General features: G+C 36.3%; 4 protein-coding genes and 3 long non-coding RNA genes across 16 annotated transcripts in view; 3 read left to right on the top strand and 4 right to left on the bottom strand.

Annotated features, from left to right (window-relative positions):
* LOC149775598 (sulfotransferase 1B1-like) overlaps nucleotides 1-8296 on the top strand; it is a 9700-nt gene extending 1404 nt beyond the window's left edge. The window contains exons 2-4 of the mRNA XM_089943754.1: nucleotides 1619-1722; nucleotides 6478-6660; nucleotides 7911-8296. Coding sequence (XP_089799880.1) covers nucleotides 1619-1722; nucleotides 6478-6615 — 242 coding nt within the window. The 3' untranslated portion in view covers nucleotides 6616-6660; nucleotides 7911-8296. The remainder of the gene's footprint in view (nucleotides 1-1618; nucleotides 1723-6477; nucleotides 6661-7910) is intronic.
* Nucleotides 8297-20065: 11769 nt separating this feature from the next.
* LOC149775597 (uncharacterized) lies at nucleotides 20066-32187 on the bottom strand. Of its 2 annotated transcripts, XR_016416482.1 has the most exons (5): nucleotides 32082-32187; nucleotides 29700-29759; nucleotides 27922-27984; nucleotides 27071-27142; nucleotides 20066-22224 (listed from the first exon to the last, which is right to left on the bottom strand). It is a non-coding gene; the product is annotated as an uncharacterized LOC149775597 (long non-coding RNA). The 2 variants fall into 2 exon arrangements; XR_016416483.1 differs by lacking the exon at nucleotides 27071-27142 and having other exon boundaries at nucleotides 32082-32097.
* An 11675-nt stretch (nucleotides 32188-43862) lies between these two features.
* Nucleotides 43863-80212, top strand: LOC149775596 (uncharacterized). Of its 7 annotated transcripts, none has more exons than XR_016416447.1 (6): nucleotides 43863-44702; nucleotides 65813-65901; nucleotides 70057-70256; nucleotides 73471-75812; nucleotides 76294-77679; nucleotides 77806-78043. XR_016416447.1 is itself a non-coding variant. In XM_089943036.1 (6 exons), exons 3-6 carry the CDS (start codon nucleotides 77887-77889, stop codon nucleotides 79828-79830), a joined length of 663 nt encoding a protein of 220 aa, XP_089799162.1. In that variant the 5' UTR covers nucleotides 73471-73586; nucleotides 77490-77679; nucleotides 77806-77886; the 3' UTR covers nucleotides 79831-80212. The 7 variants fall into 7 exon arrangements, 2 of the variants coding, with proteins under 2 accessions (XP_089799162.1, XP_089799161.1); XR_016416450.1 differs by lacking the exon at nucleotides 43863-44702 and having other exon boundaries at nucleotides 64943-65901; nucleotides 76294-76959; nucleotides 77490-77679; XM_089943036.1 differs by lacking the exons at nucleotides 43863-44702; nucleotides 65813-65901; nucleotides 70057-70256 and adding exons at nucleotides 78374-78545; nucleotides 78863-79014; nucleotides 79649-80212 and having other exon boundaries at nucleotides 73471-73586; nucleotides 77490-77679.
* LOC149775595 (uncharacterized) lies at nucleotides 79854-89017 on the bottom strand. Its single transcript, XM_089943499.1, has 4 exons — nucleotides 88912-89017; nucleotides 84588-84645; nucleotides 80747-80962; nucleotides 79854-79992 (listed from the first exon to the last, which is right to left on the bottom strand). The coding sequence occupies exons 1-4, from the start codon at nucleotides 89015-89017 to the stop codon at nucleotides 79953-79955; spliced, it is 420 nt and encodes a 139-aa protein (XP_089799625.1). The 3' UTR covers nucleotides 79854-79952.
* A 1594-nt stretch (nucleotides 89018-90611) lies between these two features.
* LOC149775594 (uncharacterized) lies at nucleotides 90612-104081 on the top strand. 2 transcript variants are annotated; one of them, XR_016416488.1, is made up of 4 exons: nucleotides 90612-90630; nucleotides 94353-94512; nucleotides 95873-95921; nucleotides 101748-104081. It is a non-coding gene; the product is annotated as an uncharacterized LOC149775594 (long non-coding RNA). The 2 variants fall into 2 exon arrangements; XR_016416487.1 differs by lacking the exon at nucleotides 90612-90630 and having other exon boundaries at nucleotides 92694-94512.
* Nucleotides 104082-114746: 10665 nt separating this feature from the next.
* LOC149775592 (properdin-like) lies at nucleotides 114747-278206 on the bottom strand. 2 transcript variants are annotated; one of them, XM_089943704.1, is made up of 18 exons: nucleotides 278096-278206; nucleotides 277427-277468; nucleotides 276023-276105; nucleotides 275721-275789; nucleotides 269302-269437; nucleotides 268634-268762; nucleotides 266759-266929; nucleotides 262196-262381; nucleotides 261720-261860; nucleotides 259760-259930; nucleotides 258259-258429; nucleotides 253425-253607; nucleotides 252698-252868; nucleotides 243913-244092; nucleotides 232180-232297; nucleotides 210082-210241; nucleotides 117230-117328; nucleotides 114747-114936 (listed from the first exon to the last, which is right to left on the bottom strand). In XM_089943704.1, the coding sequence occupies exons 1-18, from the start codon at nucleotides 278121-278123 to the stop codon at nucleotides 114874-114876; spliced, it is 2301 nt and encodes a 766-aa protein (XP_089799830.1). In that variant the 5' UTR covers nucleotides 278124-278206; the 3' UTR covers nucleotides 114747-114873. The 2 variants fall into 2 exon arrangements, with proteins under 2 accessions (XP_089799830.1, XP_089799831.1); XM_089943705.1 differs by lacking the exon at nucleotides 253425-253607.
* On the bottom strand, nucleotides 151887-173457 carry LOC149775593 (uncharacterized). Its single transcript, XR_016416466.1, has 4 exons — nucleotides 173009-173457; nucleotides 162425-162539; nucleotides 152958-153064; nucleotides 151887-152505 (listed from the first exon to the last, which is right to left on the bottom strand). It is a non-coding gene; the product is annotated as an uncharacterized LOC149775593 (long non-coding RNA).
* Nucleotides 278207-288358: the final 10152 nt, after the last annotated feature.

The following is a 288358-nucleotide window of genomic DNA, read 5'->3' as shown; positions in this document are numbered from 1 at the left end:
ATGTCAGTAGATGCAGAGAAGATGGATAGAATCAATGCAAAAAGAACAACAACAACGTAAATCTTGTCTTTTTTATACTTAATCTTTAGTATATAATACAAAATCGTCAGATCACCGGTACAGTAACTTGATTTGAATACTTGTATCGTATCTGGTTTGATAGTGCAAAGACACGAGATTATAGAATCTATGTTGGGGTTTGCAACGAGACAAGAGAATCTTGGGCAAGTTATTGCAATAACGTAACCAGCGACTGGGATATCATTGTCTTGGTACAAACATTAACATATGATATTTTTCTCACCCAGGTCCTTCCATTCAAACTGAAAATAATCTACACTTGTGTAATGTAGTTTGCAGATTCCATACACAACAATATTCATCAGTTACTGTTATTGCCTCTCACTTCATTTATAGTTTATCAGGTTTTATGCTGTCTTAAGAAGATTCAAAAATTATCTTGGTAGAAGCGATATATATATATATATATATATATATATATATATATATATATATATATATATATATATATATATATATATCGATCTTAGTCAAGAAAAGAAAGTTATAATTGTTAGATGATGCAAGTGTTATACCATGAGCGTCTGGAGTCACCTGCTATTGTTAGTAAATACCGTGCTTTAATACGAATATGTTAATGACGGCAGTGTGATGAATGTCATACGAAAATAATACTAAGTAATTATCATCTTGTATACTGATCACTTCTAACGTTATTCAGTTATAATTTGGTGAAAGTTCTAGATAGCCAATGGTATAATGCAATACTGGTTATACAGCTCTAAGACTGAATTTATTTCGAATTCATGATTTTCTTGTAAATTTATGTTTTTTGTCCTAAAAACATAGCAAGTGTTGCTGTTGTTAGTTCCATGATACGCGACATGGAAATCTTGTAGAACAGCGTGTGGACCTATGAATAAACTACTATGGATTCAACTTAGGGGGATTGGTTGTATTTGACAAAGCTTGAAGAACTCAGATCTGACAAAACACGTCTGGTTGTTGCCGGCTTTGCGGTAGCACTTGAGAGACTTTTGATCTTTTACTTGCCATTGATGTTTTGTTGCCTGTGTGTATTGAGCTCTACCGTATTTTGTATGGTATTTTATGTAAACGTTGGAGAGACTATAAATTGTTTTATGAGTGTAGTTCTTTTTGTTATTTATCTTTTATTTTTGTTTGATTTTATAACAACTCTGTCCAGCACAGCAGAAGATAGCAAGGGTTTGTTCTTTTTAAAAGCAATTCCTATCGTGTGTTCACCATAACTGCAACAACCGGACTGAGACAACCAGACCGAAATAAGAAAATTAAGGATAGCTAATAAGGTAGATTACCCTGTCCTATGGATGAGACAAAGAAGTATTTCGCATGCTTATAACTGAGTTATGCATACGAATAATATAGAAATAGTTCTTCCATGTATTCTAATTTAAAAATCTAGAAGAAGATGAAGAAGGCAAACAGCTGGGAGAGTGTGTAAGAAGAGATGACGCAAACGAAAATAAGTTGTTTGCTAACTTGATGTTCTTCTTTTCCGTAAAGTAATAAGTAATGCACGATAAAATTGTTGAGATTTTCATGTGTTTTTCAGTACCGTTTGGTGGTATACTTGAATATATACAAATTTGGGAGTCATTTCTCCAACAGAAGCCCGAACTTCCTCTCCTTGTCGTCCACTACGAAGATCTAAAGCAGGTATCCGTATGCATTTTACAACGTACCGTTCCATAGTTTAATAGACTGATGTTTGGTGACTATGTATGTCGTCACATTCAGAGACAGATGGACAGACATACATAAACACAAGTAATTTCTGTTGTAATGAACAGCTTTTGAGCAGATAAGATGTCAGGTATGACAGAAACATCAGTTGTATTTTCAAATCAAGCAGCGACTCTTTATGTACATTTGAAAAGTAAGATTCATTTAATTTTCATGTTATGCCGTTGGTATGTATATGTACATATGTCGTAATGGGGAAAGGAGATATACATTTTTCTTAAAATCATATGCGCTTGTGTGGGATATAAATAATCCCACCCTAGAATCGAAATGTTAAGTCAGTAATGACGCTTTGCCAAGTTCATACCAATGAATGTTGAACCCCAGGTGTTATATTTCCTTTTATCACATTCCTACACGTGCATGGTCGTGTTTTCCAATGTGAAATACCGGTGCATGATAGTTTTAACCTGCTTCACGCGTGATCTTCATTATTTTCAAAGTGTGTGTGTGTGTGTGTGTGTGTGTGTGTGTGTGCTTGAATTTTTAAAGTTGCTTTAACAATTTGTCAGTCGTATGCTACGATGTCTGCAGTGTGGCAGTTTATAGTGATGTCTAACACTGGGTCATCATACTGTAGACATATAGCATGATGTCCCACCCCGTCAGTTATCCTGACACCAGGCTGACCCGTCCTAACGATAACCGCTTTATGCTCAACGCCAAGCGAGGCAGCTGCTAGTACCATTTTTGTAAGTTTTGTTATGATTCGGCGGCGAGCGAAAACGCGACCTCCCACATCCAAGGCGGACGCTCTAACCACTTAGGCCACCAGAGCGGTCCTTTTGAAAATCTATTGTGAGCATAGTGTAAGCAAAGTAGCACACGCTTCCTGATTTTCATCATCTCTTGACCACATTTTCACAATAATCACCATAAACATTATTTGAACCGCTCCGGTGGCCTAGTGGTTAGAGCGTCCCACTCGGATGCGGGAGGTCATGGGTTCGATCCCCGGCCGAGTCATACCAAAGACTTACAAAAATGGTACTGACATCTGCCTCGCTTGGCGCTCAGCATTATGATGTTAGTGTTAGGAATGGTCGGCCTGGTGTCAGCATAATGTGACTGGGTCGGATATCATGATATGTATGCGGCATGATGCCCCAGTGCTAGACATCACTGTAAACTGCCACGCTGCGGACATCGTAGCGATATGACTGAAAAATTGTGAAAGCTACGTTAAAAAGTCCAGTTCACACACACACACACACACACACACACACGTTATTTGCAATATGGGTTCGTACTAACGCGAGCTATGGTTGGCCTTAATTTTTCCTTCAAACAGGCCTTTCCGCACTAATCTACCTAGCTACGTCGACAGCTCCTACAGTCCACGTAGAGTCGAAAAAGCCATTGTTGTAAATGTTAAACATTTTTTAATTCTAGTTTTCGTCGTTATTTTGGAAGTGTAAATTCTATATCAACGCAGGACTAAATTAACTTTATTTTTGGACCTGTTCACATTTGTATCATTCCGCACATTATATGCAGTATACGATTCTGACGCTGTGTATTACCATTGTCGTAGCTATTTCACCCACAGTCCTTTGAGAGTTAACACGTGTTTATGCAGCATAATTTACAGCAAAGAGTAAACAATAATTATTATTTATAGGTGGCACAATTTGTCCTTTTGATAAGCTATACCGAGTTAACATTGCTGATATGCATGGCGTCGTAATATAATAAGGTCAGCGACAGCGTCAATAAGTGCACTCGTGAGGATCAATAGAATCTGTAATATGCATCAATGGAGGATTAACAGAATCTTTCATACTCACACACATACATACATACATACATACATACATACAGGGCCGGCGTCAGACCCTGCCAGACTATCTGGCCCCCTAGGCAAAGTTAGATTTTGGCGCCCTACCCCCGGAATATATAAATTTCAAAATTTATAAACAATAATTTTTAAAAATGCGCCCCCTGAAATCAGCGCCCCAGGCGGCTGCCTAATTTGCCTATATGGTAGCGCCGTCCCTGCATGCATACATACATGCATACATACATACATACATACAGGGCCGGCGTCAGACCCTGCCAGACTATCTGGCGCCCTAGGCAAAGTTAGATTTTGGCGTCCTACCCCCCGGAATATATCAATTTCAAAATTTATAAACAATAATTTTTTTAAAAAATGCGCCCCCTGAAATCAGCGCCCTAGGCGGCTTCCTAGTTTGCCTATATGGTAGCGCCGGCCCTGCATACATACATACATACATACATACATACGCACACACACATACATACATACTTACATACATACACGCATTTCTACTACCACTATTACACATAAGATGAAGAAAACAGACAAAAGTTCTGTTATAAAAACATCCACATTCGTCTTTCTTTTTGTTTCACAATTGCCAAGCAAGAGGTCGCGAGTTCGAAACTTCATAGCGGCATCCCAATTTTGTACTACTTTTTTGTACTATTTTTATGTTCAAACGTTCTTTTAAGCTCAGTCATCCCAATTTTTTGTTTAGCTTTTCTTTACTTTTTCTTCCAGTCCTAGGCTGGGCAATTTGCATCCTAATGATATAATCTTCGATGCAGTTATTATTTATAAATAATTCTTTCCTATTTTAAATAACAATAAAACATGAGCTAAAAATGAGAAAGAAAACAAAAACCACATACTACAAACACTTTTTCCACTATGAAATGGACTATAGAATATATGTACCTATAGATAGGTCGCTCACTTCGAAGCGTCCTGTTTGCGGAATACTAATTGCTGTCGTTGACCGATTTAGGATATAAATGTCGTAAAGTTGATATTTATCGTCATTACTGTAAAATAATTCTCAAGGCATTATGAAGGTAGGGAGATTTTGCCACTTTGCGTGTATTACGATCGAAATGAGAGATAATGTGACGAAAGACACAGGCATTCCCTATCGTTGTTCTACAGTGGCAAACATTATCAAGCACGCGTAAGAATGCGAGAAAGGCGTATCCCAAATGACATTTTCACATGGACAAATCATATCACACTTGTATGGGAATGACATTAAGTCTCTCCTTCATGAGTTTATCATAAATTTAGTATATTCTGGTAATATCAAATTATAATGTGTGGGGCAAATTCTAAACTATAATAAATAGCTTTTTTTGGAAGTTTTGTTTCCACAGAACATCTTCCTCCAGCCCCTGGTTGTACCCAGATATCCAAAACTATCATTTGTATTACCCCATAAAAATCATGCACAATAGGACCACCCTTCTGTATCGGTGCAGATGGAGGTGAGGCTTCGACTATGATCCTTCATAACATTAATTTATTAGCCTTAGTACCCTATTCAAAGCGTTATCACTATTTATCTCAATCAGTGTAGACTGAGTTCTGGTTGCAAAGAAAAAGTGACGAACGGAATGACGGATGGATATGAACTAACAACGAGGTGCACAACCTTTCTCGGCCAATGGCCAGATTGCTTTTTCTAACACCACTCGAAAGTCGCAAAAACTAATATCTTTAATATAATTACTGTTCACGTACCAGATTTCTGTTTTAATTAGCCCTGAGGGCCGGACAGAAAACGTTCATTTGCCGGATGCGGCCCGCAGGCCGGGGATTGTGCATCACTAACTAACATAAAATATTCACAAAAGCACGGTGTGCGTGTGTGTGAGTGTATGTGATTTAGATATTTTAAAGTAGCTTTAACAAATTTTCAGTCATATCGCTACGACGTCTTCAGTGTGTCAGTTTACAGTGATGTCTAACACTGGGTCATTATGCCGCAGTCATGTAGCTTCATGTACCATCCAGTCCAGTTATCCTGACACCAGACCGACCGGTCCTAACTCTAACATCTTAATACCGATCGCCACGCGAGGCAGAAAACTCGAGGTATAAGGGATCTATGATATATTTGAATAGTACATTTAAAATTGTTTTATAAACTTATCAATGGAGAGTTTCAACAGAACAATCTCATTTAGTGTTATTATGAATATATGAAGTATCGTCTTTTAATTGAAGGTAATTTGTCCACATACACGAGTTCTTTGCTAATGTTACAGTATTGCAGTAGATTTGTCTGCATTAACTTTCTGTTACTTTATAATATGTAAAGTATTTCGGACCTAATTTCCATTTGTTTTGGAACCAGATGGAAAATAAGTACATTACCATAGGGATCTAAATTCTAAACTCTAAAATCTATCGATATTGTTCAAAAACGAAAAAGAAAAGAAAGGGAACACGTCCGATTAATGTAGCTTATAAGGCCAACCCGACGAATATAGACGTATCCAAGAGAGACTGTATCTGATGCGAGAGATTGCGGGTTCGAGCGCCGTCCAAGTCATACAAAATACTGATATAAATTATACTGGCAGCTGCCTCGCTAGGTGATCAGCATTAGTAGGTTAGTGTTAGGACTGGTCAACCTAGTATCTGGATAATGTGATTGGGTGGTACATGATAATACTTGTCTGAGGCATGATGGCCCAGTGCTAGACTTCACTGCCACGCTGCAGACATCGTAGCGATATGACTGAAAAATTCTGAAAGTTACTCTTAAAATCCAAATCACACACACACACACACACACACACACACACACACACACACACACGTCTCCAAGATTGTTTTACGTGGTTTGCCTTCACCAAATTTGATATTATTTTCTCGTTGATCAACAGAATACTGTGGACGGCATCAAGAGGGTTAGTGACTTCCTAGAAATCCCCCTGGAGGAAGGCCTTGTACAAACCATAGCCGCAAACGTTGACTTCCAGCATGTTAAAAAAATGAACATATTATTTACCCTGAAGAAGTGAAAAAGATAATGTACAAAGATGAGAAGAGTACATTATTCCGAAAAGGTAAAAATGTAGTTTTTTGAGATATTGCAGAACAACAATGATTTCCATGGATGGATGTATAAAGTATAAATGTTTTAGATGTATTGATTTAGAAAGCTCATATTTTGACGGATTTACTTGAAATTGTATAAACCGCGCCGAAGTGACAAAGAAAATGTTTCCATTTCCTGAGAGTCAGTACAAAATGTTTCCAATTTTGAGGATGTTTGCTTTAACATAGTACATAACGGATATATTTATTAAATATTACAGATAATTAGGTTTATCATCCAAGAGATAAAATATATCCATTATTCGCTATGGGCAGGCAAATTTACTTTCAATTTTATGCTCAAAAGATATGGACTGTCTATAACAGACTGAAGTTGAAAATTTCTTACTGGATCCCGCACGATGTCATCTGATTACCTTTTATGTTCTGCTGTTTTGTTTATATTCACGCAGAAAATAACATAAATATATTTCCTAATTCAAAGTAAAACAGCACACTAAATGGTTGAAGAAACACAGCATTTGTACGTTGTTTTAATTTGAACATGGTTTTTATCAATGAGGAGCCCATCCTTAGCACTATGGAATTCCGGCGTCTTCGAATAGCTTAAAATATCATGGTCATGTGATCAGTGTCCTAGATGGGCAGTGGTAACTTATTTATCTTTTTCACTCAAGTTAATTACAAAGGTTATTTTTCTCATAGAATTCAACAATTCAAGGCCTATCATAATACATTTCGAGATATCATTATGAAATATACAACATACATTATCCGTTGTGCTTTATCCGTTGTGCTTTCTTGTGTACGATTCCTTTTCTGTATATATTCTTTCTTCTCGTCCTCCCTATTTCGAAGCAAATGGAAAGACGTAATTCAATTCAAATAAAAGGTATATTTACATGGAACAAATAGAACATAAGCTGAAAACTGCAGGCTCAAATTATATAGTAAGTAGAGACACGGAAAACGTTAACAGAAAGATTCACAAAATGTACAAGAAAGTCATTGTTAACAAACTCCTTCGGCGGAAATACATTAGTACATGGATTTTGAAGAATAAAATGTTTGTCTTTTGAATAAATAAAAATTGAAATCTTACTTTATAGATTATTAACATTGTCCTTAATGCGTGCAAATGCACCCCTTTAGAAGGATACAAGGGGTATATACATACATCAAGGTAACAATATCGGCTCCGAAAGGTAAAACTTTTTAAAATTGTATATGATTAATGATCTCTATTTTTCCGCCACAGGTATAGTGGGTGATTGGAAGAACCACTTTACGGTTTCCCAGAGTGAATCCTTTGCTGCACGATTCCATGAGCGAATGAAAAAGTCTAGATTTCTCTCCAGATACGCATAATCGACCTTTTACAAAAGTACATTAAGGTTGTATAGAAGGAGCAACATCGCATTTTTAGAAACATTGAAAATCATTGAACAACCATTTAACACTATTCTCCTTCAAAACCATACGATATAAGGCAGTCTATCTTAGTTCGATATTCTTTTTACTTTTATAAATTGTTTGAACTATACTTTCACGCATTTGTAACTCAGTAAAATATCACTGCTCTATCCAAGTTGTCACATTTCTTTTACGTGGGAGCACTCTACCATCTTCGTTATACTTCCCTATTTGAATTATAATTCGTTCATCTCAGTATGGTCAATTGTATCCACGTCTATTGTTCAGTTAATTTGACGTGAGACAAAAATGTAGATAGCATTAAATTATTCGTTTCGCGTACGAATGATTTCATAAATATTTGTATCAATTTAGATGTTCACTACTCATATGTTATGAATACAACGCTTCTGTCATTGTAACTCACTGTCACATTGCTTGGAATATTTCGCCATTCATCACTTAGTATATAATCACTTTACAATTCACCGATATTAACTCAATGTTGATAGTGACCTACGGTTTTGACCTCTTTTTGTATTAAACTGGCACAAATGTTATATACATAAGTTCCATGATAAATGTAAAATACTTCAGCAGATATTTTCGTGTCATCAGAATATGAGCGTGTTCATGTGACGTCATAAAGGAATTCCAGCATTTTCCAACTGTGAGAAAACGTTACGGGTTAGAAGAAATTTTTGTTTTGTTTACATCATTTATGGCCCGCTTTGTTAAAATATCAGTTGAACTCAAAAACGAAATAAGAATTATAGAAAGTTTGCCTCTGTGTGTCGAACCATATGGACTCGAAGAAGTCAATTAAAACACATCATGTCATACTTTTATGGAGACTGTCAGAAGTCACTTGGAGACAAATTCACGTCATACTCGTATAAGAAATCGCAGAAGTCAATTAAAACACCTCACTTCATACTCGTATAAGACCTCGCAGAATTCAGTTAAGACACCTCATGTCATGCTTGTATATGACTCACAGAAGTCACATAATACATCTCTCTTCATACTTTTATGGAGACTTGTAGAAGTCACTTAAAACAGCTCATGTCATACTTTTATGGCAATTCGCAGAAGTCACTTAAAACACCTCACGTCATACTTGTATGGAGACTTGCAGAAGTAACTTAGGCACATCATATCATACTTGTATATGGACTCGCAGAAGTCACTTAAAACAAATCACGTCATACTTGTGTGAAGCAACATGCTTTTGCGAGAAAAGAAATTAATTTGTAAACAGATGATACAAATACAATAAATGCAACTAATATTCCTGTATATAATCATGAAATTCTGCGATTAAAAGTTGTAAATTTAGATGAATAGAAAACAATATACTTAGGAAAATGTAAAATGTAGGATGTGTTTTATATTCACAAGATTTAGTTGAATGATTAACTGTCACAGTTTATTCTATAGTAAATGACGTGTATAGAAATAAATTGGAAAGATATTTTATGTAAAAAAACAGATAGTTATTAACCCTATTCCAAATAATGATGTCGATGTCAATGCCGAAGTGCTGATTCAGTATAACTCATTTTTTGTATAGGCTTATATGTATGGCAAAGAGACTAAATCATGTAAGTTTTTTAAATTATATTGTTTTGTATACCAACGGATAGAAATTGTCAAAATGTTTGTTTTAAGAAAGAAGAGAATTGTTCGGGGGAACCTCCATTATGGAAATAGATCAGTCACGAAGGAATGCAATCTTTTCAAGAGTAAATTTCTCAGACTGAAATTACTGAAATCATTTGAAATATTTCACATGGAAAAGAAACCAGTTTATATTTAGATTCAGCCTACATTCGTTCCAGGGGAACCTTTGGAAATAATCTCTGCCAGATTCTAGTCTCGTTTAAACTCTCGAGCGAATGAGAGTAAGGATAAATACTCCCAGTTGGTCTGCAAATGCGTCCCAGTTGGTCTGCAAAAGCTCCCCAGTTGGTCTGCAGAGGCTTCAAAGTTTGTGGGTTTATTATCGAGGTATGAACTTTGATAATAACGATGAAATTTGCAACCGCTCTCCATGAAATATCGTTCATCATTTGTATTAAATGTCAAACAATGCAATCAATAAATATGTTCATAAAATAATCTATGAACTTTATAAAGATGTTATACTGATGGAAATGGCCGTTTGATAATTTAAATATAATTAAATTAATAATAGGGCTTATTTTCGCGCTTTTGAGTCTAGCATTTGCTATTGTTTATAGCACAATTCTTCGGAAACGACGATGACAACCAGGGCCACTATGAAGAAAATAGCCACTGTAATGTGGACAAACGCCAAACACTTTCTGGCTAAACACTCCTGAAATTCGATGAATGGGAGATATATTAATTAGATATATCATTAAATAAATTCAGTTAGTAATTTACTTTAATGGCATTTCACTAGTTTATCAGCTTTGATGTATATTTTTCTATGAATACTAACGTATGGTGATTCATCAAGTATCGTTTTTGATTGATTGTAGTGTGCCAATAAGTTATTTCAGATCCATGACAGTGACTGAGCTCGTACTTCAGCATTTTCTTTGGTTGGTTATTGATATCTTATTTCAGCATCATTCAATGTTGTTTACAATATATTGATTTAAAATCAAACCAACTTTAATATTTAATAACTGGCACATACTTTGAAAAAAGGGTAGGATTAGAAAAAATAATAACGTGTTACGGATATCTATTTTATTTATATCACATATTATTTCATAATAGTGTTATTTAAGTCGTTTGGTAAAATGACATTTATTAATTCAATTCTTTAACTGGTCTTTACTATAAGAAAAGTGCATGTTTTCACTAATTCCATTCATTATTCAAGGTCGAATTTCCAAAGTTCATGTCAACATAATATTTTGGTCTATATAGACCATGAGTGTTGAATGGAGGTCATGAACATATCACAGTAATCCGGAAACACTCCAAAAGTGTTCCGAATGAATTGTTCTACCGTGATTATGTGATAGCACTAGAAAAGAGATACTGTTATAGAATGAAATTTGAATGGCACATGTTATTGAATGTTTCACGATACTCCAATGAAATTAATAAATATTCAAGTCTTTCACTGTTTCACGATAATGAAATTATTCAATATCAAACTCTTTGAATGATTCACAGTAATCAAACGAAATTAATTAATATCCAAATGCTTCAGTAATTTCACAGTATTTGAGTAAGGTACTTTTTGTTTATTAGAACTGTTTCAGCTCTGCAATTTCAACGAACGATAAATAAATAAATACATAAATGAATCATATTTCATGTAATTACTCTTGCAAGATTCGTAGCTGCGTAAGAGAAAACTGCGTAACTAATTACTTTATATAATTACCACATACGCAACGAATAAACAAGTGAAAATCACTAAAATATAATTGCAGTTATTTTGAATTATTCGATATTGCCAAATACATTAGAAGTTAACACTTGACATTTATAGTTTTACTTATCACCAGCTAAGGTGGGTCTGGTCTATTCTACAATACAAATGTACTCCTTAGATCACGCATAGAATTTAGAGGTTAGTGTTAAGACTGGTCGGCCTGGTTTCAGGATAATGTGACTGGGTGGGACATAATGCTACATGTCTGCGGCATGATGTCCCAGTGCTAGACATCACTATAAATTATAACACTGCAGACATCGTAGAGCGATGACTGACAAACTGTTAAAGTTACATTAACAATCCAAAACACACACACACACACATACACCTACCAACTTTCATTCCATGATTTCTGTATCCGATGGCATGATTCAGCGTAGGTTAGTTTTTTTTTATTTCCCGAAATGTTCAGTCTTTATTTCCAAATTATGCGAGTTTTCATTACTTTTATTACGTTCATTCATTCATGGTTTCAGAAACTCGGTAAGGTCAAGCGTAGATAGCATAACACCTTTTACGATCATTCATGGCAATGTATAGACTTTATGCTTATTGGCAATTAATGAGCCATTGTCATGTATTCATTTGCATGGTACGTGAGGAACTTATATGTAAATAGTGATACCTTACAGCTGTTCAATGTTTGCTGTACATAAGGTATACAATAGTGTTTCGCTCCTCCAGTGCAGTTCGGGTTATTCGACGAAGATGCTGGCTTCCATGGTTGTGATATACAAACGCCACATTATGTCTTCCTAACATATATCTAACTTAGCTTTCATTTTGAAATCTTTCGAAACTGTATTCGGTTTGCAAAGGTGCAGGCATTTCCGGTTGAAATATATACACATGCATTATCTCTCATAATACTGCATTGAGGAACATTTGTTATCAGTGCCATAGAAATATGTAAACAACAGATCCAGGTGAGTCTAACATTGCTAATCTGGATGACATTAGCCTAATAACCAAATTTAAGAGGAGCAGTGAGTTAAAATATGGGACAGTATGATTCTTTCCGTATATATTTTGTATCAACTCTGTTGAATTCATATGTTATAACAACAACTGTTATCGAACTTTCTTTGATTTTTGTACCTTTACACATTTTTGATGGTACATTATCATCATTTTCTATTCGCAATTCTTTACAAGAAGTTACAAAACAATTTTATAATTTTAATGACCGCAGCTATATTCGATGGCTGAGAGATATTTACTTGCTAGTAAAAGGCGGAATGATTTCTGTCGAATTACGTCAAATTCTGTTGAGTGGTGTTTGAGGAGAAGTTATAAAAAAGCGAATTTACTCTTTGTTTGGTCATTGTTCCCAAATGTATCCCTCCACCTGGTCATTGTGCAAATAATTTATCTCTTTACTAGGTCATTATTTCCATTATTAACACTTTACTTCGTCATTGTTCAGATAATTTTAACCTTTACATGGTTATTGTTTCCATTTGTATATACATTTAAATTTGGAATGAAACCGCTACTTTACCATCATCTATCATGATAAAATACAGTGTTATTCATTAGTTTCATTAAGTTGTTTTTAGAAATTATTTGTTGCTTTTTGTCTTAGATTTATATTAAATTCATTATAGGATTTAAGGTACGGTTTTTGTTGAATCAAGAAAACTCTTTTTTCGGTTCTAAATCTAATGGAGTCTAAAGCTTTGAGTTTATGTTGTGAATATTACCTTTTAACATTGTTTCTCAACGCATCTACTAGTTTACCTGTTTTCTTACTATTGGTTTTGTACATTTGCAAACATTAGGGTTGTGTAAGGGAGATAACTCATTTATTCTGTCTTGTTCTCGACACGCCGTTTTCATTGCATCCGACACATGAATTCAAAACTTAGTTCAGATATAAATTCACATCATCTTGTGCATTTAATATACATTATATGATGAAACTAAATCATCTCATATATGTAATATATTACATGAAAAAATTAGACCATCTCATATATGTAATATGCGTTATACGAAGAAAGGACACCATCTCATGCATGTTATATATATGGTATGGAGAAAGACACCATCTCATGAATGTAATATACTATGTGAAGAAAATACATTATCCCATACATGTAATATATATTATATGAAGAAAGAACATCATCCCATGCATGTAATTTACATTATATGTTTGTATTTGTGTTTTGGAAATTTTAAACATAGATTTAACAATTTAAGTCATAACACTACGATGTCTCTGCAGTGTGTCAGTTTAAAGTGATGTGTAGCACTGGAGTATCATGCCGCAGAGATGTGGCATCATATCCCACCTAGTCACGTTATCTTGATATCAGGCCGACTAGTCCTAACACCCACCTCTTCATGCTGAGCGCCAAGTGATGCAGCTGCTAGTACCATTTTTGTAAGTCATTGGTATGACTTGGTCGGGGTTCGAACCAGCGATCTCCCGCGAACGCTCTGACTACCTAGGCCACCGGAGTGGTCCACATTATTCGAAGTAATGACATAACATATCATAAAATGCATCTTTTAAAATGACAACATCTCATAGACGTAATATACCTTATATGAAGAAAAAGCAATACCTCTTACACATAATATACGTTATATGAAGAAATAACATTATTTCACACATCTCACTGACATTATCTGAAGACAAATTGTGAGAAAAGAAGTCGTAACATAGTTAATATAATCCTGTGGAATGATTGTCTGCTTCTTTTCTATGCTATGTGGAGCAGTGATTTACAGTTTGATTTGAATTTTCCGTTAGATTTACTCACATCTAGGTGAAGTAAAATGTGTATAAATAGGGACTTCGTAAACAAATAATTCATTCCTATCTTGAAAACTGTCGATGGAATCCGAATGTTGTCAGATTTTACAGATATTATTGGAGGGGAATTATTTAAATTATCCGTTGAAATTACTAAGTGCTCATTGACTTTGTTTTAACACAGTATATGTATTTTGGAATAATTGAAAACTCGTTTAAACAGATTCTGGATTGCATCATTGTGGTACATCAGGACACTCAAGACTATTGGAATTCATAAGGAACATTCTATACTTTTGAACTTGTGATAGGACATTTTGGATTATTTGGAATTTAATTAATAGTACTGTAAGTGTCTCTTATATTTTTACTTTGTAACTTACATAAATTATTTGTTGATTTTAAGGTTTGGTGTCACTTCTTTCTTTTACATAGTTTTAAACTTAGAGTCGTGACAAGACAAAATATATAAGTGTTTTTAGCAAAATAAAAGCATATATTCGTCAGCAAATTCAAGACGGCAACGGTAATCTAGATAATAATAATAATAATAATAATAATAATAATTCGGATGTGGGAGGTCGTGGGTTCGATGCCCGGCCGAGTCCTATCAGAGACTTAAAAAATGGTACTAACAGCTGCCTCGCTTGGCGTTCAGCATTAAGAGGTTAGTGTTAGGACTGGTCGGCCTGGTGTCAGGATAATGTGACTGGGTGGGACATCATGCTACATGTCTGCGGCATGATGTCCCAGTGCTAGACATCACTATAAACTGCCACATTGCAGACATCGTAGCGATATGACTGAAAAATTGTTAAAGCTACGTTAAAAATCAATATCACATCACATCACAATAATAATAATAATAATAATAATCTCTTGACTGTGTAAATATTTTGCAGTGAATTGTACACTGGCATTAAAAAAATTAATGTTCACCGTGACCTGCAAACAAGGATATGGTTCAAGTCTAGAAAAGATCATCGACTTTTGTAAGGAAGTGACAGAGCACAGCAATAAAGTAGGAATCTCAAAATCAGAATGATTACTTGAACCACGGACCTGACGTATGCCAATACATCATGCATTATGACGCGTTTCCGAATACTGGTGTACTGTAGGCGATATAATCGAAAAAGCTACGTCAGATTTCTGAGAGGATTACTTTCCCGTCGATAACATGGCGATTCCTTAAACTAGAACCATTGTATATCCTTTTAGAATTTCATATGATTATCCGCTTACTGCATTAAAGATGTGTAGTTTCAAAATTTAGCACTGTATTTACGGCATAAGCAAGTGCTTCGAAATTGGTGGAGAGCATTATAACGTTTTATTATGTAACGACAAAGGGTGGTCACCGTCTCTATCAAAGGCATCGATCGTATAATTTTCGGGCTGAGCTTCAGGATTTTCTTTCGAACCAGATTTGTTTTTCTTTAATACCTCAAGATATTTTTCTCTGAACGTTATATAATGGATATATTTATTGATTTAAAAGAATATAATTTTATTTTTGTCAAAGTCGCGGAGCAAGAATATTTGAACTTTTAGTTGGAAAACTGAATTTTATTTCATTTAATCCCCTCCCCTTGTACCAGGTGGCTACCAAATTGTCGCTGATTGTAAACTGATATAAACCCCACCCCACCCCAGCTTACTACAAACAGCCATATGGAGAGGAGGTGGTCGATGTATACAGATTACCGTTAGTGCGGGCTTAAATATTTCTGTTGAAGTGTACTCATCTCTACTTTCCTCTTCGGTTAAGTCAAATATCACAGAGGATATTTGATCGTTACGTAATGCTATGCCGGCACTGTGAATCAGATCTCAGGTAAATGGTGGAAATACCTATAGTGAGTCTCCACTTAAGTAACTAGTATTCTTTTTTTTTTTTTGACACAACCATCCACATCATTTTTTAACCAAGTTTCCAGTATATGAAGCAACATTTTTGGTATAAATTATTTGGTGAGATTTCTTCGTGATGAATTTCGTCCCACATCAAAGGTCATCTCCCTTTGTTTCTTCAGCAAAAGCACCATAAGCCCGGACAAATTGTCTCCCTTATTGTAAATAACAATAAACCGTATTTCACTTTAGTAATGTTATCTGGTCTTGCCTAATTCGATTTTCCTACATGATACGTATATGAATAAATATCATAGCTAATCGAGAAATATGTATTTCTGTCTGTCTGTCTGTCTGATGCATAAATGCATGTATGTGCAGCTGCAAGGACATCATGACTGGTGGTCGTGGCGTCGGTAGTAGAAGAAGTAGTATTAGTAGTAGTAGCTTTTGTTGATGAAACACTCCTACATCTACTACTATCAATAATAATCTCAACCAGAGAGAGAGAGAGAGAGAGAGAGAATTACACATATGCTGCACAATGCTGATTATTAACATTAAGCAATCAAGTTTCGGGGAACAAGAACACAACCATATATCATTTATTCTCTATAGAAACCACATGTCCAAGTAAATTTTGTGTATCTATATTAGTATTTATTAAATATTTAACCTCTTCGATTCTAAAAGTTTGGTTAAAACAAAACAAAAAGTAATAATAATATTATTAATGTTTACCAAGCTAAACAGGTTGACTTCCTGTCTTACCCGTTACAACTTGGGGCCATAAACGTTCCTGGGACCCTAATTAAACTCGTATACCAATGCAATGGGACCATACTTTGACATATTTTATTCCCATGGGACAATAATTCGACATTTAGACAATTCGATTGGGACCTTAATTTGACATTTATGTCATTTGAATGAGACCTTAATTTGACATTAATACTATTCGATTGTGACCTTAATTTAACATTAGCACTATTCGATTGGGACCTTAATTTGACGTTTATACCATTTGAATGAGACCTTAATTTGACATTAACACTATTCGATTGGGACCTTAATTTAACATTAACACTATTCGATTGGGACCTTAATTTGACATTAACACTATTCGATTGGGACCTTAATTTGACATTAACACTATTCGATTGGGACCTTAATTTGACGTTTATACCATTTGAATGAGACCTTAATTTGACATTAACACTATTCGATTGGGACCTTAATTTAACATTAACACTATTCGATTGGGACCTTAATTTAACATTAACACTATTCGATTGGGACATTAATTTGACATTTATGCCATTTGAATGAGACCTTAATTTGACATTAACACTATTCGATTGGGACCTTAATTTGATATTTATGTCATTTGAATCGGACATTAATTTGACATTAACACTATTCGATTGGGACCTTAATTTGACATTAATACTATTCGATTGGGACCTTAATTTAACATTAACACTATTCGATTGGGACCTTAATTTGACATTTATGCCATTTGAATGAGACATTAATTTGACATTAATACTATTCGACTGGGACCTTAATTTAACATTAACACTATTCGATTGGGACCTTAATTTGACGTTTATACCATTTGAATGAGACCTTAATTTGACATTAATACTATTCGATTGGGACCTTAATTTAACATTAACACTATTCGATTGGGACCTTAATTTGACATTAACACTATTCGTAGCCGGGATATTCTTTAGTACATTATATTGTTGTGCTTCAAACCTTGGTGGTGGTTAAAACTGTAAGCTTTATGAAACAGGATGTCGTACATCTTTGGTATGGACTGTCGTTGCACATAAAAGAAAGAAATGAATATAGTTATTCTCCTCCTTCTCATCGTCATCATCGCGAGATTTTTGCTGTAAATTATGTCCCTGACGTTACCAGGTGAAAAGCAGCGTAGAAAAGGAACCTTAAAGTTTTCAATAGTGACAAATTTGATGATGATGATGATGATGATGATGAATATTATTAGAAGAGGAGAAAATGAGGAGGAAGTGGTTGTGCAAAACAGTTACTTCGATACATTAAATATAAATACAAGCAAGGAAAAGTCAGTATCTGCCTTAAATTCAAACACATTTAATTTTAAATTGTCTCATTTCCTGCCTATGAAGGAACAGCCGAGACTTAGTGAAGGATAAGGTATCGGACTCATTACCAGAATGGCGCTGGTTCGATTCTCACCAATGGGTTTGCTTATAATGTCGACCGTGGTATATCCCTTGGGAAAGACACTTTACTCTGCGTTGATAGGTACTGTCGAACGCACGAACGAACGATATATATATATATATATATATATATATATATATATATATATATATATATATATATATATATATATATATATATATATATAATCAACAATGATTGATGTTTTATTTTTTGTCTCAAATGAATAGCATTTGACATAAATTATTCAGTTATCATGGTCTAGCTAATAAAATGGGACTCCATGGATAGGAGCCACTAATTCACAATGACAGATGTTGAACACATGGGAAACATCAGCATAAACATTTACGAATCTCCACCAAGCAGTGAAAATGTAAAGAATGTTCAAGTCCTGAAACAATGCAGCTGTCCATGATTTTTCACCACTAATATTTATTTGAACGCCGCTTTCATTTGTACTAGATACACTATTAAGAATCTCTTCCTGAGATGCACGAAACTGACCATAGGTACAGGATTTGTGTTTTCGCACCATATTGATCACCTTGCTATTGCAAATTACATTTTGTACCTAAATGTAAGTGTAATGAGTTGAAGGGTGGTCTGGCATTTTCCGATATCCTAAATATGTTGCAATATTTTACGTTTCATCACAATGAATATCAATTGTCTTGACTTACCGCACAACAAATTAACTTTTTTCATTTTATCTTGGATTTTTGCTAAAATTTTAGTGTCTTGATTTTAACTCAGAATAGTTTTGTAAATTTTGTTGTGAGCCCTGTATCGGAATAAATTGCCTTTGCTCATATATTTTGGCTGCTATATGTTTCATAAAGTTTACTTATTCATATTTTTTAATTCATTTTTTGTAAAATTGCATTAATTTTGCTTCATAAATTAGTACACGTGAAATTCAATTATTTTAATGATAATGCTTTCTTGTAAGGTTTAATATTGTTGGATTTATATTTACCTTGCTTGAAATAATTGGCAAGCAGATAAATATGTAAGTCTTTTGGTTTCAATCAGCCTTAGGAATGTATATAGCATCATCAGTTCCTCTTTATTAGAACTAGACTTTGAACATGGATTTTGTTGTGAGAAGAGTATATATTTCCTCAGAATGTCTTTATTTTCTATGAGATCCTACTGTACAATTTTCTCACTTGTTACACTCTTGTTATCGGTATACATTTTATGAGATCGGTCTCTTCAAGTTTCTCAGTTTGCTACACTTGTTTGTTGTGAGCAATATTTCCTGGCTTAAAATCAAAGTGACTCCAGTTAAAATAATGCATGGTGGTCCCCTTTACGTTTAAGACGAATGATGTTTATGATTTGAGTTTTAAGACGCGACTGAATGATATATTATGTACTGGTAGAAATACATTTAGCATTATTTGTATTATTTCTTTGCATCAAGCTGACAGTCTAGCGAAACTCACTTTATGCCTTAGTGTCCATACCACTGCATTCGTGAATGTCGCATGTGTCAAGTGAAGGAATGCAAAATGAACCTGTCACCAGCTATAAGCTCCTTTTAATATATTGTTACAAAACCCATCCAATTAAGGAAATTGAAGACATCCAACATGTCATCTTTACAACAGAAATTAATGAACACAGGACTGTGGAATTTTATACCTATTATTGCATAATGCCCATAGATGAATATTTCATGCATGCACATCTTAAATGAAGCGACACATGAAAATAAGAAAATCATGAGACAAACTATAAAAATGAGTGCATTTATTCATTTATCTATATGTATAATGTATGAAGAAGGTAAAAAAATTGAAATGCAACATTGATTTTAATCATCTGTTGGCATTGCATAAATGGTGATTGTTATCATTTACTGTGTTCAGAATACTACAAAAATTAATGTTGTACATGCATGTTGTCTAAGTTTATCAATACACAAAAAATAATGTTCTACATGTATGTTGTCTAAGTTTATCAATACACAAAAATAAATGTTCTACATGCATGTTGTTTAAGTTTATCAACACACAAAAATTAATGTTCTACATGTATGTTGTCTAAGTTTATCAATACACAAAAATTAATGTTCTACATGCATGTTGTCCAAGTTTATCAATACACAAAATGAATATTCTACTTGCATGTTGTCTAAGTTTATCAATACACAAAATGAATATTCTACATGTATGTTGTCCAAGTTTATCAATACACAAAAATGTAAAAATGTAACCATATTGACCCTCAGTATAGGTATCGGACTACTAATTATTTTATATTGAAGGAATCTGTCTGCTGGTGGGGAATAAAAATGTATTAAATGTTTTGAGTTGCAACTCTCATCTATTAAATGGATTCGCTTTTTTTTAATGAACAGTTTCACAAACTTCAATTTCGGTGCTGTAGTTGAGAACCAACTATTTGCTTTCAATTTGATATTCTGTAACTAATATCCTGATGTCAAAATGTCATACGAACTCTCGGTGTGAGGCTGTTATTAGGTTCAGACAAGCGGTCCCCCTAGCCCCGCCCGGTGAACAGCACTAGGAACACAAAATGCTTCTGAACACCTATTTTTTTTTTCTTCAAGACTGAAAAAATGCCTCTACCTCCAAATTATGCAAGTATGTTGAGTTTATATGCTAGACTAATGACGAATAATTTTTAATTTTTAATATGCAGTATAAACATTAAGTTATATGGGGAATGACTACTAGTCTGATCCATAAGTGGACCTGGCAGATGTTATGTGCTTTATTTTCGTAGAACATTCTTATTTATGTCAGTGAAATTCTTGGTACAAAAGTTCAAATGATTTGTAATCTTAATTACTCTTTAAAAAGCACAAAATAAAAAACACAAGAAAATAAACAACTTTATAACGTGTTATTTTTTTTTTAAAGTAACTTGTTGGACCCTGAACACCCACTTTTCTAAACTGAAAAAAAATTTCTAACTCCAAATAAAGCCATTATGCGAGGTTTATATACTAGACTAATGTAAAAATTATTTTAATTTTTTAATATACAGTATAAACATTAAGTTATACGGGAATGAGCTACTAGTCTGATCCATAAATGCACCTGACAGATGTCATGTGCTCTAATTTTTCTAGATGACTGTCAGCGAGAATCTTAGAACTAAATTTAAAATGATTTGTATTCTTTATTACACTTTGGAAAAGGGACAGCTCTGGTGACCTAGTGGTTAGAATGTCCTCTTCGGATGCGGGAGGTCGCGGGTTCGAACACCGACCGAGTCCAACCAAAGACCTATTAAGAGGTTAGTGTTATGACTGGTCGGCCTGGTGTCAGCGTAATGTGACTTGGTGGGACATAATGCCCCATCGCTAGATATCACTATAAACTGCTACACTGCAGACGTCGTAGCGAAATAACTGATTTTTTTAAAGCTATGTTATAAATCCAAATCACACACACACACATAAACACACTCTCTGGAAAATACAAAATCAAAAGCACAAAACAAAACCCAACTATAAAATGCGTTACTTTTTTAAAGTAACTTGTTAGACCCTGAACACCCACTTTTCAAAACTGAAAAAAAATGTCTCTAACTCCAAATAAAACAATTATGTCAGGCTTAAATAATGTCAGGTTTATATACTTGTCTAACGTACAAATTAAATTTGTTTTTTTAATCTTGGTACAAAAAGTTTAAAATGATTTGTAATCTTAATTACTCTTTGGAAAATAAAAATTCAAAATCACAAGAAAATAAACACCTATAAAATACGCTACGTTTTGAAAGTAACTTGCTACTTTTTGCATTCATTGTATGGAAATGATTACATGTGATGAAAAATGAATTAACTCATTCATGACAGGTTCTTTCTCCGCAGATTATGCAAAGGTCCTTTCCTTTAGCTGTAGTTTTGTCATATGAGCCCTGTAAAAGAAATTTTTTTTTAATATCTAGAATATTTATAAATATTTGCGTTGTTTTGAACATTGTACATAGATACATCTTTTAATTTTAAGTAAAGATTTTTACCGAACATTGTACCGATATGTGGTTTTCAAATTAGGAAAATGTACATGAACTCCAGCAATTCTCGATAGGGAAAACGAATCAACTGGTCATAAGTTACAACACGTGCATTCTATGATCGTGCCGTCTCTTTTCTTTTATCGTATCCCACACGCCTCTACTTTTTCTCTATCTTTCCGGTTCTAAATATCTTTTGTACTTGAACCCACGTGGATAGAGATGAGGAGGCACTGAACGATAAAGGCGAGCAATTTTAGACCACACTGTCAACCCAGTAGCCAGTAGTAGCTTTAGTAGTAGTAGTAGTAGTAGTAGTAGTAGCATCATCAGTTATTTAGACGAACTCTCTAAATACAAATCTTTTAATAACTATACTGGATTTTTTTTAATAAGTGTTTACAAATTCACGTGCAATAAGTGATGCACACATTATGTAACATAAGAGTTAACCATGAAAAATTAAAATGTATTGCTGTGCATGTATAAAAAATGAGAGGAATTTACAGTCAATTCGTTGAATGATCAATGACGTGTATTTATATTGCTCTTGTACTTTAAATTCATCTTTATTAGTGGTGTACAACCTAACGCAGATTTTTTTGCGTTTTAAAATCCCGTATAGAGAGATTCAACAATATTTAAAGTCAAAATAGAAAATCATTGCGTCAGCTATGCTAGGGTATTTTGAAAATCACTAGACAAGTCAGACTGAAGTACAAATAAATAGAGTGTCATTTGGTAGGATTTTGGTTTAATTCCATGTCATTCTAGCTGATGATGAATTTGATTCTTAAGTGCAATTCATGAAAGATTAACTACTACAGTCTGCAGAAAGGCATCATGGAAAACAAAACGCCATGATAAGCACAGACATGCATTTTACGGATCTATCACAAAGTTGAGTGACAGTGAAAAGTAATAAAAATGAATTTGGTTAGATAGACCTTTGTGATAAAACAATGTTGTGTCGCCGTCTTTCATCAATCGGACCCAAATTAAAGAAAATATTTTTTAAAAATAGTTGATGTCAAAGAATGAAAGATTTATTGCATGATATATTTTGTCATTATTCAAGCCTATGTTTGAATAAAGTGGTATCTAGAAATGGAATTGTCAATGCTTTTTATATATTTCATGCATAATTATTATATAATGCAAATTTTGGTATAAAAGCATATACGCAACGACTTTGCAACAACTTTGTATATTGAATCTGTAACTGTAAATAAATAATATGGATAATATTCATTATATAATACAACATATCTGACTGTCCATGTATCAAAAATAATTCTTTTTCGAGGGTACATGTATGGTTATTACAATATAATATTTCTGCCAAAAAGTGTAAAACATTAAATGGTGCCAAAGCAGTATCGTTCAATATTTTTATTCTTACTCTTATACAAAGTACAGTAATCATCTTGTGATATACTGAGTCTTTCAAAATGTTATATCAAAGAAATATTCTATGAAATAATACGAAATTCAAATGTATAACCTTGGCATCTTTAATGAAAATAAATTCGCCCGAGTATTAGAAAACAGACCACACATCGCTTGTATACTATATACTATAGAAGTATATTAGCATTTGCACCCTATTTATTGGTATATTAGTATGGTGTTTTTTGCTTTTTGGGGGGAAACATTTTTATAAACAAATTGTTGATTTTACAGATACATTACTTTATCAATATGCAAATCAATATTACTATGTACTAAACGGTGTTTGTCCTTGATTTATGGTTTAAACCAGTTAAAGAGAAGTATTTTTTTTAAAGAAAAAACATAATTCCAGTATATCATATACTAAATAGTATATTTCATTGATTTGTGAAAACAAAATCATTGCAGCTCATTATTCGGTTTAACCGTTTGAAACGATATTAAATTATCCAGAATTTCTACCAAAATCACAAAGAATTCGATCTCCAGCGTTTATATTTGACTTGTTTTTAGATAATGGTCTGGAAGGGACTAAATTTACTCGACTCTGAGATAACTATTCGTTGTAAGTTCGTTATTACTTTTTTCAATATCATACTCCCAAAATTGCATTCCTCAAAAACCAGTTTCTGATGAGTTTACAAGATTATTGTAATTTCCTTCTCGGTAAAGTTCAGCTATTCATTGTTTAAAAGTATAGTTGTAGTGATTAAATTTTGCCAAAATCTATTTTCATCTTGCAGCAAGTTTTTAAAACCCATCATACCTTAATGTATCTGAGAAGTGAATAAATGCCGACCATAATATATTCTCCAGCAGCCACCAGGATACCACATTTACTTCAGTCACTTTTACTGTCCCGTGCACAATTCAAATAAATTATGATTAAGTTTTGATTCTGCTTTCTCTATTGGATTTGGAACTGCTGAATATAGGCACAGAAGAGTTTTTGCAAAAATTATCTAACAGCTTCTGAGAGATTCCTTTAACTTCAACTTGTCAATATTGTTCGTATTATAATTTCTACTATTGGTTTTGACTTTAAAGAAAGTTCGATGACAAGGGGTACATTTTAAAATAAGACTATCGGAACATAATTTTTAATCGATGTATTTGCTCCCAATTCAACTACTTTTTTATAGTAATATAATAATAACATAACTTTCGTTGTCTTCTAGTTATCCAAGTTTGTTCCAGAGAAAGTTGAGACCACATTTTGCTTTCAATTTATTAATAAAATCTCAGGATCATTAATGAGAGAATCAGGCTCATTGGTATATTCTTGAAAGCTTATATTTCATCTGTGGAGGAAGATGGCATATATCCATTATTTGTAACACAGCTTTAAGAGATAACAGTATTACAAAATAATCTGAACCACGCAAACCATTAATTTAAAAGCGATAAAATGTGTATATCTTTTCCTCATAGTGCCAACTAAGTGATTCCACGGCCTTTTCAAACGTATAATAGTCTGATATTTCCCCCAGTGAATGTACCCTTCGTAGATCCTGTTTGAGTACTGGACCGAGAAATCATAGCTACAGTAGCTGTCGAAGCATTGTTACCGTTAACATTTAAAAGAAATAAACGTATCAAATGTATAATGTATCTTCTATCTTTTTTCACGTTAGTAAACATGGCATGACTCACTGAGTTTGGAAATCGTAAATGTTTCTGTAGTACATTCAGAGTTCATTGGCCCGCATCGAAATACGCTAAGATTCTTGAGCAATATTATATTGAATATTGAGCTTAGCAGTGAAATCCATCTAAACCAGGAAGCTTTTTCCTATTTCCTATCTGATCAGTGTACAAAAACATAGTTATCATTAATTTAAGTAGATTCCCGTATGAATTTTTTTCTTGGCTGAGTTTAATACTTTAATTAAAAGTTAACATTTGGTTTCTTGATTATAACCAACATTAGTTGAACAAAGCTAATTTTGGCAATTCCATGTATTCACAAAGTCTGGAGAGACTACATCAGATTAATTTGTACCTTAGTTGTCAGTTGTGTAAAATTCTAGATACGGGGTTTGTTATTATAGTAATCAAATGGATCGATGACATACCAAATCTCATTCTACGAGGATGGTCCTGAAATATCAGATAATTCATTCGAATGTCCTTTGATGAGATAGATAAACTAAAAGAGGATATCGAATATACCAAGCAGCGAGTAGAACTTATCCCAAAAAAATTGTACGAAACAGCTGATATTTGACCCCAACGTGAAGGTGAAGGAACTAATTGTAGTGAGCATCATCAAAAAAGGATCTTACCGAGCACTATGCTTTCACTAAAATATTTTCATATTGTATATGGGTTTTTTTCGCATTCACTAAGCATGGAGAGATTAGTATAGACTGCTTTTGTACATTCATTAAGACCTTATACATTCCTATATATTAGGATTGGTCATCAAATACACTAAAGTTTGAACATTAGATTAAGTTAAAAATACAAAGACAATTTGTTCAGGTCCATTTCGTAGTATACTTTTCCATGCTTGTTGTTTGGTTAATAGTGCTTAATTAGAACATTCAGTTGCTGCTGATGTGCTGCACATTCATTGCAAGAGACGTAGGTAAACAACGTTGGAGGAGTGGTCAGTGAGAATATGAAGCACAGCAAAAACAGGAACGTCGTTTATCAGTAATGGTAAAACATTAGCACTGCAAGGTGCTTACAGATGTGCTATTATCTTAACGGACGGCTCACGTGTTTACGAAATCCTCTCATTCAACAACATACTGTCGATTTGTTTTCAAAATTTAAAACAGGTGCGAGAGACTTGTGTGTATCGGAACCAACCTTACTATATGACTGATAACAATTCATAAGCTGAAATTTGTTTGGATACGGTTATAAACAACAAGCAGGTAAGTTTTCTTTCAGCACTACCTTGAAAGATGGTGGCAATCAATCCATTGTGCAAATTTAAGTAGGTGAGAAAACAAGTTTACATCTGACGGACAGGATATACATATTTGTTCTCATCAAAATCATTGTAATGCGATTGTACACAGACACACGTAGCCATATCAGCATATCACACACACACACACACACACACACACACATATATATATATATATATATATATATATACACACACACACACACACACACATATATATATATATATATATATATATATATATATATATATATATATATATATATATATATATATATATATATATATATATATATATATATATATATACATATATGGATGAAGTACGGATGTATCGGCATACATATAAAGAGAAAAACCATTTGTACTTACATAGCAACAACGACAATGCTGCCAGCAGCAGTAGCAGTCGGATAATATGTAGCAATCTCGCACGTGCATGCACTAAAAACAACAGCCAATATATAGGTCATAGGAGCGTACAATAGCAAATAGACAACCATTCAATTCATCGATCAAAATAAACATAAAAGTTGTTTTTGTTGTTATGCTTTCTAATAACGCAGAACGTTATACTTTATCATGCATATGATATTGTCATCTATAAATCCATTGATACATACATTCATACATACACTGTAAGAGCATATGTTTGTACGTTGATATACAGATATATGAGAGACAACCTGACAAACAACATGCAAAATTGGTATCGGACCATTTCATGCACCCAAGCTCCTTCGGAATCTACTGACTGCATTTTCAGGGATACAGTTGCAAAAGACGACCACACAAAAGAAACCAGAATAAAACGCAAAACGTAAGAACTATACAGAATCTGTACTATGTTTGCTGTAGATATGTGCATAGACGATATGCAATAAAATAATAAATAAGATTGATTGAGACTGAACAATGTCAGGTGTTCTTGATTGGATGACGGAAATGGCTAGATTAAAGGACCCCAATAAAGGATTCCAGTTACACTCTTTACACTTTATCTCCCTTCTCTTACTTTGTTGAACTGGCTCTTTGTAGAAAACTGTAGAAGTTATGTTCTAAAGTATTATTGCATCTTTACCTTGTTAATCATTAATAGCTTAATAAATGCTTTTGAATAAATTTATAAATATGTTTTTAATATTTTACATATGTTAAAGAAACATATCAATTAAAGAAATTAAATATTCAGCGTCATTGTTCTCAAATCAGAAAACACTTACAGATGGCTGTTATGAGGCTATTTACAGCAGTCAACAGCTGCATTCTTCTATAGATATGGCTCACTGAAATGGAAATCAAACATTTCTTAAAATAAACCCAGACTGATACAATCTGTAAATAAATTATACGAACAGTTTTATCACTGAAATGTGAATCAAGCCTTTATTCAAACGAACTCAAATAATAGAATCTGCAAAAATGTTATATACACGTTGTATCATTGAAAATGTGAATCAAGCCTTTATTAAAACAAAGCCAATTCATAAAATCTGAAAATCAATTATGAAAACACTGTTGTATGAATGAACGGTTAATAATGTCTTCATTTAACCAGAAAGTAATTCAGGAAGCTGTAGATAGATTATACACACTGTTGTAGCACTGAAAGGTGAATCAAGCCTTTATTCAAACAAAACCATTTCAAACAATTTGTAAATACATGCGAAATGCAACATATTAAATTTCAAAATACACTCTAATATTTGGACCAATACTGAAGGCAAATCAGGAGAAACACTGTTTTAAACCTAGAATGAAAAGAGAAAAGGGGAAGCATCGCAATATGAAATGGTTGTAATATTCGAGCTATGCCTCTAAAGTCTTTATTTGATCAGAGTCTTGTGAGAGCTTGAATGAACAAGACTATCGTAATCCAATTCGAAGCAGTGCTACCTATCAGTATTTCCAATTTCCTTATTCAAACGATCACTTTGCAATCGAAGATTCATAACATTTGTGTTTTCAATTACAAGATCGAAATGTAGGAAAAACGCTAACACATTTTATTATTTGAATACTGTCTAGAAAGATCTATTTATTTTCACCAAGTACATTACAAAGAAACAGTTTTCATCCTAATCACTCTAAGATTCATTTCCAGTACAAATATTTGGCATGAAAGAAACAAGCATAAAGTTGAAGTGAAAACAGCGAACATATATGTTCTACATATTAATTCATTTATTATGATTAGTGTGGTAGAAATTGCATTTTGATATAATTCTTTCTATATATGCAAAATTGGTCTTCTTTAGTCTAATAATGCCATCCATATTTTCCATATGCAAATTGCCGTTCATTTTTAGGCATGTATTAATATGCTAGACTATAATTCTGAAGAATATCATGTATTGCATGAACCGCTGTGGCATAAAAATACACACAAACTATAACAAAAGTAGATCACCGTGTTTCAATGTTTTCCTTAAGATGAGTGTTCCAATTAAGTTTCATAAGCATTTGCGAGTGAAAAATATTAGCTGCTACATAATTCTTCCTGCAACAAGCAGCACTGTGCAAGATGAGTACCCTTCCAGTTTCATTACAACAAGCAGCACTGTGCAAGATGAGTACCCTTCCAGTTTCATTACAGTAGATGCAACAGTGTCGGGAAAACTGAGCTAATGCAAACTCTTAATGTTGACTCTAACAACAAGAAAAAATTCGTATGAAATGTTGTACATATATTTCATTTATTCCTTGCAAAGCAATGTTCGCACAAAAGGACAAACGATACAGAAAGACAATTATTGTCTCTTTGATCACTTATTATTTCCATTCAACTTATTACCAGATCTTTTTGATGATTTATTCTTAAGTACTGCTCTTTTTAAGACCCTATTTTATTAGTGTCCCTAATATAGGAAAATCTTTAAATAAAATGTAAGCTTGAATGTAACTGATGAAGTCTAATCATATTTGATAAACAATATCGTCATAATATTTATTTCCAGAGTCGTCGTGTACATCGTGTAAGAGATCCATATAAATAACTTACGATTCAATGACAAGATCACGATTGTTATGAGAGCCTGTTGGATTCCGTTCATTGCTCCAACTGGAAAAATAAAAATAACACGTAAACAATACTAAATGAACATGGATTAATGTTTCCCACAACGGATTAACAGAGACACACCGGCTGATTAAACATGCATAGGTTCAGAGACACAGGTACCATTAAACATGCATAGGCTCGGAGACACATAGTTGCCATTAAACATGGATAGGGTCAGAGGCACATAAGTGCCATTAAACATGCATAGGCTCAGACACACATATGTGTCATTAAACATACATATCCTCAGAGACGCATAGGTACCATTATACATGCATAAGCTCAAAGACACATAGGTACCAATATACATGCATAGGCTGAAAGACACATAGGTACCATTATACATGCATAAGCTCAAAGACACATAGGTACCATTATACATGCATAAGCTCAAAGACACATAGGTACCATTATACATGCATAGGATCAGAGCCATATATGTACCATTATAAATGCACAGGATCAGAGAGACACATGCGCCATTAAACACACATAGGTACCCATTTATCATGCATAGGCTCAGAGACACATAGGAGCCATAAAACATGCACACTCTAAGAGACACATAGGTACCATTATACCTGCATAGGCTCAAAGGCACATAGGAGCCATTCAACATGCGTAGGCTCAGAGACACAATTGTGCCATTAAACATACATAGGTTCAGATACACATAGTTGCCAAGTAAATAATATGATACCAATATATATTTACAATAATTCCTCGGCTTTGGCATTCGAATGCTTTCAAAGATAGGAAATATTGAATATGATCAATCGGTATGGATAAAGGCATTTTAGTCTTCAATTAGACCCATCTAACATAGACAATCATTGAAACACGAACGGACTGGACGGATCAGATACATAATAAGAAAACTGTAAAACGTCTCTGATTTTTCAATGGCATTCCTTCTATCGGACTCTTCCAAACCTTAATTCGTGTAAAGCAAAGGGGCCGACGTAGCGTAACAAGTTTTTCACGATGGCCATATAACAGCCATATTGGAAGGTAAGGTCGACACCATGTTCATTCAGGGTGCAAATTTTAACTGCAACGCTTTCTTAGTGGAAACCCCTTGTCTGTACAACTGCCTACTCATGAAGAGGCTACAACAGATTGTAAAGATGACAGTTGTGGGAGCCATTGTTTGTGGCCAGATCAAAACAAATTTCAATTTGGAGAAAATATATAAGGAATGTTTTCTTGGAAATCCCATGTCAATACATTCATTAATAAGAAGTAGCGATGACCTTATTTTGAAAATAGCCTCAATGTATTGGGCAAGCTCAGCACCATTTTCAGAAAATATAGTAAGAAGCTGTTAATGAAACATCCACGTCGATATGAAAATTTGTATTTAGAACCAAGCTGGGATAAGAAGAATTCTTCTAGTAAAATCAAACTACGATAAGGCCTGCTGTTCAGGGTAATAAGTGATAACATTTTTAAAATAGCTGCAAATAACAGCCAGGATCGGAGTCAGACTTGCATTATTTTTTATTGAGGTCCATCTATGTATCACAGGAGATAATTTTGTAAATACAATATGCTGATAAACGAGGAAGGCAGTGATACAAATTTGCTTTCAAGATGGCCGCAACTGCGATCATGATGGATGCTATAATGACGCCATTTTCGTCAAGGACCATTTACTTATCACAAGAAGTGTTAATGGTGAAAGCTATAGCTGCCATCTTGAATTTCAAATATACACCATTTTGATTTAGGACCATATGGAGCATTTTATGGGAAAACCGGATCTGGATATGACCATATTTTCATTCGAAGTAGCAATTAGACTATTTTCAAAATGGCAAAGTTGTGATCATATTTCAAGTCCTTGATAGACCGTTTTCACTGTCAACCAATTAAACCTCAGGAAAGATTTTAGTAATAACACATTTGTCCTAAAGCATAGACACCAGGCGATGGACAAGTTATGACATAAGTTCTTCTGGACTTAATCATTTTCATCTAGGACCAGTTTCTTATCAGTAGTCATTAATCAAAATCCCATATCGACCCGGATCACTTACATTAACAAGATATCGCTTTGGACGGCCATACCTGCTGTGATGAAGTTCAAATGTGCACCATTTATATTTAAGTCCATACGGAGTCTTTAGTAAATACCGTCTATGGAGATAAGAAGATGGCAATGTGGTGGTCATTTAAATTCGTAGATAGCCTTTTCAAAGAAGTTGTTTATTAATAATACATTGATGCTAACGAATGGAAATCGTTCTCTCGAACGTTGGGAGTTTATAACACTGTGTCGAAACAAAGAACCGTCAAATCTGACGATGGAACGATACTCACCTTCCTGACAAACCGGCATGCCTTTATCGGATCTTTGACTGTTATTAGCTGATAAAGAATGGTGAAAAAAGAAATAAGATCAAATGTGAAAGCCGTTGTTAACCTAAAGGGAAGTATAATTTCACTCATTATTTTTGTTTTAGTTGACAAACCTCATCTCCAACGCCACCTTCCACCACGAACAATTCATGCATCTGCTTTTCTTGTGATTTGAAGATATTTATTTTCTTACAACTATTGAAAATATAATTTGTGAATTAACTACTTAGAATAAATAAATGTGAAATTAGAATGTGCCTTGTACATAAGACGTGTTTAGCATGCTTATTTGCACTGATATTCGACAAAATGGAGATAAAATCCGTTCCGAATGCAAGCGCAATGTAAACATGTTCTACAATATGTCAAGCTAAACTTTTGTCTGGAGACTGAACAGTCAAATAATCATCCGTAAGTAGAAACACTTCTTCGGTTCACCATTGGCAACCGAAGCATTTATCTAATTCCATATCCCCTCCTTTACTGGGAGCAGCGCAGTTATACCCATCCAGACAACGCTTAAGGGTCGGAACCCAAATCCGCTACATATATAATGGATCCATTTGCTATGTCTCCAAATATACACTTGATAAGATACAAAACCTCTTAATATGTATCTCTAGTGGCAGTTTTCCTATATTTTACTTATGAACCACCACCGAGGTCGTTAAGGGGAGGGGCCCCAAAATTATACTATTCTCGTTGACAGATGCTACATAGAAAATGTAAACCTTATGTTCCTCTTGCAGATGGTATCCCCATGGACAAAATATATACCACATTTGGTTAACTCATACTTGTGGTTTAGAAACATATCTATGACTTGGGTATATTGGCCTGGATATCGGAATGGTCATGTGATGAAATATAACTGCAATACCTAAGATGGACGTGCATTTGATACACTGTTCATTTTGACACATTTTATATTTGAAAAAAAAGGCATCTTAAATCAATAAATCAATTAACTAATCAGTACAATTAGCAAGAGAAGTCTGGTCAATAGCTACTGGAATACAATTTATACATTATTGTAATCAGTGAGGCAAGCCCAGGCTGGCCTTTTAGGATTGTAACTGGGTAGAAATTATTCAGATGTTAAGCCACACTTAGCGTATCTGTCGTATAAACTATGAAAGCCGAAGAGAGCAGGGGTAACCAAAACTAAATGAGGATTTTCTTCTGTTTTTAGTCAAGGTAACATAGTCTTTCCCTTGAATTTCCTCTAAACTGGCTTAAGTATTACATTATTAGAATTTTAATGTCGAATCATCTTGTTTAAATATAAAAGCTCTTGCTTATGCGATAGTTGTCAAACGCAGTCACAATGTTGGTGGGGATTACCAAGATAAGGAAACCGACTGTTTGAGTTCAAGCATTCGGTTAACTTTCATTATTACAGATGGTCCATACGATGAGACAGATACGGGTTAGACTGGCAATTTAACCTTCATTTAAAAATAATAATATGGAAATCTGCCACATCTTCATGCTGATGTCAAGGGAGGAAACCAGGTTTATTAAGTTTACCGCATGCAGGAGATTTACACTTACTGTGAGTCCATATGAAGAACGATATCCACCTCAGACTGACCTCTTGACCTTCTGTATGAATCGAAAAATATAAAACAAATCCAATCAGTAGTAAGAACATGTTTGCTTATATTGAAATTAAACAATCGTATGAATTGATTTTAATGTGTTTTCAGAATACATCGGCATAACAAATTGCGTTGATAAATGTAGTATCTACCTTACACAACCATTTATCCATCTCTCATCAGAGGGCGCAACCATTTGCTCGAAATAATCCTTCCACGACACGTTGATTCATGTATACATGTTGTAGAAAAGGGTGTTCTGTTTTTTATACACGTTACAATGAATTCGTAAAACAAAATAAAGTAACAATGAATTCGTAAAACAAAATAAAGTACTGACGGTGTTAGTCTTTCAAGAACAGAACCGGCATGGTGGGTTTAATTGACTGGCATTTGGCTATGGTAAATAGTCTACAACAAATCACTTCATAACTCAAAAAGAAGGCCTTAGGATCGATTACTCGAAATAATCCTTCCACGACACGTTGATTCATGTATACATATTGTAGAAAAGGGTGTTCTGTTTTTTATACACGTTACAATGAATTCGTAAAACAAAATAAAGTACTGACGGTGTTAGTTTTTCAAGAACAGAACCGGCATGGTGGGTTTAATTGACTGGCATTTGGCTATGGTAAATAGTCTACAACAAATCACTTCATAACTCAAAAAGAAGGCCTTAGGGTCGATTACTCGAAATAATCCTTCCACGACACGTTGATTCATGTATACATGTTGTAGAAAAGGGTGTTCTGTTTTTTATACACGTTACAATGAAATCGTAAAAGAAAATAAAGCACTGACGGTGTTAGTTTTTCAAGAACAGAACCGGCATGGTGGGTTTAATTGACTGGCATTTGGCTATGGTAAATAGTCTACAACAAATCACTTCATAACTCAAAAAGAAGGCCTTAGGATCGATTAATCTGGGTCAGCTGTATACCGACAAGTTGTTAAATTTGTCTCATCTTAGTAACACTTGAACTTTTAATGCAGCTCACTTCGCAATTGCAACCTTAACTAAAATCTCATACGATATTTGGTGTATTGAACGGGTAGTCGTTTTCTATAGATTTTCCTATGCCACAATTATAGTAAGAAAATAAAAGTAACAGTTTTATTAAACGTACGAGAGTGTAAAGCAGATTGACAGAAAGAAAAAAAATTTTTTTTGATTGTTTACTAATTTCAACTATTTTCTCTCCATTTATATTGCTTAAGTTGTAATTAGTTGAAATATAGTTAATTGTCTTTACGTTCAACATCTTAAATATAATTTGGACCATCATCAATGTGTTATAGTTGGGTTCACATTTTAATGTTTGAGCATTATTTTCGATGCGCAAGTCAGGTTTGTTCCTCAGTGAAAGTATTACGAGATATTAGAAGGATGTGTGGTTCTGTATTTCTAAATTAACGTCCAGTATTGATTATGAGACTCATTACACCTCCCATGATACCTTCCGTATATTGTTTGGAAGATAGTGGTTGTTATTACGTATATAATAGGATACAGTCAAACATAATTTTATTTTATTACTCACCGTCATCGTGAAATGGAAATGGAATTGCCATTCTATCTCCTGCAATAAATATATTTTTGTTTGAGACTGATAATTGAATAACTAATACAGGAACATAGAAGGTAAAAATGGAAGTATGAGCAGTATAAATTTTTATAGTTTTGGACCAATGTCACATTTCAATTCGATTGATTATTTTATAGCATAAGTAATTTATCAAACATGTCTCGTATTGAATTCACCAGTCTGTAAAGAGTAACACGTATATTTCAATGAGTTATCATGAAAATATCAATATCAGTATTGATAGATCATGAATTTTGTATTTACAAATCTTGACGTAATAACGGTGTCATCTTAGCTAGTTGTGTTGGTTTATCAGAGGTAATTGTGTTGAAGAAGTTACATCTAGTTATATTGAAATAGCCGTAGATAGCTGTGTTGAAGTGGTCACAGCAACTTGCGTTGCAGAAGTTACATAACTTTGGTGGTGACAAATGGAGTTAAAGAGGGAAGTAATGGAAATCATAGATATATTTAAACAATTAGAAATTGCACTAGGAGCGCTCTCCTCTCCCCCCCCCCCCCCCCCATTACACACAAGTTCAGGTTTGGGTGTAACCAGAAATGTTAGGTTAGTACCCCCTTTTCAGAAAAAAGAAGTAGATAAAAAAAAATCTTTTTTAGAAAATTGCTGGAATTGTAAAATAACCAAGATAGCACTGGACTTTATTATTACAAAGTGTACTTATTTGCAAAGCTCGTGAAATCTACACTTCACTGTCGGTACAACATAGTGATGTTTACGATGTGAACAAGAAAAGTGTCTTCAAAGGAGATGAGTTGGTACCTAAGGCATATCGCAAAAGTTGTAGAAACAGTATAAAGAAACCGGACAAACTCATGTCGAAATTGCAACGAAAATAGAAAAACTATTAGATAGGTGGTGCTAAGCCAAGAAAGTTGAGTTCAATGGCACGAGCTGTCTTGATTATCAGGATGTGGAAACTTTAGAAGCGGCTGCTCGAAAAGCTAATGATTATTCCTTGACTCACAAAGTCATCAAAGTCCTCCAAATTTCTACCGGGCTCAACGTTTAAAAGTCAAACATCTAATATGACCGATCTGCAATCCTTTTCACTTCTTACGTGCACTTAATGGGAAGAGAAGCGGCACGTCGTTTCTGACTGCTACAGCTTGAAGTACAAGCTTGAAATACAAGCACAAGAATAAAGATAAAGGTATTTCAATTCTCTTATTTCAAAGCAGTCAAGGTCAAGGCCACGGGATTATGTTGAAATCAATACATTTGTTGGGTCTGCAAGTCGCAAACTAGTTCTAGTTTGAGGAATTATGAATCAATAATGTCTAGTTGGTTGTTTATCAATTATTATTAATTCTGCTATGAAGGGACACATAAACGTCTCATAGTCTTTTATTTTCAGATAATTTGCCTTTTTCTGAGAAGTCTTCTTGTGAAAGTATTCTTATTCAGGGAGTAGAGTGGGGCTTTGTTAATGTTCCTCTTCATTGAATCAATTTGGCATCAGATGTAGTTTCCGGATAAGTGACTGTAGAAGTAGTGAGTTCTTTGCCTATGAAAGGTACTCATTTATTACTAGGCACCGATTTAGTTGGAGATACGTTTGTGGTTAATCCAATACTAACCGACAAGCCTTGTTTGGATAAAAACAATTTTCCTCCTATTTAGGGTGTAATCCCCGATTTGTATCCTGCTTGTGCAGATATCAGATCTATTACAAAAAAGAGCAGTGAGCCTCTTTTTACAACTCGTTTCATCTATTATAGCCAGTTTTGGAAGTGAATAAAATCTCAATATCTCCTGCTTGTTTCAGATAGGTATTAATAAAACTGGAGCCACACAAGGTCCAATTTGTTACTTTCTATAAACAAAATTGATTGCCTGGAAGAAAACGGAGATTAGCTGAAGTACCCGCTGGTAAGACGTGGTCAGTAAAATAATCAAGTTGATGGTCCGAGATCATACCAACAGGAAAGTCTTAGTCTACGTTATTAAACTCCCTTAGCTGGTCACTTAGGAGTAAACATGACTTATATCAAGCTCTGGAATCAATTATATTGGCTGAAAGGTAAAAGGTATATTTCTAAATACGTTAGATATTGTCACACTTGTCATATGGTTGGGCTGAAGAAACTTCAGATTTATTTTCATCCTACATTTGATGAACAATTTAGTCGAGTAATGCTAGACTGTGTCGGTCCTTTATCGGTATACCAAGTTAGGCCACAAATACTTGTTGACCACAATGTGTGTTTGCATTCAGTGATCATAATTTACTTCCTATCATGAATAAAAAGAATGAAAATGAAATAAAATGAGATAGAGTTTAATGCTGCGTGAATGTAACATTGACTTTAGATACAACAATGAAAAATATAACGTCATTGAAGAGGCACTCTCACGTGTATATAAATGCTATATTGCTTTATTTTGTGTATAGCTAAGCTGAGGGTCAATGATAATTAGTCGTTCTTGTGTAATTTTAATTAATATAGTATCATATACATGTTTGACAAATATGTAAAAGAAAGCTGTATTGCTTAAATCTTTCTTTTTTCTTCATGGGGAGAATTTGGGTTACATTGTGTGCTCATTTTTTGTCTATGATTGTAAATTGTAATCTGATGTGTTACATCCCTGTTTCGTACATTGTAACTTAACACGCAAATCGAAGTCATATTTCTTGCTGCGCCTCTGTGTACAGAAAACCACGATATTTATACGTCAAAGTCCCGGAGCCATGGGTTTTTGGTTTGCAATATGCTGTCTGAGCCCCCTAACCGACGAAATGTCTGCATGTATTGCTTGGAAAACTTAATTAAAATATCTCATAGTACACTAACGTTGCATTTCCTTAAAATATGAGAATTTTTCTCCAAGTAGGGATTAGCACTTTCTGAAGGTTTACTTACGAAATGTTAATATCTATCAGAAGAAGAAAACGTCATGATCTTGTTTCTTTCTTATAATTTAACTATGTGGTCCTGGAAGAGAGAACAGCTATGGCAAGCTAGAAATATTTTATGAGATGCACATTAGATGCAAGACGTTGCTGTGTACTCTGAACCTGAAATAAACCACATTATTCAGATATCAAAAGAAAACTAAATGTACGCCCTTTAATCCTACACATTTTCTAATTGATCTCTGATGTTCAGGACCTAAAACTAGTCACGCAGACTGAGCAAATCGTATGATATGCACATCCGACGTAAGCCCTGACTGTGTATCATCAAAGTCAATAAATTTTATCATTAAAAGATAAAAAAGTCGCATTAGGTTCTTTTAAATTCTCAAATGTTTGTTTAATGTTTAAGAAAGCGGAATATCAGAGTTCCTCATCCAGTTGTTACCATGTATCCAAGATTATGCTGAATGTGTAATTAAATTCCCATCTGTTGCTGGAGCTATTGTGTGTATATATATATATATATATATATATATATATATATATATATATATATATATATATATATATATATATATATATATCTGTGTGTGTGTGTGTGTGTGTGTGTGTGTGTGAATAACTAATTCGGTTCAAAATTGTGGGTTTGTACTTTGGGATGGTTCATTTTGTTGAAGTAAACGTGTTAATGTGGCCTGTTCTACCTTCGAATCAAAAAAACATCTTGCTAACAAATCTGAGTTTAGGGCATGAGTTTATCCCCAAGAAAATCCAGGAGACCCAATTTCTGATTAGCAGATAGATAAAGTATCTGACCTTGCTGAGAAGTTGAGCGATTTCGAAATGGTTATTCGAACTTTATTTTGGTGCTGAGAATGCGTGTTACTTTTAGATATAAGGGATGTTGACCTGTGAATTGTTTATTCACTAGCTTAACATCTGAAGAAGAATCAATTTTAGGTCTGTTCAATTATTATTTGGCATGATTAATTTATTTTAATTAATCACTGGAATTAAAAGATATTCATAAATTTTGGATTAAGTAACTAATTTGGAAAATGATGAATTCATTTAGAGACATTTTGGATTATATCATTGTGATACATCAAGACTATTGACACATCAACAAAATATATTGAACTTCATTCGTAATATCATTGGAATTCATTTGAATACTCGATATCATTGGACTTGTGATATAATTTTTAGGACAATATAGCATTGATTCACCATACTCGAAGTTATTTTTAGCATTTAATTTGTATTCCAAGGAAATAAATTATTAGCTGAATTATATTCTTTTTTAAAAAAAAGACATTGCTGGTTTTCGTTCTTTTCCGTTACTTAGTTTTAGACCACAAGAGTCTTAACACCATAAATAATATAAATCAAGGGAAGTAACTCGTCAGATTCTTATCAACACAATAAGAGATTTAGCTCGCTTTTCTTTTTAACTCCTTATTTTATGCCATTACTTTGACTACAGTCTATTTGTGTTTTGCTCCGTGAAACAATACACTCAAGTCTGACTATTTAGCATTTTGTCCCCCAGAAAATCAATATATATACTACTACAACTATTAAAGAAAGAAATTATTAGTCTTGATTGGGTTTTGATACAATTTTTAGCTCTCGATATGCCATACATCACGGCCATTATTTTTATTAAAACTAAAATATGGGACAGTTCAATGCTTTGACAAATAAACAAAACAAAAAACAACAACCGTCTAAAATATAAAGAAAAAAAATTATATCGATATTTTGCAATTATTATTCACCCGTGAAGCGTTTCACTATGTGATTCTAGCATTGCAAAGTATTTGCGCCTGTCACATTTGCAAATATATAATTTTGAATTAAGGAACTATTTATTGTAAGCAGTGATGAAAACAAATAATCACTCTTTCTTTCGCTCTCGCAATAATCAATCATTAAGTATAAATCACTCCAAGAAATGATTAAAACAGTAATAACAAATGTATAACATTTATAAAGCGTCTGAGCGTTTAACTGGGTCATTTTTAAAACCTTCTCTATCCATTTTCAGCACAGAGGGTCTGATTACTATGAAGTGACTTGAATGTGGACCCAATTTATTAGTTGAAACTATGTTCTTCAGTTGTTCTACGCTCGAAATAGAACAAATGAACGAACTTGCTGTGAAAATAAGAAAACAGCAACAACGAAAAGACACGCTCACGACATAGTTCATATGGACGTACAAAATGAAGATATAAGTTTGGGGTTATCATGAATAAACTTCTTTTGTTTTGAACTACCATTGACATCTTGGGCCAAGCGAATAATATTCTTCTGCTTTGTTTTAATTCAGCTATCCAAAAATATGGGCATCTTTGGCCTCACTTGTGTAATTTATTTTTATGACTTTTTTTTAAATATTGGGCCTGAGAGTACCGCATTAAATGTATGCATAAAAACTGTCCCTAGCACCCTTAAGAAAAACTGGTATTAGTTTATTGGCATAAGCAGCCACGTCTATTATAGTTTTTATGTTGTTTTTTTCTTAGGTATGTAAATTATTTTAATGCATTAGTCTTGCTATACTATCATTCTTTTTCCGCATATCACTCTCTGATGTATGTATGGGTAATTTGAAGGGGAGGTAACTGCATTTAACACCTACGTTAGAACTATTTCAATCATGACCAAGTAGCATTCATGTTTGGGTTTATCGTGCTACATATGGAAAAATAATGGGTATTATAATACATTTTCCTGGTCTTTATGTAGGTGTCAAGGTCTGCACTCGAATTTGAATGAATATTGTTGATAGTTCAGTAGCGACACGCAAAATAATTGCATAAAATGTCATCATGCATTCTTCGAAGTACTTCATTACCACTGGAGCATATCTACACTTCAGAGAAATAACAGCTAACCATAATGTTGTGAATGGTGAATGCCATCAAAGGAACGTTCTTGCAAATATTGATGCGTATTGCATGTTTGGGGCTATATTTTTGGGTGGAGAAGAATGAAAGTTTTAGCAATTCGATTTATTTTGTATTTCGATCACCCCACTATGAAGCTGACATCAGAGATTCATATCTCACACTTGGCCGATAATAAGAAATGAAATGAATCAATGTTATGCATATAACTAGAACATTCTAGGGTCAGTTTTCAAAGGGGATAAAGGGGAAAGATAATGACAGAATGTGTTGGACATAATGTTTGAAGTCAATTCATCGTATGAGGTAAATATTCTGTTGGACTTATGCCATTTGTATATTCATGGATTTGTTAATGGTTCAGCAGTCCTTCTACAAAATGAACTTGCATATAATGTCCTGTTACTTTGATTGTTTGACTGGTATACCAGGTTTTCTTTGTATCAGAAACTTGGATTCTTCAAAGCGTTATCACATATTCTATTGGTAGGCAGAATGTAGGCTGTCTAAAGAGGAACCATTCTTTCCTCTTGGCGTACTGATTCCACTAGTTAAAATCAGAGTTGTTTCCCATTTATCAACTGAATGTAAATGTAAATGCCTTGTCATTCATGGATTTTCACAACAAAAAAGAAAAACATTTTCACATTCATGGGATTGAAACATTATATATTTGTTCATAAGGTGTGCTGCAGTTAACAAAACATTTTTTTTCTCTGACATTCTCATTTTCCACTGAAAGTGCATCAGTATTGTTGCTTTATGCCTTTTCTTTTCAAGGTCTTATTTTGCATGGTAAACAAAAAATAACCACATGAGGTTGAACACAACTTGAAATATTTCAAGAAATGTTGTAGGGATTAACGCCATTTTTCAGCACACTATAGGCTATACATGGCGGCCAGTATTAATGGTGGAGGAAGAACCCGAGAATACCCCGGAAAGAACCACCGACCCTCGAGAAGCTACTGGCAAGCTTTCTCACATACCCACATTGGCCGAATCCGAGACTCGAACCTACGCAGACAGAGGTGAGATGGCAGTGATCCGTAACGGAGAGCGCTTTAGACCACTCGGCCACTCGGGGCCCCTCAAGAAATGCAGTCAGTCATAAGTCATAATGTAAACAATGCAATAATTTTTGCCACAAAGTAGTCACTTTTCTAAAAGTGATAACATTTTTAGTTTTGCATAATTTTCCTATATACCATTTTATAGATAATGTCTAAATGTGTGTTATGTACACAGCTTTTGACAAAAACTAGTCTGAGCCAAATGCTTAAGGTGGCAGAGGATAAACTGACCCTGTCAAATTTCTTAGATTATGGCTATGGTGTGACTTTTTCGGTTATTATTGTTTACTAACTAAATATATGAATATACTGGTGAATTAGGTGTTTCTTGCTTGTGTTGGTCTTGAAACTGATGAAAGGGATGTTCACGTCCTAGAGTTACTGTGCAGTATGTAAATAGTGAAATATCAATAGTCGGCTAGGAAGAAGAGCTAGTTAACCATATGAGTAAACATGTGTTCAATGCATGTAAAATATCTCGAATACGGCTTGGATGGCAACCATTTCGAATTGCATCTAGCAATTTAGTACACAGTGCTTTGCAAAAGTATCACTTGGGAAAAGGACTTGTTTTTGCATTGTGAGCGCCGCTTGGTGTCAAACTGACCTACGGTATACATTTAGGGTTGGAGCGTATACAAATCATTTGTTATGAACTGCCATTGACTTCTTGAGTCAAGAGGATAATATTTATATGCTTTGTTTTCATATAGCTATTCAAAATACGGATTTTTTTAATTCTCACTTCTGTACAATTTTATGAATTTTTAAATATTAGATTAGGCCGGTGAGTGCCGCATTAATTTTGTGCATAAAAACTGTCATTTGCGCTCTCACGGAGAATTTCACTCAGCGACATTACCGCTAAATAATCGACCCAGCTATCTGGCAATTTACTATCCAGTGGAAGTGCTCCAATAAGCACTGGCAATTTTACGTATTGCAAAAGCATATGTTAAATATTCTATGTAAGAAGAATTTAACTTAGTGTAAATAACAATTAAGAGATATATTAAAATGAGCTTAGCAAGTCATAAAAAGACGAAGGAATAGAGACAAGTGTTTGGAACTATTTTATTGATCTTAACACAAACGTGACCTCTGCATTGGTCGGCGTAAGGATAATATCCAAATTTGGATAGTAAATCGTCAGATAGCAGAATCGATTATTTAACGGCTAAGGCTCGGCCCTGACTGAATTGTCTGAGCGATGTAACGATCGATCGACAATCAATTTGTGATCCATAGAAGTTGTCAATGGTGTCCAAAGTTTCTTTCTCGATTTGACGGAATGTGCCTAGGATGTTCCATTACTGTAGGAGTAATATCGATCATAACATTGCTCGGTCATTTCCGTAATTTTGTGAAATAACATCGGAAGTTGTTGTAGGAATGCACATGAGTTGTATGTGTTTGGTGATTCGCCTCTGGCGGAGTGCACCCGATATGGAACGACATCTAAGACCGAAATAATTCGATTGTGACTTTGTCTCCATTCGGCGCCACGTATTATTCCACGTAGCGAAAGTTGATCAGAATATATAGGTGACGCTATACAGTTTCGCATTTTGCATAAGGGTTAGGATTTTAAAGAAAAAGAATGTCCCCGGCTTTCCTCACTGGTTATACTTGCTATTTAAAAAAGACCTTGTATATCTTAGGTATAATGTAAAGAACCTTTAATTCCCTTTAAGTTGGTGTATGATTAATGGGTGTACTATGGGTTATAGAGTATACAGCTTGGCCTTACTTCAAATGTGCATCTTTCAAAAAAGTGCATCTCTACTTGGTCATTTTCACTTCCTGAATTTCAGAGGTAAATTGTATAAAAAAGAGCCTATAACTTTTTTTACATTTTATATATTTGGTAATTCATTCATTGCACTTTCAGAAGCTGGTATTGTCTAGTCTGACAAAATTCATTTTCCCTATTTTAATAGCTGCTATGTATAGTGTACTTTAGACTAATTCAGACTGATTTTTTTAACACAAGGGAGCAGTCATTTTAGTTAGCAGTGTGCTTAAATCATGTAAAATTTCCAAAAGTAAAATATCCAAAAGAAATATCATCCACATTACATTAATGTAGCATAGAGGTATGCAAACATTCTCTCCGCTGTGCATGTTTTAAATGCAAACTACTTCACCTTACATACGTCACTCTTTCAAAAGTACATATTATCTGGTGAGCGCCACCATATATTGGCTACGAATGTTCTTGCTCAATTTGACTGAAAATGCCGAGGATCTTCCAACTGGGAGTATTGTGTGCGTCTGGTCTTGTACAGCGCACTGGCAGGAGTATCCATTGTGTGAATAGTCGAAGTTTCGATTTCTTGATATCTTTTAACATTTGTAAAAAAAAAAAAAAAAAGAAAGATTCAACCAAATGTGTTCTAGCATTGTATTTGAAAAGATCTGAGACCCGAACGTCATTCTAAGTGTGTTTTGTACATGAGGGGATTGCTGGAAGTATAGATTCAGACTAAAACATGAATTGGATTATAACATAATTGTCAGTACGTATAACGTTGATCAATGGATATGGTTATTATAGTCTACTTTCTTAAGGATTCTAGTTTGAAAGGTTTGTACGAAGTGGTTGTACAACATGTAATCAAATTTACTTGTACAAATCTAATAGACTTTTATTAGATAACAAGGAAGGATATTTCTCTACCGCACGACGTATCTAAGAATTAACGCCAGTATTTTAGGCTACAGTTCGCGTAGCGTACTAATCTTGGAACCCATGTTTAGCTCAGGCATGCGAGTAACTATGACACCCTGAAGGCGCCTGCCTAATATGCAGTTACAACGCACAGAATGGAACACTGTCCCCTTATTTGGGGACTGAAAATCGGATTATCTGTAGGGGCAGTCATTACAGGATTCTCAGTCGACCAATAGAGGACAGTATTACAAAGGGGTATAGTAGGCAGAGAAGTGTTCTCCCGTTTCGTTATTATACATATGTATAGTATACGTGTATACAAGCCTTTCTGACAGCAACTGTCCAAACATTAAAATAAGGGTGTGCTCTCTCTCTCTCTCTCTCTCAATTATATGTGTGACCTTGTGAAACTATGTCATTCTGAACCGAAGAGGTATGTTGGTATTGATTTTTCATGAAGGAAAGTTTCAACATAAACATTATAAAACCAATTTTAAACAATTAAAAAATTGGGTTGGGTGAGTTAAAAAAAAGTGTCAACATAAAATTAAAAAAAGTAAAAATAAAAAAAATAAATAAATTGGGATGCCTCGAGTTTCGAACTCGGGACCTATTGTTTGGCAGATGGGATGGGACATAGAAATAAAAATAAAGAAAGTTTCAGCATAAAAATGTATAAAACAAATTCGGGATTAGCGAGTATAAAAGAAAGTTGCCCAAAAGAATTCAAAAAAGTAAAAGAAAATTTTGACATATGGGATGCCGCGAGTTTCTAACTCGCGAGCTCTTGTTTGGCAGCCGGAAGTCACAGAAGAAAGTTTCAACAAAAAAAGAAAATTAAAAACTCCAAGAATTTTTTTTTTAAACTTGGAATGCGCGAATTTATAAAAAAAAAATAACATAAAAATAACAAAGTTTCAGCAAATATATTTTTAAAAAATGTGGATGCTACGAGTATCGAACTCGAAACCTCTTGCTTGTCAGCCGGGACACAAAGAACTGTGGGTGTTTATATATAAGATTCACCTGTAAAATTTCCTTTTTTTTGAAAGCGAAAATAGAATCTAAACACAGCTCACATTGGCACAGCTGAAGGGTATAATCTTCCCAGACAGGGTCCGGCATCAGAAGAGGTTATAGGAGTAATCTGAGGTAATTTTGGCACTCTGTGTGATTTTTTTTTTTTTTTTTTTTTTTGTCCCCTTAAAGTTATTGCGTTTTGTTTTTAAATAAGGAAGTCGCATGAGTAGTAAATGGGGGCAACCTAGCGTCAAGGGGAATTAGCATTACAAGACCCCTCGGGCAACTCTAGCGACAATGGAAAATTAACATGGAGAAAAATCGTGGGTCAGATTAGCGTCAAGGGAAATTAACATGGAGAAAAATCGTGGGTCACTCTAGCGACAAGGGGAATTTAACATGGAACTATAGTGTGGGTCTGTCTAGCGACAAGGGGAAATTAACATGGGAATAGAGTTTGGGTTTGTCTAGGGACAAGGGGAATTGAATATGGGATTTTTTTTTAAATTTAAATTTAAATTTAAATTTAAAAAAAGGGGTAGGCAATGGAAAGGCTATCTCTTTTCGAGAAATATGGCTGGCCCTGAAAAGGGTCTTTGGGTTTATGTTAATATTAATATTAACATAGATGGCATCTGTCACATCTTCTTCTTCTTCTTCTTAAACTCCTTCTAACTTCCGGTCCATACACAAGTACACTCTTGAGACACCCTTGTCTTTCTATGTAAACTCTCCTCATCCATTGACTAGTATCTGTCCTATCAACAACAGTCCACTTGGACCTGACATACATGAGCATGTCCGTCCTAAACATCATGGAAGACACAAGGGTGGATGACTCAACTGTGGTCCACATCTTGAAGCGACGAGAATAGGTGAATCAATGCAGTGAACTGCGCTTATTTATAGGTACAGGAAGGATTGAAACGGATTGAATTCATTCACCAATCCGAACACGCGTTACAAAATTCAGTCAGCTCGCATCCAATCCGAAGAGAGCAGTCTGTGACGTCACGTGGTCTATATAGATTCGTTAGCGCTTGTGTGCAGTCAATCTATGCGACAGTGATTCAACATGACGGAAACTCAGAAAACGATCCATTGGGGTGCACCAGCAGGGGAGACTGCCCAAGGGAACCCGGACTTACTTTCAGAAGAGGTACATTGGGATTTTGTGGATTTTCTTAACTCGCAAGAATTTGTTCCGGAACCTTCGTTACCTTCTTCATTACCGCAAGTGGAGAATTTTAGACAGAGACAGAAAGAAGAATTGGAGAAATTTATGCAACGACAAAAGGAAGCGGAACAAGCTTTTCTCCTACAGCAACAGCAACAGCAACAAGAAGAGGTAAGAAAAAAACAACAGCAGCAACAGCAAGAAGAAGTAGCAGCAAAGAAACAAGAGGGTGAAAATCAAACGGCTACGGTACTGTTGGACATTTTAGCGGAGTTAAGAAGTCTGAAACAAATGTATCAGACTTCTTTATCACGACCGAAGAGAATACGACCTTCCCGAGCTAAACACGCCAACCCTGTGACTAAGCCTGTCGTACCACCCTTAGTGATTTCAACCCAATCATCAGAAGTAGGCCTTGGCCGTGGCAAAGGCTTAAGGCAGTTAAAGTTGATTGGTTAAACTCACCCCTACACCAAAATAAAAAGGCCCTTTTCAGGGCCACCCACATTTCTCGAAAAGAAATACAATTTCAATTTGCCAATAACTCAAAAATAAACCCCACCCATTTTACCCTTATAGTACGTGTCTGTGTATGAGTGCGTGAGTGTAGCTTCTTATTTTAAAATCAAAACTCAAAGACACTTACCTTATATCATTCATGTATTCTTTTATCCATTTTTTACAATCCAATTCACAGCACAACACTTTAATTAAAAGTTCATTGACTTCTTCTTTCTCCTTGTTTAGTCTCTCTGTTTTTTGAATTTCTTCACCGTTTTTTCCTCATTTTCTTCCCTTCTTCTTTTCTTCTCCTGTTTCTTTGCTTCTTTTAAATAGAATTGTCTTCTTTCTTCCTCTGAAGAATCCCTCTCTTCTTTCGAAGAATCCCTCTCTTATTCCGAAGAATCCCTCTCTTCTTCTGAAGAATCCTTCTTTTCTTCTGACTCCTCTTGTTTCTTTTTTGGGCAATCTGGAGACCAATGTCCTTTTTCTTTACAATAATAACAGGTATCTTGACTTTTGTCTTTTTTAGCCCCTGTTTTTTTTTCTTTTTTGACGGTCTGGACACTCTGAAGACCAATGCCCTTTCTTCTGACAGATATAGCAAGTATCCTGACTCTTATCTCGAAAGGAAGGAGAGTAGTCTGTCGGCTGGTCTGAAGAGAATTTTCTAATGACCCCTCGCAAAGCTCTGACGAAACGTTCGATTTGGCTAGTCTCTTCCATTGTTCTCCTCGGTTTGAGAGTGAAATGAATAGTGAAAGGACAAGACACACACCCTTTTTATATACGCTGGTTTGCCATGACTATAAATTAGTCTATGGTGTTTGAACTTGAGTCATTTGACGTTTTGCACTCAAGATGAAACGATCCTATTCATTCGAGAAGAAAGAAGAAGAAGAAAGTAAGAGGCAGAAACGTGATCTATCGCCTCGTACCAGGGCTGAAATCTTGGCACAAATTCATGCCAGTGATTTTGAAGAGGACATGAGTGAACCAGAATCCGAACCCTCTAAACCAAGTTCACCACCCTTAGTCAACCCTGAAAAGTACTATTCCATTCGAGAGACGGAAAAGCGCTCCTCTAGAAAATTTAGAACCACGGCTTACACCTACACGGTGAAGTTTAAAGATTTCAAGGCCGACGTACCCTTGGAGAAAGCAGAAGGGTTTATCACCGAGATGTGGGATTCTTTGCTCACCGCACTCAAGCGACAATGTCAACCCAAAGAAGACGATCGCTTGACACTATCCATAGATCACGACGGTTTGAAATCCCCTGTTTGGATCGAGTTTAGCAGACCCGCAGAACTAACCCCTTCCAAAATCATGGACAAGATTCAACACGTACAACAATCTAATGACCAGTTTGACATCACCGATGGTAAAGCCACACTGAAAATGGCCCACGTCTCTCTTCCTCAAGGGACAGGACGCAAAAAGATGTTATTGGTGGACAACCTTCGCAACACCAAAACAAGTCTCGTCCGAATTCACAACCCTCAAGACCAGATGTGTTTAGCCCGTGCCATCGTGGTGGGACGAACCTATGCCAACAAGAACGACACGGTAGAATGGAAAAGAACCTGGAAAACTATTCAACAATCCGATCGAGCCAAACAACGAAATGAAGCAGAACTCCTGTTACAACAAGTCGGACTGTCCAAAGACACACCCTGTGGCATTCCTGAGATGCAAAAATTGCAAGATGCCCTAGCTCCACGCTACACCTTGAAAGTGCACCCTCAAGAAATGCGTGGAACTCTGTTGTTTCGAGGCCAAGATTTTAAGGACGGAAAATACATTCATGTCTATTATCACGATGAACATTTCGATACCATTACCAGTATCACTGGATTCCTTGGAAATAGTTATTATTGTGAGAAATGTGATTATGGTTATAACAATCGAGAGCAACACAAGTCTTGTGGATGGAAATGCCCAGGATGTTTGGCCTCTCCACCCTGTCTGAGCGAAGAACCAGTGCCTTGTTCAACTTGTCTGCGCACGTTTGTCAGCCCTACCTGTTACCAGCAACATTTGAAAACACAAGGTTCACAGATGAAATGTGCTTGTCAACTCCTGAGATTGTGCCCTACGTGTAGACAAGGCATACGTACCAATAGTACCAAGGCACACGTATGTCGAGGAAAGAAAAAATGTCACATTTGTCACCACATCGTGGACTTGGAACACGAATGTTACGTGCAAAAATACCAACCCCCACCAGAGGAAGAGGACGGTCACAAGAAGAAAGGCAATTTCATCTTTTTCGATTTCGAATGCATGCAAGAGACCGGCATTCACATTCCTAATTTCTGCGTGGCTCATCGAGCGTGCGAGAAGTGCATTCAAGAACCTATCTTCAGTCATTGCCCTCACTGCAGCAAGATTCCTGGAGGACGTGAAAAAATCTTTCGAGGACCAAACACGTTAGCCGATTTTCCCCAATGGGTCTTAGACCCCATGGACAAGACATGGAGCAAAGAGGACATCGAACGTTACGGAGATTGTCATCGTCATGCCACGGTGATGGCTCACAATTTCTCCGGATACGATGGACAGTTTCTTCTCAGATACTATACGGAACAAGGCACCGAACGTCCTAAAGTCACTTTGAACGGAGCCAAAATCATTTTCATGCAAGTGGAACAAGTACAGTTTAAAGATTCGATGAGTTACTTGGCCATGCCTTTGAGTCGAATGCCTAAAACGTTTGGAATGACAGAAATGGCTAAAGGGTACTTTCCACACCTTTTCAATACGGAAGCCAATCAACACGCCGTTCTACCCCATTTGCCTGAGGCTCACTATTACGACCCTGACAACATGCGTACCGAACAACGAGAAGCTTTCTACGCTTGGTACCAGGCTCATGCCTCTGACCCCTTCGACTTTCAGGAAGAAATGTTAAAGTATTGTCGTTCCGACGTGGACATTTTACGACGTTGCTGTGGAAAATTTCGAGAACTGTTCATGGAACACGGAGGGGTCGATCCTTTGAAAGAAGCTTGCACCATTGCCAAAGCGTGTTCCTTAGTGTACCGCCAACGATTCATGCCTGAAAACACCGTGGCTGTCATCAGTCCTCAAACGACCCACTATGTCAAGCGTCAATACTCGGTCAAAGCCCTACGTTGGTTACATTACTTGTGCGACAAGGAAGACAAATGGATTCAGCATGCCCGCAACGGAGGAGGCGAAAAGACCATCGGAACGTATTCGGTCGATGGCTGGGACTTAGAAAACCCCAAGATCGTGTACGAGTTTAACGGCTGCTTATTTCACGGATGTCCCGTCTGTTACCCTGACCGTAGCACTAAAAATCAGTTTTTACAACGAACCATGGAAGACTTGTACCAGGACACTTGTCAGCGGCGCCTAAAGTTAGAACAGCAAGGATACCAAGTGGTGGAAATGTGGGAACACGAGTACGATCACCGTATGAAAACCGATCCCGAGTTTAAACGCCTCGTGGAAAGTTACCAGTTCATGGACCCGTTGAACCCGAGGGATAGTTTGTACGGAGGAAGGACCAATGCCACCTGTTTGCTGTACCAAGCCGACGAAGAGAAAGGAGAAGAAATCAAATACTTGGACGTGTGTTCGCTGTATCCCTACGTGTGCAAATATTGTCGCTTTCCCGTAGGGCACCCGCAATTGCTGACGGAACACATCGACCTGAAAAACATTCGACAATACGAAGGCTTGATCAAGTGTAAAGTTTTGCCTCCCACGAACCTATACCATCCCGTCTTACCTCACCATTGTCAAGGCAAACTGATGTTTCCCTTGTGCCGTACTTGTGCCGAAACGTGCAACCAGGACCAACCTTGCCATCACAGCCAGGAAGAACGGGCCTTGACGGGAACCTGGGTCAGCGTGGAATTGTTCAAAGCTCTGGACATGGGATACCAACTGTTAGAAGTGTACGAAATTTGCCACTTTCCCAAGACACAACAGTACCACAAGGGTGACCCTACTCAGAAAGGCATTTTCGCCGACTACGTGGATGCCTTTTTGAAACTGAAACAAGAAGCCAGCGGCTATCCTTCCTGGTGTCACACTCCCGAAGACCAAATACAATTCAAAGAGAAATACTACGCACAAGAAGGAATCTCTTTAGACCACATCGAAAAAAACGAAGGCAGGCGATCGTTTGCCAAAGTGATGTTAAATTGCTTGTGGGGTAAAATGGCACGACGACCGTGTTTACCCAAGACGGAATATTTGACAGAACCTTCCCGCTACTTCCAGATGATTCACGACAAAACCAAATACATGAAACACGTGGACGTCGTTCGAAAGGATTTGATCTTGGTCAATTACGAAGAAGATCTGGACTTTGTACAAGACGACCCTTTTGGAAATGTCATCATTGCGGCCTACGTGACAGCTCATGCTCGCTTAAAATTGTACGAAGCTTTAGAACTGTTAGAAGAACGCGTCCTGTACTTTGACACGGACAGTTGCATTTACATCCATCACCCGATTCAACAGCACCCTGACATCGAAGGAGACCGTTTAGGAGCCTGGACAGACGAGCATCCCGACGACAAGATTCTAAGTTTCGTCAATGGTGGTCCCAAAAATTACGGCTACGAATACCGGGACAAACAAGGAGAAGTGCACACGACGTGCAAAGTGAAAGGACTGACTCTGAATCATCGTACCAGTCGAGTGGTCAACTTTGGGGTATTGAAAGAAGCCTTGCAATCGGGAGAGGATGGAAACTTTAAAGTGACCACTTATCAACCGAACAAGATTGTACGTTTACCCACTCACCACATCGTCAGTCGGCCCCTGGAAAAAATCTATCAAATCGTGTACCAGAAGCGAGTGAGACTTCCCAATCACTTTACGTTGCCGTACGGTCACATCGATATTGGTCAGCATATAAAAAGGGACAACGTCCAAGACCAATAGTTCATTGTTCATTGAAGTAACTTACCATGTCGTTGACGAAGAAGAAACCAGATTGGTTAGGAGTCAAATGTTGGACATCGCCGAGACCAGGGTTCTGAGGCTTGGACACAAGAGGTCGCCCAGTATGCACGAGAGTTATTCAAGGAAAAAAGTTACTTTTCAACCTGTGTTAGTGACGGTGCCAGAAGAACCCGTCACCCAGGACAGGACTGTCGTGGACAGGCCTGAAAGACCCTTTCGGGAGGACACTTGTGTGACCTTACCCCCTACTATAGAACTGGTTAGAACTTTACCCAAAACATGTGGTTGTTGTACAGACGCTTGTTTTTTATTCCACGTTCATGTGCCTTTTATTCTTGTACTTAAGCCTTTGGCTTTTATGTATTTTTGTCTTTCGTATTCATGTTTGAAAAAAACATTCAATAAACGTGTTCTGAAAAAGTATATAAACTCTTGTCTTGTTTGTTTTTTCGTGTCACAAGTGACATTCCTCACACCATGGCTACCTCTACTGTCTCTGCTCCCTCTTCCTCTACTGTCAAAGTCATCGACGAACACTTAGATCGTGCCAGTTGGGAGGCTTTGTATCTTCGCCATCCCTTTAACATGCTCATTGCTGGACCTAGCGGTTCTGGCAAAACTGAATTCGTCAAACGTTTGATCGAACATAAACATCATTTGATCGATCGACCCCCTCAACGGATCGTGTGGTGTTACAAAGAGTGGCAATCGGCGTACAGCCTCTTGCGAGAAAGTCAAGGAGATTCCATCGTGTTTGTGGAAGGCATTCCTAAAGAAGACGACGGCATCGTCTCTGACTCCCGTCAAACCCATTTGGTCATTTTCGACGACATGTTAGGAGAAGACGAAGAAGAAATTAAACTGTGGTTCACGCGCAAAGGGCATCACCGTAATGCCAGTGTCGTTTACATCACCCAAAATTTGTTTCAACAAAGTAAAGCCCATCGCACCATCAGTCTCAATGCGCATTACGTGGTCTTGTTTAAAAGCCCTCGAGATAAATCGCAAGTGCAAGTCTTAGCCAAACAGTTAGGAACGCCTTGGCTGACTCAGGCGTACGACGATGCCACTCAAACGCCACACGCCTATTTACTCGTCGATTTGAAACCTACGACTCCTGAGGATTTGCGATTTCGTACCCACTTGTTTCACCACTGGTGCCAAGACGGAGGGCCTGTCCTGTACACGTCTCCGTCCTCGACTTCATTTCACTCCTCATAAAAAAATCTATAAAAACCTCAGACCCTTTTTCGTCTGTCTCACACAGTGTGAACATGACGTCCCTTCAGTCGCATCTTCCCGTCAAATTGATTCGTGCCTTGTATGGCATCAGTCGAGAAAAAAATCCACAAACACGAGCTCGTGTCTTAGAAGCTAGTCTCAAAGAAGTCTTACGATGGTTCACGGTGACGGCACGTCAATTACTCCAAGGAATCATTCAGATTCCTCATCAAACCAAACGCTTTTTTGATCGAAACAAAGTCGCTTTGGTCCAACTGGCCGATCCCCGCATCGACACTCAAACCAAAAAACAAATCATTTTGAAACCTGGAGGGAGCGGTACTCTAGGAGGGGTCATCATTCGCTCACTCTTAAGATGGGATCCTAATGCCCCCAAAGTTATACCCAAGACAAAAGTCCAACGAAGCCCCAAGAAGAAAAAGACCAGGTCCCCAAGGAGAACTTCTCCAGTGGCAGGACCCTCCTCTGACCAGACACCACCACCACCCCGGAAAAAGAAAAGAAGCCCCCAGAAAAAGAAAAGTCCACAGAAAACTAGTCGCAAGAGAGGCACTTCAGCCAGGACGCAACCTTACACTCGCAAACCACGACCTGCCACGGCGGTGACTGCGTCTCCGGCAGCTTCACGTTTGTCAACTTCTCCGTTAATGACACCCAGAACTGAAGAGTACTTGGAGACGTTGATCACACCAAGAACTTCTCCGTTGATGACCCCCAAAAGAACTTCCCCAGTGGCAGGACCTTCCAATTTAGTGGCAGTGGCTGCTGCTCACAAAGTACCTTCTCCCAAAATCAAAGTTCAAGAAAGATCGGGCATGTTACAAAGTTTACTGGATTTGTCCAAGCAAGAACTGGCTCGATTTAGTCCGTTACGTACCCCTGCACGACGTGTCATGCCTGTCCTCAAACTAATACGACGTAAATACAATCAGTGGCGACGCGTTCCAGTATAAAAAAGGCCTGTGACCAAGTCGGGTATCAGTGTTTTTTGGTGCTCCTGAAGACTCAAAGATGTCACCCTCCAGAAAACCCCAAGGAAAGAAAAGAAAAGGACTGCCACCACGTTTAGCCAAACATGGGGACATGTTATCTGTCCTGTCCAAAGCTTCTCCACCCCTACGAAAAAAACTCATTCAAACAGCCTCCAAAGAGGTCATCGATACCGTGTGCGAATGTTGTTTGAACGTTTTGAAAGGCACGATCCCTTTGTCCAAACACCAGAAACAATGCTTAGGCAAACATCGTCACGTTCTTCGCCAAATGGTTCAAAAGAAAATTCCCATTCGTCAAAAAAAGAAGATGTTAGTGCAACGTGGAGGTATTTTACCTCTCTTGTTAGGCCCCATACTGAAAGGAGTCTTGGGAACCATGTTGGGAGGACTGGTGGGAGCAAGATAAAAAGGCCTCGGAAGTTCCAAGATCTCAGAATCGACCCCTGACAACCCCATGGAAGGACGAAAACTAGCTTTAGTGCCTTACAAACGATGGATGGAATACCATCGGTGGCAAGAACAACACACCCCGCATTTACCTCCCAATCCCCATTTGAGCGAGATGTCCCAGTTACAACACGAATTGCAGTCCTTGATGGATCGCCAAGATTTGTCCGAAACAGAAAAATCGCAAAAGTACGGTCAACTCTTGCAACGACTGCAACTCTTTCACCAGAAAGTTTTAGACGAAACAGCTCTACCCACTCTGAAAGATTTTAAGACCTTGATGAAAAGTCCAGCACCATCACCAGTACCAGTACCAGTACCACCAGTACCCGTGACCAAGACAGAAAAAGGAGAAGAAGAGGAAGGGTTTCAAACACCACCAGAAAAAGTACGCAAGTTAACAACACCACCTACCTCCAGAATTGGGGATTAAAAAGATGATGGCCACCCCTTCTTCCTCACAAGAGAAAAAGAAAGTGAAGACAAAAGTGAAGACAGAAGTGAAACAAGAACCGATATCCCCCGCTCAGACATCCTTCTCCTCTTCGACACCTATTGCTGGCCGCACACGCAAAGCATTGCAATCCAAGAAAATACCCCAAGAGAAAAAGAGTAGCATCCTCCAAGAGTGGGTGACTTATTAACACACCAACCAACACAAAAAATGGAAAAAGTCTTAGCCAGCATTTACTACGATCCCTCCCATCCTGCAGGTTATGCAGGAGTTCAAAAATTGTATCGTGCTGCCAAAACTCGACTGAAAAGTCTCCGTTTACCTCAAGTGCAACGATGGTTACAAGAACAAGCTACCTACACTTTACACAAACCCATTCGACGCAAGTTTGCCAGAAGTCGCACCCGAGTGGAAGGCATCGATCATCAATGGCAAGCCGATTTAGCCGATGTCTCTCATTTGGCCAGCTACAATCGCGGCTACAAATATTTGTTTTGTGTCATCGACGTCTTTTCCAAATTTGCCTGGGTCGTGCCCTTGACTTCCAAATCGAGCAGCGAGTTAGTGCGAGCCCTGCAACGGGTGTTGAAACAAAGCGGTCGTCACCCTCTTCGATGGCAAACGGACAAAGGCACCGAATTTCTGAACCAAGCTTTCCAAAAAGAATTAAAGAAACGTGACATTCATTTTTTTACCACCGAGAATCCCGAAACCAAAGCCAGCATCGTGGAACGTTTTCAACGCACTTTGAAAGAACGCATGTGGAAATATTTTACGCATCACCACACTCTGAAGTACATCGACATCTTACCGCACCTGGTGCAAGCGTACAACCAATCTTACCATCGAAGCATCGGATGTGGCCCGCAAGACGTGACTCCCGACAACGAAGTGTTGGTGTTTGAGCGCCTGTTTGGTACGTCCCCGACGAGGGCTGTCCCCAAGAAAAGTGGAGAGTTGGCCGTAGGAGATTGGGTGCGCATTGGCAAAACCAAACGCACTTTCGACAAAGGTTACTTACCTAACTGGACGACCGAATTGTTTCGCGTCACTGGACGAGTGCATGGCCGTCATCCTGCCGTCTATAAATTGGAAGACATGAACGGAGAAGTGCTCAAAGGAACGTTTTATTTGCCCGAGTTACAACGTGTCACCAAAAAAGAAGACGACGTGTACGACATCGAAAGCATTCTCGAACGCAGAACCCGTAAAGTGGTCAAACGACGTGTCAAAGAAGTCAAAGTATGTTGGAAAGGATATCCGCCCAGTTTTGATTCTTGGATCGACGCTTCGCAAGTCATCGACTATAAAAAGAAGTGACCATCATGCCCTTTCACACAGACGCAGCTACGTCGACCACTCCTCCTTCACCCAGTTCTTCTGTGCAAGATTTACAAAAAACAACCCTTGTGGGTGTGGTGTGGAGAACGTGTGCCTAAAACGCAAATCGTCCTTTTCTGCCAAATCTTCGTGGTGTATTGTGTCATCGGGGCAGCCATCGCCAATTTGAGTTTGCAACAAGGAGACAAACAATTGTGGACCATTTTATTGAGCAGTTGCATCGGTTACCTGCTTCCTAATTCCTCCCTGAAATTCACCTCGAACGGGAACCACGGGAACCTTGTGTCCAGTGCCAGTGCCAGTCACCACTCCAACCACAACCAGAACCCCATTTTGGGCGGAGACACGCCTCTGACGTCCACTAACCCCTCGGACAGCCACAGAACTCTGGAATTATGAGTCACCAAAACCAATTTTACTTAACCTTACCCAGTGACAGTTCCATGGAGGTGTTTCCCAAGAACACGTTGTGCTGTTACACGTCCAAATTACCTCAAGCCATCCCCTTAGATCACGAAGCCCATTGGGAAGTGGCTTTAGTAGAAATGATTCACCCGACCCAAGTCCTCAATGTCCTTCCCAATCAAAATTTTTTTGATGTGGAAGTTCATGACGAACAATTGCAACAGTGGATGGATAGCAATGTCAAATATGACAAGAAAACCCGTACACAAAAGTACACCACCTATCACTTGTTCATTTCCCCAGGCTATTATTTTAGTGGTCAACATTTGGTCAGCACCATAGCCTCCAGGTTTAATGCCGTGTTTCTGAAAGCTTTGGAGCATGTTAACAAAAGTGTCACCATGGAGTACCACAAAACAGCTCGTCGCTTCTTGATGAAATTTGAACGGAGTAAAATCCTGTCCATTTTATTTTGTCCTGAATTGTATTGGGCGGAGACATGAACCTGAGAATCAGCATGATGAAGAAAAGCGAATTACCCATCGTTTACGACAACGAGTCTTTTAGCAAGTTATTTCGTGCCCCGGTAGAACTGAACCAAGGACTGAATTTGATGTTTGTGTACTCCGATGTGGTGGAGTATAACGTGGTGGGACACACCTCCGTACCGTTACTGCGTGTCATTCCTTTCAAAGTGGATTCTACCACGAACACTGACGAGGAAGGTGGAAACACTTACCACGTCCACCGCGAATTTGTACATCCTCACTATTTGCCTGTCAGTAAGTCGTATTTGGACACGGTCAACATTACTATAAAAGGAGATTTGGGACAAAATATTCCATTCACCAAAGGAAAAGTCACGGTGAAACTCCATTTTCGAAAACGGTTTTCTCACGATTCGTAAGTCATGTATCCAGTGTACCGAGGGGTTGCTCGACAGCGAGGACACGGTTTACGAGATATGTTAAAATCGGCCTTTCGTTCGGTGGCCCCGGTGTTGAAACCGATGGTGACACGCGGATTGCACGCCTTGAAAGATGCGGCACTGACGCAAGGCAAAGAATTTCTCCAAAATGTCATCATCGACAAACAAAACCCTAAAGAAGCCTTCATGAGGGCAGGCAAAAATGTCTTGCTGCAAACGGGCAAAGACATTTTGGGTCACCGAGAAACACCTATAAATGCCCTGCACGCTACCGAGTCAGGCATTCAGCAAGGACAAGGCAGAAAGAGACGACGAAGAAAACACCCTTTCACCAGACTTCAAGCTAGAAAGGCCAAGAAAAGAAGAACCGTTCGAGACTTAGACGTTTTCGATTATTGAGAAAAGAGACAAAAAAATGATGCACCGAGAATCTTGCGCTTTTTCCAAGACGGAACTGGATCTGTTTGCCATGCCCCCCACCATGATGACGATGCAAGAATCCCAGTGGGTGGAATTTCACCCCGTCTCCTCACTGACCGATTCCGCTCCCATCGAGTTTGAAATCAAAGGACAGCCCGAAGATTACATCGATCTGAATAGCAGTTACTTGTACCTGAAAGTCAAAATTCTAGATAAGACTGGAGGTGCTATAGACGATGAAGCAGTAGCTCCCGTCAACAATTTCATGCATTCCTTGTTCAGTGGAGTGGACTTGTATTTGTACTGGTCAGTAGCAGCATGGATACTTACCCTTATCGTGCCTACCTGGAAATCTCTTGACGTACGGAATAGATACCAAGAACACTCATCTCAATGCCTGTGTGGTATGGGAAGCTGACGAACCTACCAAGTTTGAAATATTGGAAACTGATGAAAAGAAAGACAACAATGATGGATTTGTAGAACGAAGAAAGAGAATCACGGGAGCCGACACAAGTTTAGAACTGATGGACCGTTTGCATTTGGACATGTGGTTGCAAGAAAAGTATTTGCTGAACGGGGTGGATGTCTGCCTGGGACTGAATCGTAGCAGTGCCGCTTTCCATTTGATGGCTGATAGTGACGGTTACAAAACCAAAATCCTAGAAGCCAGACTCTACGTACGCCGTGTGGAAGTGTTACCTAAAGTGGGAAACGACATCAGTCAGACGTTGAGCAGAACGACTGCCAAGTATCCCATACGACGCGTGGAAGTGAAAACCTTCACCATTCCCAAGGGACAGCGATCCATGATCGAAGATCATCTGTTCCAAGGACAGTTACCCAAACGTTTGATCGTTGGTATCGTCGAGAATACAGCCTTCAACGGAGCTGCCGAAAAAAATCCTTTCTACTTTCAACACTTTGGCGTGTCCAAAATCGAAGTCAGTCGCGATGGCAAGACCTTGTGTACCCGACCTTTCGAACCTGACTTTACCAAGAAGAATTACTTGAGATCGTACTTGTCCCTGTACGAAGCCACCGGACAGTTAGGAACCAATACCAGTCACGGTATTACGTACGAGGATTATGCAGGAGGCTACGCTTTGTGGGCTTTCGATTTCACTCCAGACCAAGGCAGCGACGAGGGACATTTCCACCCTATAAAATCCGGCCAGATTCGTGTGGAAATTCAGTTTAAAGACCGAGACCCTGATGAAACGGTGAACGTCATCCTGTATGCAGAATTCGATAATACCATAGAAATCAACAGTTTGAGAGAAGTCATCCTAGATTACTAGAAACCATGGAAGACTGTTATCCTTCTTTACCTAGTGGAGAAACTTTTCGTGTTGCATTGTTGTTAAAAAATGTTAGAGTTGTTGTTTAGTGTTAAGTGATTTTTGAATAAAAAATGTTGTGTTTTGAAAAAATTGTTTGATGTTATATTGTTGGATTATTGTTAAAAATGTTAGAGTTGTTGTTTAGTGTTAAGTGATTTTTGAATAAAAAATGTTGTGTTTTGAAAAAAATGCCTTTGTCTTTTGTTTAGCTATAACAATGTTGGATTGATGCTCTTTCATTTCTTACTATCCCTCTCATGACACTCACTAAACGTTGCGACTCAAAAACCGTGTGGGGGATGTTTTCCTTCACGTCCGCGCTTTGACTTTAAGAACCGGGTTGTTTCCAGTCTAACCATCCATTGTCGACTCATCCTCCTAAAAAGATGTGCTCCAAACTAGCTAAACTCAACGAAGCCTACGTGAATTTGCATAGGGTCAGACACAGTCTGATACCGAAGCCAGAAGAAATAGAGAATGTGAGAATGTTAAAAATCACTGAAGACCTGATAGAAGAGCTCTTCAGAGAAGAAATGAACATGGAAAAAGAAGAATGGACAGAGAAGTACAGACTTCAGAGACAGCAGCAACAACAACAACAAGAGCAGCAGCAGCAGCCTGAAGCTGACAGAGGCTTTGTCGATTGTCGTATCGACACCAAAGAGTTCTTCTTCTCTTTCCGAAGAAGCAGACCTATCGCCAGAAAGTCTATCCTCAGAGGACATCGCATTCTTAGAAACTAAAAAAGAATGCCATAGCAAACAAAAAAAAAACAGCCCTTTTCAGGGCTACCCAATACTCTAGAAAAGAAATAACAATCGATTTGCCAATGTGTGTAGGTAGAGTAGTGTGAAAATAAACACTAACTCTTTTTTAAAAAAATGTGAGGGTATGTGTTTGTGTGTTTGTGTTTGTAAGTGGTTAAGTAAGTTGGTATGGATAGTAGATTAAAATGATGTCTTTTTTTTATTTGGTGTTTGAGGTGTAAATTTGGGGTTAGATTGGATTGCTTTGCGTATGTGGATAGTCTATTGAAGTGATTTATAAAAAAATTTTAAAATAATGATGGGTAGCATAAAAAGTGAGTGAGTGTTTCTTTTAGGTCGGCGCGTTGTTTTATGGTCATGATCTAGGTAAGATCAATTTTATGTTTTTAGGGGATGTTTTCGTTCACGTCCGCGCTTTCACTATAAATTGAAACTCGTTCGGCAGTCCAGCTACCCTTGTTGATTGATCAACACCAAAAATGAACACGAGACTGGAGAAACTGTTGGAACTTCATGTGCATCTGGAATATGCCAGGCGCATATTAAATGAACTGGCCGCGGAAGCCATTGTGGAGGAGGGAAGGATAAGAGAGGAGGAGGAAAGAAGAAACAAAGAAGAGGAGGAGAGAAGATATAAAGAAGAAGAGGTAAGAAGATACAAAGAGGAGGAGAGAAGATACAAAGAAGAGGAGGAGGAGGAAAAGGAGAGAAGAAGAAGAAATTTCAGAATCCCAGAGAGCGAAAATTGGGATTCTGAAGCGACATATCCTGCCTCTGTTCTCTCCCCCAAAAAGGTAAAAAGTAACTGGGGGACAAGATGTGTATGTGGCGCTAGGCCTGGAAGGTGCCACCATTAACCAGGTGTCCATGAAGTTCCAAAAAAAAAAAAAAACAGCCCTTTTCAGGGCTACCCAATACTCTAGAAAAGAAATAACGATCGATTTGCCAATGTGTGTAGGTAGAGTAGTGTGATTATAAACACTAACTCTTTTTTAAGATAGTGTGAGGGTATGTGTTTGTGTGTTGGTGCTTGTAAGAGCTCAGGTATGTTTGTGGGAATAGTAGATTATGGGTTTCTTTATTGTTTCTTAGCGTAGGTGAAGAGTATAGTTAGGGTTCTGTAAGCGCTCACGTACGATTGTGTGGATAGTAGATTATGGATTAGTTTACTGTTCTTAGCGTATGTGTTTGTGTGTTTGTGTTTGTGTGTTTGTGTTTGTGTGTTTGGGTTTGTGTTTGTACCCGCTCACGTACGATTGTGTGAATAGTAGATTATGGATTTGTTTATTGTTCTTAGCGTATGTGAAGAGTATAGTTTGGGTTTTGTAAGCGCTCACGTAAGATTGTGTGGATAGTAGATTATGGATTTTGTTTATTGTTTCTTAGCGTATGTGGAGAGTATAGTTTGGGTTTTTATTATATGAAATGAGAAAGTATAGTTTGGGTTTTATTATATGAAATGAAAAAGTAGGGGGATGTTTTCCTTCACGTTCGCGCGTTGTTTGGTCATGATCTAGGTAAGATCAATTTTACGTTTTAGGGGGATGTTTTCCTTCACGTACGCGCTTTAAGTATAAGAACCCATAGTATTCGTCGTTCAAACCATTCTGCAAAGAATAAAAAAAAGAAGATGGCTTCTAACCAAATGGACAAAATACAAACATTACAAGACGTTTTAGACAACTTAGGAATGATGGAGCAGATGTTAATAAGACTGGTTGAAGACCATTATTCCTATAGTCCCCATCGTGTAAAGATGGAAATTAATAACTTAAAAAAGGTAAAGGACAAGATTAGTGGTGTCATGAAAGAGATAAAGGAGGAGAAGGAGGATGAAGAGGAAAGAATAAGAATAAGCAAATGGAACGAAAAGATTGAAAAAGAAGAAGAAAATGAGAAGAGGAAGAAAGAAGAGGAGGAAGAGAAGAAGAAAGAAGAGCAGGAGAAAAAGAAAGAGAAGAAGAGAAAGAGTGTTGGAGATAAAATAAGAACTTGGTGGAGAAAAAGAAGAAATTAGAAGCAGAAGAAGAAGAAAACCCAAAGGCCCTTTTCAGGGCCAGCCATATTTCTCGAAAAGAGATAGCCTTTCCATTGCCTACCCCTTTTTTTAAATTTAAATTTAAATTTAAATTTTAAAAAAAAATCCCATATTCAATTCCCCTTGTCCCTAGACAAACCCAAACTCTATTCCCATGTTAATTTCCCCTTGTCGCTAGACAGACCCACACTATAGTTCCATGTTAAATTCCCCTTGTCGCTAGAGTGACCCACGATTTTTCTCCATGTTAATTTCCCTTGACGCTAATCTGACCCACGATTTTTCTCCATGTTAATTTTCCATTGTCGCTAGAGTTGCCCAAGGGGTCTTGTAATGCTAATTCCCCTTGACGCTAGGGTGCCCCCATTTACTACTCGCGTGAGCCAGGTGTGTTAGTTAGCTGACACAATAAGCTTCAAATTGGTAAACTAAAAGTCTAATCTGTCTCGGGGACATTTGCTTAGACTATTCCCTTCATTCAGTATTTTCATTTCTAGAGATGAAGCAAGTTTATGAATTTTGACACAAATGCACGAAACAAAGAAATAAAAGCAAAAGCAATCCCACTGCAGTCCAACACCTGTATCAAGCATAATTGCTCTATGGCATGGGTTTTCTGGAATGTGTTTAAAGGAAAAATACATGGGTAGCTTATGATGGTCGATGTACCATCTCACTGACAGCTTTAAATTGGTAAAGTCACATATTTAAACAATAAATTAAGTGGAGTTTTAGTATCAATTTCTAATGTTATAATTTGAAGAAGAAAAAAAAAACAATAGTGCAGAAAGAAGAAAATATATGTGGGCATGGGTGCCCGCACATACAGGAAAAGGGGAAGGGGCAGCACTCTGCCCCCCCCCCCCTTATCCCCTAACATAACAGCTTACGACTTAACGTCTGCTCCCTCCCCATAATGCTGTGGGCGCACTGTATTTTTGAAGTAACTGGAGAGAGAGAGAGAGAGAGAGAGAGCAGAGGCGTAGGGGGGGGGGGCAGGGAGGTATATATGTCCCCGGGCGCCAAGGTACGGGGCGCCAAAATGAGGCTTACAACGTTACATTATAATAAGTAAACAAGGGTAATATTCAAAAATGTGATTAAACGAGGAGAGGGCTGGGGCAACGCCTCTGAGAGTAGTACATCATTGCTGTACATTTTAAAAAGTCATGATGTTCTTATGGTAATTGCGTTAAAACTTACAAAATCATACCTTCTCATGTCCATATTATATCCCAAAAGATCCATTTCACTCTAACGGAATAGAATATTTTGTTTCTGTTCGATTATATTATAAAATAACTTCATATACTTATCATATTATCGGGCCACTGCACTGTCTTTCTGCGTACTTCCCGTCACTTTCCGGTATATTTCGCGAATAATACCGAGACTACAATTGCCCTCAAACATTCCAATCGACCTTACCTGGGCGACCATCGCCAAAACTAATTCATAATTTGTTCCCCTCTCACTTTCCTTTTTTTTCACCCTTCCCCTCTCCACTTCACCCTCCTCCATCTATATCCGAAACCCTCTATGACCATTTGCCCAAAACCGTTCCTTACACTTTTCCGAACTTTTCCTTCCTCAATCAAATGAATCACCTACGTCGGCCTCCTGCCTCATTTTCACACACGTATACCGAGCAGTCGTCGTACGTGGCAACTTTCTTTCCACACCACCATATCGTTACTAACAATCGCTTTCACTACAATTTTAAGCAAGTTTCTTCATCTTTTTTTATATCCATTGCATGCACACGCTCACTACCCACCCATGGGTGCCCGAACATTGGGGGAGGAACTTCCCCCTGCATTTTCACCCGTGCTTGTCCCACTTCCCCTTCGCACCGCTCCGGTGGCCTGATGGTTAGAGCGTCCGCCTCGGATGCGGGAGGTCGTGGGTTCGATCCCTGGCCGAGTCAAACCAAAGACTTACAAAAATGGTACTAACAGCTGCCTCGCTTGGCGCTCAGCATTAAGAGGTTAGTGTTAGGATTGGTCGGCCTGGTGTCAGAATAATGTCACTGGGTGGGGACATCATGCTACATGTCTGCGACATGATGCCCCAGTGCTAGACATCACTATAAACTGCCACATTGCAGACATCGTAACGATATGACTGAAAAATTGTTAAAGCTACGTTAAACATCAAAATCACATCACATCACACCCACTTCCCCATCAAGGCTTCTCAAAATAATTCTATATGCGCCGCTGTATCTACCCTTGGGCCTTCTTTCACAAGCTAATTAGGAAACATACAATGTCAAGATGTACCTGCCCAAAATCAGTTTAGCTTTTCACAACACGTTGCTTGAGGACAATAAGTTAATGCAAATTTCGTACAAACAAAATCGCTACAGACGTGCATCTTCCTTCTTCGTAAACAACATAATACCCATAGAAATATTTTCATTTATCTAGTATTTCTGTCATATATTCTTCCTAAACTTGGCTGCTGCTATTTATAATTTACTGGAACTCCACATAGAGCATCCATTATTTCACCACCACCATCTAATTTTGTACCTCCTCAATGTTATAAATCTATGTAGTATCCATTTTTGTCATGTCAATGATGCATAATGAACATGCGTAATGATTGCAGCAACTTTTCAAATTGTAAAATACAATGTTGACTATTTTTACTTTTCTCTTACTATCCAATCTAAAACAAAAAAGACCTATGCAATCAATCTTTAGAAATTTGTCTAGGTATATGTAACTATTTAATCAATTCTCCTATACATTATAATGGAAAATATATAATTTTCTACTTTCATTACTTCAGTTTCTGGCGTAGTGCATTTTACTGTTTGTAAAATTAGGAAAAATTTATGATCTGCCATTAACCCAATACACACACACACACACACACACGCACTTGCTATTCAATATAATATCATTTATCATCATGATTTGTTTCAGTCATTGAGAGGAAAGGGCTATAAAATCAAAAATAACAACCAGAATAGGCATCTAAAAAGATTTTCACAAAAGAAGAGGTGCTAGGAAAGGTATAACACATCACAGACTTGTCATTTTATTATCTTTCTACTCCTAGGAAAGTGGACTGGGGGTATCTTCAGTTGGTCTATTTTTATTAGTCCACTAGCGACATTGACAGTGTGTGGTAGGGATATCTTCCATTGGTCTAATTTGATCAGTCCACTAGTGACATTGACATTAGGATGGGGGTGGGGTCTGGTATATTTCATTGGTCTGGTTTGATCTATCCACTCATGACATTGACAAGGTGGGGTGGGGTAGGGTATCTTCCATTGGTCTGTTTTCATATGACCACTCATCACATTGACAAGGTGGGGTGAGGTGCCCTGGGACTATCTTCACTTGGCCTGTTTTGATCTACCCACTCATGAAATTTAAAAGGTGGATGAATGCAAAAGTACTTAATTATGATAAAGTGAGCAAAACATGCCAAAAACCTCCGTTACTTCAGTTTTGTAGTATCTTTTGTTGCAGGTAGTCCAAGACTTTGAAATTATCAAAGGCAAACTGTCAAACATAAACCGAGCCAGTTTTCATCTAATAGTATACAAGATATATAAACCCTAATATTTATATCATATAACTTACATATTACAATACTACTTGTATCATATCCCACTGTATTAGAGGGCCTCAAGGGGGAATAGTCCCTGACTAATGAGTCACCCTTTATAAATAAAGCATTATTATTATGATTATTATTATTATTGTTATTATTAAATGACTTCCTGTCTTACATTAATATTTATGTAGTACTGTTTGATCATCACACAGTTTATTATTACATCAAGTATAAAGTTGTAAAATATTAGATGTAAGCACTTAGAAACACGTTGATTCAGCTAACTCATCCACTATCCTGTGAATACTGAATTGGCATTATAGCTTGTATATTATTTTTTTTAGGTTTGTCATTTTTTGGATCTCTTTACCATTTTTCTCACAACACAGTCATTTTCTAACATTTGGTTTCTTCACAAAACAGCCATCTTTCTTATGGCACACATGCAGCAGTCATTTTCTCAACAACAGCTGTCTTACAACAGTGATTTAGTTACAACACTCATTTTCTCACAAGAGTTGGCTAAGATCTCAAGACTTTTGAAACAAGAAAGATACTGTCCAATATGAAAACTGATGGTCAGATAGCAAAGATGTGGAAAGTTCCTTAATTTTAATTTTGTACTGATATATTTAAGTATATTTATTACTATTTGGATACAGCATTACAGATGAGGCCCAAAAACAATTCTTTAAAAATCTATGTTTCCTAATGTACTGGTTTTGAAATTAGTATAGGTAGGTAGGTAGACTAACAAGTAGGTATCCACTTTTATTTTCTGACATTACTGGTAGCTACCAGTAATGTCAAAAAAGAAAGACTGAGAATACTTGTTGGTCTAGGTAGGTTAGTAGGTAGGTTGGTATCTTTTTAAATTAGAGAATATTTTCTTTTTCTTCATTAATACTGGAGATATTTCATCGTATGGTACAAAAAACGGCTAAATTATGTCGTTTCTGTACCACAAGATGAAATATGGCTGGTATGAACATAGGAAAAAAAAATTTCACTTTTATTACATATTTTGGGGGTGTTTTTAGACTCCAATCGGTTTCTGCCAATTCCCTTGGTTAAAAAACAAAAACAAAACCTAACCACCAGTATAAAGCTGGGAGTGAGGGTAAATAGTTCTCAAGAAAGGTCACATGATTCATTTTTACTTTTCACACTTCATTGTTTCCAAATGAAGTATATTCTTTGATGAAACTTCTTAAAAATATGGTATGAAATGTTAGCTTTGAATGTCAACAGTGTCATTTAAGTTTTATTTACACATAATGCACACAAGAATATGCACACTGAACCGTGATTACTTCGGATCCATTTGAAACATGGAACCAGTAGGCCTATAACAAGTATAAAATTCTGACAATAGGAGCATAAGCTGAACTATGAAGTGTTGAGTATGTTAGCTTTCGGAGGAATTATTCTGAATCAGAGTTTTTTAATGGGTGTGTTCTTCGTTTGGCATGTGTTGACGACTGCGCCATCCAAATGTGAAGTTGCTTTGTGCTGATGGATGTTAAGGGCTGTTGGTAATTCACAATTCAACACAGGTGGGTGCAGGATGGTACTCTAGCGCTGAAGAAAAGGCTAACGCATTATGGCAATATTGATGTCCCATTTATTTCAGTTAAGTACCTTGCACCATTTACAGTGTGAAAGAATAACTTATACAGGAATCTTACGGTCTTTGAAGGTCTTTGACAATTTGGGAAAAATGAGGTTGCATTTTCAAGACCTTGAAAAGTTTGGGAAAATTGAGCAGATTACCCTGAGGCCTTGAACAGTCTTTGAAAATTGAAATACACACAGACATTTTAAATTATTTCCATAATCACAAATAAAATTGTCCAAGGTTGTTAGATTCGTATGTAGTCGTTTTGTGGTCTTTGAATGTTTGGGAAAAGTCTTTGAATTTATCATTCAGAATTCTGTATGAACCCTGTTATAATAAAACAGTTCCATACTGTATTTTGTCCACAGACTTTGATGCAGTGTACAGTAATATGGAATGTAGTGAATATAAAATGCCACTGACACTTATAAATAATCCATGTAGTGGCAAGGAGAAGTGGATTTTGAATAAAACTTGGAGAAATTGAAGATCAGCTGTTTTTCTGCAAATAATGTTTGCACACAAGATAGATTCTAGTCAGTCCTGAACAGCATTGACAGTAGTTCTCAACAAAAAGGCATGAAAGCTTGTGTAGGCTTTAAGTATTATAGTATGATAAAGACAATAACACAATTCTCCATGTATTTTGCTAATCATAATGACATAATGCTAGTCACAAACATTTTGATGTTTCCAAAAATGAAGAGCTAGAGTATTAATTTTCTCTGCACGTCTTTTTGTACATGCTGAACCGGTAATTCAATTTTCTAAACTTGATTAATTATTGAATCTTGAGTTTAAATCACCAACCTATTTCTTGGTATTCTGATAATGGGTTAAAGGCAAAATGTACAAAATGACTTTGGTCTGGTACTTTCCCTTTATGTAGGCTACCAGCCACATTTAGCAGTCTCCTTTTGCTTCTGTAGCCCCCATGTCTTTGCAAATGATAAAAATTAATTGATCCAGCATTCAAATGTCAGCACAAAACAACATAAATAACACGTTTTAACAAATATAGACAAATGTAACTAAATGACCACTAACATGTGCATAATTAATTGTATAAATGAGTGTCAAATGCATGTGGCCTATTCAACAGAATCCGTGGTAGAAAAGCTTGTTTTAACTCCGATACTTTTCTGTTCATGAAGCCATGATTGATTTTTTTTGCATTGCACCAAACTGAAGCTATGGGCTTAAATAGCGCTGTTATTTAGGCAGTAAGTTAGCGACCTAACAAAATAAAAATATCAAGGAAACTATCTTAAATTGTAGGACTTGTGTGTTGGAGACACTAGTAGGTAAAATTATTCACTCTTTCATAATAATTTTCTAATTGACTTTTGTTGATATTCATTGAGCTAGGAGTACTGTTTATAGTCTCAATATTTGTATGTACTCTTATTGCATATCATGAAATGTTGGGATGTTGTATTCATTAAGTTTTTGTAGTAAATGCTTCCTGGCAATGAAAAAAGAAGGTAGGCCTAGAAATGGAGAATAAAAGCTTAAATACACAGGGATAGTTGAATTTGAAAAATATCAGATTTTACAATCTGAAGATTCAGGTTCGAAGTCTGATCCCAGTTTCAAATATGCTTTTTGTTTTCTAAATCGGCCACCCACAACAGTTTAGTTTCAGTAGAAATAATGACACGATAATCAAGTAGTCCTCTTTAATTCATTATTAATTTTGTGTATGTTTTTTTAATTTTATGATTTTATTGTTAAACTGTAAAATTGGGATATCTTGCAATACACTAGTCTGAGAAGAAACACTACTCAAATGACTTGTTTAAATTAATTGATTGTATTTATGAAGTCAGTATTTTTAGAAGAAAAATATTTACCTTTAAATTATACCGACTTTTTGGGTTACACAACAATTGTACCTGTATGGCACAAGGTTCTTCCTGTAGGTTGAAGATGGCTTTTAAGTTCTTTCATTATTGAATATACTTTGTTGGCACCCATTTGCAGATTTTTGTACCATGCCTGGCCAGGATGTGGAGCTGATGTGTTCACTGTCAGGAGAAATGGACTGTCCAACTTAAGCATCTCCTTGGGTAGCTTGGATTTATAAAAAAAAAAAAAACTCATACAGGGTCACTGGACAAGAAGAATTATCTGCTATCGAATATGCCCAGGGTTTCACTTTTCTACCATGTCTGAGATTAGAGGTATGTTTCCATATGTCATTCTTGTATTCTTGTGTTTATATTCGATTCTTCTCCCAAAACCTTTCCTCTGACGTCATTGTCACCCCACCTTAATTCATGTGTCTAAACTCCAGCTTTCATTTCAAAATATGCGATGCATGTTAAGCTGCAATGAGTTTTGAAGAGATTTGGGATTATCAGGTCATAGTTCTTTACATTGATACAAAGCATCAATTTTTGCATCAGTAATAGTTTCTGTTGCATTTGTGAGTTTTTCTTTCCCCATTCCAGTCAGTTGCTTAATTTTAAATTTAAGCACTTCTCTGCATTTGCTAAATCGAATATCATTCATGAGGGAAAAAACTTTAAGTTTTCTTTCTCATATGCCTATCAAATGAGGAAAGTTGCTTAGAGTTGATGGCTCAAATGCAGTTCCATTTTTCCTTTGGACAGCCAGAAAGAACATCACAAGATGGTCATTTAGCCAGGAGGGATTAATTCCCTGTTCCTGACCTCCCCAATTGACTTTAGGTATGTTGCAAAGTTTAAGATCATTTTTTCTTTGATCCTTGTGTTCTTATTTTCCTACTCTTCAAAGACATTGTTCACTTCTGTCACTGTCAGTTTCCAAAACCTGAGATTTGCTTCACAGTTCCATCTTCAGTGGATTCAGTTACATTAAAATCAACACTTGAAATTATTTAATCTACTTACCTCTATGTCCATTTCTAATTCAACAAGCACCAGATCATCAGCTTGTGCCATATTTGGTGGTGCTCTAAAATTCGGTATTTTGCATATGGTTAAATATTTAATTAAAGAAAAAGAATTTCCCTGGATTTCATCACTGATTAGACTGGCTTTTTAGTACAGACCTTGTATATCTTGGGTATTATTAAAAGAACTTAATTCAACTTCATTTTGGTGTATGATTGATGGGTGTAATTTGGGTTCTAGATTTTACAGCTTGGGCTCATTTCAGAGTGCACCTACCAAAAATATGGATGGCTCCACTTTGTCATTTTCATTTCCAGGACTTCAGAGGTAAATTGTAAAAAAGGGAACCAATAACTTCTTTTACTTTTCAGATATTTTGTAATTGATTCATTGCACTTTTCAAAGCTGGTATTGCCTACTTTGGCAAAATTAACTTTCTGTTTTATCAACTGCTAAAGTTAATGTACTTTTGACTAATTCAGGTTAATTTATCAAGCACATGGGAGCAACCATTTTGGTCTACTATGTGCTCCACTAGTACAATATCCAAATAAATGTCAGCCACAGTACATGAAAGTAGCAATCTGGTTAAAATCAGATCTCCAGTATGTTTGGTGAAGATCTGAGATTGACCACTTAGGAGTCGTGTTCTGGTGACCTGTGTTATTACCATAATTGCTAATTTTATCAGCCAGTCAGATGAAGTCTTGTATCTTCGTGTTTGGGAGACTTGTTTTGTCAATATGGCTGAGGAGCATCAATGTGTACTGAACGATTTTATTCACTTTAGCATCTCTGAAAGCTGCATTCCATTGGCTAACTCAAAGGTTATCAGAACATGACCCTCAGCGGCCGCTGTCAAATCCAAGTAGTCCAAGAGCTGGATGACATCATGGAAATTCTCTTATATTTTCATAAGGATATATTTTTCACTGCCTAGTATGGAAGGCTCTCAACATGAAAAGCTGATAAAAATCTCAGGCGATCATGTCATGGATTGATAAGGCACAGTTTGCTGTAATTTCTTTCTCAGCTAAGGGACTGGCCATTTAATATTGGGGGGATTGTCAGCTAAGGGACTACCATTTAATATGGGTGTGTGTGTGCGTGTCAGTCTTGTCCATCACTGGATTAAAGACATTATATTTTGCAATGTGTGAGAAAATAAATAATTTTCATATAGATTTCATGCAGGTATGGCTCGATGTAACATCGTTTAGTTTGCTAGGCCCACTGGTATGTTGATTCCATACTAGGTGGTGGCAAATTCCTTTTTTTTTTTACCTGTAGCCATTTGGCTCTGATCCCACTCCCAGTATAAGTGTCCAGATATGATAAATGGGGTGGAAATATTCAGAGGAAACTTGGATTAGTAAAGAGACCGCCATTTCTTAGAAGATAGTTTGTAGTCTAAAATATTGCATTTCTGAGCTGAACTTTGATGCAAAACTATTGCACTGTGACATAGGGCTTTAAGTATTTGTTTCAAATCATGCATAGCTTGCAAAAGATATGGGATATTTTTGTTCCATGTATTATATATTAAGAAATGGTACGAGTCCCTGTGAGTATCAATCCAGATTTGTTAACGGGTTTGTCACATTACAAGTTGACATATTCAGTGCAAGACTGAGAGTCAAAAATCACCTTGATGTCAAAACTGGGGATCAGACTGAATTAAAAACAATCTTTGGTATCAAAAGTGGGGTCAAATTAAAAATTTGGGGGTCTTTGAAACACAAATGAGGGTAAAGGGAAACACTGTTATCATATGCTGATTTTAGAGAGCATTCCATCCTTGTTTATACAGTATATAATTTTGAAGGTCTTTTTTGTCAACACTGAAATCAACCCTTTTGTAATTAAGTCTTTTTGAATGGCATATTTTTTAACATATTAAAGGTTTGGTTATTGTTTCCTCATCCCAACTTAACAGCTCAGCAACATAAAGTTAGAAGTTTTATTCTTGATACTGAAATGACTTTACATGCCAATTTATATAAATCTAATTTGTCACATTTGTTGGCAGTATTGTCACATTTGTTGGCAGTATTGTCACATTTGTTGGCAGTATTGTCACATTTGTTGGCAGTTATACATTTTGTGGTTAAGTGCACGATCATAAATCTGACAGATATTTGGGTAAGTCATGAAATAGAAACTTCTGTTAATTTTAAAAATGCAGGTTTTAGAAGTTAAATGTTCTTTATTTACATTTAATAATGGTCATATGTGAACTTTAAAACATTAAATTACATCCTGGAAATGACCTGGAAATTTGTTTTTAAAAATGTGTGGGAACCAATGGTGGGGGCCATTGTACCCCACTTTTTCCACCATCTGAAATGAAGACTGCAATGTAATAAATAGAATGTTTACAAACCGGTATGAAGGATAAATGTATATAAAAGATGTCATGTATAAACATCTTACCAAAAACTCCACATTTCAGAAAGCAGAGTAGAAATTATCTACTATACAAATAGAGATTTTTCTCATTTTTTTCTACTTATAACAGGTGATGGGAGAAAAGATTCACACAGCCAATGTGCCTAATACTGTACAGTAAAGAACCAAGAAGATTTGTATCACTAGAGGTGGCAGACAGGCATGAGAGACATCTAAATTTTGTGGGTTAGTGACAGAAATCAACAATGAGGGAATTCAGCTCAGGGTAGTAATTACAAACGTAGATCCTCAGATATCAACCGTCAGGATGAAGAATACTTTCTCATATAATTTTTCAAAATCCCCATTATGTATTTTTGATGTTTTCCTTGTCAAAAAAGACATAATCACTTTTTTCATACTGATTTTACAAGCTTACCTTGATTCTAGCAGACTTAACATTGACATTTGTCATTATTTGTCTTCATTATTTAAAGCAAAGAAATAATGATTACCAAGAACATGAGACTGTATAATGACTAAAAGCAAATAAAAGCAAAACTAACCAATAATGATGTAGGGAACACAAGTAAACAAGTCTTCTGCATGGATCCTTCTATGCAAAGTTAGCATGTCTCCAAGGTGATGTGTCTAACCCATACTCTCATACATGATCTGATGACATGAGAAGTCCATTTTTTGTCTCTTTCTATCAATAGGCGTTGAAAAATACAAGCATTTGAAAATCAAGCACATCCTAAAATCCTTAAATTCCTGATGAGTATTACAGAAAAATCTCTCAAGAAGCTTTCATGTTATGATAGTAAAGGGAGATAATTGTTTTTCCTGGATGATTTTGACTTAAAATCAACAGTTTCACATGCTGCAAGTCCATCAGACTTCCAGAAAATATTCAGGGATGTTCTACATGATATCCTTATAAATTCTTCTCCAAAATTTGACCAGTACAAGTTACCATGAACATATTCACAACACAGTGCAAGTTGCCATGAACAGATATTTACAAGATCGTACAAACTACACTGTACCTAGAACACAGATATACAATAGACAGTACAAGTTACAATGAACAGAAATATTCACAAGTTATTTCATGTATCACATTCTTTCAAAAATGGAAGAGAAGTTTTATGAAAACTATTTTATTTATAAAGTCCACTGTACTTTCAAAGGAAGATAAGACAATTGCTCAACTGTTTCTTCTTGACATTGTGGGTAAACTTGTAAGCCAAAGACTAAAAGGAAAAAAAAATTGACATCATGTGTGAACTTTTAAACCAGAGATTGGAGAAAGAAAAGAATCTTGATATTGTCTGTGAACTTTTCATCCAGTCTTAAGAAAGGAAAAAATCTTGATATTGCGGATAAACATTTCAAACAGAGGCTTATGAAGGCAAATAAATAATCACCAGAGATTTTAAGAGCAATGTATTCTTACTTGCATTAGTAGGTACAGTTTTGGAATCCTTGAATACCAGACACAATAAGATGTTTGTTTAAACTGTCTGGACTTTTTTTCTAAATTACACCAGTAGGTAGGATCAGTCTGCAATCCTTGAGTACCAGACACAATAAGACATTTGGTTTAACTGTCTGGACTTTCTTCTAAATTACACCAGTAGGTAGGATCAGCCTGCAATCCTTGAGTACCAGACACATGAAGACATTTAGTGTAACTCTCTTGACTTTTTAAAAAAAATGAAACAACAGTCCTAATCTGTGTTTCTAATTATGATAAATGGTATGAAAAACAAAACCAAGTTGTTTTAGAATTACCAGTTAAAGGAATAGGGAACATACAATTAAAGTTGTGCTTATATTACTCATTTGTTGCCCAAGATAAATTAAATAATAATTTGGGGCGACCCTGTTACACCGAAAAATATTTACAGTACATTATAGGGAATGAATTGCGCAAGCGTTCTGATATTTATATTTGTCGAGTAGAAACGAGGCTGAATAAACGTGACATCACAGGATCTTTTGCAGCTATCGGCCATTGCTCAGCATCCTGTTGATCCACTGTGCTTGAGAGTAGGCAGCTTATTAGTCTTTGTATTCGAGTTTTTTTTCCAAGAATCTTCCAAAATGCCTCACTGTGCAGCGTTTGGATGCAACAACAATTCGACAGGTAATTTTTTCCGATCTCCAAAAGACAAAATCCGACGAAAGGCTTGGATCCATTACTGTCACCATGAGAACTTTGAGCTGGTAACGCATAGACTTTGCAGCCTTTGTTTTTCAAAAGATCAGGGTGAAGTTGATCCAGAAAGACGTGCAGAATTGGGATATTTAAGTGCCAGGGCAAGACTTAAGCCGACTGCAGTACCAGATATTATTCTAACCCTAGGCCTGGGGGAAGATCTACCGACAGATCCAAGTGGCAGCAGCACCACAACTGTCAAACCGAAACGAGTAAGAGGAGCCTATCACAAACGGCGGAATGCAGAGGTAAATAAATATGTTGTATGCACTCTAATTTCCATCAATGTCATGACCATAATGTAATTGAAGTATTTAAACAATAATATCTGCATAAAATAGAGCTTTGTTCATCTCAGATTCCCATGCTTCTCTAACATTATCACCACCCCACCACCCCATGTGCTGCGGAGATTGAATTATTGCGTACACTATATATTTACCTCGGAAAGAGTTGTTTATGACGCTAACGTTAGAGTAACAGTACACTGTATTTAAAATATAGTGGAATGCATAATTTCATGTTTTTCACTATCACCTGAGAAATATGAGCCTTAGGCTATGACATAGGATAAACTTCTTTGTGCCCCCCCCACTTCCTTTTCCCATTTTGTGCAGCCATAAATGTAATGAATCAGTTGTTGCCACGTGACTACTCAAATGTTTCAAAGATACTACATACATACTACAAATGCTTTTTCTTGTCAATAATAGTTTTTTTTTCCTTCAGGTTCTGCATCAAGCAATGCATAGTTACATTGCAACTTATGTGCTTGATACATCTGCAAGTGCATGTGCTCTGGTAGAGATAGATGATGCTGAACTCAGCATACCAGCTTTCATACCAAGTCCTCAGGCCCAACCACAAAAACTAACACGAAGTGTGAAAGTTCAGGCTAAATTAGATCCCACAAGGTGTCTGAGTCTGGCAGAATTGATGAATGTGTGTAGATCATGTTGTTTGCCCTCCCAGATGTTTGTGAAATTTTCTCGAGGAACAATGATCACAACAAATTCAGTTTGTGTCAGTGGGCACATTTCAGAATGGAAAAGTCAGCCCTGTGGTGGAAGAATGCCATGGAGTAATATGTTTACTGCAGGAGCAATATTTTTCTCAGGTATCAACTGTGCAAAAGCTTTGCTCCTATTTGAGGGAATGAATATGCGAAGTTTCAGTAAACGTACATTTACAAAGCTACAAACATCATATATTGTACCTGCAGTTGAAGTGGTATGGGAGAAACAACAAGCTTCCTTAATTGAAGAGCGCACTGGAAAGCAAATAATATGTGGAGGTGATGCTCGTTGGGATTCCCCTGGGTTTTCAGCCAAATATGTGGCTTATACTTTGACGGATTTGGAGGCCAAGAAAGTACTTGACATCAATCTAGTACAGGTACAATACATGGTTGTCATAAGAGCGTTATGTGAATGTCATTATTATATTGTATACAACTTTTAAGTTGGCACACGAAAGAGGGAGGCAGAAAGATAGCATTTAACTTTGAGTAGAATTACTCAATTGTCAAGGTCTTTTTAACATTGGTTATTCCACTAGCACACCAAATTTCAATTGTGTATAGCTAGCACTAAATGTTGATTGGGTTGGTTGGTTATTTTTTTACCAGAATATTATACTTTTGTATTATAGTCTGTACTTTGATAACATAGCTGTATCAAATTTTATCAAGTTGAACTACCTCAAGATAATGCAGTTAGATCAATTAAATGTTAGCACAAGTGATTATTAGGTTACTGGGAACTAGACTTGTTGTTTTGAAATAGTCAGAGATACATATTTAGACTGCTCAGCAAATTTTAATACCTGCAAAGGCTAGCCAATGCCACCTGCCTTTTGTATCCTTGAAAGTGCTGTTCAAAAATATTAATCAACTTTGCAAATTGTGCATTTTCTTTCTGTTTAAGAGCAACGAAGTTAAAGGGTCCACTCATATGGAGATTGAAGGTCTGAATTGAGGATTGAATCACATTATTAATGATCATGGGTTGACCATTAAAGCCCTTGTTACAGATCGGCATAGAATGGTGCAGAAATATATGAGAGAGCAGCGAGCAGATATGAAACACTATTTTGATGTATGGCACTTGGCAAAAGGTACATATATAGATATGTGTTGTAATAATTAAATTGAATTTAATTGAAAACATTGTCATTTTCTTATGGATGATATTCTCTTGCAGAATTATGCCTTTGTTTGAATGCATGCTTTTTCATTTTCAGGCATCTCCAAGAAGCTGGAGGCAGCTGCAAAAAAGAAGGATGGTGAATTGATTCGACCGTGGATCAAGTCTACAGTGAACCATGCGTACTGGGTTGCAGCTTCTTGTGCGGACAATGGTAGTTGCCAAATGGGAATCTATGATGAACCACATCACAAACAAGCACGAGGACCATTCTACCATCTTCTGCAAATGTGAACATGGTCCCATTTTGGAAGAAAGACAGTGGTTGAAAGATGGTATGTTTACAATTAGAATGTGTATAGAAAAGTATACATATGCTTACATTGCTCTATTTCAATATCCAGTTACTGATACTAGCTGTGTACACACGTGAGCTACCGGTATAACCAAACAGAGATGGATATTTGGCCATAATTTTATCACGATTTTTTCTAATCAGAGATGTGTGTGTGTGTGTGTGTATATATATATGGTTGGGAAACAGTGCTATTTATATTGTGGGATTATTCTAAAGAGCTGAAATCACAATACGCCTTTGATTTAACCAAACATGTAAGCACAGACTGATAAACTTGTTCATATACACAATCATTTCTCTTGATTAGGATCCAGGGCATACAAACTTATGGATAAAGTCATTCGCAGTCCTCACATACTCCAAGACATCCAGAAGCTATCACCTATACATCAAACTTATGGCTTAGAAGTGTTCCACAATGTTCTGAATCACTACGCACCCAAGAGCACACACTTCTTTTATGGATCCATGCTTGCAAGGTAAATAGTATGCAATTAGATTAGATGAAAATGAGAACATGTGTTTCCGATCAGCTGCTCCTAGCACTTTTTTCCCCCATGGTGATAAATAAAAACTTGCAGAAATTAATTATTGCATGAAATTGAGCCAGTTTTGCCAGTAGTTTGAAACACTTATATATTAGATATTAATCATCGTGTTGTATATATAATGTTTAAAAACTAAACTGAAAAACCCTATCTGCCTACCTTAATTGTAAAACTAGCTCAGTAAGTAGCAAGAGTCACTGACCATTTAATTCTGATTGTGGGTTTTTTTTTTGCTTTTATTTCCTTAGGTTACATCTAGCTGCCCTGCACTATAATGAAAATTCAAACAATGCACAAGCAGTGACCAAGACTGGCCAGGAGCGGTGGAGAGTTGTCTATCCAAAAAGCAAGAAAGGGATGGAGGCTGTTGTAAAGCCCTGCAAAGTAGACCCAACCTTTGGTATGATTTTGACTAAATATGTTGGTGCCATATCTGTTATGTAATGTATCCTCCTTTTCTACACCAAAGCCATTGTGTATAAGCTGCTGTCACAATTTCTCGGGGATGATTGATGTCAACTGTAGATTGACAATAGCCATTTTTAATGTATAAATGTAATGTCCAGTGTAAACAGGTAATCAGTGCTGGATTAAGGCGTTGTAAGCACTGAAAATATTATGGTACCCCCCGCCTACAAAATGTGAAACTAAAAAACAAAATACACTATTAAAAGCTAAAAAGAAAAGTAAATCAAAATACATGGAGATCGAAATGGTCATATATAATTCAATAATTTCATCATCAACACTTAATTTGAATTTTTTCTGGTGCCCTTGTTGGGCTGGTGCCTTAAGCATGCCCTTAGTGTGCTTAATGTGTAATCCGGCACTGCAAGTAATTAGAAGAAATAAAGTAATCTCTAGTAAAATCTGAAATATGAATAAAATAATTAAATACATTTATAGTTCGTGGAATAAATTTTATTAAAGTTCATTATGTTGGGACACGGGTTATTCTATCATTAGGAAAATATAATAGTTCAAAATTAAAAAAGTTTATTATTTCATATCTTGGTGCATTTTTATTCTTTAAGGTTACATTGCACTCCTGAAGCAGGCATTGCTGGACTTGAGGCAGTACTTGCCTACATACACAGAAGCATACATGTTCATGAAAGGGGCATCTCAGTATCCACCACCACTCACAGCATCATACAAACAATTTTCAAAAGATGAACTCATCATGAAGCTGAAATCACGCTTTATGAAATCCTAGAATTTTTATGGTGCAGCATATCTGAAGCCAACATATTCCTCTGAGGGAAAAGTTTCTCTGATTTTTGAAACAACACAGGATGGAAGCACTTTACGGCTGTGTCTGCCTAGTCGATGCCAAATCTATGTGACAAAACGCCAATATGCTATATGCCTGTATGTTCTGAAAATAAATATAGAATGCCTGTAAGAGTAAATTCATACAAGAGTTAGATATTTCTTCTTTGGTAAATCATGCTGAATTATACTTTTAGTACTTCAGGTGAATTACTTTTGATATATTTATTTTTTTATTGAATTATTAATCTTTGAATACATATAGATTTGATACAAGACATCATACACGTGAAATGACCCATATCAGTATAAAATTGTTCTATTTATTTGTTGTTTGTTTATTGTGTTCTTGAAGACTCATTAAACCTAGTTAATAAGCAAAAAATATTTGTTGTCATGATTGCAACATCATAGTAATTATTAGAATTTATAACAAACCTGCTATTCTTTTCTCAAAACAAGCATATATATATATATATATATATATATATATATATATATATATATATATGGCACATGAGCACAATCCAGGCTGTATAATGTAAAAAAAAGTTTAGATATCATTCCAAAGAAAATACTAGAGAAAAGGGTAAAGTCTTTAAAAGAGAAAGCTACATTTTGTTCTTAAAAACTGCATTCTTTTCATAAGTTCAAGACCATCACATCTTGAACATTGTAATGGAATGCATCCCTCTGCAATAAATGTTGCCTCCATGAGTTGTAAGATGAAAACACTTTGAAGTAAGAAAATCTTGCAAATAGTTTGTTTTGTAAAATGTGTCCCAAACATTGTCACAAGTGTAGGAAAATCTGATTAAACAGGAACTTTGAAGAAATTTGTATAAGATTGGAAAAATTACTCGTGTATTGGTTCATTATCATCCAAAAGTCCATGATGTTCCAGGTATTCATACAGGGATACTTCAAGCATGTGTCTGTTTAAGCAGTTTGCAGTGAAACTTTCATGGAGGGTTATACATGTCAGGTCACCCTTCTTTTTCCCAATTACCTCTACCTCTTCACAGCATAAGCACTCAATTGTCGAGTTCATCATTTGGCAATATCCACAATCACACCTGTAATGAAAGAGCACAACATAATTTTGACCATTCAAGAATGTTTAAAAATTACTTTCACCATTTTGTAAGCATTGAAAAGGAAAGATGCGGATTAGAAATAGTGAAAAGGAAAGATGCGGATTAGAAATAGCATGTTGATTCTGCATTTGAAATGAAGTTTGACAAAACAACATTAGTTCTCAGTATGTTGCCTTTCAAAGTTTATAGTAAGCATTATCAAGTCAGTGTGATATTATGAGTCGAATTGTGTTTAATAGGTTAGTATTCAGTGCAACTTGTATCGTTTGACTGTGATTTTTGTGTTTATAGATTACAGAAGGAGTTAATCTTTGGTGTCTACTGACATTCGTTATCATAAGTCATGTATTCTGCATGGGCTTTTGTCCTTTATTTGAAAAAAAAAACATATTTCACTGTGTGAAGGAGTAAATGTAGTTGAAGTTTAAAATAATGAACAACAAAAAAATCTGTTTACAGTGTACAGCACGTCATTATTTCCACTAGAATCAGTGCTCTGAAACAATGCAGCAATTATAAATTTACAAAATCTGTATGTGGCTTTCATTGCTTTAAAAATTATGAAAATTTGCTACTTAATATCGAAAATGTTTTATTTAGCAAGACATAAACACTAGAATACAGCTTTACAAGCATCTACGTTGATAACTCGCACTATCGGTATAATTTAAAAGTTTCAGGCAATCGAGGGAGGATTATCGAAAGTTGGGTCCACCAAAACTTACAGATTTATACACACAGGAGTTGACAAAGTTCCAGTTACTTTTACTGAAATGTAAAGTGCGTTCTGCTCATTTTTTGTATATGAAATGCATGCTATAAATCGGTACAAACTACTGTGTTCTCGAGTCGTCCCTCTTCACTCGGCAAAATGTACTCATCATTCGAAGAAGATGACGTGTCATCACTACCCTCTTCGTTGTTAGTCTTCAAAAGTGGCTCAAACTGATACGGTAAAATGTTCACGTTCACTGAGAAGTCGGGGAAGTTGTTCTCGGAATTTTCCATGACGCAAAATGAAAAAGAAATTATCTGAATCACGCTAGCAATCTTCGTAGTTAGCTCGGTTGCGTGGTAGCAATAGATCCTATGACGTCACTGCCGGCCACGTGATACGGATCTAATTATCTCTCAAGGCATTTGCGCGGATAACCAAAATATTTCCTTGTAGTAACTAAAGGGCCCGAGAACAGTGTACGGGAATAAGATAAAATATAATTTTGCACTACAGGCAGTCAAATAATATAAAACCAACATATACGTTCCCTATTCCTTTAAGTTTCTTTAATGAATACAATGTGTCTAATCAATTCATCTGAATGTGAATAGACAGATTTCTCTTGTTAAAGATATTGACTCTCAAGTTCAGCTGATTCCTGTATTCCTTGAGCACTGTCACTTTCAAAGAACTGAGATGATGGTCAACTAAGATCATAAGATTTAAGTTTCTTCAAATTTGTCCTCCTATTGTCTTGTTCACAATGTTGGAACAGAGCTGCTCATCACACATTTTTATGGTAGGAAGACATCAACTCCCCACCCGTATGCACGATTATACATTTCGTCATTGACATCCTATGTATTATATGTCTGCCATCATATAACACATTAGCAGATCTGAATTTATGGCATGTTAAAAGTGCCATTAAACTAAACGAAAATAAAATCATACTGCAATAAACCCAGTAAAAAATAAAGTTATAATTGGAAAACTATACAATTAATGCTTGAACTCTAAAAAAAAATAACTAAATCAAACCTGCACACTGAATTAGTTCCCATTGTGTACAATGATATCAGAAAGTAGCAAAATATATAAGCAATGTCCTTTCTTGGTAACCATTTGTTCTTTAATGATGCTGAAGCATTTCCCAGCTTATCTTTCTGTGTTGATTATATAATGAAACCATTATATTAAAAATACTGCATATCACTAATCTATTTTATCACTGTTCAGTGGCACTTCCAGAGGTACATGTTCCAGCTGTGAGAATATTTATAGGTTACTGCATTTTTATGGGAAAATATGAACGAGTTTTTTTAATGGAATTACTGCACGACCTTGGTAGTGAAGTATATCCATCAGACAAAACAAGTTGATATTTTCCCATACAAATGCACTAACCTTTTTATTATATGCTAATTTTTTTAATTCTGCCATATGCTTAATTATATTAACAAAATACACTACACGAAACGAAGTAACTGAATGTATGCAACATTCCAAACTAAATACACAAGCACATATTCATCATTACACAACAACAACATTATTACTGCGCACATAACTCCGCCCAGATAAATTTGAACTTAGTTGCGTGCTCGACATAACTTCAAAAGAAAATGGCGTGTCTAGTTAAAATTGAAATTTGGAGTCATATTGTGAATGAATGTGCATTGCAACAACTTTTCCATTTGATCTGGAATGAATAGATTTTGGTATTTTGTTCGATTCTACGAATTTCGTGATTATGGACTGGATTTGTATGTGACAATTCCACATGAAATACATCCGATTGAAGAAGCGAGGGAGAAGCGTGTTGACATCTGCAAATGTGTTTCTGTTTCTGTCATTGAATGTTTGAAATCATAATGTGGGAAAAATATGAAGTCTTTCAATTGCAATTATCAAAAAGACACTATGGAATTTAATGCTTATTTCATTTTGAGTGTAGTAAGGAGGATGTAATTGCACTTATCAAAATTACAGTACAGTTTCAAAATTTATAATCAGGATTGAGAACCTATGACGTGGCTCATGTAATTCGGATTTGCAGAACTAAGAAAGTACATTTTGAGGAAATTCAGGATGTAAAACTGTAAATATATTTTTTTGCCATTGTTATCATCAGCTAAAGAAGATAGTATATGACTTGTCACTTGTATGTTATTTGTAAGGACCCTTTTTTGCGTCTGTTGTATACTTTAGCTAGCCTAAATCTGAAACACTGTATCAACGCGGAATGTGCCAAAGCAGCTGGTATGTGGCAGTCCATGAAACATCTGTTTTAGTTCATTCAGAAACAAATTTAAACAAGCACAATGTAAAGCGCCTCTTACGCAAGTGAACATGATTTGTTTACAAATCAAAAGTGCTAGCATCTGCATACATTGTTTGTTTACAATAGAAAGTAGTTCCTTTATGCACGTGAATGCTATATGTGTATTGGCGCATGGGTTCAGTATCAGGTAATATTGCACAATTCTGACAATGTAAAGTTAATGCGGAAAAAAATGAGCATATAATAATCCCCATTACTAATCTAGATTATCACACTTTTCATTGGCACTTTCACAGGTTCATATTCCAAAAACCCTGCTATAAACTTAATATGCAGACTGAATATGTACAGAGGTTTGACAATCAATCATATGCAACATTTGTTGCATTGTACCTCACTGGAAGTCCAGTGTAGATGTCAGTCATGAGGTGTCCTATATACAACTAATTTTGAGCCTAATTGATATTTTGGTATTTGATGAATAGCACTGAGCAATTTGTACATTGAGATAAAATTTGGATATAGGCTGTAAGGATTTGTCAGTCGTTTCATTACTCTTTTCTGGTTTTCCGAATTCTCCCTTTGCACTTGAATCATCCTACAAATCTTTTCCACCATTCACACCTGAATAGTCAAACAAAGCTTTTCCACCATTCACACCTGAAACATGACAACGTTTTTTCATCTCTTGTTCACAATATTCATGGTACAGTATCCATGATACACTTAATAAAAGATTGGTCTCACTGCTGGTACAATTATTCTGTCAGTCATTATCATTCAAACATGTCTCAATAAAATATACATTTTCATTATTGCAAAGTTTTAAAAAATTTATCACCATTCTTATCATGCATGGTTTTGTTATAAATTATCACACAGTTATTGCTATTTAGCACTTTCTGGTATAAATTATCACACAGTTATTGCTATTTAGCACTTTCTGGTATAAATTATCACACAGTTATTGCTATTTAGCACTTTCTGGTATAAATTATCACACAGTTATTGCCATTTAGCACTTTCTGGTCAGTAGCACTTGGAATGGAGGTAGATAATGTCTGTTCATGACATAACTTTATTTCTTCTACTATCTGCTGATGCTGGACATCCAGATTGGTATATTTAAAGCCGTCTCGAGCCTAACATATAACATGGTGCTATATGGTTTTTCATGAACAAAAATGGAGATTTTATCGCTACAGTCGACTCTGTTGTTCAAAAAGAAAAAGAACAAAGAAAAGAAAAAGGTTTTCAGCTATTATAGTCTATAAGACTGACTCATCCAATATTGTTGTCTTCGTTTAGTGTGTTCTAACTTAATGTAATGATTTTTTTTCTCATTCGTTAACAGAACAGTGTCGAAGGCATCAAAAGGATTGCGGAATTTTTAGAGATCCATCTTGCGGAAAATATTGTGCAAGAGATTTCTGCACGAGTTGACTTCAAACATATTAAAACGAACGAACACCTTATTTATAGTGAACAAATGAGAATGATCAAACACATGAACCAATAGTTCTATCAAAAAGGTAAAAACGTTACTACATTATTAAGACACTGTTTAACTACAATTACTTGTATGGATAGATGTATACTGTATAACGTCTTAGAAGTATATTATTAGCTATATCACATTTTGGCTTGCAATGATTAGGGTAGTATAAACATTGACGTTAAAGTTCTCTACATTGTTTCCACACTTATATAATTCACGTAGCATGAAATCATACATTAGCAAATGTGCTTTTGTCTCTGTGATTCATTTTCTGAATGTATTTTTTCTTTAGTCCTTCCAATTTCATACTCATGAGTAGATGGAAAGATTTAAATCAGGAGTATAGGTAATAAAAGGTACAACAATTAAAACATTTTATGAGATTCTTGATATCGCTTTTTTCCCCTACAGGTATAGTGGGTGAGTGAAAGAACCAATTTACAGTTGCCCAAAATGAAACCTTTAATGCACGATTCCAGGAGCGAATGAAAAAGGCTAGATTTCTCTCCAGTTACACTTAGTCGACCTCATTCATTGGTACATTTAGGTTGCATAGAATGAGCAACGTGCATTTGTAGAAACGTTTAAAATTATAGAACAATCATTAAATAGTATTCATCTTCATAGCCAAGAAAGTATACCGGAATTTTTTTTTCTTCAATCCTTTATTAGGTTTCATAAATAAATTGTTTGAACTATACTTTGTATGCATTTATTTAATATGATATCAATGCATCGTCTATATTGTAATATTTCTTTTACCTGGGTGCACCACAGTGGGTCGTATCTTTGTTCAACTGTTAGTCCTACATATATTATAAAATACTACAAGGAAGACACTTATCTTCTTTCTGGTGCAACCTATTGAAGAATCGACGCTGGTATTTCATGCTAAATTTCGCGTTGCGTAATAAACTTGGTACCGATGTTTAGCTCAGACATTCAATTTTGTATGCCTATCTAAAAAATCTGCTTACTATCATATCTTTAAGGATTGCTGGACCATTTTTCAAAGCTCCTGCTCGACATGTCCATGATCGCGACTGATTAATATGTAAGAACAATGTGCTGAATTTTGCCGTCTTAACAAATAAATGCAGGATGTTATTTACTTTTAACCAATGAGAGGACAGTATTATATTCAGCTGGATTTCTCTTGCATATTAAGAGGGCGCAATCATTACCATGACCATGTTAAGCAGTAGCATGGGAAGTCAAAGCTAAATATTGGTTCCAAATTTGTTACGCAATGGGAAATGTAGCTTGAAATCTGAGAGCTGATTCTTAAATAGGTCACGTGAGAAAGGGGAGAGTGTCCTTCCTTGTAGTAATTTATACTATATGTATGACTGACAATTAAAATGTAAGCAACTAGGCAAGCATATGTGGGGAGCACTCCACCGTTATCAATATACTTTTCTGTTTGAATTATAGCTCTTTCAGCTGATGATCGTGACATATCAAATTACCAAATTGGTTTCCGCGGACGAAACATTTCAAACTAGTTATATCAAAATACAGTGCCACACCATTCAAAGGATACACATGAAAAAGAGTGATCTGTGTAATGTGCAATCCGCCATGATAATGCTAAAATTATGGAAGTAATTATGGGAGCCCTTAAGTGCGATAGGTACACAATCTTCTTCTGCATCGTCTAGTTTCATTAAATTATTTAAAGTCTAACTTTAAATGTACAGAGATAACTCTTTGTTCCACATACAGTCGGGGAGTGTTGCTGGTCTGTATGTTGATATAAATTGTGCTGAAATCATTCATGCACGAAACAAATTAGTTAATATTAGCTACATTTCAAGATTGTCGCATAAACACAGATGCAGACATCATTTGCAATGCTGAGCTGATAGTGTCAAAATAATCATATGTTTTGCATACTTGTTGTAAATTTCAGGAACTCCTGATAAATATGTAATTGATGTACAACATTCAATCATGCCAGAAGCATGCTTTGCTTGTGTTACAATCGTCAATAGAAAATTTGATGCACTCCATTTGAAACAATACGAGATTAAAATGCAACAAGACTGCACAAGAAAATGTATACTCAGACATGTAAAATCTTAGATATAGTTTGATTTATTTTCTTTTGAAATTAACCATTTCTAGTTGCTTTATATATGCTTGTCAAAATTAAAAGACCGTTTCGTTCACAATAAAGTTCTCAGCAGTGGATGAAACGTTGGTATATTGTAACGTGCCAAGGGTCAAGGTCAAATAAAATGGAATAGATGGACAGCTCACGCCTTTTTCAGTTACTAGACCTCTCTAGTGTATTGTAGTGTCAAGAAATGTGTTCACTACAAAAGTTCTTATATAGGTCATAAAAGCACAAAACAAAACAAATATAAATAGTCAACACAGTTTATTATATGTTTTCCAGGGTTGAATGTGTTTTCTCACAAAATCTAGTGCTCAGAATAGTGAATTATATGATTTGCCAATTTTCAGAACAGATGTTTCATAAAGCATTTCAGTGTTAAATTCTATGTGAGAATCAGCATAAATGTTCCATTTGTCCTAATTCACATCATCTCTAACTCAGATAATCCCAGTTCCCAAACGGATCATATACAGAAAAAGAAGCTGATTATCGCAAAGTTTGTTCATATAATGTACCGAAGTGGTAATGATTTTGTGCACCCAATCAAGGTTCGGACCCAGACCCGGGTTTGTGTTTTAGAGTCCAATGGTAAATATGTTAGAGGCACAGTCTGGAACCGGATGTTAATAGTGTGTCGCGTTTGTTAGCTGAGGAGGTATAATAGCAAATCAGGTCTCACTGGATAGTTTCGCATTTTGACACACACACCCCCATAATTTTTAAGGTAGAAGGCATGGACCTAATTATCACAAGCCTAGCATTTATAAATTCACACAAAAGCTAAATCTATAATGTGGTTTAGATTTACTTTGAGTTAGGCTTGGAAATAGGTTGGCTTGTTGGTGACTGCCTGTCACAGTTAGATGAGCATTGGAGATCAAATGCGTAACTTGGGCTGCAAATGAGCTGCCGACTTGGCTTACGTATTTATGTGTGTCTGCTACAGAGGTAAATATCTAAAAATCTAGATGGTTGAGGGGTGATGAAAAGTACGCTAATTTGTTATAGTACTAGTGAACTTTATTCATGCATAAGGCACATACTGATTCTTTTAGCTGCCTTGTCACAGAAAAATATTCAAAATAGCTATTTCTTGTAAAAAAAAATAAATGTAAAATTTAGGGGTTGGGGGCAGTGTTGGTTCAGTATAAAAACCATCAGTTGCATCAGGAATTAACCTGATTACTGCAGTCAAAATTTCACATATATGCTTTCTACAAAAATTATTAGTTTGTTTTTATTTGTATCTTCAGTGTAAAATTATTCTCATTTTTCTGTAATTGGTCATTGTCGGGTGAAAATTCACCAGATAAACTGTTCAGAGAGACCTCATTTCTGGCGATCAACTTCGAGCGATCAGCCTTAGTTAGATTGGTCTCACGAGTTCTCATATTGGCTGAGGGACCGATCATTCTAGCTTAGTAATCTGCGTAGATAAGAAGCTTCTTTTGAGATAACTAATATACATAATGCACCGGCGAATGTACTAAGGAAACAGAAGAATAATAAGAAGAAGAATGCATTTGTAACAATGAGTAAACAAAGAAACATATATTGAATTACCACTTAACATTACTTTTTTCTTGTAACCTTACATCATTAACACTATGTATCATGATATCACTTTCTTTCTTTAAATTTAATTAATAAACTAAAATAATTAAATGACATTAATAATTAATATGCTGACATATATCAAGGATACTGACTTTAAATAAGCTATACACTGTATTCAAAAATCAAATTTAGAATTATTTCCAATCAACTTGAATATAAATATTTACATTCATTTAAACATGCACAATTTTAATAATTTTAAAATTGTAGACTGAAATAAAATAAGTTGACTTACTGGTTTGCAATTTGTCTCACAAGATAACATTCAGTGATAACAAAAGAGTAAGTATTAAAACTGCATTACTCATTAACAAGTCCTAAAACAATATTTATCATTTTGAACATGATGAGGTTACTGTAATTAAAAGGTTGCATGAAGAAACAACATGGGAATTTCATAAGGTGCAAACATGTAACATGTCTAATTAAGGTGAGTGAAGACATTTGTATAATCTTTATTATCACTTGTTTATAAATAAAATTATCATGCTTTAAACATGAAACAATTATTCCTCTTTTTAATCCACTTTAATTGAATTTGTTTGCTTTTGATGTCAGGACAAGTAGGATCAATTAGGAAATAAATAATTAAAATCACTTGTTATGAATAAATACCCTAAACGTATCTGTAGTATAAATTATATATTTTTTAATGAAATTATGTTGTTATTATTATTATTAATTAATTAATTAATTAATTAATTAAAACATTTGAGATTAGTTAGGATTGGATTAATTAAATGCGGAATGAATTGCCCACTGAACATAGACACAAAGACACAGTGATCACATTCAAGAGTGCTCTCAAAACTCACTTATTTCGACTTCAAGAACAAACTTAAAGACCTAATAATGTTTCCTACTTTAAATATTCCCAGCATGGTTTTTTAATATTTTCTAATTTCATGGTGATTGTTTTTGTGATCATATCATTATGTTTTTTATCTTATAGTTGTTGTCTAATGTTGTAAAGCGCTTAGAGCTTCTAAAGATTAGGCACTATACAAAGGCCTCATTATTATTATTATTATTATTATTATTATTATTATTTTATTATTATTATTACTGAATATAATCACTTGGGATAATGGAGAAATTCTACCAGTCATTAAATATTTATTTATGCAAATATGCAAATGAATTTGGTTGAAACTTTTGTTTTCATTGACATTGTGGTTTTTTAAAAATAACGTTGACATTGAGACTTGTGCTTTTAGAAATTTAGTATTATGTTATCAGACCGGTAGTGTATATTCTTTAACCGTTACTAATAATTCCATTGTAGGTTTCATTTCAGCACTGGTTATTACATTTTATTTTGTTTACTGTTACAATTTTTAAAGTACTGTTTGAAATTAGACCGCCATTGGTGGTGTTATCAATTTTCATGGATTGGTTGAATTGCAAGGTTATTTCGCTAGTAGTTTTATTATAATTATTATATATTATTATAACCGTATCTATGAATTCTTTGTATGTTTATATTTTTTAATAGACACGTTTTTAAATTAGAATTAAAACTAAACGATACATCATTATACGCCTCATACCCATTTATTACCATTATCAGTTTTTGTGGTTTAGTAATAAGATCACATTATTTTATCTGCACGGCAGTACTCGTAATAGTATCTATACTGACACCGTTATTAAGATATAAGTTACATTTTATTTGGGTACTAGCAATTACATTTCTTTCCTATTAATGCTCTTTAAGTTTATTACCGTTATTAGTTTTCGACAACTGGTATAAAAAAGAAAGTCATTGAAAAACCCGCAGGGGCTCGTATCATTACTTACAATTGATCTGTCATACATGTGCTATATAGTAATTATTATATAGTACATTAGTCCGAATTTCCTCTAACCATTGCCACCCCATTTTTGATATTTGGACAGTTATATTGGGGTGTAGGGTCCCTACACCCCAACATAAATATCCAAATATCAAAAATGGGGTGACAAGGGTCAGAGGAAATTCTGACTAATAGTACATGTATGACAGGTCAGTTGTAAGCAGCGATACGAGCCCCTGTGGAAAAACCAATATGGTGTGGCCTAGTTTCGATGATATTGGTTCTGTGGTATCTTGATATTTGAACTTTTCGGTAAGTATTTATTTCATCTATTGCACCACATATCATGTACTTATATATACTACGTGACCATAGCCTAGGTTACTAGTTCTGCATCACCAGTTTATTTTGGGAAAATGTCAGGATTGCTGACAAGTACATATTTTATAAATAAATCCATGAATATTATTGTTTCTAAATAATATCCATAACCTATGTTTTTAGACAGAATCAAAATCTTAAAATTGCTATCACTGTAACAAATTGTTTAGCCAGTTTGTTGTGTGATAATGTCCAATGATGTTATACAAGAGTTAGATCACATGATTACTGTGATGGTCAAGGACTAGGAGATCGAATCTATGGTAGCATATAAGAGTCAAAATGTGAAGCATGTTAATGTCGTATTTTGCCAGCTTTCGCAGTTAACAGGTGTTGACTTGAAAGCTGCATTGTACACGATTTATTACTTTTCATTGGAACACCGGTTGTTGTTCAAACAGTCTTAGGTTGATATGTACTTTCATGCTCATGTTGAATGTTCGTTCTCAGCAACAATCCCAGAGCAACTCCAGTCATCATGGGTGGTTATTTGCAAATGCATTTCTTTAATTCTTTCTTATAAGTTTATGTTGCTGTATGGCACAGGTGGCAAAATGAGTGACATATAATCAGCATCCATATATATGCGATATCTTAGTAACTCCCCTTTCATAACTAGGACTGTACATAACATCTGTTTATTGTTTGTTTCCCACAGTTATCTGATTTATAGTGGAAAATAAATTCATTTTAATACAAACAACAACAACAAGACTTAAATTATATCTTGAGGGTCATTGTTTTTATTAACTTATTTGCTGATTGCAGACTTCATGACCTGAAATATCATAGCACTCATGATGGTAGTGAACAGAAAATCAAAACAAAATGAAAGAAATAATTCAAATTTTGAATCATTTTAAATAAAAAACGATTGACTGATTCTCATAAATTCTGTGACATAACAACACAAGTTTTAAGACCCTTTTTGGTCAGCTTAAATGGTAAATAATAAAATATATACATTATACATCCACATCACTCAACTGTGTGTTATAGTAGTAGTTAAAAACTTTGCAGGGTCTATATACTGGTCCAAATCTGCCCATATCCTATATGTACCAAAATCCATCAAAAAATCTCCTAAAACAAACATTTTACAACCTTGATGGTAATCGTATTGATATTTTACAGTCAGCTGATCATTCTCATCAGAAGTAAGTTGAATGATAACTTTATCAGTGCTAATCCATATATGGTGACAGTAACAATCAGTACTGTTCGAGTTTTACAAATAACAAGTCCATATAAATGTACATTTGCCTGTGTATTATAATATGTTTTAGATTTTTAACATAGCTTTAACAGTTTTTAAGTCATATCGCAAAGATGTCTGCAGTGGCAGTTTATAGTGATGTCTAGCACAGTAGCATCATCTCCCACCAAGTCACATTATCCTGACACCAGGCTGACCAGTCCTAACACTAACCTCTTAATGTTGAGCGCCAGGCAAGGCTGCTGTTAGTACCATTTTTTGAAGTCTTTGGTATGACTCAGTCAGGGTTTGAACCCACGACCTTCCACATCTGAGGGGGACGCTCTAATCACTAGGTCACCAGAGTGGTCATCTGTATAATATATAATAATGTATGTACTGGTAAATCTTGTGATAATGACATGATTAGTCGCTTTATTTTTTCTGGGACACTAATAGGTTATGCATAAAGTATGTATTCGTTGAGTGGAGGTTGGGAGAGTTGAAAAAATTCAAAAAGCATTAGCCTGTGTATGTGGCAGTGTGACTACTAAGTATGTTCTGCAGTGGTAGGTGGTCAATATTCCTTGATAACTGTGATGTTTATGAAGAGTAGTCAAGTCAGAAACATAACTAGCAGATGAGTTAGATGCAAAGTGGCTGGTATGCCGTGTCAGGCAGAGCCAATATCTGCTTAAAATTATGAAGTGTGATATGTTGTAGTTTTATTGCCCATGGTGCACTTTGTGGAATATGTATTTTCCTCTTTATTTTCTGACATGACCAGTTATTTTATCTCATGATTCCGACAGATTATGCATTCCAGACCCTGGTGCCTCATGCGAATTTGTGAAGCCATACCTTGCCAGACTGGGACAGTATTGTATTTGGATAGACACATGGATTGCCTTTTTGACACCAACTGTCCTATACTTTTATAAGAGTGAGATTCAGAAGCATGTCTTAAATTTATTACTCATCCTAGGCCAACATGAAATGTCACATGATCGCACACACCTTACAAAAATTGTTACCCGAGAAAAGAACTGTTATTTTTCCTGATTTGGATGATATTGAAGCTGATGATAAAAATTTGAGGTCCAGTCATTCCAAATGACAATAAGGTTGATAATATTCCAATTCTCCACTGTTGATATCAAAATTTTAGTCACTGGCTGATACTTGACCATTAAAGTTAAGGTCTACTAAATATTAGCTGCTGTCACTTGTTTAAAACTATTATTAGAGATATATATTTACATTTTCCTTAGAAAAGCATTGGTTATGATTTCTGTAAAAATTCAAGCTATGTATCACTATTATAGTTGAAGTTAATACTTTCCTACTTTCATTTTCAAAGTTTGTTTTACATGGTATTAATTTAAACCTCTGCTTATTTTTAATGACTGTACTAATAACTTCATCTTTTAAAATTCAATTGTCGCAGCTATTCTTGGAAAGGGGGTGGTGACTCAGCAGTGTACATACACAAGGGTGGGATACAAAAATGTATGCTTTGCAATGAGTAATGGGAAAGGGGGTAAAAAATCACCAATTGTTTGCATATGTGCGTTATGGACAACCCCTAACATCATTATCAGAATATTATTATTGCCAGTGTAACTGTTCTTGGGTCAAGTTGTTGGATCAATTAAATGTTTTAACAGCTGACCATAATGTCATTATAGTTCATTTGTGCACGAAATATCATTCTACATTATAACTATTTTCTCTTCTTTTTGTTAACTTTGTTTGCAGATTAGTGTAGATTTCGGCTGATTTTGGTAATTATATGGACTTTTACAAATGGGCCTTGTTACCTGATAGTCAAAAAGATGTTAACATGACTATTCCTCTGATAAAGGTGTGTAGATGAGTCAGCGGCTAAGGACAAGCTGAAAAATGTGATGCTGCAAAGGTATATTTTCCATTTGATATATCATAGATGACTCATATCAGCATCCATACTAGAAGTATGGGTGTGACTGACTATCCCATATTCTTCATGAGACAGAAAAAGCTATCTAACTTTGTCTGCCACATCTCATAACATATATGCTATTCATTATGTGTATAAGGGGAAATATTATTTATTTTGTAATAGAGTGGGAACATTTTAATTTGTCATAAAATATGGTACATTTTCCTTAAGCTATGGATCGGCATTTTGAATTATGTATTATTTTTAACATTAACATGAAAAATTTGCAATATTTTTGTGATTACTCTAATACACTAAATCGTTTAACCTTCTATGAGCAACAATTATTAATTTTTCCTACAAACACTAAAGGCATCACATGCTACATTTCTGGATTAAACACATTAATTCCATTATGTTTTAGATATTTCACTTTGAATTGTTTGCATGTAAATATAAGTTATTGCACACATATTGTATTATTATGTGCAGTATTAATTTTAATCTTTATTGGGGGGGGGTGTTCATAGTGATGATTTAGTATCATTTAATATTGAGCTTTACATGCTGGGTATGCAGATGAGTTTGAATGTTTATAAGCCACTGTTGCTGTTAATACTGCTGTTCTAGTATGTTGATAGCCTCTGTATCACAAGTAGAGCAAATTTTTCATTGTAGGTAATAAGTTCAGAGAGAGAGAGAGAGAGTTAGTTCACAGGCACTTTACTGAGAAAAAAACTTAGTATGATGTATCCCAAAAGATTACAGTCTACCAAAGAATCTTACAATTGCCAGTCACGAAAATATATCATGTGTTAATTCTACCAGAGACAAAGAACTCTTTCGTCCTGTGTCCAAAAAGCTTAGAAATAGATAGTATTGTAATAAGTCCCAAATGAAATCAAAGCACAAAGTACTGTGATAAAACTTCATGTAGCAACACAGTTTTGATTCAAAAAGATGATTTGTCACTGACTGTGCACAGCTTCTAACTTACAGACAACTGCACCAAAGTGACACTGTTACAAAGAGTAACTAAAATACCTTCCAGTCAATAAACAAACAATATGAGTACACTATTGGGCCAGCAGGAGGGGAGTATTTGTTAAGAAAGGTGGAGACTAAATTCTGAGTACTGACTTAATGTTAATTCAGATGTAAATATTAATCACCTAAATTTTCTGAGTTACAAATAGACTTGGTACCTCTTTATGCAATTAAATGTGACTTCTGCTTTATGTTGGTGAAATAAATTATGTAAGATGGGTATGTTTTGATTCCTTTTTGTTTCCACCAATGGTATGCAAGGTGTTCAGACATCTAATGCAAAATGTTTCTTTTTCTTTCATTTGTTCAGTGATCCAATAAAGGCAGTGGGCAATTTCGGAAGGATTACAGCATCAAAGGTAAAGTGAAATGCTGAGTTACCAGATTACATTCAGTTTTGTGGTAAAGTTAATCAGAATGACGATTGTTGATTTGGATGTTAAGATTTTTGTTTCTTGAACACACTGGATACTACACTTTTTCTGCAATCATTCAGGTTCATTTGTATGGATAACACTCCAATTTCATGTATTTGAATGCAGTTAAAGCAAGTTTTGGTCTGAATTTATATTATGCAAGTTACAGGTATCATTTGTCTCAATAGCAATATAAGGAGCATTGTTGACACCACTTTGATTTTAGTTTACTTTTATAACATCAATTTTTATAGTTTAAACTGCTGAAAAAAAATTAGTTCAGTTTATCAGTGTTCAATGTTGCTTCATTACAAGGTATATATTTATGGGGTACTTTTTGTCTTAGTATTATATAATCGAAAAATTAAACTAATGTTTGAAAAATCTACTACATTTCACAGCATTTTAGAGAGAAAATTGGGGTGGTTCTGATAAATGGATGATCTATTTTGAACATATACATTATTATTATTGCAGAGGCTTCATTGTTTATCAATATTGCTATAAATTAGTGTTACTTGACTTTTAATATTAACTGTATATATTGGACCCAATACAATAATTATTATTTCCTGTATTAGAACTTATGGTGAAACTTTTTTACACCTAGGTCATATGTTCCAAAACTTAAAAAGTGAAATAAATTTGTGTTTAATTTGTACCCCCATGTTGCATTAAAATTGATAAACAAAATGCTTATTTGATAATAAAATGAAAGAAGTTAACATTGTATTGTTATCACTTATTCCTCTTTTTTCTATCATGAGCATTAATGAAAATGTATCCACAAAATCCATATATGTAGCGTAGACATCTATACTGTAGTATGTTTCACTTGCATCAGATTACACAAGACACAATATTTACTGACATGAACATAGAGAAACAAATCATGTTTGGTTGTACTCAGAGGTTTGAATGTGTTATCTGATTGAAAACTGGATCCAACAAAATCACAAACGAGAGTGAAAAAGTGAAATGATTGCTTGAAGGTATGTGCCATTCACACATGACACAGTGTTATGTGCAAAATAACCAAGATTGTATTACCATATTTTCGCGCATTTAAGACGCACCTAATTATAAGACGCACCCATATATAAGACGCGGGTTTTGACGATTTGTGTAAAAGAAAAACATTTTACATAAGACGCCCACAAATATAAGACGCACGCAGCCTAGCCATCTGCCTCACTGAGCAATTTATCTCCAGTGGTTTCCTTTCCTTTATCATAAAGGAAAATTTGTCCAATGTTTCATCACCCGTCGGATGTAAACAAGGCTTCATTACCATTTTTAGTTGAGATCAAAGAATTGTCTGAGGCAGGACTGCAACGGTTATCGTTTATTCTTATCTCCTGCTGGGCCAATAGCGGATGGGTTGAGTACCTGGTATCTAGATTCTAGAACAATAAACGCCAGATGTAAAGGCGGCTTCATTGATCTGCTAGGCCAAGTCTTCAGCAGGTGGGATTAGTACCGTACATAGACCAATAAATGCCCGATGTATGCAGTTAGCATATATACCAGTAAACGTGGGAACAGTCTCTTATTACCAGTATATATAAATGAGTGATCAGTTTGCTTAGCATTTTTAAAATTTATAAAATTGTAACAATACCGAAGCAAAAATCATATACGGCCGACTTTAAATTAGACATCATCAAGTTTGCCAAGGAGCGTGGCAACAGACTGCTGGAAGAGAATTTAGCTGCAGCGAGAAGAATGTACGTGATTGGAGGTTGAAGGAAGAGGAGATTAAGAAGATGAATCCAAGGAAACGAGCTCGTAGAGGTAGAAAGGCAAGATGGCCGAACTTGGAAGAAAATCTAGCCAACTGGGTGCGTTCGCAACGTGACAGTAACCGTGCCGTTTCAACGATAGCGATCAAACTGAAGGCTCAAATTATTGCTACAGAAATGAAGATCACAGACTTTCGTGGTGGCAGTGTCAACTGGGTGTACAAGTTCATGAAACGGAACAATCTTGCAGTCCGGTCACATACAACTGTTGGACAGAAGCTTCCGGACGATTGGGAGAATAAATTGGATGTTTTCCATACCTTTGTTCAGAAGGAAATAAGTGAACTGAAGTTGGCAGATGATGACATCATCAATATGGATGAGATTCCAATGTCATTCGATGTTCCAGCTACAAGATCAGTGGCAGAGAAAGGAGTGAAGACAGTCGCGATTGATACCACCGGACATGAACGAACCAGCTTCACTGTTGTATTGGCCTGCACTGCTGCAGGAGGAAAACTGAAACCCATGGTTATCTTTAAAAGGATAACCATGCCAAGAGAAATGTTGCCAGCTGGAGTTGTTGTTGTCTGCAACAAAAAGGGCTGGATGAACACAGAGCTGATGCAGACCTGGACGGACAAATGCTTCAGAACAAGAAGAGGCGGATTTTTCAAGAAGAAATCTCTTCTGATTTTTGATGCAATGGCTGCCCGTAAGGAAACAACTGTGCAGAAGCACATCAACAATGCTGGAGCCCACATAGCCGTTATCCCAGGTGGCCTGACTTGCAAGCTACAGCCCTTGGATGTTGCCGTCAATCACCCATTTAAGACTTTTGTTCATGAGGAATGGGATCGTTGGATGACTAGCGGTAAACACACCTTCACGCCAGCTGGTCGACAACGTCGTGCAACGTATGTAGAGGCATGTAATTGGGTTCTTCTGGTATGGGAGAAAGTGAAAACTACAACAATAATCAATGGCTTCAGAAAGTGTGGGATAATTCCCGAATCGGCTAGCTATATCAGTTCTTCGGACGACGACTCAGCTGCATCCGATACCACTGACGCCAGTGAGGATCAATTAGCATCAGTTATGGAGTTATTCCGTGATGACGACAGTGAATTTGATTCAAGTTTCGATGGATTTGAAGCCGAAACTGATGACGATGAAAATGAAGATGAATAGAACAATACGGTACATTGATTTTTGATCAAGTCAAACACTATTTAGTAACAGTTTATTATATTGTGTTTAATAAAATTTTTAAATATATGGTAGAACTGATTTTCATATTTAAGTCCTATATTGAACAAATTCTTGTCTTGTTTTCGAACTATTTAGTCTTGTCTTGTTTTCGAATGCACCCACCAAAGATACTGAAAATTTAAGTATCTTTGAACCGAACTGGATGTATAGGTAATATAGCCGCCGTAGTTTTTTGCTGTGATAATTAATAACAATAAACAAAACTATTTAAACATACTATATTATGTAAATTTAAAAGATTTACTCCTACTAAACTTAGATCTGCAATAATTATACAAAACATTGAAACGAAAGGATTTGAAATTTGAAGTGGCCTGCATTGGATTGGTACACGTGGTAATTACTGAACACTTACACAATTGTTTTTACAACTAGGAATGAAAATCTTGAAACGTAAATATCGACCGCAATAATCGTCCTTCAATATCACACACTGTACCGTTCGTTCATGTTAAAAAATACTTAGATAAGATGCCCATTAATATAAGACGCACCCTGGGTGCGGGGTAAGTAAAATTTTGTATAAGACGCGTCTTATATACGCAAAAATACGGTATATCCAGTTCAATTATATGACAGTATCTTGCAAATAAAATCATTAGTTGTCATTTTGCCAGCAGGATATTGAAGACAAGGAATATTTTCTTATTGCAAAGCAAGCTGACCTTGGAACCGACTTTGGATATTTTTAAGCCGATTATATTTTAAAGGATATCAATGAAAAGGTTATTTTTTTCAAAGCAAGCCGACTTTGGATTCTTTTAAGTGTGCTGATTTTATATATATATATATATATATATATATATATATATATATATATATATATACACACATACTCACACACATTCAGCGCACATAGGGAAACTACTTTGCTTCCATTTGACCAGTATTCACAGGAATTTTGGAAATAAAATGAAAAAAATGAAACAATTTTTAAAGTGACATAATATAGTACTTCGTGCATGGACATCGATGATCCAGGGTCACTTAGATGATTTGGAGAAAATAAAATCATTTGATGAATTTGTGAAGGCCAGAAGAGAAGATGATTTTGCAGACAATAAGATCATTAACATGGATGAAATTCCGGTGTGCTTTGATCTCATTCCTAGATGGACTGTCAATAACATGGTGGTTGAAAGTGTGAGAATTAGCATGACTGGTGCAGATCTTAAATAAAATGACTTTTGTCCATGCAGTTTCTGCTTAAGGAGATGTGTTGCCTCCAACAATAAATTTTCACTGTATGACAAAGCTAAAAAGAAATTCATGCACTGAAAGAATGGATCATATATGTGCAGGAGAAGGGTTGGGTTAATGAGATGATGCTGCAATGGATTTTAAAAAAAGTACACAGTTTTATATTTTTTAAAATAAAAATTTAAGTTGGAGTGCATTTTCCGACATGTAATTTTCAAATGATTTAAAATGTGCTCACAACTTAAGACTGGAAAAGAAACTATGTGTCCCAGAACATACAGTGCACAAAAATATACATTCAGAATTGAGTTATGTTGTCTCAACATAAACGGCATATATAACTTTTTATGAATAACAAACTTTTGATTGAGTTGCATAGCTAAATTAAGTGAAATTGCCATAATGCTTCCATGCTTTTACATACAAATATCAATACTATTGTCACTGTATGAATTGTTTGCTAGTCATTTAAAGAGTGATATATTTATTTCATGATCTTTATATTATTATTTGGCAGCATAAAATTGATTTTTCAACACACTTTGATGCAGTTCACTAAGCTCTATAACTGTTAAAATTTCACCAAATGTTTCCAAAAGTGAAGAACAAAAGTTGCAGCAATTATACTGCAGAAAAAATGTTTTTCCTTTTCTTGATGAAATCCACACTAAAATCTATTAACATACAAATTCCTAATAGTAACTTTTCATCTGAAATGTTAATTGTCATAACTTTTTCCATTTATTATGATATTTTTAAAAAGAATACTGTTCTGGAATGATTTGAAAAAAAATCTTTTAAATTGATTCATTCCTTCATAGAAATTCAGAAAAAAGAAATCCATTTTCTGTTTGTTAAATAAAATCATTCTTACTTCGTTCACATTATTTTCACCCATCCATTCCTCTTTTCTAGGAAATAGATATAAAATATATGTTATGGTTTTAACCGTGACAAGTAAATCCCAGATCAGGGGTTACATTGTCTCCACACAAGGCTTGTATAGTTCATGTGCAAATGTTTACATGTGGCTCATTAATACAAATATGTTAATGAGGGGTGTGGTGTGACCATTGCATCCAAAGTACAGTTTATGCAGATGTTATGTGAAATTGACAATAAATAATTAATATTTATTACAAGAAACTTTCATTTTCATCAGTTTTAGTTTTGAAAAGTTATATTGTAAATAATGAAACAATACTGGCTACTCAACTCTACTGTAGTTATACTTAGTACAAGCTGAATCGAAGAGTAACATCTTGCTTTAGATTATTCATGGGTAATTAGAGATCTGTATCATTATCGTATATAACTCTCCTTTTCTTTGAAGGAGGTGAAACTGTTTGTGACATGTGTTGTCCTTAGTATTGATTGTAAAATTACCCCATGTATAAAAGACCCTCCAAAACTTTCAAGTTCACGGATTCTTTGAAAATTTATTCTTGTCTTAGAAATATGGCAAGTGATACAGTAAATTTGCTTATGGATTAATGATTTCTTCTGGCTGGTAAGTGCATTATTTGTCATTAAATATTGTAGGTTTATCTTTCAGATCCAGTGCTGAATGTCATTCTCATGATTGAGAGGAACAAAGTTGTGCTCCACTGAAATCCATGTACCTGCTACAGATTGCAGATTTACAAAGAGAATATGACCTCTACTTTCTCTTTCAGAGCACAAGCAGAATTCTAAAGTCTTCAACAGCACAGATTTCTAAGAATCACCAATTATTAGTACTAAACATGTTATTTGTATTGCTAATTCAATATACAGTAATACTGAAAGGGATGTACATTTCTGACCACACTTTCTGTTGTTTCTGTGATTTCACTCTTCACAAAGCAGTACTGGTTTACTCATGTTATAATGTTGCTCTTTTGCAAGAGCAATTAATAGAGCTCCATTTTTCTTTATTGTTTACCTTTCTTGTTTAGCAAAGGCATCTGCTCCAACTGTATTTGACATGATTGTGTTATTGAATAATGGTTAAGATGTTGCTCATTATTTCAGCTTGGTAAAGAAAGTAAAGGAAATATAAAAACATATTACAGATTGCTTTTGATTGCTGATTAAACTTAAATGATGGCAGCCAGATTAACACGTATTCCATTAAAACATACATGGGACCCAGAAAGGCACTTCCAAAGTGGGATACTCACCCATTGATGCAGTTTAGAATTTTCTTATCATTTTAATATGATATCTGTGAAATCAGTGTACATATATTTTGTTTTAAACTGCCTTCCCTGGGTACTATGTATGTTTAAATGGGACAGCCCTAAAAGCAAAGCTTACAAATATGGAACATATAGTGAATAAGCTAAATTTTAAAGAATCGGGGGGGGGGGGGGAGCTCCATTATTTAAATAATTAGATTATTATATGTGCATGCTTTATATCTTGTACTTGTCTCAGTAATTGGCTTAAAGCACTAGATATGTATATATGTTCATAAATATATGAAACATGAACAGGCATCAAACCATGGGCAATAATTGTTGTCCAAAGAGTATTCACATAAAATATTTTGGTGGCTATCTGGGTAGAAAGTAGTTGCCTATGGGCACGAAATGGTGGGTAGTGGACGTGTTCCTCCTGTCAAGTAACAAAGTGAACAATATGTACATGCATGATAGAATGTTGCCTTTGCAACAGTAAACCATTTTTGGATTTATTGATTTTTTTTAAAAAACGACAACCAAATGACCAACATTTCATGGTGAAAATTTAGTCTGATGAATTTCCTAGAAAAATTGTTATTTTGCTAACAAAAATCGGTTGTGTATAAAACATATACACTGTTGTTTCATAATTTACTTACCTAGTTTAACATGTTTTGAAATGTATATATTTTCTGTATTCAGTCCAAACAATTTCATTGAGATTTTCGAATCGTGACTGCAGGCCATTTGCAATCGCATATTGTACAGTTCTTTAATGTAAGAGTACAGTATACGTGTTAAGTGTTTCGACTGAACTTTTTAAATAATGGTACAATGTACCTCTGCAAACAAAAAAAACGTGTGCAGATTAAAATTATTGTGGTACATTCATTGTAAGTGTAAATTCTCTTTTCAGTAAGTATACAATATTTGGCTTTTAATTGCTTTACTGACTCTAAAACTCTGCACAGTGATGCAGTGAAAGTTACATTGAGTGTTTGCAAATGAATAATTGAGGAATTAGGCATACAGTATTTATACCCAATAAATGCAGAAGCTGTACTCCAATTTTATGATTATAAATATTTAGAATTGGCTTTTTGTCATAGCCACCATTATATGGCTTCCCTGGACACTATGAAAGGCTTTTTCCCAGCCTACAAATGCATACCATATCTGTCCTTTAGGTCTACAACAGTGATCTATATGAATGGCAAGTTGTACTGTGTTCTTCATAATTTGCTGCCATTTCATTCAGTATATGCTTTAATAATGTTTTCAAGTAGATAAGATGCTGTACATAAAAGATGTCTTAATTTTCAAAATCTTTTTACCAGTCTTCCACCTCCATTGACCCCCATTGTGTCCCAAATCTTATTCAATACTTTACACACCTGGACAGCCTCTGACGAGGCTATGAGTTATATTGTGATTTGTAAACACCATTAATTTCATTGTAACTATAATTAAAATTTATATACTAAGAAGTTGCATTTTTGGTGCTTGAGCTTTTGCATTTAAATAAAGACTTGTTTCACATTTTAAGAGGTCTTGTAAAAAGTATTAAGGAAAGAAATGAAAAAATAGCAAATAGCAATGTCTGTCTTAGTTATATTTGAAATCTTTTTAATTGCATGATTTCCAATTCATTTTGTATTCAGATGTTGTGGTCTATAATGTTTCTGAGGGAAATAAAAAAATTAATAAAACATTTAACATCATAAGATATTTCTTTATTACTTGCTTTGTTCATACGACCATACTTATAGGCCACACATTGTCATAATTCTAAGCATCCACAATATGTTTCTTCAGATAGGGCAATAATTGAATCAAAAGAAATTATTTTCTTTGAATTATCTGTTTCCGTCCTAGATTGTATATCTACTATCTTCTCACAATTACCTTCTCATAATTATCAAATGTATTTTTATCATCAGAATTAAAATAAGTATTAGTCACTATAGTGCACAGGCCAAGAAATAAAATTACTAATGGGAAATGATAATTAAGGCAAAATAATTTACTTTCGTTAAATTATTTTCCATTTCAGGAGATGTATGTATGTGTGTGTGTGTGTGTATATTACAAGACTACTATTTTCTCAGACTACTCTGGTGGTCTGGTTGCCCAGTGTCAGGATAATGTGACTGTGATGCCCCAGTGCTTGACACCACTATAAACTGGCCCCTGGTGGCTGATTGCTTGAAGACATCACCATACAAGCTCTGGGTTTATACACTCTCATTAATATTACCAACACGTAAAGCCCATAAAGCTACAGAAACCCTAATAACTCACAGAAACCCGGGTAACTCTGTAATTATATTCCATCAGTATTCAATTCCTACATTTGTATCATAGGAATTGTGGTAAATAAAGGGTTCTGAATTATTGGAGTGAGATCCTCATCTGATTTCTTGACCTTCTCGCATATCATTCTACCATTATTGTTTCTATTCCCCACCCAACCCCAACTGGCACTTCATAGAAAGTCTTTTGACAAAATAATTTCTTGCATTATGTTGGATTGGTAGTCTGCATGCATGACTATAAACAAAATTCCCATGCTAAATTCAACGACAATAACTGCATTTGTTTTTTCCTCTCCAGTTCAAAAGTTACAAATGTAGAAATGGCTAAAAGAACAGCACACTCCTTTCCCAACCACATCCCCCAAGCTGAAACTTCAAAACCTTAACTGTCTAATTCTCCCAAGTGCAGGTCCTGTATTGAGGAAAATATGTTGTTTATTTCAGCAACTTCATACAATGTATATATGCTGTCTTACTTTCATGGTGAGAACAGGAGAGTGACTCAAACATGAAGGCAATCAACATGCTAACTGACTTAAGATTGAGAAAATATTATTTGTTGACTAAGTGAATGACATTAATATCAGTCAGACAGAACAAATAATTTGGTTATTTGTTAACTGAAAGAGGCTTGACGATTTATTCAACAAACTAAATGTTTCATAGAACTAATGCCATGTTTTTGTGTAACACTCAAGTTTGGCTTTTATATATATATATATATATATATATATATATATATATATATATATATATATATATATATATATATCCTGAATTTTAAGTTCAACTCCATGTGTGTTTTGATGTAACACATCTAATGGAAAAAGTTGCCATAAACGCATAAACATCCACATGATTCGGGGACGACAGATTCTTTAATATTTCTTACAGCATCTGCGTAAAACATTAATATTTAACTGGGATCCGTGTTTGCACTGACTTAAAGAAGAAGGCTTACATCTTTCCTTCAAAACACGTAATACACTAAATGGTTAGCTACCATTGTACTAATAATGACATTAGTGGTTAAGCAGAGAAGAGGTCTTGAAAGGAAAGATAAATCATCTTCCAATTATAAAAATCTCTTTTAATCTAAATACATGTAGACTTTTAACATAAACAAGATGACAATTAGTTCCATTAAGATCTTGTTAAATAAGCGAAAAAAAATTACATTATACACAAAATAGATAACAATAAAAGACGTGTACAATGCAAAGCAGAAAGGTAAGTATTATACACAAGTACTACTACTACTAATATAATAATAATAATAATAATAATAATCCAAGTATTAGTATAGTCTGGATAAATGTATCAATGGAAAATACCACATACTGAGACAAAAATACTTAAGAAAAGTATACAGTTGAAAAATATCTCAAGTTGATTCACTGCAGAAAAGGTGAGCTTTCATGAATCGTGTTGCAGTTACATTATGATTAAGTTGAAGGGGCACACTATTTCAGAAACTTGGGCCCTGGTAATCAAAAGGATGCTTTCTAATGTATTTTAATCTAACATTGGGGATAATGATGATATGAATACAGGAGAGGAGTGCAATTGTCTGGAAAGTGTGTATACACGATGAACTCAACAGTGTACTTAGGGTTTGACATATTAAAAATGTTGTAACAAAAAAGTCACTTTTTATTTAATCCTTGATATAACCAGAAGCCTGTCAAGGATGCTACACATAGAAAGTTAGTACTCACTGATAGGAATTCATTGACAAAATAAGGAGCATTTTGCACCTTTTTCATATTTATTTTTTACTATGTACTGGGCGAAAAAGCAGAGAGACTGGAATCGAAATAATCAAGTATATAATTTATAATGTAAAGATGCATATTGAGGAGACGAATCCAAAGATACCTCGTTGATAAAAATCAGTTGAGGCATTTGTGAGAAAATTGTGTTCTTGTGACAGGGTTAGGGTTACGGTTTTCCGAACAGATAGTGCCATTTTGGATACCGTATTCACTGAAATACTTGTCTCGTGTGTCCGATAGAAAGGTATTTCGTTCATGAAAATTGGTCGAGTGGTTTATGAGAAATTGAATTCTTGTGATTTCACATATATTTATATAGGTTATTGTTAGGGTTACGGTTTTCTAGTATAACGTACGAATGGACCCGGCAATTCTGATGCGCTTTTTGCTGTAGTACGTGTGTCATAGAGCCCAATAGATAGGTATTTCTTTCATGAAAATCGGTCAAGTGCTTTGGGAGAAAACTGGATTCGTGTGATTTCCCTTATGTGTATCATAGGTTAGGGCTAGTGTTGCAGTTTTATGGTAATACGTAAGAATGGACCCGGCGATTTTTATGGTCTTTTCACTGCAATACGTGTTTTATGGAGTCCGATAGATAGGTATTTGGTTCATGTTGTGTTAGGAATTAGGGTTACACATGAAGTATCTATTTTCTCAAGATACTGGAAATTTTTCATGTGGTGTGCTTTGCTTGATCTGCCTTGGGTAAACCTATGTAAAGATGGTGCGTACGTCTTTCTGCGACCTGCAGCACCCATTATAATGCGTAATGAGTGTTTGGTATTATAGTGAGCAGACGGATCATCGGAGTTTTATGATACCTGTATCCAAATACGGATCTTAAGGAGATAAATCTATTGATACTTTGTTGAGATAGAGAGCTTGATTTTTTTGTGTTAAGTTATAGCCTTTCTAATAAAATTTTGACTGCGTCGTTTTTAGACGAATTTCGTCTTTTTCGGTGAATATCTTGGTAACCCCTTTGAATTGCTTGCTGACATTGGCCCTACCATATGAGCCCGGTAAAGACGCATGCTGAGACACCTAGCCTATGAAGGTAGCTTGAAGGCTTATGGAGTCACTTGGATTCAAGTGACAAACAGACCCTGTACGACATAAATTTGAATAAAGCCCGTCTTCCAAACTGGCACCGTAAGACAGTCTGCTTGACGTAAATTGGCCAAGTTGCCACATCACTATTTTCTGATTATCTCGATACCGCCTTGGAATTTTGTCATGCGGTTTGCTTTGCTAGATCGGCCTTGGTGAGAAAAACATAAGGATGGTTCGTCCGCCTGTCTGCGACCTGCAATGCCCCCATAATAAAAAAATGAGTGTTTGGTACTAAGGTAGCGGACGGATCGTTGGAATTCTATGATACTTATGTCCAAAGATGCGTCTTCATGAGAGTAACCCAACAATACCTCGTTGGTGAGAACCGGTCGATGCATTTGTTAGAAAATCGGATTCTTGTGACTTAGGGTTAGGGTTATGTGCTTCTGGTAATAACGCAAGAACAGACAATACGATTTGAATGCGCTTTTTACAGCAATACGTGTCTCATGGAGCCCGAAAGATCGGTACTTGGTTCATACAAATTGTTTTTAGTAGTTTGGGAGAAATTCAGATTCCTGTGATTTCCCACAGATGTAGCATAGGTTAGGGTTAGGGTTACATTTTTCAGTTAATAGCCTACGAATGGATGGGACGATCTGGATGCAGTTTTCACTACGATACATGTCTCATGGAGCCTGATGGATAGGTAGTTACTTCATAAAAATCAGTCCTGAGGTTGGATAGGAAAATGGATTTTGTCATTTAGAGTTTGGATTATATATGAAGTAACATCAATATTTCGGTAACTCATGGAATTTTGTCATGTGGTTTGCTTTGCTAGATCAGCCTTGGCGAGGCCTAATTAAAAATGGTTCGTCTGTATGTCTGTACAGCGCCTCCTATAATGTGAAATGAGTGTTTGGTGCTGTATCGGGCAGACGTATCATCGGAGTTCTACGATACATATGCCCCTTTTGTCATAAGAGGTTTCCTATGCTGGATAAAGTTAAATCTGTAATCATAGTTAATCATATGGAACTAAGTTTTATCCCTGGTATCGATGACATGTCAAGTACTAGTTCACACCAGTTACACGTATGCAATGTTTTTGTTTTTTATTAAATTTCAATTAATCTGCAGTTGATAATTCCTATTGAAAAATATGTAACATATAGTTACTGACCATTAAATGTTGTCTTCTGCTAACATCTTCAACACTCCCAGGACTCAGGAATACGATGTTGTCAAGAAAATTATTGTATCAGTTACTTTCATATATATATATAGTGATTGGACATATGTGTATATATTTATGCGGATTTGTAAGGAAATTAAATTTTAAAATACATTATTGATCGGATGTTTGTTGTATCGATATTAGTTATGAACAAATATCATTATTTTATTGAATAAATGCAAATAATTACTTATTGGAGAATTTGTAAATGATTAGTGTACAGGGGCTTAGACCTTGAAATTACCCGTCTGTTGAATTAAAAACTGATTTTTTTGGCCATGCGGCTAGAAAAGTGACCGGGTTTATATGACCGGGGGGGGGGGGGCAGTCGCCAATGAAGGGTACGAATACAGGTTGGATGATAGTCATTTTCTGAACGTACGTGCTTGCAGTGTTTGTCTACGCACCTTATCACTTGGAAGGCGTGAACTGGTATTTACCTAGGTGCAACGCATTTAGTGAAGAATTGGTCTGGGTCATACGGATAAAGAAAAAACCAAAACCAATGTGCACATACACTATAACTAACAGGACACAGCATACAGTACACAGGAGCTCAAAATGTAGATAACAGAAGAGCAGGAGAGACAGTGTCAGATACAGAGCGAGCGAGAGACAATGTGTGTGAGAGAGAAACAGCACATGAGAGAGCGAGAGACAGAGCGAAAGAAAGCTTGCGACAGAGCAAGAGAGCGAGAGAAAGACAGCGAGCGTGAGACAGGTGCAGAGAACGAGCGAGCGAGACACAGATCACGAGAGACAGAAAGCGAGAGCGTGACAGCGAGCGAGACAGAACGAGAGAAAGAAGAGAAAGCATGAGATAAAGTGATACAGGGAGAAGATGGACAGAAAAACCATGTGGGACAGAGCAAGAGGGTGAGAGGGATTGAACAAGAGAGACAGAGCACGAGATAATGAGCAAAATAAACAGATATAGAGAGAGCACGAGACATACATATGGAGACAGAATGAGAAAAAGACATAAAATCTATGTTGGGGTTTGGACAGAGACAAGGAAATTCCAGTCAAGGGGTTATATTATTTGTCTCCCCACGAGGCTTGCCGAGGGGGAGACAATATAATGTGACCCCTTGATTGAGATGTCCTTGTCTCAGTCCATAACCGAACGTAGATTCTTTTTCTCACCCAATAATTTCCTTTAAAGTAAAAAAGAACTTCTCACTTTCGCAATATAGTTTACATACGGTCCATTAGTATAAACATGTTTATGAGGACTGTGGCGTGACCGTGTCATCCGAAGAACACAGTAGTTATGAGTGAGCCCGCACAAAATAATAACATAAAACGTTGCATAGTATTGAGGTATTATTACATTTAACATATGGATATTATATGAATTTAACAAGAAATAGTTAATATTTATTATAAGAGAATGTTTCATTTTCATCAGATCCGATTTAGAAAATTTCGTTGTAAATAATGGAACGATACTGGGCCCACACCTCTGTTGTAGCAGTAAGAGGCTATTATTATAACGAAAAGTAACAAGTAGCATGTGATCATGCTTGGGTTATTCACGGGTAATTAGTAATCTGTGTCACTATGGTATATAACTCCTCTTTGGAGGTGGTGAAACTGTGACATACTAGTGTTGTCTTTAATATTGATTTTAAAATTACCCCCGTGTATAAAACACCCTCCAAATACGGATCCAAGTGGATAATCATGTGCTAAACTTTCAAGTTCACGGATTCTTTGAAAATTTATTTTTCTGTCTTGGAAATATAGCAAGTGCTATAGTGAAATTTGCTTATGGATGTGTCGACGGATAAATGATTCCTTCTGACGGGTAAGTGCAATATTTGTCATTAAATATTGCAAATTTATTTTTGATTCAACTGGGGCACAACGGATATACTTAACAAAATTAGAATAAAGCATTATTTGACAACACATTTCTGTCTGTTACTAAGTTTTCCGTAGTTGTTAAGAGAGTTGGGAGGCTATGAAGTGTATAGGTCTTTAGTCTGTGTGCATAGATCAATGTTTTCTGTCATAGTTCATTTCACAAAGCATTGAGAATTTTGTCCTATCTGTAGCACAGTAAATTTTCAGGTCAGCGTCATAATTGTTGCAAACAGTATATTTTTCACACGAAGCATCTAAAACTAGTTAGGTAGCTTTAGCTACAATTAATGACGCTGACCTGAAAATGTACCGAGCAATGCGTGGAACAAACTAGCATAATATCAAAAAGCTCGACATCATATGCATGTGTATCTCGGTCTCTCTCAAAATGGTTTTGTATGGTGTGTTCTCAAAGATGGATTGACATAAGTTACTATGTTTTTTGTTATATATTTGTTGTTGTTTGATTTTAAAAGAACTACGTCAGGCACAGCAGAAGACAACAAGGGTTTCTTTTTTTAATGGTAGTTCTGAGTGCATGGACACCTTGACTGAGACGACTGGCCTGAGATAAGAAAAGTAAGGTTAGCAAAACAACTATATTTTTCTGTTGCATGGGTGAGAAAAACAAATAATAGCCGTTTGAAACTTTTATTATGTATTCCCAACCACAAGATTAACATAAAATAATTTATAAAACATTAATAATTTTCAACAATGGTAACATCAATAGAGCGGTTCAAATACAAATATTGAAAATAAAGTTTTACAAATGTTCATCTCATGAAGACGTTTGATGAGTTTCACTAAAACCCGATATAATAGATGACAGCTGATAACATGAAAAAGAAACAGTGGGTCAATATTTGAAGGGCAAATAGCTCTGGTCAATTTCACTTGGACATCATATAAGAGAGCAAAATCAAGACCCATTTATTGATGTGATTGAAATGTAAATAAAAGTTTCGGGCTAACAAAAGAATTCCTATATACCATGATGAAAGGAGGGGAAAAAAACCTAATACTGTGTAGACTACCTGCAGTTTAAGGAGCAGAGCAGTGAGACCCATTAACTATGTCATCATGTCCAGTAGGAACTGACATGAAGTCACTCTAGAATTAGTACTGGAAGACAATAATAAATAAAAGGAAAACAAACTGTCCAATATACGGAAATATTCTGAACTGGAACAGCTATCAAGTCTATTACATCAAAGAAATGAAAAGATTTCCGACTCTCTATTAAGTTTTTTGTTGATTAATACCACAACTGTTGTGTCAGTTACAATCATGAAATTAAATGAAAAAAAGACATTAAGTGTAAGTGTTTCAGATTTTTAGCGCATCATTAACAATTTGTCAGTGATATCGCTATAATATCTGCAGTGTGACATTTTGCAGTGATATCAAGCGCTGGGGCAAGATGCCGCAGATATGTAGCATCATGCCCCACCCAGTCACATTATCCTGTCACCAGGCCGATTAGTCCTAACACTAACCTCTTAATACTAAGCGCCAAGCGAGGTAGTTGCTAGTACCATTTTTATAAGTCTCTGATATGACTTGGTAAAATGTCATTCATTCTTACCAGCACGTACAATACCAGTGCATTATCTATTTACTGAAATGTATTGATTAGGGCTGAAAGCAGCCACAGGTTTTGTAGAAACAAACAATGGAAGCAGACAGTGATGTTTTACACAAGAACAAATTTCACTGACTGGAGGATAGGGTTTCCCCCAAGGAATCTGCTGTTTTGAACCAGTCAGTTGATTCCTTGAAACCATTTTATGTGCGACTATGATGGCTTTTCCACAGAATGCATCTGGATGGATTGTCTTCTTATAAAGCCTGTGCAAGATGAAGAAAAGTTGAATAAAATGTTATATTAAAAAAAGGCTTAAAATTAAACCTGACTTTAACATGGAATATGATAAATAAAGAGATGGAACTTCAAAGATTCTTGGCTGCAGAAGTTTCTGTGGCACAATGCCAACAAAGATCAAACAATTGTAGTTTGTAATGCATGTAAGAGATGGTCCTGTTACCAACAAAAACCAGTGGATTGTTTGCAGGACAGGTTATCACAAGGAAAGATGTACTGTTTGCTAATCAAAAAGTGCAAAGCACAATACATGTCAATTAAAATGTTTCAGTGAAAAAGTTAAATCTGATAAAGATGTTGTGGGTGAGTTTTAGATTGAGTGATCAATAAATATTGAACCAAACTGAGTTTTACAAGAATCTGTTTAATTAATTAAAAAAATGCACAACTGAATTAGCTAAGTAGGGTTTTCAGTAAAAACAGGAAAATAGTGAAGTAGTACAAGTTTTCCTCATTCAAAACTGGTGATGACAGCCATAACCCAAGGACCCAAAATAAATATTTTTAGTTCACATTTTTATGTAACACAAATATATGTATAATACATAATACGCTGATATTGTATTATTTCAAAATTAATAATTCACATTTTCACATTCTATTCAAAAAAGTTTATATGGAGGAAACAAAGAGCTGATTAGTTCTTTAAGAAAAAAAATACTTTTGTACTTATACCCAAAAATGCAACCAATAAAACTTTGTATCACAGAAAACACCAAAAATATAATACAATAAAATTCTATTGCCTGTATGGTGCCCAGAAGAAGCAAATTAATTGGGCTAATTTTGAACAGTTACAGACTTGTTTACCCATACATTTTCTTGTCAGTGTTTTAAGCAGTGTCTGTCAGTATTTTCATTCAGTGTTTCTAGCATCTTAGCACATATCACCTATGAAAGAGGGCACAAACTTTAGACACTATAAATACACTATAATTACCATTATGTAGTATTGCACGACATACTGATGATACACTATTTTGTTGTTGTTGTTGTTGTTGTTGTAGGGTTTAATGCCATTTTTCAGCACAAGATAGGCTATACATGACGGCCTGTATATATGGTGGAGGAAGAACCCAGGAAAAGCCAGGAAAGAACCACCGACCCACAAGAAGCTACTGGCAAGCTTTCTCACATGCACACATTGGCTGAATCCGAGACTCAAACCCACGCAGACACAGGTGAGATGGCAGTGATCCGTAACGGAGAGCACTTTAAAACACTCGGCGCCCCACACTATTCTGTAAATAACTTCTAGTTTATAAAGACACTGATATTCAGGCACCTCTGTGTTCTAAGCAAAATCTGCAGATATTGACCACTAACTTAAACATGTTTATATTACAGTGATAAAAACCCACAAAGGAAATCCTCCACACACCCAAATTCATGCTGTTATTTAAATCTGTTACTTTCTCTAGAAAATCTGTTTTTTCAGCTTCATACATATCCGTAACATTTAAAATAAAGCCAAATCTCTACATTTTACATGCTTAAGAAAGACTTAATACAAAACATTATGACAAATTGTTACAACCACCCATCCTCTCAGAAAATAATAAGTTCATCTAGACATGTGAGGCAATCTTATTTATTTAATAAAATCTGATATCAGCTTTGTTAACATTTACAGTAATGGATTGCATCTAAATACCTTGTGCAATTTTGGAATCTGGGAACATATTTGTCATTGCTTCTGTTAACTTATCAGCTGTGCCCAATGACAAATTCATATTTATGATCAACTCACAGAGAATAGCCTCAGCCCGTGTTATTTGCTTTTGAAATATGTGTTGATCGCTGACTTCCTTTCCCTTCATCATTGACAAACCATTTATATTTCCCTTCACTAATGATTCCAATTTTACATGATTTTCTGATTCCACATGCTGTGAACAGTCATTCCATCCACCATGTGCACAGGAAAAATCTAAGTTCTCTTTCAGACGATGGTTTAAGGCATGGCCACAGAGTATTATAGACTGGCAGAAAATGCTGCTTTATATTTTTAGACTTTCTATTTTCATGCTAAAACGTTCTTATCATCGACAATTTTCTTTGTTTAAACAACCGGATGCGGAGAATGTTAAAATCAATGATGTGGCACAGACTGCAGACACGGACGCGGATTGAAGAGATGATACAACAAAACAAAATGGAATAAAAACCACTTACAATTCAAAAATATTAATAATAAATGCATCCTCAAATTGCATTTTCCGATCATTGACCATACCGAGGAGCTTTATTCTGTACAAATACGGTAAAATATGGACGGGTAAACAGGTCTGCAGTTATTTCAGATTTTACAATAAATGCTTCAAGAAACATACAAATCATCTCCATTTTCTTTCTATAAGGAACATGTCTGCACAATTAATGGTTCAAAATAAAGTCTTCGTTAGTGAATTTCACAGGACAACCAGGACAGCAGAATACCTACAATGAAAGAACAGTTCAACAGTTATAATGTTACTGCAAAAGAAAAAGTATATACATGTTACCCATGCTGCATTAAAAAAAAATATAATAGCTTATTATTTATAATAATTCTAGCATAGTGATGGAAAAATTGATCAAATCTAAATATCAGATTTTACCTTTACTGGTCAACTGTAAAAGCAGTAGTTACAAACATGGTTCCCATGCTTTTCAAAAGATAAATGTTCAGGTCATTTCCAGGATGAAATTACTTTGTTCAAGATTCACATATGACCATTACTGAATGGAATTAAAGAACATTTTGGATTATAAAACATGCATTTTCTAAATCTAAAGCTGTTTATCATTCAAGACTCTCCAAAATAGTCAGAAAAGATGAGCATGTGCAAAACCATGAAATGTATCACACAAAACAAGTTTGACTATACTTATATAAATTGGCATGTAAAGTCATTTCAACGTACAGAATACAAATTCTAATTTACCATGCTGACCTGCACTATGTTGTTATGTTGTTGTTGTTGTTGTAGGGTTTAATGCCATTTTTCAGCACACGATAGGCTATACATGGCGGCCAGTATTAATGGTGGAGGAAGAACCCGGGAAAACCCCAGAAAGAACCACCGACCCACGAGAAGCTACTGGTAAGCTTTCTCACATACCCACATTGGCTGAATCCGAGACTCGAACCCACGCAGACAGAGGTGAGATGGCAGTGATCCGTAACGGAGAACGCTTTAGACCACTCGGCCACTCGGGGACCCCAAATGGTGTTATGTGGAAACAACATAATGAACATATGCATGTTATACAATGTAAACATTTCCTATCACAGTAGGAAAATAAAATAAAAGCTAAGTATTAAAATCTTTTCTTGAAACGTAAATAGTTTAACTTTAAATTTACCTGTGCCAAAAACCCAAACAAAATTTTTCAAACAACCTAAGCTCATTAAGATGATCTAGTTTAACATCAATCATTTAAAAACATTTACAAAAAGGGTTGATTTAAATTTTGAGGAAAAAAAGCCTTCAAAATGATAACTGCTGCATAAACAACTGAATTTCTTTAAAATCAAATTGTCTTCTTGTAATTGATAAACCAGTCCCCAAACCTGTACTGATACAGGGGCTCGTTTTGTTTTTGAATATATAATAAAAGGGATGACAATTTCCCATTTCTCCTGTGTTCTATTTAAGATCTGAAACCAATGCTTCAAGCTACATGTCACTGTGTAATAGTTTCACACCAAAGTTCAGCTAAGCAATTCAAAATTTTGGACAACAAAATTTGGCTTAAAATGAAAAGCAGTCCGTTTTCTAATCCTAAATTCCTATGAATATACAAATCCTATTTTTTACATTTGGTTTTCTAGGTTCAGGTGTGAGGTCCGAGCAACTGCATTAAAAAAAATAGGAATTTGTTGCCACTGTGTGGTAGCGGCATATGGTAGTCACTTACCAGTAGGCCTAGCAAATTTAAACTATGTTATATAATCGATAGGAAAATGTTTTATTTTCTCAAAAATGGCAAATATTATAATCATTATGTCTTTAATCCGCTGACAGACTAGACAAAACTACACCATAGATGAAACATGACCCGGTACTTGCCATTTGTATTACTAGTCAGATGAATTCAGCCATTTGTGTTGACTTCAAAACTCCAACGATATCAGAAGTCCAATAATCATCTGATATCAACAACATACCTCTTTTTAATGTTGTTGTACAAATATTAAATAATATTAAATTAAAGACAGATACAGAAAGAACATATAATTCTCAACATATTTAATTCAAGAACAATGACAAGAACCCATCAGTTTCGCAGCAATCAGGCCAGTTTTAAAAGTGAAAATTTTCATGAATTGCGCAGACAAAATGTCTTACTTTAGTCTTTGCAGTTACCACTTCAGGAGATGAGTTGTCACCAGTGGTAATTTTAACAGCATGAGGAAGCTAAAAAACATTCATGCATCGAAAGCATGGATCGAATGTGTACAGGAGAATGATTGGGTTGATAAGAAGATGCTGCGGTGGATAAAAATGTTTTATCTCAAGAACACACTTTAATAATTTTAAATTTGAGTGCGTTCACTGACATGTACTTTTTGAATGATTTGAAAGTTGTCCCAAAACCTAAAACTCATAAAAACAAACAGTTCACCAAAACATTATTTTAAAAATTAATTTAAGCTGTCCCAATGTATACTGTAAATATGGTATATTCAAGGTTTTTTTAAAAAGAATATTAAAATAAAATTGATGTTGATAATTTTTTCACTAACCTGCCATGACAGAACTTTAAATCCACTTGCAGATTCAACACAATGGTGGACACTGTCAGCCCAGGAGATATTCTCCCAACACAAATTGCCAATGTTCAGCTAAATAAAAACAAATTGTAATACATGAACATCTTGATCATTAATGGAGAAAAAAGATACATACATTGTCCATCTTATAGTTAAATCAATGTATGGCCACATTATTGATGACATGACTGATATCTGGATAGGTTGACAAAGGAATGTAGAACTAATATTGTTTTATTATATATATTTATATTTATTCACCAAGGCTATTCAATAGTTCAATTTACTTGGAAAAGACAATTCACGCCTCATTTAGAAAGTCTATTGAACTGGCCACCAAGTATATAATTTACGTAAACTATCTGTATGGCTACCACATACCTGAACTGCGAAATATACTAATTGTTGCAAATGATTACATTTTATGGCAACACTTTTCCTTATCTGAGAAATCCCTTTTTATAATCATAATATCCAAGAGTTCTGTTTCTATCTCTAAATGTTTGCACAAAGACGTACAGTAATACTGCCGGATACACACTTTGAAGTTTAACAGGAAACATGATTATTATATCTATAATTAACATCTGTAAAAAAAAAAAAAAAAAAAAAAAAAAAAACATGCATTAAAATGGCCAACTGATTTGAGAGAACAGAGACCTCTGGTAAGACAATGCTGTTACACATTGCTAATGAAAAAAGGCAGGCTTAATAAGTAGTTTTTTAGCATGATTATTTAAGTAATGTGATTATCCAAATACTAAATGCTAAATTGAGACCTATCTTAGCTTTTGCCCACTACATCTGGATGATCATGAAACCGGCTTAATTGCTTAAACATGTTAGTCTTTCAGGTTTCTGCAGGTCACTGTTGTTAAAACTTGCACAATGTTACAGTCCTTTATCTCCTCCAGAAACAGACATTTTAAAATAGATATTGAGTAAATATAATGGGTAACAAATCCAATCGATGATCTTTTTCTGTTCTTCACTCAAAACAAATAAATCTTTTTACGTTATGTTCAAACTAGTTGGCAAAAAAAAACTGTATTAGAAGTTTGAAAGTGGATTTCTTACATAATGTCACCTGTTTACTGTTTATTTCCTGCAGTGTGTTGTTTACATCTGCACAGTATCATCGACTGTCTTAACTTTGCACCAGTCCTTGATTTGTTACCCATGTCTCTCGCAACCTAACATCCCTGTTTCAAAATCATTATGTCACCAACTGAATCAACGCCTTTTTTTAATACTGATAGTAAGTGCTGATTAAGAAATATTTGACAAAATAAAATATAAATATGTACCACGATTACAATAATAGAAAACAAACTGGAAATGTCCAGTGTACCTAATGCCATATTTGCAACAAGTTTGTTGCTCTGGAGCGAGTGTTGGCTGTTTAAGTCAGGGCATATGGTTGTGTTGGTTTTCTTTATCTTTTTATTTGAGGAAAACCATGACTGATATTGTTTTGAAGGCAAAGGCAAAGCAAAACTTGGTTACTTTAATATACACTTTTTATACCATGTTATAGTATTCTTGCACCATCCCATTTGTTTCTACCACCTTTTAATATTAAAAGGCATCAAGAATATATAAAATGCACAGAACGTAGTCATTGCATTCATTGATTTATAATTTTTAATCTGATCGTCACTAGGGGTTCCCAAACAGTCAACTTATTGGCATTTTCAATCACCGCTCTGGTGGCCTAGTGGTTATAGCGTCCGCCTCGAATGCAGGAGGTCGTGGGTTCGATTCCCGGCCAAGTCATACCAAAGACTTAAAAAATGGTACTAACAGTTGCCTCGCTTGGCGCTCAGCATTAAGAGGTTAGTGTTAGGACTGGTCGGCGGCATGATGCCCCAGTGATAGACATCACTATAAACTGTCACACTGCATACATCGTAGCAATATGACTGAAAAATTGTTAAAGCTACGTTAAAAATCCAAATCACTTGCATTTTGATTTTGAATCTCTAGCAACATGGTCACTATATCTCCTTAGGCCAGTCAATGTTCACAAGCAATGTATGTGATGTAGTTCATCCTCTTTGAAATCAAATAATTCCGTAAATTTTGGATTTACATCTCTTTGAACAAATGTATACAAGAGTTCTTCCTATTTATGTGTTCAATTTGTTTTAGAAATATTAAAACTAGAAATTGGCTGAAATAGACTATTCTAGAAATAAGAAATGGATACAGAGCAGTCTGTTTGTTTACATCAGAAGCTCCTGTTTGTATTGAAATACCAATAATCGGACAGTTTTAGGGACCCCTTGGTGATAATTAGGTTAGAAATTATAAAACATTGAATGAAATGACAAACTTCGGTGAATTTTTTATATTCTTGTTGCTTTTTGTTTTTAAAATTGATTGAGGTTATAAACAAATGGGTACAGATGCTAACAGGTACACAGGTATTCACCCATTGATAATAACCCAGGTATAATAATGTACAACCGGGTACCCATTAAAAAAAATAAGTTTTCCAAGTTCAAATTGAGACACAGAAAAATGATTTCAGTTTGAAGATTGTGTTGTGTACTCATTTATTTATCATCAAAGGAGCTCGTATGGTTACTTACAATTTACTTATCATACATGTACTATATAACAATACAAGGGAGGACACTTCTCTCCTTTCTCATGCAACCTATTTAAGAAGCAACGCTGATATTTCAGATTGTGTGCCATTTTTCTCACGACCTAAATGCACCTGTTTTGAGTTCCAGATGACATACTTCTTGTCAACAGCAACAGTAAGTACTGATTAAGAAATATTTGATGAAATAAAATTAAAATAAAATAAAAATAAAAGAAAGCACAATAGAAATGCCCAGTTTAACTAAATGATATTATTGCCTCAAGTTTGTGGACCTGGAGTGAGTGTTAGCTGTTCAAGTCAGGGACGCTGCTCATATGTTTACGGTGTTTTTTTTTAATGCCAGGAAACCTAAGTCAGATATTTTTTTTGTCACGGCAAATGTAACACAAAAATGTGGTTACCATAACATACACTTTTTATATCATGTTAGGAAAACTTGAACAAACTATACAGAATGAAACTTTTCACTGAAATGTTTAAAATTAACGGTAAAAAAAATCTGTTATCTTATAACACTTAGAAAACAATTCAAATAAAAATTCACATGTGTAAATGTGTAATTTTTGCGTGATTGTTTTAATATGAAACAGTTCCAAGAAAACAGGCGGGTTTCTCGCATCGAAACAACTTGTCAGATTCATTCTATTTTTATACTACATACATAGTGAACCAGTCTAGATTGAAAATAAATGGTGCCAGACATTAATAATAATAATAATAATAATCTAATTTTTAGAAGCTATAAGCGCTTTACAACATTAGACAACACCTATAAGATAAAAAACATATAATAACATTATTACAAAAACAAATGCCATGAAATTAGAAAAAAATTTAAAAATAAAAAACATGCTGAGAATATTTCAGGTAGGAAACATTATTAGGTCTTTAAGTTTGTTCTTGCAGTTGAAAAAAGTGTGTTTTGAGAGCCCTCTTGTATGTGATCACTGCGTCTTTGTGTCTAAGTTTAGTGGGCAATTCATTCCACGTTGCTGGGCCCTGGTATGCAAAAGAATGCTGTCCATATGACTTTGTTTTCATAGTGGGAATAAAGAGTATACGATTATCAGAAGAGGAGCGTAAGTATCTTGCTGGTGTGTACTCATGGGTGAGATCGGATAGGTATGTTGGACTAGAGTCAGACAGTGAAACGTAGCACAGAGAACAAATTTTGTGTTTAATTCTGGATCGAATGGATAGCCAATGTAGGGTACAGAGCAGTGGGGAGGTGTGCTCTGATCGTGGTACTCTAAGTATGATCCGAGCAGCTGTGTTTTGAACTTTTTGAAGTTTCTGGAGTATATATTGAGATGAACCAGACAGAATGGAGTTACAATAGTCCAGTCTTGAAAGTACTAATGAACACACAAGTGTTTTAGTGGCAATATAATAAACCCCCAAACTGGGATGAATATATGTGACTGATGGAAGTTATACGACTGAAAAATGTTAGGAGAGGGATTTTGTTAAACTTAAAAACATGTTGCACTGGACTGCCGTTGAGGGACGAACCATGGCCGGTCGAGTATACTACAACAATCATCATTTGGACTTTACAACTATTCACAAAAGTTACTGTAGACATGTAGACTAGTTAAAGTGAGTGTTACGCATAAATAATCTATCAATTTCTTTTGTCTCTACTATTGTACTACGGTATTTACAGTATGTTTTCAAACGGCAACAAATAATTACTTTTTTTGTCGTCTAAAGACATTAAATTCTTTAATTAGGTGTCTGAAAACATACAGGGGAAGATAAATATGTGGGCCCCCCTCCCATCCATAACGAAATTACTGTTAGCTCACATGATGACATGCTGCCATAAAGAAAAATAAGTATTTTGTCCAATACCACAGAAAGGTTAATGAATGAAAAACAGGTGTGTGTGTGTGTGTGTGTGTGTGTGTGTGATTTGATTTTTAACGTAGCTTTAAAAAAAATTAAGTCATATCGTTACGATGTCTGCAGTGTTACAGTTTAATAGCAATGCCTAGCAAAGGGGCATCATGCCGCTGACAGGTAGCATGATGTCCCAACCAGTCACATTATCCTGACACCAGGCCGACAAGTCCTAACACTAACCTCTTAATGCTAAGCGCCAAGCGAGGCAGCTGTTAGCATAAGATCTAGAAAAAATTATAGTGGAGCAAGATCCGAAAATTACAAAGCATATAAATGTTATATTTGCCCCCCACCCCCCGAAACGGTGTCCAGAAACAAACTGTAAATACAGTGTAACTACTAATCCAAATTTAGATGATTTGAGACGAAACTTTTAACCGCTGATCCAGGTAAGTAGCAGACCCACTTATAACATGGGGTCAGTTGTAGAGCCCATTTTATTTTACTAGAAAGTACCAAAAATCTGACCCGTATTTGTTGAACAGAGGAAATCGTGATCAAAGTTGGTAGTTGAAACCTGTTGGAATTGTTATCAATCTCTCAGTGGTTGGGCATCTTGACTATAAAGGTCATTTTTACATAAAAGCAAATAACTTAATTAGACAAAGCACTTTATTGACAGTTATTGCCAACGAGATTTTAAAATGAGTGTTCAGCCATTAAACAGACCAGCTAGCCCTACCTCCCTTAGAGGCTTTCACGGTGTCAAGCAAGGATGGCATCATTTCATATAGTTATGGAGGTCCCTCGATAAATTACACCATTGCCTATAGCGCAGTCTGTTTTTGGACCCGTGGTGCACGAGTTATCAAGGGAGTGGTGTATATTGCTCTTTTTATGCTCAGATTATGCTTTTTTGCTGCTTATATTAGTAATAGTTATGCTTATACCTTTATAGGGGGTTAGCACATGTGAACCTACAACAAACCAGTTCAGGTTAACATTTAATACAATTTTCATTTGATTGGGTACCCAGGTAACTGATTGATAGGACTGACAGGTACCTGGTAGAAATTTCCCAAAATTTTGACATCTCTACATATGGGCCGATATGCAAATAGTTTAGGAATAATTAATCTAATTAAAAACCATACATAATGAAATCTTTCATTTAAATATTTTAATTTAAGGGGAAAACAACTTTGTTGTAACATTTAAAAAAATCTTTAAAAAACTTCACTAAGTATTGTACTGTCATTTTTGGGGGATAATATTTGTAATTATTACTTATAAGTGTATTATTACAGATAATATGTGTTTGAAAGAAATGAAATATATTAAAGATGCAAATATTAATAATACAGGGACATTAAAAACGATCCATTTATATACCCTGGACTAAATGCCGCATCTTATGTCATGTGGCATGTATTTGGCGAATGGAGAACTTACATATGGAGAACTCGCTTAGGGAAAACTAGCCCTAGGTTGGTTGGTGAATTCACTCCAGGATGATTGAAGAGAGAGAGATAGAGTTAGAGAGTTTCTCTGGAGAAGTGAGAGATCTTACTTGTATACTGATTAAGACTGTCAAATTTATACCTTGTGTTCACAAAGAAATCAATCAGTTATCATTAATAATATCAATTCTCAAAGAAGATGAAATTGTCAATAAATACTGGCATAGTTATCGCCAATTTGCTTCATGTACCAGTTGCATAAGCTCCAGCAGGTGAAGCTTAAAACGTAGATAACATTGCATGTACAAATAAAAAAGCGCTGGATTTTACACCTCAAAAGCATCTTACATAGTTGATTGAGGGGTAGGGGTGCTGATGCACATCTGTGAAGTTAGTGGACAAACAGATGGAGTGAAGCCTTCAGATACTCATATTTAAGTTATTCTAAGTCAGGATTGTTTCTATAAAAAAAAGGGTATTTAGTGATATAATTGCGTTATTTCTAAAAAATATGAGGCAAATATTAAATTCCAATGAAAATAATTGGGATCATTTAAAATAAATAGTTAAATAGACAGTTACAATGTTTTTTTGGGATGGAGACAAAGCTTATGAGGTAAATTATCAGATATATGCCGAAATAAATGAGGCTGCACTTAAATTGTTACTATCTAGGATACCACAAAGATTATTATGTTATCTTGTTTTTGGTAAGTTTCAAACAAACAAGTCTGATATAATGATATAACGCCACACAATGGTGACATTACTTTAGTACAAGTCACATGTGTCATGTATGCGCATTTACTCATTCTTAATTAAATATAAATTCTTTTAAAATTTAACACTAATTTTATTAATCAAAGTCTATTCAATCCCTATTACTGAATGCTCTGCACCTTAACTGTCTCCATGAATCTTCCAGACAAATACCTATCGCTATGGACTTTTACAATGGTGGCCATGTACTGAACTTGGGTCAAAATAAGAGTATGTCCAGTGTAATCATCAAAATCGAGGGTAGTACGAATTTGTTTATCAATATGTGTAGCTTTCATTGTGACATCATAATGCGCACCATTCAATCCAGATTATACTGGATTACACCTTTAGGTTCATTTTGTCAAAATATATATGTACTTTAATATTGATTTTGCCGCTGGGACCTCTTGGGGCATCGAAATAATGTCCTTCCAAAGGAATATGGATGTATAAGAATCTAAATGAAGTGAATACTTGCTACTCAGAAGTATGTAGAATCAAAGTATAAAATATGGCACCAATTACTGAAATAGTTGGTGCTGAATGCCTACATGTCCTATGTGACTTGTACTATATAAACAAAATCAGCAACAGCAAAAAGTTATTCTGCAATGACCGGCAATAATAGTCCAACATACACTGGGCATAAGTAAACACGTGCTATAGAAATGAACAGGTGTGTGTTGGGGGGGGGGGTATATCTGAATTTAAGTGTGATTAAGTCCTAAATGATGTATGTATGTGTATATGATATGTCTGCATGTGGCAGTTTATAGTGATGTCTAGCACTGGAGCATCATGCCTCAGACATGTAGCATGATGTATCTCGGTTATTCGGTAACTGAACAATTCAAGAGGCGATCATATAAAGCGGTATCCATCATTGGGCGATACCTCTAAATTAGTATTTATGATCTTCGGGGCGACTTTTCCTGACACTTGGAATGATGATTTCTCCAAGGGACAGGTTCTCCATGGAGCCAGTCCTACATTAGCTACGATGTCGTAGCCTCAACTTGATTTTGGTGTGGTTGAGGCTACGAACTGATCCCATATCATGTAATGGAGCAAACAATATCATCACTAAAGTCAGAAAAAAGAAACAGTGTAGAAATCAACTACATAAGTATAATCATGTTGTGAAAGAAGTTTGGCTTATTTTGAATTTATTAAGCCCTTACACGATAAAATAAATTGGCATGGTTACTCTAACCTTATACCGTCCGCCATGACAGATAACGCAAGACTCTCGCTGTGACCCCTTTTCTACGTAAGGCTTGCCAGACCATATTTTGGATATTCTACGCTATATTATTATCAATCAAGTGCGAATAATCGCTTCTTGGTGAATTTCAAAGTTGCCGATCAACCGTATTTACTTTTAATGCGCAGAATATCTGACCCAAATGGCGCCAAATTTTTACTACGATTTGTTTACATTTCCAAATAAGGCGTCAATGTCCTTATATGGCACACAAAAAAACGAGGCTGAGAACCGAAGTAATCATCATTCGAAATAATATGGCGGACGATCTAAACGAAAATATCGGCTAAAAAAGGTAAACGAGATTTTACAACTATTTCTACAATGATTTTCGATACTTCCGGTAATAAATAAGAGGACTGCTCAATTTATTGGATTATATGCAAGGAATATGTTTAAAGTGTTATTATTAGGCTAAAAGAGCGCCGGGTGTGAATCACACCCGGCTTGCTCCATTAACACGTATATGCTCATGTTAGTACCCAGTCCACGAGGTACGAGTAAGGGTACTAATATTAGTACTAGTCCTACATGTAAGACCATGACGCTGATATTTATGTTTTGGGCGTCAGGGCTAGCACTAAAACAAAACCAACTTGTGCAGTGTCTTACATTGTAGGACTATTCATGGGGCGAGTAATCCCAAGGCGAGTTCTCGACTATTCCAGCAGCACGAACCATTTAAAGTTGAAACTCAGGTCAAAGCTAGGATTTGAACTCAGCCTATCAATTATAGCTTCAAAATTAAACACGTTCATACACCATGCTCCTGAATATGCGCTCTATTTGGTTAAATTCGAATGTCTTCTCTTGTCGTCGTCTAAGCCCCAGCAAGTAACAATATTTATCTGGTAAGTTACTATCTATCTTATTCGGTAATACATTCAAATTCTACGACTGATCATAGTCGACAGACGCTTACAAAACATGACACTACAATGACCGGCACCTAGCTGAGAACCTGATAATAAATTTAATAAATAGCTTTTATATTTAACTAAAAAAATTATTTTTTTTTATCATTAATCCTTTTATGTGACTTATTTACATCAATTTGTACATACTAGTTGTCGTATTCGATGGAATTTTTGAGTTTAATTAAGCAAGGCTGATAACCAAGGCTGATCGCCGTTTTCTGAATGCTATCATACCTGGGCTGAGACCAGCCCATTGTTGATAATTTCATTTGTAGGAGAAACATACATTAAATACATCTATCGTATCGAAAGTATTAACCATTTTATTTCAGATGGGACTGCGCACTTCTTCCATTGAACCATTGATGCTTTGTAAATAATGATGTAGCACTTATCCACGTTTTTCTACGGTATGGTGACCACGCTTTCGCTGCTCATATTTTCTCATTGTCTCTTTGGATTCATTTATCATAAGCTACATCTTCTGTATATATGTACGTCTTCTTCCTGTTTTAATTCCACTTGACTCGCTATACTTATTGTTTATCTTTGGCATTTTTTAAAGTTCACTTCCTAATTTTTCTTCAATAAACCATAACACCACCAGCTTCACTTAATATAAATGTCACCCTTCATATGTAGAGTCGGAAAATCAGTAATCAGCGTACTACAATATAGTGAAGCCAGGTCCCTAATGAATTTAAATTAAACCCTATTGCATGAACGGTTAGTCCAACAAATGTACATTACACTGCTTGGCATTCAAGTGCAATAGTTATTAGGGTATACTGTTATTAATACTTGATAAAGAAGCGCATAGATGTACATTCACTGAAGAAATGCAACAATATAATTCTATTATTGTTTCTTAGGTACTCCAGCCTGCAGCTGAGAAATAAACTGTGATTTGTGAATGTTTCATTTACCTCACTTCGACGTTGGAAATATACACTGTGCTTGATTTGAGTTTCGAACTTGTTGGAAGATGAAGGTAACTCTTTAGCAAAAATATTCGTTTGAAAGCGTATCGTACTTACGACTGAAAAGATACAGACAATGTGTTATTGATGAAATTTCAGTTCCTTTACAGGCTTGACTTTAGAAATTCATTACTGACATTTCCATCTGATTGTTTATGTGCAGAATTGAAAGCATATGCTTCAAAATCTTTGTAGCTCAAAGAAATGCGACGGCAAATATGGCTTTCTCCACACATCAAAACTGGGTATATGCTGAAAAAAAGGTTGTTTATCATGAGTATTCAAAACTTTATTGTTTGTACAGTTTAATTTGATGGTGTTTCCATGGAATTACTATGGGATGGGATTTAGTACCATCAGTGAATTCCCCTACAAGACTAGTTAATCAGGAGACATCAAGTTGCTAGTTACTGGCCTAGGATATTGGTTTGCCAATATTGGGGCTGGGCACCAGAAAAAAAGGAAAGATTTACCATAATGGACTTATAGTATATCTTAATAGAGCAACGACTAACTTCAGGTTGCCTCTCAAATTTTATATTTTGTGCATTCAAATACGACCGTAGACAACATGTATAACTGTAAAAAACAAAAAGGAAACTGCAGTTATCTTTGCATTAAAAGGAACAGCAAAATTTTATTTAATTTTCAAGACTTTGTAGATAGATTAATTATTGCTTGTTGTATTTTACGTAAGTAGTAAAGTGGGGCACATTAGGGACAGTGGGACTTAGCATTAAAAAGACCCCTGGGTCAGATTAGGGACAATGGAAATTTAACATGGAGAAAAATCGTGGGTCACTCTAGGGACAATGGGAATTTAACATAGAGTTTGGGCTTGTCTAGGGACAAGGGAAATTAACATGAGGAATAGAGTTTGGGCTTGTCTAGGGACAAGGGGGATGGAACAGGGGACTATAGTGTGGGTCTGTCTAGGGTCAATGGGAATTTAACATGGGGAATAGATCGTGGGACTGTCTAGGGACAATGGGAAATTTAACATTACGGAAACCCCTGGGGGATATAGCCTCAAGGGAATTTAACATATGGAAATTGAACATGGTGGATCTGTATAGCGTCAAAGGGAATTGAACATGGTGGGACTATCTAGGGACAATGATGGTAGAGGGTCAAACACAACAGAGACAGAAACATACATACACTAGTACAAGCGTTGGATTTATATATAAAGCATTACGAAGACCTGAAATCTTGCTGGGGTGTTCAAAAATTTGCATAATTGTAATGATGCTATAAATAGCTATAATCAAGGAAATGCTCAACGACAAAATGGATGTGACTAAAAGTAACGTTAAAATGACGAAATTGTCCCAGAATTTAAAGGAAAATAAACATATCCCCGAAAATTAAGTTACAATGGTTTAGACTAAAATGGATAAAATTAGTAACTACTTACAATATCAACTTCTGTGACGATCGTGGATAAATACCTATGTATCTATAATCAGCTGAAATTCCTATGAAATCCCACTATCTATTTATAGCTCCAACTTGTGGGTTTTTCCTTTGGAAAATCCCACTATCTTTTTATAGCCTCAGTTTGAGTGACGTTCCTGTTTATGAATTCTAGTATATATGTATAGCTACAAAATGTGGAAATCCCCAAGTCGATATTTATAGTCTCAAAATTTCCAGCGTCAGTGACGTCACTGTACTGAACACTAGGGGATAAATGGCAACAGTGTTGCAAGTGGCTGACCTGAATACGCGCTACTGTAGGTAGGTAGGTAGAGTGTATCTGATAGGGATAAAGTGAGTTTTATAGGGACAAACAGAGACCAATACACACACACACACACACACACACACACACACACACAACATACGCGCGCAGACTCACACACACACACACACACACACACAGAGGGAAGAGGAAAAAACAAACCCCAAAATATACTATCCACACTCGGGAGGAAGAAAAAAAAACAACCAAATATACGATCTACACAACGTACGCGAACAAACACACACACACACACACACACAACATACGCGCGCAGACTCACACACACACACACACACAGAGTGAAGAGGAAAAAACAAACCCCAAATATACTATCCACACTCGGGAGGAAGAAAAAAAACAACCAAATATACGATCTACACAACGTACGCGAACAAACACACACACACACACACACAACATACGCGCGCAGACTCACACACACACACACACAAACACACACAGAGGGAAGAGGAAAAAACAAACCCCACATATACTATCCACACTCGGGAGAAAGAAAAAAAACAACCAAATATACGATCGACACAACGTACGCGAACACACACACACACACACACACACACACATACAACATACGCGCGCAGACTCACACACACACACACACACACACACAGAGAGAAGAGGAAAAAACAAACCCCAAATATACTATCCACACTCGGGAGGAAGAAAAAAAAACAACCAAATATACGATCTACACAACGTACGCGAACACACACACATATACACACACACACACACACACACACACACACACACACACACACACACACAGAGGGAAGAGGAAAAAACAAACCCCAAATATACTTTCAACACAGAAGGGAGATAATACAAACCCCAAATAAACTATCCACACAAACGTACGCGAACGCATACAAACCCCAAATATACTATCAACACAGAAGGTGATAATACAAACCCCAAATAAACTATCCACACAAACGTACGCGAACGCATACAAACCCAAAATATACTATCCACACAACGTCGCTAACGCATACAAACTCCAAATATGCTATCCACACTCGGGAGGAAGAAGAAAAAACAACCAAATATACGATCTACACAACGTACGCGAACACACACACACACACACACACACACACGGAGGGAAGAGGAAAAAACAAACCCCAAATATACTATCAACACAGAAGGGAGATAATACAAACCCCAAATAAACTATCCACACAAACGTACGCGAACGCATACAAACCCCAAATACACTATCAACACAGAAGGGAGATAATACAAACCCCAAATGAACTATCCACACAAACGTACGCGAACGCATACAAACCCCAAATACACTATCAACACAGAAGGGAGATAATACAAACCCCAAATAAACTATCCACACAAACGTACGCGAACGCATACAAACCCCAAATATACTATCCACACAACGTCGCTAACGCATATAAACCGCAAATATACTATCCACACTCGGGAGGAAGAAGAAGAAAAACAACCAAATATGCGATCTACACAACGTACGCGAACACACACACACACACACACACACACACACACACACACACCACAGAGGGAAGAAGAAGAAAACCATTATACACTATCCACACGCAGTGAAGAAATAACCCTTTATATATATACTATCAACAGAGAGTGAAGAAAATAACCCATTATATTCCATCAACACAGAGTGAAGAAGAAAAAGTTTTTTGAAAGCACCTAAGCCCTCACCTGCAATGACCAACTCTGCCAAACACCTACACCCCACCCACCCCCACTCCCAACACTACAAAACCCATTTAACCCGTTATTTTATGGCATCAGTGTGTGATTTAGGAAACATCAAGACACAAAATGATGGACGAATAGACTGACTATTGTTTACGGACTTGCATGCCTAAAGAGCGTGCGTGAAGGAAAACATCCTTCCATTTCAATTCTAACTAAAACATGATCCAGAGGGATAGAGAGAGGTGAAAGAGCACAATTTCATAAAGTGTGAGTAAAAACAAAACACGCCATCCTTATTATACAATGTCAAGACCAAGAGACACTTACGTTTTCTTTCTGGTCTATTCTCTTTTAGAAGGTAGTATGAAATTTCACATCAGGGCCAACGCATCGGCTCACATTGTCAATTTTTCCATTTCCATGTTTTTACTGGCACAAGTTCTTCATCATCTTCAATTTCTTCTTCTTCTGAATCCCTCTTCTCTGTTTCGTCTTGTTTTTGTTTCTTCTCTTTTCTCGTAGGGCACTCTGAATTCCAGTGTCCTTTCTCCTGACAACGATATTAGGTATCTTGACTTTTGTCTCTCTTTCTTAGACGAAGCAGGTATTCTGGAGACAAATACCCATTTACCTTTGCAGATATAGCAAACTTCATTAGCACTTACACACTTTCGTATGACTCTCATCAAATCAACGACCAAAAGAGTAAGTTTTGTTGCCACTTTCGCATGTGAATTATGCTTTCGTATGACTTTTAGCAAATATTTGACCAGCAGGTCGATCTGTGCTGACTCTTCCATCTTCTTGATCGTTTGAGAGCGGAATGAATACTCTGACGCTAAGACACTCTCCTTATATACATGGACCTGCTGTGTATGAAACCTAGTCAAATGTAATTTTGCAATAAGATGAAACGATTTCATTGAGGAAGTAAAAAGCAATGATGTACCGTATCGCCTCACACAAAACCTGAAGTTTTAGTTCAAATCCGTGTCAGCGATTTCGAAGACGACATAACTGAGCTTTAATCAATTCTCTCCAATTATGCCACAAAACCACGAGTCCTGATTCACGCCAAAAGAAATTTCGTTCGGTCCATAAAAAATAGTATCACATCTGAGAAACGCAAAAACGAACTTCCAGAAAACTGAGAACGACGGCTTACACCTACAACGTAAATGTGTGAGTTCAAGTAGTGCGTAAAACTTAGTCAAATTAGATTTTTATAGTCAAGACGAAACGATCTCTTTTCGAACAAGAAAGCAGACACCAAGCGACAACGGCGATCCGTGTCACACAACGCTTTTCAAAATGTATATTATCAGAGGTTTGTTCTAGCGATCTGCACGGTTAAATTAAATGTTGATGTATTTTGCAATAAGACGGACACAATTTCCATGGGATCGCCCATGGTACGATTGTTCGTGCATTAGTTTAATTTTTAAAAATATTTTTTTATATAAATCGCCTATAGGATAGATCCAGTAAAGCATGGCCATTCTCGTCACTGTCTGAATAGCTACTCAAGTCAATTCGAAGCGAACGCGGTAAGAAAATAAGTATAGCCAATGAAATGGCTTACAACGGGTGATGCATTGTTTTGTTCTAGGGCTGTGTGGCATAATAATCCCTATGTTCTTGCGTTGTTACCATTACAGTGCAGACAGACTGAAATGTGAACTTACAAGCCCTCTTTGTGTGTGTTGTACCATTTCCTCTTACCACATCAAAACAACGAGCGTCACAGTATTGGTTCGCGTTTTCAAGCTGACCATTTTTTTATATCTCACTTAAACATTTCGACATAAACACTCACATCGGTGGAGTCAGAACAGACGTGTTACAGTATTGAGGGGCATGTTATCTTTTCTTTTTCAAACTAATAAATTTGGGGTTTGTATGAAGTAAAGAACCGAAAGTACAGTGAAACTCAAGGATGATGACCCAATCTGTCTGTCTATTGATGCGTGTATTTACTTAAGAAGAAATATGACCTCTAAAACACAAAGAGATACGGCAAGCATGATTAGATTAAACACAACGATGTTTTCCTTCACGCCCGTGTAATTTAGAGTTTCAATCGTCTTTGAAGACAAACTTTTGTAGGGCTTGAAATAATAAAAAAAAACTGAAAAATCTTAAGCACTTTGCTATAGATAATTTCATCAACAGACCAAACAACATAAATACCGTTACAACAATAGAAAGCCTTAAATCTTCTATCAAAAAGAAATGCATGAAAAAAATTAAAGATTAACGATAACTAACCAATGAAACCGAATTTAACAAAGGCAATGACATGTGAAGAAATGCCTCTCACTTTGGAAAGGTAGGCGAATGTACTCTGTCATGCACCGTCAACTTGAAAAAAATTATAAACAGAGAGAAACCTGAATTCAAAATTCAGTTGTTTCTTTTTCTTCAAAATTATTTCGTTTCTTTTTTCTTTTTTTCTTTTTGGAACAAATCTAAGCACTAATATAGAGTGGAAAAGGGAAAATGCACATACAAGCTTTGATATTTCTGAAAAAAGGAGGGGATATTCCTAACGTTCATAACCACCTATATATGCTTGGACTTGTCTGTGACTTATCCACAAAACAAGATATACATATTTCTGGTCAAGCTGCAAGTGTGTGCGTGTTTTTGAAAATGGTAAAAATTGGATATACAATTTTCTCGTGACACTTATAAAGTGAAGAGTCTGTGCAAGTGTCAAAAGCCAAAGTCATATAAGTTTTGTATTTTGTACGGCTTGTAAAGATTTCTACTTTAGAAAATGTGAAGTATCACAAGTTATTATCACAAACAGAAGTGGAACATAGGGGCTTGCAAGAAAGAAAATAACCCAGACAGTTGGTGTCATCAAGAGTGCTAGAGACGGTACCCGAACTTGCTTGTCTGCTTACTTGAATTAAAGTGATTTTCGCTCTAATGGAGCATGTATCACTGGTTTAATAACGCACCGCGTGATTTTTAATTACTCCTGGGGAAGGAAAGAGAGCCTCATCCCCCAGGCTTTTATGTACTCACAGACTATTTTTAAATTTAGCCACTCAGGTGTAGGACTAACTAGTTTTGAATTCAAAAATGTTGTGTTGTGTTGTGTCTCCGGTCTGTCCATCCATTGTCGACTCATTTTCCTACGAAGATGTGCTCAAGATAAGCCAAGTTGAACGAAGCCTATGTGAATTTGCATAGGGTCATGACAAGTCTGATACCGAGACCTGAAGAGATAGACAATATCATAATGTTGAAAGTCACTGAAGACCTGAAAGAAGAGCTCTTCAAGGAGGAATTCAAGAAGGAGAAAGAAGAATGGACGGAGAAGTACAGACTTCATAAACAGCAGAGAGAGCAGCAACAGCAGCAGCAGCATGAACCTGGCAGAGGCTTTGTTAACAGTTTTATCGACACCAAAGAGTTCTTCTTCTCTTTCCGAAGAAGCAGACCTTATCCTGTGAGAAAGCCTGTCGTCAGAGGAGGCCGTCATCTTATAACCTAAGCGATCGCCATAGCTTCAACTTCCCAAAAAAAAATTTCAGGGCTACCCCATACTCTCGAAAAGAAATCACATTCCATTGCCTATGATACGTTAGTCAGTTAGAAGAAAAAATACAGAAGTGAGTCTATCAGCACATGATTTCTTTATCTTGGTTAGAAAGTGTGACTCTAAGCTGTTCGTTTCCGTCGCTTATCAAAATTTTAAAAATAGTAATGTTCTGTAAAATGTGAATGAGTGTTTCTTTTAGGTCTGTGCGTTTTGTTTTCTTTTGTTGGTGATAATATGGATAATGTAAGTTCGGGTACAACGAAATTTAAAGAATTAGGTCCAGAACTCGGTGTGGAGGGAAGAAATATACGCAACAGCAGTGGGAGCAAGAAATGCAGACCTAGCCAGTTAGCACTCCACCCACCTCGAGAACACAAATAACAGCTAGTCAACAGCCGACTATACCTAACAAACAACCCGTCCCGGAAAGAGTGGTGGCAAAACAAAGGTCCAATTATGTTACACAAACGGAATGGCAAACTCAAATGTAATTATCGGAGGCACTACGTTCTTTTCTCACTCCGATACTACAGGCAATCTCAGCTGAAAGAACAACCACAACAACAATAACAGCGACAGACACCATAGCAGCGGATTTGAAACTATCTACCTTAACTGAAGAATTAGTATCAGAACCAGAAGAGGAAATTGAGGCGGTTGAGGAGGAGGGGGACGCTGACCCTCGTTGAGAAGTACACCGAAATGGGGCTAGATCAAGCATTGTATGACGTCAACATAGCAGGGCAGTTTATTACAGCCATACAATACGTTGCCTACAAATCTCTAGACACCTTTAAACCAAGACCTTCTCAATGGGGATTAGGGGTCAGAGTTCTTCCCCAATTCTACAGACAAGCCTACACTGGATACCCCCTCAGTCAACTGGTAGAAACCGCTGCTTACATTACCGCCCATCATGGCTACGCATTTCCTGATATCAAGAATCATAAAACTAGGAGTGCGGGAAAGAACGTGAAAGCAAAAGAGAGACGTGTTACCTTCTAACAGAAAAAACAGACTTTTTTTAGGGCTCCAAAAGATTGCTTTTTATTAAATAGGGAACCATATTTGGCTTGGTATCCCTCCTTGACTAAACTATTCTCGAAACAAACTTGACCCATTGGAACACCACAACAAACTTAACTTTTTAAACCTAACAGTGACCAAACTGGTATATGTCGCTTAGACATAATAATTTAAAATAAGATCAGTATGGCTATTTTTATGTACACTAAGTACTAATATTAGACAGATATGTTAGGAAGTAGGAAATTTAACAGACTCGTTAGATTTGAACTAATTGCACAGGTGGTTAACACATTATTGGTACCTTTTATTGTCCATTAGCAAAAACGGGACTTGATTTGAAATAAGTACGGGCTAGCGTTTTGGTGAGTACTTAACATCCATGGCTGTCTTGCTGAGCACCTTTTTCCTCCTTTACCACGCTCGGACAGAAAAATGAGTGTGTGGTGAGACAATTCCCACTCATGTTTAAAGTCTTTCAGTCAGGTTGTTAAGGACTAGTTAGTCCTACACCTGAGTGGCTAAATTTAAAAATAGTCTGTGAGTACATAAAAGCCTGGGGGATGAGGCTCTCTTTCCTTCCCCAGGAGTAATTAAAAATCACGCGGTGCGTTATTAAACCAGTGATACATGCTCCATTAGAGCGAAAATCACTTTAATTCAAGTAAGCAGACAAGCAAGTTCGGGTACCGTCTCTAGCACTCTTGATGACACCAACTGTCTGGGTTATTTTCTTTCTTGCAAGCCCCTATGTTCCACTTCTGTTTGTGATAATAACTTGTGATACTTCACATTTTCTAAAGTAGAAATCTTTACAAGCCGTACAAAATACAAAACTTATATGACTTTGGCTTTTGACACTTGCACAGACTCTTCACTTTATAAGTGTCACGAGAAAATTGTATATCCAATTTTTACCATTTTCAAAAACACGCACACACTTGCAGCTTGACCAGAAATATGTATATCTTGTTTTGTGGATAAGTCACAGACAAGTCCAAGCATATATAGGTGGTTATGAACGTTAGGAATATCCCCTCCTTTTTTCAGAAATATCAAAGCTTGTATGTGCATTTTCCCTTTTCCACTCTATATTAGTGCTTAGATTTGTTCCAAAAAGAAAAAAAGAAAAAAGAAACGAAATAATTTTGAAGAAAAAGAAACAACTGAATTTTGAATTCAGGTTTCTCTCTGTTTATAATTTTTTTCAAGTTGACGGTGCATGACAGAGTACATTCGCCTACCTTTCCAAAGTGAGAGGCATTTCTTCACATGTCATTGCCTTTGTTAAATTCGGTTTCATTGGTTAGTTATCGTTAATCTTTAATTTTTTTCATGCATTTCTTTTTGATAGAAGATTTAAGGCTTTCTATTGTTGTAACGGTATTTATGTTGTTTGGTCTGTTGATGAAATTATCTATAGCAAAGTGCTTAAGATTTTTCAGTTTTTTTTATTATTTCAAGCCCTACAAAAGTTTGTCTTCAAAGACGATTGAAACTCTAAATTACACGGGCGTGAAGGAAAACATCGTTGTGTTTAATCTAATCATGCTTGCCGTATCTCTTTGTGTTTTAGAGGTCATATTTCTTCTTAAGTAAATACACGCATCAATAGACAGACAGATTGGGTCATCATCCTTGAGTTTCACTGTACTTTCGGTTCTTTACTTCATACAAACCCCAAATTTATTAGTTTGAAAAAGAAAAGATAACATGCCCCTCAATACTGTAACACGTCTGTTCTGACTCCACCGATGTGAGTGTTTATGTCGAAATGTTTAAGTGAGATATAAAAAAATGGTCAGCTTGAAAACGCGAACCAATACTGTGACGCTCGTTGTTTTGATGTGGTAAGAGGAAATGGTACAACACACACAAAGAGGGCTTGTAAGTTCACATTTCAGTCTGTCTGCACTGTAATGGTAACAACGCAAGAACATAGGGATTATTATGCCACACAGCCCTAGAACAAAACAATGCATCACCCGTTGTAAGCCATTTCATTGGCTATACTTATTTTCTTACCGCGTTCGCTTCGAATTGACTTGAGTAGCTATTCAGACAGTGACGAGAATGGCCATGCTTTACTGGATCTATCCTATAGGCGATTTATATAAAAAAATATTTTTAAAAATTAAACTAATGCACGAACAATCGTACCATGGGCGATCCCATGGAAATTGTGTCCGTCTTATTGCAAAATACATCAACATTTAATTTAACCGTGCAGATCGCTAGAACAAACCTCTGATAATATACATTTTGAAAAGTGTTGTGTGACACGGATCGCCATTGTCGCTTGGTGTCTGCTTTCTTGTTCGAAAAGAGATCGTTTCGTCTTGACTATAAAAATCTAATTTGACTAAGTTTTACGCACTACTTGAACTCACACATTTACGTTGTAGGTGTAAGCCGTCGTTCTCAGTTTTCTGGAAGTTCGTTTTTGCGTTTCTCAGATGTGATACTATTTTTTATGGACCGAACGAAATTTCTTTTGGCGTGAATCAGGACTCGTGGTTTTGTGGCATAATTGGAGAGAATTGATTAAAGCTCAGTTATGTCGTCTTCGAAATCGCTGACACGGATTTGAACTAAAACTTCAGGTTTTGTGTGAGGCGATACGGTACATCATTGCTTTTTACTTCCTCAATGAAATCGTTTCATCTTATTGCAAAATTACATTTGACTAGGTTTCATACGCAGCAGGTCCATGTATATAAGGAGAGTGTCTTAGCGTCAGAGTATTCATTCCGCTCTCAAACGATCAAGAAGATGGAAGAGTCAGCACAGATCGACCTGCTGGTCAAATATTTGCTAAAAGTCATACGAAAGCATAATTCACATGCGAAAGTGGCAACAAAACTTACTCTTTTGGTCGTTGATTTGATGAGAGTCATACGAAAGTGTGTAAGTGCTAATGAAGTTTGCTATATCTGCAAAGGTAAATGGGTATTTGTCTCCAGAATACCTGCTTCGTCTAAGAAAGAGAGACAAAAGTCAAGATACCTAATATCGTTGTCAGGAGAAAGGACACTGGAATTCAGAGTGCCCTACGAGAAAAGAGAAGAAACAAAAACAAGACGAAACAGAGAAGAGGGATTCAGAAGAAGAAGAAATTGAAGATGATGAAGAACTTGTGCCAGTAAAAACATGGAAATGGAAAAATTGACAATGTGAGCCGATGCGTTGGCCCTGATGTGAAATTTCATACTACCTTCTAAAAGAGAATAGACCAGAAAGAAAACGTAAGTGTCTCTTGGTCTTGACATTGTATAATAAGGATGGCGTGTTTTGTTTTTACTCACACTTTATGAAATTGTGCTCTTTCACCTCTCTCTATCCCTCTGGATCATGTTTTAGTTAGAATTGAAATGGAAGGATGTTTTCCTTCACGCACGCTCTTTAGGCATGCAAGTCCGTAAACAATAGTCAGTCTATTCGTCCATCATTTTGTGTCTTGATGTTTCCTAAATCACACACTGATGCCATAAAATAACGGGTTAAATGGGTTTTGTAGTGTTGGGAGTGGGGGTGGGTGGGGTGTAGGTGTTTGGCAGAGTTGGTCATTGCAGGTGAGGGCTTAGGTGCTTTCAAAAAACTTTTTCTTCTTCACTCTGTGTTGATGGAATATAATGGGTTATTTTCTTCACTCTCTGTTGATAGTATATATATAAAGGGTTATTTCTTCACTGCGTGTGGATAGTGTATAATGGTTTTCTTCTTCTTCCCTCTGTGGTGTGTGTGTGTGTGTGTGTGTGTGTGTGTGTGTGTGTGTTCGCGTACGTTGTGTAGATCGCATATTTGGTTGTTTTTCTTCTTCTTCCTCCCGAGTGTGGATAGTATATTTGCGGTTTATATGCGTTAGCGACGTTGTGTGGATAGTATATTTGGGGTTTGTATGCGTTCGCGTACGTTTGTGTGGATAGTTTATTTGGGGTTTGTATTATCTCCCTTCTGTGTTGATAGTGTATTTGGGGTTTGTATGCGTTCGCGTACGTTTGTGTGGATAGTTTATTTGGGGTTTGTATTATCTCCCTTCTGTGTTGATAGTGTATTTGGGGTTTGTATGCGTTCGCGTACGTTTGTGTGGATAGTTTATTTGGGGTTTGTATTATCTCCCTTCTGTGTTGATAGTATATTTGGGGTTTGTTTTTTCCTCTTCCCTCCGTGTGTGTGTGTGTGTGTGTGTGTGTGTTCGCGTACGTTGTGTAGATCGTATATTTGGTTGTTTTTTCTTCTTCCTCCCGAGTGTGGATAGCATATTTGGAGTTTGTATGCGTTAGCGACGTTGTGTGGATAGTATATTTTGGGTTTGTATGTGTTCGCGTACGTTTGTGTGGATAGTTTATTTGGGGTTTGTATTATCACCTTCTGTGTTGATAGTATATTTGGGGTTTGTATGCGTTCGCGTACATTTGTGTGGATAGTTTATTTGGGGTTTGTATTATCTCCCTTCTGTGTTGAAAGTATATTTGGGGTTTGTTTTTTCCTCTTCCCTCTGTGTGTGTGTGTGTGTGTGTGTGTGTGTGTATATGTGTGTGTGTTCGCGTACGTTGTGTAGATCGTATATTTGGTTGTTTTTTTTTCTTCCTCCCGAGTGTGGATAGTATATTCGGGGTTTGTTTTTTCCTCTTCCCTCTGTGTGTGTGTGTGTGTGTGTGTGTGTGTGAGTCTGCGCGCGTATGTTGTATGTTTGTGTGTGTGTGTGTGTGTGTGTTTGTTCGCGTACGTTGTGTAGATCGTATATTTGGTTGTTTTTTCTTCTTCCTCCCGAGTGTGGATATCATATTTGGAGTTTGTATGCGTTAGCGACGTTGTGTGGATAGTATATTTTGGGTTTGTATGCGTTCGCGTACGTTTGTGTGGATAGTTTATTTGGGGTTTGTATTATCTCCCTCCTGTGTTGAAAGTATATTTGGGGTTTGTTTTTTCCTCTTCCCTCTGTGTGTGTGTGTGTGTGTGTGTGTGTGTGTGTGTGTGTGTGTGTGTATGTGTGTGTGTTCGCGTACGTTGTGTAGATCGTATATTTGGTTGTTTTTTTTTCTTCCTCCCGAGCGTGGATAGTATATTCGGGGTTTGTTTTTTCCTCTTCCCTCTGTGTGTGTGTGTGTGTGTGTGTGTGTGTGTGAGTCTGCGCGCGTATGTTGTATGTTTGTGTGTGTGTGTGTGTGTGTGTTTGTTCGCGTACGTTGTGTAGATCGTATATTTGGTTGTTTTTTCTTCTTCCTCCCGAGTGTGGATATCATATTTGGAGTTTGTATGCGTTAGCGACGTTGTGTGGATAGTATATTTTGGGTTTGTATGCGTTCGCGTACGTTTGTGTGGATAGTTTATTTGGGGTTTGTATTATCTCCCTCCTGTGTTGATAGTATATTTGGGGTTTGTTTTTTCCTCTTCCCTCTGTGTGTGTGTGTGTGTGAGTCTGCGCGCGTATGTTGTGTGTGTGTGTGTGTGTGTGTGTGTGTTTGTTCGCGTACGTTGTGTAGATCGTATATTTGGTTGCTTTTTTTCTTCCTCGCGAGTGTGGATAGTATATTTGGGGTTTGTTTTTTCCTCTTCCCTCTGTGTGTGTGTGTGTGTGTGTGTGTGTGTGTGAGTCTGCGTGCGTATGTTGTGTGTGTGTGTGTGTGTGTGTGTGTGTGTGTGTGTATTGGTCTCTGTTTGTCCCTATAAAACTCACTTTATCCCTATCAGATACACTCTACCTACCTACCTACAGTAGCGCGTATTCAGGTCAGCCACTTGCAACACTGTTGCCATTTATCCCCTAGTGTTCAGTACAGTGACGTCACTGACGCTGGAAATTTTGAGACTATAAATATCGACTTGGGGATTTCCACATTTTGTAGCTATACATATATACTAGAATTCATAAACAGGAACGTCACTCAAGCTGAGGCTATAAAAAGATAGTGGGATTTTCCAAAGGAAAAACCCACAAGTTGGAGCTATAAATAGATAGTGGGATTTCATAGGAATTTCAGCTGATTATAGATACATAGGTATTTATCCACGATCGTCACAGAAGTTGATATTGTAAGTAGTTACTAATTTTATCCATTTTAGTCTAAACCATTGTAACTTAATTTTCGGGGATATGTTTATTTTCCTTTAAATTCTGGGACAATTTCGTCATTTTAACGTTACTTTTAGTCACATCCATTTTGTCGTTGAGCATTTCCTTGATTATAGCTATTTATAGCATCATTACAATTATGCAAATTTTTGAACACCCCAGCAAGATTTCAGGTCTTCGCAATGCTTTATATATAAATCCAACGCTTGTACTAGTGTATGTATGTTTCTGTCTCTGTTGTGTTTGACCCTCTACCATCATTGTCCCTAGATAGTCCCACCATGTTCAATTCCCCTTGACGCTATACAGATCCACCATGTTCAATTTCCATATGTTAAATTCCCTTGAGGCTATATCCCCCAGGGGTTTCCGTAATGTTAAATTTCCCATTGTCCCTAGACAGTCCCACGATCTATTCCCCATGTTAAATTCCCATTGTCCCTAGACAGACCCACACTATAGTCCCCTGTTCCATTCCCCTTGTCCCCAGACAAGCCCAAACTCTATTCCTCATGTTAATTTCCCTTGTCCCTAGACAAGCCCAAACTCTATGTTAAATTCCCATTGTCCCTAGAGTGACCCACGATTTTTCTCCATTGTCCCTAATCTGACCCAGGGGTCTTTTTAATGCTAAGTCCCATTGTCCCTAATGTGCCCCACTTTACTACTTACGTAGCTATGAAATATTTAAATTAAATGATATTTTGTATAGCTCTGACTCTTGTTTACTGTGGCATTATTCCTTGCTCACACTGTTTCACATAGAGAGATGTTGCAATTAGCTATCGAAGAAGAGAGAAGAAAAAAGAAGAAACATATTCCCAATTTTGGCAAAGAGTAGAGTGTTAGCGTACAAGCAATATCTCACTAATCGCATGTTCACATTAATATCCCAACATTTAGCTTTATTACCTTTTGTGTTAAAGTCGCATTTTTTTCAGTTGGTATGAAATACTCAAGATAAAGTTATGTAGTAACATTTAAGTTAGGTATATCTGGATGAGTAAGGAAATCTTTACAATAACTCTTTCACTAAATACAACCTTTTTGGAAGCTTCTACTGTATAATAAATGTTACCAATAAATGTGTATGGAGAACGGATACTTGCGTACAATTTGGGTATATAATTCAGACTTCCAGCATCTAGTTCGTACAGAGTATATATGTACATAACTGCAATTGACAAGAAGTTTAACTCAAGATACAAACACATGGGAAAATAAAAGGTAAATGCTTTCTCAGAGGTGATCGGATTTGATTAAAAAAGCTGAGGTCACCAGTAATGTAGGGGAGTCAATATTTAAATCTAAATATTCTAAGTCAGCTGTTTCTTCATTGAAACATGGAGGGGAATTAACAAGCTAGCTAGCAAGTTAGCAACGAATCTGTTATTGCCTACAGGTAGGCATCATATAGAGCTATCAAACCATGTGCATTTTCGAAATACATATGCATTCAAACAATTCAAATATACAAATGGAATAAGTAATTGTAATGGTGTGCTTGGGTTGGTTATCGTTAGGTAGTTTATGATCGACCACGGTGTTATGGCCCAGATGGAGTGGATAGTACAAATTTCATATTAATTGATGGATACATAGAGGCAGAAATATAAAGTTGAACAACACGAGCCCTCGTATGTAAAATACAACAATTTGATAAAGTATACCAAAAATAAAATTGCAAACGACACTGAAGGATTCTCTTTTATATGCAAATAATTATCAAAAACATTATTACAAAAATGCAATTATCGTTCAGTTTATACCGTTACCGAAGATGACCGGCTTGAAGCAGCTGTTCCGTTTTTTGTGCCGTTTTTCATGATATATGTGCATTTTGTCTGTCTTCGTGTACGTTATTTTGTTCATCATGCATTGGCTGTTCAGTTCGTATGTGTTTCTTCATTTCCTCGTTTTGGAAACGAGAACAATTAGATTTTTTCTCAACTGTCTTGCTCCACTGATACAACTACCTTTATTGTTGAACAAACCGCCATCACGTGATACTCGCCAGTCAACCCGTTAATTGCTTTAAATGACCACTCCTAGACTCTCTACATTACATTGTGCACTAGACTAAACGCACTGGGACTACATTCATCGTTACTTGAATGTAAACAGAAGCGAAAAAGAAACATTGTTTTAAAGCTTACGGCGTAGAACAGGGAAAAGAATTTTAGTTATCTCCCTTATGCCCTATCCGGCAAAACAATTTAAAAATTCGACCGTTAATTTAATTCAAATCCCTATTAAATCGTCCTCCTTTGTGTCAAATATCCAAGAGATACCTCTGTGTATTGCATTATTCAATGCCCAATCAGTAGGACCACCGGAAAAGCTCACAGAAATAGTTAATTGTATCAACGATCAGAATTTGGCATCTTTTTCCTGACAGAAACATGCCTAAAACATCAGTCGATGACCCAAGTGCGCGAATCTAACACCCACCGGTTACTACATCAAGTCGTTCCCCCGCCACTCTCGCCGAGGTGGAATTGCTGTCATCACAAAGAACTCCATGACCAAAGGTCTTAACCATACCACAACTTTCAATTTCTACCACATATAGTTTGAACTAGTCCAAACCACACTCACACTGGAACGAAAGTCAGTCCATGTTTTCGGCCTATACCGCCCTCCTCCTAGTAGAAAAAACAAGCTGACTGAATCTCTCTTTTTGGAGCAGGTTCCGATTCTCCTGGAGTATCGAAATTCGATAGGTGGCAACCTGATTATTCTTGGAGATTTCCACTTTCACTATGATTGTCCCGGAAACCCAAACACATAAAAACTCCTAGATTCCATTAATGTTTTCAACCTCAAACAGTCAGTTAACCAGCCCACCCTTAAACCTGGTCACATTTTAGACTGGATTCTTCATAGACCTGATGATAATATTATATGGTCCTCCCTGGTATCCCACAAACTTGTATCAGATCACCTCTGCATTATATGCCATCTAGACGTATCAGTCCTTAATCCTCCACCTTTAGTTGCTATTAAGAGAAACCTCCGAATGATAAATATAATCAAACTAATGCATGACATTTAAGCAAATCTAACAACTTGCTTACTTCCTACAGCAGAACAACTCGATAACTGCCTGCGTTAATGGCTCGACAAACATGGCCCAGCATCAAATTGTAGAGTATCAATTCAAAAGTGTTATACATGATATAGCAGTGTTAAGTACCAGCTCCGCACTGCAAAAAGAGACCGCCGTAAAGCTGAGAGACTTAAGCTTTCTACCAGAGTCACTATTCATAAGCAAATCTATGAAGTCGCTAACAAGAATGTCGCAAATATAGTCCATGCAGCGAAATCAGCCCACTACAGTACTAAGATTATGGAAAGTTATGGAAAGTTATATATATATATATATATATATATATATATATATATATATACACGTTTTAGGTGCGTTGTGGGCAGTCATCCCGAAAGTGGGTTTACGGGAAGGACATGATATAGTTTACATTTCAAATCAAAATACATATACATAGGTTGTATTTCTTACATAGTAATTATGTATATGTTGAAAATAAGTATATACACTTATGTTATAGTCCTATTCATGTTTTCGGTTCGTGGGCAGATATATATATTTCATGGGCAGTTTTGACCTTTAGGTTGAAGATGACAAAGTAACTGCCCAAAAATACGTTCACGAAGAACAAACATATAGCATTCTGCCCGTGAATACGGCCATAGGAACAATATATAGCGTACTGCCCACGAATACGTTCACAAGTAACAAATATATAGCATGACTTTCCGGTGTGCGCGCGCAAAATGGTTGTCAAGACACGACGATAAACATTAATCTATTAAGGCATCCTTTGCAATGGCCAGCGTACATATAGCGGACGTGAGGTTCGTTTTTCACAGCTTGTTTGAAATAAATGGATGATTATATATCCAGTGTAACAACTTGTCTTGACCGCTTATGGATGCTAATGTTTGACATTTATTGTGAAGATGATTGTTCACTGCTTGTTGATGAATTCGTAGCTTCTGTTAATCGATGCTATAGCTCAATTTAACTGTCATACACTGATATGTTTAAGTCTGCTTGCACAGTTAACTATGCAGAGTTATGGAAATATAACAAATTGGTTTTAATAACTTTCAGAGTTTGTTTTACTATTACTCAATATTTGTTTCAAGTACTATAAAGGCTGTGATAGGTTGGGTGGCTTAGATTACAAATCAGGCCCTTCTCACTTGGGGGTGGGGGGTGGGTACTGCCCATTATGAATATTACTGGTCCTAGATGTCCAACCTGATATTTATGACATATAGGTTCAACATCTTACTGCCAGCAGAAATGGTGTTCTGTAGTATTTTTCCCAGTCAATAGTTTATGGATATATTATGTCATGTACTATGCTTGTTTAATTCTCTCATCTCAGTTCTGACGTTACCATTGAATGCTATAATGTTCCCAGACATCCGGTATTCTTGGTTATTAAAATTATATATATACACAGATAACTGAAGGTGAGTTCTCATTATTCCCTAACAATTGTAATTAGTGGGGCTGTAGCAATTGATGGTCTGAGAATTCAAGTTAACTGGTTCAAAACTTGGGTAAACAACAAACTGTTTTCTTCCTTTGACAGGCATCATAAAGTTTTGCATCTTTGTCTCTCTGATGACTGTGGTACACAAGTTACAGACTTTGCCTTAGAATGAGCCTGATTTTTGATACTTGTTACTGAATGGGGTGGGGTAGGGAAGTAACAAAATTATTAAAGGTGGAATGTATGCAAACCATGCTGGAAATAGATATGTGCCATCAACTGCAACATGTAAGCTTCAATCAATTTGGAAACTATAAGCTTTATCCTGTAAATATTAACAGTTCACACCCTGTATAAAAGGTGATTTTGTGTTTGATTAACTGGAACTGTTAATTTATTATGTTAAGGAATTTATTGTTTTAACCCTAGTAAATGTAATATAATTAGGTCAAAAGTTCCAGTTTGTTTATTGTTTCCAGAGTTGATTATTGTAACTGGAAGAACCTGTTTCTAAGTGTTAAATGAAACGAAAGAGATATTGTTTACTCAAGTGATATAAAATAAAAGTTTAAAATGAACTGAAAGAAATATTGTTTATTCAAGTGATACAAAATAAATGCAAAAGTGTATATTCATTAAGAAGTGTATTGTCAATTGCAAATAAATGAAGATTTATCTTATTTTGTTCTTTACTTGTGTACAAAATTATACCTGGATTGGGCAATAATTACTTGGACTCCATTTGGAAAAGAAAAATCTATATGTCCTAAATACCTAATGTTCATATCATAATGCTCTTTTAATGGATGATTATGCTTTTCAGCTGACGTTACCATATTGCCAAGTGAACTAATAGTATGGCCTTCGGTGTGGCCCACTAATCACATTTGTAAATGAATTATGCATACAATAGAGAAATAGCTCTTAAAATATCTTATGAGTTGAACAATCTGTGTACACAAATAAACTTGAAGCAAATCTTTGAACTTGTATGCCACACATGCAAGTGAATTGGTGGTTTTCATATGTAACTTGTGTACTCTTATGGCTTTTGTCTATATTACTTTTAGCCATTTCTATTCACACACCAGAACACAACCTTTTTTGTCTGATTCAGGTACTAATGCAAAACTTATTTCAGCTGTAACTGAAGTATACAGAATTTTTCCTGACGTTGAGGCCTACTGTGTAGACAGTATAGCTGTAAGTCATCAAATCAAATGGAAGACAACAGTGTGCAGTTGAAGAAAATGATATATACCCAGTACCATTTAGAGTTATCTTAAAGAAAAGTCACAATGCACACTGATACAAGTAGTTTTAGAAAATGCATTTGTTCCACATACATTTTAACTTAACCCAAAAGTTCAGTCTCTTGCCTAAAATTCAATCAGATGTATGCATTTATTCCATAAAACACAAAGATATAATGAACCAAATCATTTTCATTATTGAGTTAGGTAGTAGGCTATGTTAAAGAGTGCAATCACTTTATCGATTTTTTTTTCCATTACATTTTTATTTATTATAAAATGACATTTCTTAGTGGAGTGCTAGCAACTGTAACTTGAGGAATATTTTGTACATGCTGGCCTAAGTGTCATGAATATACTGTGCTACATTTTGCTTTATTAGGTATAATACTATCATGAGACTTGCTTGATTAAATCCTGAATTTGTCAGTTACACTTACAAGTCCACTGGTAGAATTTAAAATCTGTGACAGTTTGGGAACTTTTTTTGCAGTAACTGCAAATCACTTTGCCTTCACAGTCAATGAATTCAAGCCATTGATAATTGTCAAACCATTGTGACTGAAAATGTGATTGTCTCTTAGTTGTGTCCTATTTGATAATTTTGCTGCCACAGAGTCTGGATTGTGTCTCTGAAGAAATAGTTCATCTAGACTCTGTTGCAGTATTACATTTTATATGTCCAATTTAATGAGTTTTCTTTCTTTGAATCATTCTTATGTCATAACTTGCGAAAATAGTTTAGTTAACAATATTTATTCAAACAGAAAAGATAACCTCACTTTACAAATCATCCTACTAAAGTGATCATGGCATACACTTTTATCTTTGAAATTCAAATATTGCCCACTCGTTAATTAACATAACTAATATTGCACATTGAAGGTGATCATATGTATCATCAGTTTAAAAAAAATAAAGACATAATACTATCATTTAATCACTGCATACAGGAAACAGACACTTGTGTCTGTAAAATGCCTTTCATTGGATTACTTTGGTTTATTAAAACCAAACAGCAATCCACTCAGGATTTTCTAGGATAGATACAGAGAATATATTATGGTCATTCAGAACGCTATCAATACATCAGACCAGATTGTTTTTATTATTATTTAGGCAAAATAACTTAGTAAGTCAGATGGCAAACATGAGGATGGTGATAGGTTATGTGGAATTTGCATTGAATCATCTGATCCCAGAAGATTTGATACAATGTCACTGGCTGTGGTAATCATCAAGTGCAGTTGCACGGCACCATAAGACTTATCAAGATACCATAAGCTAGAAAGATGAAGAAAAAGAAAAACGATGACCCAAAGACAAATCCTGCAAACTGTGTGCAAAAATGATTCCACAGATTATAGATGAAAACTTTACTATATTTAGCTTCAAGATATTAATAAATTCGGATTACTTCCTCCAGTCTGCTACAGTAATTCATGCCCATTGCACTCATAAATTGATTATAGTCCTTGCAGTATTTTGTGTGGGCCACAATATTTTAATTGATGCAGCTGATGCTCCATTCTTCAGTTCAGTGTTGATTCAAACATAGCAATGTCCCTTTGGGATGTGTGCATAAATAAAGAATGCCTGTCCCTTCATTACCACACTTGTTGAATTTATCGTGTCTCTCTGAAAACTGTACCATGTGAAAAAGAATTTTATAAACAAACTGGACATAAGTATTGCTAGACATATACTCAGACCTGAGACTTCATAAAAGACTGCTTACTTGTGAGGCATTATTAGTGCTAGGGCTTGAGGTAATAACTTGCTATATGTTTGGTAAGGCAAAATAAGGGGCCTTATGACTTAAATTGAAACTGTGAAAAAACAAAAGGTTCAAATGCAATAAACTTTTGTTTTTCCTCATTTGTTATATTACAGTGCCATGAAAGGTCATTTCTTTTATCTTTTTAATCCCTTGCCAATTTTAAGTCATCATCACTAACCAAGTCTCTAAATCAATTCTTGGCATATTTAGCTAAAATGGTGTCTACTGTTCCATTATATCATTGATTGTTTAGCTTGCTTGTATGGAGCTTAACACAATTTTTCAGGACATCATAGACTTTACATGGCAGCCAACATATTTATTGGAAGAAATCAACACACATAACGCTACTGGCAAGCTTTCTCATATACACACATTGGTTGGACTAGAGAGAGTTGATTAGTGATGTGTATGCCTAGACCATTCTATAATCCAGGGCCCCATGATTGAATACAGCTTAAAGAAATTAACCCTAATTCAATTTCCTTGTTGCATTTAAATCATAACACCCACCATGCAAAGTGACACATGTCTCAAGATTTTCAAATTTGTATATGTTTTGCAACTTTTAATTCTGAGTTGATGCATGTGGATGTGGAAATTCAGTTACTGAATACTTAGCTACTTATATAAGGAGCTCTCACACTGGTAAAAGCATGCAATTGGGATTGTATTTGCAAGAGGGCAATTAATTGTTCAAAATACTGTTTTAGCTAACTACATATGCGAAGGGTTGATGTATAAAAAAAGAGGATCAAGAAATCCTAGCTGGTAAAGATAATTGTATCCAACTTGACAGAAAGTGAGAAGGCCTTTTAATTTTGTACAGCAGTTTCATTAAGGAACCAACTATAATACCATTAGAAGTTTATGAGCAGCAAAAACCACATTTAGGACCAACTAGACATCAAAACCATATGCATAGTTCCATTTACGGCCAACCAGACATCAAATAGGTCATCTAGTGAAAGCACAATGTCAAAATGACCAGCCATCTAGGAGAAGTAGCAAGGAAGGGGTTTTCCAGATGCCCATTAAAACAGCCATATTGGAGGTTAGATTGGCACTATTTTCATTTACGTCCAACTAGACATAAGAAGTCTTTCACTGATATGACGATTCATTCAGGAGAAGTAGTTATACCAAGATTTTCAGGATGGCCACATTGGTGGCCTTATAGGATGTCTGTACAGCACCATAATTCTCATTCAGGACCTGCTAGACATCAGCATAAGTATTTTGTACACATGCTGACACGCTGACACAATTATCCATTCAGAAGTAGCGATAAAAAGTTTCTTAATATGGCTACTGTGGCAACCACATTGTATGTGTGAGTGGCACCATCTTGTTTTTTCTTCCAGATATTTTCACACAAATATCATATTTAAAGATAACATGAATTCATACAAGATCTTGTCAGTTTATTTCATAACAGACTTTTCCCTCATATTAATATAATCTTTTGAAAACATTTATACATTATAGTTCTAGAAATTTTTCATGCTCTCAGAAACTATTAAAATCACAGCAGAAAGTGTTATGTTATATCTTTATTCAGCACTGAAAAATATTTATGAACTCTTAAAGTTTTTTCCCCTATATTAACTTAATTTAATGAAGATTTTCAGACTATAACCTTTCCATTGGATTTATTTTTTCAAACATGGCGTAAAAAGTATGTTATAGTAACCAATTTTTACATTGCCTTCACCATTGCAGAAATCTCTATAATCAATTTCCTAGTAAAGAAAAGCCAAGAAAATAAATAGACAGTTAATATTCACTTCAGGATCACAGACCTGAGGCAAATATGTCATTGTTAAATCAAACATTTTTATTGTGTTTCCTTATACCTAAATATATATATATACTTGCTGTTACTCTAAACGAAGGCTGGTGATCCAGTTGATAACCTTTTGGGGGTTTTAAGGATGTCTTTAAAATTAAGGCCTTAAAAATGTTGAGATATTATATTAAAAATGACAATTTGAGCCTTGCAGATTCATGTCCACAGGTGCCCAAATAAAATAAAAAGGGGGGGGGGTGCAAGGGGCAAGCTTGTTGGTGTGTTATAAAATAACTGACTTATCATCGGTGTGCTGACAGGTGATGTGTAATTAAATCACTGTTGTAATATTAATAATGAGTGAGTCTGCACAAAGGAATTTCATACAGCTAAACTAGCTCAACAACTAGAGGCAATTAAGAAATATATCCACATTCGTGATTCTGTCAAATGGCAGATACAACAGCATCAGGAAGCTCAAGTAGCATTTACAGAAGGTAAAGAGCCGCTATACTTGTTATCTTTTTAGGGATGTGCTTGGATTTTGCCCTCAAGCTGGAGCAGTCATAGGATATATAATAAATCGCCACGGTCGGAATTTATCCCCAAGCTGGGGTAATCGATGGGTAAAGTCTTATCCACAGTCGGGGTTTTATTCAAGCTTCAGGTGCAAGTTTTTGTGCATCTCCATGCCCTTGCATAAAACACAGTTACACGTTTTTTTATATAGATATTTTTCAGTTGTAGACAGGAATAATAAGTATTTGCGAGTGTTTGAAATGAATGGGTTCATTATGAATTGAGTGGCACTACATTTCAAAAGCAAAATTGGATTGAAATGCAAGAACTGTAGTACGGAATTAGTGTTGGTTCTGGATCGTAGAATGGAATTGTGTGTGTGTGATTGGATTTTTAACGTAGCTTGAATAATTTTTCAGTCATATTGCTACGATGTCTGCAGTGTGGCAGTTTATAGTGATGTATAGCACTGGGGCATCATGCTGCAAACATGTAGTATGATGTTGCACCCAGTCACATTATCCTGACACCAGGCCGATCAGTCCTAACACTAACCTCTTAATGCTGAGCGTCTAGCGAGGTAGCTGTTAATACCATTTTTGTAAGTCTTTGGTATGACTTGGCTGGGGTTTGAACCCATGACCTCCCGCTTCTGAGGCGGACGCTCTAACCACTAGGACACCGGAGTGGTCAGAATGGAATTGTAACAATTACAATGGAAGCAATTTGTATTATGCTTGTTGGGGCATTCCTCACTGATGGCTGTCAGTGACATCATCATGGGAATGTGTAACAGCCACATTTTGTAAGAACAAGGTGTAGTTGGTGAACAATACAGACACTTTTCTGCCATTTCCACTGGCATCATCTCATATGATGTTATTTAAAAAAACTTCCTACAACATACTCACAACATATAAAACCTATATGCAAATCTGATGAAAGCTGCTTGTGTTTCTGAAACACATATTCCATACTGGTGGCAAGAATGTCCAAATCTACATTACAAAAATGAAAACATTACCATCCATCTAGGAGTTGCAAATGTATGAAATCCTCTTGTTGGGTAGTTTTACTAACAGGCTTTACAGCAGGGCCTTCCAGTAGATTTAAATGTGGCAGGTAAGTTGACAAAGTAGGGTGGGGGGTTGGGGGGACCTACCCCAATGGGGATAATTCATTTTTTTTTTTAAAGTAGCATGGTGTAAAGTAAAAGTAGATGGGCTGATAAGGAATCCACTGAATTTACAGACTAAAGGTTCAGACATTTGTTTTTAAGAGAAAAATGAAAGAAGGAAACAATACAACAGATATTTTAATATGACTTTAATGTTTATTTTCTAGATTTAATTAAGATTATGAATCAGAATCAGTCTCCAACTCCACTGTAAAGTTTATCTATTACTTCTTCTGCTCAGGCACCTGCAAATTAAAACAAAATTGTAATGCTTAAATAAAGTCATATCATCTCAGCACTAGTTACATATGCAGAAGTCATGTTAATCAGCATTATAAAAATGTATGAAATTTTCTTCACTGCACTTGTGCTTCCCTTACTATCGTTAAGCCATGATACAAGATAACTTTGCACTTACTTGTCATTTCTGGCAAGTGGATGGTGCAATCAATTTGCACAAAGATGAATTTATTTCATCCAAATATTTCATGTGAATAAAAATTCCAAATGGAGGCACTTGTCCGATCAGACAAGATATATGCATATTGTAGTTAGCTGGACTCTAGCTCTGATAGTCCTGGGCAATAGGATAAGCTGATTTTGTTATCAGTTTAGAAATGCATCCGCTTTGCAAATACTATGCTTTAAAAGACGAAACTGAATCCAATATTGATGAAATAAGAGTCATTTGGATTACCTTGTTTTTTATCATTCTGCGTTGGTTGGGTGCATATTTGAGGGTCTCTGATATGGTCTCTTCCATTCCATTTGCCTTTGCTTTGCCATTAGTTTTCAAGCAGGCTTCTGCATGAGTAATACAATGTTTTAAAATAAGTTTCACAACAAAGGATGCATTGCATTTTTCTAAATGCCAGCAATAATCAATGGAATATTTTTAAAACATGTACTTTGAAATGTGTCTCAAGTTACTTTATCAATTCATTTAAAAATCTCTGGCAAGTCACATGAAAAACACAATTTAAATCAAGCCATACTTACTTATCAAAGACTTTCTCATTCACATCCTTTACCTCACACAATAAATATCAGCAACACCAACATTAAATTCACACAATCAGTACAAAACCTAGGTGTTACTCTGGACAGTACTCTCACATTGCACCAACATGTCATGAACATATGCAAGGCTGCGTATCTTGAGCTGAGACGCATCAGCTCCATTCTCAGATATCTTTCAGTTGATGCCACTAAAACACTTGTGTGTTCATTACTGCTTTCAAGACTGGACTATGGTAACTCAATTCTGTCTGGTTCATCTTAATATCTACTGCAGAGACTTCAAAAAGTTCAAAACATAGCTGCTTGGATCATACTTAGAGTACCACAATCAGAGCACACCTCCCCGCTGCTCTGTACCCAACACTGGCTATCCATTCGATCCAGAATCAAACACAACATTAGTTCTCTGTGCTACGTTTCATTGACAGACTCTAGTCCAACATACCTATCCGACCTTACCTATGTGTACACACAAGCAAGATACTTACACTCCTCTTCCGACAATCATATACTCATTATTCTCACTATGAAAACAAAGTCACATGGACAGCATTCTTTTGCATACCAGGGCCCAGCAACATGGAATGAATTGCCCACTGAACTTAGACACAAAGACGCAGTGATCCCATTCAAGAGTGCTCTCAAAACTACTTATTCTGACTACAAAAACAAACTTAATGACTTAATAATGTTAACTACCTTAAATATTCTCAGCATGTTTTTTATGTTTTCTAATTTCATGGTGTTTGTTTTTGTAATCATATCATTGTGTATGTTTTTATGTTGTCTAATGTTGCAAAGCGCTTAGAGCTTCTAAAGATTAGGCGCTATACAAAGTCCTCATTATTATTATTATTATATTTAGCTTGGATGAATATTTTTTAAATCAGTGGCCATAACTAAAAGATGGGATTTTGTTTTATGATCATAAAAGTATGTTGGACACCATCCATGATGTACAATGCTGTCTGACATTTCTATGCACCTAAGGTTTCCATCTCAAATATTAAAGCAAAATGCATACCGAATTTGACAGATTGATGAAAATAAAAAAAAGCAATGCTTACCATTTGAAAAGAGGCAATTGTCACTAGAATATTCTATTCAAAATGATATTAATTTTGGACACAGGGGATACCACCCCCATGTTTTCCTGACTCGTGATATGTTGGCCTATTCTGTGCACAGCTTTAAAAGATGTAATGTTTATCCATCGAGCTATAGAAATGAAATACATTTACTGTAGACTGTTTCTGTCAGCAGTTAAGTTGAGTAATTAGGTCAGGTTTATAGCTAGTTTACAAAATTCAATGTAGAATGCCAATAAATGACAAGATATATTTTTGCAAACTAAAGTGATCTTGAAAAAAGATTAGTAAAGTTTAACATTTTATAAAAAATAAGCTATTATGTGGAAAAGAAACAACAATGAAATAGGATGCAATGTGTTTACGTCTAGTTTTGGAAGGTACCGTCATAATTGTACCGTAGTTTAATGGGTGGAAAGGCCATTGAAAGGTAAGGGCAGTGCGGAGACCATCGAGTATGTTCCAGAATAGCTGAATCTTTGTAGATACATAGATCCATTCGTAACTTCAGTCCGCAAGCAAAACACTGTACTTCGTATCCCAATCCTGACTCGGGTCCGAAGTAGACAAATCCTGTTCTAGCTAAAACATACGAAGAAGGTAATCCTTCCCTATCCGTAGGCCATTTTTGAAACGTGTCCAATCGACGGGCACAATCACAATAGTCAGGTAAGAAGACTGGAAAATGGTAGGGTTTGAACTTGGAGTTCTCACTGGATTTCTCACTCGATTCTTGCTGCGGCGAAGTCATCCTTCTGGTGGGTGGCTATCCTCTTACAACCAATGTTTTATACCGACATGTCCATACGGCAAAGTAAAGTGGGTGGGAAGCCGCACTCGCTTCTGCTACACGATTTGATAGACTTTTTCCAAGGGTCGACTGACGATGTGGTGTGTGGGTAAACGTACAATCTTGTTGGGTTGATAGGTGGTCACTTTCTCTAGACTGCAAGGCTTCTTTCAATATGTCAAAGTTGACCACTCGACTGGTACGATAATTCAGAGTAAGTCCTTTCACTTTACACTTCGTGTGCACTTCTCCTTGTTTGTCCCAGTATTCGTAGCCGTAATTTTTGGGACCACCACTAACGAAACTTAGAATCTTGTCATCGGGGTGCTTGTCTGTCCAGGCTCCTAAACGGTCTCCTTCGATGTCAGGGTGCTGTTGACTCGGGTGATCGATATAAATGCAACTGTCCATGTCAAAGTACAAGACACGTTCCCCTAACAGTTCTAAAGCTTCGTACAATTTTAAGCGAGCATGAGCTGTCATGTAAGCTGCAATGATGACATTTCCAAAGGGGTCATCTTCTACAAAGTTCAGATCTTCTTCGTAATTCACCAAGATCAAATCTTCACGAACGACGTCCACGTGTTTCATGAATTTGGCTTTGTCGTGAATCATCTGAAAGTAGCGGGAAGGTTCGGTCAAATACTCCGTCTTGGGTAAACACGGTCATTGTGCCATTTTACCCCACAAGCAATTTAACATCACTTTGGCAAACGATCGCCTGCCTTCGTTTTTCTCAATGTGATTTAAAGTAATGCCTTCTTGTGCCCAGAATTTCTCTCTGAATGTCTTTTGGTCTTCGGGAGTGTGACACCAGGACAGATAGCCACTGGCTTCTTGCTCAGTTTCAAAAAGGCATCCACGTAGTCTGCGAAAATGCCTTTCTGTGTGGGGTCACCCTTGTGGAATTATTGTGTCTTGGGAAAGTGGCAAATTTCGTACACTTCTAACAGTTGGTATCCCATGTTCAGAGCTTTGAACAATTCTACGCTGACCCATGTCCCCGTCAAGGCCCGTTCTTCCTGGGTGTGATGACAAGGTTGATCTTGGTTGCACGTTTCAGCACAAGTACGGCACAAAGGAAACACAAGTTTGCCTTGGCAATGGCGAGGTAAGACGGGATGGTATAGGTTCGTGGGAGGCAAAACTTTGCACTTGATCAAGCCTTCGTATTGTCGAATGTTTTTTAGGTCGATGTGTTCGGTGAACAATTGTGGGTGCCCTGCAGGAAAGCAACAATATTTGCACACATAGGGATACAGTGAACACACGTCCAAGTATTTGATTTCTTCTCCTTTCTCTTCGTCAGCTTGGTACAGCAAACAGGTGGCATTGGTCCTTCCTCCGTACAAACTATTACTTGGGTTCAGGGGGTCCATGAACTGGTAACTTTCCATGAGGCGTTTAAACTCAGGATCGGTGTTCAAACGGTGATTGTATTTGTGTTCCCACATTTCCACCACTTGCTATCCTTCCTGTTCTAACTTTAGGCGTGGCTGACAAATGGCCTGGTACAAGTCTTCCATGGTTCGTTGTAAGAACTGATTTTTAGTGCCGCGGTCAGGGTAACAGACGGGACATTCGTGAAATAAGCAACCGTTAAACTCGTACATGATCTTGGGGTTTTCTAAGTCCCAGCCATTGACCGAATGCATTCCGATGATCTTTCGCCCTGTCCGTTGCGGGCATGCTGAATCCATTTGTCTTCCTTGTCGCACAAGTAATGCAACCAGCATGGGGCTTTGACCGAGTATTGACGTTTGACATAGTTGGTCGTTTGAGGACTGATGACAGCCACAGTGTTTTCAAGCATGAATCGTTGTCGGTAGACTAAGGAACACGCTTTGGCAATGGTGCAAGCCTCTTTTAAATGATCAACCCCTCCGTGTTCCATGAACAGTTCTCGAAATTTTCCACAGCATTGCCGTAAAATGTCCATGTCGGAACGACGATACTTTAGCATTTCTTCCTGAAAGTCGAAAGGGTCGGAGGCGTGAGCCTGGTACCAAGCGTAGAAAGTTTCTCGTTCAGTACGCATGTTGTCAGGGTCGTAATAGTGAGCCTGAGGCAAATGGGGTAGAACGGCGTGTTGATTGGCTTCTGTATTGAAAAAGTGTGGAAAGTACCCTTTAGCCATTTCTGTCATTCCAAACATTTTAGGCATTCAACTCAAAGGCATGGCTAAGTAGCTCATCGAATCTTTAAACTGCACTTGTCCCACTTGCATGAAAATGATTTTGGCTCCGTTCAAAGTGATTTTAGGACGCTCGATGCCACGTTCCGTATAACATCTCAAAAGAAACTGTCCATCGTATCCGGAGAAATTGTGAGCCATCACCGTGGCATGGTGATGACAATCTCCATAATAATGTTCGATGTCCTCTTGGCTCCACGTCTTGTCGATGGGGTCTAAGACCCATTGTGTGAAATCGGCTAGTGTGTTCAGTCCTTGAAAGATTTTTTCACGCCCTCCAGGAATCTTACTGCAGTGAGGGCAATAACTCAAGATAGGTTCTTGAATCACTTCTCGCACGCTCGATGAGCCACGCAGAAATTAGGAATGTGAATACTGGTCTCTTGCATGCATTCGAAATCGAAAAAGATGAAATTGCCTTTCTTCTTCTTGTGACCATCCTCTTTCTCTGGTTGGGATTGGTATTTTTGTATGTAGCATTGGTGTTCCAAGTCCACAATGCAGTGACAAATGTGACATTTTTTCTTTCCTGAACATACGTGTGCCTTGGTACTGTTGATACATAGACCTTGTCCACACATTGGGCACAATCTCAGGAGTTGACAAGCACATTTCTTCTGTGAACCTTGCATCTTCAGATGTTGTTGGTAACAGGCAGGGCTGACAAATGTGCGCAGACAAGCAGGACAATGCACTGGTTCTTGCCCTTCGCTCAGACAGGGTTGAGAGGCCAAACATCCTGAGCATTTCGATCCACAATGTTTGTGTTGCTCTCGATTATTATAACCATCATAAGTCACATTTCTCACAGTAATATTTGTATCCCAGGAATCCAGTGATAGTGGTAATGGTATCGAAATGGTCATCGTGATGATAGAGGTGAATGTATTTTCCATCCTTAAAGTCTTTCCCTCGAAACAACAGAGACCCGCGCACTTCTTGAGGGTGCACTTTCAAGGTGTATCGTGGAGCTAGGGCATCTTGCAATTTTTGCATCTCGGGAATGCCACAGGATGTGTCTTTGGACAGGCATGCTTGTTGTAACAGAAGTTCTGCTTCATTTCGTTGTTTGGCTCGGTTCGATTTTCGAATGTTCTCCCAGGCTCTTTTCCATTCTACCGTGTCGTTCTTGTCGGCATAGGTTCATCCCACCACGATGGCTCGGGCTAAACACATGTGGTCTTGAAAATTGTTAATTTGGACAAGACTTGTTTTGGTAATGCGAAGGTTGTTGACCAATAAGGTCTTTCTGCATTGTCCGGTCCCTTGAGGAGGAGAGACGTGGGTCATGTCCAGTGTGGCTTTTCCATCGGTGATGTCAAACTGGTCATTAGATTGTTGCACGTGTTGAATCTTGTCCATGACTTTGGAAGTGGTCAATTCTGCAGGGCTGCTAAACTCGATCCAAACAGGGGATTTCAAGCCATCATGTTGTATGGAAAGTCTCAAGCGATCATCTTCTTTGGGTTGACATTGTCGCTTGAGTGTGGTGAGCAAAGAATCCCACATGTCGGTGATGAACCCTTTTGCTTTCTCTAACAGTACTTCAGACTTGAAATCTTTAAACTTCACTGTGTATTTGTAAGCCGTAGTTCTAAATTTTCTAGAGGGACGCTTTTCCGTCTCTCGAATGTCATAGTACTTTTCAGGGTTGACTAAGGGTGGTAAACTTTGTTTAGAGGGTTTTGGATTCTGGTTCACTCATGTCCTCTTCAAAATCACTGGCATGAATTTGTGCCAAGACTTCAGCCCTAGTACGAGGCGATAGATCACGTTTCTGCCTCTTACTTTCTTCTTCTTTCTTCTCAAATGAATTGGATCATTTCATCTCGATAGCAAAAAGTCAAATGACTAAAGTTTAAACACCATGGATTAATTTATAGTCATAGCAGACCAGCGTATATAAAGGGTATGTGTCTTGTCCTTTCACTATTCATTTCACTCTCAAACTGAGCACAACAATGGAAGAGACTACCAAGATCGAACGTTTCATCAGAGCTTTGCGAGGGGTCATTAGAAAATTCTCTTCAGACCAGCCGAGGGACTACTCTCCTTCCTTTCAAGATAAAAGTCAAGATACTTGCTATATCTGTCAGAAGAAAGGGCATTGGTCTTCAGAGTGTCCAGACCGTCAAAAAAGAAAAAAGGGGTTAGAAGAGACAAAAGTCAAGATACCTGTTATTATTGTCAAGAAAAAGGACATTGGTCACCAGACTGCCCAAAAAAGAAACAAGAGGAGTCAGAAGAAGAGAGGGATTCTTCAGAGGAAGAGGAAGAAGAAGAGGAAGAAAACAGACAGGTGAAGAAAAAGAAACAGGAGAAGAAAAGAAGGGAAGAAAGTGAAGAGGAAGAGGAGGAAAGGACTATGACGGTGAAGAAATTAAAAAAACAGAGAGTGAACAATGAGACAGAATAAGTCTATGAACTTTTTAAAGTGCTCTGTTGTGAATTGTGAATTGTAAATATTTATAAAAGAATAAATTAATTATAAAAGGTAAGTGTCTTTGGGTTTTGATTTTAAAATAAGAACCTACACTCACGCACACTCATACACAGACAGGTACTATTGGGTAAAATGGTTTTTATTAGTTATTGGCAATTGAAAGCCTATCTCTTTTCGAGAGACGTGGATGGCCCTGAAAAGGGCCTTTTTTGGTGTAAGGGGTGAGTTTAAACAATCAACTTTAACTGTCTTAAGCCTTTGCCATGGCCAAGGCCTACTTCTGGACTGCGTACTGTTGATGATGATTTCGTTGAAATCACTAAGGATGGTGCAGTAGGCGTAGTCACAGGGTTGGAGTGTTTAGCTTGGGAAGGTCGTATTCTCTTCGGCCGTAATAAAGAAGTCTGATACATCTGTTTCAGACTTCTTAACTAAAATGTCTAACAGTACTGTGACCGTTTGATTTTGACACCCTTGTTTCTTTGCTGCTGCGTCTTCTTCTTGTTGTTTTTTTCTTACCTCTTCTTCTTGCTGCTGTTGCTGTAGGAGAAAAGCTTGTTCCACTTCCTTTTGCTGTTGTATAAATTTCTCCAATTCTTCTTTCTGTCTCTGTCTAAAATTTTCCATGTGCGGTAATGAAGGAGAAGGTGACGAAGGTTCAGGAACAAATTCTTGCAAGGTAAAAAAATCCACAAAATCCCAATTCACCTCTTCTGAAAGTAAGTCTGGGTTCCCTTGGGTAGTCTCCACCATCAGTGCACCCAAACTGATCGTTTTCTGAGTTTCCGTCATGTTGAAAAACTGTCGCTTAGATTGACTACGCACAGGCGCTAGCGAATCTATATAGACTATGTGACGTCACAGACTGCTCTCTTCGGATTGGACGTGGGCTGACTGAATTTTGTAACGCGTGTTTGGATTGGTCAACAAACTCAATCCGTTTCAATCCTTCCTCCCCCTATAAATAAGTACAGTTCACTGCATTCCTTCACCTGTTACTCAGCACCCCAACATGTGGACCGATGTACAATCTTCAACGCTTGTGTCTTCGATGATGTTCCGGACGGACATATCAATGTATGTCCGATCCAACTGGACAGTTATCCACAGGACAGACACCAGCCTGTGGATGCGAAGAATCTTATGTGGAGCATCAAGGATGCCTCAAAAGAGTCTTAATCTATGGTCCTGCAGTCAGGCACAGCCTAAGGTCAAGAAGAAGATGTCACAGATGCCCTTTATGTTAAGGGTATATTAACATAAAACCAAAGGCCCTTTTCAGGGCCATTCCTATCTCTCGAAAAGATCTTGACTTTCAATTGCCTACCCCTTTTTTTATTTTTTTGTTTAAAAAAATAATAAAAAAATAGAGACCCCTCCCTGTTTCAATTTTCGCCTGTTCCATTTTCATAGACCCATCAGGTCGGGACCTTATTAAAATAGGGTCCCGACCCTGTTCCATTTCCCCTAGTCCCAAGACAGTCCCACGATTTATTCCCCATGTTCAATTTCCCTTGTCCCTAGAGTGAATAGTTTTTTTTCTTTCTCCCATGTTAAATTCCCCTTGTCCCTAGAATGGATATTTTTTTTTTTCTCCCATGTTAAATTACATAGTCCCCAGAGTGGATATACCCTTTTTAACATGGAAGTTCCCTAGTCCCTAGACCGTCCCTATTCACTACTACCATTGTCATTACCAGCCTGAAACCCAATTTAATGCCATTTGTATAAATTCATTTCAAATAAATATTATGATATAGCTGAAGTGTAAAGTCAAGCAAGTATTCTGTTTGCAGATTTTACATTTTAGATATTATAGTAAAGTCATATTTTCTCTTGTTTAGTAAACTTTATTGCAACTGGTTCCAAAATAGTAAATCTTATTTAATGTTCATTCACCAGAATAGGTATTAATACAATCCCGAATTAACTGTATGGTACTAAAATATACCCTGATCTTGTGTGAGATTGTAATATACAGAACTATACCTCAAGACAACAATAATATATTGAATTTATATTGTATCAAGACTGTCATGGTTATGAACTCCAACTTTATTCAGGTTTTTTCATAATAAATGATCATCTTGTGCTATGGTTGAAAAGAAATCAAAGTTCAGTTTAACTCCATTCTCTCCACATTTGTAAGTTGTTAAGAGGCATACTCATCCTCAGTGTTATAGTAAAATGTAATCTTATTTGGATCAATCTTGGTGGTGTAATATATGAATGGAGAAAGAATATTATCATCCAGATTAAAATATGTTTTATTCAGACTCTACTAAAATTTTTAGTTGGATATGGGTTACGGAGCCTGATGTGTACGAACAAGGCAATGTGTACCATGACCTTTTTAATTTAACATTTTAAACTCCTGCAGAAGAAAGAGATTTTTTAGATCCATTAATCTGTATTAACAAAAACATTTCTTCAGTATGATTTTCAATTACTTAGTATTGACAAAACTCATATTTTAAAGTTGTTGTTTTTTTGTGTTTGGTTTGGCCTTTTATGGTAAACCAACACAAGTAAGTTATTTAGTGCCAAGGCACTTTAAGTATAGTGCCTTGCCCAAGGACACACCATGGTAGCTAACCCAGGTTGGTCTGATGGTAGAATTTGAACCTACCTTATTTCACAGGTCCAGAAAGCTAACCACTGAGCCACTACAGCTCCCCATCTTATAGTGGAATGCTGGTATACTTTATGATCAAGAAGGATGGGTTGGGGTATGCATGTTGCATCTGAAAAAAGTGATGGAATTTTTGTTTACATAATATTTTAGTCATACAATATGAATCATTTTCTATAGATTTAAGATGTATCAGATCAAGTTAAGAAAAATCATATATTCTGTTTCCTGGGAATGTACTAAAATTCACTGTTATTGTTTGATTTTTTGGTAGTAAGCTTACTTGGTATTTTTTTCTTTTTAACTTGAATACCTAATTTGTTAACATCCTATTCTAAATCTTCAGAGTTCTGTCTATTAAGTGACAACTGTTGATACATGTAGGGAAGTTTTTGTTTATATCTTTTGATTTTTGTGATTCTGGAAGTTGCAGTATTTGTTGTTGTATTATAACCATTTCAGTAATTTAATGAATGCAGAGTATACTGCTCTATAAATGAAATTTAAGTGAAAATAATGTAAAAGTATGTTTCACTGCAAATATAAATTGTTTAAAATAATATATCATTTATCATATGACTATTCAATTGTGGTAACTAGTATTCCATCCAATATCTATATATTAAAATATGTCTTTTCATACAGCTGGTGATCATTTAGATACAAGTCCAATTGAACATAATCAAATTATCAATGCAGGTGTTTTTATTAGTAGTAGTATTGCAAGTATAAGTGTTAGTATTAAGATTTCATATACAGGTATGATAAGTGTATCATAATGTTTAAATGATGCTCCTTGTTACAACATAAAATATGTTCATTGAAACAAATGGTTCACTGGTAAATTGGCAGCAAAGGTCTTCACTGAATTATGTTGCATAAACTATTTTACAATAAAACATATATGATGCATCTCAATTATGATGAATGTGAGGAGGAGGATTAATAATAATGCAATTTAAGTTATCTTCATAACATAAGTTCTAGCAGATGTGTAATTTTTATGTGGTTCATCATCAGTTTGAAACTGGTCTGTGATTTCTGGATCTGGACATACCTGGTCCCCTGCTGTTGTGCTGCTATGGTCTTTACAGTTCATTAGGATATCAGTTACACTTGGTTTACATTTAGAACCCCATGGGATGGAATGCCCAGTTTGAAACTGAGAGAATGGTTAATTATCCATAATATAACTCCTGCAGTTATTATTAGGTTTGATATCAAGGTCTTTCTTTAAAAGCTTTTCAACTCAGGTTCTGTTCTACCATACAGATAAATAAAGTCAAATTCAAGGCTTTCAGATTTGTCCAGTTTGTTTCATGTGTTGCAGCAGACAGACTGTATGTTGCCACTGTACCATATAAATATCAGTGCTTAGTCTGCTCTCAGTTGCTGTGGTTTGATTAGTTACAAGTGTCATCACATGTGACTAATTATTGACCAATGTAATGAAACTTGTATAATTAGAAGGCTGTATTTAAAAACTCTAAAGATCTTAAAAAGAAAATTGGATCGGGGTAAGTAAAACCTTTTACTTTGACCATTTGGCTAGAAAATAATTTTCAATAAGTTTAAATTGGATAATAGTAATATAATAATTAATTACACAAATCAGAATAAAAGCTATTTGCATATCCCCTTACAGCTGTTGCTTTTTCATAGTACTAAGTAGAATAAAGTATAGTTAAGACAGATAAAGAAATATCCCGTCATATATACCTTACATCAAATAAAGAAACTCAAGATGGATAACAACAAAATTAATGTCACATCATCAAATAGTTATCTCAGCTGCCTGGTCAACCTAAAGGCAGATAAACTAAGGCAAACTTACTCCGAAGCAGTCTCATCCCCCCTAAGAGAAAAACGACAGATACAGTTCTTAACGCCAATTTTCAACTCGACCCCAACTGACTCGATGAGTAGACTCTACCTGTCACCAAGCGTAAACGAGAATGTGGACAATCTACCGAGTAACCGCAAAACTACATCCGACATGAGTACCCAAACTGAGGAACAATACTCAACAAGCACAAAAACAACCCAGACCACGCTGGTTAAAAACACTAGCAGCCAGGGGACTCAAACTGAGAACCTACTAGATGAAACAGAACGCCCTCACCCTACCACAAATAAAGCAGTCACACACGACTCAACAAAAGGTAAGAATAATAGGAAAACCAAATCCCAAATACCAGTTAGAAAGAATAAGGAACACACTAACTGTCAATACAAGACCCAGCAAGCCGGTTATGGACAACGAAACAAAGTCAGCTAAAGAGACAAACACCAGGGGAAAAAAGACCAGTCTGCAAAATATCCAAAACAAGAAACACCCCGCTGAACTGACTCTCTTCGTCAAGGGAGTAAATTCCAAAATAACGAAGTTAGCCTTTAAAACCATAGCATGGCAATTGAACAAACATCACCAAGGAGAATTCACGCTTAAAAGCACTAGAGACGACTTGCTGATAATCAAATGCACCACTGAACAACAGATTGCCAAATATATGGAAATTGAAAGAATAGGCCAAATAAATGTTCAGGTCACTAGACACAACAGAACAAAACAACACATAGACCCAAACCCCCCAAAAACACACAACAAAGGAGTCATATACGTATCAACTCAAAATAAAACCAATGAAATAGTAGACTACATAAGGAGTAAAGGACAGGAAGTAGAGAAAGCAATCCGCCTAAAAACAAGAAGGGGAAAGGATAGCACTGCAGTGGTACTCTTTTTTAAGGGCGCCACCCCAGAAACTATCAAAATAGCCGAAAAACTCGAGGCTAAAAAAATTTTTGCTTTCAAAAACAAACCACGGTTCTGTGGCAACTGCAAAAATTGGGGGCATTACTCTAAGAGTTGCGGAAACCTATTCCGGTGCAATCAATGTGGTCTTCACCACCCAGACCGGAAAACATGTAGCGCCACCAATCAGCACTGCGCTAACTGTAGTGGTAACCACAAACCAAACCACGCAGAATGCCCCAGGGCTCTTAGAGAAGCCCTAATAGTCGAATATATGATCTCCCATGGGGTAAACTATAAGCAGGCCAAAACAAAAATCAGGATACCAAAAACAAAATAAATAGGTAGCACCCTCACTGGTAGGAAACACGCATAAAATGAAAACAACAGTAAATTAAACAAACTATTAAGACTTTTTGCACTAGAGATGGATTCCAGAGCAGAAATCAAAATATGGCAATGGAACGCACGCGGCCTTAGGGCCCACGCTGACCAACTAAATAACAAAATACTTGAACAGGAAAGAAAACCAGATGTTATATGCATACAGGACACCCACCTAAATGATACCTCACGTATCCCAAACATCATAGGCTACAACACCAAATACCTAAAGCATCGATCCCCCACAGCAAGAGGAGGGGGGTTAGCAACCTTTGTTAGAGATGGAATTACATCAGAAATGCATAAATTAACAGATAGTAGACCGCCCAATGACTTCGAAATACAGATAGTCAAAATAACCGCTCAAACTAAGCAGGTACTAATCGTTAACCTCTATGAAACAAATGAGCAGCGCAATTTAAGTGCAGACGAAACAATCAAAATGATTAAAGACTGTGGAGAATGGGTGGTAATATGCGGGGACTTCAATGCGCACAATGAACTATGGGGGAGTCAAAAGACGGACATTAAAGGAAAAATTGTAGAAAAATGGGCACAAAAATGCAACTTAGTTTTTCTAAACAACGGAATGCACACCCGGATAGATGACAGAACAGGCCACACATCAGCAATAGACCTATCTCTATGCACACCAAGATTAGCAGGCATTTCTGATTGGCAAGTTGATGAAAGCGACCCTATGGGAAGTGACCATTACCTTATAAATATAGAAATACAAATTAGAATACCTCAAAATAAAGCGTCCTTCACACCAAGATGGAAATACGAACAGGCCAACTGGATTAGGTTCAAACAGATAGGTGACTCAATCAACCCAGAAACCATATATCACCGGGACATTGACACCTTTAATGACAAATTAATAGAAACCATTAATACAATGGCCCAAGAAACAATTCCTAAAACTAAAGGAGTAGCACCCAAACCCACGGTGCCCTGGTGGAATAATGAATGTAAAATAGCAATTAAAGAGAAAAAAAGAGCTCTAAACAAATTCAAAAGAACTAAAAATAATAGGGACTTTAACTACTACAAGGAAAAGGAAAAAACTGCCAAACAAACTATTATGATAGCTAAACAAAACTCATGGAGAGAATTCTGCTCAAAACTAGATATTAACACAAAATCGAAGGAGGTGTGGCAAAGAATTAAAAAAATGAGAGGCAAAACTAAATCAATAACCCCCAACATACCTGGACAAAACAACAAACATAAGGCAGAATTATTCGCAAACTATTTCGCCAACATGTGTAGCAATACCAACTTAGAGGATAAGTTTAAAAATCATAAAAGGCAATTTGAGGAAAGCAACTCTGACAACATAAAGGAAGCAGGAAATAATGACGGCCCACTAAACCTTCCGTTTACAGAAGCCGAATGGAGAAAGGCCCTCGCCGGCAAAAAGACCACATCCCCCGGGGAGGACACTTTGGGGTATGAAATGTACAAGAACCTACCCAAAAAACTTGTCACAATTGCACTTAACCTCATTAATAAAATATGGGAAACCGGTACCATACCTATAAGATGGAAAAAGGCAGTAGTGGTCCGGATTCTTAAGCCTGGAAAACCCTCAAGCGATATAAAATCATACAGGCCCATATCACTAACAGACAATATATGTAAAATAATGGAAATTATGGTAAACAACAGGCTGAAATACCATTTAGAAAGCAAAGGACTACTAGCTAATACACAGAGCGGGTTTCGCAACTACCGAAGCACAATAGACCAACTCATGAGACTAGAAACCGCTGTCAAATTAGCATCTAGAGAAAAATTTTAAAAATCCAGATATGTTACAGCCATCTTCTTAGACATGGAAAAAGCATATGATCTAATGTGGACTAAGGGACTGATAAGTAAACTTAAACCATACGGAATAACTGGCAATATATACAAATTTATTGCTAACTTCCTAACCGATAGAAAGATACAAGTCAGACTAGGACAAGACTACTCCGAACGATACAAACTGGAAAATGGCATGCCACAATGAAGCGTAATCAGCCCAACTTTATTTAATATAATGATAAACGACCTGGAAACAGCGGTAAAACCCAACCACCTTGACTTATCCCAATTCGCCGATGACAGCGCCGTATGGAAAACTGGCAACCCGGCCAGCAGAGAAACGACCAAGCACTTACAAAAAGGACTAAACGATATAGGAAATTGGACAGATAAATGGGGATTTAAATTGTCACCTCTAAAAACAGTAGGCATAGTTTCCAATCCAGGAGGTGGCCACCCCCCACCCACTCCAAACTTAACCCTAAAGGGGGTACCCATCAAATTCGAAAAACAAGCGACACTCCTAGGTATGGTATTCGACCACGAACTCACGTGGGCAGCTCATATCCAAGAACTTGTAACGAAGTGCAAACGAGACATCAACCTCCACAGAAACCTCAGAGGGGTGAATTGGGGGGGTTGATCAAAAAACACTCGTTACCCTATATAGAGCACTTATAAGAGCAAAATTGGACTACGGTTGCCAGGTATATGGAGCGGCGAACGCCACGTTACTAAAGAAACTAGACACAGTCCAATCAAAAGCGCTAAGGGTATGCACCGGCGTCCTAAATGGTACCCCCACACAAGATATCTTAATAATAGTAGGAGAACCCCCGCTAGACCTAAGGCGGAAGGAATTGATGCTGCGATACTCGACTCGAATATCAATACACCAACCCAACCACCTCACGCTACAAGCCCTCTTAGCATGCGACAAACCATTCGATACAAAAGGAAAAAATAAAAAATACCTAGTGGGAAAATAATTATAGAATTAAAAAGGAAATTTCAAATCGCAAATATCAACCCAGAAAAAATAAGGTACTACCCAGACCCCCCGTGGACCTGTCCCACACCACAAATAGATCTTAGCTTACGTAAACTAGGACAAAAACAAAATGACCCGATAGGACTAAGAGCATCAATACTAACGTACATTGACAACAAATACGAGACATACACGCAAATCTTCGCAGATGGATCAAAAACCAAAAATCCAAATAAAACTGCAGCAGGGATAGTGATCCCAAAATTAGATGTCACCGTTGGAAAAAGACTCCCAGACCAATGCGCTATATACACGGTAGAATTCATGGCAATACTAATGGCATTAACATACGTCAAAACATACCCCACAACTAAGGCAGTCATTCTAAGCGACTCTTACAGTGTACTACAATCGTTAGCAACGGACCAATCCAAGAGCAGACCTAATATGATTAATCATGCAAGATCGCTACTTAAAGAGATTGAAAAAAACAACAAACACGTTGAATTCGTATGGATACCCTCTCACATCCATAATCCCAGGCAATGACAAAGCAGATGCAGAAGCAAAAAACGCCACAAACGAACCAAAAGCCCAAAATATAGCATACAGCGTCACTGAAATCAATAACATGGGACAAGATCAATGACATGTGGCAAGAGCTATGGGAAAAATCGGATGCAAACAGTCTAATACACACGATGATGAAAAAAGTAAGTAGAAAAGTCGAAAGTCCGACCTTCAAAAATCCATACGATATAACAATAATAAATAGAATAAGAACAGGTAAAACACTATTGGCAGGATGCGCAGGGAAACACATAAAAAGGGGACCAACCGAAAACTGCCCCTACTGCCCAACTCCAGAAACAATCGCACACTTAATAAATATATGCCCCAAATACAACCAGGAAAGGGCCAAACTAAAATCTCAACAGGAACAAATAGGAGAACGGTGGACATACCCGGAGTTACTTGTGGCAAAAAACAATAACATAGGAATGACCTATAATAACATCATGACATTCATTAACAAAATAGGCAAAAGGGGACAAATCTAAACCGAATGAAGGGTTGGGTATAAAGAGAGACCATGTAAAGAAATTAAAACCAATAAACCTAAAAGATCGAACCAAAAAAGAAAAAAACCAATCAAAATATTACAAATCACTGTTTGGGAATTGTGACGGCCGGCTCGGGCTAGTGGGTTCACAGACTGACACCGCCACTCATAACCCGAACAATAAAAACCAGATAAGGATGAATATTACAAAATCACTGTTTTGGAATTATAATGGCATGCTAGGCCCCGTAGGTTCAAAAAAAATAAAAAAAAATATAAAAAAATAAAAATAAAAAAAATATACATTAAAATAAATCACAAATAGCTAAGCTAAACAAAAATAACAGGTAAATAGCCAAGTGGTCAAAGCGAAGGGAAACAAAGGCAATCAAACCACCTCCCTCGAAGAAAACATCTCACGGCGAACATGGCAGTATCAAAAGGACGAGAAGACCAAAACAGAAACGGACACGGGATAAGGCAGAAAGAGCTGAAATAAAGAAGAGCAGGAAAAGGCACAGAATGAAGTTAAACGTCCTAAGGCAGTAAAAGAAGAAAGAACAGGACACTTGCAGACCTTGGGGAATGAAGGCAGAAACAATGAAAAGAGTATGCCTCAAATAATCAAACCACCCCCACCCCCCAGTATGAAAAGAATTGCCTTCCCGAAATCAAACAAAATAAATAAGGCCACCCCCCCCCCACATCTACTTATAAGTGTGAATGAGAAAGTGAGCGTGAATGTGTGTTGTCGGGATATGTGGGAAAAGCAGAAAAACGAACAAAAATGTCTATAGCCATCACACAAATATAGCATACACACTCCCTACCCACCTTTTTTTTCTTTTCTTTTCTTTTTTTTTTTCTTTTTTACAAACAAATTTTACCACATAGGGCTTTCATTCTGACCCACGAAAGCCCTCTTTTGACCAACAACTTACTGGCCCTGAAACACACTGATTGGTTTAAAGCCACACGTACGAAATACTTAACCAAATTGAGATCTCCAAAACAAAATAAAGGGCTACTAAAAGCCTACTAGATGTGAAAAAATTTCCGGAAAATTCAAGTACGCAAAGTACACAAAATTTAATAGACCTTACAAAAGATAGGAAAATTCACAACTCAGGAATATCTGAAGCGTATGTGACAATCACATGTTTGGCAAGATAGTACAGGAATAGCCCAATAAATATAGGGAACTGGGCATTGATTGCAACGAAAATTTAATAATACTGCTGCTGGTGTGCTTCGGTTACTGCCTGAAATGAGAGAGGAAGGAGATGCAGGATGCAGAAACAGACCACCAACGGAGTACAACGATGGAGAAGGTTGCAGCGACGAGAGCCTGGGCGGGACCTTTTGGGGCACCTGGGCTTCGGCTTGCTTGCTTGGGGGCATTGTATAAGTTAATCGCTAAATTCAAAAAGTACACAAACGTGTACAAACTAAACAGTCGCACATACCGAAAGGTGCACGTGACTTTAATCCAATGAATGAATGAAATGTGTGCTAGAGGGTAGGGTTAGCAGTTATACTCCCAATTATGTTTGTGATGAGCAAAAGCAGCTGCACAAATTTGAGCTTTTAGTTTGGTTCTGGTAGGGTCAAAGGATGCAGGTACATTTTACATTAATTTTTTACTAGAAATAGCTATTTTCAATATTTTTCTGTGACAAGGCAACTAAAAGAATCAGTATGTGCCTTATGCATGAATAAAGTTCACTAGTACTATAACAAATTAGCATACTTTTCATCACCCCTCTACCATCAAGATTTTTTTATATTTACCTCTGTAGCAGACACAAATAAAAGTCGGCAGCTCATTTGCAGACTAAGTTACGCATATGATCTCCAATGCTCATCTAACTGTGACAGGCAGTCACCAACAAGCCAACCTATTTCCATGCCTAACTCGAAGTAAATCTGAACCACATTATAGATTTAGCTTATGTGTAAATTTATAAATGCTAGGCTTGTGATAATTAGGTTCATGCCTTCTACCTTAAAAATTAGAGGGATGTCAAAATACGAAACTATCCAGTGAGACCTATGATGTTAATTTTAATCCCTATGGGATTTGTGACATAAAAAACCCAAATGCTTTATGTATTAAAAGGTAACTAATGGGGGCAGGATCTGCAGTGAATCAATGGTTAGTATGCTAGACTCCTGATAAAAATGTTTGTGTTAAAATCCTGTTATCAAGTCAACCAGGTTACCTACTGCAATGTACCCTTGCCTTACTCCAATTCCCTCAGTACTCAGTAAACAACTAGTGTTGCTGTACATAACAAAACCAGTCCATATTGATTTTACATATTTTACTAAATCCTGACAAAAATAATTCTCTAAATAAAGAATGATTAATATGTGATGGTCTCGCATGTAATCAAACTCTTCCAAGCTTTTAATGATATGAACCGATTTATCAATGTTTATCAAATTTGCATGAAAAACTATTTCTTATTTGTCATCAAATATGTTCAATGTTTTGATCATATAAGCATTTCTGCTACATTAAATCAAAATAATCTTTTTGTCAGAAATAGAGCCCTTATAGTATTTGCAAGGTCAACCAATCAGATGCAGAATTTGAGTTTAATATGAATGAATATTTTTTTTACAAAATTGCTCTTTTGCTATATCTTGATGAGATAAATCTATTCACCAAGTCTGATGAAATTAATGAGAAATAGTTTTAAGAGCAGTAGCAAGAATGGCTAGTGAGATGTAGAACCACCACATTATATGCACAGATTTTGCTTATAGCCTCAGACATACAAGCAAATAATTAAACAAGTCAGATCTAAATTGGATCATAAACACTGTTGTGCAAATCATAAGAAACTCTGCCAATCAGATGCAAGGTCACTTCACTACCATACCTTTATCACACTCATAATAAGCATCATTGTGAAACTTGACTCTATAAGCCCAATGGCCAAGCATGATCAAACTTGAATCAGCAGTAGTGGTTATAACCTCATGTATTTGTATGCATCTTCACTTCTTCAATCTAGATCTCATTTATATAAGCATGTATTCTACGTTTAGTAAAAACTGCACTACATGTATAAATATTGCATGCGGTGGTAACATACTCAGATGAAAGATCACCTTATTATTATTAATGGTTAACACTCATCAAACTTCAAGGACAACTTAATGATTTTAGCCTATATTGTGGAAGTATGGCTTTTAGGCTGGTTAAAAAACTCAACTAATCTTATACATGATCACATGTATATACTTGGATTTTCCTCATTATTAGATTTATCCAAGATGTTGATTTAAGCCCAAAACCAAGTTTTATATAAACAAATTGATCAGAACTATGGACTCCAAAGTAGCTAATTTCTTACTGTTGAAAGACAGAAGGGGATGTGAAATAAATAACACACTCTGGACCATTACATAAACCCACTTAGCCTTTTGACCAGCAATACATATTAAGCAGATAAGTGCAAATAAAAATGTTCAGAATGTAAAATTTACTCCAAGCTCAAAGAAGATCAGCAAAAGATAATATCCAACAAATTACCAAACAAAAAGCGAAGTTAACGCAGTTACCTTTATTATGATGTCTCCAACACCAACGGTACTGTACAGCTACGTCTTCTGAGTTTTACCGTCATCTTGTCTTTCAAACCAGAATTAATTTCTTGAGCTCTTACAAAATGAAGAAACTTTTAAATACTATAATTTAAGCAGATTCTTTACATGCCATCAGATAAATTATGGCACAGTGTTATGTCTGTCAGCAAAACGCAACTTCACATTTGGACGGCGCGCTGTGTGGGCATCGCCGACACAGCAACTGACATGAATTCTCTATTAGCAGACAATGATTCGGAATAAATCCTTCGCAAATCTAACATTCTCGATTTTTCATAGTTCCACTTTTCATTGTTGCATCTGTTTGATTGTACAATTGCTAATGATGTTCAATGAATCAACTTCAATTCATCTGCTGTCTGAAATCCCGGTTCAGTTGGTATTTTCTTCCGCGCATGATGCCGTGTAAATAAAAGATACGGTCGACGTTCAAAGTGGTTTAGGTTAATTTATTATTTTTCTTTATTAAGGTCATTTGCAGAAAGTGTTTCGCTAGGGTGAGAAAAAAAAATATAACAAAAAGAAAACTTTCTTTTCCAACGCTAATACTGTATATATTTCAATTTGTGATTGATGCTATAAATAAAAAAAAATGATAATAAAGCATTTTAGCCCGTGGCTTCGGCACGGCACTCGTTTTTGTGGGTTTTTTAAAATGTTGTTAGTGTTGTTTTGGGGTTGTTTTTTGTGTGTGTACCACACTAAAAAACATACCAGGTATTAGGCCTAACGTAGGAAAAGAAATTATCCTCTATTTATTACTATTCTTAGTGTCAAATGACGCAAAAGTGATCAAATTGCTATTAAGATTTTGTTTTGTATAACACTTACCGCTCGTTTTCCTCGAGATAAAGCAGCCACTTCAAAATGATTATAAAATCTGTGACAGATGAAAAACGTGGTTTAAATAATTCGTAATCGCCTGCCTTAAAATACTGTAGGAATTTGCTAATGTATTTCATGGCCCTCGTTTGAATAGATACCAACGATCATGTATATCGACCAAATTTTGTATATTCCTGCCCACAATCATGTATTTTGTATTAAACCGTATATTACACGAGCGCTCTGTGGCAAACTCGGGGAGGGGGGGGGCGGGTCTCTATTATACCCAGAGGCGTAGCTATGATATTTTGCGCCCGGGGACGAACTATAAAATTGGCGCCCCAGCCCCCTCCCCGTTTAATCACATTTTTGAATATTACCCTTGTTTACTTATTATAATGTAACGTTGTAAGCCTCATTTTGGCGCCCCTGTACCTTGGCGCCCGGGGACATATGTACTCCCCTTCCCCCCCCCCCCCAGCTACGCCTCTGATTATACCTGCTGTATCAGTTGAGAAATATATTGAACAGATCAGGCCCCAATACTCTCGCTCTGAAAAACATTAAAATAATTATATGCAGAATATCGGTAGGTCTCCCTCTTGCCAAAAATGTCAGCACCATATATATTTTGCAAGTAATGTAATGGGTATAATAACACACACACACACACACACACACACTTTTTTTTGGGGGGGGGCAACGGACAGATGCCCCCATTTCCCAAAAAAAATAAAAAGTATTTTATATTTGTGTATTTCCCCCTCAGATGTGTTCTACGTTTTATTAAAACAAAATTTTATATAAAAAATTTAGTTTTTAGAATTTTTGATGGGGTATTTATGTTTCCATAGTGTTATCTAAAGGGTTGTTCGTCCGAGTCTGGTTTCCCTCACCTTGCTCGAAGTTCATTCCCTTGAAATGTTTTGTAACCTTTGCTATATGTCGCCTAGGTCTCAGTGTTTGCTATATGTAATGGTGTTATATTGTGTGTATGCTATATTTTCTTTATGTTTGAGACAGCAAGTATAGATCAAATATCTTTCCCAGTTGTATTTCTTCCTTTATGATGTTATATTGTATCTTTTAATTTGTTTTATGGTTTTCTAATTTTGACGATGGAATGGTGTACTATTTAGATTTTGTTTAAAAAAATAATTTCCTATTTTATTATTCGAGTGATAATATGTGTCGTTCCTCATAATAGTCTTTAAAGATGTTGATAGGTAGGTTACGCTCGATCCAAGGTTCACGCTTCTTTATTCTCTATGTGTTTTTCTGGGTCGCGTTAGGCCTCCTTTATTTAGTTTATCTGATTATGCTTTATTGAAAGATCCAAACGTATTTATGAGACCACATTATTCTATAGTGGTCAACCATGCAGTGCGGGAGAAGTTAGTAGGGTTTTAAACTAAGTGTTATACAGTATGTATTTGTGTCTTTATTTTGTCTGTTTATGTTCTACATTGGGTGTTTTCAAAGACTCATGATGGGCCTATGCACTTCACTGAGCCCTGTGACTTAGCCCCATGATGTCATCGCCATTTACTCCCCCCTTATATTTTCCCTGTATCCCTTCCTATATATGTCTTTAGAATTTTCTTTCAGAGAAAGAAGAAAAAAAATTAAATTACAAAATTCTTTTATTTTTTTCTTTCTTCCTTTCTTCCCTTTTCTCTTTTAAAAAAAAAAAGTTATATGGGTTTCTTTGAAATATTTGAAATAGAATTTGAAATTTTCTTTGAAATATGGCTGTTGTGGGGTGCGAGGAGGGGGTATGGGTATAGCATCAGCTCGCAATTGCGCTACGCGACCCTTCGGTCTGTAATACCTATTCCTCCCTCCCCCTCTCTCCCCCAATTCCAACATCAATTGCGTTATATCAACCTGACGGTAAGTATCTATTCGTCGTAAGACGTACTGAGTTCTTGTTGTGGTTAATATTCTTATTTTTACCACGTATCTTATTTAAAAATCTTTATCACCTGTCCACAGGATATCATCGTAGTTACTATATAGTCTATACATTTTAGAACGATTTTGTTTTCGTAGTCTAAATCTATGAATAAAATGTTATTTTTGTTATACTTATATTTTTTGCAAATTTTCATTATTAACTTTATCCTATTATGTTTAGTTTTATCACATTGGACAATCGTATGTAGTTTGGTGAAGTTCGCTGTTTTACATAAAGGGCATTTCGGCATTATCCTCAGCATACGATGTTTGATTGTTTCTTCGCCTGTTAGCCAGGTGTTGTGCAGGTATTTAAAAATTATACTTTGTGTTTTGACAGATCTTATTTTCCCAATTTTTCCAATTTTTTTGTCCAATTTACACCCTCAGTTGTCCTGCTCTACTCTACATTTTATATTTTTGGTTACCTCCTCCCTAATCCAAGCGTGACTTTTACTTATTAAATTTTGCATAAATCTGTTTTGCCTCTATATTTTAAAATTAGTTCTCATATGTTTGCGTGGCACTTCGATTTTTTTATATTAATTTGTTATTTTTGTATATCTCTGGTCGGTTTCTCAAGGTGAAGCCGAACCAGTAGATGTACGGTGCTTCTCACGCTGTAACCGGGTCTGAGTGCATTTTTTTTTTTTAATCTATTGATTATGTTAGTTAATTATAGTAGTAGAGGGCTCGGCAACCCCAAGCCCCCTCTACTTTTGGCCCTATATAATGTCTCTTTTTTTACATGATGCATTTTATGATTCCATATATAATCTATTATTTCGTTGTCTGTTTTGTTTAAAATTGTATTATCCATATCTATGGATTTAATTATGTAGTTAATATTTGAGTATAAATAAGTCTTGGCCACTTGGGCCCGCTCCATGATAGGTAATGGCGCCATGGCCAGATTTTCACATTTTCTCTTATTTTATTGATAATATGTTCATAATTTTCTACAGCTTCTTTTTTTTATTACCAAAGTAAACCCCTAGAGCCTTTACAGTGTCTCTCAGTAAGTGTGTGTGTGTGTGGGGGGGGGGGGCGATAATCCAGGGTGGTTGCCCCTCCAGTTAACTATTTTTAAGATTTCGTGCTTGTTGTGGTTTATTTTGGAACCCGACGCTTATAGCATTTCCCCTCTCTTCTAAAGATGTTGCAATCATATGCATGTTAGAGCATTTTTTAATTCTTTTTTAGGTTTGGTATTTGTATGCCTTGTATAATCAGGGGCGGATTAAGGCTCACTGGTGCCCTAAGCACTGACAAATCTTGGCGCGCCCCTCTTTTCCACGTACACCTGAGAAGATAACCCTAGGGTGTACCATGATCAAGAAACAGAACATCATGATCAATTTGCACTAGTTGTATCAGTTTTTTTTACAAATCTTCATTCTTTTTTCTTTCTTTCTTTTCACCCTTTTCTCAACTTTGTGGTGCCCCCTTTGGCCCTGGTGTCCTATGCACGTGCTTAGTCTGCTTAATGGTTAATACGCCCCTGCTTGCACATCTGGGTTGTTTCTTATCGTGTGACGTAGGATTTATATTGCCATTACGTATTCTAGCATTGATAGTGGACATCCTTGTATCACTGATCGTTGTATTTCAAATTCTTTCGTGCATTTCCCGTTTAATTATCCCAGTGTGTAGGATTTTGGTCCATTTTGGAAATTGGGTCCGAAACCAAATTTTTTAAAAACATTCTTTATACAGTTTTGTTCAAATCAGTCGAAAGCTTTCTCCTGGTCGAAGAGTACCATAGCACTCATCATACCAGTTTCATTTATGTAGTTAATTATAGTTTTAATGTTTAAAATATTGTTTTGTATATCCCTCCCCCACAAGTTTGATTTACATTAATTATCTTGTTTATCCTACCCTTTACTGTATTTGTTAAAATCCTACTTAAAATCTTATAGTCCGTGTTTAAAAGTGATATAGGCCTCCAGTTTTTAATCTCGTCTCTATTCCCTTTCCCTTTGTATATAATTGTGATAACTCCCTCCCTCATAGATTTAGTCATTTTATTTTTACTTAAAACTATATTATTATACAAAGCGTTTAAGATCGGCGTCAGTTCACCGTGGAACTTTTGGTAGAATTCCACGATGAGTCCATCTTTCCCTGGTGACTTTTGTGAGTGTTGATATACTTTTTGTGATTTCTTCATCTGAGATGACATCATCACATTGGTCTCTATGTACTGCTGATGTCATCTCACAGTCGACATTTTTTAAGTAGCTGTCGATTGTGCTGAAGTATATGTTCTGTGTGGTGTGTGGTGTATAGTTCTTTATAATATTTGGAAATATTATTTAGGATATCTTCTTTTACAGCATGGGTTACATTGTTTATTTTGATATTGTTTAAAATTGTATCGCCCCCTTTTCTAAATTCTTCTCGCTTATATACGTTTTTTGCCTCGTTGTAGATCTTTGTAAATTTTCCCGCCCTTATTATTCTCCCCTGATTTTCGTCTTCTTCAACGATTTTAATTTTGTCTGTCAATCGTTTTTTTTTTTCTTTCTCCATCGTCGTTTGTTGTTTTGCTTAGTTCTAATTTGAGTTCGTGTTTGTCTTTTTTTTCTGGGGTTTTTCCGCCCTCTATTTGAGTACTGAATATTTATTCCTTTTATTTTGTTTTTTAAAACATCCCAATCAATTATTATATTAATATTTTCTTCATTTTTGACGGTTTCAATTTCTTTTTTTAATTATTATTTCGACATATTCTTTGTCATTTAAAATCTTATTATTTAGTTTCCATAGTCCTGACCCACATTTTTCTATTTTTTTCATTTTTAGGTCAATAGTGAGCATGAAATGGTCTGATAGCTTTTGGTTGGTTATTGCAGTATTAATATATATTAATGGATCATAAAAATTTCCGTAAAATTTATCAATCCTGCTAGACTGGTTTAATTTATAGTTACCCAGTTGAAATCTCCCCCTATGATTAGATTTTCCATCGAATATTGTTGTAGGTAGGTGTATAAGTTTTCTTTAAAATTAGTTTCTTATTTCTATTAGCTGGCATGTACACATTTATAATATGCCAATTAAACATTTTAACACGTAGCAACCGTCCCTTAAAAAATTCCCCCCTCCTCAAACCTTTCCCAGCTTTTTAAAAATATTATTGTTGCAACCAACTCTAATATCATTATTTGCAAAATTGTTGCATATCTTTATTGCGTTAAGTTTGTCTTCTACTAAAATTTCGAACTCTGGCTTAATTCTATAGTGTGTTTCTTGTATCATTATTACACCAAAGTTTGTTTCTTTGGCTACTTTGTCTGCTTTCGCTTTGTCTATCCCATTGCTGTTGATAGTAGCGATCCGGAAATTTGTTTCTTCCATTTTTGCTTTACTCCCAGGTGCCGCATCACTTTTATATAGAATTTAATTGTATATATTTCAGTTAAAGTTATTATATTCCATTTGTTTTTGTACACACACACCAGCACGCTCGACAAAGAGCGCTTCAGTAATATACAGTTTGATACATCCTACATGGTAGTGGGCAGGAATACATATATTGGTCGTTATCCTTCTCGACCGAAGTAGTAACATTGTTCCAATGCTAACACTCGACGTCCTCGATTTGTGCTCTATCGTATTTGCAGTCTATACACTTAAAGTTACAATGGAAAAGTGTACATGAACATATTTATACCATAGACAGAGCCTTGAAGTACTACTTTTTTCGGTCTAAAACTGTCCCAAAAAAAAAAAAGAAAAAAAACCCAGCATGTAATAGTTCATTTCGATACAGTTGCACAGAGCATTTGACGTTCATTTTGATGTCAATATATATTGATATCGATTAAGTGCGATTTGTTTTCAAAGCTGCTTTATTGCTGGTAGTGCTTCTGTTTTCAAGTTCGATATATAATATACCCATGGAGCAGTAGTAATACAGAAATCAGAACAACAACCATCATCATCATCATCGGGAGTATTATTATCGTATATGTTGGTCACATCGATGATCATTAATAAAAAGCGGTTGAAATATGAACAATATTCCATCTCTTCAAATAGCAAATAACTAAGCAAAGTGTGTGTGTGTGTGTGTGTGTGTGTGTAATTTTTAACGTAGCTTTAAAAAAAAATGCAATCATATCGCTACCATGTCTGCATTGTGACAGTTTATAATGATGTCTAGCAATGTGGCATCATGCCACAAACATACAGCATTTTGTCCCACCCAATCACATTATCCTCACACCAATATCTTAATGATGGGCGCCAAAAGAGGCAGCTGCTAGTACCATTTTTATGTCTTTAGTGTGATTCGGCAGGGGTTTGAATCCGCGACCTCTCGCATCCAAGGCGGACGCTCTGTACAGACACTGCACCACCTGAGCGATCGCTTAGCAAAGAATGTACGATACTGTTTCCTGTTGTTCATAACAACTCGACCTGGAGACCCACCTGACGGAAAATGAAAGCGCATTATAACGTTATAATATACGAATCCGGAATTTTTTTTTGATTATTATAATTTTCAAGAAAGTTAGTGCCTTTTAGCATTTGACAAAGTGTGCTTGCAGTTGCATACTAAGGGGAGGGGGAGTTTACAACATACTTCGATGCTGACTACTGATTTGAAGCATAAAATTAAAACTAAACAACAGCATAACATGTTTATATATCTTATTAAATACGTCTTCATTTGTCTTTCCGTGCGCCAAAATGCCTTCCTACACGAACATGTTCCATATAGGTAAATAAGTTGTACCAATCGTAAACAACCACCGATTTCGACATATATGATATCAATTTATAGGTTTCTCATCAGTTTAAATCGATCTGTGCAAAAAAAAAAAAAAAAAAAAAAAAATAATTAAAAAAAATGTGTGAAAATGAATAATAAAAAAGTTGCTATTTGCGACTCATTGTCGCTTGCGATTTTACCCATCTTCGTATCCTTGATGCTTCCATCCTTCCCGTTTAGGGATGGTAGCACCTACTTGGATGCTAATACTATAGATTTGAAGCATATAATTAAAGCTGTACAACAGTAAATAATATGTTTATGTATCTTCTTATTAAGTACGTCTTCATAATGTATGTTCGTGCGCCCAATGCCTTCCTCTACGAACGGTTTCGATATACACGAATAAGTCATACCAATAGTAAATAAACACCGATTTTGACAAATTTCATATTAATATATAGGTTTCTCATCTGTCAAACTCGATCTGTGCCAACAGACATGTGTGAACATGCAGAATACAAAAAAGTGTACTTTTTACTGAATATTGGGTTCGACTTTACTGATCTTCATATCCTTGCTACGTTCATATACCGTTCCCGTTCTGCGATGGTAGCACATACGTCCATGCTAATACTATAGATCTGAAGCATAGAATTAAAGCTGTACATAATTATAAAATATGTGTATGTATCTTATTAAGCACGTCTTTATCTGTCTTTCCGTGTGCCTACATCTGACCTATACGAAAGTTTTCCATATGGGCGAATAAGTCATACCAATCGCAAAGAACGATTTTGACACGTTTGATATCAGTTGATAAATTTTTATCAGTCTAAATAGATCTGTGCCAATATAAATGGGTGAAAATGCAAAATAGAAAAGTTGGTATTTTTCACTCAGTATCGCTTGCAACGTTACCGGTCATCGTATCCTTGCTACGTCCATCTGCCATTCCCGTTTTGCGATCGTATCACATTTTTTCGATGCTAATTCTATAAACCTGACACATATAATAAAAGCTGTTCAACGGTAAATAATGTGTATGCGTCTTATGAAGTACGTCTTCATTTGTACGTCCTTGCGTTTAGTGCCTTCCTAACCGAATATTTTCCATATAGGCGAATAAGTCATACCAATCGCAAACAACCAACGATGTTGACAAGTTTGATATCAATTGATACGTTTCTCATGATTCTGAGTCGATCTCTGCCAATAGACATGTGTGAAAATGCAAAATAAAAAAGATTGTTCTTTTTACTGAATATCGGGTGCGACATTACCGATCTTCATATCCTTGGTACGTGAAACTACCATTGCCGTTTTGCGATTGTACCACATATTTCGATACTAATACTATAAATTTGAAGAATATAATTAAAGCTGTACAACAGTAAATAATATGTGTGTGTATCTTATTAAGTACGTCTTCATTTGTCTGTCTTTTCTCCTAATGTCTTCTATACGATCGTTTAACAAACAGGTGAATAAGTCATTACAATAGTAATAAACACCGATTTAGCAAAATTTGATATCAATTGTTAGGTTTCTCGTCAGTCTAAATCGATATGTGCCAACAGAAATGTGTGAAAATGAAAATAAAATAGTTTGTATTTTTGACTCGATATCGGTTGCGACTTATACGTGCCTCTACCATTGCAGTTTGCCACGGTACCACATATTTCAATTTTAATGTTATAGATCTCAAACATATAAGGAAAGCTATACAACAATATATAATATGTGTATGCATCTTATAAAGTACATCTTTGTGTGTCTGTATGTCCGCTCAATGTCTTCCTCAATGAGCGTTTTCCATATAGGCAAATAAGTTATAACATTAGTAATTTTTTAAAAACGCGATTTAGACGAATTTGATATCAATTGATAGGTTTCTCATCAGTCTAAATTGATCTGTGAAATATATAAATGTGTGAAAATGCAAGTAAAAAAGTTGATATTTTTTACTTGGTGTCGCTTGCGATATTACGGATCATCAACGGATCATCATATTCTATATTCTACCTACGTGCCTCTACCCTTGCCGCTTTGAGATGGTACCATATAATTCGATGATAATCATTTGAATGTTAGTGCTCCTAGATCTTTACAACACGAACGTTTATCTTAGAGTCGAATAAGTCATACCAATCGTAAGCACACACAGATTTTGACAAATCTGGTATTATTTGGTAGGTTTCTCATCAGTCTAAATTGATCTATGCCTACAGAAATGTGTGAAAATGCAACCTAGAAAAGTTTATATATTTTACCCAGTATCCTTTGCGACTTTACCATTACCAATCTTCATATCCTTGTTACGTGCCTCTAGTATTGCTGTTTTGCGATGGTATCACATACCTCGATGCTGATACTAGTGATATGAAGCATATACTTAAGCAATAAAACAGTAAAAATTATGTGTATGTATCTTATTAAGTACATCTTCATTTCTCTGTCCGTGCGCCTATATCCGTGTAACATGATCGTTTTCTATAAGGCTAAATATGTCATGTTAATCGTAAAAAAAGCTACAAAGATTTGGACCTATTTGATATCCAGTCATTGGTTTCTCATTAGTCTAAAACGACCTGTGTCAATATAAATGTGTGAAAATGCTACCTTGAAAGTTGCCTTTTTTGTCTCGGTATTGCTTGCGACTTACCGATCTTCATATCTTTGCTACCCGCTTCTACCCTTGCCGTTTTTTGATGGTTTGTATATAACCAAATAAGTCATGCCAATTGTAAAGAACCACCGATGTTAACACATTTGATATTAGTTTATAGGTTTCTCATCCTCCAAATCTTTCTGTTTTTAAGAAACGTTTTTCTAATTCAACTAACGGGTCATCACGCTAAAATTACGCTACTGACAAATGTCACCTTAATATCCTACATACTAAACTTAGACAAGCAGGTAGTCTCCTGAAATCCGACCTTTACATGGTGAATTTAGTTAACTCTTTCACGTGTGCATGTGCTTATGATAATGAAGAAGTTGAACACTTTGTCTATTGCCCCTTACCTAATGCCAAAGATCCCAGCTCTTTCGCTCTACCTTTCAATACACTTCTTGGTTAAGTCTAGATTTATCATTGAAAAGTGACGTGACTACTCACCTACAATAAGATGTCTTTCTGCTTGTGTGATGACCCGTTAGTTAAATTAGAGAAACGTTTCTTAAAAATAGAAAGATTTGGAGGATTTCGGATATCATCAGGCAGAGAGTTCTAAAGACGAATCGTATATGGTAAAAGGTCGTGTGAAAATATAAAGTTTGGTTGAGATTGGTGTGATACTTTGAGAGTAACGTAGACGATAATTAGATGCCTCATATCTCCTTTGTGGAAGAAGTTCGTTTAAATAGTTAGGTACTTGAGTATTTATAATCGAATACATAATGCATAATCTCTTCCTTTTCCTTCGTTGTGCAAACCAAGCAGTTTCCGCATAAAGAGACTATCTAGAAGAATTAATGGGTATAGATCTGGAACGATCCGTGCATCTTCCATCTGATTCCCCCCCCCCCCTTTATTCTGATCTTTCCGAATCTTCAATAGAACAATTATCCCAGACTCCAGAAGTATATTCTAAGGTTGGACTTATGAATAGTGTATATAATTTAGCTGAAGTCAACAATTAGTCTGCATTTAGACGGTAGTGTTTTATCTCCTTTCTTATACATCGGTATGTCATACGCTAGCTTGCACTGTGTTAGGAACACGCTGGCTGGGAGTGATTTATTTAAATGTATTTGCAATGGAACATACATTTCTTCAACTATACTTGTACAAGTTTATTACTTATTGGATTGGTTCCAGCGGTTTTGTTTAGGTCAAGACTAGTTACTACATCTATAATTTCTTGTTTATATATAATGATGGCAGAAATAAAAGTTTCATTTCTAACTTCAAAATGCGGTAACTGTTTATCATAATTTTTTAAACGTGTAACATATCAAACTTCCGAGTTCAACAGGTCGCACTTCTCCTGATCACTTGTTGCAAATTTAGATGATCATTTCGTACGTTTCAGTGGAGGTAATAGGTTCCATGTCTTTGTAGAATGTACTTGTTATCTCATTATTTTCCAATAAGGTCGAGGATTTGATCCGATGGCAGGGGTTGAACCTGCATCCTTTCGGTCGCAGGTCTGAGACGCTAACCACTGAGCCAATGTTGCTCCTCTTAAGATTAATATACCCATATGATATTTTCCAGTATCATACGTAACTATATGATACGTTTAATAACACCCAGTAACTCAGCAAATGCCGGCATGACGACATATGAATTGAAGGTGTAATGACGAATGTAATTTAAAGTCAATTATGTAACCTATTTTTATGCTTTTTATTGAATATCATTTCTGTCATGTGATACACATAACATAATCTTACATTTAAGTTTATTTAAAATGAAATTTATGAAATTCGTTAAATAGTTTCAATCTTTTGCGACTCTCGTGAAAAGATCCTTCATTGCTGTTCATATAATTTTACATGTCATTATATTTCTTTATTGATTTGCACTTTGGTTACAAAAGAGACAACTTTTGCAATTTAAAACTTATTTCATCTATACTACACTAGTATAGCTCATGAAATGAAGGCAGTTTACTTGGCCTCTAATTCATCTATAGGGAATGATACCTGCGGGAGACTGCTCTATCTGACCAGTGTGTAACTATGGAAACGGTAATTTAGTGACCTCTTCTCCAGCCTCGAGCTTTAGGTTAAGACTGAAATTCGCTGTCTTATGTAATGTTCTGTATCTGTAGTTTAAAGCTGGGAGAATTATACAAAGAGAATAGCAAGTAAACCCTTCTGTAAATGGAGCAAACTCGCACTTTTACACTGTAAAACTAATTTATCTTACAATCATTTATGAATAATTAAAAATTACTGAGTAGTAACTAAGAATATATAAATTCTTTAGATGGAGACCCAAATTTCATTTTTTAAATTATCGTATTTTTTATGTTTACTTTCCAGATACATTTTTAAAAAAATTCTCAAGAAAATATGAAATCTGACAAAAGATAACGAAAGTCTTATTATTTTGATTTTTTGTAAAGAGCAAAGAAAGAAAACTATTAATGACATAAGCTTTCATCATGACATATACACACTAGCCTCCACAGAAGTACCTTTATGACAGTACGGTTAAAATAGAAATAAATATGCATATACAGTTGTAAACTTTCCCGATTTATGACTAAACATTTATACTGTGATAGGGTATTCTTAGTAAGTAAAATGTGTATTATACAATGAATGAATAGGAGGTATTCGATGAATGGACTGCACGCATTTCAGGTGCAGTGGCTACTCAAGATTATTTACTGATGCACAAACTAGTTATAGTTGTCATACTGGTTGTCATTCCAGGGATACTGACAGTCAGTGATTTCCACCTTGTAAAATCTTTCCTCTAGGGCGGACAATAATAATAGTTTCTGAAGCTGATTTTATTAGCAATGGTTTGCAAAATAACAACAAATATCCTTGTGTTTTATCAACTCATTATGGTTCCGCTGCTTTGGTAGAACAAAAAGGAATGTTCTTTATTGTTTTATGAATTTTATGCCCTGTGACAATGGCCAATATTTTGTAGGTCACGATCACTTTGGCATAAACTTATTTTATGCATGGCAGTTGGAAACTACGAAAATCTTCTTAGAGGCGAGCTGTATAATCGGCAGTTACATTGTTATTCTGAAAGAGTTCTGATAACTAAATAAATAAGTAAATAAATAAAAACACCATCTTTTATCATTAAAAGTTGCCAAGTGTTGTTTATACATTGTACGTGGCGTAATTCGTAAGTTTACTCGGCATATTTTCAACTCGGTAACGCCTGGTAACGGTCATACTTTTACCTAAATATGTGGGTCCTTTGAGAGCATCGTAAATGTATGGAGGAAAAGAAATAATTGTATTTTATGCTCATCTCAAAAGATTTGTTTGTATTTCTGCGAAATAGTCATGCCTAACCAGATAATAGCACAGACCCCCCCCCACTGTAACTACAAAGCCTTGAGCAAGTGCGAAGTTACCAGTTAATTTTATTGTTTGTTTCTATTTTTCAAGTTGTCTTCGTGTGTGCGCGCGTAAATTGAAAGCTTGTTATTACCAGTCAATATCGTCAATCATATTTGCTCCATTATTCCATGCAGATAAGAAAGGAACTAATTTTGTGTTGAATTTGTGCCCCTCCCCCCCATCCCACCCCGCCCCGGCACGGTACAATAAACAAACACTTGATTGAAAATAAAATAAAAGAAACTAACCTTGCATTGTTATAATGTATTCCTTCTTTTTTCATCATGCGAAATTTACAGAACAAAATATATCAACGAACTCCGTAAATGTAGCGGATGCCGGCATGCGTATGCATCCTTACTGTGTGTGTATCGCTAATGTCAGAAAAAAAAATATCGCAAAAGAGACGAAAATATCACCAGATTGCTTGAAGGCGCCTGCCATTCACGCATGATAAGTTTCAAGGTGCAAACGGACCAAGATTATATTGTATCCAGGTTAACTATACGACGATATCTCGCAAATAAAAAAAAAAAATCATTATTTTAAAGAACATACAATGTGAGTGCAAATGATAATCTTTCGCAGGTATGAGTTACGAAAGTATCAGGGGGGGGGGGGGGCACCAGACAGATGACCCCCACCACACAAAAAATAAAGTGTTTTCATGTACTCTTGTATACCCCAAGATGTGTGTGCTTGTTTAAAGTTTAAAAAAGGAATTTTGATCAAACTTTTAGTTTATAATTAGTCCTAGTGTTTTCTAAAGGGTAGTAGTCTGAAACATGGGTCTTATTCCCATTTTCAGATTTCATATCCTTGATTTTTAGTGATCTTTGTCAAGAATTTTCTATGTTCCGTGTATGCTATGTGTATCAATGCTATGGTGTGTGTATGCTATATAGTCTGTGTGTAGGGACAGCAATACTATGTCAAATTTGTCTCTGTTGTCTTAATATATATTTTTCTATGGACTTTTCAAATTTATTTGTTTGTCCTGGTATAAATTTAGTTGCTTTTGAATTAATTTGCAATTTAGAATTCCGGCGAGATGAACGGTATACTACCATTTGAAATTAAAATAAAACCTTTTGTTTTATGTGATTGACTATGGTGTGGTGTTTCTCACATTAAAGTCTATTTTCAAAATGAGGTAGGCTGTATTCGAGTCAGGGTCCGCACTTTCTTTCTTTATTTATTTGTGTTTCTCCCGATTCGAGTTAGGCCTCCTCTCTAGTATTTAATTTATAATGTAAAAGAAGTAAATATCCAACCCAAAACCCCTTAGGAAGCTTTATACATTTACTGGTTTGGTTTTAGCATGAAAAACATAAGTGACATCTACAAAAATAATAAACTGGTAAAAAGACTAGAAACAACAAGGACCTTTAGAAGTATAAAGGAACTTTTATGTAAATATAGGGAAAATGAGGAACTTTGGGGAATTGAAACTAAGGAAACATATAATTGGATAAGGGAAAATTTAACCTCTAAAATTAAAAATAAAGTAGAGGAGGAAATATCTCGGTTAATTGGGACAGACCTTAGAGGTACTGGACCAACATCGGCTCTCCAAAAATACAAAGCTTGATATTCAGATATCTACACGACATATGCATACATGTAAATTATCTCATGTGCAAATGTGCGAACTTCACAAAATATCATGCGATGGCACAGTGCGAGTTTAGGAAACAAGACAGGATACAATTAATTATGGAGATATCCAAGAAATAAAAATACAGAAGAAACCAAGTTTTATATCAAGACGGCAACTTTAACAAAACTTTAATAGGAAAAATAACAGATAACATAACTAAAACCATGATGGCGTGTGACCAAGTCATAAACATAAAAAAAATGAATAGGCAAATTTTTTTGTAATCCTTTCAAATTAATTAGAAAAAAGAACTTCTAGGAAGATTTGTGAATGGGAGGGACGGGGCTGCAAAGGGTGAAAAGAAGGGGAGGGAGATGGGGCAATGGATAATCTCCCCTTAAAGGGGACCATCACAAAGTGAACCCTTGCCCTCATACCCCCACCCCGGATTGGAATCTGCTGTAGCCGCCACCCTTTTAGATTCTTATAAATTTTCCTAAACAGCTTCAGTTTCTTTTTATTATCCATTACAATTAAAATTAAACAATTAAATAGACTTTAATTATATTACGTAAACTATCACAAATCCTAATTATCGGGACAGAGAAACTATATGGGAAAAGAACGAGATAATGACGTCATGGGGCTATGAAAGAGTCGGGAAAAACACCACATATAGGAAACTTTACATACATACACGAAAACAAAGGATCTAATAAGTCTCTCTTCTAATTCTATTTGCTCAAAATGTGCAGCTCTCGCACTGCACGGTAAATCCCCACTGTGTGTGTGTATGTGTGTGTGTGTGTGTGTGTGTGGGAAGAACAACCATTTTTAGAGATTTTGGCAGAAATCCAATAAATAATTTGAGACGGCCTAACTCTAGGTGGGAGAAATACAAGCAAATAAAAAAGTGTATGGACTCCAACTCGAGTACAGCGGATTTCAATTTACAAATCCAATATGTGAATAATGACACAATATATTTGCACACAGAACACATTAAGTTTTTTTTTTCTTAATTAAATTATAATACACCGTTACTTAGCCAAAATTCAAAAATATATTAAATAAATAAAAATAAACCTTTTCTTGATCCGATTATAAGGTCCTAAGATTACTGGGGAGATTTGGGAAAAAATAAAGGCTATCCCAACATGGAAGCAAAATATAGCATACACAAACTATAGCATATATATATATAGCACACACGGGATATAGGCAACCTCTAGCCAAGGTCAACCAAGAGTATAGCGAAGGGATTTCAAGTCAGGTGATGGAAAGATAGAAACCTATTCGGAAAAACAACCCTATAGATAAAACTAGGTTTTAAAAGAAATACCCCGTTAAAAAGGAGAATTAAATTTTTTTGACCTAAATTATTTTGCATAATATAAAACATACAACACATGGGGGGTGGGGGGTGGATAAATACACATAAAACACTATAATGTTTTGGAAAAGTGGGGTGGGGGGTCTGTCTGGTGCCGGCCCCCCCCCCCCCCGTACTTCGTCTTGTGGGGATAAATGTACGTCATTTCCTGCTGGCGTCCTCTATAGGTGGAAAATCGTATCTAAGTAACAGTGATGTATACTTTTATTTCGAGAAATTAAATTATTTTTTCTGTACACTTTATAGGTTTTTTTTTGGTTCTTTTTGTTAAAGTATAACTACTTTTAATCATGTTATGCAAATCTGATGTATAAAGAAAAATGTTGGTGCATGGCCGGTAACTTTTATACGTCATGGCAACGGAAAATAAATTCCGCGCATGCGCATTTTGTGTGGGAGCACCAAAAAAAACCCCACACAAAAACAAGCAATCTACTAAAACAAGCCATTACGTGAGAACTTGGCCTGAAAAGAGCAAATATAGGTACTATAAAATATTGCTAGTCTCGGATTTGACAAGCCTTAGTTTTTTATGCTGATGAAACATTTTTCAGTAGAATTTTTTTTCCTACAGTTTAAATGCCTAATTTTACTGTTTATAATCATACATGTTCAAATGTACTGGTCACATATAACAATATCGTCGAAATATTAACTGATACCATGCTGGATTTATATAGAATGTCTAAATAATCATAAAACTAAAGGTGTAATTGATTATAACCAATATATATTTTTTGCAATAACAAGATAATGAGATCCGAACATTGACCAAACAGTACTTAGAGAAATTCAATATCGATTAGTTCATCCTCAACCTCCAACTGATATACTTTATTGCAAGGGGTAAATGGTACCGTATTGAAAGACGTGTTAGGAAAAAGATACCGTTGTTAAAGAATATCCTGACCGACTGAGATCTTAACATCGTACATCATAGCTGCAAACAGTGCAAGCCAATATACACATTTGCATTATGCTCACGCAAGAAATATTGTATCAACCAAATGGGTTTCTTGACCGAGCGATGTCAAGCCCTTGCGCGAATCCCGCTACGAGTCATAGGTTTCCCCGATTCAAAGGAATCCTGTACAACTACTTCTGCAAACTGGAAAGTCCAACGCGTCCAATCTATCAGTAATGTTACTCTAATTAATACATGACCACAAATCCCAACTTCCCAATTGTATGTCAATGTCACAACTGCAAAGCTTCTCTTCGTTAACTTTCCGTAACTTACCGCCAGTATTTCACGCCGTGAAACTACACAACTCAACAACCTAATACAGGGAACCGTTTTTACTACGCCACCTTAGGCCTTTTAAATCATGATTTTTAGCTTCATTTCGCCTGTAACTTTGTAACATATTTACCACCACAGCAACAATAAATGGCGCCCGCCGACGGCGGAACAGTCCTTTTCTGTTGATTCCATTGTATAATTTACCAATCTCCAGTCATAAATACTGCACCTGGAGTCACACGATCAATTCACGCAATTAGATTTGAATAGGGACTACTGAGTGACAGGGATACTCATGCGGCTCTTACCTGAATTCACCAAAAGTAAACCATGTCATCTTGAAACTCACTTACACTTCACTCCGTAACGTTTGCCCCTAGTAATTGGCTAATTATTTTGGTCTAAAGACTATAATCCCAGCACCGACTTCCCATATTCAAGCAAGTATATAAGGAATCCTTAAAATGGAGAGCGGTAAACAAATGCGCATACTCCAAAATATATTACAATATTATACATACCTTGGAATTTTATTAACTATTTTTGTTTACATATTTTCATTGTACTCGTGGATGGGTAATGTGATTTTGCGTTCTGCCTTGCTTATAAAATGTATTGTCTTTGGTCAACAAAAGTTGATTTAGAGAGGATAAGAAAAGAAGTTTTGTTAAACGATGATGGAATTAAATAAACACTGGGGACAATATCGTACGTTGCACATAAATCGCAGAGATTAATTGAGATTTTGCTTAACGGTCAATCAGTCCGCACTCGAAGTAGGGAAATAAGCGAATAGTGCAAAAGCCGACCATTGTCTGATAATCGACGTACATCTGCCACAGCCATATATTGTAAAACTCCCATTACTACAGGTAAAAAAGAATTAACTACAACTGCTTCTTTGGGGCGTCATGTGTGACCAGTGTATATTAGTACTGTGTTAGAAAAATATTGCGACAAACCAAAGTAAAGAAAACAGTCACTTTTATCAATCAGTCCATATCGTTTTACAAATTATACTGAATAACTGACTTCAGTAGAACTCAGAGGAATGTATTCCTGTAAGCACATCACGATTGCGGTGTTTGTACATTTATATAAAGTGGGATCATTTTACAAGCAAAGTATACATTTAAAAATTAACACTACAAATGAGACAACGCTTAAGTACATACGGATTATAATCGTGAGATGGCAAAGAATGGTTCATATGTTGAGAGGTAACCAATACACCAACAAAATAAGAGTTTGTAAGAACATCTTATTTCCTTCTTAGATATACTTAGCCATAATGCAAATTGTTTCCTAATATGAAACATGTAAACATATTCCGACCATGCTGGAAACAAAAATAGTAAATTTAATTTAGTTCAGCGTAAACTGTAAGTTAGTTCTTTCCTTTTGGCATGGTGTCTGAATAAAAAAGTATATTTCTCAAATTTGCTAACCACTACACTGTCATTATGTAATTAGATACCTAATTGATGTACCATGGTTGTATACATATATCTATAAATATATATAGTTTTGTGGACATGTACGGTTGAATAATACCATCCCGTGTTTGTGTAGGGAAATGCGTACATCACAATCGCACTCGTAAATTTGAATCAATACCATCTCATGAATGGTTAGGGGCCGTCCATTTAGTATGTACGCATAGAAGGGTGGGGTGGGGGTAACCCAAATGCATAGGCTTGAGCATGGAGGTATACTGATAATATATGTACGCATTTAAAGGGGGGGGGGGGCGCTGAAACCTCGAAAATAAGTTGTATAATACGTAACCTGTTCGACTTGGTTCAGTAGGCTTTTGCATTTTAGCGGACATAAGACAAACTTGTCCCACCCAGTCACACTATCCTGACACCAGGCCGACTAATCCGAACACTAACCTCTTAATGATCGGCACCAAAAGAGGCAGCTGCTAGTACCATTTTTATGTCTTTAGTATGATTCGGCCGGGGTTTGAATACGCGACCCCTCGCATCCGAGGCGGACGCTCTATAGACACATTGCACCATCGGAGAAGTCGCTTAGTAAAGAATGTACGATACTGGTTCCTGTTTTTCATGACAACTCGACCTGGAGACCTACCTGATGGAAAATGAAGGCGCATTATAAGGTTATAATATACGAGTCCATAAATACATAAATATTTTTTAAATTATAATTTTCGAGCAATTAGTGTCTCTTAGCATTTAACAAAGTCTGCTTGCAGTAGCGTACTAAGGGGAGGGGGGTTACAACATACTTCGATGCTAATACTACTGATTTCAAGCATAAAATTAAAGCTAAACAACAGCATATAACATGTTTACATATATTATTAAGTACGTCTTCATTTGTCTTTCCGTGCGCCAAATACCTTCCAACACAAAGATTTTCCATATAGGTAAATTAGTTGTACCAATCTTAAACAACCATATATTTCGACATATATAATATCAATGTATAGGTTTCTCATCAGTTTAAATCGATCTGTGCCAAAAAAAGTCGAGAAAATTAATAACAAAAAAGTTGGTATTTATGACTCATTATTGCTTGCGACTTTACCGATCTTCATATCCTTGATATGTGCATCTACCCTTCCCGTTTTGCGATAGTAGCACATACTTGGATGCTAATACTATAGATTTTAAGCATATAATTTAAGATGTACAACATTAAATAATATGTGTATGTATCTTATTAAGTACGGTTTCATATGTCTGTTTGTGCACCCGATGCCTTCCTATCCGAACGGTTTCCATATAGGTGAATAATTTATACCAATAGTAAACAAACACAGCTTTTGACAAATTTCATATTAATATATAGGTTCTCATCTGCCTAAATCGATTTGTGCCAATAGACGTGTGTGAAAATACAAAATAAAAAAGTTCCACTTTTTACGGAATATCGGGTGCGACTTTACCGATCTTCATATGCTTGCTACTTTAATACACCCTTCCCGTTTTGTGATTGTAGCACATACTTCGATGCTAATATTAGAGATCTGAAGTATAGAATTAAAACTATACAATATTATAAAATGTGTGTATATATCTTAATAAGCACGTCTTTATTTGTCTGTCCGTGCGCCTAGATCCGACCTATACGAAAGTTTTTCATATGGGCGAATAAGTCATAACAATCGCAAAAACAACGGTTTTGACACATTTGATATCAGATGACAAATTTGATTTTAATTGATATGTTTCTAATCATACTAAATCGATCTGTGCCAATAGACATGTGTGAAAATGCAAAATAGAAGGTTTTGTTCTTTTTACTGAATATCGGGTGCGACTTTACCGATCTGCATATCCTTGCTACGTGAATCTACCATTGCCGTTTTGCGATCGTACTACATATTTCGATGCTATTGCTATATATCTAAAGCATATAATTAAAGCCGTACAACTGTAAATAGTATGTGTATGTATCTTATTAAGTATATCTTCCTTTGTCTGTCATTTCGCCTAATGTCTTCCTATACGATCGTTTTCCATACAGGTGAATAACTCATAACAATAGTAAATAAACCCCGATTTTGACAAATTTGATATAAATTGATAGGTTTCGCATCAGTCTAAATCGATCTGTGATAGTAGAAATGTAAGAAAATGCAATATGAAAGTTTTGGTATATTTGACTCTGTATCGCTTGTGAATTTAACAATCTTCATAACCTTGATACGTGCATCTTCCATTGCCGTTTGTCTCGGTATCACAAACTTCAATGTTTATAGTATAAATCTGAAGCATACAAGGAGAGCTATACAACAGTATATAATATGTGTATGAATCTTATTAAATACATCTTGATGTGTCTGTATGTCCGCCCAATGTCTTCCACAGCGAGCGTTTTCCATATTGTGTATTGTTCCACTTCCTATTTTTACACTACCTAATTTTGACCTAGTTTAATAAACACCCATTTCTACAGAGGACACATCTGTCGCAACCTCGACATTTTTTTACACTTATCAGCATTGAGTCACTCGGACAAAAAGATTTGTCAAAAGTCATATCATTATTATTAATGAAGTGAAACAAGGACACATACGATGAAAAAAATAATACATTTCTCCAATTCACTTTTTTCCAACCAGGAAGTCCTCTTAAAATCTTTACCAACTATTCTGACAAGGCAAATACAATTCGTTCCATACCAATCATCCAGTCTGCTACTCAACATGTGTTAGCTATGTGACTCACAGCTGATAACTGCATCTCCATCACTTTTTTAGAATTGTGTTTTGTGTTTTACGTGAATATGTCATTACTGATTTTCTGAGGTGGTTCTTGGGTATTTTACTTTGGAGTAATGAACATGAAACACACGTTTATGGTATATTTCATAAATAAATCAGCATCCTCTACATTACTGCTAATTTAAATAAAATTACGTGTATTACTATTAGGATTTTTCTCTCAAAAAAAGGCAATTTTACTTTAATAGTAAATTTTCAAACGTCCATTAAACTAATCTTGATATTTAACTTATTTTGACAAATTAATTCTTTCTAAATGTCTTCTGTCTCCTATTATTTGCACTATTAGAGAAATAAGTTATGAAGTATGCAAAACAGTTTTGTACCTTAAACAGTACATGTACATTAAAGAATTGGGGTTCTGCATATTCACAATGCCATTTAATTATTGCAAGGATGTTGTACACTAAATCCAGTATTCTTTTATTATAAGTAAACAATTGTATTATTATACCATCATGATTTTCCCCCAATTTTATTCTTTCAGCTTTTCCAACAAAATATCTGTTCCAAAACAAATTTTTTGATAAATATAGGAACAAATTCTGAGTAAACACCATTTTTCTTTTGTTGTCGTTGTTAATGGTAGACTGAGAGAAGAAAATGCAGCAGCATATAATATGAACTTAAGTGAAGTTATGAACTTACTAAGCCTGGATTTAAATAAATGGTATCACTTGTATTTCTAATGACAGCCACAATCCTCTTAGTTTGGGCTCAAGACCAGCAATAGTGAATAGAGGTATTTCGAAAGACATATAACAGCTCACTCATTATAATGTTACTAATTAGCATTATTGAAAACTTCTTAGATATCAAAATAAATAGTATATATGTATGGTGCTTGTTGGCGACATTGGCAGATTATTCACTCCACATCCTGGTTCCCGGGCAGTTTTGATCTCTCACAATAATAATCACGGGCATAGTGGCTCGTTACAAAGAAAATCAACAGATTTGGGTTCTAACCTGTAACACTATTAACATACTATATTGTTACAGGTTAGAACCCCATCCCTTGATTTTCTTTGTAACGACCCCCTGTCATCATGGGCAGTAAATTTGAAACATACTACTTCCGGGTCAATCTATTTTTAAGGTGCAATATATACTAGTACATAATGGGAGGTAACTCAAGTTGTGCTATTCAATTCAATTCATTAATGAAAAAATGGAAATAAATAGGTAAAAAGGCAATTATTTATTTTGCAGATGAATATTTATCGAATATTTAACATTCAGCAGCGTAAATATGCATTTATTTTATTGATATTTGTGGCAAGAGTGCAGAAAAGGACGACGTGCTTCGTGGGCAGATGGAAATCTGCCCACGAACTTTTATCTGCCCACGAAACCGTCTGAGGACGACAAAACTGCCCACGACCCACCTTAAATAATAGTATATATATATATATATATATATATATATATATATATATATATTTATATACACAATTGCATCCTAAATCTGATGTCATGTATTACACTTCTTGGATAGACATTGTCCACTCTCTCGTTACGTCCGATATCATTATATTATAATTGAAACATATACTAAAACCAATGTGTTTCCTGGTCGCAACCTGACAGCTTATACACAAAACCTAGTACAGATGTGTAATGTATCTCCCTAACGGGCTATTTAGCATTCATAACTGAACTATAAAATAATGTTGACCCTCTTAATGAACCGCTATGCCGTTCTGAACACTATAAATCTCTAAGTGGACTAAATGCTGACCGGCAGGTACTCAGTTTCTTTCTTAAAAGAAGTCACAGCCTAATTATACAAATGAATTAATGAAATTCACTTTGTGTCTTAATTACAATATTTTCTACTTAATAATTTATTCACATATCGTTGCCAGACATAGTAATCCCTAAGCTACATTAGTCATAACGTTTAAGGCAAAGTTATCTCAAGAAATTATTTTTTAGAATAAATGTGTCGTATAACATTCAAGACAAATGAATCCAAATAGTTATTTTCCTAATTAAAAGCAAATGAAAATTGATGTACGAATTGAAAACAAATACATTTCAAAACAAATATAAAGTTTCAAATTATTTGATACTGAGATAAATACCTTGTGATTTCCGAGCGCAGAATCGTTATGTTCCCTGAAGGCACCGCGTGCCTCTAGATTCCAGACGCATGTAACGTGAACAAGTTAAATAACGAGAAAACATATTCGCTGTTTTTCCACGGACATAGGACTTTGCCGCTTGCAAAACTTAGACTCGGTAATTTTGCTTAGCCAATCATGATTAAATGTATTTAATTGCCGATCATTAGCACAAGCCTATCCAGGTTTGTTTATCTCCTCATATTTCTGAGCTTTCTTAATAAACCGATTTCTGGAAACTAACATGTTTGGACACTAATTTCAACCACTACAAAGTTGTATCTGCATCATTACAGCTTAGTAATTTTCCGATACTTAGGCCTCAAATGAATCTCAGACTGTTATCGAAAGTACCCTCGTTAAAAAAAATCAATCATGTCCCAAACAGGGATAATACAACCACCGCAGACTAGCGTTCTAACACGGTAACTGACTCGCGGCAAATGTGGTACAAGAACATCTACACATTTTACACTGTTGCAGAATTCTAGCTAATTAGCTAGCTGTCAGTCATTTAATGTTGACAATGATCTATGCAAGATAGATAGCAACCTAACTTTTAGAAGCACAGACACGCACAAAATTCTGAGATTCCAATGAGTGTAAAATAAACATATATTTGTGCTGAATTGAGAAATTGAGATTGCAAGCCACATATGGCAGAAACAATTAAGTGTCGACAGTGTCGTATCTGAATTTATTTTCATTTGCAACTCTGGACTTTCAAAGAAAATATTGCATGCATTGTGTTCACTTATATTTTCATTCAATATTTCTAAAATACATGTTAACATCCATGAGGATTTTATACCAAAATTGAAACAATTTTTATACCAAGCTACTTTAGTGCAATTATTAGAATTCTTGAACTCATTAAATAAACAAAACGTTACAATATGGAAGCATTGCATGCTGTTGCTGTTTAATGAAAATATCCTAAATAGATTCTTTGCCAATGGTGAATATGTACCTCTGAAATCTTTGGATTGGGAATGAGCGAGAGATTATTATGTTGCTGGCAGCACTACAACAGCAAACACAATAGGATAAACCAGTGGCGTGAACTAAAAAAGGATGACATCGATGATAAAGAGGGGTGTTAATAATATTTGAAGGAAGAAACTGTTCCATTTAAAATCCATGTACTTTTACTAAATCTTGATGTCAAATACGCAAGCCTGTACACCTAACAAACACAAAACAATTTCATGTGAGAACATTAGAGCACCTTCAAAGCATATTATGTTCTAAAATGTATAGAACTTTTGGTTTACTTATATACGTAATTAAGATAGAGGGCATGTGTATCCAATCCTTTTGACAACATAATTTTCTATTACAGTTTGTTTTATTTTGTTTATCAGGAAATGAGATATGTTATGTTATACTGTTTAGGAAAGAAACTCCAAACTTTAGACTATTATTTTAGATAATTTGTGAATGTACAAAAACGTTTTAGGTCTATGACTTAACACTAAACACGAGGTAGCTAAAACAACAGGACCTTATAGATATTATTAATGGTCTTGGGAGGCGCTTACACTAACAAACTCAAACTATCATTCAACAAATGGTCGAGCTTCATGAGATTGGCATTTACATGGATATAAATGACCTGCACAAAACAAGTGTGGTACATAGACAAGAAGTCTGATTGTTATTGTTGAGAGATGGCTCTCTGCTTTATTATGAATAAAAGTAAGGGTATCAGTTGGACAGGGAAAGTGCAAGACATTGAAATTATTGACGACATATTGTATAACAATTTTCTTGTTCAAGTCAAGGTTAATATGACGTATTAAATGTGAATGGCATTTTTAGGATTTTATTGCATCAACTTTATCTAACGGTTGTCATTTGTCTCTTAAAATCGAACTTTAATATTGTAACCATTTAGTTATTCAGGCATAAAAGAACGCTTGTTAATGTTAACAAGTCAAAGTTCAGATAGACTAGGAATTTTTAAAAGCCCTAAATGCTATTAGATATGATAGCTGTTGCAAGAACTTTTGGATTTAAATATAAACAGATTATGCAAACCACTCATATAAACTCAACAGTTTCAAATAATAATAATAATAATAATAATAATAATTTATATTTCAGGTGAAATTCAATTACCAAAGGAGGGGCATTTGGTCTCAATTGGTATTGGAGACTAAACACAGATACATTCACTGCATATGTATCGTCGCGCACAAAGTTTATTGGTGAAGCGGAAGATCAGAATAGGAATCACATATATTAATCTTAAGTATGTTTATATGGAATACAATGTCATGCACTTTGATGAGTTCTTAATCAGAGTTCAATCTCTTGATCTGAATGTGGTTGCAAATTTTGTATTTAAATTCCATGATGCCCGTGTTGGTTTTATTTCACATACCTGTACAGTTCCTGACCATGATACTGTTTATGACCTTTAAGTCACATTCTGTCTGAGCATGATACACTCCAGAGTCATGGATACATATATGAATACATACATACATACATACATACATACATATACAATGATATACCTCTATACATACATGTGGGGTGCATTGCAAAACCTCATAAGGAAAAGGTTGGGTCGGCGAGACCTCCATATCTCTAGATAGGTGTTCTATCATGTAAGCCATCTAACACGATGAGGCTTACTCGCTACATGTTCATCAGTGCTCTCCATGATACATTCTTTCGTTCAAAACTACTGACTTAGGTTTAGAGAAAAACTATTTGCAAGTTCACACCTGTGCACGACCCTATCACTGTATCCAAGCAGCACAGTTGGTAAAAAAGTGCGACTGGTCCAGATCTTGAACCAAGGACATTCCTAATTCTAGATAGATTTTCCACGATACGAAACAATGCTTACGACAAGCTTCAGCGACGAAGGTATGAAGAATTTGAAATCGTCATGATGTTTGTCCTTTCATTATCAGCGGTATTAAGCATGTTTATTACAGCGACAATTACAATACAGGTAAAATTAAATCATTATGTAAATCTTTTTAATCTGAATGTTTCTAATGAACCTTAACTGAAGAACTGCACTATGGTTTATTGGAATCTACTGCTGTCGATAAGAGCACGTGTTGTATCACATTCTGATAGAGGTAAAACATTAATATTGTATCATAGTACATCATCAAAATGATTGATGGATAACATAACGAACCTAGCAGACTTTAATCTACACCACAGCAGATAAAATAAGGGACAAAAACTGTAGCACAAGCATTGAAGAAAAAATTAATTGTACGTCAAACTTCAATACTGTTATGCCCACAACTTCTTTTTAGCAACGACATTTTAAATCAAACTTGTTCATCCGTCTGTATCCATTAATCTCTGCAGGACACTTATAAACACGTAACCTTGAGCCATAAATAAGCCATAAATAAAATGGCAACTGTTAATGATTATTCCTTTATGTTGTATCAACTAATCTGGTAAATGGCATTTGTTATATTTGCAAAGTCCATTCGATTTAATTTATTCAAATTGGATCACAATCAACTTTAGTACCAATACCGGTACCCTTACTTCTTGGACAAGGCACTTTTTTCAGCCTACTATAAAACATTTTGTACCAAAACAGTTCATAACCACATCGAAATTAAATTATACCAGTGTATTGCACTATACCAAGAATATGTATATACTTTTCAAATTTCCAGAGTAAAACTAAATGTTGTTTGATATACTTGTTAGCAGTTATTTCATGCAAATTGAAATTCTTAGCATATCGATTTTAATATGCAGCTTTAAAGTTAAAACATAGAATTCAGTTTATTGTATAGTTTGCGTACTGACTGCTGACTCTATCCTTTTTCAGATGATACTAAATTCCATATTGAAAATTGATCAAATAACAATGACATAATTGGTCTCTGTCTCTGTCAGTCTTCAAGTTTCTATGTCTCCGTCTCTCTCACTCTCTTACAGGTAGCTAAGTGTAGTGTCTGAAATAGTATACATACAACGAAATAGCTATCTCTTGTGTATTTTGAAGATGAAACGGAAGCTTAATGTTGCTTTGGGGAATATACGGGTCCATGCAATGGAAGGAGAGTGCCTAAGAAGCCAGCTACAAGAAACAAAATCTGAAACACACAAAGGTCAAGTGCGATGAAGATATTGGTTCAAGTCATATCTTTTAATACTCATTGATGATTATGAGGATTTTGAATACAATAGTTACATGATAATTTGCATTATGTCTTCTTTGCATTGATAGGAGAACGAATCGCTTTTTTAAGTGTTGAGTCAGAAACTTATATGGAACATTTCATAATTACAGTGCAGGTCATGCACAAACACAAACGTATGTGTTTATTGACCTCTTCTGCTCGCATTCGTCTTCGATATTGACATTAGATCCGTATATCACATCAATAAACAATATTGACCAAATCAGGTTCAAAGGATGTTATCACTTCATAATAGCAGATTAGTTTCTAGACCATTTGTTCAATATAGCTATTCGGAACAATCATTATTATACTGTTATTTTATTTAGGCAATGACTGAGCTGACACTTGTAATAAAACTTTTAACTCACAATTGGGCGGGAAGTTTAGCTACCTAAGATGGCAAGTATAGCTCTTCCGGATGATGTCAAACATCATTTGTTTGTGTTAGGTCAGTCACTCATAATATTGACATTTTGTTAGCTCGTTAGACTATTTAATACTACGGTTACAAACTTTACGTCAAGATGACGTTTGTTGGAGTGTTTGTTTTAGTGAAAAGAATATATTCAATTAATATGGGAAAATTATATCTTATATAATGTGTGAAGTTCTGTGAACATATGCCATGAAACTGTATATTCCAATTTCACAGTTGATCAGCTGAATAGGAATAGATAATTGGAAGATAGTCTTTGGCAGGGACATAGTTTGGTGAACTCTCTTTTATTATACAATGTTTAGAATTGTTATTGAGTAATTTTTTCACTGAATACTTAACATTATAGGTTTCGTCTGATAATATAGTTGTTAAACTTTATAGAAAGCTAGAAATCAGCACAGCGTAGTATCTTTCTAAATGTTATCCAGGTGCGTGTTTGTCATGAGTGAACGCGAAAGTGAGTGAGTGATCGATTAGTGTACGAGGCGCATGAAGGGGACGAGAAGTCGAGTGCCATGTACTTAATAAATGCCATTGGCGCGCGTCGTATCGTTTCTGGACTAATGACACATTTTTGATTGTGTCTACGCCTATCATGACGAATGCGATTAGCGAGCATTGTTGTATCTAGATGTTTAGGGTCGTCGTGTCTGGGTTAATTACGGTTTAATTGTTGATCCGGCTACTACTGCTACAATAGCCTGGGTTATTGCTGTCATCAGGTTGGCCCTGTTTGTTGCCTTTACTGCGCCCTTTGTTATTATTAGTCAGTTCACTGAGGAGTAACGCTGTTCATTCGGCTGTTTATTAAGAGCGTTGATATGCGATCCGAATCTCTCCTCTGTATGTTGGATCTTTGAGTGGATAGTTCTCTCTAGTTCGTGTATCTCGTGTCCGCCGTCTACAAGGGGCTGGTGGTAAAGTTTTTGTTTAGATGGAATTGGGACAGCGTCCTTTGGCAAGTTTAGCTGCTTGTCGACCATCCCAAGCTCTCGCAATAACTCATCATAGTTAGTGGTGGTTACGAACTTATGGCGAGTGTGACTCTTCCGCAATTCAGTCCTCAGTGAAAACCAAAACTTCTGTCTGAGGAGACCGTACTTTTCCTCTTCTCTGACGTGGCTCGCCTCGATTGCTGTTTGTAGAAGTGTTTCCAGACTACAGCCGAAGGTAGGTACCGATATCCCTTCTCTTTGGAAAGAGTTGAAAATTTCTTGCATGGTCATCATGTCTTGAGTTTACATATCTCCAAAGGCAGCATCTAAGCGCCTCAAAAATAGCTTAAATGGATGCTTTCTCGCATAATGCTATGACGATATGTCTCGTCCTGCCTCGTAGAGACCGTCTGAGTGCCTGAATAATAATACTAATAATAATAGCCAGAGGATAGTCGGTTTGGAGACATTTTATCTCTGATCTCCACTCGTAGTATCTGATGTCATCTGATGTCACCTTTCTGTATTGACTCGACCGCTGAAAGGAATGGGATCTTGGGTACTACGGTCTAAGTAAGTGGCGTGGGCGTAACACTGATAACGGAATAAGTTCCCTGGGAAACGTCTAATAGTGCTGACTCACCTATACTAACCTTAGGTATGGTATCTACACTCGGTTTACCGAGCTCCTGAGCGATTCTCGCTCGATACCTGCAAAAGGAGTGCTTTGCAACAAAGCGGTGGAGGGGGTATAACGGGTTTTCCTGGTGTTATGGATACTATTGATGAGGGTATAACGGAATTAGGTGTGGCCCCAAATGGCATTACCACATACCCACTGGCATTTAATGACTGAATCATCTCCTTTTCTGTCATGGGATTCTTACATATAGCCATAAGGTAGGGACACCCGAACAATCGCGCGTAGAAGTAACCAAGTAAACAAATCGTTCAATAATTTGTTGTTTTTATTGTACAACAGAGATTTGTTGTACAAACACAATTAAATGAGACAAAATTCAACTGGTATTTAATAGCTATGGAAAGAAAAGAGTAATGGGATATTTTTTTCCAAGACTAGTACCAATAGTACTGCAAAATCACTTACTTAATTTAGGTATAAGTATATACCAAAATGTATAAAGTGCTTACTAGAGAATGTTTTGCACTCCTTAAATTTCTAGAACGCCCCAAGAATATTAGACGTAAGCATTCACATAAAATAAACATATAATTGTGCATAAAACTAAACATAAATATGAACAATATAAAAACTTAGGTTTCAAAATAAATAATATAGATGTCATTGAAATGTTTATTAAATTAATGCAAATTAGTTTTAGTAACAAACAAGTCTATGATATTGCTAAATCAATATAAATGTAAACAATGACAGAGCTGCCCATAACCTGTATTTGACCTGATATACCGGTCGAACCGTGTTGCTAGTTGAAATAGAAAAATAATGAACTGTGTAATTTTACCGATTAGTGGAACTATAGAGTTAATACAAAAAGACTAAGGGTACTATGTGAGTTAAGAATCAATGAAAAATAAAACTTTCAGCATCAAGAATCCTTTCTTCCGAAAATATATAATCCTAACACAGAACACAGAACACAAAAAAAGCTTTACGAGTTCTATACACCCAATTGTTCATGTCCATTAATTGCGAAGGTCACGACGTCCGCACAAGAAACACTACGAAAGAAAAATGTCTGCACACTTCCTTTTTCTATTTTAATCAGACCGCATATGATTCCAGAGTCATACCGGAGCCTGGCCCTGAAAGTATCCATAACGATATGAGTCATCAGGGCAAGGAAAAAACACTCTTTGCTTAGCTAGGCAAAGGTTTTATTGGCCTGGTCTGGAGAAGGACGTTAATCGCATGGTGGAGTCTTGCGAACGGTGTATATGCAGAAAGTCTACGCTTAGGGCGATGGCTGAATTAACCACAATTCACATAACTCGCCCTATGGAGCTTTTCTGCATAGACATGTGTCAATAGAGCACTCTAAGACATGGTATGAGAATATCTTGATGATGACTGATCATTTCGCCATGTATGCTCAGCTTGACCCATTACGCAACCAAATGGTTCAGATTACCGCTAAAAGCTCTTTATGACCACGGCTTTGGATATTAGTGTTGGTTGTTGTTGTTGTTCTAGGGTTTAACGCCATTTTTCAGCACAAGATAGGCTATACATGGCGGCCAGTATAACTGGTGGAGGAAGAACCCTGGAAAACCCAGGGAAGAACCACCGACCCACGAGAAGCTACTGGCAGGCTTTCCCACGTACCCACGCTAGCCGAGCCTTGGACTCGAACCCACGCAGACAGAGGTGAGATGGCAGTGATTCGGAACGGTGAGCGCTTTAAACCACTCGGCCACTCGGGGCCCCCGATATTAGTGTTGGAAAAGGTTTCACAGGGATCAGGGACGTAATTTTGAGGGTAGGGTTATAAAGTAGCCATACAAATTAGAGACCATACAAAAGTCTCGCTCCTCCCAATTTCACCCGCAGGGAAATGGTGCCTGCAAACGCTTCAATGGAACTATCTTTAAAGAAGCTATGGATATTGAAGGAAGAGCAAAAACAAGATTGGAAGTCGTAAACTGCTCCAATTGTCTATGCATATAATATTGCTAAGCCCGATTCCAATAGATTATCAAACCATTTCGTTAGGTTTGGGTGGCACTCCCGGATTTCGCTTGACGCTTATCTTGGTACCGCACCAGATTGTGGCGAGGCTGCTTAAGATGTACGCGGAAACCTTAAGACCTCCAATTCGCTTACACAGCTGTGGAGAAGGAGTCGTACAATAGCCATGCTACGAACAAGGTCCAGTACGATAAGAAGTTAAGAGAGTCCAAACGTGAAAAAGGAGACCGAGTCTTAGTGCACAATGTTGAACTAAAGGGGAAACAAATATTAGCCTACAAGTGAACCAAGGACATGTATCAGGTGATATCGATTCCTAATTTAGATATGCTCGTGTACAAGGTGAGAAGGGTCGCAGGTCCGAAATCTGTACGAACTTTGTATCGAAATATGCTTGTGCCCTTGGTTAATCTTCCTTGCGATCCAGCCCCCATGAAATAGGTTCGGAAGAACCCATGTGTACAAAAATTAACCCCTTCAGAATCGAATGCTGAATCTAAGAGTTCTGATTCAAACAGCTCACAGGTATGTTATATACAATACAGACGACCCAGTTGGGCCGGGAGGGAGATTGGTCGATCCCGTGACCACTCCACACCGACCGCATCTCGATCTATTATCGACCCCATATTAGCCAGCCTCTTGAAAGCGTAAAATGTCAACATAGTGGGCCTGAGCATTATGCACTTAGTTTAAGTAAACTACCTACTCACGTGCCTCGCATGAGAGCACTTAGCACGGATACCCAAAGGTGTCTACTTAAAGGTCAGTTCAAACCTCGACCGTATCAGAGGGAGAGCCAGAGCGTCTGTCCCGGAGATTAGTCCAGATCTCACCAGCATCACGTGTGTCGCAAAAGACTCAGACCAGCAACCGGTAAGGCGTTCTACTAGAGACTGAAAACCACACGACCGGCTAGGTCACTGGGTGAATTCGCAGACGATTTACCACGTGTGAGTTAATGAGATCTATTTGTATAATTTGAGCGTTCTCTTTGTTTTTATTTAGTAGGTAAGAGTGATTTTGAATATCCCATTTATTGTCAATCTAACAAAATAATATATTATAAGGAGATAATTGGCATCATTATGTAAGTAATTGCGGCTTCAATTTCAGTGTTTTATGTATTTAATTCTTTGCCTAGGAAATTAACCTTTTAAACTGTGTAGTTCGTGTTTATTGTGTACTTGTCTTCCATGTTATTTACAAATATTACTGCGGAATGATGGATAAATGTGGGGTAGTTGTCTTCCAGAGAGAATAGGATGGGATAAAATCCAGCTGTAGCTGATATACTAGGTCATTCACGCCAGTATCACTACGGAAGAAAAAGAAGTGGAATACGTTATAATAGAAAACCGTCTTTGTTTGGTTTTCATTCTTTTTAAATTAAGGAGGATGAACTTTCATATTTGAATGGCTGTTTTTATAAATTGATATATGTTAATAACTGTCATGTATTATTGGTTTAATTTATCTCTGAAGACATGATGTATAGTACCAAATGGTTAATTGTTCCTGTAAATTTCCTTTTACTAGCTGCAGGCACAAATGTGTTAAATTTCAAGAGACATTTACACTTAGAGATTGAGTATGTGACCCAGTTGAGTGTCATGAGTGAGTAAGTGAGTGATCGATCAGTGCACGATTCGCATGAAAGGTACGATAACGTCGAGCGCCATGCACTTATATATATATATATATATATATATATATATATATATATATATATATATATATATATATATATATATACAGAGAGAGATAGAGATAGAGAGAGAGATAACCAGTAATTCCTAAATGCAAACTGAGCGGTGAGTCAACCGAAAGTAATTATTAGTACAATCCAGGACTTGTATGATAATCGCGGGTATACTTCAAAATTGGAAATCTTAAGAAGTATATTTTAATACCACTCGTTACAATTATGCAGTTAGGAAAATGATTGTGTCATCGACATGTTAAGATAATATTATTTTCATTTATATGATGATTTTCATAATTAATTTATATGAAGATTAAGTGTTAATTTAGTTTACGTTTTCATATTCAATTTTCTCATATTTTATTTTAGCAATATTCGTTTGAATTTGAATTTAAAACATATGAAAAAATTTGTCGAATATATAAAAGGAATACAGATTCCGTGATTTGTTCAATCATCAGTGGATCATCCTAGCAATTGTATTATTATTGATTCTCTGGATAAAGTTATACAACTTGATGTTATTTGCATTATAATGAAAGTACGAATGTAGATAAGCCTTTGTTAAAGTGTCATACATGATACATTTAATAGCAAAGTGAAACCTATCTTCTATATCTGCCTAAAAAGGACACCATCTTTCAGCATGAGGGATATTTGATACCTTTTTATGTTTGCCAGTATGGTAAAGCTTCCATTTCTGAACATCTATAGCAAGCTAAGACTTGTAGGAAGAGTTCAAGTAATCAATATGGTATTGACAACTCAAATTGATGTTGATCATCGTATACAATTGTAATATATCCAGTAAATTTAACTCTCCAGTTTGTTCTTGTCGACATATATCTTTAAAACGCTGTTCAAATATAACGAAAGAGTTTCTCATCACCCAACCTTTGATTAATCCATACATCACACACTATATATGAAAACGTAGATTCTTAACTTTATTCACCCAACAGTTAGTGTTCGCCAAATGTCAGTTGTAAGTTATAGCTATGTTTTGGGAATCTATCATAAGTCATATTTAATTTAATTCAACCAGTACTTTAGAATTCTTATATATCTTACTACTTGAATGATAAATACATTTTTTTCAAAACCTTTCTTTGCGGTAAATCCAATTATTCAATACTGTTACTTATGTCAGACTTGTGGAAAATGCATGCAATCTGTACATCTAGTGTTCTTTTGTTCTTGTGACCATTGATGTATATCTTGCACGCGTAAACGTTTGAATTTGGATTTGGCCGCGCGATACAATGGTTCAGTTCCTAAAAATTCAATAAATGCTACTCAATACGTCACTCACTGTTCGAAGCTTCTGTTATGGTTTTGGTTTAATATTTAAATGTGTCTTACAAACAATAAGAACAGGACAAATCATCAGTTATTTGGTTTGTATTTTATTGACTTCTTTGTTATCTTCTGTCTTCCTTTCGTTAGTTGTTTCTGTTCTGCTGATGAAATTGTTCATATATTCTTTCATGACCCAGACATTCAGATCGTCTCATGTAGTGGTTGTGAAATGTCTGAACACAGTTGACACAAAAAATGGAAAAGTTGCAGACGGCGTTTGAAACACCCAAGTGTTTCTTTCTCTTCTCTCAGTCTTTGTGACTGTGTCTGCCATTTTTATTTTACTTGTTTGGTTCCTATCGTTTGTAAAGGCATTTTTCATAACATATCGGAGTAGGGTTAGCTGTCTCGTTTTGAATCTAGTTAGTGAAACGTTTGAAAATGTTGCAATACGTGTCCATAGTGTTAGTATTATTCTGTATCTGAAAAATGTTTGCTCCTTTGACGAGCATAACTATTGCTGTATTGTAAATGCGTCATCTCATCAGGTTGCAAATGGTCAAATTTCTCTATTAAACTAAGAACCGAGTAAACGAGTACCATGAGTCGTTTGTAAATATGTAAAGATAGGGAAAACTATATGGTAATAGCGAACATGTTATTAATGTTATGCTCACACACCATCACAGAAACATATTAACGCACATGCACATACACACATACTCACACATACACACTCATATATATATATATATATATATATATATATATATATATATATATATATATATATATATATATATATATATATATATCGTCTGTGCAGATAACTTTGCGGGTTACATGTAGAGAAAGTGAAGTGTGGTTATTGCCTTACACACAATATACTTGACTAGAACATCGTGAATGGTTTACCGTACACTATATCAATTATCGCTGTAGTTCTTGTAGTTCTTGTAGTTGTTGTGTATATATGTCTAATTACAGCGTATGATGATGAAAGAGAAACAGGGTGACACAGATTGAGATACATGTGATTTTATTTTTTTCCAGTCCTTGAATTGTTTGTGGCGGAACAATTCAGCATGAATATTAATAGATATCCTATATTTTCAGGGATTCTACAAAACCCGGATACAATTATTCAATTGTACCACACGCTCTTTGATTTCGAGGTAGTCACAGTAGCCTCCTTGCTTGCCTGCTTGCTTGCCAGACTAAGTACAGTTTGTAATTGCAACCCAGATCAGACTTATTATGCTATCAAGGCTATTTATAACTGACTCACGTGGAAGTTCAGCATCAAAGGTCACTTCTGGTCTTATTTTTTGCACATTAAACATTCTATATTCCCCACAAATAGGCAAGGTTGTACATTTTAAAATGGTTAATATATAATCTTTTGATATGTGTATGTGGTATAACAATACTTTGAGTAGCGTTTTATTTTTATACTGTTTTCGCCTTAGTTATATATATATATATATATATATATATATATATATATATATATATATATATATATATATATTCATTTTATTTACATGACTGCAGGTAAATCAGCTACAAAGGAATCAGTTATTATTACAAATACAAGTGACTGACTGAGGTCTTGGAATATTAACAACTCACTCCAACGTCTTCAGAGTGGAAACAGTCATGCTCTCCAATTGCATGTCCATCATATGCACAGTCAAACAGATTTGATTCAGTCCCCAAACAAGTTACGTCATCCAGCCAAATTGGATCTATGCCATCTGGAACTGCAGAACTTTGTATCACAGATCCGGTTCTGTAAAACAAAAACTTTTTCTGAATGCGTACCTTTTTGCATGAATTTCTTTTTATAATCAATGTTACTGAAAAGAATTAATATTCTTTCACTTTGTAATGAAATCGATATTTATTTCATTCCTTATATGTACGTATGTGTAAAGAAGCTTCTCAATACGTTTGTTTAGTATGTTTTAAAGACATATAAGGATATAGGCAGCATATATAAACGTTAACTTCAATAGAAACTGTACATAATAATTGTTTTGTATTTTGTCTACTTTTTGAAAAGCACAACTCACATTACAAAATTGATCCAATACAATTATGATGGCATTTACTTGACTGATCTTTAGGTATGATATATTGTATTTTGTCAGATTTATGTTTGTTTGATGAATTTCGACGTATTACTATGTTTCTGTTTATACTTCTTACAACTATAATTTTTGTTTAATTGTAACGTGTCGGCGTGTAAATTGTTGCCAACATACATGCGTTACTGTAGCCATCTTTTGCGCATCCCTCGTTTGTATTGGGGTTTAACTTTGTTTTCACGTCAGAGGAAACGTAACAGGAGTATATGAATATGTTACTGAATTTGACATACCAAGTACTTTATAATCTACATGTTCTAATAGTTACATTTTCTTTCGCACGTAGTGCGGTCGATGTGATCTTGCTTATATTTTGAAATATATGGCGATAATTCCAAGCATAAAGAAGATTATATTATTAAGTTGGTTCACAAGTTGTTTCTGACAAAGAATTTGTCAATAATATTAAGAAATACAGATGTGTCCCTTTCGAAACACTAAGCGCAAAGATGCGGTTGATGTGTCCGACTCATAAACTTATATGTGATTTCAAAACTAATATATACGGAATGTGAGAGTAGTGAATGGGGTCACCCTAGCGACAATGGGAATTAGCATTAAAAACACCCTTGGGTCACTCTGGCGACAATGGAAATTTAACATTAACCACCCTGGGTCACTCTAGCGACAAGGGAAATTTAACATGGGCAAAAAACCCTGGGTCACTTTGGCGACAAGGGAATTTAACATTGGAGAAAGGAAATATCCATGCTAGGGACATTCTAGGGACAAAGGCATTCGAACAATGGAAATTTAACATGGGAGATATTGCTGGGTCACTCTAGGGACAATGGGAATTGAACATGGGGAATAGAGTTTGGGCCTGTATAGGGACAAGGGGAATTGAACATGGAATTTTATTTTTTTTAAAATTTTTGTTAAAAGGGGTAGGCAATGGAAAGTCAATCTCTTTTCGAGAAATGTGGGTGAAAAGGGCCTTTGGTTTTATGTTAATATTAACATAGACGGCATCTGTCACATCTTCTTCTTCTTAAACTCCTTCTAACTGCAGGTCCATACACAAGTACCCTCTTGAGGCATCCTTGTCTTTCTATGTAAACTCTTGTCATCCATAGACTAGTATCTCTCCTATCGACAACAGTCCACTTGGACCGGACATACATGGGTATGTCCGTCCTGAACATCATTGTTGACACAAGGGTGGAAGATTGAACGTCGGTCCACATCTTGAGGCTCCGAGAACAGATGAGTGATTGCGCTGAACTGCGCTTATTTATAGGGAGAGGAAGGATTGAAACGGATTGAGTTCATTGACCAATCCAAACACGCGTGACAAAATTCAGTCACCCCGCATCCAATCCGAAGACAGCAGTCTGTGACGTCACGTGGTCAATATAGATTCGCTAGCGCCTGTGTGCAGTCAGTCTATGTGACAGTGATTCAACATGACGGAAACTCAGAAAACAATTCACTGGGGTGCACCAGCAGTGGAGACCGCCCAAGGGAACCCGGACTTACTTTCAGAAGAGGCACATTGGGATTTTGTGGATTTTCTTACCTCGCAAGAATTTGTTCCGGAACCTTCGTCTCATTCTTCATTACCGCAAGTGGAGAATTTTAGACAGAGACAGAAAGAAGAATTGGAGAAATTTATGCAACGACAAACGGAAGCGGAACAAGCTTTTCTCCTACAGCAACAGCAACAGCAACAAGAAGAGGTAAGAAAAAAACAACAACAACAAGAAGTCGCAGCAAAGAAACAAGAGGGTGAAAATCAAACGGCCACGGTACTGTTGGACATTTTAGCGGAGTTAAGAAGTCTGAAGCAAATGTATCAGACTTCTTTATCACGACCGAAGAGAATACGACCTTCCCGAGCTAAACACGCCAACCCTGTGACTAAGCCTACCGTACCACCCTTAGTGATTTCAAACCAATCATCATCATCAGAAGTAGGCCTCGGCCGTGGCAAAGGCTTAAGGCAGTTAAAGTTGATTGCTTAAACTCACCCCTACACCAAAAAAATGGCCCTTTTCAGGGCCACCCACTTCTCTCGAAAAGAGATAGCCTTTCAATTTGCCAATAACTCAAAAATCAACAAAAAAAAAAACATTTTACCCTTATAGTACGTGTCTGTGTATGAGTGCGTGAGTGTAGCTTCTTATTTAAAATCAAAACTCAAAGACACTTACCTTATATAATTAATGTATTCTTTTCTCCACAGTTACAATCCAATTCACAATTCTCAACAGAACACTTTATAAATTACATTCACTTCTTCTGTTTCTTTATTTTACTCTCTCTTTTTTCAATTTCTTCACCGTCACAGTCTTTTCCTCCTCTTCCTCCTCACTTTCTTCCCTTCTTCTTTTCTTCTCCTGTTTCTTTTTCTTCACCTGGCTGCTTTCTTGCTCAGAAGAATCTCTCTCTTCTTCTGAAGAATCCCTCTTTTCTTCTGACTCCTCTTGTTTCTTTTTTGGGCAATCTGGAGACCAATGTCCTTTTTCTTGACAATAATAACAGGTATCTTGACTTTTGTCTTTTCTAGCCCCTGTTTTTTTTTCTTTTTTGACGGTCTGGACACTCTGAAGACCAATGCCCTTTCTTCTGACAGATATAGCAAGTATCTTGACTTTTATCTCGAAAGGAAGGAGAGTAGTCCGTCGGATGGTCTGAAGAGAATTTTCTAATGACCCCTCGCAAAGCTCTGATGAAACGTTCGATTTGGCTAGTCTCTTCCATCGTTGTGCTCGGTTTGAGAGTGAAATGAATAGTGAAAGGACAAGACACACACCCTTTTATATACGCTGGTTTGCCATGACTATAAATTAGTCTATGGTGTTTAAACTTGAGTCATTTGACGTTTTCCACTCAAGATGAAACGATCCTATTCATTCGAGAAGAAAGAAGAAGAAAGTAAGAGGCAGAAACGTGATCTATCGCCTCGTACCAGAGCTGAAGTCTTGGCACAAATTCATGCCAGTGATTTTGAAGAGGACATGAGTGAACCAGAATCTGAACCCTCTAAACAAAGTTCACCACCCTTAGTCAACCCTGAAAAGTACTATTCCATTCGAGAGACGGAAAAGCGCTCCTCTAGAAAATTTAGAACCACGGCTTACAACTATACAGTGAAGTTTAAAGATTTCAAGTCCGACGTACCATTGGAGAAAGCAGAAGGGTTTATCACCGAGACGTGGGATTATTTGCTCACCGCACTCAAGCGACAATGTCAACCCAAAGAAGACGATCGCTTGACACTATCCATAGATCACGACAGCTTGAAATCCCCTGTTTGGATCGAGTTTAGCAGACCCGCAGAACTAACCCCTTCCAAAGTCATGGACAAGATTCAACACGTACAACAATCTAATGACCAGTTTGGCATCACCGATGAAAAAGCCACACTGAAAATGGCCCACGTCTCTCCTCCTCAAGGGACTGGACGCAAAAAGGTCTTATTGGTGGACGACCTTCGCAACACCAAAACAAGTCTCGTCCAAATTAACAACCCTCAAGATCAGATGTGTTTAGCCCGAGCCATCGTGGTGGGACAAACCTATGCCAACAAGAACGACACGACAGAATGGAAAAGAGCCTGGAAAACTATTCAACTATCCGACCGAGCCAAACAACGAAACGAAGCAGAACTCCTGTTGCAACAAGCTGGCCTGTCCAAAGACACACCCTGTGGCATTCCTGAGATGCAAAAATTGCAAATTGTCCTAGCTCCATTCTACACCTTGAAAGTGCACCCTCACGAAATGCGCGGACCTCTGTTGTTTCGAGGGAAAGACTTTAAGGATGGAAACTACATTCATGTCTATTATCACGATGACCATTTCGATACCATTACCACTATCACTGGATTCCTGGGATATGTTTATTATTGTGAGAAATGTGACTGTGGCTATAAAAATCGAGAACAACACAAACATTGTGGATGGAAATGCTCAGGATGTTTGGCCTCTCCACCCTGTCTGAGCGAAGGACAAGAAAGAGTACATTGTCCTGCTTGTCTGCGTACGTTTGTCAGCCCTGCCTGTTACCAACAACATCTGAAGACGCAAGGTTCACAGCAGAAATGTGCTTGTCAACTGCTGAGATTGTGCCCTACGTCTGGACAAGGCCTACGTACCAACAGTACCAAGACACACGTATGTTCAGGAAAAAAAAAATGTCACATTTGTCACAACATCGTGGACTTGGAACACGAATGCTACGTGCAAAAATACCAACCCCCACCAGAGAAAGAGGACGGTCACAAGAAGAAAGGCAATTTCATCTTTTTCGATTTCGAATGCATGCAAGAGACCGGCATTCACATTCCTAATTTCTGCGGGGCTCATCGAGCGTGCGAGAAGTGCATTCAGGAACCTATCTTCAGTCATTGCCCTCACTGCAGTAAGATTCCCGGAGGGCGTGAAAAAATCTTTCGAGGACCGAACACGTTAGCCGATTTTGCCCAATGGGTCTTAGACCCCATCGACAAGACGTGGAGCCAAGAGGACATCGAACGTTACGGAGATTGTCATCGTCATGCCACAGTGACGGCTCACAATTTCTCCGGATACGATGGACAGTTTCTTTTGAGATCCTATACGGAACAAGGCACCGAACGTCCTAAAGTCACTTTGAACGGAGCCAAAATCATTTTCCTGCAAGTGGGACAAGTGCAGTTTAAAGATTCGATGAGCTATTTGGCCATGCCTTTGAGTCGAATGCCTAAAACATTTGGAATGACAGAAATGGCTAAAGGGTACTTTCCACACTTTTTCAATACGGAAGCCAATCAACACGCCGTTCTACCCCATTTACCTGAGGCTCACTATTACGACCAGACAACATGCGTACCGAACAACGAGAAGCTTTCTACGCTTGGTACCAGGCTCACGCCTCCGACCCTTTCGACTTTCAGGACGAAATGTTAAAGTATTGTCGTTCCGACGTGGACATTTTACGGCGTTGCTGTAGAAAATTTCGAGAACTGTTCATGGAACACGGAGGGGTCGATCCTTTGAAAGAAGCTTGCATCATTGCCAAAGCGTGTTCCTTAGTGTATCGACAACGATTCATGCCTGAAAACACCGTGGCTGTCATCAGTCCTCAAACGACCGACTATGTCAAACGTCAATACTCGGTCAAAGCCCTACGTTGGTTACATTACTTGTGCGACAAGGAAGACAAGTGGATTCAGCATGCCCGCAACGGAGGGGGTGAAAAGACCATCGGAACGTATTCGGTCGATGGCTGGGACTTAGAAAACCCCAAGATCGTGTACGAGTTTAACGGTTGCTTATTTCACGGATATCCCGTCTGTTACCCTGATCGTAGCACTAAAAACCAGTTTTTAGAACGAACCATGGAAGACTTGTACCATGACACTTGTCAGCGACGCCTAAAGTTGGAACAGGAAGGATACCAAGTGGTGGAAATGTGGGAACACGAATACGATCACCGTATGAAAACCGATCCCGAATTTAAACGCCTCGTGGAAAGTTACCAGTTCATGGACCCGCTGACCCCGAGGGATAGTTTGTACGGAGGAAGGACCAATGCCACCTATTTGCTGTACCAAGCCGACGAAGAGAAAGGAGAAGAAATCAAATACTTGGACGTGTGTTCGCTGTATCCCTACGTGTGCAAATATTGTCGCTTTCCTCCAGGGCACTCGCAATTGTTCACGGAACACATCGACCTGAAAAACATTCGACAATACGAAGGCTTGATCAAGTGTAAAGTTTTGCCTCCCACGGACTTGTACCATCCCGTCTTACCTCACCATTGCCAAGGCAAACTGATGTTTCCATTGTGCCGTACTTGTGCCGAAACGTGCAACCAAGACCAACCTTGTCAGCACACCCAGGAAGAAAGGGCCTTGACGGGGACGTGGGTCAGCGTAGAATTGTTCAAAGCTCTGGACATGGGATACCAACTATTAGAAGTGTATGTAATTTGCCACTTTCCCAAGACACAACAATACCACAAGGGTGACCCCAGTCAGAAAGGCATTTTCGCAGACTACGTGGATGCCTTTTTGAAACTGAAGCAAGAAGCCAGCGGCTATCCTTCCTGGTGTCACACTCCCGAAGACCAAATAAAATTCAAAGAGAAATACTATGAACAAGAAGGTATCTCTTTAGACCACATCCAGAAAAACGAAGGCAGGCGATCGTTTGCCAAAGTGATGTTAAATTGCTTGTGGGGTAAAATGGCACAACGACCGTGTTTACCCAAGACGGAATATTTGACAGAACCTTCCCGCTACTTTCAGATGATTCACGACAAAACCAAATACATGAAACACGTGGACGTCGTTCGCGAGGATTTGATCTTGGTCAATTACGAAGAAGATCTGGACTTTGTACAAGACGACCCTTTGGAAATGTCATCATTGCGGCTTACGTGACAGCTCATGCTCGCTTAAAATTCTACGAAGCTTTAGAACTGTTAGGGGAACGTGTCCTGTACTTTGACACGGACAGTTGCATTTACATCCATCACCCAAGTCAACAGCACCCTGACATCGAAGGAGACCGTTTAGGAGCCTGGACAGACGAACATCCCGACGACAAGATTCTAAGTTTCGTCAGTGGCGGTCCAAAAAATTACGGCTACGAATACCGGGACCCACAAGGAGAAGTGCACACGACGTGTAAAGTGAAAGGATTGACTCTGAATTATCGTACCAGTCGAGTGGTGAACTTTGGGGTATTGAAAGAAGCCTTGCAATCGGGAGAAGATGGACACTTTAAAGTGACCACTCGCCAACTGAACAAGATTGTACGTTTACCCACTCACCACATCGTCAGTCGACCCTTGGAAAAAGTCTATCAAATCGTGTACCAGAAGCGAGTGCGACTTTCCAATCATTTCACCTTACTGTATGGACACGTCGGTATTGGTCTGTATATAAAAAGGAACCCCTAGGCAAGATCGATAGTTCATTGTGACTACCAAGACCAAGTGAACAAGATGAATACTTTCAGAGAAACACAAAACAAGTTTAGAAATGCACAATTCAAGTGTGGGGCTTCTGAAGTGGAATGCAATTGTGAGCCTTGCGATTTTTCAACCTGTGTTAGTGACAGTACCAGAAGAACCCGTCACCCAGGACAGGACTGTCGTGGACAGGCCTGAAAGACCCTTTCGGGAGGATACTTATGTGACCTTACCCCCTATAGAACTGGTCAGAACTTTACCCAAAACATGTTGTACAGACACTTGTGTTTATTCCACGTTAATGGGTATCATGTGCCTTTTCTGGTTGTACTTAAGCCTTTGGCTTTTATGTATTTTTTGTCTTTCGTATTCATGTTTAAAACATTCAATAAACGTGTTCTGAAAAAAGTATATAAACTCTCGTCTTGTTTGTTTTTGTGTCACAAGTGACATTCCAGACACTATGGCTACCTCTGCTGTCTCTGCTCCCTCTTCCTCTACTGTCAAAGTCATCGACGAACACTTAGATCGTGCCAGTTGGGAGGCTTTGTATCTTCGCCGTCCCTTTAACATGCTCATTGCAGGACCTAGCGGTTCAGGCAAAACCGAATTCGTCAAACGTTTGATCGAACATAAACATCATTTGATCGATCGGCCACCTCAGCGGATCGTGTGGTGTTACAAAGAGTGGCAATCGGCGTACAGCCTCTTGCGAGAAAGTCAAGGCGATTCCATCGTGTTTGTGGAAGGCATTCCTAAAGAAGACGACGGCATCGTCTCTGACTCCCGTCAAACCCATTTGGTCATTTTTGACGACATGTTAGGAGAAGACGAAGAAGAAATTAAACTGTGGTTCACGCGCAAAGGGCATCACCGTAATGCCAGTGTCGTTTACATCACCCAAAATTTGTTTCAACAAAGTAAAGCCCATCGCACCATCAGTCTCAATGCACATTACGTGGTCTTGTTTAAAAGCCCTCGAGATAAATCGCAAGTGCAAGTCTTAGCCAAACAGTTAGGGACACCTTGGCTGACTCAGGCGTACGACGATGCCACTCAAACTCCACACGTCTATTTACTCGTCGATTTGAAACCTACGACCCCCGAGGATTTGCGATTTCGTACCCACTTGTTTCATCACTGGGGCCAAGACGGAGGGCCTGTCCTGTACACGTCTCCGTCCTCGACTTAATTTCACTCCACAAAAAATTCTATAAAAACCTCAGACCCTTTTCGTCTGTCTCACACACATTTTGAACATGACGTCCCTTCAGTCCCATCTTCCCGTCAAATTGATTCGTGCCTTGTATGGCATCAGTCGAGAAAAAAATCCACAAACACGAGCTCGTGTCTTAGAAGCTAGTCTCAAAGAAGTCTTACGATGGTTCACGGTGACGGCACGTCAATTACTCCAAGGAATCATTCAGATTCCTCATCAAACCAAACGCTTTTTTGATCGAAACAAAGTCGCTTTGACCCAACTGGCCGATCCCCGCATCGACACTCAAACCAAAAAACAAATCATTTTGAAACCTGGAGGGAGCGGTACTCTAGGAGGGGTCATCATTCGCTCTCTCTTAAGATGGGATCCTAATGCCCCCAAACTTCTCCCCAAGAGAAAAGTCAAACGAAGCTCCAAGAAGAAGAAGAAAAAGACCAGGTCCCCAAGGAGAACTTCTCCAGTGGCGGGACCCTCCTCTTACCAGACACCACCCCGGAAAAAGAAAACAAGCCCCCAGAAAAAGAAAAGTCCACAGAAGAAAACTAGTCGCAAGAGAGGCACTTCGGTCAGGACGCAACTTTACACTCGCAAACCACGACCTGCCACGGCGGTGACCGTGCCTCCGGCAGCCTCAAGTTCATCCACTTCTCCGTTGATGACACCCAGAACTGAAGAGTACTTGGAGACGTTGATCACACCAAGAACCTCTCCGTTGATGACCCCAAGAAGAACTTCCCCAGTGGCAGGACCCTCCAATTTAGTGGCAGTGGCTGCTGCTCACAAAGTACCTTCTCCCAAAATCAAAGTCCAAGAAAGATCGGGCATGTTACAAAGTTTACTGGATTTGTCCAAACAAGAACTGGCTCGATTTAGTCCGTTACGTACCCCTGCACGACGTGTCATGCCTGTCCTGAAGTTGATACGACGTAAAGACAATCAGTGGCGACGCGTTCCAGTATAAAAAAGGTGTGTGACCAAGTAGGGTATCAGTGTTTTTTGCTGCTCCTGAAGACTCAAAGATGTCACCCTCCAGAAAACCCCAAGGAAAGAAAAGGAAAGGACTACCACCACGTTTAGTCAAACATGGGGGACATGTTATCTGTCCTGTCCAAAGCTTCTCCACCTCTACGAAAAAAAACTCATTCAATCGGCCTCCAAAGAGGTCATCGATACCGTGTGCAAATGTTGTTTGAACGTCTTGAAAGGCACGATCCCTTTGTCCAAACACCAGAAACAATGCTTAAGCAAACATCGTCACGTTCTTCGCCAAATGGTTCAAAAGAAAATTCCCATTCGTCAAAAGAAGAAGATGTTGGTCCAACGTGGAGGCATTTTACACCTCTTGTTAGGTCCCTTACTAAAAGGAGTCTTGGGAACCATGTTGGGAGGACTGGTGGGAGCAAGATAAAAAGGCCATCGGAAGTCCCAAGATCTCAGAATCGACCCCTGACAACCCCATGGAAGGACGAAAACTAGCTTTAGTGCCTTACAACCGATGGATGGAATACCATCGTTGGCAAGGACAACGCACCCCGCATTTACCTCCCAATCCCAATTTGAGCGAGATGTCCCAGTTACAACACGAATTGCAGTCCTTGATGGATCGCCACGATTTGTCCGAAACAGAAAAATCGCAAAAGTACGGTCAACTCTTGCAACGACTGCAACTCTTTCACCAGAAAGCTTTAGACGAAACAGCTCTACCCACTCTGAAAGATTTTTAGACCTTGACGAAAAGTCCAGCACCATCACCAGTACCAGTACCACCACTACCAGTGACCAAGACAGAAAAAGGAGAAGAAGAAGAAGAAGGGTTTCAAACTCCACCAGAAAAAGTACGCAAGTTAACAACACCACCTACCTCCAGAATTGGATGGATGAAAAAGATGATGGCCACCCCTTCTTCATCACAAGAGAAAAAGAAAGTGAAGACAGAAGTGAAGACAGAAGTGAAACAAGAACCGATATCCCCCGCTAAGACATCCTCCGCTTCAACACATATTGCCGGTCGCACACGCAAAGCATTGCAATTCAAGAAAATACCCCAAGAGACAAAGAGTATCATCCTCCAAGAGTGGGTGCCTTATTAACACACAAACACAAAAAAATGGAGAAGGTGTTAGCCAGCATTTACTACGATCCCTCGCATCCTGCAGGTTACGCACGAGTTCAAAAATTGTATCGTGCTGCCAAAACTCGACTTAAAAGTCTCCGTTTACCTCAAGTGCAACGATGGTTACAAGAACAAGCTACCTACACTTTACACAAACCCATTCGACGCAAGTTTGCCAGAAGTCGCACCCGAGTGGAAGGCATCGATCATCAATGGCAAGCCGATTTAGCCGATGTCTCTCATTTGGCCAGCTACAATCGTGGCTACAAATATTTGTTTTGTGTCATCGACGTCTTTTCCAAATTTGCCTGGGTCGTACCCTTGACTTCCAAATCGAGCAGCGAGTTAGTGCGAGCCCTGCAACGAGTGTTGAAACAAAGCGGTCGTCACCCGCTTCGATGGCAAACGGACAAAGGTACCGAATTTCTGAACCAAGCTTTCCAAAAAGAATTAAAGAAACGTGACATTCATTTTTTTACCACCGAGAATCCTGAAACCACAGCCAGCATCGTGGAACGTTTTCAACGCACTTTGAAAGAACGCATGTGGGAATATTTTACGCATCACCACACTCTGAAGTACATCGACATCTTACCGCACCTGGTGCAAGCGTACAACCAATCTTACCATCGAAGCATCGGACGTGCCCCGCAAGAAGTGACTCCCGAGAACGAAGTGTTGGTGTTTGAGCGCCTGTTTGGTACGTCCCCGACGAGGGCTGTCCCCAAGAAAAGTGGAGAGTTGGCCGTAGGAGATTGGGTGCGCATTGGCAAAACCAAACGCACTTTCGACAAAGGTTACTTACCTAACTGGACGACCGAATTGTTTCGTGTCACTGGACGAGTGCATGGTCGTCATCCTGCCGTCTATAATTTGGAAGACATGAACGGAGAAGTGCTCAAAGGAACGTTTTATTTGCCCGAGTTACAACGTGTCACCAAAAAAGAAGACGACGTGTACGACATCGAAAGCATTCTCGAACGCAGAACCCGTAAAGTAGGCAAACGACGTGTCAAAGAAGTCAAAGTACGTTGGAAAGGATATCCACCCAGTTTTGATTCTTGGATCGACGCTTCGCAAGTCATCGACTATAAAAAGAAGTGACCATCATGCCCTTTCACACAGACGCAGCTACGTCGACCACTCCTTCACCCAGTTCTTCTGTGCAAGATTTACAAAAACAACCCTTGTGGGTGTGGTGCGGAGAACGTGTGCCTAAAACGCAAATCGTCTTTTTCTGCCAAATCTTCGTGGTGTATTGTGTCATCGGGGCAGCCATTGCCAATTTGAGTTTGCAACAAGGAGACAAACAAATGTGGACCATTTTATTGAGCAGTTGCATCGGTTACCTGCTTCCCAATCCCTCCCTGAAATTCTCCTCGAACGGGATCCACGGGAACCTTGTGTCCAGTGCCAGTGTCAGTCACCACTCCAATAACAACAACAACAACAACCCCATTTTAGGCGGAGACACGCCTCTGACGTCCAGTAACCCCTTGGACAGCCACAGAACTCTGGAATTATGAGTCACCAAAACCAATTTTACTTAACCTTACCCAGTGACAGTTCCATGGAGGTGTTTCCCCACAACACGTTGTGCTGTTACACGGCCAAATTACCTCAGGCCATCCCATTAGATCACGAAGCCCATTGGGAAGTGGCTTTGGTAGAAATGATTCACCCTACACAAATCCAAAACATCACTGAAAAGCAAAACACTTTTGAGGTCGAAATCTTGAACCAACAATTGCAAGAAACCATGAATGACATCGGGTTTTCAGAGGACATAATACCAGCCAACAATTCACCCTTCAATATCTACACCTTGAAAATTCCGTCAGGGTTTTATTTTAGTGCCCAACATTTGGTGGACACCATTGCTTCCAGGTTCGACTTAGCCTTTGGCAAAGCCCTGAACAGAATAAAAAAAAGTGTCACCCTGGAGTACCATAAAGTGTCTCGTCGCTTACTGATGAAATTTCAGGATACCCAAACGTTGTCCATCAGTTTTAATCGTGACTTGTTTGATATTTTAGGTGGAGACACAAAAATGGCTCCAAATTTTAAACCGAAGATCAACAGCAATACGGAATTTTACAAGTTTTTTCGATTCCCTTTAGAACTGAACCAATGACTGAATTTGATCTTTGTGTATTCCGATGTGGTGGAGTACAACGTGGTGGGACACACCTCTGTGCCGTTACTGCGTGTCATTCCTTTCAAAGTGGATAGTGCCACGACCAGTGACCAGGAAGGTGGGAACACTTATCATGTCCACCGCGAATTTGTAAATCCTCACTATTTGCCTGTCAGCAAGTCTTATTTGGACACGGTCAACATTGCTATAAAAGGAGATCTGGGACAAAATATTCCATTCACCAAAGGAAAAGTCACGGTGAAACTCCATTTTCGAAAACGGTTCTCTCACGACTCGGAAGTCATGTATCCAGTGTACCGAGGGGTTGCTCGACAGCGAGGACACGGTTTAGGAGATATGTTAAAATCGGCTTTTCGTTCGGTGGCCCCAGTCTTGAAACCGATGGTGACACGCGGATTGCACGCCTTGAAAGATGCGGCACTGACGCAAGGCAAAGAATTTCTCCAAAATGTCATCATCGACAAACAAAACCCTAAAGAAGCCTTCATGAGGGCAGGCAAAAATGTCTTGTTGCAAATGGGCAAAGACCTTTTGGACCGACGCGAAACACCTATAAATGCCCTGCACGCTACCGAGCCAGGCATTCAGCAAGGACAAGGCAGAAAGAGACGACGAAGAAAACACCCTTTCACCAGACTTCACACTTCTAAAGCGAAAAAGGCAAAGAAAAGAAGAACCGTTCGAGACTTAGACGTTTTCGATTATTGAGACACAGCAACAAAAAAATAATGCACCGAGAGTCTTGCGCTTGTTCCAAGTCGGAACTGGATCTCTTTGCCATGCCACCCACCATGATGACCATGCAAGAATCCCAATGGGTAGAATTTCACCCCGTCTCCTCACTGGCCGATTCCGCTCCCATCGAGTTTGAAATCAAAGGACAGCCCGAAGATTACATCGATCTGAATAGCAGTTACTTGTACCTGAAGGTCAAAGTTGTAGATAAGACAGGAGGTGATATAGACACTGAGCGAGTAGCTCCCGTCAACAATTTCATGCATTCCTTGTTTAGCGGAGTGGACTTGTACTTGAATAACAAACTAGTTAGTAGCAGCATGGAAACATACCCTTACCGTGCCTACCTGGAAAATCTCTTGACGTACGGAATAGACGCCAAGAACACTCATCTCAATGCCTGTGTGGTATGGGAAGCTGACGATGCAGGCCAGTTTGAAGAATTCGAAATTGATACAAAGAAACAACACAATGCGGGATTTGTAGAACGAAGAGGCAGAATCAAAGATGGAAAGAGTTTAGAACTGATGGATCGTTTGCATTTGGACATGTGGTTGCAAGAAAAGTATTTGCTGAACCGGGTGGATGTTCGCCTGAGACTGAATCGTAGCAGCAGCGCTTTCCATTTAATAGCTGGTGCTGACGATTACAAAACCAAAATCCAAGAAGCCAGACTCTACGTACGCCGTGTGGAAGTGTTACCTAAAGTGGGAAACGACATCAGTCAGACGTTGAGCAGAACGACCGCCAAGTATCCCATACGACGCGTGAAAGTGAAAACCTTCACCATTCCCAAGGGACAGCGATCCATGATCGAAGATCATCTGTTCCAAGGACAGTTACCCAAACGTTTGATCGTTGGTATCGTCGAGAATACAGCCTTCAACGGAGCTGCCGATAACAATCCTTTCTACTTTCAACACTTTGGCGTGTCCAAGATCGAAGTCAGTCGCGATGGCAAAAGCTTGTGTACCCGACCTTTCGAACCCTACTTTGACAAGAAGAATTACTTGAGGTCGTACTTGTCCTTGTACGAAGCTACCGGACAGTTAGGAACCAACACCAGTCATGGCATATGGTACGAAGATTATGCAGGAGGCTGTGCTTTGTGGGCTTTCGATTTCATTCCAGACCAAGGCAGCGACGAGGGACATTTCCACCCTATAAAATCCGGCCAGATTCGAGTGGAAATTCAGTTTGCAAAACGAGTCCCTGATGAAACGGTGAACGTCATCCTGTATGCAGAATTCGATAATACGATAGAAATCAACAGTTTGAGAGAAGTCATTCTAGATTATTAGAAGCCATGGAAGACTGTTATCCCTCTTTACCTAGTGAAGAAACTTTAGACATGGAATGTGAGGAGACTGTGAAAGAACAAGAAGTGATCATGATGAAGTCAAGATGGCCAGAACAAGAAGCCCATTTAGTCTCCTGTTTTGTCAAACACTTGGTCGAAAAAATGACGGAATTGATCAAGAAAAATTGCTATGGATGTCAAAACGATCATCCCAGTCAAATTCAACACGATAAATGCCTGATGCTGAGTCAAGAAGAAAAATTGGACGAGTATCCGGACGAAGCTTGGAGTCTCATCTCGGACGAAGTCGTGTTACAACAGTGGTATAAAGACTTGTGTGAACATTCTTGTCCGCCATTAACCACTCAAGAGATCCATCGTATCGAAGCTCTCCTGAATCAGAGTGAGGAGACGAAACGAAGAAACGGTTATTTGTCAGACATTTTCAAGCAAAAAGTCAGGATCGAATTGATGACATATTATTACCTGTGAAGAAGAAAACACACAAATCAATGGATACCTGGGAACTTTATTACCTTTTGAACCACAGTTCGTATACGGCTTCTTGGAATCCTGTCGTCTGTGCTAAAGATGAACTCCCTCATCGCAAACCTCAAGACCATCAAGCTTATGTCATCAACACGGATGACAGTCATCTCCCAGGAACCCACTGGGTAGCCGTCTACGTTCCTCAAGAGGGATGTGTGGAATATTTCGATTCGTATGGATTGCCCCCATTGGAAGACGATATCATTGACTTTATGAGAAGAAATGCTCAGACCACCCGATTCAATAATGTGAAATTACAAGGCACAGATTCCTTGGTGTGCGGACAGTACTGTGTGTATTTTCTGCATCATCGCAGCCTGGGCTATTCCTTAGAACATTTAGTGACTCATTTTGATCCTCGTTCTTCTTCAAGAAACGATGTGAAAGTAGATCGATGGTTTTGTGACCATTATGCTTATCTTTTGTCTCAAGCTAGTGTCCATCAATGGCCTAATGACTTCCAACAGTGGAAATCACATTTTCATTCACAACGTTGTCAGCCCTGTTTAAAGTAGAGTGTGAATTGAAAAAAAATGTTTGTCATTTGAAAAAAAAATGTTTGATGTTATATGGTTGGATTATTGTTAAAAAATGTTAGAGTTGTTGGTTAGTGTTAAGTGATCTTGAATAAAAAATGTTGTGTTTTGAAAAAAAATGCCTTTGTGGTTTGTTTGGCTATAAGAATGTTGATTCATGCTCTTTGACTTCTCTCTATCCCTCCCATAACACTATTTGAACGTTGCGGCTCGAAAAAACCGTGGAGGGATGTTTTCCTTCACGACCGCGCTTTGACTTTAAGAACCGGGGTAGTTTCCAGTCAAACCATCCATTGTCGACTCATCCTCCTACGAAGATGTGCTCCAAACTAGCTAAGCTAAACGAAGCCTACGTGAATTTGCACAGGGTCAGACACAGTCTGATACCGAAGCCAGAAGAGATAGAGAATGTGAGAATGCTAAAAGTCACTGAAGACCTGATAGAAGAGCTCTTCAGAGAATAAGTGAACAGGGAGAAAGAAGAATGGACAGAGAAGTACAGACTTCAGAGACAGCAGCAACAGCAACAACAACAACAGCAGCAGCAGCAGCAGCAGCAGCAGGAACCTGAACCTGAGAGAGGCTTTGTCGATTGTCGTATCGACACCAAAGAGTTCTTCTTCTCTTTCCGAAGAAGCAGACCTATCGTCAGAAAGTCTATCCTCAGAGGACGTCGCATTCTTAGAAACTAAAAGATTGCCATAGCAAACAAAAAAACAAAAAAAAAACAGCCCTTTTCAGGGCTACCCCAATACTCTAGAAAAGAAATAACAATCGATTTGCCAATGTGTGTAGGTAGAGTAGTGTGAATATAAACACTAACTCTTTTTTATAGTGAGAGAGTATGTGTTTGTGTATAGGACTGTGTGTTTGTAAGTGCTCACGTACGTTGGTGTGGATAGTAGATTAAGATCATGTTTTTGGCTGTTTGAGGTGTGGGGAGAGTAGATTTGGGGGTTTGATTGGATTGCTTTGCGTATGTGGATAGTATATTGAAGTGATTAATGAAATTTTTTTTAGAATAGTAATGGGTAGTATAAAAAAGTGAGTGAGTGTTTCTTTTAGGTCCGCGCGTTGTTTTGGTTATGATCTAGGTAAGATCAATTTTGTTTTAGGGGGATGTTTTCCATCACGTCCGCGCTTTCAGTATAAATTGAAACTCGCTGGGTAGTCTAGCTACCCTTGTTGATTGATGAAGAGAATGAATACCAGAATTGTAAAGCTTCTAGAACTCCAGATCCACCTGGAATATGCCAGGCGCCTGTTGAACGATCTGGCCGCGGAGGCCATTGTCGAAGAGGGAAGGATGAGAGAGGAGGAGGAAAGAAGAAAAAAAGAAGAGGAGGAAAAGGAGAGAAGAAATTTCAGAATCCCAGAGACAGAAAATTGGGATTCTGATGCCACATATCCCGCCTCTGCTCTCCCCCAAAAAAGAGTGAAAAGAGACTGGGGAAGAAGATGTGTGTGTGGCGCCAGGCCAGGAAGGTGCCAGCATTAGATAGGTGCATCTGGAGTTAAAAACCAACAGCCCTTTTCAGGGCTACCCAATTCTCTAGGAAAGAAATAACAATCGATTTGCCAATGTGTGTAGGTAGAGTAGTGTGAATATAAACACTGACTCTTTTTTCATAGTGTGAGGGTATGTGTTTGTGTGTTTGTGTTTGTGTTTGTAACCGCTCACGTACGATTGTGTGAATAGTAGATTATGGGTTTGTTTATTGTTTCTTAGCGTATGTGTTTGTGTGTTTGTGTTTGTAACCGCTCACGTACGATTGTGTGGATAGTAGATTATTGGTTTGTTTATTGTTTCTTAGCGTATGTGGAGAGTATAGTTTGGGTTTTGTAACCGCTTACGTACGATTGTGTGGATAGTAGATTATGGATTTGTTTATTGTTTCTTAGCGTATGTGTTTGTGTTTGTAACCGCTCACGTACGATTGTGTGAATAGTAGATTATGGGTTTGTTTATTGTTTCTTAGCGTATGTGGAGAGTATAGTTTGGGTTTTGTAACCGCTCACGTACGATTGTGTGGATAGTAGATTATGGATTTAGTTTTAATGATTTGCGTGTGTAAATAGTAGATTTGGGGCTTGTTAAATGTTGCTTCACTTATGTGGATAGTATATTATATGAAATGAGAAAAGTAGGGGATGTTTTCCTTCACGTTCGCGCTTTCGCTATAAGAACCCACAAGGTTTGATGTTCAAACCATTCTACAAAGAATAAAAAAGAAGATGGAAGTGTCCCAACTGTTCAATGATTTAAGGCATGTTTATTTTTGGATGGTGGATGGTGAATATGGAGTTGAAAGGATTGAAAGAGATTGGAGGTTAAGAACCAGTGTGCACTATGTGAACGAACTAAAATTAGCCAGGGAGATGATAGAAGGAATAATTGAAGAAGAAGTGAAGAGACTGAGAGGGCTAAAAAATCCCCCTTATGTCAGAGTGGGAACATTAAAAGAGACCCTGGAGAAGGTAGAAGAAGTAAGAAGGTTTTTGTAAGAGATAGAAAAAAGGTCAGAGTGGCCCTTTGTCAAAAGGAGTGTTGAAAGATTGAAAAAGGGGAAGAAAAGATGAGAAAGGTGATAGATGAAGAAGTGGAGAAAATAAAGGACAGGTGGGCAAAAGATAGAAAAGAAGAAGAAAATAGAAAGAAAAAGGAAGAACTAGAGAAACTGAACGCTAACTGGATAAAAATCCAACAGAAGTTATGAGCCATGGATCACCCGGACTGGATACCGGAAACAGAAAAGAAGAAGAAAGGAATGATGGCAAAAGTTAGAAGATGGCTACAGAAGTGGAGGAAATAAAAGAAGAAGATGATGATGAAACCAAAGGCCCTTTTCAGGGCCACCCACATTTCTCGAAAAGAGATTGACTTTCCATTGCCTACTCCTTTTTAAAAAAATTTTTTTTTTAAAAAAAAAAAATCCCATGTTCAATTCCCCTCGTCCCTATACAGGCCCAAACTCTATTCCCCATGTTCAATTCCCCTTGTCCCTAGACAAGCCCAAACTCTATTCCCCATGTTAAATTCCCATTGCCCCTAGAGTGACCCAGCAATATCTCCCATGTTAAATTTCCATTGTTCGAATGCCTTTGTCCCTAGAATGTCCCTAGCATGGATATTTCCTTTCTCCAATGTTAAATTCCCTTGTCGCCAGAGTGACCCAGAGTTTTTTGCCCATGTTAAATTTCCCTTGTCGCTAGAGTGACCCAGGGTGGTTAATGTTAAATTTCCGTTGTCGCCAGAGTGACCCAAGGGTGTTTTTAATGATAATTCCCATTGTCGCTAGGGTGACCCCATTCACTACTTGTGAGTAATGAAATGAAACGCAGAGCTATTGCAAAACAGATAACATATTCAAAAATAATAGAAATATTGTGGAAAACATTTAATGATCGATAAATGAGCTGGTAAGTTTCTGATGCGTGATGTTGTCATTGATACTCTGGCCCCATTAATTAGCATATGTATTAAAACTGACAGCTTAAACAGAGACAACAACGAATCAATGCGCAATGTATGGCCTGAAAGTTGTATGCATTGTTTCATTGTATATTTGTCATCTAAATCTGGCATTCTGGAAATATGGCTAATTTGGTTACATTCAAACAGAGTTTCACTATGCAGCGCAACGCGCACATCAAACTGGACAGAAGGGAAGATAAGAAAGAAACACAAAATGCGATTACACTTAAATAATTGTATACTTGACGCGTTTTAGTTGCTGTATTTGTATAGGACTGAGAACAAATATCCTTCATAAAACCATGACCTTTCTGACATTCAATACTAACCAATGAGCTACCGCGGTTCAGTATCGTAACTGAATTTAAATTTTCGTGGAAAAGACAGTTATTCAGAATGATACCGAGTTGAAAGTGCTTTAATTCTTTAGGGACAGTAAACAAAACGTAAAAGTATAATAAATTATACTAATATTTGTATTAATAGTTTTGTTTCAAAGCATGCAATCCATTGTAAAAGGTTTATATGTAGTTTAAATTAAAACTATTGTATGTGAGCTTAATATTCCGTGCAGCCCCAAAGAAAAGGTTCCTATAGGGTGTGTAAGTGCATTTATTTTGTTTTATAGTGATTGAATATTGAATTAATATCAGTAATTATTAGGACAGAGCCTGTCCTATTGCAAGTCGTAATGCTAAATTTATATTTGGTCAAATAGATAGAGACATAAACATACTAGCCTTTTATATTTCTATACTTCTCGCTATTTCAGAATGTCCTCCTTCTCTCTCTCTCTCTCTCTCTCTCTCTCTCTCTCTCTCTCTCTCTCTCTCTCTCAGGAACCGTATGTCTCTCAGTATCTTTCTCCAAATCATACACATTCATAAGTTAAGCGCATGTCTGCTGGATATGTCCAGCTTACCGGGAAATCATCTTTGCCACATTATGCCGACAATAAAACCAACACTGTCACCATAGTCAATCGTAACGTCTATCTTTGAAATCCTGAACAGGGGTTGGTGGAAAGGTAAACGTAAAAACTGCGTTTCCACTGGCTTGCCTATTAATGTTAAGGAAGTGCGTAATGGATGTGCATCATGAAACGTGAAAAATAACGTTTGCTAGCCTATTTTTGCTACTTAATATTTGCAGATATTTTTAAGTGTTCAGCGAAGTCTAAGGAAATTAAATACACACATTACAAATATTATACATGTATCAAAGCTGGTCATTCATTATAACTTTATATCGTTTTTTATTCATGTGGCTAAGTTATTTTCATAAATTTAGACACTTAAATTTCGTACTTGACCTTTGACTGCCGCTAATAGAAGTTCAACTCCTAAGCCAGTTCCACAATTAATATTTCTCTACTCTATGTACATACCGGCATCACTTTCACTTATATTAGAATATTAAAATTTACTGATTGCACATTTGTGTCGGGGTTACAATGACACTTTTAAAATCACAATTTATCACTATATCAACTTTCTGAGTTGTGTTGGTATATATTTGATATTTTTGCATTCCTACATAAGCTACTTGTAAGGCCAAGAGAAATCTATTTTACTGATAGATTTCACTCTTACTTGTGCAGGCAATACAAATAAATTACTTTTGGAGATGTACGAGCGTGAAATGAAAGAAACATATTAAGCACGTTTTCTATGAATTTGACGCTGACAACATGATCATCGTAAGGATGAATGAAATATTTAAACTTCGCAATTACTAATGCTAAGTATAAGGATAATCTACCATGTAGATTAAGTGATATCAACATATGGAAACCTTTCATCTATGCCGTAAAATGTTTTCCTCGTCTGTGACCATGACGTCAAGTAAGTATGGAACAGAGGGCATAAAGAATATTAATTATTTGCCTCATAATTCATGCCAAGCACTACCAGAACGGGTCAAATGGTTTTGAAAATATGTGATAAATGAAACGCTTAGACCAAAACATGAACAAATTGTTGATGCTCTATCCAATACCATTGAAGCCTCCATGGAAATACTATTGCTACGTCTAATTTAAAACAAACATGGACTCTACAACAAACAGTTGTTTTAAATTATACGTAACATGGACTCTACAACAAACAGTTGTTTTAAATTAGACGTAACATGGACTCTACAACAAACAGTTGTTTTAAATTAGACGTAACATGGACTCTACAACAAACAGTTGTTTTAAATTAGACGTAACATGGACTCTACAACAAACAGTTGTTTTAAATTAGACGTAACATGGACTCTGCAACAAACAGTTGTTTTAAATTAGACGTAACATGGACTCTACAACAAACAGTTGTTGACCTGCCCTAAATGGACAGAACTGGAAGATATAAACATGTCTAAATTATCGAAAAACATTTCGGATAGCTGACTAAAGTAGATTTAGATGAAACGATCGCTCTGAGTAATACAACTACTAACTGAAGGTAAGCGAGTGAAAATCCTGCCATAAAAATGTATTTTAAATTTAAATTTTTCTGGCTATTCATTTATTTTCAATACGCTCGCAAAATAATGGAAAGCATGTCGAAGAAATATTAAGCTCGACAAACGCATATAGGTGCTTACCCGCTATAACCCATCATTCTGCAAGCAACCAGGGCTTCCCTTGAACCGAAACTGTCATCACACACTGTTCCCCATATTCCATTATATTTAACTTCAAGACGGCCAGACACAATGCGAGCTACAACAACATTAATAACAACGAAAGTGATAACCCTACTACTATTACTACTACTACTAGTACTACTACTACTACTAATGCTACTACTACTAATAATATTATTATTATTGTCATCATTATTATTAATCATAATAATAATAACAAGAACAATAACAAGAGCAAGAACAAAACGAAAAAGAACAGGAAGAACAATAAAAAAGAACAAGAATGCGAAGAAGTAGTTATGAAAAAAGAGCAATGCCTCTTCTTTTGCTACTGCCGTTACTCCTGCTACAGCACTTCCTCTACGTGTTGTCACTATTATTATAATTGTTGTTGTAATTGTTGTTGTTGTTACTATTATGATTATTATTATTATTATTATTATTATTATTATTATTCGTCCTTGATATAATACAAGTATATCAGCGTACATATTACGAGCATTAACACTAACATACCACTCCAAATTATATGCTATTAACTATCACTATCGAATATTAACTAGTGCGATCTTTACGGAATATTGAATATTAACTGATGCCATTTTTGATATCTTTTAGTTGACAGTTGTAATATAGGTGGATTGATCGCATAAACATAAAATAGGTTCGACCTATGATCAATGTCAAGAATGTTCCTTTGGATGTAAATGACATGTAACGTGAGATATATCTGCCATAATATAGGAAGAAATACGATTGAGATATTTTCATAACTGTATTACTTGTCTGTAAAACAATTTTATTTAACTGTCTGCTAAATGTTGTATCTTTTATCGGCTTAACTATTTGAATTATGTGTGAATTAGGTTCCCATATGTATACAGTTTGAATTATCTACGTACGTGCCTATAATGTATCCACATAACAATACAGATTCAAAACATAATGAATTATATATATATATATATATATATATATATATATATATATATATATATATATATATATATATATATATATATATATATATATTGTTACACGCACACGGGTATTCACTTGACCGAGCGGTTGTCAAACCCAGGCGCGATTCTCGCTAGAAGTCATAAGTTTACCCCAACTTTCCAAAGACTTCCATACAACCTCAGTTGTAAATCAGAAAGCCCGACGTGTCCATTCTATACCTAAATTTTCCTCTAATCAATGCAAGACCACAGATAAACCAAACTGCCAACTATCTATCAACCGTACGTCTGCGTGTTTTGGCTTCATTATGTTTCCGTACCACCAACCGTTCACGCCTTAGAACATATATGAATACTCCTTAACAATGGGAACTATTTTAACTCCGCCACCTTAGGGCAGTCAATGGATGCTTTCCAGGCACATTTCGCCAATATAATTGCACCATATTCGCCCACATGGCGACATAAACGGTGTCTGTCAAGTCCCTTTTTATTTATGCCCTTGTGTAATTTACCGGTTAAATACCGTAAGTACTGTCCTTGCAGTCACGCTACCAATGTATACCACTAGATTTTAATATGTACTATTTTACGAAAGGGACATTCATTCGGTTTTGGTCGGAATTCACTACTAGTGAACCAGGACATCATGGAAACACACTAACACTTCACTCCGTGACGTTTGCTCCTATTAATTAGCTCATTAGTTCGGGCCAGGAATATTTCCATGGCGCCGAATTCCAATAATCAAACAAGTAATCACACAAATCTAAGAATTGCTTAAAACGGGGCACTACAACCAAGTGCACATACTCTAAATTTACTACTATATATATATATATATATATATATATATATATATATATATATATATATATATATATATATATATAATTGTTTTGCTTTTATTGACGATGATTTTTTACTGTATTAATATTCAATATACTAATGTGATTTATAATGACACAAACAAATGAGGAAAGCAAATACAAGTTAATTTTCTGTCCCGTTTGACAAATCTTAAAAAGATGATAATAGTAAACCAACTTGAACAGAGGTTTTAGATCTAACTGTGCTTTCCATCGACACAATTTCTGCTTTTGCGTTTAATCTTCCTGAAATTTTGGGGATTTGTTTATTTTGGGGGAAATTGTGGCGGTGTTTGTTTTGGTTTTTTTGGTCTGGTTCCTGCTCATTTGGTTGTTCATTTTCTTCGAGTCGACGTGGAGAGGTCTGGTGAAATATATATAAATATATAAACATTGTCGTGTTAGTAAGAATTTAACCAAATATATCGAATATACATTCAAATGCTTTATATTCAATTCAGCATATTTTATTTAAAATGCGACTATAATTTCCAAAATAAATTACTTATAAAGGCAAGTACATGCAATAGATGTACGATGATCCAGAAAATCCAGTTGATACGATCACCTTAATCAACTGCGGGAATATACTAAATGGAACAACAATTATATATATTACTCCTAATAGAAAGAAGGGGCACATGAACTTTATACATAGTCATTACACAAGCAATCGATAACAAATATGTCCGTGCTACATGTTTTACCTTATTCATAAGACTGATTCGGTGTCCAAAGTGGTTAGTACGTTCACCTCGGATGCGGAGGTTGCGAGTTCGAACTAAGGCCTAGTCATAACAAAGGTTTATAAAAATAGTACTTGCAGCTGCCTCGCTTGCCACTTTGCATAAAATGCTACTGTTAATTTTGGTACGCATGGTGTCAGAAATGTGACTGATCGGACAAGATGCCACATGTCTGCAACATGCTGCCCCAGTGCTTGACAACACCATAAACAGCAACACTGCCGACAGCGTAGCAATATGACTAAAATTATTAAAGCTACCATAAAAATCAAAAAAATACTAGCGCACACGTTTTTGCTCATGCAGGTCACCAAATGCAAAAAGCCATTGTTGTTATACAATCAGATAAGAAGCATATTAAGCTGCTTAACAAAATTTCGACTAATATATATTTCTCTAAATAATGACATGCTGAAACATGAAGTCAGAAGGAGGGTATGACACATACGATGGAGTTATTGAACTTCTTAAATTGTATTATCCAAGTCATGGGTGAGGAAATAAAAACATCCGCTATGTGAAGATGTTTTGGGGAAAGAAAATATAGAACATCTTTCCACTTACTATGAGAAGAAAACTCGAATGGGCGGTTTTAGTTTAACTTTGAAAGCAGCTACTTGGATATTTTGTACGACAGTCATTATGAAGTTTCAGATGACTGCAGCTGGCAGTTTACCATAGCTAGTTATAATGAAAGTATTGAGTATTTTCGCTCAGACATATTGAAACAAACAATGACATGCCAATAAAAGAACGTTATAAATACTCTCAGCAAGTTACCAATCTAATTTTCCAAAGGCTGGAACAGACCAAGACATATCTAATAACTTTGAACTTTAAATGATACATTTGGCGCAATGAGTTTAGAGAAGTATACAAATATTAGATCTATAAGTAAAACATTATGTAGTAAATAATGCATATAATTAGGTTCTATCAATGAGTGAAGTAAACGTCACTCGCCCTGATGAATTGCGCATGAAATAATACCAAATATAAAATGAATTTTACCTTCATGAAATCAAGCTGTAATGACATTTCAATATATACCTTCATATAATTAAACAATCCATGTACAATCAGAATAAGAGCACATTTGATCTTAAATATTGTATTGTACAGATAAAATTATCATAACTTCCCATGATTATAAATTCTCCGATAACCTGATGTATAATAAGATGATTCCAAATGCGTGTAATATGTGATCCAACAAGAATGGAAATAAATATGATTGATACCCACAAAAAGAAAATGAAAATCATGTGCAGCAGGCTAAGCCTTCACTTATTATGTCTGTAATGAACACGTGATTTTATGGTGCAGATGTTCGGAACTTGTATTTTTCCCTCAGGATCGCCAAACCATAAAAGACAAAGATAATAAGCATCCATCACTCAGAGTTTTGTTCTTGAAAGGCCTAGTGATATTTACCAGTTACACTAGGAAGGACATCAGTCAAAATACATTTGTCACTGAATTGTGTGTACGACAATTTATGTGTAGCGTATATGGATATACATGTGGACGGGTTGCGTTGCCGTGTACAGCGTTACCGTGGGTTGTATTATTTACTACCTAGGTGATATAGAAATACTGATTTATATTCATTCACCTTAGCATGACCGTAGCGCCAACAGTGGCAGTGACGGACTCATGTTCTTTCAAGTTCCCTGGCCGTGGATGCTACTACATTACTTGAATAATAGAGTCTCTTTGTATCATCTAGTTACAGATGACTTCTATGGCAGCTGTCTACTTTACTTAAACATATATATATATATGTTGATCTTCTGTTGGATGCTGCAAGTTACATGCCATCATCTTCATGTATTCGATTTGAAATTAAAAATTCAGTGTCTCTCTAAGCTGACAAATAGTCAGCTTCAGTCACTAAATGTGTGCTATGTATCTATCACCTCACATCATTAAGCTAAGATAATCCGCCAACATTTATCCTGTAGAGAATTGTACCTGCTCAATACTTGTAATTATGTTTGTAACCTTTTAAGACGTCCACAGGTTTACACTCTCCAAATTGCCATTGCCTGAGTGAGTATTTGTTCGGGCATATTATTAATCAAGCATTTATATCCTTTCCAATCAGGTCCCTTCCGCCATAATTTCCCGGAATGTAACATTTATAACATAGTATACTAAATTGGCTCTTGTCTATATTGTTCAAGTCTTTGTAATTTAATTGTACTGCAAATAAAAAAACAAATTTCGTAACTGATAATTAACATGAAAATGGTATATCGATTTGACTATACCCGGTACACGTTTATGATATTCCGCCCCAGACTATTTGCTATCCATACTGCCCAGTTTAATTCACAATGAGTTTCATCTCAAATCTTAAATAGCATTTATAAAAACACATTGCAAGCTTGTATGCATAATGTTGATATTTTAGATGTAGGGTATACTGCAATGTATAAAATGTACAGAACACGAATAATATGTTTATGCTATTTTGTGTGGAGGCAGATTGAGACAATCGTTGAAGATCAAATGTACCATTGGAATGTACATGAAACTATGTCTGCCTGAAATGCTTTTAAATTCAGTATTATATGAAGTAATACAAATATTTGACATGTGTACAAGTCATTAAAAGTGTGCGTTTGTCTTCATTGTACTTTGCTAATTTTGATTTGATGATTGTCTTGAGGGGGTTACGCTTTTTGGCCGTCATTTCGATTACCATTATTATGTTAACTACGCATATAGATTGTGTCGAAGACATGTACATGCGAGACATGTTGTCTACACAATTGTCTCTGAGATTTCAAAAAGTATTTTGTAAGATTATATCATTATTGGGAGGCTTTATTACTTGATTTTACTTATCCACGTCTCAGTGCGTTAAACAGTGCCCATTGTATAGACGTATATAAAATAAATTGATCCCTAAAATAATATATTAATGTCCTTCTTGCTAAAGCTGCTATCTTAACTAATAACGCTAGTACTTGTAATTTGTGGTCACTATGGAGATGCTTGAGAATTTGTGTTTTGAAGCATGTATTCATACGTGTATTTGTCAGTTAAATTCGTGGAAAATTGTAATGTTATGGCTCAAATGAACTAAACAATTTTCCAATGGAATGGCGTGCAATTTTATTGCTTCATTCTTCGATGCGATATCATATTCAAGCAGCTGCCGAAAAGGAGGCATTACCAAACCCAGTAGGTGGACTCCAGTCTGTATATTTATATGTCATTCAATAATGTTGTACTATCAGCAGCACGCTCTTCATAACGCATAGGAACAGTCTTGAGTAAGAAATTTTCAACTTGCTCCAAAGTGAAATGTTTGCAACGTAATAACCGTAATAACCATAAACATGTTATGGATACTTTTCGAGCTTGATTTCAGGTTCCATTCTCATTTGATCACCGTGCAAGTAATAGTTCTGGCCAATTTGCAGCTTCATTATGGCTTTATGATTTAAAATCAGTCTGTAAATATTTAGCATGTAATATATACCACTTCACTGAAATTAAAATTTTAACAGTAATGTTTCTGTCAGAAACGAATACAGTTGGGGCTTTAAAGTTCTTCACACTTCAAGGACATTATTTCACAGATATGTGGTTATATTATTTCAACTATTCATTTCATTTTATTTAATGTTTACAAGATATTTGGTTTCTTGAATGTTTACTTTATATCCTGTAAACTTGCACTGTTGTTTTGTCTCCAATATGGATAAATACACCTTTGTACTCAATTTGCTGGCTTTAAACGATGTACGTTTGAGTCCTTTGTAGTGTGCTGGGGAAAAATAAATCTCCAATAAATAATTGGCAAATAATATTATAAAAACATTTTCTTCTGCGGTAAAAATTTCATTCATTTATTTTGCTCTTGTTTCTGATGCACATTCGTATTATACTCCGTATGAATATTAGGTTTTGCTGTATGTGAGGAAGTGGTATTCAGAATTATGTTACCGAGATGTCTTGCGGAAATTATGTATTTTACTATTGTGTTATTAATATACTGTTAAAGTATTGTCTCACCAACAGGATTAACGGTATAGTGTATGTAACATCATACATGTATAACTGACTAATCAGAACCCTCTGTGCATGAGTCATGGCGCCACTGGTACTATCTACAGGCGTCTGCCTCTTTGATAGCACTCTGTATTAAGACCTCACAGTAGTCACTTGTATATATTAAAGTATTGATAGTTAGAACACGACGTCTCATCTTATGTTTTAACACAATAACACAACATGGTGTCAGAAGTGGGATACTAATTATAATTGGAATAGCACATGGATCGTAAATGGATATTTTTAAAAAATAACTTTACAATCCACGGAAGATTTTGCACGAATTTAAAACCTTAAAGACATTGAAATTTCTGCATACGAACTTAATACCTTCGAAATGGATCTTTCCGGCGTACCAACCCCTACCATGGACTGGGACAATTCCAACCTTACCAACTCATGGGCTAAATTCCAACAACACTGTGAATTAATATTTAATGGACCGATGAGTAGAAGAAGTGATGCGGTCAAAGCCAATTACATTCTACTTTGGGTAGGCGACAAAGGTAGAGATATTTTCAACACATGGACTCTGACGGATGAAGATAAAAAGGACCCATCAACGCTCTTTACAAAATTCAAACATCACGCGCAACCAAAATTAAATCAGGTCTTTGCCAGATTCAAGTTTAACAACGAAATTCAAGGCTCTAGGACAATAGACCAATATGTGACTTCATTGAAACTCTTGGCCAAGGACTCAAAGACGAAGACGACAAGATTCGTGACAGAATTGTCTTCGGGGTATCGTCACCAAGGATACGAGAAAAACTTATCAACGAAGGTGAAAAGTTGACCTTGGAAAAGGCTATTAACATCAGTCAAAGCCATGAATACGCCCAGGAGCAGCTCCAGACCATGTCTGCATCAGCCAGACAGGAAGTACATGCGACAATTCAACGACAGGCCAAGACAAAAGAACTACGGCCGAAGAAGAAATTGACCACATCTTCCAGACGGAGCGTCAACGCGACCTGTGGACACTGCGGATACAAGTCACATTCAAGCCAGGACAAGTGCCCTGCAAAAGGAAAGACTTGCAATAAGTGTCATAACTCAATCACTTTGAGAAAGTGTGCAGATCAAAAACGGTCAGTGTGATTAACAATGAACATAAAAACGAGGATTTATATATTGACAGTGTAAAAAGGGATATAATTGCCAATGGCGAGGCGTATGCGACGATAGAGGTATGACATAATTTAGTTTCTATTCATTTTAAATTGGATACTGGCTCTCAAGTTAACATCATACCATCGCATATATTCAAAAAGCTAGGCATAAAACATCCACTTCAACCTACATTAAGCACATTATCCGCATATGACAGCAAATTATTCAGTACAATGGGTACAGTCAATCTCACGTGTAAGCGCACTGAACGTACACATGAACTTGAGTTCTACATTGTTAAAAAGAAAGCACCACCTATTCTTGGTTTACAATCTTGTATGGAGTTAGGCTTAGCTAAATTTACATACTCTGTTCAGACACAGATGTCAAATTTACAATGTAACAAGAGTACGCACCTCACTAAGGCAGTTGTTCTCAAGGAATATGCCGAAGTCTTCAACGGCATAGGTCTTTTCCCTGGGGAATGTACCATACACATCGACCCCAAGGCTACACCTGTAGTGCACCCTCCGCGGAGAATACCTGTCGCACTTCAAGACAGACTCAAAACTGAACTTGATCGCATGGAAAACGAAAATATGATTGCCCCGGTTACATCACCTACAGCATGGGCAAATTCTATGGTTGTCGTAGAAAAACAATTGGGTAAACTAAGGGTATGTCTCGACCCACAAGATCTTAATAAAGCAATTTTGCGTCCCCATTACCCTATGCGCACATTAGACGATATCCTACCCCAATTATCAGGTGCAAAATACTTCACCAAATTGGATGAACGGTCAGGATATTGGGCAATAAAACTGTCACGCGACTCATCATACCTCACAACTTTCAACACTTCTTACGGCCGTTACCGTTTCTTGCGTCTCCCATTTGGTTTGAAATCATCTCAGGATGAATTCCAAAGGCAGATCGATGAGAGCTTTGAAGGTTCAATTGGTATCGTTTTGATTTGCGACGATATACTAGTTTTCGGACGCACACGCGACGAACATGATACAAATTTGAGAAATGTTCTCAAACGTTCCCTCGAATAAGGAATCCGGCTAAATGAGGAAAAACTAGAAGTAGGTGTTACAGAACTACAGTACTTCGGACACATTCTATCAGCAGAAGGTCTCAAACCCGACCCTGCCAAAGTATCAGCATCAGAGAAATGGAACCCCCTCGTAACCACGCAGAGTTAGAAACCATTCTTGGCATGGTTAACTACTTGTCCAAATTTGCCCCAAATTTGGCTTGGGTCACCAGTCCGTTAAGACAACTGTTAGCGAAAGACGTAGAGTTTTCGTGGGACTCTCCGCAAATAGACGCATTTCAAAAGGTCAAAGACATAATTACTATAAGCCCGGGACCTGTTCTGTCCTATTTTGACCCTAAGAAACCACTGACTTTGCAAGTTGATGCGTCAAAATATGGGCTTGGTGCCGCCCTAATGCAAGATGATAAGCCCGTGGCTTATGCATCAAAATCCTTGACTACAACTGAAATTAATTATGCTCAGATAGAGAAAGAAATGTTCGCTATACTGTTCGGATGCAAACGGTTCCATCAATATGCATACGCGAGAAAGGTACACGTTCAAACTGACCACCTTCCACTTGTCGCTATAATGAAAAAGCCCCTCTATGCAGCCCCACCGCGACTACAACGCATGCTTTTGCAGCTGCAGCGTTATGACCTAGAGGTAAAACATTACCAAGGTAAGAACATACCCGTAGCAGACACACTCTCCCGTAAGTTCTTATCTGATACACACCCCACCTTATCTGAAGGTATAGATATGCATGTGCATATGGTGTTATCAGCATTACCTGTATCTGATCGTAAGAAGGAAGAAATTCAGTCTCTTACTGAACAAGACTCCCAACTGGTCATACTGAAACAGGTCATAATTGAAGGTTGGCCTGAAAAGAGATCAAGCTGTCAATCAGAGATAATTGACTATTGGAATTATAGAGATACACTTTCAGTTGTAGATGGGTTAATCTTGAAAGGTCAAAAAATAGTCATACCACAAGTCCTCAGGCAAAAAATGCTAGAAACTGTACATTCGGGACATTTAGGTATTGAGAAGTGTCTGAAAAGAGCCAGAGATGTCTTGTTCTGGCCAAGAATCTCAGCTGACATTTCCGATTTAGTGTCAAAATGCTCTATCTGCTTGGAGCGCAGAAGTTCTAACCAAAAGGAACCTCTCATCCCCCATGACGTCCCTGAATATCCATGGCAAAAAGTCGCCACAGACCTATTTACATGGGATAATAAAGATTACATTGTTGTAGTAGATTATTTCAGTCGCTACTTTGAAGTTAAGGCACTAGCAAGCTCAAAAAGTTGCACTGTTATTAATCACATGAAAAGCATATTCGCGCGCTTCGGAATACCGGACGTCGTTGTCAGCGACAATCAAACACGCTATTCTTCCCGAGAGTTCGCAAGCTTCGCGAAAGAATGGGACTTTAAACATGTTACATCGAGTCCCACATACCCTCAGTCGAACGGCCTAGTGGAGAAAGTTCCAACTGTAAAGAGAATTCTCTCAAAAGCAAAAGCCGATGGCAGAGAACCGCTTATAGGCATATTAGAATATCGAGCCACTGCTCTTGATATCGGGTTCTCACCAGCACAATTGTTGATGGGGTGACAACTCAGATCAATTCTCCCAACAACCCGTGAAAAGTTAATTCCCAAAACACCCTTCACCGCTGAGGTCAAAAAGAAAATTACACTTCGCAAGAAGAAACCAAAGAATTATTATGATAAAAGTGCAAAACCACTAAAACCACTTAAGGAAGGGGAATCAGTCAGAGTTCAATTCAAAGGTCAAAACTGGGAACCTGCCGTTATAATAAGAAAACTCGACGAAAGGTCATACTCAGTTCGCACCTAAGATGGTACCATTTATCGTCGCAATAGACGTCAGCTCATGAAAACTAATGAAACACACCCCGTACAATGTAATATAAATGCGCCCTTCTCTCAGACTGAAAACACACTGTGTACAGCAGCAACACTTCCCGCAAATGCCAGTAAACCAATTTTACAATCAGTGGAATCTCAATGTTTCAGCCGAAGTACGCCTGAGCCTGCCGCAAGAAACCCACAAGATTGTCAGCAAAGCGGATACTACACACGTTCTGGTAGGCTAGTAAAACCAAAGATAATAGAGTCAGTGTAATATCAGTTCCTAAAACATGTACATATCCTGGATAAGAAACAGTTATGAAATCCTGTACTCACAGATAAGAGAGACTCAGCTAACAGAACAGTCATTAGTGTAGCACAGTGTATGGTTTTGTTGATAAACACAGATGGTGATTCAAGATAAGGACCAGCTGTGTACGTTAAATAGCAATGAAACAAGCAACAGGATATTTTAAAAAATATACAATGCATTCTCAGTCTGTCACAGACTTTTATTGGTTGATCATTGTAAGCATTGCTATCAAAGACGAACTTGATTTTGATATATTAGTTATAATGGCTCGTGATTCATTTAGACAGTTTATTAAAAGTTAATAAAACCTTTTCTTTGTAAGAAGAGAGATGTAACATTATACATGTGTAACTGACCAATCAGAACCCTCTGTGCATGAGTCATGGCTCCACTGGTACTATCTACAGGCGTCTGCCTCTTCGATAGCACTGTGTATTAAGACCTCACAGTAGTCACTTGTATATATTAAAGTATTGATAGTTAGAACACGACGTCTCATCTTATGTTTTAACACAATAACACAACAGTGTATTTAAAGGTTTGTCATTATTCTGAGTGCGAATTTGAAGTATACTGTCTTTGAGTTGTTTTGATCCTGATCGATCTGTATGTTTCTAACTTAATACAGGTGAGAAGACTATTAGGGAGCTATTAACTAACCAATGTGTATTCCGTAATTTCTTTTTTATGCATACCTTTGCAGCCGCTAGTTGCCGAACATCCTCTGTAACTTATGGCATCTCCATCGCAATATACTCCGCCATGTGCGGGCCTAGGATTTGTACATTCTCTCGTCATAGTTTGAATACCAGGTTCACAGTTCAAGCTACTGAGGCATTGGCTCCAGCTTGTCCATGACGTCCATCCGCCATTCACTGAAATTGTTTGTCATAGAATACAACTCCGCTACTACTACTACTACTACTACTAATAATAATAATAATAATAATAATAATGATAATAATAATATAGCAGCTTTGAATGCATACTTGCCGTTAGCATTCAAGTTTAAAGAATACTCTAGATTTTTGAAAAATGACCCATTATAAAGGAAAGATCAACTTTCAAACGGATACACAATAGTTTTATTAATCCAAACATATGGATATGTATATAAAATAAAACCATGTGTTGTTCATCTCGATCTAAAACAAAGCAGATAGACAATGGTATCCATTGTTTCTTTATCTGGGTGTAGGAAAAGGAGAAAATGCATATAAAAAACAGGAAAGAGTTGGTAACAAGAGCTTTTCTTCAAGATGTGCAGAAGAAATCTAGGATGTCGTTCATAATGAAGCTAATATTCGACGTACATCGCATTGTAATCGCCGAATAATTAGTCTATATTTCCGAATGAACTGATAAAATGAGTTATACATTATACCACCTAAATAACGTAATTAAAATTTTAAACGAAATATATCTCAATTTGAGTCCTTCTAAAAGGTCTAATTCCGATGCAAATTGACCATACTGTTACTCGTCAATGCTGTACGAATGTTGTACTATGAACGTAGTAAAGATTCAGCTAATAAAGTCAGAAATTCTACTGAAACAAAACTTAGGGCTTTACCAATGCTAGATCCCCGACACACAAGTGGAATCGACAATGCCCTTCTCATTTTCTATGCAGTTGTATTTAATTTGTATCCATAGCGCAGCTGCTAAGAGAACTATAGTGCATGTTGCACGCACGCAATATTAATGTACATATAATAATGTATTCCTCATTCTGTACATTATCACGATGCATAACCAAGATTCTCAAAAGAATTGGCCCTGACTTGGAGAATACCATAACTGTTGAGCAGGCATGCTTCAGGCATGGCCGTAGCATTTGCGAGCAAAGCATTGCCCTGACTACATTTGTTGAAAATTGGTTTCAAAGGAACATTAAAACTGGAGTTGTTTTTCTGGATCTAACAGCGGCATATGACACGGTCTGGCATGCAGGCAGCTGTTGAAAATTTCCAGAGTATTGCCGCACTGGATAGTTGAGGCTATTGAACTGTTCCTTTGCAACAGGCACATCATAGTGCACATCAGAAAGAGAGATAGAGTAGCAGCTCGTGGAGGCGTCAGGCTAATGGACTCCCACAGTGGTCTGTTCTTTCGCCAAGTTTGTTAAATGTCTTTATCAATGACTCACCTGTAACACAGTCGTGCAAGTTCATGTATACAGATGCCATTGCTGTCGGGACCGAAAGTCGCTCGTTTACTGAGCTTGAGGGGGTAATGAACAAGGACCTGGAGGATATGACGGACTTTATCAAGAATTGGAGTATACAGCGAAGCGCAACATAGAGAGTCTATTGCGTCTTCAACCTTAATAATGCAAATGCGTACCGTGAGCTTTGCATCCTCCTAAATGGGCAGGAAATAAAACACGACCCGACACCATCATACCTTGGTGTGACTGTGGACAGATCACTGGCATTCTACAACCACCTGAAGAAAGCTGCAGCAAACCTTAGCATTCGAAATAACATACTCCGCAAACTGGCTTTCTCAACCTAGGGCGTTAGTTCTCAGACACTCAAGACATCAGCACTGGCCCTCTGTTATTCGACAGACGAGTATTGCGCTCCTATCTGGGCTCGAGTATCCCACACTAAGTTATTTGATGTATAGCTCAAGACAACAATGCGCATAATCTCTGAAACACTACGTCCTACTCCTTTAGCATGACTGCCAGTACTTAGCAATATTCCTCCTCCACATCTACGTTGCCAGGAAGCAACCACAAAAGTGTTGGCTAAGGTCTATGCCAGTGATAAACTTCCACTGGAGATCACCTCACATTCAGCAGTCCGCTTGACTTCGAGACGCCCAATCCGGTTATGTCCGTTGCCGGAGGATGTGACAGCTATTTGGCATGGCGTGTTGATTGGTCTTCAACCGATGCTATAAACTACTTCCTCGTAGCTGAGACGTCTTTCTGCCCTCCTGGCTTCAACCCTCCACTTCATCTGTGGACCACACTGAACCGCTTTTGGACAGGGCAGGGTCGTTGTGCAGTCAACATGGTCCGATGGGGCCAGGCCGTTAACTCTTCCTGTTGCTATGAAGCTCTTCAGACCATGTCACACATTGTGAACAACTTTACATCGATAAAGTTCCCCGGTGGACTGTATGTTCTGCACGTTGCTTATGATGACGTTGTTAAATGGCTGAGCACGCAGTGCACACGACAATAATAAATAAAGATAAGGTTATTTATCTTGTACCAATACCTTTTAGGCAAAACGAACTTTACATATTCAAAATATTATACTGAATCTGAAACTGTATGATATTATAAAGATATATATATATATATATATATATATATATATATATATATATATATATATATATATATATATATATATATATATATATGCATTATCATTAAATATATCTAAATATGATGGCATTATGCATGACACCAAAATATTACTTTGCTAACAAATTCATATACATCTTTTCAGATAACAGGAATTAGACAACCATTACCCTACTATTGATCCTATGTATTCCACTTTGCATTGTCAAACGCACTTGCTCCAATGCTGCATACGAATGCAGACCTAAAGTGGATGACAAGAAAAATAATATTGATTTTTACCTTGTATTGATCCTAGTTTGAACACAATACACTCTTTTCCAACACATGACGTTTAGGATTTACAAAAATAGCATTGTTTTGAAGAAAAAATACACGGATTTTGATATACAAAGAAAAGACTAAGATGACTCTGCATCGGTGTTTGTCACTATTTGAATATTACTCCGTCATTTTTGCACTCACCAAGATTGTGTCCATCTTTCTGTCATATACCTAACTTAGACAGTTGTGAAATTTGAGGACTTTGGAAATATTGACTTAGTTTAAGTATTTTTCTTTGTTGATTTGTTTCTTGATCCTTGTAGGTGTATCCATCACTAACGTTCCCATGAGATGAAACGGAATATACCTCATAATTGTGCAGGTTTTAATTAGGAAGCATTTTCTTTTACGCGAAAGTTGATGTCAAGCTCTTATTTCAAATTATCACGTTATTTTATTGCTTGATGAGATTGAGAACGCGGGTATTACGGAATGCAACGTAAGCTAAAGGTCCCTATTACAGATTTATAACTTTATACGTCTTTTCAGTATTTATGGAGGATATCAATGTTCTACGCTAACCGAAACACTACATAAGAGAAGAATGCCAAGGTGGCACTATGCAATATATTTTAATGACGTCACAAATTGTTGATTTAGTGCTTGCTTTTTGTTTTTCTTTATTCTGAAGCGCTCATTTAGAGCACGCACTTCCTCACTCATATGACTGAACACGATCAAGAATCTGATATGATTAGCTTTCTTGGCTTGGTCTGGTTATTTACAGAACTTATCCATGTTTTAAGACGTCATTACATAGCGCAACATAAGTTTTTGTCATCACAGTGCCATGTATGACATCAGTTTTTCCAAATGAGACAAGCCAGTGACTTGACAAAGACAAGTTGCATGCTTATTTCGTATATCCTCTCTGAAGAAAAACCTGATACACATTATATTGAGTTGGGAAATGAGACCAATAACTCCAGTGTCAGTCACATTCTTGGGGGAAAAAAGTAAAGGTTTGAGAATAACAAACTGCACAAGGTTTGTGAAAATAAAAGGTTCCAAGTAAAAATACAAATGAAGTTATGCAAGATAAACGATACAACTTAAAGATGTTGAAATCTGTAAAATGTGTAAAAATCATATATAGATAAACCATCTTAAATCCTTAAGATAAAGGGTATATATACATTTACTTATATATGAAAGCACATTCCCGCTACATTCCAACATAATCTCTTGTGGTACATCACTTAAAAGTTCCTTGACTGAATATGCATCAAGCAACTTCCATCACACAGACTGAAAGTTGATATACACACCAAGGATATGTCCCATTCTCGAGGGAGGTGCGCAGAGCACACACTATCCTCATCATTCAGGTCGTATGCATCAAGCAAGGTATTTGAGTCCTACATGAGAGGCAGAATACCACCTTTTCTATACGATCTCCCCTATAAGAGGAGAGTATTGAGAGAGAGAGAGAGAGAGAGAGAGAGAGAGAGAGTGAGAGAGATATGATCTTATCATCCATCATGGAACTAAATAGCTGAAGCTGAGCTCTCTTATTACAGTCTTTGCCTACTTTATAGTATCACTGGTGTGAGATAGGAAAATACTTCCCCATGGATTATAATTCTTAGGCAAGAAGCAGGTTGTGGCACATTTTTGCCACCGAACAAGGTTTCAGCAATGGAATGTTATTCAACACGAATTAACATGACATTTTGTATTATTCTCACATTTCCAGTTAAAAACAACCACAACCAACTCGGGCTTTAAAGAAAATGGCACCTATTTTATGATGTTTGCTCAAGCATGATAAACACATGGCATCCGTTGACAAGTTTTTTGATCCTTAAGAAATGACTAATGTTTAGTTTTCAGTGATAACCAACCTAATGACGATAAAAACAATCTAAGTTATACTCCGAAATGTAACCGATGTATGCGTAGCTGAGGAAGTTTCACATGCAGAGGATCACTTTCTATAAAGTAATTTAAATACAGATGCTCTTATGACCTCGTGTGAATTATAATACATGTCAATTGAGGCCGGATAACAATATGGGTTTCGAGCAAAACAAACCTTTATGTATATATTAATGAATAATTTGAGATAACTTATTTCTTGGCAATTTTTTATGTTCGTATCCATATAAAGAAGGAAATGTCTTTCATCTTTTATATAAGACGTGCAAATAGTTGATTCATATTTATAGCGTGTCAATTAATTATTCGCCAATGGGTAATTCTATTGCATTAATTGCCCGCTTGATGTGATTATGACGCCATTTATTTATTACTATGATAAGCTTTGCTAGCCTACAAGATAACATGCACATTAGGCTGATGAAGTGTTAATATTTATATCTTTTTGACACACGGCTAGGGGTTCTATAATTTTTAATTTCTACCCGTTTTTTCCAAGGTATTACATTATCCATTGAAAGCTTGTTGTAACTTTAGCTACATTACATCTGTTGCTCACCCCACGAAAACTTGTCAAAAATCTATATGATTTTTTACTAGGCCAAACCTCATATAATATAATATGAAAACCGTAATGTGATACGCTAGTGTTAAGTGCTATTGCATGGTTTTGTCTCCAATAAGGAAGCAAACCCGCTTATATTAAAGGAAGGTTAATCGATAAAAATAAGCAATTTGTGATGCGTATTTTATATTGTTCTTAAGTTCCAGTACATTTCACCATGTTAAGTGTGAAAAACAAAATAATTATCGGTTAAATTGTAAACTTTATACAAACGTTTTCATTGTTACGGTTATGTGGCTTAAGCTAAATCTGACAATAAAGGTGTGATTCACATACATCCAGAAATTAACAACAGGCAGAAAGTTATATATCAATCATGTGCTGATATTCAGCTTTACAGTGGACTGATAAATGAAATCGATGTTATGGGGTTAATATATATAAGTTATCTAAATACCATAAATCATACGCTGAGAATGTATGCAACGATATTCCTTTCATAGGAAATAATGATATGAAAAATAATATATGTTTGTGTGGGGAATATGTAAACTTTTATATATAACCTTCAATTTGATTAATGTCACATTTAGATATATAAATAATTTGTGCATATAGGATGGGCATGCACAACCAGAAACATGGCAAGTAACACACAAACACGCACGCATATATATATATATATATATATATATATATATATATATATATATATATATATATATATGGCTGTGTGTTGCTAGCCAAGTTACGATGTTGAATTATGCTGCAGAATAAAGCGAAACCAACCTGTTTAGCTAAATCAACAAATAAATTATTTGCCAGGAATACAAAGTGACAATTCAAAAGACATACCAGTATTGTCAAATGATCCTAAAAGTCCTATCACATGTCGTTAGGTACATATTGTTCAGAATGAATTCCAATAATCGTAAAGACCTTCGCGTATCACACTGATATAATCAAGAGTCCACAAAACGCACAAAGTAGAGTTTTAGTACAAAACTAAATGAACACTTTGTAATTCCAACGAATAATTTAGTTCTTCTCATATCATATCTGAACACCACTATAATTGGTTCCAATGACTGATCATAACACAGGAATGAACAGTTGTTTACGAAATTTCTTCACATGCAAACTTCACTTTACCTGCGACATAATAGATGTTTCTTAAGAAAACCCCACAAACATGCAAACAATTTCAGATCATGTACTAATGACTACATCGGCGGCTATTTTTAAGAAGCAACAGATAAAGAATTGTGTTATGTATATTAAATTTATATTGTTGGATTCTCAATAATTATATATACATGGTATGTACTTCTGCATTTTGCAACTGATCTTAGTCCAAAATCAAGGTAATCGTCTACTTGACCAGTGACATTGATTTTGTAAACAACATAGTTCGCAGATAATATGTCTCTTTGATTGTAGATTAAATATTTAGATCACTATTAATGGATGTAATCCTGTTTACTTCTATCTGCGTGTAGGATATTTCTTTTTCAGTTGAAAATTCCTAAATCTGTTGAAATTTTTTAATATTTTAAAGAGGAGATTGAGATACATTCTTGTTCTGGTACTGTGTCTTAGCTTTGTATATCGATGCATTTATTTGATAAATTAGTCATTCCTGCATTGACATTCGCAGCTGAATTAGTCTTAGTCTTATTGTTTAATTTATTTAAAATATTCAATTGCAAAGATTATGACTATGGAGTCGTAGCAAATGCTTTTACAGAAAGGGACTGTATGTTCATTTCATTTGAGTCCCCAAATTTTACGAATACAAGATAACACTATAAAAGTTCAATGATGATCTTCGTATGACTCTATGCTCTTAAACTATGTAATATAAAAGATCTTAAACAAATAAAGTTTGTTAAATTCAACAAATCATGTATTTCCCTGAAATACGAGGTGAAAATTTAAAAATATCTTACAGTATTGCCAATACAGTCCCAAATAGCCATATATGTTTTATCACATATCCAAACGAATAAAGTTCGTACTGAATCGAACGTGTTGCTGTGTATGTAGTCCCGACGTGGTAAAGTACCAATGACCTGTATTGTGATGATTTGCTAACACTATTTTGATCCATCACAATAATATAATCAAACAGTGTTCTTGTCTGAATTTGCTTTAATTCCAAGTTAATGTCCCAGTCGAAGAATATTACAGACTAGCACATTGTATTTCCTTTGAATAATAAATTCAATAAATAATTCACCCAAATGACAAACTTAACACAACAATGAGACTGATTCTTCACTAGATTTTGAATGCAAGAATGAATAATTTTCCAAGTAAATAAAATTATATAAAAAGCTAAGAAGCAAAATTAGAGACAGTATGAGGGTCAAAAGTTCATTTCTAGAAAATTCTAAGTTGTCAGCAAGATAATGTCTATTAGTAAAATTATAATAAAGAAGATTGGAAACATCAGGTACAGCAAGTCTTCATGGCATGAATTCCAATATCATAGACCCAGTCACAAATAAACATATTTATCTCCATTGATACAAATCCTAATATTTATACCACACTCATATATAAATATCAACTATATATTATTTGTTCACAAATTCAAAGTTACTTGTCAAGCACACAATGGACTTGATTTTGGAAAAGGTAATGCCCAACCTACAATTATACATAATATGTAATCATGAAGAAAAATACTGATTACTATAAATTAAATATACACAATCTTTTCAAGCTATAAAATACAACATTGTAATAAAAAACACATATTTATATTAATATATCGGATAGAACAAACGTAATTGACCAATGAATAAAATATCCTAAATAGGGAGATTTGAGATCATGGGCACGCAATCTGTAACAAATGTTGGCTCTGAAGTTATATAGATTATAAAGTATGGAAAAATGTTTTACCATTTACAAATACCATTTGTCTCACAGATATTTAAAGATAATTATCCACTATATCATTGTGCTTTTCCTGCAACGTTTAATACTAAATTGACAATGTTTAATCTATGTTCTGGTAAAGTATTAGCAAGAAATACAATCACACAAATTTGCTTCCTCGCCTATCGGGTACGTAATAAATCAATCGTAACACTACCTTAACTTTCGAAAAGATATAAAATACAAATGCCATCTTAGTAATATCGATGATTCGATTATCATAAGACCGTCCGTAAGTATGCTTTCTGTATATATTGATGATAAGTTCAACGCACGATACGCAATACTTAATTCAATGCTTGTTTTTGAGTCTAGTAAATAATCTATATGCAATAATGAATACGAAATATATCTCTGAAGTCTTGTAAAATATTTTACCCGTTATACTGAACTAAATTAGCATCTACTCTAAAGTTAAATTTGAATTCTACCTCATGCCCACCTTCACAAGATTGAATCAAACAGACGGAGTACTCTGTAGGCTGTCCGTTACAGTACTGTCCACCATTAGCCGGAACTGGATTAGTACAAGTCCGATCTCTGTGATATATGCCATTACCACAGCTGGAGCTGCAAGTCGACCATGATCCCCATAATGCCCAACCCCCGTTTACTTTGAGAAAAAAGAAATTGATATGACGAAATATTATATAATTGCGTCTTGCCTGGTGTTTAACATCACTACGAGTAAATATAAGTAGCTTTACCAAGTGTTTATATCGAGAATATGTGAATGTAATTTACTTTACATTACTTTCAAAAGAATGGCTCGAGGAAATGCCGTTTTCGATGTTTACTATATGCTAAGCCTTGCATCCACGCAGATTACTTTATTTACAACTTTAATATCATTGAATAGCAATATCTAAGACTGTTGCAGTGCATCCACATATATATGTAATGATTTCATTATTAAATATATTTGTACTTATAAGAATTGATACAGTATTAACAGTGGATCGTATGGCATTCAAATGTATTCGCAATGAAATACAATCGCTAATAGTCACCTCCATCACCTGTTGAAAGCCTGGTTATTTACGAAGTAAAGTGTCAAGAAGCTTATTGCAATGAGTATGCTACCTTTATTCCTGTATTATATTGTTTTAGCAAATGTTTAAATGAGTATTGTTAAATGGTTAATGGTTTTAAAGGAATGCAGCACGAACCTGTGCAAGAACTGATTTGACATTCACTATATTGCAACGCATCTCCAACACAGTAGAAACCACCATTTGCTTGTGTGGGATTGGAACAGGTACGAGTTCTGTGAATAATGCCCTTCCCACACGTAGATGAGCAGCTTGTCCACGATTCCTTGATATCAACTCTATTAATCTGGGTCCTAATTTCTAGGTCCACGTTTTGTTTTATGCAATTATAACATTAATTATCTACCTGATATAATATGTTCCATGCGAATTCGCTCCCATATGTTCGAACGGCATGAAAAATAAATATCGTGAAGAATTGTTAAGATCCAACAACATTGCCATCACATGTAAATACCATGTGTAGAAATCTATATAATCTGTCGTGGTCTCTTACACAAAATAAGTTATTGCTACTTTGGTTCTAAATGATTGTCAGGATCCCATAACAAGTGATACTAATTCTCAGTTATTCAAAGGTTCCGCACAAGTATTAATCTAGAATATAACAACGCAAAACCGTTTACAATAAAGGCTCTGCTTAAAACAGAACACATAATTAAACATGCCTCCTCACAAATGTAGGCGATACATATGTCACAGTAACTGCTAATTTCATATAAAGCATTGCATTTGCAGAAGGTCTGCTGGTGGACGTGTGGTCTAAGGCGAAATCCTTTACAGACCAGTGACGTCTGAGGCTGGTCCAACCTGGCTATGTAAAAAAGCTTGCCAGTAGCTTCCTATGGGTCGGTGGTTCTTTCTCAGGGAATTTCCAATGTCTTTCCCCACAATATATACTGGCGGCCATATACAGCCTAAAATATGTTCAAAATGGTTTTAAATCCAAAATACAAACAAACATTGCATTTATTGAAACGGAAATATAGTTTCTGTGAATATGTCGATTTCGGTAATATATAGTATCTAATAAAATCGAACGACCGGCATAGTTTAATTTATATAGCTATTATGATTTTTTCCATACAACCTTAGCTATCATTTCCTACAAAAACAAGTTAAACTTGACAACGAACGTACTAATTAAGAAACATATTTATATACCTTCAAACCTGCCGTCCAATATGCCATGATACAGTATAATTATGCTCAGGAATAATTATTTACCATTCAAATGGAAGCAGTCTGAACTATTCCGATTCATCAAATTGCATAGGGTTATATAGAGGCCAATAATTGTGTGTAGGAAGAGGATTAAATATTCGCAATTAGTTATGCCAATTAGTAAAGGAAATTTTCCTGTCCGAAAAGTCTTTTGGAAATCATGATGAGTTGCGTACAAGTATAAAGAGCAGTTCTTTAAAATAATGTATAATTATTACGGGGACAAGTTCCACTTCGCAATACGATAGTAAATTTAGGACATTCTTTTAAAAAGTGATTAACCTAAATTTAGACATCATTCTAGATGCATTAATTCAGAAACAATATAATACCTTCTGAAATTCTCAATGAAAAGTCTTAATCATTTAGGAATGCCAAGGTAAAGCAGCATCAGTCAGAGACGTTATTTTGCTTCGAGTCATAAGCATGTGCTCAGAGAAATTGTGAATATACTGACAAGTGTATTTAATCTATTATGTGTATTTGACTTTCTGCCATGATTAGAACGCGTACATTAAAGTATGGTCATACATAAACGGATACTTCAAAGATAGTCTTGTTATATTTAGACCATAGTCTGCACGATAGTCTCTTATGATATACCTCATGTAAAAATGTGTATAAATAGAGATGTGATAAGCAAATAAATCATTTATGTTTTAGATTTATCTGTTGTAATCCATTTTTGATCCTGAGTTTATGGCCGTGATGTCTAAAGCAGATAGAATTCAATATGTGTTATGTATTTAAGATATTCATTGGAGTTACTAATGTGATCATTCACTTTTGGATTAATACCATACTTTTAAATTTACTGGACAATTTAGAGTGATTTTGGATCGCAAAGATTTTTTTGTATATCTGACATTCAAAACTATTATAACTGATTCGGGATATTCTATATTTGGACCTCTGATAAGACATTTAGGATTATTCGGAATATAATTCACAATAGTGTAATTGTCGTTTGAATATTCACTTTGGGTTGTAGGGAAATACATTTTCGTTTTTACTTAAATGTTTGTTTCACTCCCTTTCTGTGGCATATTTTTGAGACCTAGACAATATCCTGAAAGTTAAAGAATGTGTGTGTGTGTGTGTGTGTGTCCGTAATTAAGTTTATATTTTCCCTTGGATAATTTATCTGTGATGCTATTTTTGATCTTTTAACTTTATTTGCTTATAACGCAACATTGCAAACAAATGTATAACAAAACATTATTGTATAATTCAGGTAAATGTATTGAAAAATGTATTAATGAATTTACAGGATGCACAATTCTAGCAATCTCTTAGCGAATTGTCGGTCATATGAGATCCTCTGCTTACGTTAGTTCATTGTCTCTATTCGAACGTCCTCTACATCAATTTGTACATTGTATGACATCACGACGCTTTCGGTTTGACTATCTGATCATGAAGGTATGGTTGATTTATAACTATAAGTCTATTATATCAAACAGATTCGGTATGTAAGTCTTCGGAAAAAGTATTTCTCAAATTTTAAAATGATACCTACAAACCGTCATTACATTAAAGCTCATAAATTTTAATAAGATATATACATTACAAGATCAATAAAAATAAATATCTGCATAGTATGCAGTCAAATCAGTGCTACATCAACAAGTTTTTGTGGTAATTTAGTTCTACTTGTTATGGGTGTTGATAGTATGATTAGTATTATTATTAAAAGATTATCAGTGTTTCAATGTGCATACTAGTGAAAGCATAACACTATTTCTGTTTCACCAGCAGTGCCAAGAGTAGATATTACCCACGATACCTTACGATAAACGAATTTCCATATCTGCATACATCTGCTATAGATCCTATTACAGACAGAAATTGAATTTCATTTGCCAGATTAACATCTCTGAACTCTTCTGGTGTTATGATCTGATGTTATCTTGTTACATTAAAGACATTATATATGCTGATCTCTTCCGATCTCACAAAGGGGTTAAAAGAACCAAGTCCTCCTTTCAATATTAGGTTTATCTATTTAGCCATGCTTTGTCTGAATTATCGTCCACTTATTACGTCCTGATATATTTTCAAGTATAGAAGGAAAAATAATATTTTCTTATAGTTTCGTTTTATTTCGGAATAATCTTCCAGACAGCGAATCAATGGAATATTTTGGAAACAAATGAACTAATGGTTAATTATTGGCAATTCAATAGAGTTTGTATACTCAGCGCATCAGTTTTGTTTGATTAATTAACAGTTGTAAATTACATTTAACAGCAGAAGTGTCCGGCAAATTGTGTTAAAACAGGAGGTATTCTATTTGCAAATGGACAGTTATAGTTGTGGCTATGTAACGTGGTTTTATTGTTTTACTAAAATGCCGATCAAATTATATTACAGGAATATGGAGTAACCTGCTTGTCTTTAATAAATTGATCACGTGGCATCAACGACCATCCGCTCAATATTAAAGGTTAAGTGAATTTATTGTCGAATCTCTATATTAGGTCAATGGCATGTCTAAACATTGCTTAATTGTTTAGAATGAAAAATGTACATATTCCAAACTAAGAATTAAAGCTTTGGAAGGTTCCAGAGGTAAACACATGTCCTTTTTGTCATTGCTATATATCAGGGGAATACCAAACCTTTAGTGTCATTGTTTATAATCAACTGGCCACAATACGAAAATATTTGTTTATATTTATTTATTATATTTTTTTCTACAGTATGAAATGACGCATTCACGAAACGATTCAAAGCGTTATATTGCATTTTAGATGACAACACAGTACAGTGCTGACAAATTAGTGCTAACACACTTCAGTTAGTTTGATAAGTTATGGTCGATACAAGTTATTGATATAAACCATTTCTAAATGTTTGGACAATTGTACCATGCCCGTTTTATATTTCATACAAATAACGTGATTGCATGCTTCAGAGCTTTAAATAATGCATATCAGGAACACGATACTGTGTTTGAATTAGAAGCAAATATCACAAGACGGGAGCATTTTGTTATGAAATTCGATTTGCCAGTTATGAAAACTAAACTTTAAAATGATTATTGCTATAAAATGGTCCTACTTAAGGTATGCTATAATAAGAGAACATATATCTCACTAAGTGTGTTAAAATCGATATATGGAAAATGTATACTTTTTGTGGAAGATTTTATTAGCTAGGTTTCAGAACGTAATAAACGTATCATAAAAAACATTAAAGTCCATAAGGGAGTTTTCGTTTGTTGGTTTTTTGCTGCCAATACGTAGCTGCATTCTCTTTATCGCAAGAATTTACAGCCTATACTATTGGATACATTTAATGATTTATGTGAAATGTAATGAAGATGGGTATATGACTTGATCTAATACATTGATCCGAATGGAAATACCTTTACTGTGATATGCTGCATGTAGAGTATGCATCTATTATGTGCTGATGTTCTTTTAGTCAGCTTTATGGCATTTACTTCTTATCAGCCTTTACCTAATCCATTAATCTTATCATATGTCTGATGTTCTTTTAGTCAGCTTTATGGCATTTACTTCTTATCAGCCTTTACCTAATCCATTAATCTTATCATATGTCTAATTAATAAATATGTTTTTTGGTGACTATCTTTTACCTTTTTCAGGTGTATTTCTCTTTTTTCTTCATTGCTATTGTATCAGCCTTTGATTCCGAAAATGGATTAGATTTGATTCTAAAAGAATATGTACACATACCAAACACAGTTTATTTTCTATACCTGCGCACGTGCCCTTAGTGCAAAGGTTATATTCAATCGTATCCCCAAAGCACATGTTTCCGTCATGTGATGGTGTCGGATTGTCACAGTTCCTCCTTCTGTGTGTAAGTCCCATGCCACACGTCACGCTACACAAACTCCAGCCACTCCAAACGGACCAACCACCATGGACTATGATAATAATAATAATAATAATAATAAGTCAACAAATATAGACTCATGAAAGTGAAATGAATTTCTAGCCATGGTTTTAGACCATTACCTTCACGAAGAAAGTAAGACAGAGTGCAGTGTGGAATGTAAATGTCATAAATAAAGGAAAACACAATAATATGCTCAAAGCGAATGCCTGGAGAGACTTCAACCTGGAAAGTGAAATAATGACTGATTGGTTAGTTCGGCTTACGACCAGATACTCGGAATCATCACGTTGAGAGCAAGTTAAAATACAAGGATTTTGATGAATGTTTATGATGTGTGCTAGCAATAATGATCCACTACATCACCCGATCAGGTATTGTAGAAAGCTGGATCAGTTTAAGTATAAACATTGGTAAAATTAAATTAAATTTGTACACTTTGATGTGTCTCTGAAATATATTCAATGAGAACATAAGGATACGAATACAACAATGGGAAAATGGGACGGTACGACAATACAACAATGGGAAAATGGGACGGTACGACAATACAACAATGGGAAAATGGGATGGTACGACAATACAACAATGGGAAAATGGGACGGTACGACAATACAACAATGGGAAAATGGGACGGTACGACAATAACAACAATGGGAAAATGGGATGGTACGACAATAATCCCTGTCTGATTTCAACATCATAACCAAACATAGAATAAATCACAGTAGGTCAGATATAAATCAGATTGACAGATAGTTAATCCTAACCTATATCATGAGTTTACCAGTACCGGTTGGCTCTTCCACACACGTAACATGAAAAAGTAACAACATTCCAGTAACCTGGCCACAGAACTTACATAGTTTGTGTAACGGAACCAGAGATCACATTTTTTAAATTGATAGCACCGGAAATTATTCTTCATTACATCTGCAACAACATGAAGAATATAAAATTATCGAAACGGACAGACAGAAAATGATATTGCAAGGTACCTGCCCAAAGATCTGAGAAAGGTATTGTAAACTGAAAAAGATGTCAAGCTTAATCAATAAGCAGCACGTGGAGTTATATTAAAGTTATGACAAAGGCAAGGCCTACTTTAGAAAGCTAAGCTCCCTGCAGAAGTAAGACTAATAGGGAGGGCCCTTGATATATACAAAACCGTAACATTGACATATACCATGACTGTGATTTCGTTACTATTGATAACAAGAAAAACAAAACAACGATATCAAGCGTCTGCCATACCGATATTGATACCGGTAACACGTGAATCATTACCAGAAATATGATATTATGTCAGTATTAAAGGTCGTTATGACTGGAAAGTCGGGCAACGTCTTAGTAATCAATACCTGGACATTTATACAGGGAACAATGGAACGTTTCTTTAGAACTCCCAACACAATCTTTCCCTCCATGAGCTGGTGCTGGATTTGAACAATCTCGTGTTCTTGTTGTTGTTCCATTATCACAAGTTACAGTGCAATCCGACCACTCTGTCCAGTCGGACCATCCACCGTCGACTGAAAGAAGAACGTTTTATATTTTATATGCACCAGACACTAATTATTGTTGTCGTGTTATGTAATGCATGCCATGAAGTAACTCATATTAAAGAAGTACTTTTTCGATCTTGCCCAGAGACAGGAATTAATAGATTTAATGTGTATTTTTCCTCTGCATTTGGGGGTCCAAACATATCAGTGCTATTTAAGTGCTTGCACAATCCAAAGGTGTATATATGTGAATAGCGCTAATGATATATATTATTGCCAGCTTTCTAAATGACAGATAGAGAAAGCAACGGAAAATTAGATATAACGTTCTGTAATTAAAAGTGAAAAATACGACAAGCGTTAATTTTTATGAGAGAAATATGCGTTAAGCTGTATTTAAGATGTCATAGCATTTCTTGATGTAAAAAAGCACATCTTAACCACGCAAAGTACTCAAACTGGTTATGAAGTAAAACGTCGAAAACAAATTTTGTTATAATAAACCAGTATTAAAAGCTCCTTATATCAAATCAAACACACACACACGCACGCACGTACACACACACTGCTAACACTGCTAATATTATTACTACTACTACTACTACTATTATTATTATTATTATTATTATTATTATTATTAAAAATAATAAAAATAATATTCAAAATAATAATAATAATAGTCTTTATAGTACAAAGCCTTCATCGGTCAAGGTTTCAGAAATTTGCCATTATTCATGAATGACAATATTCACGTTTGAAAGCAAAGTCGCAGCAGAAATATATTTCAACTTATATAGTTAACCCAGAATATAAAGCAATATTGTTTGCAGAAAATTGCGTAATTCTGCTGGTATTGGTCAATCATATTTCAAATTTAAAATTAAGGTGGGGATGAACTATACTGCTATCAGACCTCTGTAAATTGTGTTTCAATATTGTTTTGAGTTTCTACTTGGACAAGTGAGGACGATTGAAATAATCGTTACCTAAAACATTTATGAACTGACTGCTGGAATAAACACCGTGAAAGATAATGATCATAATGTATGAATATAATTGATCATTTGCGGATGCATTGTGTTAGATATGTGCACAATTTTAGAACGTTTAAGATTAACATTTATTTAAAAGAGACAATGAAAACAGGGCAGATAATTTTAGAATGAGCAATTGAACTGTGATGCAGGAAACGGAAGGCACTGGAAGCCGTGGTGGAACAACTGATATTAAATATTCAATGTATAATTGAATTAGGCTGTATCGTTGTTTGTGCATTCATGAAGCGATGGTGGAAGCAAATAGCTTATAGCGTAAGTCTTCTCTGAGAGAGAGAATGTGTGTCTGATTTAGATTTTTAACGTAGCTTTGACAATTTTCCAATGGTAATTCTAATCATCGGCTCTTAAATAACATAACGCTATGGTATGGGTTTCTTTAGTTTATGGGCCTGCTTTATGGGCCTGCTTATGTGTAATTATTGATTTCCGTTCTGCCAGAGCTAACACGTTTTTAACTTACTTCACTTTTCATGATTAATGTTTTCACGGTTTTTATGTTGGGTTTACTTTGTCGGTTGGTAAATTTAATTCAATCTTTCGATTTTGATAGGATAATAATGGTACAACTTTAAGAACTAAAAGTCAAGAAATGCTTCATGAATAATTATGTCGAAATCGAAACTTATATTCTTTTAAAATGTGTGCATCGTTTAATTGAATGGAACATGGGACCTACGTTGACGTCCGTTAGTATATGCATTTCAATGAGATGAATACTACATGACTATAAGAATAGGGTTATTGGTTACATAAATTACCGATTGAACAGAGTCCACAAAAATGCCTGCAGATGGTCTTTGCTTTTTCCATATCTGCACAAATATCAACAACTTGTTCAATAGCGGCACAGTTGTCCAACGCGTCTACGCAGTGGGTTGATGAAGATCCTGTTGTTGCAGCTGAAAGAATGTGTTCAAAATAGTGTTAATGCCGTAGCTAAAAAAAGATTGGTTCGAAAACATCGCGTAATTAGGATCAAATGCATGCTGTAAAACAAACTGTTCTGTTGACTGATTTTATGAATCAATTGCGTTTTGAAAAATGAAATGGAATAAAAGCTTTTTTGTGTTTTTTTGTTGTACCGCCAGTAATTGGCATAAGAATAACAAAGATAAACGAGGCCGATCATGAAGATATGAACATTTAACATCTGCATCACTATGTTGCGATTTTGTTGAATTAATTTACTTCTCGAATTCATTAAACTCTAAAACTGCTACTGTTCATTACTTACGTGCCGTGGTATATTCTCCACATAGTGTTCCGTTACAAAGTTCGTATTCATACGGATCTCCAATGCAGTAATGCCCATATAGAGATGGAGGGGGATTATTACACTGTCTATATCTTTTCATTAGTCCTACACCACAACGTGAGCTGCACGAACCCCATGCTTGCCAGGCTGACCAGCCACCATGATCTGCGAGAAGAAGCAAAACAATTTCCAAATCACTCAACCTAGCAAGAGACATGATTTGGAAGTATAACACAGTGGATTTATTTTTCTTATCCATACACACATATACTAATTTACGGACAATTTAGTTAATTGATTCCAAGAAGACATGACAGTGACCTGTATATTCGAAACATGAATGCTTTATAATATTATCGGTATATTTAAAGAAAACGCAGTAAAACTCAAAAGAAACACTCATTTCTACATAATGTTTCTGCAATTTACTTAATATAATATTTCACATGTGATTTTATTATTAGTCCATATAGGTCGAACAAGAATAGCGAGTTGGTTGCGAGGAAAAACGTTTTTCCACTAGGTAATGTGACGGGCTTTATTAATTGGGATATAAACCTGGTTATCGTCTATGGAAGGGACAGGCACATTTTATTTTCTTTGGGGAGGCCAAGAAAGCGGTATACGTTATAATCAACTGTTTTGTGGTACAAAAAGACAATGCAAACCATTAACTTGGCTGTGGTAAGCATTGTGTACAATGTATCCCATTTGAAGAAGATTACACTAGGATATAAAACTATGTATGGAGTTCACTAGGGATGAAGTTCACTAATAAGAGATCATGACATTACTTTCTGACTGCCTCACTAAGTTTACTTATGGACACAGTCAAGTTAATATATTGCGGCACGATATGAACCAAAGCATCTACGCACCAATCGTGGCTTGCCAAGAGTAATCAACACACGTTGCTCTGCGTTCATCCTTGGTGTTTATAGCCACGTTGCTCTGCGTTCATCCTTGGTGTTTATAGCCACGTTGCTCTGCGTTCATCCTTGGTGTTTATAGCTTGGAGGTTACATTGTTACAATAGATGCATCTGCCAGATGCAAAGGGTATTATATCTGCTAAGCGAAATCAATTAACTGATACGAAAACTCGTTACGTGATCTGTTAGGTACTCGATATCATGACATTGAATGGAAATATAATATTGAGTGAGAAAAGTTTCATTGGAGAAGCTTGCATACTTTATGTCAATTTGTCCAAGATTACTCCCGAGTATCTTGCTGAATAATGCAAGGAGCAACTTCCTTTCAGAAGCATCAAATCAGACTGCGCAGCGATAGATCATGGTTCATCTACGAACATATGATACGAGTCCGTTTGGACAAAGATAGGGTACTATGTGCATAGCTGTTCGTAGTGAGGTGTAATCCAGGTTATTCGCTTGACAAAGGTTGTCTATCGACTTTCATTGAATATATAGATTAATAAAGCATACCGTTTCTCGTATTGATATTGTGCTAATATGTGGGAAAGAGATATACATTTTGGACTATGTAAGATTTATGGAGTTTGGTTTTAGGACCAGTCAAGACACAGGGTTTCATAGTGGTAAGGTTGGAAGGATAAATCTACATGTACCTCATTGGAAAGAAATTTTATCTGAAAACTGGTCATCAGCCTCTATATTATCTGAGTAGAAGAGGCAAATAAAAAACCTAATGGATCTTAGAAAGTAGCTGCGTATTTAATTCAAAATTCATGCTTTAAAATTAAACAAATAATAATTTGCTTCAAATAGTTTGACCGTATTTGTTCCATCAACAGACTTTCCAGAAAGACTTGCACTTAGCAAATAGAGCGGGAAATAGGGTCGGTTCAACATTGATTTCGACAAACTTTCATTAGATGAGTCTAACAATATAGTTAGCAGCTAATATTATTTCAACGGGAACTGGTGTATGATTTTTTCTGCATATTAGTTTGCATTTGTTTCAAATCGTTAAATGATAATTGTGTATGATGTAAAACAAGTGGTCGAAAATGGCATTTAAAATGAGCAGGCTTAAATGTAAATAAGCTGTTCTCCGTCAAATATAGATCATGACTTCTAGCAATCTGAAAACCTCAGCTAATACTGAGACGCAAATGTATAGTATATCTCCATATACCAGCGCGTTCACATGTCCTAAGAGGCTTTTAATTTATGTCGCCAATGGGACTTAATCTTTTAATGCAGAGCAATGTATTCTTTAGGATTAAAGCAATATTGATAAGCTGCCTTTAGCCTAACGGATAAAGAAATTCATTTCTTGTATAATGGGATCATGGAATTATTCAGTTTTGCACTGAGTAAATATTTACGTTAGATATACACCGAGATTATATATACATTGACAAAAATCACCAGATATTCGCTTGTAGTTCCCTTTACTAGACACGGATGCATCTAAGATCAAGCAGTTGCATGCATGCGTTTACATTTAGTCCTTATCACTGTACTTATACATTTAATTATACGTCTAATTATATACATTTCTTGTATAATTTATTGTACACTGTTTAAGTTCAAAAGAAGAGAAAACGGATACTATTTTGATTGATTTCATGGTTCATGCTCTATTTGGTATCTCTAAAGTACAAATTGTTCTTTAATTATAGTGTAATAATAAACTGTGTATACCGCCGTAATGTTCGTATGTTTTCTCATGAATAATATGTTGTATCGCAATAAAGGTAATTTAGATAGCTAATTAACTTATAAAAGCAATTAATTCAAAGACATTTGCTTATGGGTAAATATTATTCAGAGGGGTATACGAGCATTTACTATCGATTAATGCTTATAATAAATGAAAGTCGATATACGGTGGCTTCATTTATCAAGGATCATATAGTATGTTGGTATGACAACAGCCGCTAAAGTAATAAAAGCAGCACTATGATCAAGGTTAATGCAATCCTCAGACATTCAGAATGCTGCGATAATTATGCAAATGTTTAAATGTATGTATGCTGTGTTATTTTCCTTTCTAAACGTACAATTTCTGTTTCAAGCCATTCTTTAATCCAATAACTCGTCGTAGCTTCCGCGGTCAATACAGATATTATCGACACGTGCCGAATACGAATTACATTGTTGGCATAATAAATATATATATATATATATATATATATATATATATATATATATATATATATATATATATATATATAGTAACACGCTTTACGTAGATCATGAGCCGCGTATTTCACTTGGGGTGGGGTGGGAGTTGTTCATGTTGCGTTTTTAGGATTCAGGCAAATATATGTAATTTTTTTTTTTCAACTATTCGTAGGTCTTTTACATCTTTGTTGTCTCAGAAATTTGGGTTGAAAAATGGAATGACGTATTCGTCATCAAAATATTAGATAATAATCTCTTTACTTCAAATGCTAGACATCGGGATCACGATTGCAGTCTTAGATCACCTGTACAGTGTGTGCTTTATAACTATATGTTTCATTCCGTAAGACATAGAGCAAAACCTCATCCGGCTTGTGGAACACAATTATGTTGTTGCGTATATCTGATTTAATATATATTTATTTTTATTTATTTATTTGCTTGTCAGTTTCAAATTATTTTTCATTACATGCTATTGTAATGTAAAATGTATTCACTGGAAATGATATTTTTCCAGAAAATCAGTTGACCTGAATCATTCTTTCATAAACGCCAAATGTTGACCTAGATCATGACCATGATTCAAAATTAGTAGCAGCCACGTAAAGAATTTCTTTTTAATTTTAAAATGATTGGTTGCTGTCAGGGTCATGATGGGACTACGTATTTAAGATGCAAACAACTTTTATATTTTATTTTTAGAGTAAAATGATTGATTTTTGTCAGGGTATGTTATGCGTACTGATATAAACACGATCACGTGAACCCCATTTTTATTTCGCAACTTAGGGATTTTCGAAACTGCGTCTTAGAATACGATATAACCTGTGTTTTCGAGAAATATTCTAAGTATTAGGTTCTTCCTTTACACTATACAGTGTGTGTTTTCGTGGCCAGTGATGAGAATTACATTTTAATGTTTTTTCAGATTATTTTGATTTTAAAAGATTAATATTTTCTCTAGAAATATTTTAGTGCTCATGTCGATTTCTTGAAAAGACATTTCTTAAAAACTGTATTCGGATTTCCAACGCCAGAGTGTTATTTCTTGTCTTTCTACAAGGAACTGTAGACGATACAACGCCATTCTGAGTACAGTATATGTCCTCGCCTTCCATTTTGGATTCTTCGTCGGGACTCGAACTTGAATTTATTAGAATATTTCATTATTAAGACTTCTAAAATTTAATTCGTGGATTATTCTTGGATTATTTTTGGATTTGATTCTTAAAACAGTAAGTTCTTATTTTTTCATTTTTACAGTATTTTTCAAGGGAAATAAATTATTTGTTAAATTTTCAAAGCTTGTTGTTTTCACTCTTTCTTGTGTTACTGTTTATTCGAGCCTAAACACGTAACATAAAAATGTTAATCACGTTTTAAATATATTGTAGAAATGAACGTTACTATAGGATTCATTTACTCGCCTGGGCATGTTCGTTGGAAGCACGATGTCACTTGAGTAGCATTCCCTGGACACGGATCTCCGCCGTTACTTGGGTAAGGGTTTGAACATGTTCGATTCCTTGATTCAAACCCAAGTCCGCAACTAGTGCTACACATAGACCACGATGACCAAACGCTCCAGCCACCGTCCACTTGTAACATAAATTGATAGTATCACGTAAACGTACTAGATGACTCGTGACAATTTATAAATGTCAATAAAAGAAATTATTACAATAAATGTCGTAGCAAATATATAAATAGAAAATATAAATATAGATTACATTCGTAAGATATTACAATTATATCAGAAGTTGTAAAATATATACTTTGATGAATACATAGTAATGTTTGTTTAAGCAACATTTCAATGTTTATATTATACTTAGTAGAGTTCCATTGAAAAATCGATGTATATAATGGTATTTAATAAAGATCGTTTCATTTTCAACAATTAAGAACAAGGCAGATTAAATTATAACAAGAATCTTAATAAAGTTAAATGTATATATCGAATATTTTGACATTTCTGTCTGAGTGACAGCGCTTGAAAAAAAAATTGAATTTGAATATAGAATAATTGATTACCATAGAAAGTTCTTGAGAAAAAGAAGAGAATTTACTTAAATATTTTGAAAACAATGAGGTCACAAGAGTTCTTTATTGGTATATAAATACTTCAAAATAAAACATAGCATGTTACCATTTTATATTGTTACATGAAACTGATCATCTTTTCGTATATTCCATAAAGGCAATAATTGAATGATAAGCACCTACTCCTCGCAAACAATCACAAAAGAGTCGAATTCCTATCAAGCATGTTATGAAACAAATAGTAAGTCTTATATTCATCCCGCAAACCATTTACATTTCACTTATTTATAATCGAAACTTCACATCGTTAAAAATATATAAGTGTTTTAGATGATTATCAAAACTATAGCATTGGTGGCGCTAATATTCCAAATCCGATTCCAATTGTTGAGCTAGGGAAGGATAAGGAAAGTCGAAGCAGATCAAATTATTGCATTTTGGCATAACGTATATTTCACTATGAAGGTTAACCATGACATGTGTCAGCAGTATATACAAAAGAAAAACCTTTTTCAATCAACCTATGACGGAAATGCAACAGTTACTGCTGTATATCTAAATGGATGTTAATTAGCACTATCGCGGATTAATTAACAGTAGTAATATGGAGCTACCTGGGGTCAAGCGGGAACAATATGCAGTATGTTTACTGATGGAGCGATCTGCGGCCAAGCCAGAACTTAAGATTGAAGCGCCATTGTTTAATTGTTAGAAAAATGTTGCCACCAATGTGACTACATTATTTCGGTATTAAAACGTGTTGACCTCAATAATATGGGTGTACTTTGGGAATCTACAGGACTTAAGATTATGCAATTGGTTTATGATGAGTGCAGTTGGAGTGTCTATGTGTTTACGGTTAACGTTTACCATGAGATTTATCATGGTCACACGTATCTATACAACGTGCTTCATAACAGAGTTTCTTGTCTACGAGAAATGGAATGCATTGTTATCCTATACACAAAAGAGCGTAACGGTAAGTCCAAAAGACACCCCAAGAGTCCATATTACTAAGGTCAAACACTTCTAACAAGGTATTAGTGCAAAAGCAATGATATTTTCCCATTTGACTGCAAAATCTAATGATAGGGCGTAATGTTAATTCCAGTTTTACCCAGGTCGCTTCTTATTACTACTAATAATGCAAAGCCAATCTAAATTTAAAGAATCAAGATTCGTGTATTTCCGTGTTGTTAAGTATAGAACAGTCATAATCTTACAAGAAGTTCATGTTATTATAAGATAAATGCACTAACCGAGATTGCATAAACCGCAATATCTTTTACAGATCGTCTTCGCGTGGCTAATATTTGTACAAACATTTTCCAATGTATTTAATCCAATACAATCCATCAGCTTGTCTGAACAATCCACACTGCTGATTCCTGAAAAAAACACATGAAAAATGAAAATGATTTGATCGTGCTACAATTGCATTTTTATTTAGGCAGTTGTCGTTATTGTAAAGTTTCAACACAAACTTTCCGTTGTTATTACTTGATCATGAATGGGTTCATTCACTTATGTGACTATATTTTAATTGTTAATGTTTGATCCTCTGTAAAAAAAAATGTTTATACTTAACATCTTTCACAAATTTGTTCATGGTTGAGCTATATTACTGGTCAAGCATGCATACTATTAAGTCATCAATATAGATGCATGTGCATCGTTTTCACTTAAATGCCTTCACTAAAATAACTTTTTCGTAATAATTTGGTAATATCTCCAAATTGTATTAGAGTCATAAATACAGTATTATCTTTGAATGATAGAGAAAAATCATTGGTATATTGGTATATCAGTCTCGTTAAATACGGAAATCATCATTATCATATTTGGTATATCAGTTTCGTTAAATACCTCGATACAGGATTGCCTACCTATATGTAAGTGATTATGTTTTGTATTCTTAAACATTTACCTCCGACGTGATCGGTTGCAAGCTCGCAGGCATGTTTATTGCATCCATGTGTTGAGCAGCACTGGAAACATTCTTGGGTATCCCTAAGATCTACATTTCTGCCAACCAGCGAAAACGACTGTGATGACGGACACCTCTGTTTTAAAGAATGCGACATTTTTATTTCATATTAATCCTCTTTAAATTACCTCTCATCTCACTTTCTTTAGTCTTAAACTTCCAGTATTTTTATTGAGAAATTATAAGCAAAATCCAAAGGAAAAGCAAAATAATTAGTGCAAAAGATGAGAAATCATGCTAATCACTATATTTCAAAAATGAAGTCTTACGCATGTTAATTGTAGTTTTTTCACGCAAATAATGATCATTATATACTTACATTTGTGTCAAATCACATGCATTCTATTCATTAAACTTAGTGATATTTTACTTATATCATAATTATTCTTTATAAAATTAAAATTGTATATGCTATAGATATATTTGAAACCTGTGTAAATCATAGATAATTTTCTTAAAATAGGAATTAAAGGAGCACTTCGAGGAGTCAAGTAAGTAACTTTGGGTGTAAAATGTCCCTAAGGGACTTAAAGAATTTAACATTAGTGTATTACTTAGGAATTAAAAGATTTCACTTGGGAAACGGGAGGGTTACAAGGAGAATTTAATAGTGGCCACTGACATTACATTTCCTTCTGTGCGTGTATATATATATATATATATATATATATATATATATATATATATATACATATTTGTTTGCTGAGTCTGAATGTACTTTTGAATACATATGTATTTGAACGCTAGTCCGTAGGTTTAAAATACGTCTATTGACTAATGTATCCCCTGTCCAACGAGAACCCACTTTAACTAACACATTTATACAGATCAACATCCACAAACCACTGTCCAACTCTCAGTTTCATTTAAAAGCACCCATACATACTAAGGAACACACTCTTTCACTAAGCAGCACGTATTGCAAAAGGGCATATATAAGATTGCTTTTCATACCACAATCTAAATAAATCTAACCCCAAAATGGAGTGCAAAGGTACAGTAAAGTAGGAATGTATACGCAAGCACACTACACATAATCATATACTCTCAAGGGTGGCGTATAAGGAGATAAAATGGTAAATAACTATTTCACACTTACACTGTCTGTCGCAATGAAAAACAGAAGAGTAGACGCTGTTTAAGTATTATGTTGTGGAAGAAACAATATACAAATGCACATACAGATATGACAACAGATAATTTCAAAATGATTGAGAAGTATCCATGCTTCTCCGTGACCTAGCCAGCCCTAAAAATACTCATTGACATTCATGACATTATAATGGTCTGTAGACAAACACTCGCTTGTATCGACCTTGTCTCCTTACGTAACCTCTGTCTTCCATAAAACATTTAATTTATTGTAATGGCCAACGATAAACTCGCATCAGATAGACTACTGAAAATGACTTCTCTTCAGCCCACATTTCTCTTTTCTTTATAATGTATTGCACATGGGGCAAACAAACCTCTACCCATAGTGTAAGCCCGAATTGACGTTGATTTATAGCTTCCACAAATATAAATTCATGCAAAATATTTTAGTCAGAGCGAGTTCGCTATCTCAATATCGGAAAATAACGTACGTAAGACGTATTATGTGTTTATACATTTTCCCATTTATGCTCGGAAAATTAAAGAGTCACAATCGATCGAACTACCGGTCAGAGTTTTAGTGAGAATTCCTCCAACAAGACCGCTATGAAAACCCAAGGCTATTCACGTGTGTATGTACACACACACACACACACACACACACACACGTGTGTGTGTGTGTGTGTGTGTGTGTGTGTGTGTTGTGCGTGGAGTAAACATGGTAAACTAGGTTGAACACGAAGAAAATTTTGTGTTTTAGTGCGCCTGCGGCGGAAATGTTTTAGACGCATAGTGAGAGTACAGTTACTGTTGCCCTAACAGCCTATCGATGGCTTCTTCAGCTCCACGCAACACTTTTTCAGGTAGAATATTTGCCTTCTCATTCAACAGTACTGCAGTTACTTGCGGAGCATATTAATTTTAAAAATTGAGAAGTAAACGTTAGAAGTTTACAACGCCGCAAAGAATGAACACAGACTAAACATTCCGTCAAAGACCCAAGTACGGCTCACTCGACTTAAACTGACATAACAGCAGACAATTAAAAAGTATGTAAGTTAACCTTGATTCAGAGATTTCTCTTATGTTTGCATCAAACTCAAAGTCTGCCCACTAATCTACATTCTGCTGGAATATTTTTACCCGCAGTTACAAATTTACAGCTTTCAGAAAACGTCTAAAACTTTCATTCTAATCTGGCAAAAAGAGTATTCCATCCAGTTATATAAACTATTCTGACGTGAAAGTATACATTGAATCCTTAATCATAACAGTTATTCTTCTATCTATGTACGCTAAGTTCACAATGAGTCTAAACATACAAAATCGGTTTTCGATTCCAATTTATGAAAATCACAGTCAAACCTCATCTACTCTTGCTTTAATAACTATGTTAAACAGTGGCTTTTAAGTTACTTTATGTGACTAATACCTGGACAAAGATATGGTTTGAGGAATATAAACAAAACAAATTCAAGAATTAGAAAAATCGTTTACAGTTCAAAATATGAAAGCATTTATGTAGGCAATCACTCTTCACGTTACGTTTCGGTAAAGATAACTGTGTACATTATATTGAATGCATATCCATTCTTCTATCGTTATGGTAAAATATCATTGCAATCTAAATTTGCTACAAACATCTGTTGGAAATTATAGTACCATCTAGAATTCCACATCATTAATAATCTAGAGATCTGTATAAAGGTTTACAGACGCCCATCATTTTCTCATAGTAACGTAAATGAAGTCATTTTCCATATAACAGCGAACCGCTTTGCTGCAATATAACATTTGCACAGTCTTCTGCTTCTTTCTGCCATTGAGGGCCAAAAAAATACCGTCAGGCAGATATGCCGCAAAGCTCATTTCTTATGGAATGCGAATCTTCGCTTGATTCAGTTTTTACATGGAAAGATGAACTTTTATTGCAAACGCCTCAGTTGCCTGATATGTACACATTACTCTTGTGCACGATTTATAAATACTCAAACCTCTCGTAACTTTCATTTGAAACCGAAACGGTTTATTTAGATTATCTTCGCAAGTATATATATATATATATATATATGGGCCCCGTTACGGATCACTGCCGTCTCACCTCTGTCTGAGTAGGTTCGAGTCTCGGATTCAGCCAATGTGGGTATGTGAGAAAGCTTGCCAGTAGCTTCCCGTGGTTCTTCCCTGGGTTTTCCAGGGTGCTTCCTCCATTAGTTATACTGGCCGCCATGTGTAGCCTATCGTGTGCTGAGAGATGGCGTTAAACCTTACAGCAACAACAACAGCAACAATATATATATATATATATATATATATATATATATATATATATATATATATATATATATATATATATATATATATATATATATATATATCACTAATAAAGGACAAGAATGGCATTAAGGAAAGATGGAAAGAGCACTTTAGTCAGCTCCTAAACATGCCCTCATCGGTCAGCCAATCTGTTCTTGACCAAATACCCCAACAGCCAACGCACGACCAACTGGATATTCCACCAACGATGGAGGAGTTGAGGAGGGCCATTAAACAAATTAACTGTGACAGGGCACCTGGAAAGGATGGTATCGCAGCGGAGGTGTACAAGGCTCTCAGTGAACAGACTCTGGAGGCATTCCACGATGTGCTAATCAGCATCTTGACGGAAGAAGAGATGTCAAACGACCTCCGGGACACATCAATCATGACCGTCTATAAAAATAAAGGCACACGTGTGGACTGCAATAGCTACAAAGGCATCTCCCTGCTGTCCATAGCTGGCAAAATACTTGCTCGCATCATCCTCAACAGACTTATTGCGGCAGTGTCAGAAGATAACCTTCCCGAGTCTCAGTGTGGTTTTCGCCCAGACCGCAGCACCGTTGACATGATCTTCGCAGTGAGACAAGTCCAAGAGAAGTGCCTTGAGCAGAACATGAATCTGTATGCTGTCTTCGTGGACCTGACAAAGGCTTTTGATACAGTCAACAGAGACGCACTGTGGGTAGTACTCAACAAACTTGCTTGTCCTCAGACGTTTACCAACCTCATTTGGCTCCTCCACGTTGACACGACTTGCAGAGATTCTCTCAGACGGTGAACCCTCTGAGAAATTCCCAATATCTAATGGTGTCAAACAGGGCTGTGTACTTGCTCCGATACTCTTCAACATCTTCTTCACACAGGTACTGTTCCATGCCATCCGTGACCTTGACATTGGCATCTACATTAGGAATCGCCTGGATGGATCAGTGTTTGATCTCCGTCGCCTAGCTGCAAAAGCAAAGACGCTAGAAAGACTCATCATTGAAGCACTCTTTGCAGATGACTGTGCCTTCATGGCCCATGAAGAGACTCACCTACAGGCAATCATGGACAGATTCTCTGAAGCCTCCAACTTATTTGGACTCACAATCAGCCTATGAAAGACAGAAGTCCTCTTCCAGCCCGCCCCAACCACTGTCCCCTCACAACCCTGTATCACCATTGGCGACACGCAGCTGAAGAATGTAGACAGTTTCAAATACTTTGGCAGCACAATATCTAGTGACGGCTCCCTGGACAAAGAAATCACTGCGAGGATCCAAAAAGCCAGTCAAGCACTCGGACGACTTCGAACCAAGGTTTTGCAGAACAAGGACATACGCCTGTCAACAAAGATGAAAGTGTACAATGCAGTTGTCCTCACGTCTCTCTTGTATGGCTGTGAAACGTGGACACTCTACCGAAGACATATCAGTCAGTTGGAACAATTCCACCAAAACCCCCTGAGATCCATTATGCGGATCAAGTGGCAGGACCGAATCACCAACCAGGAAGTCCTTGACAGAGTCAACACAACAAGCATCGAAGCCAAACTAACCCAGGCCCAGCTTCGTTGGACTGGCCATGTCATCCGCATGGATCAAAGCAGAATCCTAAAGCAGTTGTTCTATGGCGAGCTAACCCAGGGAAACCGAAACCAAGGCCGCCCTCATAAGAGGTACAAAGACAACCTCAAGATGAACATCAAATGGACAGACCTCCAACTCCGCCAGCTCGAGCTCGCTGCCTTAGACAAAAGCCATTGGCGAGCGCTGACCAGAAAAGCCTGTTCCATCTTTGAGCATGACCGCCGCCAGCGTCTTGCTGCAACTCGGGAGAGACGTCACAGAACTGTATCACAAATACCACCAACCACCGCTGTCCCATGCCCCACCTGCAACCGCCTGTGTGTATCGGAATTTGGACTCAGGAGCCACATGAGATCGCACAACTTGTCTTCCTCGACTCGAGATACTACCATTAATTAATTAATTATATATATATATATATATATATATATATATATATATATATATATATATATATATATATATATATATACATTATGAGGCAGAATGGTGTATTTTACATGTACTAGACTCATGCTGAGTTTCGTGGAATTTTCCATTTTTCATATTATGCGGTAAAGTTATAGGAATTACGAGGGTAGTAAAGGAATGGTAATCGTTTCTGTAAGACTTTGATGGGGAAGTGTGTAAGGTATTTGCGTCATTCATGTGCGTGTATAATTGTGTACTTCCAAGCAACGTGTTGGTGGCATAGTGGGGAGTATTAAACAGTAGATCACTATTTAATGTAGATGTAATATCATATTTCCCACTATACATCCAATCCCATTCGAAATTCACGTTGACCGCAGACAGTCTAACAATGTTAAACTTATGGATTTTTAACATTAATTTTCTCTAGACCATATACATTTGCAGCATGTCAGCCTAATGTTAATTTCTCCTTATAACTCATAATACCATCCCAATGTCAAATTCCCCTTAGGCCCCATTATGTCCGACATGTTAACTTCCTCCTATACCCGATAGGGCCAGTTCCGTTTAATTTCCCTTATACCCCGCAAATTGAAACATAGCGGTATAATAATAAACTCCAATTATGCTCCATAATTCCATGATTGAATTTCCAATGGGATTAACATTTACCATCCATAAATGTATTAGTCAAAGAGCCATTCTATACTGCTATTGAGCATGACATTTGGAAAAGGAAGCAAATATTCCAAACACATAAAGTATCGTATATGATGATACGTATCGTATATGATGACATGTATATATGCTCGATGATACGTATATATGTATATGTGTGTATTTAACGTTTCAAATGCTTAACTGAGGCTTTGCATGAATAATTTCTAACTACCATGGGCTAGTTTATCGCATATTTGAAATAGCATTCGAATGAAGAGTCTTGAAATATTATTTTACCTCATTTTCTTCGCAACCAAGTGTGTATACAGCGGCTGATGACGTGTGACTTCGACGTATGAAGCAACTCTGAAGTACAATTATACAAAATTTATTTTTCTTCTCTTGCCATACACCATATGATAACTAGTTATAAATAGCGTTATCAGATTCATCTCACATATCACGAAACTGCATAGGAATGATACTTTAGAGTGCAACTTTATTGAAAACTGATACAACATTACTAATGACAGCTTTATATTGAGACAAGAGACAATGATCGAAAGGTTATGAAGTTATGGTGTAAAATAAAGATTTACCTGGCTCGAGCCACACTCTACTATGTCGTCACAGTTTTCAGCGTCTGACATTTCTGAACACTTAAAGCAGTTCAAGCCTGCATCTACGTAGAAATAAAATCGATATTATATATTATCTAAATTCAAAGATTTGCACGTATTTTTTAAATGAACCATGCACAAGCCGTACACGACGATTAATCATCTCCTTTAATTTATATTAAGACATATTCTATACATAAATTTGTATACTTGGATATGTAGAATAAGATAAAATGACTTGTATATTAGGTTCTGATGTACGGTTAGTTTTAATTTCAAATCAATTTGCAAAAGATTAGAGGTAATGGATAAGACTTAGCAAATAGAAACCGGTTAAATGAGTACAACACTTTAAGAGGTCAGAAGTGTTCCCAAACATTGTCGTTGCTACAAATAAGATGTAATTTAACACGTAATTTGTAACTGACTTGTCTTTTTTGCTGAATGTCTTGTATAGATCAGCAAGCAAAGTCACGCGGTCATATGTTGAAAACAAGTAACATAAATGTTATAACAAAGGAGATAGAAGAAAGCATGGGTTGCAAATCATTCAAACTTCATGTTATAAAAATCTTTATTTTGTTCACGTATTAATTATTTGCTCTAAGTATCACAATCAGAAATTGGCCCTTTGTTGGAAATATGCTTCACCATCCAACCGGACACACGTCATTTTACCTACACATAATGTAAATGAAAACCCACGGAATTTGACATTACAGCTATAATTGTTGTTATTGAAACGTTTTTACTCGTTGACTAAAACCATATGTAATCATCCTTAGTTTGGTTATTCGTATTTATATTTGCACATTTTGATTTTAAATCAAGAGTTAGTTAAATTGAAGTTTCGAAATCTAGAAGGGTTGTCCTAATCTAAATTGATTGTCTTAATCTTGACAAATTTGCTTCACATCTCGTATGGTTACAAATATTTCAAGCACATCTTGATTTGTCTAAACTTGTATTTCATGATTTGTTTATACTGTGATCGATAGTGTGCATGTTTGTGTAAAACTTTTTATTGTATGACGGATAAGACATGCAGCCTATTGATGACTTGGCTCTGAAAAATAATTCCGATAAAGAAACCTAGATGTTATTAGGTGAAGGTAATGCCTTACAAAAGAAAAACGTAAAAGCAAATAAATCTTCATTTCTGAGCTATACCAACTTAAAAAAAGAAATTTCATCAGAAGGAGTACATAAACAAATAATTTGTAGGAACGTCATTTGGGCACACCTGCGATGTTTGATACATTTAAACAAGCATACCATCTCAGTGATACAGTTCATATCTTCAAACAAATTCACACAATCTATCCCCATAAACCTTTTGATTATATTAGCTGAAATGAATATACATTTAATGAATAGACTTACCAGATTCACTCAGAGCAGCAAAAAAAAATAAACAGGCAATACCTGGAAAAGAATCAAAATAGGGTATAATACTTTATATTCAGATTTCAAGAACATTATGTATCTGCTGTACTCCGTTTACTTATAATACGCAATTTGATATTACCATTTAATCTACTAGTAAATCTAAAATAACTACCTCACCATTCAGTTTGATAAAAACTAACGTGCAAATTGTATAATAAACACATCCCAATTATCGCTTCATAATATTGTTGTCAGCTTAACGAAACCGAGTAATTAGCACATACGGTACAGAAGTCGTTGTTTCCCATTGGACTTTTGTTAGAAATTACCTTTGTAATTGACAATATTTTCACAAATCAAAGGATTCACGTATTGAAAGAATTTAATTCCTGACAAAAATACTAACAGGCACGTACTTCGAATGAGTATGTATGATATAAGATGATTATGTGGTAATAGGGCTTATTCGAGCAAAGCTAAATATATATGGCTCAGAGTGGTATAATTATTTAAGAACCTACAAGCGGCATATTTTTTTCTTAATGTACATGATCTCACATCATTATAATATGACAATCTCCTTCATAGCACAAAACATAGTATGTGCATGTAAACCTGTCTGATGATGCGATGCATACGTGTACATTCAGAAAAAAAGCTTACTGGTCTTGATCCTTTCCATGTCGTCCATTTCTCTTCGTTGCACTAGTGTCCAACACCGATCCTTCGCTAGATAACATTAATGTTGCGAGTCAAGTATATTCGTGATCGGGCAACACGTATTTCACCTCTCGTAGATAAATGATGACATTGTGAAGGTAATGTACTGCCATATACTGACCTATTGTAATCATTCCTATCCATGCAACTAATGTTTATTCAAATTGTGCAAATGCAAGAAGCCCACATTGCAATAGTAACAATTATAAAAATAATAACAATACAATAACAATACAAATAAAAATGGTACTATAACTACAACCACAAATGTTACTACTATTACAACTACTACTGTTACTACTACTATTACTACAACTACTACTACCACTACTGCTACTACTACTACTACTAATAATAATAATGGTAATAATAATAATAATAATAATAATAATAATGTCACTTTAATAACGGTAGTACTGCTGTTGATAATAATCATTTGACATAACTTGTAGTAGTTAGATTCAGCTTCCTCTCACATTTCAGCATGAAGATGATGCCGATGGTGGTAATGGTGGTGATTGTCTTGATGATGATTGTGACAATTAAATGAAGAGATAAAATTGTAACTATTCAACAGGATGAGATTCGTGTAATGGAAGTTGACATTGATAAGGTAATGAACTGGGATAGAGACACAAACGTTGTTCTGCCAACTTCGACAAGGCCCACACAAATCATAGGATCAGATCAGCTGCCTTATAGACACCATTATTGCATCTCACTGGTATAAAACACATGTCAACGCCTTTATTACAAATCTCTAAGGTAGATATAAGAAATAAGCAGAGGTCAATTTGATTTTACCTGCAAACGACCTCGAAGCACGTCCGCGTTGCTTAACTTGGTGCATCTGACTATTCTAAGGTCGATAAAGCATATCCCACCCTGACCTCGCGAAACGCCACTGCTGTTTGGTTGCAAGATAAATGAAATGCAGAAGCAGGCAGACCAAGTACTGCCCCCATCTCTCTGTACATCCACTATCATATTACACATCATATCCTATTCATCCTCAACGACGTGATGATCTGACACAAGGAGATATTGGATAGTTTCCTGCATAACACAAAATCCAACGGCTATTCACATCGTATGCATGAAGACAATATCCAAAACAGTTTTGGAGGCAGATGTATGCAAAGGGTATGAAACAAACTTTCGCTAGCCGCACGCCTCCGCTGTCTCGCCCTTGATCTGTACCCAGCCAGACCCGACCTCAGACAACTATAGGTTGGGCGCGTGACGCTTGCCTTTTTTTCAAACAGAGTTGGATCGCTCTCTTTCAAACAAGTGAGTGTGCAATCCAAACTGTCACAAAGAGGTTTCAATTTTCATTTTGCCAATATACTCAGCTTTAACTCAGACTAGGCAAAGAACACGATTTTCAACAAATCCGAACGCGCATGCAGAAGCGAACGGTTAATAATGTTCGGAATCTACAATCTCTGAAGCTTATATCCAAGACTTTTTTTGTTAAAACTGCCACCGACAAGCTCTGACCCATTCTCAACCTCAGTCGTCTAACCCAGTTCATAATTCATCCGACATTTAAGATGCAGACAGCAAGAGCAGTCAACCTTTCATCTGACTGATCGAATTTGTCATTCGTCGAGATCTGAAAGACCTGTATTCTCACGTTCCCGTCCGTAGTAAATTTCCTGCGGTTTACATGTCGAGAAAATCATATTTCTCGCACTTTCTCGCCTTAAACATAAGTCCACGATCCTCTACGAAATTACTCTTATGTCGTATCTACCTCTATGGCGGAGTATTGATTCTACATCCTCCAGAAACATATGATCAGATCAATTCGAGTCAAAGGAAATAATAATCTCATATCCTTGTCCCATCATCTTGGCTTTCATATCATTTGGAAAGTATGTCCAACCCATTACATGTCCAGCCCATCATTTCGACTATAAGGTATGGAGTTTTTCACACGCCTCAATTTGGTACACCTTCCCCACCTTCGGTTTTTCGGTTAGTTTCAATTTTCGTCCTTGCAGAATCCATTTTCAACACGAAATGGATCACAACCAGGGAGTCTATGTGTCTCCTCGGATTCTTGCATGCAACAGCGGATCTTATACCGCTGGGTCGCCTCTACATATGCCTTTTGCAAATGATCTTGCTATCCCAGCACACCCCGTCCCGATTCCACTCCATTACAGGATCAGGGGAACGAGCGTGAAACAATGATTCCTGGCCCAATGACTCACTCAAGGTTGGCTCACTTCACAAATGTCTCTCAAACAGTTGCGTTCTGGGGAGTTCATATGTTTCCAGACTTCGACATTTTCAATGACTAGTGGGGACCCGGAAACGCATGGCTCCACATCAATCTCTATCATTAAAGACTTTGAGTTCCGGAGCAACATCTCATTTACACTGACGAACCTCCTTAAATAGGGCGGTAAAAAATCTCCCCAATTCTGCATTCTGCTCTCGACCAGACCACACCATCTCAGATAGCCTCGGACCCATCTGTCCCATCCTTTCCGGAACCGTCTTCTACTGCACCCTTAGTACCTATCCGGAGAGCTTTACTGACGAAACAATTCAACCATTCAATCACCCAAAAATATGTGCGAACTAGAAATCCATAACATTCTCAGGATGAGTGCAGGGTCAAAACAAAATCGTCCATTTAAGTAGATGAGAGGTTCATTTCGGTATTTGAGGATTACTATTAAGAGCTATTATTCTATGACATCAGACAAATGACCCCGTTATGACAGGCAAAGGATCTTATTCATATTAGTGACCACTCGGACTTGTCCAACTTTTACAAGCATAGGCATAAATCACTTAAATTGTCCCTTACGTGGATAATTTCCTTGTTTCTGAATTTGCTTAATTCAAACTAATTCGACAACAACTAATTAAAGACAACAGGGATGAAACGTTCCGTATAAATCTCCAAACCGGTAATGTACTGGTCTGCACTAGTTCGAGAATAATATTATAGTCAAAACATGAGCACTTTACATTGCCAATGAACAGTAGTCAGACGTGTTAATTCTCCTTTACTATATAAGTACGACATGACACACGTCTGCAGACTTGATATTTCAACAAGAAGATAAGAAATAAGAAAAACTATAAAATACGAATGCAATTCGATCGTTCAGTTCTCTCCTTAGATACATCTTTGACTGCGACTAAATTTAACAGCGTACCCTCACGTGACAGATCACGCTACTCATTATAATATTTCAAAATACATATTCATGTGACCTAACTCATCCAAAAAGAATTGATGTAATTCTTCTAAGATTCCACCTGACAAATTGGAAAAGGTAGAACCTCTTAAACATGTTTGCTAATAATTATATTATTAGTAACTGTCAAGAGGTACATAAACATATATTTATAGATCCTACGCAATTTTGCGATCATTACTATCCCTAAAACAGACCCTAGTCACTTAGGTAAAATCTGACGTTAATCTGTACAATTTACAACACGAATGAACATTAAAAAAATTATATAAACTCATGTACTAGGAGTTAAACAAAAATAGATATATATACCATTGTTTTGATCAGTCTGTTCGATGGTCCTTATGAGGCAAACGGGTTTCGTCGCCAGTGGGTGCAGCCGGTAGGAAATCAGTCATCATACGACGTCACTCCTGTATTGGTACAACCCAAGAGGCTTTGAAACAGGACCTGATACGCTCACACATAGATTATCTGAGGCACATTAAACCAGTGTGTGGAACTCAAAGATGCCTAGTTTTCCTAAATAGAATGACATAACCCCTCAACAATTCTCATCGTGCATGAAGAGATTAATAAACACAGCATAATTTGACATAACTAGTAAAAGTCACCACATCAAGATCTCCGCTCAAGAAATGAGAGGACATCGGATACCTCACACAATCAATATTCTCTAGTTTATCTACAATATGTGGATCCACAGCCTCACACTATAAATCTGGTTGACCCAGTCTAGGTTGCGGAAACGGCTACCATACCCGTTTGCCGTCAGCACCACCTCCGCAAGGGCGCCCTGTGCAACTTTACTGTATTTGCTTGGGATATTTAAGTGGCAAGAAGATCCCAGTATTTCGTCTTCCAAGAAATAAAAACAATTCGTCAAGCTCATTAGCGCTCTTTTAGACCATAAGAAACCTTTTACCAATCTACTTATACATGTTAATGCGATCAGTACTTGAGATCTCATATAGGTGAGTGAGATATTCGATGAGCCTTTCATTAAAACAGCAATCTCGGTTGAATTTGCGTTTTCAAACATCAGTCACATTGTAATGAAGCAGTGTTACAGAAAGGATGCGAATTACATATGTTAATTACTTGAGAAAAGAAACATAGCTAAAATCTGTATAAGGGTAAATATGGTCACTAAGGGATGCCTGATTTCATCGACTTTATGTTGTTAAAAGCAGATCCAGACCAGTGTTATTGTGGATTAATAATTGAATAGGAAGATATATATGTATTCAATATGGGAAAGACTGAGTCCTGCAAAGGACACATGCATATGCAGAATGATGAGATGACATTTCGCTTCTGAGCATACAAGGATTGGTAATTGGACTTTAAAAAAGCCATTCTAATACGGTACTAGATGGAATCGGTGATAATTTCCAACTATATTGACGACCCAGTTTCGTTCATCTGAGATAGTGTCGATCAATATGCTTCAAAAAGTAAGACTTTTCAAAGTTCTAAATGCACACAACCGGCTTCTAAACCAATGTTTGCTTCGTGGACCGTGCACCTGCAGAACATCTTTGAAAGCTGACTGATCCATAAGCATGTTTAAATCTTACTAAGGTCTTAAATAACTACGATATGCTACTTCGTGTGAGGTTGCTCCGACTTGTGTTAAATTACTGATGTTTTACACTGCTACTGATGTAGGCAATATGTGAAGAAAAAGTGTAAAAACAAGAAAAAAATCTTCACAAATGTGGTTTCGTTCCTAATGTGGTCATGAGGATTTTCAGTTTGGAGTTGTGAGCCATCAAGAATGATATGTAATCGGCATAATGGCATACAACATGATTTACATTTTGAAATTTTGAACCCCTTTTCTTATAAAAATTTCTAAAAGCTAATTTAGGGAAAATATATTGACGTTTAATAACATGTTATAAATTTTCATCCTTAATTTCATAGCATAAAGTTTGATGTTCAAGCACTGCTAGACGATTTTCGGCCATGAACTACACCCATAGCTCTTACAAAGTCACGTTGGAATCTATTTATACCCCAATGAGCTTCCGTTTTAAAATAGAATATGTTTAGTATTAGTAGTAGCAGTAGCAGTATCATAATAATAGCTTTCATACAACTTGTATCTTTAATATCATTGAATATAAAGGATAAAGATAGGTAGGTGACCATTATACCTAAATTGGAAAGGCCATTCATTACACCACACTTCCATCTGATGCTATAAGAATTTTACAAGTCAAAATGCACGTACTCGTTACATTCCCTTTAATGAAGACTTCACTGATAGATTCTTAAAGTCTCACTAAATGATGAAATATATTTACAAATCGCATGCATCCACTTTGCAGGTGCAATTGTAGTTTCTTGTATCCTACATTCTAGAATAAATATTTGATATAAGCATGGTTACTGTTTTCCCTCACGGTCAAGTTGGTATACTATTGTGTATTAAAGTTACTCAAGGAAGTATAGTATTTATTTCAGTATTGTTTTATAGCTGTATATTTATTGCTTATACATGTGATTTTCACATAATTTCTTCAGGTATTAATATAATATAATGTTCGCGTGATATACTGGGCATGTTGGCAGAATTGATCAGATACAGTTACCGATTCTTCTTTACATTATTTTACCTTCTTGTAATGTATTCATCTTTTTAGCTTTTGTTATCGAATTTAACTATATATCAGGAAAGGAGGTAAGGAATTATTATGCATTGTCACTTGTCAAATTTCCTAAATATAGTACGCTTTCCAGGGCTAGTCAAACAACTTTGTGTTGTTTCTCATGACCGTTTAAATGAGTTTCAACGTGGAACAAATAATATACTGTTCTTCGATGATGTTCCCTTACAAAATGTGGCAGTCTTCTCTACATGCCGTGTTAGCTGACTGAATTGTTACGTGCTACACAAACACCCACTCATAATACAGTTTCACAGACTTTTTATTACCTTTGAATACTATTTTTTGTGCAAAGTTCATTTGGATAACTGCATGGTTATGGAGTCTATTAGATTTCCAGTATCTTCTCTCGCGGGATTGTGTAATGTACTGGTGCTTAATACTGCTTACTCAGGTCATGTGGTTGGATTTACATAGTTTAGTTTGATGATTGCGTGTTAGTTCGTGATAACCTTTATTGGTTGCCTCAGTAAATTTATATAGTATCTCAGTAAATTTATATAGTATTACCACATAACCCTTCACTGGAATTAATAGATTGTAATGTTTAGTACTAGTAAGAACTAAATGTAGCATATTCAACTCGTGAATGTTTACGCCCAGAACAGATACAAGTAGACAAGATTAGAATCAGTGGAGAAACTGCGTGTAAAAGTGATTCAGATATTTTCCTTAAGTGGATATAAGTTTTAAGTGGCTGAAGGCAGAGACGGCATAACAACATACTAGCATAAATCAACGAGGTGTCTACTTTCAAACCAGTCAGTTTATACACATTGTTTTAAGTGGGAGCAGTGTAGTAGTGCAGTTGTTGTATCAATAGTGTTGGGTTTTCTTATTTTCTTCTCCTAGAGAAATTAGTGGCTTTTGCAAAGTTACAGTATTATGTAACATTTTTACTGACTATCATCAGGTAAATATTCTAATACATTGTATAAATTTCCAGCGTAAATATGAACGTGTTTGCAAAATTGGTTTAGACTATTATTACATCATTCAACAGAATACCTTCAGTAAACTATAGTTCTCAGTTAAATTCTTCTTAGCAAATATAGCATATATTTATATTATGGATTATATATGCTGTACAAGTGTTTTTGCAGTTTCTGTTTGCTTTTTTGGCTGCTTGTTTATATATTGATAAATTGGAATCTTTAGCAAAATCTCAACAATTATATATCTTTTTTGTACTGATATAGTTTCTATTTCATTGATTGCTGTTATGGAACCATGCACCAATTTTTACTATCGTTCCCTAACAATACAATATTTGTCGCGAAAGTTTTCCTATACGATAGCTGATGGTATCATTATCAGTCCATGAGGAAATAATTGGACTTTTGTAAAGGTGGGGCTAATTATGGTATGATTAATGTTCTCTGTTATATATAAGGCAACCATCAAAGTGCCCATCTTTATCTGTTTACTGTATGTTGCTGTATGCTACAAAATTGGAGTTATGTATATGTTCTTCAAAACCATAATCAAATTATATTTAGTGATGGGAAACAGATTTAACTGGTTGTGTACAGGCACACAAAAAAAAAACGTTTTCTCAATAACACATACATTGCAGATGAAAAGCAAACTTCAGCAACTGTAATGGGCTCCATGACAAGATTCATATTTTCATAAAGGTAGCTGTATCATCGGAGTTCTAGCTTATAGAAAGGGACCACTGTATGTCTTTTGCAAACGTAACTTTGATGACTGAATGACTACCAAATCTCTTTATGTTTTCACATGATTCACTTGGGAAATTAACTGAAATCGTTTTAAGACACTGTTATCCTCCTGAGCTGTGGTAACCACTTGAAATATGTCAAATGACTATGTCGTAAATGCTCGCACAGCTAGATGAACTGGTGTGTGTAATGCTGAACTGCAAACTCAAGCTTGTTTTAGTACAAAGACCACTGTACCGTTTTGGAAACGGAGACAAGAAAACAACAGCGTTAAAACTAATCAGGCATTTCCAGCCAGTAGATCATAAATACAACTTTCTAACAACGCATATGTTCTGTGTAACTGTACAGTAACAATTGGAACTCTTTATATCCATAAGTGGGAGAAACCTCAGACGATAAACACTGGGTATGTGAATTCCTACCGCTGGAACATTGCAAGTCTACAAAGTAAGCAAACCTAACTTGCAGTTTACAATCTTATTATAAAATAAAATGAAATGGCACCGTTGAAATCACAATTTTATTATAATGTGTCATCCAATACGCATATTAATGAATGCACATTTAACCAATATATTGGTCATCACTAAGCAAAGCTCTTCTTTCCGAAAATAATGTTTGCTATCCTATTGCTGTTAAGTTTTGCCTAAATGAATTATGGACAGTATCTTTATTTATTATACTGTATGAAGATTAGAATCCACATCTTACATTTAGACTCATGGTTAAATTTACATTTTGAAATAGGGAGCAACTGCCATACATTATGGCGCTAGTTCAATTATCACGATATATGCAGCAGCCCACAATGTACTTGTAAACTCGTTTGTAAGGTTGTTGAAATATCTTGGATGGACTAGAATAAAGTACTAGTGCCAATTGTGTTTATCTGACCAATTGTCCACAAATATTGCTTCAGAAGAAAATCCGGGAAAGTTCCATATTTCTCTATTAATTTCAAAACTTTTCTGTTGTACAACACATTCGTTGTAGATACTTCAGAACTTACCATTCCTGAAAGCATAATAAATATGGCATACGTGACGATACGTTGCATGTTACACAGTGTAGCACACAATTCGATATATGACAGTCTTATCTAAATGTATTAAGAATGTGATGGGTTTATGTATAAATAATGTCTTATGAGGTTTTCAAACATAATCAATAAAATGGTTCATAATTTGATCACTCTAATGTTTCCTGAATTCGTTCCAAAGTTTGTTCTAAATGTGACAATAGATTAAATATTGTCCATGTTGTGTGGTCGTTTGAAATGTTTCTTCTGAGTCCTTACTAAAATCCATAATCCTTGTAGTCCCCAATAACAAGAAATATCACCACAACTGTTGCTAAAAAGGTACGGTATGAGTAGCTGCACTAATAATGAGAGGATGTATGTATGTGTATATATATATATATATATATATATATATATATATATATATATATATATATATATATATATATATATATATATATAAAATTGAACATAATAATCAGAGTGACCGAACCTTAAGGACAACATACCGCTATACAAGAATACTTTGCAAAAATGCCAAATTTTACAGTGTGAAGCATAACACACTAAGGGAATTAAAAAAGGCAAAAAACACAAATTAATCTTAATGACATATAGCACCAGATAAAATGTACAGGTAAACAGTGCAACCTTTAATAACAATTGAATAAACGTATATTCGTAATCCCTATTGCAAACACATGTTTTAAAGCAGCATGACTGGTACCATGCATGTCTAAGCAGACTTTATCAATTTTAAAATTTTGTGACATCTTGTCCATGTGCATCTGAAATACTTAGTAACATTTTGCCATCAAGCGTATTGCCAAGAAAACATTCAAGTACATGGTGAAACACTGTCTTGTTTATGAGCAAAGGTGATGTTTTATATGAAATAATGATGCAAAATGATATGCTATTTCTAAACAAAGTCTCTGTATAATTAATGTTGTGAACACTTAGGAACAATATTTATATTCCATCTACATCATCTATTTAGGTTTACATGCATAAATCGAAAAAAATATGTTTGAGATTTTGCTCTCCTTATTTTGTATTCATTACGTGGCAGATAAAACTATGGCAGTTTAGAAGCCTTACGAAGTTTTTATAATATTGCTTTAAAAAATGGGAAATGTCAATTCACTTCAAATTCGTTCACAGGAAAATCAAGCAAGATTTAAGTTCCGTAAATATTTTGCTTCCCAAGTTTTCTTAGTAGATTTTATTTCGTATATTAATAACGTTATATATATATATATATATATATATATATATATATATATATATATATATATATATATATATATATATATATATATATATATATATATATATATATTCTTATCGTTGGACAAGTTTAAATTGTTTTCATGAAGTCAGGTGGGTTCTTTTGTTGTAGTTTTACTGGAATATCTACATCTTTCAAGTATGCTACTTAACGTAATATTATTATTTATACTAATTGTTTATATAAGGCAACATCATAGTTTCTATTCGGTATATAATGAATGAACTGCTGTCATACTGTCTCTAAAATAACCAACAGCCATTTAACTCTCTATTAATGTGATGTTCTTTGACGGTTTGGGACTTATGGA

The sequence above is a fragment of the Sinohyriopsis cumingii genome, chromosome 19, assembly GCF_028554795.1.
Source record: "Sinohyriopsis cumingii isolate HCF-2022 chromosome 19, ASM2855479v2, whole genome shotgun sequence".
Lineage (NCBI taxonomy): Eukaryota > Metazoa > Mollusca > Bivalvia > Unionida > Unionidae > Sinohyriopsis > Sinohyriopsis cumingii.
Note: the sequence above shows the minus strand (reverse complement) of the source record. Positions and strands in the feature narration are given on the sequence as shown.

Bases quoted from the DNA above. Each gene is read 5' to 3' on its own strand.
- LOC149775596 (XM_089943036.1), top strand. From the start codon at position 77,887: ATGCGTACTGGGTTGCAGCTTCTTGTGCGGACAATGGTAGTTGCCAAA. The intron at 78,044-78,373 runs GTATGTTTACAA...TCTCTTGATTAG, and splicing joins AAGACAGTGGTTGAAAGATG to GATCCAGGGCATACAAACTT. The intron at 78,546-78,862 runs GTAAATAGTATG...TTATTTCCTTAG, and splicing joins TATGGATCCATGCTTGCAAG to GTTACATCTAGCTGCCCTGC.
- LOC149775595 (XM_089943499.1), bottom strand. From the start codon at position 89,017: ATGATCGGTCCCTCAGCCAATATGAGAACTCGTGAGACCAATCTAACT. The intron at 80,963-84,587 runs GTAGGATGATTC...CTTTCATTACAG, and splicing joins GTGAATGGTGGAAAAGATTT to GTGTGATTGTGGATATTGCC. The intron at 79,993-80,746 runs GTAATTTTTCCA...ATTTATTTTCAG, and splicing joins GATAATGAACCAATACACGA to AACATACAGGCATATAGCAT.
- LOC149775592 (XM_089943704.1), bottom strand. From the start codon at position 278,123: ATGGACGACATGGAAAGGATCAAGACCA. The intron at 268,763-269,301 runs GTAAATGTTTAA...TGTTTTTTTCAG, and splicing joins TGCAACCGATCACGTCGGAG to GAATCAGCAGTGTGGATTGT. The intron at 117,329-210,081 runs GTGAGTTGTTAA...GTTTTTATTTAG, and splicing joins TCCACTCTGAAGACGTTGGA to CTGAACATTGGCAATTTGTG.